The sequence below is a fragment of the Labeo rohita genome, chromosome 25 (assembly GCF_022985175.1).
Source record: "Labeo rohita strain BAU-BD-2019 chromosome 25, IGBB_LRoh.1.0, whole genome shotgun sequence".
In the NCBI taxonomy this organism is placed as follows: Eukaryota; Metazoa; Chordata; class Actinopteri; order Cypriniformes; family Cyprinidae; genus Labeo; species Labeo rohita.
Window position 1 is genome coordinate 21354352 of NC_066893.1, and position 226075 is coordinate 21580426.

The 226075-nt window shown below is 36.3% G+C and overlaps 6 protein-coding genes across 9 annotated transcripts; 2 read left to right on the forward strand and 4 right to left on the reverse strand.

Moving 5' to 3' along the window:
* Positions 1-4648: 4648 nt before the first annotated feature.
* Positions 4649-30432, reverse strand: iftap (intraflagellar transport associated protein). 2 transcript variants are annotated; one of them, XM_051099864.1, is made up of 7 exons: positions 30365-30432; positions 22326-22468; positions 22060-22235; positions 18813-18887; positions 13669-13723; positions 6492-6631; positions 4649-6373 (listed from the first exon to the last, which is right to left on the reverse strand). In XM_051099864.1, the coding sequence occupies exons 2-7, from the start codon at positions 22456-22458 to the stop codon at positions 6263-6265; spliced, it is 690 nt and encodes a 229-aa protein (XP_050955821.1). In that variant the 5' UTR covers positions 22459-22468; positions 30365-30432; the 3' UTR covers positions 4649-6262. The 2 variants fall into 2 exon arrangements, with proteins under 2 accessions (XP_050955821.1, XP_050955822.1); XM_051099865.1 differs by lacking the exon at positions 18813-18887.
* On the forward strand, positions 29868-32592 carry rag2 (recombination activating gene 2). The gene is made up of 2 exons (XM_051099853.1): positions 29868-30004; positions 30754-32592. Exon 2 carries the CDS (start codon positions 30767-30769, stop codon positions 32357-32359), a length of 1593 nt encoding a protein of 530 aa, XP_050955810.1. The 5' UTR covers positions 29868-30004; positions 30754-30766; the 3' UTR covers positions 32360-32592.
* An 837-nt stretch (positions 32593-33429) lies between these two features.
* On the reverse strand, positions 33430-41354 carry rag1 (recombination activating 1). Of its 3 annotated transcripts, none has more exons than XM_051099840.1 (4): positions 41189-41354; positions 39758-40087; positions 38542-39680; positions 33430-36426 (listed from the first exon to the last, which is right to left on the reverse strand). In XM_051099840.1, exons 2-4 carry the CDS (start codon positions 40066-40068, stop codon positions 34679-34681), a joined length of 3198 nt encoding a protein of 1065 aa, XP_050955797.1. In that variant the 5' UTR covers positions 40069-40087; positions 41189-41354; the 3' UTR covers positions 33430-34678. The 3 variants fall into 3 exon arrangements, with proteins under 3 accessions (XP_050955797.1, XP_050955798.1, XP_050955799.1); XM_051099841.1 differs by having other exon boundaries at positions 39758-40090; XM_051099842.1 differs by lacking the exon at positions 41189-41354 and adding an exon at positions 40999-41164.
* Positions 41355-73770: 32416 nt separating this feature from the next.
* si:ch211-256a21.4 (uncharacterized) lies at positions 73771-79149 on the reverse strand. Its single transcript, XM_051099862.1, has 4 exons — positions 78950-79149; positions 78629-78822; positions 76219-76410; positions 73771-75042 (listed from the first exon to the last, which is right to left on the reverse strand). Exons 2-4 carry the CDS (start codon positions 78816-78818, stop codon positions 74732-74734), a joined length of 693 nt encoding a protein of 230 aa, XP_050955819.1. The 5' UTR covers positions 78819-78822; positions 78950-79149; the 3' UTR covers positions 73771-74731.
* A 1638-nt stretch (positions 79150-80787) lies between these two features.
* Positions 80788-96806, reverse strand: accs (1-aminocyclopropane-1-carboxylate synthase homolog (Arabidopsis)(non-functional)). The gene is made up of 15 exons (XM_051099988.1): positions 95893-96806; positions 92616-93232; positions 90022-90081; positions 89556-89626; positions 89351-89420; positions 89190-89256; positions 87632-87729; positions 87432-87509; positions 87243-87343; positions 86730-86819; positions 86462-86507; positions 85384-85525; positions 84161-84303; positions 83921-84074; positions 80788-83821 (listed from the first exon to the last, which is right to left on the reverse strand). The coding sequence occupies exons 1-15, from the start codon at positions 96497-96499 to the stop codon at positions 83412-83414; spliced, it is 2754 nt and encodes a 917-aa protein (XP_050955945.1). The 5' UTR covers positions 96500-96806; the 3' UTR covers positions 80788-83411.
* A 2600-nt stretch (positions 96807-99406) lies between these two features.
* furinb (furin (paired basic amino acid cleaving enzyme) b) lies at positions 99407-214520 on the forward strand. Its single transcript, XM_051099989.1, has 16 exons — positions 99407-99843; positions 104770-105042; positions 146491-146589; positions 153946-154041; positions 157761-157889; positions 161793-161869; positions 182675-182763; positions 186448-186620; positions 193130-193342; positions 197874-197974; positions 203165-203268; positions 203373-203490; positions 203691-203870; positions 205449-205573; positions 206034-206162; positions 210297-214520. Exons 2-16 carry the CDS (start codon positions 104863-104865, stop codon positions 210953-210955), a joined length of 2472 nt encoding a protein of 823 aa, XP_050955946.1. The 5' UTR covers positions 99407-99843; positions 104770-104862; the 3' UTR covers positions 210956-214520.
* Positions 214521-226075: the final 11555 nt, after the last annotated feature.

The window sequence follows — 226075 nt, forward strand, 5'->3', positions numbered from 1 at the left end:
TTTTTTTTTTTTTTTTTCAAACAAGAAAAAAATATCTTAGAAAAATAAGCTTGGAAAAAGAAAGGAACAAACAAGTTTGCTGTTGTTGTTGTATTTTTACCTGTAAATAAATAAATTTCATTTCATTTCAAAATAAAAAATAATGAAAAAAGTAAGGTCACTGCAAAAACTACTGAAAAAGTAAAAAAAAAGAAAAAAAAGAAAGAAAGAAAGAAAGAAAGAAAGAAAGAAAGAAAGAAAGAAAGAAAGAAAAAAAAGAAAGACCTTTAAAAATGTAAAAATGAATAAATAAAAATGTTTGAAAATGACTTTTTTTCTTTTCCAAACAAGAAAAAAATAATCTTAGAATAACAAGTTTGGAAAAGTAAACTTGACTTGTTTTTTACCTGTAAATAAATAAATATTTCCCACTGCAAATATCCACAGCTTGAGAAGAAAAATGACTTCGGATATTTATTTATTTTTTCTTTTTTATTTATTTATTAATTTTTTTCCCAGACAAAATATCTTAGAAAAATAAGCCTAGAAAAAATAAACTTTACTGAAAGGAAAAACAAGGTTTTTCTTACTTAAATGGCATTTATTAAAAGCCAAAACTCACTTAACTTTGGTCTTTTTAATCTTTTGACCTTTTGAATCTTTCCTTCTGATTTAAGGACATTTATAAGATTCATAAGATTCATACTTCATTGTATTTACAAAGGTTTTCTATTTTACCGGGCGGGGGTGGGGGTTGGTGGGGGGTGGGGTCATCATACAAATTTGGAAAGAAGTGGATTATTTTTTATTTTCTTTCTTTTATTTTGACTAATAAGGTAAAGATGAATCAAAAAGTTTCATTTCTGTGGAAATCTATGGAAGCACATGCTGCGAATAAAGCCTGAACGCAGCTATTATTGAAACCCTAAAACTGTAAACTTTAATAACAGCTTAAAAGGCTTCTCTGTCGGCTATATATATTTTGACAATCATGTTAACTTTTAAAATCAGTTAAGCTCTTTAAAGTGCACTAAAAAGGTCTCTTGTGGCTCGATTCAACCTCTCTGTCCACCAATTACTTGCCGTGACAGAAGAAGACATTAAAAATGCATGGCCGCGGAGACAGAGAGAGGACACTTTAAATATGCATACTTTAGCTCTGTTCTAAGACCTAGCAGGCTGCCCTACTGTCTGCTAACTACTGGACATAAACAGCTGACTTCTGATGAAACATCCAAACAGTCCCTATGTGTTCCTCTGTCTCTGTTTCTGGATTGACATCCCGTGGTAACTAGGAAGTACACAAGCTTCAGTCTGGATCCAGAACACCTAAGAAGAGACGATGACAACCCTGAAACAACATACAGCGCTACCCAATTTTGCTTTAAGTTTGATTGCAACATGATTCATTACTGTTAACAGTGTTAATCGTCTGTTTGATTACGTCATTAACTGATTTTTTTCTCTGCCATACATCAGCTTGACATAGTCACCACTAGTGAACTACTACTAAATATATTGTAGAAGCTTTCATTTTCTCTAAAGCTGCTTTGCTATGATTTCTATTGTGAAAAGCGCTATACAAACAAACTTGAATTGAAATATTAGTAAATAATATTAAAACCTTGACTTTAAACTTAAAATAATAATACTTTTAGGAGGCTGCACTTTAAAGCAAATATAATAATGGTAATCATCATCATCATCATCATTAAAACACTGAAACATATTTGCCAAATATTATCCAATAATAGGATATCCTGACTTTTCTAACTTAATATAATAATAATAATAATAATAATAATAATGAAAAAATATTATCCAATAATATGATAGCCTGACTTTTCTAGCTTAAAATAATAATAATAATTGCAAAAAAGAAATGATGGTAATAATAATAATAATACTTTTAGAGAGGCTTATTTTACATTCAACTATAATTAAAATCTATTTGCAAAAAATATAAGAAGAAGAAGAAGAAAAAGAATAATTTTAGAGAGGCTGCACTTTAAAAGCTCCAATGAAATTTCAAATAAAATATACATTTGACATTAAACAACATTTAAATACATTTGTAAATTATTATTATTACTACTACTACTACTACTACTACTATTATTATTATTATTATTATTATTATTACTTTTAAAGAGGCTGCACTTTAAAAGCACCTATGAATATTTTAAAAACAAATTTTACATAAAAATATAATAAAAAAATATAATATATAATAATAATAAACATTTATAATAATAATGAATATAATATTTTCCAAATACTAGCCAATAATATGATAACCTAGTTTATAACTTATTACAAAAATAATAAGATATTATTATCAAAATATTATAAATATTTGCCAATTATTAGCCAATAATATGATAGCCTGACATTTCTAACTTATAATAATAGCAACAATTTTTATTATTATTATCAAATTATTGAAAAATATTTGCCAAATTTTAGCCAATAACTACCTTTAAAAATAAATAATAATAATAATAATAATAATAATAACAAATAAAATATTAATATTAAAATATTTAAAATAAAAAATTACATATTAAAATATATTTGCAAAATATATATTATATTAAATACATAAAAATATATTATTATTATTATTATTATTATTATTATTATTATTATTAATATGATATGATAGCCTGACATTTATAATAATAATATTTATAATAATAATAATAATAATAATAATAATAATAAATACTTTTAGAGAGGCTGCACTTTAAATGCAGCAATGAAATATTTAAAAAAAAAAAAAAAAAAAAAAAAAAAAAAAACATTTTACTTTAAATTATAATTAAAATATATTTGCAAAATTATCAAAATATCAATAAATAAATAAAAACGGTCCATGACCTGTATTTTGTTAATTTCATTTAAAAACTTTTAAAAGTATTTAGATATAAATGTTAACATCACTTAAATAGCTCCACTTAAATCACTCACTCCACAGGCAGCTCACTCAGTTTGGCAAAAGAACATTCCCCTCTTAATATTTTAGTTCAGGTAAAAACGAACAGTAAAGTGTTGAAGAGCACTATTTTTGTTGCTTTAGAAACTCTGGGTCACAGGCTACAAAGAAAAAGGCCAAAAAAGCGGGAAATGAAGGTAGGGGTGGTGAAATATGAGAAAGCATGCTGGGAAACAGCTCGAAAATTCTCTCACGGCCCGTACAGACATTCTCTGAAATGTCAAAATAAACAATCAAGTCAAGAAAAAGGGGGACGAATTCTTTTCAAAGATCAACATGTTTTGGCCTTTTATTCACATTATGAGGTTTCTGAACAAAAAAAAACGTCCCTGAGCATTTTATTCCACTGAATAAAACACAGTAAGACAGAACGAGCAATAATTACTTTTCAGAAAAAGAAGAAAAGAGTTACGCCACAGGTCACCTATTTGAGCCGTCGAGTCAGAAAATGAAAACATATGAGCCTAGGTAGTTGTAAAATAATAATAACAATTATAATCATAATCACATTCAATTTGGAGTACAAAATATGCATGAGTTGGTTTGTTTACGCAAATTAAAGCTCTTTTAAAGTCAAAATTAAAATAAAATTGACAATTTACTTTTTTTTTTAGCAATTTTGTCTCCTTTTAAGTCACTTTATGGATGAAAAATAGGTTGTGGACACTGTTTCTAGCGTGATATTAGTCATCTAATTGTCAGTAAAAGAGTGTATTAAATTTGAAAATGTCTTTGAAAGCAGCAGTGTTGGGAATAACGGCATTATAAATAAACAGTATTACTAACGGCATTATTTTTTTCAGTATCGAATAATCAAACATTATTTTTTGATTACTGTTTCCCCCGTTGCAACGTTGTTACCATTACTGACAATAAAATGTGCCGTTATTATAATTTATTATAATATTACAATTTTATTTTTCACTTCATCTAAATGGATGCGCAGCGTACCTGAATTTTACGAACCGTAAACTTTAGTGTGAAGGCACACGACTAGTCGTCGCTTTGTCTCACATACCTTACACACAAAGAATTGACACGCTACATGTATACAATATTCTTTGTTGTATTTTCCAGCAAAAATAAGAACTGTACCCTTTTAAGAACTGCTGGTTTCTCCGGTAGTAGGCGGTAGTAGAACTAATGCGCAAACAGCAATCTCATTGGCTGGCGCTCACCTATTATCGCCCCTGTTTGATTTCAGCAAATCAGTTTGAGCAAACGCAGACAATGTGATTAATATTCATGAACCCAGAAGCTCATTAACCCATAGTGCGTTTTATATTGTTATTAGTAGTAGAATTCGTAGTAGTTTGTTATCTTATCAGTATTATTTTTAGCTTTTCCCCTTTTTTATAGAACACTAAATTACAAACAATATCTTTAATATCTTCACCACCACCAGTCCTAAGTTCAGTTAATATGCATTCATATATAGTTATTCTAAAGTTCTAATTACTAGTTTAACGTTAAATTATCATAATTATCACAGAAGGTGCAATGCACCTACTGTATCCGTTAGCATTCTTTTTCTTCTTCGTCTTCCACTCTGGAAGTCTATGAAATTAGAAATTATGTTTTTGAGGTAAACATGTCTGCATTTTTCACCATATAATGGACTGATATGGTGCCCCGATTTTGAATTTCCAAAAGGCAGTTTAAATGCAGCTTCAAATGATCCCAGCTGAGGAAGAAGGATCTTATCTAGCGTAACGATCGGTTATTTTCATTAAAAAGAAAAAACAATTTATATACTTTATATACTTTTTATACTAGATAAGACCCTTCTTCCTCGGCTGGGATTGGTTACAACCGCATTTGGGATTGTTTGAAACTGTATTTAAACTACATTTTGGAAGTTCAAAATCGGGACACCATATCAGTCCATTATATGAAGAAAAATGCTGAAATGTTTTCCTCAAAAAACATAATTTCTTTACGACTGAAGAGAGAAAGACGTGAACATCTTGGATGACAAGCGGGTGAGTAAATTATTTGTAAATTGTTGTTCTGGAAAGTGGACTTCTCCTTTAACCATTAATTATGAAATTTCCAAAAATGCTAATAACTTTAGTTTGCATTAGCCTACTGTAATGATTTTATGATGATTTCTGTTGAAAACCTACTTTTTCAAACTTCTCCTCAAACGTTGGTCCAGTTTTCACCAAAATCAAATCAGATCATCTTCAGACTGTGCTGACAAAATGTTATAGATGTAGTGTCAATAGACATTACCATTTTCGTATAGTGATGCAACAAATTTGAGGCATGATGCCAGACTACGTCTGAGACTGTATCTCTGCAAAGCTTTGACATATTAACACCAAACTTTGTACAAGCAATTGTCTCCATACACTGACCATACCACATCGATTTGATAACAGCGCCACCTATTGGTCAAAAGGGATAACCCATTAAATCATATCACTAGTGGTTGTTTTTATGATTTTGTCAGCAATTTTGACTAAAATCATCCTAAAATGGCTGTAATTCCTCATTGTTTCAGTTGGTTTGGCACTCCGTGCCATGCTTGGCCCCGCGTTTGCTGCTTGCAGCTATATTTTAATTTAAATTTAGTTAATTTTTCGTATTTAATATTGGGGGCATCCAAGTTATTTTACACATTTGACATTTTTAAAAAACAAAAAGTTATATAATAGTTATTTTCCTTGGTAATTAGTTACTTTTATAATGGTTACTAACTCAGTTACTACACTGTAAAAAACAATTTGTTGAGTCAACTTAAAATAATTTGTATCCTGGCTGCCTTAAAATTTTAAGTTCAGTTAACTCAAAAAAAGTTTATTCAACTTGAAATGTTAAATTATACTAAGTGACAACTTAGATATTTGAGTTGAATCAACTTAAAATTTTAAGGCTGCTGGGTTACTTACCCATCTGTTAAGTTTAGCAAACACAAATATCTAAGTTGTTACTTAGTACAACTTAACATTTCAAGTTGACTAAACTTATTTTAGTTGACTGAACTTAAAATATTAAGGCAGCAGGGTAACAAATTATTTTAAGCTGACTCAACAAATTGTGTTTTTTATTTTTTACAGTGTATTTGTGAGAAGTAACTAGTAACTATAACTAATTACTTTTTTAAACATGTCCAAGACTGGAAAACAGATTCTACAAACCGCAGAATTAACACTCCAAAGAGCCGATCTGTCTTCCTCCTAATTCTTTGGCGAAATAAAATCATCATTATCATGTTAACAAGGACTTTACTCTGTAAAACCAGAGTTGTTAGAAGCATTTGCCAGAGTTACATTCATTTACAGCTCAAGATGGTCTGCCGTTCTGTTCCTGGATGGCGTATTTGCGAGACAGCACGACGTTGTCGTAATCAAAGTTCTCATCCAGATGGAAAGGAACAACCTCCTCGCTTTCATCCTGGAATGACAAAAAAAGGTTAATGAAGGATTTTACACAGCCTTTGTGAAATGCAACAGAAAGTGCATCTCAGTCCCTGAGTTACTTCTCAAGCTTGACTGCTCTGGTGTGTGTGTACCTGATTCTCAGCTGCACTGGGAGTGTGTGTGTTCTGGTCTATGAAAGTCGAGGAGATCTCCAGCAGTGTGCGGTGACAGAGCGATGAAGAGGAGACAGCTATCAGATCTTCTTCAATCTCACCTGGTAGTGTGGATGTGGCTGACAACACAACAAGATACGCATGAATAATCAGCAGTCCATCAGCATTCATTTACAAACTGTTTCTTCTTTTAGAGTGAATGCGTAAATAAACCATCTCTTCTCTGACACGCTCATTATTTTCTTTGGTAATATTTATGTATTCATCTGTTGATTTGGTTTTATACTGTTTTGATGTATGTTTAAATCTGCTGAGTCTTTCTTCTTCTCTGTATCATTACTTAATCATGGATATGTTTTAACTGTTTGGTTTTAGTGTGTCGATACATGTTTTATTAGCTGTAGACTATTACGATTGTTGTTTGTGATACACTGTGGGTTGGCATTTTAAAATCTGGCAAGGGACAAATGATAAAAAAATAGTCTGTTAGGCAAACTCTGGCTTGTTTACAGTGTCTGAGTGTTGATTAATGAGCACTGTCCCTATTAAAACTATGAATAAAATTCTGTCGTTACTGATTGACTCTCATGTCGTTCGAATCTCTTTCTTTCTTCCCGTGGAACACAAAAGAAGATGTTTTGAAGAATGTCTGTGTTGCTGGACGGTTACTACACAATGAAAGTGGATGATTGTCAAGCTCAAAAGTATGACATAGACAATATTCTGTCTTCTGAATCCATTTATTCATTTTTTAATGGCTAGTTATGCTTTTCTACAACGTGGGAAAAAGTGAAATTGGAAAAAAAATACATAAACGCTGAGAAAAGCTTTTTTCTACATGAGTCTCAACATAGGCACAAATTTGGGAGATTAATTAGTAAACCAGACCATCCAGAATTAATTGAAATTATGAAAAATAAACATGTTATGTTATTATATGTAGTTTTTGTTCAAAGTGTAGTGGACAAGTTAGTGTTTTTTCTCCATTTCAGATTTTTGTTTTGTTTTCCTTTTCAGGGAAAAAATAAAACTTACTTTTATTTTACTTTTCAAAAAATAAAATTAATAGTAATAATAATAATATTATAATAATAATTTATTAATAAATATATACATTTAAAGCTATTTTTTTTTACTTTTGTGTTTTTGTTTTGCCATCATTTTTCTTTGAGAAAAATAAAATTCAATTATTGATTTATTTATTTATTTTTGTTTCGTAAACTGATAAAAGGGTACAATCTGTAAAAAATAAATAAATAAATAAACCCTGAGACTTGTGTATGCACAAAAAACTTTCACTTTAGCTATTTCTTGTGAGCAAGTGAAAGTGTCAAGCAAAAATTTGGAAGATTCATTAGTAAACCAGACCATCCAGAATTAATTGAAATTATGAATTATGAAATAAACACATTTTATGTAATTATATGTAGTTTTTGTTCAAAGTGTAGTGAACAAGTTAGTGTTTTTTCTCCCAGTTTCAGATTTTTGTTTTGTTTTACTTTTCAGGGAAAAATAAATAAATAAATAATCTAAATAAACTTACTTATATTTTACTTTACAATAAATAAATAAATAAATAGTATTTTATGAATAAATATATACATTCAAAGCTATTTTTTTTAATTTTGTGGTTTTCGTTTTGCCATCAGTTTTCTTTGAGAAAAATCTAATTCAATTATTGATTTATTTATTTATTTTTGCTTGTTTTTTGTTTCGTAAACTGATAATGATTTGTAAAAAATAAATAAATAAATAAACACTGAGACTTGCGTATGTACAAAAACTTTCACTGTAGCTATTTCTTGTGAGCAAGTGAGATTCTCAACATAGGCAAAGATTTGGGAGATTCATTATTAAACCGGACCATCCAGAATTAATTGAAATTATGAAAATTAAACACAATCTTATGTATTTATATGTAGTTTTTGTTCAAAGTGTGGTGGACAAGTTAGTTTTTTCTGCTGGTTCCTCTTTTTACTTTTGGTTTACTTTTCAGGGGAAAATAATAACAATAATAATAATAATAATAATAGATGAATATATATAAATTGAAAGCTATTTTTTACTTTTGTGTTTTTATTTTGCTATATATATATATATATATATACATATATATATATATATAATTTTTTTAGAAAAATAAAATTCTAGTTTGTTTGTTTGTTTGTTTTGATTTTTTTTTCTGTTACAAGTCGTAAACTGATACAAGGTTACAATTTGTAAAAAAAAAAAAAAAAGTAAATAAATAAATATATCATAAGACTATTGTGTATGCAATAAGATACTAAATGTTTCAGCACAGGTGAAGATTTGGGAGATTAATTAGTAAACCAGACCATCCATAATTAATTGAAATTATGACAATGAAATACATTTCTATGTAATTATAAGTATTAAATTCTATATATTTTTTAACAAGTCATAAAGTAAAAATTGTAAAACAAAATAAAAATAAAATAAAAAATTACAAATAAAAAATAAATAAATAAATAAAAGTTAGGTAAAAACTTAATGAATAAATTAAAAAAAAAAAGTGGAAAAAAAGAATAAATAATAACAATAAATAAATAATAAATAATAAATGTGTATGGACAAAAAAAAAACGTTCATGTTTCAGTTTCTTGCAAGCATTATTCGCCAAAGAATTAGGAGGATTATTTACTAAATAAGACCATCCAAAATTAACTGAAATGATGAAAATTTAATACATTTAAATAGATACATTAAATAGTGTAGTTTCTGTTCAAATTATTGTAGACACGTTTCTGCAAGTTCCTGTTTTTAATTTTGTTTTACTTTTCAAAGAAAATAAACAAATAAATAATAATGATAATATTTAATGAATAAATAAATACATTTAAAGTTTTTTTTTCTTTTGTTTTTTTGTTTTAGTTGTTGTTATTTTTTGATACAAGCTGTAAACTGGAAAAAGGTAAAATTTGCAAAAACAAATAAATAAACCCTGAGACTCTTGTGTATGCACAAAAAATGTATTATATACAAACAGGTTTTTTTTTTTTTTCCCAAATGTCCCTTCAGAAGTTCTGTAAAAAATCAAATTTGTGTTTATGCATATTCAAACAAGAACAAACATATTGCCAAAAATTGATGATTGGAAGGAGTTCACACGTTCTGTATGTATGAACAGAAGCCTAAATTAGATTTGACAGCTTAGAACTCTGAAATTCAGCAAAACATCTTCGGCATTTCTATCCACCTTATTCTTCCCATAAGAGCGGATGTGGCCATTTGTAAATTAAATGGGTCTGGCGTTTCATTCACATCCAGCTATTTTTAGCTGTACAAAACTAGTGTATCTTACCATATAATTTTAATGTATTATCTAAATTATAAACACACTAGGTTGTAGAGCCAACAGATTTATCGTTTACTGCACTTTGTGTATCATTATTACGAACCGGAAGTCTTGCCCTTTCACACAGAAAACCACATTGAACAATCAGAATAAGACTGATGTGCTAATAAGCTGTTTGCGGCCCGTATATCAATGAATTTTTGGAGTAGTTTATGAGTGTGAGAGAAAGACATCAGGCCTGGCAAGAGCTCGACTGATGCTGATCTTAATTAAACCGCTAATTACTGGCACCGTGCAAGTCATGGTCTCAGCTGCCGGGTGAGGAGCAGGCATCTGAGTGCATTTCTGCATGTCTGTTTGAGTGTATACAACACCATATGTGTGTGTGACTGGAGAAACCCCACCCACCTACAGCTTTCAGAACAAGGTGGTCTCAAAAACAAGGCCATTAACCAGCTCGCTAAAGAAACACAGGAAGATGCTTCACGCCGCTAATGAATCTGAAGGCTGTTGCTGTAACGGCGTGCCGTGAACCTCCGTGACCGGTGCACAGAGGCGTGTTTCATTAAAACCCCAGATACCAGGTAGCTCATCTTGAGCCCTGATCTGCTTTGACCAAAACCGCCTTCACCTCGACCCATTTTAAGATTCATCTGAATGCTGAACGCCGGTGTGTCACTGAACTCTTATGTAAGATTGAGTAAAGGGGCGTTCACAGCAAGTTTTCTTTATTTTTTCTTTAATTTTGCATTTTGGTTTAGTTACTTTTAATTGTGCAGAAATAGTTTTCATTTTATTGTTTTTAAGAATGAAAGGTATAGTTTTATTTTTCATCTCTTCTAATATAACATTACAAACTGCTTCAGTCACAAACAACTGTGGTGTTTTAGTCTTCAGTGAATCAATGTTTTTAGTTTTTGAATGAATTTGATTCACTGATTCACTCACTGAGAAAGCCATTTGTCTTCTTCTTGAATGACAAATTTATTCAGTTGACTAAATAACTGATTCACTTAAAAAACATTCACAGTAATGACAATGTAGTCTGTCATCGAGTTTATGTTTACTAAATGTAACATACAAAAAAAGTGATTGATCCTCCTGAACAAGCAGTTCTTTTTTGGCAGAATTCACCAATAATCAATTATAATTTATTAATCAATAAATTAATTTAATTTAATTTAAAATTTACTGTTTTGTCAGTTCCTCATTTTAATTTAATTTAATTTAATTTAGTTTAATTTATATTTTTTGCTAATACCTGATTTCATTTTTATTTTACTTTGACTAATTTTACCTTGAATTGAACTGAATTTAATTTAATTAATGTGTTTGCTAATACCTGATTTAACTTAGATTTTACTTTGATTTTAATTTAATTTTTTTTTTTTTTGCTAATGCCTTATTTACTTTTATTTTACTTTGATTTTAATTTAATTTAGCTTAATTTAATTATTTAATTTAAAAAGTAATTTTAACTTTACTTTGATTTATTATTTTTACTTTTTACTATTTTACTTTTAATTTAATTTATTATTATTTTTGTTAATACCTGATTTAACTTTTATTTTACTTTGATTAAATTAAATTAAATTAAATTAAATTAAATTAAATTAAACTAAATTAAAATCAGAGTAAAATAAAAGTTAAATCAGGTGTTAGCAAAAAAAAAACTTAAATTAAATTAAATGTAATTAAATTCAAAGTAAAATTAAAATCTAAGTAAAATAAAAGTTAAATCAGGTATTACCAAAAAATAACTAATTAAAATTTTTTTTTTTGCTAACACCTAGTTTAACTTTAATTTTACTTTGATGTTATTTTAATTTAATTTAAAATTTTATTTTCTGCCAATTCCATATTTATTTTGCTTTGATTGATTTTAATTTTACTTTATTTTAATTTAATTTCATTAATGTTTTTGCTAATACCTGATTTCACTTTTATTTTACTTTGATTGATTTTAATTTAATTTCATTTTATTATTTAATTTTTATTTTATTTATTTTTTGCCAATTCCTGATTTAACCTTTATTTTACTTTGATTTTATTTTACTTCGAATTTAATTGAATTTAATGTTTTTGCTAATACCTGACTTAACTTTTATTTTACTTTGGTTCATTTTAATTTGACTTTGAATTTCATTTCATTTCATTTAAAATTAATTTTTTGCCAATTCCTGATTTATTTTATTTTACTTTGATTTTAATTTGACTATAATTTGAATGTAACTTTAACTGAATTTAATTTTAATTAATTTCGATTTCATTTGAATTATTCTTTGCAAATGTCTGATTTACCTTTAATTTTACTTTAATTTAACTTAAATGTTTTTGTTTTGCTACCTGATTTAACTTTATTTTTATTTTATGTTTTGCCAGTTCCTAGTTTAACTTGTACTTTGACTTTAATGAAATTTTTACATTTAATTTAATACATTTTTAAACCTATTCCTGATTTAATGTTTATTTAACTTTTCAAAAAAGAGCATTTTTTAGCAACTTTTTGCCCTAATATAAGCTAGCAAACTTGTAGCAGCAAACAACAAAAGTTTTTTTTTTTTTTCTTAATTTTTGCCTAATTTTCAACAACAATATTAGGATTTTTACAAAACTTTTAAGACCTGTTCATGATAACTATAAAGATAATGATAAAGATATAGTTCTAAAAATCATCCTCAGTATTAAAGAATAGCAGAATCCACACCACTGCTATAACGATAAAGGCACATAGAAACAATATCGCTGAAATCTCTTTCAGAATTATTTTTTCCAGCTAATGAATGATAAAAAATACTGACACCCAATCAGAATCAATCCTTCTATCACGAGCTAATGAATTTAAAGAAAACAGAATAAACAGACAACAGATCCGCTGGTGTGGAAGCTAATATTTAGTTATCTTTATACTGTCAGATTTTTAAAAGTTATGACACCAAACTCTTACAACATTAGGACATGAACGCCAACAACAACCAATGGTACGACGATATTTTTACCATCTCCAATAAGCAGTGGCATGATTATTCATGCTAATTAACTTCAAGTTCAGCATACATCTTGTTGCTATTCAGTGGATATGACTGACATTACAAACACGCCAACTAATGACTTTTACATACACCCTTTCCTCTGAATTAACACTCTGATCACAAACAAACACACCGAAAAACACAAAAGCCCTGCTCCAAACAGTAAGCCTCTCCAATCAAAAGAGGCTTTCTTTCCTCGCACTATTTTATTTATTTTTGTATTAAACTGGTCATTGGAGTTTAAATGAGCCTCTCCGGCACCGCAGAAAAGAGCAACTCATTACAAGCCTGCACAGCAAGCGTTAAGCCTCGCCGAGCGAACACTTGCCCCCGGCTCTAATGATGAGGGAGCGGTTTGGAATTTGCATGCATTGAATATGTGTAATAAATGGTAATATATTTAAATCAAGCTGTATGACAGCTCTAATTACAAAAAAGAGCATGCACATGATATCCACTAAACCCTATTAAAAGTAAGGTGAGCCCATGCAATCCTCACATATGCACATGAAAAGAAAATTTAAGCCAGCATGCCTCAGATTCCCATTTTAAAATACATCCATACAGGTGATGCCAATATGTCAATGTGTATTATGTGAATTTTATATGAATGTGTGATAGATCCAATTCAATTTGAAGCTGCTGTGAAATAAGAAAAAGATGACAAGAATACTCAACTATGTGCTTTACATAATAAAGAATTTGTAAAAATGTAAATAAAGACTCTAAATGTGCATCTAGGCCACTGTAATCTACATAAACCAACTTTGTGTAAAGTGTTGTGCATTTGAATATGAGAAATACACACCTGTAGTGCCAGCATTTTCCTCTTCAGCCTCCGAATCTTCCAGATAATTATCGAACTACCAAGGGGGAAAAAATTAAGTTATTTTAAAATTACAGTTGATCAGAACTAGATAGTAAAGTTTGTAGACAAACCAAGTTGGCTTGAAAAAGCCTAGCCAGAAAGTTAAAAAAAAAAAAAGTGAAGTTTGAAGGTTTCCGGTTCAAGTTAGAAAAATTAAAGTTCGAATGTTTTGAAGGCAATCTCTCTACCAGAAAAACTGACAGACAGAAAAACAGATTGCTAGGGTACCTGGGGTGGTTTCTAGGGCAGTTGCTAGGGTTACTAGCATGTTGTTAGCATGTTTCTAGCATGACTAACATGTTATTACACTATAAAAAAACAATTTGTTGAGTCAACTTTAAATAATTTGTTACCTGGCTGCCTTAAAATTTTAAGTTCAGTCAACTCAAAAAAAATGGATTTAACTTGAAATGTTAAGTTATGCTTAGTGACAACTTAGATATTTGAGTTGATTCAACTTAAAATTTTACTTACTTACCCAGCTTTTAAGTTTAACAAACACAAATATCTAAGTTGTTACTTAGTACAACTTAACATTTCAAGTTGACTAAACTTATTTGAGTTGACTGAACTTAAAAATTTAAGGCAGCAGGGTAACCAATTATTTTAAGCTGACTCAACAAAATTGTGTTTTTTGTTTTTTTTACAGTGTAGCATGTTTTTAGCACGATTAGCAAGTTACTACCACATTATAGCATAATTAGAACGGTACTAGCGTGATTGCCACATTACTAGCATGTTGTTAACATGTTTCGAGCATGATTAGCAACTTATTAGTACAGTTCTAGCATGATTAGAAAGTTACTAGCATGCTGTTATCATGTTTCTAGCATTATTAGCATGTTTCCATCACAATTAGCAAGTTATTAGCATGATTTTAGCATGATTAGAAAGTTTCTACCATGTCAACATGTTTCTAGCATTATTAGCATGTTTCCATTACTAGCATGATTATAGCATGTTATTAGCCCGTTTCTAGCACGATTAGCAAGTTACTAGCATGATTGAAAAGTTACTAGCATTGTTTAGCTTGATTAGCATGTTTTTGGCCTGTTTCTAGAGTGATAAGCAAGTTAATAGCATGATTCTAGCACGATTAGCAAGTTATACCACGCTATTAGCCTGTTTCTAGCACGATTAGCAAGTTACTAGCATGATTATAGCATGAATAGAAAGGTAATAGCATGATTACCACATTACTAACATGTTGTTGACATGTTTCTAGCATGATTAGCAACTTATTGGCATGGTTCTAGGGTGATTACAAGGTTACTAGCATGATTAGCAAGTTACTAGCATGTTGTTAGCATGTTTCTAGCATGATTAGCATGTTTCTAGCTCAATTAGCAAGCTACTAGCATGATTCTAGTATGATTAGCAAGTTACTACCATGTTGTTGACATGATTCTAGTATTATTACCATGTTTTAATAACAATTAACAAGTTACTAGCATGTTTCTAGCATGATTAGCATGTTTCTAGCTCAATTGGCAAGCTACTAGCATGATTCTAGTATTATTAGAAAGTTAATAGCATGATTAGCAAGTTACTACCATGTTGTTGACATGATTCTAGTATTATTAGCATGTTTTAATAACAATTAACAAGTTACTAGCATGATTCTAGCATGATTAGCAAGTTACTAGCATGATTCTAGCATGATTAGCAAGTTACTAGCATGTTGTTAACATGTTTCTTTCTAGCATTATTAGCATTGTTTCCATCACATGTTTTTTTTGTAGCATGTTTTTAGCACGATTAGCAAGTTACTACCACATTATAGCATAATTAGAACGGTACTAGCATGATTGCCACATTACTAGCATGTTGTTAACATGTTTCGAGCATGATTAGCAACTTATTAGTACAGTTCTAGCATGATTAGAAAGTTACTAGCATGCTGTTATCATGTTTCTAGCATTATTAGCATGTTTCCATCACAATTAGCAAGTTATTAGCATGATTAGAAAGTTTCTACCATGTCAACATGTTTCTAGCATTATTAGCATGTTTCCATTACTAGCATGATTATAGCATGTTATTAGCCCGTTTCTAGCACGATTAGCATGATTAGCATGTTTCTAGCTCAATTAACAAGCTACTAGCATGATTCTAGTATGATTAGAAAGTTAATAGCATGATTAGCAAGTTACTACTATGTTGTTGACATGATTCTAGTATTATTAGCATGTTTTAATCACAATTAACAAGTTACTAGCATGATTCTAGCATGATTAGCAAGTTACTAGCATGATTGATTATAGCGTGATTAGAAAGTTACTAACATTTTTAGCATGATTAGCATGTTATTGACCTGTTTCCAGAATAAGCAAATTACTAGCATGATTCTAGTACAAATAACCAAGTTACTACCATGTTGTTAACATGTTTCTTTCTAGCATTACTAGCATGTTTCCATCACAATTAGGAAGTTACTTACATGATTCTGTTTCTAGCATGATTAACAACTTATTAGCATGGTTCTAGCATGATTAGCAAGTTACTAGCGTGTTATTATCATGTTTTTTTACCATTACTAGCATGTTTCCATCACAATTAACTAGTTACTAGCATTATTCTAGCATGATTAGAAAGTTACTACCATGTTGTTAACATGTTTCTAGCATTATTAGCATGTTTCCATCACAGTTAGCAAGTTACTAGCATGATTTTAGCATAGTTAGCATGTTATTAGCCTGTTTCTAACACGATTAGCAAGTTACTAGCATGACTCTAGCATGCTTAACAAGTTACTAGCATGATTATAAAATGATTAGAAAGTTACTAACATGTTGTGAGCATGGTTTTAGCACGATTAACATGTTTTTAGCATGTTTCTAGCACGATTAACAAGTTAGTAGCATGATTATAGCATGATTAGAAAGGTACTAGCATGGTTAGCATGTTACTAACATGCTGTTGACATGTTTCTAGCATGATTAGCATGTTATCAGCATGTTTCTAGCATGATTACCACATTACTAACATGTTGTTAACATGTTTCTAGCAAGATTAGCAACTTATTAGCACAGTTCTAGCATGATTAGAAAGTTACTAGCATAATTTAAAAGTTACTAACATTTTTAGCATGATTAGCATGTTATTGGCCTGTTTCCAGAATAACCAAATTACTAGCATGATTCTAGTATAATAAGCAAGTTACTACGTTTTAACATGTTTCCTTCTAGCATAATTAACGTTTCCATCACAATTAGCAAGTTACTAACATGATTCTGTTTCTAGCATGATTAGCAAGTTACTAGCGTGTTGTTATCACTTTTTTAACATTACTAGCATGTTTCCATCACAATTAACTAGTTACTAGTATTATTCTAGCATGATTAGAAAGTTACTACCATGTTGTTAACATGTTTCTAGCATTATTGGCATGTTTCCATCACAGTTAGCAAGTTACTAGCATGATTTTAGCATAGTTATCATGTTATTAGCCTGTTTCTAACACAATTAGCAAGTTACTAGCATGATTATAGCGTGATTAGAAAGTTATTAGCATGATTAAAAAGTTACTAGCATTTTTTTTTGCATGATTAACATGTGATTGGCCTGTTTCTAGAATCAGAAGCAAGTTACTAGGCATGATTATAAAATGATTAGAAAGTTACTAACATGTTGTTAGCATGGTTTTAGCACGATTAACATGTTTTTAACATGTTTCTAACACGATTAGCAAGTTAGTAGCATGATTAGAAAGGTACTAGCATGGTTAACATGTTATTAACATGTTGTTGGCATGTTTCTAGCATGATTAGCATGTTATTAGCATGTTTCTAGCATGATTACCACGTTACTAACATGTTGTTAACATGTTTCTAGCAAGATTAACAACTTATTAGCATAGTTCTAGCATGATTAGAACGTTACTAGCATGATTAGCAAGTTGTTAGCATGTTTCTAGCATTATTAGCATGTTTCCATCACAATTAGCAAGATATTAGCATGATTCTAGCATGATTAGCAAGTTATTAGCATGTTGTTAGTATGTTTCTAGAACTATTAGCATGCTATTAGCATGTTGTTAGCATGTTTCCTGTGCCTGAATGGAAGCTTAAATTAGTTTAAATTGATTAGTACATAGAAGGGAAAGCTTGATCGAGTCTATGGGCTTCAGTGTGTTTACATTAGAATGTTTGACATTTGAAGCTTGAAGAGTCTTGGATCATTTGAACATTCCGTCAATGTAAGTCTACGGGATTTTTAATCATCAGTTTCACAAATCAATGTCAAAAGATACAGCAACTACCTTCAGAATAGTCTGAAGGTCTTGGCCGAGTTTGGTGGTTGTAGTTTTAAAGCTTTACATACAGTTTAAATTTCGGCTCAGAAGAGAAAGAAGTTTAAATAGTAGATCAGTCAGTTGGCTTTTTCAGGCCAACCCAATTAGCAACTTTGTGCTCAAAGGAAACATTGTTCTTCAGACAAAAACTTAAAGAATTAATTCACTCCTGAATGAAATTTTCCTAGTAATTTACTCTCCCCCATGTCGTTCAAAATGTTCATGTCTTTCTTTCTTCAGTCGAAAAGAAACTATGGTTTTTGTCGAAAACATCGCAAGGATTTTTCTCTATATAGTGGACTTCAATGGGGATCAATGGGTTGAAGGTCCAAATTGCATTTGAAAGCAGCTTCACGCATACTTTGGTTCAAAAAGGTATGGTAGAGCGAAAAACATCCAATTTTCTCCTCCAACAATGCTGTTTTACCTTTTTTGAAAAGGCCATTGGACTTTCTCGGCACGTTTACTTTGTATTGTTTTTAGAAAAAGTCAGATTGTTTCACTAAACAAGACTCTTATTCCTCAGCTAGGATTGTGTAGAGCCCATTGAGGATGCACTGAAACTGCAATTTGGACTTTTAACCCACCGATCCCCACTACATGGTAAAAATCCTTGAATGTTTTCCTCAAAAACCTTAATTTCTTTTCGACTGAAGAAAGAAGTAAAGTTAGCCTAGCATACTGTAATAAGCTTATAAACACAAACATTAATTAAAATTGTCCTTGTCCTCTTCTGAATGAAATAAAAGCACATTTATTTATTTTTAGGCATCTCGGATGAACTGTTTACCTTCACAGGTCTATCCGGAGCAGAGCCTGACGTACCACCCAGTCTCCCTCCAACACAACCGCCATCCAACATCACCTACACGAACACACAAACTCATAAACTCACCATCTCATTTCATTTAATGATGCTCTGAAATGACAGCAGCCGTGTGAATCGGACTGATTACAATCAAAACAACATTATAATCAATACAGCTGTTTTTCTCTTCTGGTGGCAGGGAGCTAAATAATGCAGAGGCTTTTTTTAGCATTGACTGGCCTGGGATGTTAGCTGACGTGCTTTGCGTTATTGACAGTAACCGGTGCTGTGGCTCGCCAGAGCCCCACTGAGATCAATACGCAAGCCAGGCGGGAGTCTTAAGCACCGCTCACACAGACAGACAGAGAAGCAAAACACACATCGCAATGAAGCCATCCAATACACTGAGAGAAAAATTCCAAAAGTCTTGTGAAGGAAATACATCAAAAAGACAGAAAATAAAGAAAAATGGGGAGTATTTTTAGTATTTTGAGTGGTGCTTGCTCATACTAGACACAAAGCTTCAATGCTAAGTTGCTTGCTAAGGGGTTTCATGCCATTTTCAGTGTGTTGGTACTTTGTGTGGACGCATTTTGAAGAAAGTGGTGCTTTTATATAAAAAAAAGTTGCAATCACAAAGCTAGATTGTTTTGGGAGGTTGCTGTAAGGTTGCTAAGAAGTTCTAAGTAAAATTTAAAGGGGTCATCAGATGCAAACTTCACTTTTACATGTTGTTTGAACATTAATGTGTGTTGGCAGTGTATGTACAAATCTACCCTACAATGATAAAAATCCATGCAGTTGTTTTTAATTAATCTGTAAAAATAATATCCACTTTTTCAAATCGAGCCATTCTCAGATGCCTGTCAGTGTGCCGTCACACCGAGACAGGCCGCTCCCACGATAGTTGATTGACATGAGCGTCTTACCTCAGATCAGCTGTAACAGTCCGACCTCCATTGTTTTGATGCCGGAGCAGGGATGTAAGTGTTCTGTTGCTGAATGTAATAATGAACATAATAGTCGTCATTTACTCCCGACATCTGAGCCGCTGAAGATGTAGTGGATTACATTTGTTTGTGAAGGGTGTTCACACTATGTTTGCGCAAATCATTTGTGATCCAGCTTCACCCACAGCAGAAGTGAGTATAAGGGGTTTTTTTTATGAATCTCTGCTAAACGCGCTAAATGCGGCTAAAGTAAACAATCTCTCAGAGCAGCTTGTCGCTCCACAGAGAGAAGAGAGGGGCGGGGCGAGCAGAGCTCATTTGCATTTAAAGGAACAATCCCTCAGAATGGGATGATTTTTGCAGAGCTGATTTTGGCAAGGTAAAAATGGTGTTGTTTTACACAACCATTGAGAATTTTTAACCACAGTATATTATAGACTTTTCATTAAGACCCTAAAGAATCATATCAACTTGTGGAAAATGGGCATCCGATGACCCCTTTATCATGTTACTATGTGGTTGCAAGCAGTGTTGGGGTAACGCATTACAAGTAACATGAGTTACAGTTGAGGTCAAAAGTTTACATACACCTTACAGAATCTGCTAAATGTTAATTATTTTACCAAAATGCATGTTATTTGTATTCAGTACAGACCTGAGTAAGATATTTCACATAAAAGACATTTAAACATAGTCCACAAGAAAATAGCTGAATTTCTAAAAATGTCCCTGTCCAAAAGTTTACATACAATCAGTTCTTAATACTGTGTTGTTACCTCAATGATCCACAGCTGTGGGTTTTTGTTGTTGTTTTGTTTGTTTTTGTTTAGTGATAGTTGTTCATGACCCCCTTGTTTGTCCTGAACAGTTAAACTGTAGTGAAATCCTTCAGGTCGCACAAATTCATTGATTTTTCAGCATTTTTGTGTATTTGAACCACTGATCTAAATATAATGACTGGATCGCTCATTGCGTTCTAAACTTCCGTCAGGCAGTGAAGCCACCGGAAGTGTTCGATCCGCCATCTTACTATTCTCTACCGGCAGAGAGCACCATTGACTCACAGCTAAACCGCTGACCTTAAATCACCCGAATTAAAGCGTATCATTCACACAGGACTAGTTTTTAGGATATGTATACGTAAATTTTTACTTAAAATGTTATTTGCAATGTTTATCGTCTTTTCGAGCAGGATAAGCGATGTTTTCCAATCGTTCAGGTGGGTGTGTCAGCTGCGCACTTGCCGACACAGTTAACTGATCCAACACAAAATAGATTTCTTTACGTAAGGAATTATGCAGGAAATATTAAACATGAACATATATGTGGTATTAGTATCTGAAATTGATTCGGATATACAATAATACATTACAAGCCTCTGTTACTATACTGCTCTATGTTGTATTAAAACTCAGATATTGGAAATAAAGCTTGATGTCTTTAAATCCGTACCATTATGTAATTAGTCAGTGTTATTTCTCCAAGTTATGACTGAGCAACTTCTATTTCAAACTCTTAAAGATCATGCAAATTCTGTTATTTTAAGTGCCTTAAATTATTATCTGACAATTTCAATGTAAAAACACGAATAGACGCAAATTTGTGCCGAGCAGGGCGAATGATGCGTTGTGGGTGGTTGATAGAGCATTGCAGTATAGTTTTGAGTGAATTTTTTAACATCTCTATATGGCTACTGTTGATATGTAGCTGCTAGTCCATATCTGTAGAAAAGGTGACACCATGGTGCTAGGATGCAAGGACTAAAGAGTGTTTTTATATGGTTGCTAAGAAATTTTGAGTGAATTTTAGCCAGTTTTAGGTGGTTTCTAGGGCATTGTTAAGTAGTTACACTACCAGTCAAAAGTTTCTGAATAGTAAAATTTGTAATGTTTTTTAAAGAAGTCTCTTCTGCTCACCAAGCTTGCATTTATTTGAAAACATTTAAAATCTTATTGTTCAAAAACTTTTGACTGGTAGTGTGCCTACTGGACCTAATCTCCCTAATATTCTAGTCCCTTCATATGTCTATGAGCTTTTTTTCTATTTCCACAAATGGTGCCTACCCCTAATCCTGAGTATAGGAAAAAGTGATGTTACCCTTGGGAAACAGCTCCAAAAAGGCAGATAAAAGAGCCAATTACACGTAAGAAGGAGCTGTATGTGTGTGTGATAAATAGAGAAATGGCTAATGAAGAAGACTTTAACTGTGACTGAAGATGAGTGAAGGAAAGGTCTGTCTGACTGTCGTTTCGACCTGTGTGGATCTATAAGGTGCTGACCTCTTCCTGATCAGCAGTCGGTGAGCAGCGATTTGCCTGTCCCATCCGTCTGTATACACTCTCCTCCATCTCTGTCACTTCATGCTCTCTTTGTCGCTCTCGGCTGCTGTCCATCTCTCTCTGGGACGGGTCTCCATGTCCTCTAGGAGCAGTCAATCGTGGATCACTCACATTCTCTGCAATAAGATACGACAGTAAAGACCACAGGCTAGGATTCACAGACGTATCAGAGAAAAGAAGATGTATGTGGTGTTCAGTACGCTCACCTGGGGTCAGGTACGTGAAGGTGGAAAGGAACTGCTCATACGTTTGCTCCGGGGAGTTGCAGAACTGCTCCAGAGCTTCAGTTAAGGCTTGGTCATGATCGCCCACAACTGAACCGTTAACTAAACCAGGCATCCTGTCAAACCTATGCACGTTCAGAAAAAAAGAGATACAGAAAGAATCAGTAAGAGATTAAGCATATTAAAAATGTCCTGGCTCTTCTAAGCTTTATAATGGCAGTGAATGGGTGTTGAGATTTTGAGGTCCAATAAAGTGCATCCATCCATTATAAAAAGTACTCCACACGGTTTTCTTTACAAATCCTCATTTTGTACTTCTAATTTGTGACCAGTGTTTTGGAGTATATTTAGAAAAGGCTACATGTTCTACTGTGGTATAGCACATACCAGGCAAAAACTTGAAGATAACCAGAGCGCCTGTACCAGGCGAAATAAAAGACGAAGTACTGGTTAATTTTTTTTTTTTTTTTTTTTAAATGATGAAGGGGTCCTGTTAGGCTGCACTACTTTACAGGTCACTTATTGCCAGTGATATGCATTATAGCTGCATTAGCCCTGATTGCAATGAAATTATCATTCTGAAGTTCAGCTTAATTACAATCAATGATGGCTGGGAAGGGGGGCGGGCAGTGATTGCCGTGACATTAAAACATAATGAAGAATGGCGTGATGATCGTCAGAAACTCCGAGCTGTCGCTGTGTCATTCATCACGAACACGCCCTAGGGAAAGCCGTCTTCAGGTGGCACAACATTAGCAGGGACAGAAACAGGTGCTACACTAGAGTTTAATTACTCTCCTCTATCAATAATACAGCGCAAATCCTTGCATGGCTTCAGGCCTCAGCTGTACTGTTGGCTGACTTCTTTCTTCTCTTTTGGAATACGACCATACTACTGTTTCTGCACTATGCAGTGCATAGGCTGTGCGGTATGTGCATTTTCTCTACAGTGCCTTGCGAAAGTATTCATACCCCTTCATGTTTTTCACATTTAAACTGCTTTAATTAAACTGCTTTAGCTTTTTCCACGTCAATCTACACAAAAACAGAATTGTCACAACTTTATAAATTTAATAAAAATAATAAAACAAAAAGTATTCATACCCTTAACTCAATACTTAGTTGAAGCACCTGTACAGCCTCAAGTCTGTTTGGGTATGATGCAACAAGCTTTGCACATCAGCATTTGGCAATTATTAGCCATCACCTCTTCACCTCTCAAGCTCTGTCAGCTTGGATGGGGGCAAATGCACATTTTCAGGTTTCTCCAGAAATATTTGATTGGGTTCAAGCCCAGGCTGTGGCTGGGCCACTCAAGGACATTCACAGAGTTGTCTATAAGCCACTCTTGCTGTGTGCTTAGGGTCATTGTCCTGTTGGAAAGTGAACCTTCTGCCTAGTCTCAGGTTACTATTGTTCTAGACTGGGTTTTCATTAAGGCCATCTCAATATTTCAGAGCAATGAGCTTTTCTTCTACTGACGAGTCCTTCAGTCTCTGCCGCTGAAAAACAGCCCCACAGTATGAGGCTGCTACCAGCACACTTTACTTTTGGGAGAGTACTCTGCAGGTAATGAGCAGTGCCTGGTTTCCTTCAAACATGACGCTTGGAAGTGAGGTTCAAAAGACCAGAGAATTTTGTTTCTCATAGTTTGAGGGTCATTTAGGTGCTTTTTGCAAATTCCAAATGTGTTTTCATGTGTCTTTACCAAGGAGAAGATTGAGTTTGACCACATTGCCATAAAGACCGGATCGGTGGAGTGTTGTCCCATCTGCATATATGATCATGGAGCTCAACTAAAGTGACCATCAGGTTCCTGGTCACCACTCTAACCAAAGCCCTTCTCCATCAATTGCTCAGTTTGGCCAGGAGGCCAGCCCTAGTAAAAGAACTAGTTGTTTCAAACTTCTTCCATTAAGGGTAACGGAGACTACATGCTTCTGTGAACCTTCAATGCGGGAGAATTTTTTTCTGAACTCTTCCCCAGATGTGTGGCTTGGCCCAATCCTGTTTCTGAGCTCTACAGGCAGTTTTTTGACCTCAAGGCTTGGTTTTTGCTCTGATATGCATTCTCAGCTGTTAGACGTGTGCCTTTCCAAATTATAACCATTCAATTGACTTTGCCAAAGTTTACTTTACTCGAAGTGTAGTAACATCTACAAGCAATACGAATGGTCCTGAGCTAAATTTAAACTAAGGGTCCCAGATAAGGGTATGAATACTTATGCAATGGAATAATTTAAGTTTTTTATTTTTAATACATTTGCAAAGATGGTAAAAAAAAAAAAAAAAACGTTTTTTGCTCCGCCATTATGGCAGCAACATAACAAAAAGTGAAAAAATGTAAAAAAAAAAAAGTATGAATACTTTCGCAAGGCACTGTTTGTATTGAACACCCAGATTTGCCCTAAAGTGCAGTATTCACAGTGTTGCCAAGTCCACAATTCGTGCGGAATTGGGCTACTTTAACACTGTTGCCGCAGGTTGTTTTTCATGTCCACGGGTTGAAACGATCCCAATAACGTGATATTTAGCACCTGGAAGGGGAATTTTACCAGTGGAACCCCACCAAAAAACGTGCGTTTTACCCCCCAGAATGTGAGTTTTAACACAACTAAGCTAGTTTTGGGCTAGTTTTGAGTAGCAATTGGGTGGGTTTTGTTGTGAAACCCTGCCAACCCTGAGTATACAACACATGCGTCGTGGTACTCTCTGAATGTGTGTTGGCTGAAGTCATTATTTTTGTTTTCTTTGCATTTTCATAGCTTCGTAAAAATATAGTTAAACCACTGATGTCACATAGACTATCCTTACTACCTTTTCGGGCCTTGAAGATGGTAGTTGCGTTGCTTTCAGGGTTGCCAGGCATTCGCAACAAAACCGCCCAACTGCCACTCAAAATGAGCTCAAGACTAGCCCAATCGCGTTTCGAGGAGGGTCCCCTTTCTAAGCAGGGTCAAAAAGCTCTTGCACTTCACCAAAATATCCTAATTTGTGTTCCGAAGATGAACAAAGATCTTAGGTTTGGAAGGACATGAGGGTGAGTAATTAATGACAGAATTTTCATTTTTGGGTGAACTACCCCTTTAACTAAATAATAGCCCACACAAGAAACTACATAGGCCTACTATAACCACAATGGAGTCTGAAAGTAATATCTTCCTTCATTACAATGCAAGCATTTACGTTTTGCTGTTGTTTGTTGCGTTTCAGTCTCCCTCTCCATTTCCACCCGTCTGTTTCATTGTGACAGAGCTGGCAAACATCTGCATTCATTTGCCGCTGCCGTATGCAAATCCGTTTCAGGACTCAACAGGTTTATTTTACAGCGTCGGTTAGTGTGAACACCGGCATGTAAGTGCGCTTGAGCAGGAGAATAAAGCTCTCCAGTGCGCTCGGAGACACCGGAGGAATTCTTTATTTTGTGTTGCGCCTCAGGGGAGTCGCTGAGCCTCCTCTTCATGGCCCTGCTCTTCAGACACAGGTGCTCGGCTGTTTGTGTTTTTCACTGTTCTTCCAGGCACTCGTGGTTACGTGTCTTTGTTTTGCGCTCTCACACACACATCTTGGCCTCCAAAACAAACACACAACTGCACGAGGGCTCGCGCACTCACGCACAGCCCCCCAAAACACAAAAACATTATGCTAATGAGGCAGGCACAGCTGTTCCCTTCTTCTCCCTCTCTCTCTCTTTCTTTCTCTCAACAACAGTCGCCTAATTTCTCCCGTTTCTTTAAAGAGCCGCCAAGCAGAAACAGTTAATGCAAATATAAGCCTGCGGGAAATAAGGAGTATTTTTACAAATCCGAGCTACCCCTCCTGCCAAAATCTGATGTGTGACTCACGCATTCGGTATTCGGTGTAATGAGAGTGAATCATTCCGCTCCTCACCGAACCCGACGCCACAGAGCACTCAGATACACAGAGACTATTTTAACAGCACATTACACCGAGACGTGCTACACTGTCACTGATGCAGTATGAAGAGTGTGATTATGGTGTCGAATGCAGGTCATAAAAAAGAAAAAGAAAAAAAATCTGTGGGATTGCACAGTGGCCTATATCAGGCAGGACACATGAATGTGAAATATCTGTACAACGTGATGCATTTACAGCCAATTATTTGATATTTGAGTTACATGCCAGTTATAACTTAACTATATTTGATGTTTAAAGGATTAGTTCACTGCCAGAATAAACATTTCCTGATAATTTACTCACCCCTATATCATCCAAGATGTTTATGTTTTTCTTCAGTCGAAAAGAAATTAGGTTTTCGAGGAAAACATTCCAAGGTTTTTTCTCCATATAGTGGACTTCAATTTAAATGCAGCTTTAAAGGGCTCTACATGATCCCAGCTGAAGAATAAGGGTTTTTTCTAGCAAAACAATCTGTCATTTTTTGAAAAAAATAAAACCAATATACTTTTTTACCAGAAAATCCTTGTCTTGATGCGTATTCCAGCCTTAATGCATTAAAGGAGAAGTCCACTTCCAGAACAACAATTCACATATAATGTACTCAACTCCTTGTCATCCAAGATGTTCATGTCTTTCTTTATTCAGTCATAAAGAAATTATGTTTGTTGAGGAAAACATTTCAGGATTTTTCACCATATAATGGACTGCTATGGTGCCCAAAGTTTGAACTTCCAAAAAGCAGTTTAAACATGGCTTCAAACGATCCCAAATGCGGTTGTAAACGATCCCAGCTGAGGAAGAAGGGTCTTATCTAGTGAAACAATAGGTTATTTTCATTCAAAAAAATACAATTTAAATACTTTTTAAACTCAAACGCTCGTCTTGTTTTGCTCTGCCTGAACTCTGTATTCTGGCTCAAGACAGTTAGGGTGCGTAGAAAAACTCCAATCATATTTCAAAAATCAACTTCAAAAATCATTTCAAAATCAACCTACTTCGCTGCAGAAGTACCAACCCAGTCTTTGCAAAGTGAACATACAAAGAAGATCAAACACCCTTAACAAAAAAGGTAAAACAGCGATATAGGATGATTTTGAAGTTGAGGGAGAACATCAGATGGGAGTTTTTTGACATACCCTAACTGTCATGAACCGGAAAAAAACAGAGTTCAGGCAAAGGCAAGACAAGTGTTTGACATCAAAAAGCATAGAAATCGTATTATTTTTATGAAAATAACCGATCGTTTCGCTAGATAAGACCCTTCTTTCTCGGCTGGGATCATTTACAACCGCATTTGGGATTGTTTGAAGCTGCATTTAACCTGCATTTTGAAAGTTCAAACTCGGGGCACCATAGAAGTCCACTATATGTAGAAAAATCCTGAAATGTTTTCCTCAACAAACATAATTTCTTTACAACTGAAGAAAGAAGGACATGAACATGGTGGATGACAAGGGGGTGAGTACATTATCTGTAAATCTTTGTTTTGGAAGTGGACTTTTCCTTTAAGTAATCACGTTGAAAAAGTCATGCACAGTTCTTCGACTATGTACTTTGGTTTAAAAGGGTAGGGTTGGGCAAAAAAATCCATTTTGCTCAAAAACCTTTATTTCTTTTCAGCTGAAGAAAGACAAACATGAACATTTTTGATGAAATGGGGGTGAGTAAATTATTAGAAAATTTTTATTCTGGAAGTGAACTAATCCTTTAATTAAGTTATAACGGAACGCTGGTGGGCGGGGAAACTCAAGATGATGTCACGAAAATAGAAAATAAAGTAATTTTCTTATTTCTTAAGTTTCTTATTTCAACACATTCTCACTCCCAACCTGTCACATATTGAGGCTTGGTCAGGACTCCTTGGCTTCACTTTTTGATGGACAGGGTACACCTCTGGCATAATTTTTTGACATGCAGAGTCGTCCATTGCATTAAATATGGAACTGTTGATGTCAATATTCTGACACGAAAGGCATTGGGAATTTTATCGTCATGATTAATTTACATATTGGGTAATAATTTTGCCATTATTGCATATATGATGGTGTGTGTGTGTGTGTTTATTTCAATGTAAATAGTCAAAGCTATTTTTTTTTACATTACACTACACTTTTATGAGCACGTAACTGAACCCCTGCCCCTAAACCTAACTATTTGTCAATGTAAAACACAGGATATAAAAGGCAAATACAACTACAGTCACACTTTATTTTAAAAAAGTATTAACATCCCACGTCTTCCAAGGCAAAATAATTGATTTCTGAGAGGAATAGACACTATCGCCACCTCTAACCTCCGTAAAGCTTATCCTGTGTGCAGCCTATGCACAAATTTAAAAATTACCACCAGAAAGTGTTACAGTACGTCAGCTTTGGGTGTGGAATGCCATTGGCTCGCGTGTCGCAGTAACGATTGCGTCATGCTAAACGGGAGTATCTTTTTGAATATATGTATGGGAACGAGATCATTTTCAGCAATTAAACCCTTTTGAATAACTCTTTTCTTTGCATGAAAATATCAGAGGACTTGGAATGCAATGCGAGTTGTTTGTAATACTTTTATACTGCTTTTTATGGTCAGTTTTTGCAATAAATATCTACCATATCTACTATACTATACATTTATTTGCCTGTTGCATGTTTTATATTGTTCAGAAGTGGGTAAGTTAAGGGTAGAGGTAGGGTTAGGTGTTCCAAAATATCTATGAAAGTATAAATTTATATTAAATTATTTCTATTTTTGCAAATGCATGCAAACCATTAAATCCGACACATAATGCAAACAGCTAAAAGCAACGGAGGATCCTGCATGTCCAAAAGTGACGCTAAAAGGATACCCTGAGCGTCAAAAAGTGACAGCAAGGGGTCCTGACCATGCTTCAATATGTAGCAAGTTGGGAGTAAGAATGTGTTGCTTATTCTCACTTAGGCTGCATTTATTTAATAAAAAAACTGTAGCATGCTAGCGTATTGTGAGATTTAGATTAATACAATTTAAAATAACTATTTTCCAACTGTTTTCTTTTTTACTATTATAAAATGTAATTTATTTCTGTGATGCAAAACTGAATTTTCAGCATCAATACTCCAGTCTTCAGTGTCACATGATCTTTTAGAAATCATTCTATGCTGATTTGCTGTTTAAGAAACGTTTCTTATCACTGTTAATGTTGAAGCTGCTTAATATTTTTGTGGAAACCGTGATACTTTTTCCCCCTTTCTTTTTAGAATTCTCGATTAATACAAAGTTCATAACTAATGGCATTTATCTAAAATAGAAAGCTTTTGTAATATTATAAATGTTCACTTATATATATATATATATAAATATATAAAAACACATTCTAAAATAAACTACATTATAGCGTGTCGGTGGTGTTAATTTGGGAAAAAAGGACAATCCATACTAACTCTTGCACGATTGATGCAGTATCTATGAGATTTGGACTGTATCTGTTAGGTGAACAAATACTCAGCTGTAAAACACCAATATAAAGTCCGTATTAATACACAGACCAATGGTGCACCAACTTTGTGTTTGTTTTCATTCAAACTTGTGAGAGTTGTGCTCAGACACCTGTTGTTAGCAGCAGTTACAGGCAGTTAACCTCAAGATGAGCCAGTCAGCCTTCACAAACACTGAGCCTCTGCCACTGTCACTAAACCATTTGCTTTAATATCTCAAATAAAACTTAGCAGCACCAAAACAGTCCCCAGTTTTCGGAGTGCATTGACCAGAAGGTAAGAAATATACATGTTATTAGAATTAATATTATTCTAAGACTAAATACGAAATATTTATAAATGTATGTGATGTATTATGCGTATAAAGCAAAACACCTAGGTAATTACATTTTTATAACATAATTATTTTAAATATATATTGATTTTAAAGCTTCTTATCTTTCTTTTTGCACGTTAGTGCAGCACTAATGTTGACAGCCAGAGCTCACTTGTTTAATAAGATTTATCTTGCGAGTTTAATTATGTAAATACAGTAAAACGAATGTAATAAGTGTACAAATGAGAAACGCTGATAACTGTTAGAAGAAGATAAGAGAATAATAGCATTCAGAGCTCATAAAAACATCTCAGACGTACCGTTTGAATGTAGAACGAGAAGCGGCAGTTTCGCAGTGGATGCTGGGTAATGTAGTCGTTTGATTGTAAGCTTTACATGATTCTCTATGGGAAACGGGATTAAGGAAAACTACAACCTGTTTCCTCTGGGAATGTTTCTGTGTTTTGAGGAAAACCGAGAAAGAGATATATGGTTCCGCGTTTTTTTTTTTGTTTTTTTTTTTTTACTTTTATTTTGAAAAATATAAATAAATACTACTCTTAACATTACGCTAGCATGCTAGTCCTAATTCAGTCACGAACTATGCAATTTACATTAAATTTCTCATGTAATATTTGACAATATTTATCTTCTACAAATATTAAAATAATCCATTTTAATGTTTGTTTTTCATTGATATTTTACACAGCTCTCTGCAAAAGATGTCCTTACAACCTCTGACTGCTGTGAACTGTGCTGGTCTTGTGCAACCAGGCTTCTCCTTATTAGAGCTGGAGGGTGATGTTTACCTCTTTGGTCAAAAGGGCTGGCCGAAACGCTCATGTCCGACTGGGATATTTGGTGTGCGCATAAAAAAAGGAGAACTTAAGCTGCGTGCCATTTCATTTTCAAACAACTCTTGCTATCTCCCTCCCCTCCGATGTCCTGCGATAGCTCATTTCGAGCCTCGTGATGGCCGTCCTGAGTGTTACCTCATTCATGGTGGCCGAACACCCAACAACGAGCTGTCTTCGAGTCTCTACATGTTGAGCGTAGACAGCAGAGGATGTAATCGCAAAGTCACATTGCGTTGCCAAGAAAAAGAGCTGGTTGGAGATGTCCCTAGCGCTCGATACGGCCACAGCTTGAGCGTGATCCATAGCCGTGGGAAGAGCGCTTGTGTTTTGTTTGGTGGCAGGTCCTACATGCCCCCTACTGAGAGGACCACGCAGAACTGGAACAGTGTGGTGGATTGTCCACCACAAGTCTTTCTTATTGACCTAGAGTTTGGTTGCTGTACGGCCCACACCCTCCCCGAGCTCACGGACGGCCAGTCGTTTCATGTAGCTCTTGCAAGAGAGGACTGTGTCTACTTCCTAGGTGGCCACATCCTCAGCTCTGATTGCCGACCTCCTCGTTTGATCCGCTTACATGTGGAGCTTCTCCTAGGAAGTCCTGTCCTCACCTGTAGTGTCCTTCATGAAGGTCTCTCCATTACCAGCGCCATAGTTGCTCCTATTGGCTATCATGAGTACATTGTTTTCGGCGGCTACCAATCCGAGACTCAAAAGCGCATGGAGTGCACGTACATTGGCCTGGACGATGTCGGAGTCCACATGGAGCCTCGCGAACCTCCGGAGTGGACCAGCGAGATAACCCATAGCCGTACTTGGTTTGGTGGCAGCCTGGGCAAAGGAAGTGCCTTCATTGCAATCCCCTCAGAGGGAAACCCAAACCCACCTGATGCCTATCATTTCTACCTGGTGAACTTCCAAAAGGAACAAGATGGAGAAGCATCAACTCAAGGATGCAGCCAGGAATCCACTGATTTTGAGGATTCTGCTCCTTTGGAAGACTCTGAGGAGCTTTACTTTGGCCGGGAACCTCATGAGCTGGAGTACAGCAGCGATGGAGAAGGTGACACCTATAATGAGGACGACGAGGAGGATGAATCTCAGACGGGCTATTGGATTAAGTGCTGCCTTACCTGCCAGGTGGACCCCAACACCTGGGAGCCTTACTACTCTACTGAGCTCACCAGACCTGCCATGATCTTCTGCTCCAGAGGTGAAGGTGGACATTGGGTGCATGCCCAATGCATGGAGCTTCCTGAAAGCCTGTTGCTTCGCCTCTCGCAAGACAACAGCAAGTACTTCTGCTTGGATCACGGAGGCCTGCCCAGGCAGGAGATGACTCCACCACGCCAGATGTTGCCAGTGAAGAGAGTCCCAATGAAGATGACCCATCGCAAGGCGCCAGTTTCAATGAAAATGACCCCAGCTAAGAAGAGCTTTCTGCGAAGACTTTTTGACTAAATTGTTGTTCTGTTCTCTTATGTATCATAACAATATGTTTTAATTGCTTTATATTTACAGAAAATTGGAGAGAGAAATGTGTTTTTCACAGAAACAGCAGTAATGTATTGTTAACTGAATGAATATGCTTATTGCAGTTTTTAAAAACTAAAGCAATTTGTACAAGTCTTCTTTGTTGTTGCTAAGCTGATGATTTATTGCTTTTTTAAAATGTGGGAGTAAAGCTTATAAAGTGTGTTTTTCTGCTTAAATAAAGAGAAATAATTTAAATGGATTGTGTTTTAACTCTGTCTTACGCTTTGAATTAATATTGATTTTTCTACAAGTGGTTTAAGTCAAAAGTTTACATACACCTTGCAGAACCAAAATAGGAGGGATCATGCAAAATGCATGTTATTTTTATTTAGTACTGACCTGAATAAGATCTTTCACATAAAATATGTTTAATCCAAAAGAAAATAACAGCTGAATTTATAAAAATGATTCCATTCAAAAGTTTACATACACTTGATTTTTAATACTGTTGTTACCTGAATGATCCACAGCTTTTTTGTTTAGTGATAGTTGTTCATGAGTCCCTTATTTGTCCTGAACAGTTAAACTGTTGCTCGCTGTTCATCAGAAAAAACCTTCAAGTCCCACAAATCCTTTGGTTTTCCACATTTTTGTGTATTTGAACTCTTTCCAGCAATGACTGTATGATTTTGAGATCCATCTTTTCACACTGAGGGACTCATATGCAACTATTACAGAAGATTCAAACACTCACTGATACTTCAGAAGGAAAAAACAATGCATTCACCCCCCCAGCTCTTAATGCATCGTGTTTCCTTCATATACACAAAAATGCTAAAAAAAAAAAAAAAAACATTTGTCGCACCTTAAGTTTTTTTCTGAGAACAGGTTTTGGTAAAATAATTAACATTTTGCAGATTCTGCAAGGTGTATGTAAACTTTTGACTTCAACTGTATATTCACCTAAACATTCATGCAAAATTCAAATGTCTGTCTAAACTACTGTGTTTGTCTCTATCCACATATAATACACAAGCACAAAAGAGACTCAGACGGATTTTTTGGATGATTTATTTATGTTTTATTATTTATCACAAGGAAAGAAAGCCAAATGTAACTTATTACAAAACAATTATACTCAATCTGTTAAAGAAGACAAAGTATGAATTCATGAATTACAACAATCACTGTAATGCTCTCGCAAAATGAAAGAAAATAATGATGGGTTAAGAACATTACCAGTGCATTTGTGCAAGTCTACTAAACATTTATTTATCTTTTACAGCTATGAACGGTGCAATGCAGTGTTTTATTTCAAATAAAAAATAAAGCAATTTAAACACTGATCACATGACAATTTAGTCATATAATTTCTCAAAAAAATCAATGAAGTCAGAACACCAATTCAAGAAACCAATAAAATCAATTCACAAAGAAATCAATCAATTGAAAAAGAAACTAAAATGCATTTATAAAAGGGATCGCTGAAATCCTGTCAGTTTAAAAGAGCACAGTAAGTACAATTATTTAAATCTACTGCTACAAAACAAAATTAGAGACACATGAATATTAAATTGAGGTATAAGCACATATCTCTGAACACATAGCAATAAAGAAATTCTGACAATAGTCAATAGGTGCTATAGTGTAAAAAGATACGGCAAAAATATTTCAAAATGTGTTTATGTGAGTTGCATGGTGCAAATGTCCTGTAATATTGAAGACTGAGGTAGATTATGAGGTAAATGTATGTAAGTGTGCAAATGCTGTTGCATAGTGTCTATGGGTGTTCATTTGCCATCAAAATACTGCATTGCTAAAATAACCCCTTTTTTTAGACCTTCAGCAAAGGAGACAATTTGTGTTTCCTAATTTCATTTTGTCTTTGTGCCGTGTGATATATTAATATGGCTGTCGTAAATGTGGGGCTCCTTTAACTCAATTTCAGTGACTTACAACTCCCTCATACGTTTTCATAAATAACCCTTCTGTATGGATTCGTGAAGGTGTCACAACCTGGCAATACAATAAAATCCCTCATATTTCACCAGCAGCAAGAGATAAAACACAGACAATTTGCCTGTAAAAGCCTGGGAGAAAAAAAGACCTGCCCATACAATTTTATCTCCGCCATAAAACAATTTAGCTCACGTTTATGCACTAGCTTCAAAAAAATAATGAAGCGAATAATAAAGCCATTTCATGTGATATTACATCTCATTCCAAGAAATTAAATCAATTACTTAACAATATTTTCATTAGCAAGGAAAAGGTTGAATTAAAGAAAGTCAATCAAAGAAAAGCTTAAAAATCTGGAACTTCAAGAGCCACATCAACTTCATCCGGGGTCTCTTCTGGGTTGAATGTGGCTTGCATTGCTTTGGCTGAATTCTTGTGAGCCTCCATAAACTTCTGAAGGTACTTCGAGGTGTACAGCCAGTGGTGTTTCAGTATATCTTCAAGCTCGAACGTTTTGGACTGCCTTGCATTCATCTTCCGAAAACGTCTGAACAGCTTGTTCCCAGATTCGTTGCCTTCGCTGGCCCATGCTCCAATAGAGCCGTCTCTCTCAACGATCTCAGGAACATGAGCCAGAGTCTTGTGGAGGTAGTTGGTGATTTTTCCATCGTAGCGATACTTAAACGTGGTGGAAAGGAGATCAGCAAATTGCTGAGAGTTGTAGCTGTACTGACAGAGCTGGTCAGGACAGTCTCGGGAGGGACAGGTGGAACGCCAAACAGGCTTCATCTGGAGATAGAGGTCCATTAGTTTCCGCAGCGCCTCACGGCGTTCCTCGGAAGGAACCAGCTCGCAGACCACCTCCACAGCTTCGCGTGTCATCAGCCGACGAGCGTAGTTTCCATTCATCCTCATCACAGGCTTGAGTTTCAGCTTCTTTCTTAGCTGCTTGTCCAGGGTTGACCGCCAACGGCGGCGTTCCTCTCGACTCGGATTGCTCCTCTGGTAGACTTCGCCAATCTCATCCTGAAAGATCTTGTAGAATTCAGTAGCATTGCCTATGTCGCAGTGCAGGGCATCTAGAGTAGGTTGGGTCTCCATGAAAGGCTTGGCGGAAACACCTTTGACTCTGTCACGGAGTTCATCGGCGGACTCCGAGAAAGGATTTGTCCTCCAGATCTCGTAGCGCTCGAGATTTTCATCGTGGCTGCGTGTGATGGAATGTAGCACCATGTTCTGAGACGCTTCCGCTCGGGTTGAGTCGCAGAGCGTGCATATATAAGTAGAGCCTGAAGCTTCTAGGCCTTCCATTTCACGAACCATCTTTTCATCATAGCCGGTGCCTCGGAAGAAGAACCTGAAAGATCGTAGCAGGCCACCGACAGATAAAATAAGCCGACTTTCTGTCATGGCTTTCCGCTCTGCTATCACAGGTCCCAAGATGCCAGTCAAGGTCTCGTGGTCGGACTCGTCCACAAACATGAGGCACAAAGGTCTGCAGGACAGCTCAGAGTTTGGCTTTTGTTCTTGAAAGATAGTGATGCCATCATCCTCACCCTCAACTCGGATGGAGATGGACATGATTGTGAAAGAAAACCTCACTGCCTTCTCAGGAAGCGCTGGACCTGATCCATGCTTCTCGCTGACATCTCCCATACCATCACATGATTCTTTTACCACAACGGTGAAACCAGAAGTGCACACGCTGTCGTCCAGTTCCCTCTCTCTTAGTCCTTCCATTATGTCTTCTTCCAGATCTTTTAATGCAGAAGCCAGTGCCACGTCGTAACGGAATCTTCTGGAAATGGTGTCCGCAGGGACATCGTCAACTGAGGTCGTCCAACCAGAGAGGCCGTCGATGATGCCAACATCCCAGGAGCTGGAAACGTTTTTTAAAGCTGGCTGCCATTCAAATTGGTGGAACCCGGGGAGAAGCTCTTTCTCAGCATTGCGTAGAGTGTGCAGGGGTTGGAATATCTGGCGGCCACTAGTGGCCTTTACGGTGCGGTACATCTTGTGGTACTGACTGCAGCTAAGGAAGGTGTTTACCCTTATAGCCAAACACACTGCGGGATGCAGCCCAAATCCTCTGCCTGAAAGAGAACAGAGAGGGAAAACAAAACTGTGAGAATTTTGAACTGTTGAAAACTTTTGAACAAATGTGTACACTTTTCTTATTTTGCCTAAATATCATGTTTTTTTGTTTTGTTTTGTTTAGTGCCACCCTTCAGAAGCTACGGAAGATACTTACATATTCCCCAGAAGACGAAATAAGTTAAATTTACCCTGGTCTTCAAATTCAAAAAGTTTTCCAATTCTTTGTTTCATTATATGCCAACGGTGACAGTTCAAAAATGTCAAAAAAAGAACTTCTTGTGTTTTTTGACTCATGTTTGCATGACTGTAACTCAAAAAGTATTTAAGATATCTTAATATGCTTTTAGATTCTATTTCTTAACAAACTTTACTTTTGGTATTTTCATTTTTTAAATGCCCTCAATGATTCAGTCCCAGAGATATGGAGATCTCAATGTGGCTCCATTAATAAATTGATACATTGTTCACATTTTCAGTGGTCAAAAACCAAATGTGGGTCATTTTACACATAGCTGATACTTCTTTTCTGTTGACGAGGAATGTCTTAAGAACAAATAATGTTAAAACTAGAAATCTCTCATTTTTTAGAAACGATCTAATTTTTTTCTATCAACTCAATTGCATAAACATACCTTTTTGAGTGCCAAAATATTATTTTTCTAAAGTTGTCATGCCTGTAACTCTAAAAGTATTTAAGATATCTTAATATCCTTCTAGATTCTCATTCTTGATAAACTTTTCTTTCAGAATCTTCATTTTTAAGGACCTACAGTATATGATTCAGTCCCATAGATGTCAGATATCAGCTGTCTGCAAAATGGTTTTTGACCTCTGACCAAATTTACCAATTTACTCATGGAGCTGCATTGAGATCTCCATATCTCTGGGACTGAATCACTGAGGGGCTTTAAAATGAAGATGCCAAAAGTAAAGTTTGTTAAGAATTAGAATCTAACAGGGTATTAAGATTTGTTTGATTCTTCTTGAGTTACAGGCATGCAAACTTGAGTCAAAAAACACAAGAAAGTGCTTTTTGCCAGTTTCGAACCGTCACCGTTGGCATATAGTGAAACAAAGATTGTTAAAGTCAACAGATTTTACTGTTAGACCTACCAATCTCTGTGTAAAAATAACATAATGATGTTGCCAGCTTTCTAAAGTCAGTTTTACACCCCAAATCTCAGGTGAAAATTGTCATTTTGACCCCCCTTTACAAAACAGTGGATTACTCGAGAAATATACATCCATGACATTTAATATTTTGGCTTTCATCACTATATATGTTTGTCTTTCTACAGAAAAAATAAAAAAGTTTATGAAATTTGGTTGATTTGACTAAATTAAAAATTGGCTGACAGAATTAACACTACTGTGTTTGTGGACTGATTTTAGAGCACTAGCATATCAAGAATTTTGATTGTAATTACAGCATGTAATATGTCTAAATTGTTCTACATTAGCGAGATTATTATTGCTTAAGTTAGAAGAGAGGTGACTCAGCTGGGCTGAAAATACTGATCTATTGGCTGCTGATGAAAACAGGCACCAGCTGGGCCCTGTTCCCCTGGGGGCCGAAGACAGTATCTATGTCATTTGCAGATACAAGGGCTACTGATGTTGTTTTCATCCTAACAGGCTCTTTACAAGAATTGTTATTGTGTATTGAGTCTCACATGTGCACGTACACACACGCAAATTCAGTAAAGTGGTGATTATTCTATTTAAATTGACAGTGAGCCATGTAAGAAAAGAATTCATTAATTTTTGTTGTGTAGATAACCTTGTGGACAAGTTCAATTTATTTTGTGTGTCTATTTGCAGATAGCAAATGTGAACATAATTGTGTAAAACTACATGTTAAAGCTGTTGTTCTATGAAAAATGAGTACAATTATCTGCAGCCAGGCATTGAAAATTAGACTAGTTCATTGTATAAAACAAATAATGATGCCTGTATTAGATTGTAAAAATCTTATATATTCTTATTCTTGGTGGCTCCCAAGCTTACGCAAGTAAGTCAATAATGCATTATCTGTTCATTCTAGTTGTATTTGTCTGACAACGACTGCTTTGACAGTCACATATTGTGGGTGATATGTTTCTTGGCAGTACCTTGCATCATAGCTTCCAGTTCATCTGCTTGTTTGTGTTCATTCCCAGCTCTCAACGCCAGAAGGAAGAGCGTCAAACAGACAGACTTCACATCCCCTCCTTCTTCCTTTTCAGCAAACGCCTTCACCTGGTTCTTCAAATCTCTCAGCCGGTGCTTTTGAGCCCGACGGGTCAGCGACAACAGGTGCTGTCGAGGACGCCCACCTTTGTTGACCGGCAAATAACCATCGATATTCTGCTCTGAAGGTGTTTGTTCTTCCTGAGACTCTTTTTCAAGGTAGTGGTTGAGGCAGTGTTCTCTAAATGAGTCAAATCGGACCCAGTCGCTGCTGCATTCTTCTCTGGGGCAAAGTAGGGGGAGAGAGTTGAGGGTGGCGAGGAAGAATTTGGCTGGCCTGGTCAGGTGGGATGGATTTATATGTTGGTTACAGGTGGGACAGTTTGGGCCCAAAGCTCGACTGTACCTTAGGATGCAGACCCGGCAGAACAAGTGTCTACACGGTGACTGAACAGGGTCGGAAAGCAGGTGATCACACACTTGGCAAGTAACAGCATGTAGGAAGTCTGCTGGGACTTCAGGGGGGATGAGCTTAGTGCTTAGATGGTCCCTCTGGCACTGTGTGATATTCTTTACCCACTGTCCTCTCTGAACTGATAGCTTTAGCCATTCTTTCCCACCTGATCCCGCAGTATTCTCTGTGGTCTGTCTCCGAACTTTGTTGCCCCCTGAGGACTCAGAGGAGTCCCTTTTGATTCTCTTTGGAAGGCCATGTGCACTTTTAAATGGTTTGGCCCGCTTCCTTCCTATTCTCTGAAACGAGCTCTTCTTCGGGAAGCAGAGGTTGCAGTTGGAGGAGTGGGGCTTCCAGTCCAGGATCTGGGTCCTGGTGAAAGAACAGAAGCCTCCTCCCCTCATGGCAGCGGTCCAGCATCTGTGACAAAACAAAGACGGATGCACCGTCTCCATGTCGGTTGTCACATCCACTTTAAAGACCTTAAAGATCACCTCTGGCCAGGTCAGAAACTTGCAGCCCATCCTACGCAAGGCACACCGGCTAGACTCTTCCAAGTCTCCTTGGACTTGATGCGACGGACCTTTCGCCTTCCGTATCGAAAGGCCACAAAGGCGACATAGGGATCTGCAAAGGACAACATTCCGAAATTAAATCAACATTCAGAATTTACACATTTGATTCAATATTATTAGTAGACTCACTTGAGAAGATTCATATGCGTATCAATCTCTTGCAGCTTAAGGTCCACTCTCCCTCGAGCACTCTCCATGTTTTCCTTACTCTTCCCTCCAAAACAGAGCTTCATAACACTGCCTGGAGAGCCTGCCACTTCCCTTGCTACCTCAGGCTGGTGGTTTTCCTTCTCCACCGGTGTTTCGTTAGGCAGAGGGGCCTTCTCCATGGACCTGACCCGAAAGAGTTTAAACTTCCATTCGGAAAACTTAGGATGAGACAGTTCGTCAGGCATAGAGGCTCTGGGAGCCTCTTCAGAACTCCACCTCCCTTTCTCCATAGCGTCAGCTTAGTCTCAGCTGCTTTCAAGAACGAGAAAAGAAAGTGAGAAGGAATAAGATTAATTCTTTATGAATCAAGAGTTTATGAGACTATGAGATTAGTTCGGCTGCCATGGAATATTCTTGGGTGTAATAGAAAAGGGTGAGCGGGGATGTTTCAGGCTTACAAATGCACAAAAGAAGAGCAAAACAACATTATTTCCAAGGCTGTGACACAATCAGATAGATTTACTTAGGTCTACAAGCTTAGCTTGTTAAAAGCGGCCTCGAAATCCCAGCCCAAATGGGAGAGCTTTGCTCTGACCCAGAGTACAGCATTATACCATAAGTGGCATTTAGCGCCTCTGTAAAATGCATGAGACAAGCATTCAGAAATCGATCTGCTGCTGAAAACTTCATTTCTCTCCTCCCTAACACTCATGCTCTGGGACTCACCATGTCCTTTTTTCTATCCCTCATCTTTCGTTTAATTTTTGGCCCCTCATCTTTCTCAGGTACCGAGAGTTTGCTAAATGGACACCTCTAGGGCTGTCAATCAGTTATAATAGTCATTTACTGTGCTGAACCCAGAGTTTAAGTCCATGGAGGAACATGCTGGCATTTAATGGATTACTCGAGAGAAAGAGAGAGAGGCAAGTCTTATGATGCACAGCCACTGACTGAAGTCGGATGAAGGGAAATTGTAATGCCAGCCATTCCCTATGAATCAGAGCTTCAACCATATCACTCCCAGAGTGTGGTGATCTGCATAAACACACAAATAAAAACAAGGACTACCTCAGAAGTCACATCACTCGGACTAGTAGTAGCTGTCAAGCCCTTGCAGATTCTCAAAACAACTGTGTCACGATGTGACGCTCCGCTCTCATCCCGTTCGCGTGAGCGTAAAACGCTCCTCTTTCCTAATCAATAAATCAACAAATGCTTACCATAACACTCCCATGGCGAGTACATGCTGGCATTTTCTCTCTTTCTCTCTCCCTGTCTCTTTTTCTCCCTCTCAGCTTGTGTTTGCACTCTGGGTCTCTCCAGCTATCAGCTCTGAAGTGAACTATTGAGACTTGCATACACACAAACAGCTGAGAGCATTCAGTCTGTCAGTCAGCTGGGTTGTCCTACCTTGTTTTTGAGGCTCAGCTGGCGAATTCTCCCCTGGGGCCTTTCCGCATGGGGGCACAGGGGAGGCCTAGTGCGGTTTTGAGTGCGGATGTCTTCCAGCCTCTCTATCTAAGAGTGCCTGGCTGTATTTCAGTCACTTGGTGCTCCTATAAAAGACTGTGTCTCTCCATAGGAAGAGAGTCCTATTTATACCTCTCTGTGGGGTCCTTAACTGCCACATTATAGCACCTGAGAAACATGGGAGGTCTCGGGAAGGGGGTGGGGGGTGATGCTAACCACATTCACACACAAACACACATTTACTAAGATACCTAATGAGGACATAGACTTCTATTGTTGATAACACTTTATTTTGATGGTTCCCTTTAGACATTCTGCTGACTATACTACATGTCAGCTGTCAGTCATTGGAGTATTAGTAGACTGTCTGCTTAATATCTTAATATCTGCTACAGTGCCTTGCGAAAGTATTCATACCCCTTAATTTTTTCACATTTTGTTATGTTGCTGCCTTATCAATCTTCACTCCATACAGCATAATAGCAATCTTCGCAAATTCATTAAAAATCTGGAACAGTTGAAATTTACTTCAAGAGCATTCATATTGCTTGTAGATGTTAATACAGTTAACCTGTGGCAAATTCAATTGAATGGGTATGATTTGGAAAGGCACACACATCTTAAAAAGTCTAACAGGCCCTAAGGTTAAAAATACTGCCTGTAGAGTTCAGAAACAAGATTGCATTCAGCCCCCATCCAAGCTGACAGAGCTTGAGAAGTGAAGAGGTGAGGTGGAGAATGGCAGATAATAAACTTGTCGCATCATAACCAAAAATTCTTGAGGCTGTAAAGGTACAAGTCGACTAACGCTGACCAAACATACAGTACTCTACTAATACTCCAATGAGAGTTAGTTACTAACAGTCAACAGAATTTCTAAAATGGACTATCAAAATGTGTAATACACGTTATTTTTTTCAAAGCAAGACATGCTTATATAATAGATATTTTGTCATATTTAGCTGACTATTTCAAAGTATAAACTCTTACACACATATATACACCAATATGAGACATCATAGACCTAACATCTGCACACAGATACTCAACGCAAACCATATATTTTCAAGACACACAAAGACACATGCACATTCTGCCTCCAAACACGTGTCAGTACAAGCCACATGGATACAAACTAACGCATCCCCCCGCTGTTTTCCCCCGGCGCTCTCTGAAACTCATCTCCAGCAGGTGGTCCAAGCCAACATGCTGCAGCTCTGCTATTTGATCCCTCTCTATATAGAAAAACAGACGCCGTTAAAACGCATCAGATCAGAGGAATCCATTAAAAGAAAGCTGACAACCATCTACTCAGGGCTGCATGCCGAAAATGTCCTTTGCAGTGTATTCAAAAGTTGGAGAAGCATAGCAAATATAGGGTATAGTCCAACTGCATATCACATTTTTAGATTCCTGCTGAGACGAATTTATTTTTCGTGGACTTTTTGGACAAATTACCTAACTAGGATGTCAGTATAATGAGCATTATCTCTACAAGTGGGCTCTGTTGCAGTCTCACTATGAACTGTGTTGGTGTCATCAGCAAATATGAATTGGAGGGATTTATATGTTGATAAATAAATCAAGGGTGTTTTGCAGAAGAGTTACTGTGCCGTAATTGGCGCTATTCTGTCTGGACTTCTTGGTGCGGAATCTGACAGACTAGTCATTAAACAGTCACCAAGTGCCCGCAAGCATTGTGTGGCCTGTCTCATCCAAGAGCCGCAACTTCTGCAGACCAAATAAATAGTAAACATCATAAATAATGTACATTGTAGGTCATTCTACAACATAGCCACCATTTGTGCCTCATATGTATACATATGTATAAAAAATGACTTTGACAATAAAGAGCTGACGCAAGCTGATGACAACAATCGTGCAATAGAATGACCCACACATGAATATGAAAATTAATGATTTGAATTCAACTTATTTAAATGGACAGAGAAAGAGACAGACAAATTAAATAAAGCCTCATTATTGTGAGTAATAAAGGGATGGAGAGTGATTTTTATGCAAAAGACAGTTTGCTTTCGGCCAAATTATAATAGCCAAATCTATAAACCGGGCAAAATTAGAAAGGTCATTGAAAATACCAGTTTTTACAAGTGGTCCTTCATCCTTCACAGAGATTCCTTGAGGGCCTCAAAACAAAGCCGACATATAGCATTTGATTGATTGTGATAGAGGTTAGATGTGTGCATGTTTATTGACTCATTAATGTTTTGTACTGCATTATTTAAAGGAACAAAATGCACAAAAATGAAAAAATCTGTTGTCATTTACTCACACTCATGTCGTTAAAAACCTATGAAAGCCCATTTCCAACACGTAAGAAAAAAATAAATTCCTTAAAAGTCAAAATTCATTATTACAAGATAAAAAGGTGAAATTCTGACTTACTAAGTCGCAATTGTGACTTTAAAACTCAAAACTATAACTTAAGTCATAATTATGAGATAAAACGTCAAAACTATAAGATAAAAAGTCGAAATTATGAATGAAGAAATATTTACATGATAACAAGTTTAAATTATGAGATAAAAAGTCGAAATTACGACTTACAAAGTCGCAATTATGACTTTAAAACTTGAAATTATGGCTTAAGTCAAAATAAAGTCGAAATAAAGATTCATAATGTCGAAAATTAAAAGTCGAAATTATGACTTAAGTCATAATTATGAGATAAAAAGTCAAAATTATGACTTAAAAAATCTAATTTTTGAGAGTAAAATTCGAAATAAAGATTTATAATGTCGAAAATTAAAAGTCGAAATTATGACTTAAGTCATAATTATGAGATAAAAGTCAAAATTATGACTTAAAAAACAAATTTTTGAGATAAAAAGTCGAAATAAAGATTTATAATGTTGAAAATTAAAAGTCGAAATTATGACTTAAGTCATAATTATGAGATAAAAAGTCGAAATTATGACTTGCAAAGTGACTTAAGTCATAATTATGAGATAAAAAAATCCACATGATGACTTAAGAAAAAGTCAAAATAATGACTTTAAAAGCTGAAATTATGACTTAAGTCATAATTACGAGTTAAAAAGTAGAAATTATGACTTACAAAGTCGAAATTATGACGTAAATCATAATTATGAGATTAAAAAACAAAATTATGACTTAAAAAGTTGAAATAATGAAATAAAAAGTAGAAATGATGATTTATAAGTTGAAACTACGACTTTATTCATAATTATGACATAAAAAGTCAACATAATGAGATAAAAAGTCAAAATTATGACTTTAAAAGCCAAAATTATGACTTAAGTCATAATTACAAGATAGAAATTCAAAATTTGACTTGCAGAGTCGAAATTATGGCTTTAGTCATAATTACGAGATAAAAAGTCAAAATTATGACCTAAAAAGTCAAAATTTTGATGCCTTATGAAGTTGAAATTATGACTTAAGTCATAATTATACGGAAAAAAAAATTGATATTATGACTTACAAAGTCAAAATTATGACTTAAGTCATAATTACGGGATAAAAAAAAAATCAAAATTATGACGTAAAAAGTCAAAATTATACAGACACACAAAGAGATAAAAAGTAAAAAAAAAAAATCTAAATTAAGGCTTACAAAGTTGAAATTATACGAAAGTCATAATTATACGGAAAGAAAGTTGAAATTATGACTTCAAAGACAAAATTATTACTTTAAAAATCAAAATTACAAGACGAAATGTCTAAATTATGATTTAAAAGTCAAACTTATGAGATAAAAAGTCGAAATGATGACTAATAAAGTCAAATTTATAACTTAAGTCATAATTAAGAGAAAAAAAGAGTCAAAACTATGAGATAGAGAAAGCTGTCTTCCAAAGAAAGTCTGCTTGTCTGCAAATGGTACATGATTTATTAATAAGGTTGCGTACTGAACTTGGTTCCCTAAACTGTCCAAGCTGCTCTTTTACAGTACAATAAACTTAAAAATGCAGAAAAAAAAAACACATCCAGCCTTTTGTGTTTGAAAGTCAAATAGTGTTGGAACAACATGAGCGTGAATAAATGGTCACAGAATTGTCATTTCTGGTTGAAATTAATACTTTGAAGCTGTAGTTAAGCCATTACAAACCTAAAAAAAATGAGAAAAACAGTGAAATCATAGGTCTGTTGCCATGGAGAAGCAAACAGAGCTGCAGATGTCCATCTAACAAACAAGCGGTGACCCCTAGAGATCTGCGCCTCTCTCCGCCTGCTAATTGACTTGTTATTGATAAGCCCGATGGCAGTTTGATTTATGTGAAAAATGTCTTCAGTCGACAGCCACCTGGCATTAAGCTGGGTGTTATTCTCCACTGTGTGTGTGAGTTTTCGGGGGAATAGTTGTTGAGGTGTTGTTATCACCGGCTGAGGGGACACCTGGTATATGGGGTCAAAGATATTGGTGTCAACGCAGAGGGCAAAATCGAACCGCACACCAACCAAAGCACACTATTTGAGCAAGGAGGTGAATCATTGACACGCATAGTATTTTAAAGGTCACTCATACGTGTTTAAAGAGCTTTTCATCCACTGACATTTACGTGACGTTTTTATGACGTCAAAGCGGTCAATTCTGTTTTGATCGGACAACTCACTGTATGTATCCCATAATGCACTACAGTGCTAGAAAGTATGAAGAACCGCTGCTAACAACCCTTTCGAAAAGTAACCATGGTTTTATGGCATATTGACATTTAACCACAGTTTTAATACAAATACCATGGTTAAACTACAGTCAGTACAGCCCAACCATAGTTTCAGTACAGACAGACATAGTTTACTATAGTACCGTGTTTTTTTGGTTTTATTTGTAGTAAAGGAAAGCATAAAACACCATAGCTTTTGTATTAACAAGCTATTTTTTGACAAGGAAATGATAGCGAATTTAGCTAGTTAGTAGTGATGGATCGTTCTTGAACGATTTGTTCATTTTGAGTGAATCTTTAATGTGACTCAGCACGAACGGGTCGTCTCGGGGAGTGATTCGTTCAGTCACGCAGGCGCAACATCCTATTTGTGCTGGAATTAGTTCACCTGTTTCGAGTCTTCGGGTTTTTGGAGTCGTTCGTTCAACTTATGGGGCTGTCACGTGATGAACGAACGACTCGAACCCGAGGACTTGTCAGATAAGAGGTGAGGTGAGCTAATCATAGACTAAAGACCCAGGTAAACAATTAATTAATATTTTCTGTTTCTTATAGCATTATAGTTTTGTCTTGTTTGTGGTGTGATTAACGTTTGTGTAAGCAGTAGATGTGTTAGGGAAATAACACGTAACATTTGTATTATATTTTGCTAAAATGAACGAAATGACTCGAAACAAGATTCGTTCATTTTGCTGAACGAGACTCAAATGTCCGAGTCAGTAAAATGATCCAAACTTCCCATCACTACTAGTTAGCCCCCCGCTGGCACATTCTATGGGCAAAAAAGCATATTTTGTACTAAAATGGCCATATATTCTAATTAAATCACATTTTCATGTCAAAGCTGACAATAGTTGTTTTTAAGAGCATAGCTGTATGCATTCTTGTGGTGCCATTAGCCATTAGCACTTAGTAAAATGGCTTGCTAATCAGGTGATTGGAAAGAAAACTGTCCAAATCGAACATCCATTAACAAAAATGGCAGATTTCAAAACACATACTTACTTTGCTAGATGCGCAACTGCCATTGGGAATGCTAACAGCTAGCTTTCTCCAAATTAGACATTGTTGTAGCTTAATTATTTCATTTGTTGATGTTAGAGGTGCTACAAATTAAACACATTAATAAAAACGCACTGTTAAATCATGATATGCTTGTAGCTTGGAAAGCTGTTGTTTCAATCAGATAAACAATTAAAATATGTAAAATATAAAAAAAATACATCTGTGAAGTGGACGAGGCCCTGTTCCAGGGGGTTTAGCAAATTATTCTTCTTCGCTGGCAGTACTTTTTCTTTTTTCCTGCTTCTCTCCTTTCTTAAAGTTTATTTTGTAAATGAATATTCCAAGCAGTGGCCTTGATTGCACAGACCATTTGTCAAGGCTAGCTGACAGAAACTCTCCCTCTCATCACCTTCCCCTGAGCTCTGCCTAATAATCATTAATGCAATTATCAGGGCACATACTATTCATTACTGTCTTTCCATGTCTTTTTTTCTCTCTCCGTCTGTCTGTGTCTGGTCCCCTCTCACCCCGCGTAGACAGAGCCTGGAAGAAATTGACGTGTCGTCGTTTCTGCCTGACCAGCGTTGCTTTTGCTGCCTACAGGTTCTGTCGGGTTCTTTTCTGCCACTCTACTGAAATTTAATTAACTTCTAATATTGTGCCAGTCTGTGTGTCGTACAGGCTTTTCTCATTATCCAATAATACAGAATTAGACTCAATCTACAGCAGAGAAGATGGCGTTTGTATTCCTCAAGCATGCAGTAAGACCTGCATGTGTTTGCGTGTGTGCTCAAAAGAAGAGCTCACCAGATGCACGCTATGTACTCAAGTAAACCTTCGGCGATGGAGCCCGTCAGCTTGAATCCAGGACAGCCGGGTGAGAGAGAGTGGAGGGAAAGAAGCCGGGTGTCTTCAATCAAAATAACAATGCTCTTTAATTCTGCTTTAATTAAATCTGCTTTTTCCCCAAGCGAGGCGCAGGATCAGACAGCCGCTGGAGACTCGCAGCCCCGCAAAAGTCTCTCCTCCGACTGGGTTTGTGTTTAATCATTGCTTCTTTACACTCTGTCAGAGAGCTTTCTATTCCAAACTAATGCTGGTTTGCACAGCCGGCCTTCTGAATGAGAAAAGCTTAGAAACGTGTACACTGAATCTATTGGATTTTGACTTTAACAGCACACAATGAGATTTGATTGAAATAAATATATAATATACACAGACAGACACACAGATAGATAGACAGATAGACAGACAGATAGATAGACAGATAGATAGATAGATAGATAGATAGACAGACAGACAGACAGATAGATAGATAGATAGATAGATAGATAGATAGATAGATATCCACCTTTTTCCTTGAGTAACCGATGGGCGGTGCCATGATGGATTCTAACTTCCATTTGGGTGCTTGTGTGTTCTGGTCTCTACAGAAATCCATGTTAAAACGGGCTTAAAACGACAGACTGAATTAAAACCTTTTCAATTTAACTAAATATAAAAATGTGGATCAGAACCTCAAAGTTGTCCTAAAACCAAAACAATACCTGTTCTTGTCTTAGGAAAACTTTGATGAACTTTTTTGATCTACTTCAAATATTGACTACTGTAGACAGGCACTTATAGATAGATATAAGCATAGACAGACAGACAGACAGTCAGATAGACAGATAGACAGATAGATAGATAGATAGATAGATAGATAGATAGATAGATAGATAGACAAAACGATATAGACAGGCACTTGGATAAGTATTAACAGACAGACAGATATAGATAGATAGATAGATAGATAGATAGATAGATAGATAGATAGATAGATACAAAGATAGATAGATAGGCAGACAAAACACTATAGACAGGCACTTGGTTAGATATAAACAGACAGAAAGACAGACAGACAGATAGATAGATAGATAGATAGATAGATAGATAGATAGATAGATAGATAGATAGATAGATAGATAGATAGATAGATAGATAGGCAGACAAAACACTATAGACAGGCACTTGGATAGATATAAACAGACAGAAAGACAGAAAGACAGACAGACAGACAGACAGATAGATAGATAGATAGATAGATAGATAGATAGATAGATAGATAGATAGATAGATAGATAGATAGATAGATACAAAGATAGATAGATAGGCAGACAAAACACTATAGACAGGCACTTGGATAAGTATAAACAGACAGACAGACAGACAGACAGACAGATAGATAGATAGATAGATAGATAGATACAAAGATAGATAGATAGGCAGACAAAACACTATAGACAGGCACTTGGATAGATATAAACATAGACAGAAAGACAGACAGACAGATAGACAGACAGACAGAGGGATAGATAGACAGACAGACAAAACGATATAGACAGGCACTTGGATAGATATAAACAGATGGACAAAAAGATTTAGACAGGTAACTGGATAGATATAAACAGACAGACAGACAGACAGATAGATAGATAGATAGATAGACAGACAGACAGACAAAACGATATAGACAGGCACTTGGATAGATATAAACAGACAAACAGACGGACAAAAAGATTTAGACAGGTAACTGGATAGATATAAACAGACAGACCGATAGACTGATAGACTGATAGATAGATAGATCTATCTTCTATCTTCTATAGATTTTATACTGACCAAACAATATTGTCTATCCCCTAACCCAACCCTAACCCTAAACCTAGGCTTCACAGAAAACATGGTTGCATCGTTACACTTTCAGATAAACATCATTTACTATTTTTATTTATTTTTAAACAAATGTCAAAAATTTCAGGTTTTACTATCCTTGTGGGGACATTTGGTCCCCACAATGTAGCAAAAACAAGTACACACACACACACACAGACAAATAGATATAGAGAGTCAAATAAATAGATTGATAGATGCAGACAGTCAAACAGACAGACAGACTTCGCCATCATATTAAACAGATTGCAAGCTGTCTTTGTCTTTGTGGTTGTCTGTGTGTAAAAATGAAAAGATGAAAAGAGCAGCCCTGTCTCTCTATCATGACTAACCCTCGTCTGTCCCTCGGACGTCAATTCGGCAGGAAAGACAAACGGCGTCCGCTTTCCTCTGTGAAGTCTGCTTATTATTTTCCTGTCCTTTAACTAAAAAGTCCATTATGAGAAATGGCAGGGCGGCTGTGGCCTTTTCAGCACCGCTGGTGTCACACCGCAGCCCGGAGGACAATAGAGCCCCTGACACAGGCGTTAATTCAGGGCCACCTTAAACAGTCTGATCTTTAAATCTATTCGCTCTGTAATTATAATAGAGGAAGCAGGGGTGAGAGTCCACCTGTCAGAGCGCAGAACTGTGGCCAGAGCACCACGATACGGTGAGATCGCGGCCAGCGAGCATCTGTCAAAATCTATCGTTTGTTTACCGCAGGAGACGGCCGCTGGGATAGCATATGGCAGCCGCTGATGGGTACGGTGTGGCAGTCGATCAGAGACAGAGATGCAGAGCAGATGCTGGGCGAAGGACTCTGGAATGGGGCGCTTTGTGGCACCCTGGAGGAAGATTTCATTGCTCAAATGTTACTCAGTTACTCATTTATGCATCAACCTAAAAATAGAGAAATAAAAGATAAAACAGAGAAATTAAATAGAGAAATAGCCATAAAAGAGACAGCTGTGACGTGCAATATGAAAGTGTAAAAGTGTCTAAAAGCAAGAAAAAATAAAAAGCTGACAGTGATACAAAGTATTACGACGCTGTTTTAGTGCCACAATAAAAAAAATCGAAGATTATGAGATTAAAGTCATATTTCGAGAATAAAGTCAAAATTACGAGAATACAGTTGAAATATTTCAAGAATGAAGTCGAAGTATTTCGACAATAAAGTAAGAATTACGAGAATAAAGTCAGAGCGTTTCAAGAATAAAGTCGAAATTACGAGAATAAAGTTGAAATATTACAAGAATAAAGTCAAAATATTTTGAGATTAAAGTCAAAATTACAGGAATAAAGTAGAAATATTTCAAGAATAGTCAAAATATTTCGACAATAAAGTAAAAATTATGAGAATAAAGTCAGAGCGTTTCAAGAATAAAGTCAAATTTTTTCGAAAATAAAGTTGAGATGTTTTGAGAATAAAGTCGAAATATTACAAGAATAAAGTTAAAATATTTTAAGATTAAAGTCGAAATTACAAGAAAAAAAAACGAGAAAAAGTAAAAAAAAGAGAATAAAGTCAAAGCGTTTCAAGAATACATTTAAAATTTTGAGAATAAAGTCAAAATATTACAAGAATAAAGTCAAAATATTTAGACTTTTTAAAAATATTTTGACTTTATTCTTGTAATATTTCGACTTTATTCTCAAAATTTTAAATTTATTCTTGAAACGCTTTGACTTTAAAGAAAAAAAAAAAAAAACAATAAAGAAAAAAAAGAGAATAAAGTCAAAGCGTTTCAAGAATAAAGTCAAAATTACGAGAATAAAGTCGAAATATTACAAGAATAAAGTCAAAGTATTTTGAGATTAAAGTCAAAATTACAAGAATAAAGTTAAAATATTTTAAGAATAAAGTCGAAATATTTCGACAATAAAGTAAAAATTACTAGAATAAAGTTGGAGAAGTTTCTAGGCCACAGGAATTTATTTGAATATATGTGGGATTATTAGCAGAAATCATAACCATGTGTTATGCTTGGAAATAATATTTCACATGTTCGATTGCATTCATTTGGCCTATTTATAGTGCACCAGCCACCCAAAAATAGCAATAAGCTTTGTGCTTTTGGTGCTTTTAACAGGTCTCAGGTTTCAAAATCTGTCAGTTTTCTAGCGAAATACAATGTGTCTTGCAATAATGCGTTTTTCATGCTCTTTAATGTGGTGGGACAGATCGCATTAAATTACACTGTTTTCTTTGTGAAAATTCCACCACTTACTCCACAAAAACGTCTGTTTATCTTTCATTCCTCTCATGTATTTCATTAAAAACAATAATAAAACGTTCTAAAGGTTGAAGTGGAACATAAGTTATATTGTTGTCTTTTCTCAGGTATATAAGTGACTATTCACAAGCTGTTTGCTGTTTCCAAGTAAATGATTGGAAATAATGTTTAACATCTTCCATTCATTTTTTGTAATCCGCCAGCCACCCAGTAATCACAATAATTTAACACAGCTCAGCTTTCAATTTCTGTCAGTTTTAGCATGAAATACAAATTATATTTTTCCTCAGGAAAATGTGAAGAAACATCAGAGGCAATGAAAAAACAGTATAGCCTTATTTAAAAAAAAAACAAATGTTTCACTGTAATCAGAAAGATGACTGATTCACATGCTTCTTAAACTGAGGCGAATAAAGAGATCTGACATGCCACATTAAAGAGCATGAAAAACATTATTGTAAGACATATTGTTTGTATTTCGTTATAAAACTGACAGATTTTAAAAGCTGAGACTTTGAAATATCTCCTCGTGCTCTCAATCCGGGCCATTTGTATGCACAAAAGGCTACAATATACTCTCAAATATTTTATAGCTTTAATCTCGTAATTGCTACACAATAATTCTCATAATTTCAACTTATTCCCAAAATATTTTGACTTTATTCTGATAATATTTTGACTTTATTCTTGTAATGTCGACTTTATTCTCGAAACATTTCGACTTTATTCTCGTAATTTTTACTTGTCAAAATATTTCGACTTTATTCACTAAATATTTTGACTATTTTGACTATTTTTTTGACTATTTTGAATATTAAATATTCATGTAATATTTAGATTTTATTCTGGTAATATTGACTTTATTCTCAAAACAGTTCAACTTTATTCTCAAAACAATTAGACTTTATTCTCAAAACGCTCCAACTTTATTTCTTGTAATTTTTACTTTATTGTCAAAATATTTCGACTTTTTTCTTGAAATATTTTTACTTTATTCTTGAAATATTTTAACTTTATTCTCATAATATTTCGATTTTATTCTCATAATATTCACTTTATTCTCAAAACATTTCAGCTTTATTCTCGAAACAATTCGACTTTAGTCTCGAAATGCTCCGACTTTATTCTCGTAATTTTTACTTTATTGTCAAAATATTTCGACTTCATTCCCGAAATATTTCGACTTCATTCTCATAATTTTGACTTTTTTCCTGAAATATTTTGACTTTATTCATGTAATATTTTGACTTTTTTCTCATAATATTCACTTTATTCTTAAAACTTTTCAACTTTATTCTTGTAATAATTCGACTTTATTCTTGTAATTTTGACTTTATTCTCAAAATATTATGACTTTAATCTTGTAATCTTAGAATTTTTTTTTTTACGTGGCACTAAATGTCGTGGTGAAGTATAAAGCTATAAAGTTTGAAAAGGTAAAATACAATATAATTTTTAAAAAATACAATTGAAATTCCAATCGTGAGATAGAAAGGCACACTGTCGTATATAAAAAGTACAGTTGGGAGAAATAAATGCACAGTAACAAGAAATTAATTGTCAAAAAAGCTAAATTTACAGTCACAACTAGAACACCTAAAGTTGCAGTTATGACAACGATGCATTTCAGTCTGTGTGAAACAACCAAGATATTAAAGAGATTTCATTTGTGATTTTTCGTTCCTCTGGGACGCTGACTTGGGAACAGCGTTGCGTGAGTTCAGAGGACTGATGAATCACGGCAAGTTTGTCGTGACTTCACATTGCTGACATTGGTACAGTTACTGAAGCGATGCTTCCTGTTACCACCACACTGCAAAATGAGCCACTTATTGTAATGATGAAAGGAAACACTCTTCCCCTCTCTGTCTCCCACTTTCTCTTCTGCATTTCCTGTTTCCTCTCTCAGCCCCCTGGGGAGCACATCGCTCTAATAGAAATGGCTTTTCATTCTCTTCCACTAAGCGGATGGATGGATGGAGGAAAGTGTGAGTTGTTTATCCCGAAATAGATGGCTGAAATAGATTTGATTTGTGGTAAGCAGCTTCCGAGAGGCCAGAGCGTCACAGCCGACACAACGGCGGGTGGTGATCAACAGTATATAGTTTGCGTGGTCGTACGTATGGGTATGTAATGCCAGGAATATGTGCTGGCCAACTTGCAGCCACTCTCAGAGTCAACTCTCCATTTAATCTCTGGCTCACCTAACACTACTACAAATCAAATCCTTTTATTCACTATCACGGCGCCTTGGGACGAGATACGACGCTGGCGCTCGGCTTTCCCTACCCTGTCTGGCTGATTAGCATTGGCTGTTTGATAAAACACGTCTGTCTTTAGGCCTCTCAGACGAAGCAAGTCGACAAAACAGTGTTTGGAATGAGTAACAACATCAAACCTCGCAGTCAAACAGATGTGAGATCACATACACACCTGTAAGACAGGCAAGCGACATGTAGTACACAGCGATACTCCCTCTTTGCTATTGAGCTGATTATCAGTATCGCACATTTCAAAAACACACCCACACGTGCAAACACTGATCCGCCGCAGACGCGCGGCGTAGCGCCCACTCGCTGTCGTGAAGCTGTCCGTCACAATTAGCAACAGACAATCTTGAAGCGCGCTGACTCAGAATGGAAACGCGAAACAACTGGCAGAGTAGCCGAGGTTAGCGCGGAGTGTCGCAGATGGCACGCAGCTCTTGATTTATCCTTCATCTTAGACAAACTCGTATCCACACACTTGTGGATGATCAAAAAGTATACAATCGTAGCTAATCATAGCTTCTACTACAGCTACGCAGGAAATACATACGTTTTTTGGGTGTACACAGGCCTGAAACATAAGCTATGCAAGGATGTGAGCGCTAATGCTAACTAGACAAGCTTGATTTCTCGCAATGTTGTGTGTCAAAGCGATTCATAGCACAACAAAGTTGCTTTAGTGTAAACTTTCTGCTTCTGTGCGGAGCAAGCTCGATTTAGCTATATCAAATAGAAATTCATAACACAAAGTTGCTTTAGCATAAACCTGTTAGCGTAACTTTCTGCTTATATGCTAAGTAAGCTCAATTTAGCTATATCAGATAGCAATTCATAACACAAAACTGCTTTAGCATTGTTTTTTTCGAACGGGTTGAATATATCTTTTCCTTTTGAATTTTTTTTTATTAGTTTGAAATAAATAAAATTGCATGTCCCTGGTGAAAAAAACAGCATATACTGGTTAGGTATGTTTTGATGCTGGTTTATGCTGGTCATGTTGCTGGTCAAGGACCAGCATAAACCAGCAAAGGACCAGCATCAAAACATACCTACCAGCATATGCTGTTTTTTCACCAGGGCTATATCATGTAGCAATTCCTAACACAACAAAGCTGCTTTCTTAGCAGTATAATGAGTTTTAGCATTAACCGTCTGCTTTTATGCTTAAAGGGGTCATCGGATGCTAAGTTCACTTTTACAAGCTGTTTAAACGTTAATGTGTGTTGGCAGTCTATGCACAAATCTACCCTATAATGATAAAATCCATGCAGTTGTTTTTAATTAATCTGTAAACATAATATCCCCTTTTTTAAATCCAGCCATTCTCAGATGCCTGTCGTTGTGGCATCACACCCACAGAGGCCGCTCCCATGATAGTTGATTGACATGAGCGTCTTACCTCAGATCAGTTGTAACAGTCCAACCTCCATGTTTTGATGCTGGAGCAGGGATGTAAGTTAGACAAGAATTGAGCGATTGAGGTGTTGTGTTGCTGGATGTAATAATGAACATAGTGGTCGTCATTTACTCCCGACATCTGAGCTGCTGAAGATGCAGTGGATTACGTTTGTTTGTTAAGCGAATACGCCTCCCGATCTACATATATCCATCTATGTTCACGCAAATCATTCATGATCCAGCTTCACTTACAGCAGAAGTGAGTATAAGGGGTTTCCTTTCCTAATAATGTGCAAGGTAGCAAGATTAGCGGGTAAACGCGGCTAAAGTAAACAGGCTCGTCACTCCACAGAGAGAAGAGAGGGGCGGGGTGAGCAGAGCTCATTTGCATTTAAAGCAGCCTCGACCAGAATGAGATGATTTTTGCAGAGCTGATTTTGGCAAGGTAAAAAGGATGCTGTTTTACACAACCATTGAGAATTTTTAACCAAAGTATATTATAGACTTTTCATTAAGACCCTAAAGAATCATATCAACTTGTGGAAAATGGGCATCCGATGACCCCTTTAAATAAGCTTGATTTATCTACCCATATAGTAGCTTTATTTAGCTACATCAAAGCAATTCATGACACAACAAAGTTGCTTTAGCGTAAACTTTCTGCTTCTATGTATGCGCATACTAGGGAATACTAATATGGCGGTGTGATGGCTTCATTTTTATGACGTCATGAGCAATCCAGTTCTCTATTATAGATCAGTGGTGTTAGCATTAACCGTCTGCTTCTATGCTAAAGTAAGCTTGATTTAACTACATATATAGTTTACACATTTAGCTACATCAAAGCAATTCATGACAAAACTGTTTTAGCATAAACTTTCTGCTTCTGCCATTAAACTGTTAATATGAAACATAAAACATATATTTTAAAATACCAAAACAAAACAAAAAAAAATTAAAATGTAAAGATTCTAAAAGCATTGAAGGAGATCCCATAATAATTTACTATAGATTTACAGTAGTAACGACAAATTATATTTTATTATATGATATGATCAATAGCATGTTTTTAAATATGATGGTTTCATTCTAAACATGGTGATTATCTCTAAGAAGGACACCCAACATAATATATGATATTTACCCTATAATGAGATTTAGCATTAACTGTCTGCTTTTATGCTTGAGTTAGCTTGATTTAACTACGTCAAATCAATTCATGACACAACACAAGTTGCTTTAGCATAAACTTTTTGCTAAGCAAGCTCAATTTATTTATATCAGATAGCAATTCATAGCACAACAAAGCTGCATTCTGACGACCTTTATTTTAAACCTTTATTTGGGTCATTATTTTAAAGGGGTCATCAGATGCCCATTTTCCACAAGTTGATATGATTCTTTAGGATCTTAATGAAAAGTCTATAATATGCTTTGGTTGGAAATTCTCAATGGTTGTGTAAAACAACATCCTTTTTACCTTGCCAAAATCAGCTCTGCAAAAATCATCCCATTCTGGTCGAGGTTGCTTTACATGCAAATGAGCTCTGCTCGCTCCGCCCCTCTCTTCTCTCTGTGGAGTGACGAGCGTGTTTACTTTAGCCGCATTTAGCTGCGTTTACCTGCTAAACTTTCTAACTAGCACATTATTAGGAAAGGCGATCGCAAAGATTCATAAAAAAAACCTTATACTCACTTCTGCTGTAAGTGAAGCTGGATCACGAATGATTTGCGTGAACATAGATGGATATATGTAGATCGGGAGGTGCGTTCCCTTCACAAACAAACGTAATCTGCTGCATCTTCAGCAGCTCAGATGTCGGGAGTAAATGACGACCACTATGTTCATTATTATATCCAGCAACACAACACCTCAATCGCTCAATTCTTGTCTAACTTACATCCCTGCTCTGGCATCAAAACATGGAGGTCGGACTGTTAAAACTGATATGAGGTAAGATGCTCATGTCAATCAACTATCGTGGGAGCGGCCTCTGTTGGTGTGACGCCACAATGACAGGCATCTGAGAATGGCTCAATTTGAAAAAGGGAATATTATTTTTACAGATTAATTAAAAACCACTGCATGGATTTTCATCATTATAGGTTAGATTTGTACATACATTGCCAACACACATTAATGTTCAAATAACATGTAAAAGTGAACTTAGCATCCGATGACCCCTTTAATGACATCAAATGGTTGCATTCTGAGTGTTTTTACCACAACACAACTCCGAATAAGCAATTTGAAAAATAAAATACTGATAAGATGCCACATTGTGGTCACTGTATCAGTATACATTGTATCAGAGTTGTGTTGCGGTAAAAATAGCAACAGGTAGTGCCAATAGCTCGGCAATTTCTCGAGTGCAACCATTTCGCATCATCAAAATATAGTTCCATTTTTTTTAATAACATAAATCTTTCAACAGAGTATGTCAGTGTAAGCTAAATTTTATTTATACCTTGTAACGAAATAATAAAATTAAGGTCACTCGATTAACCTTTTGGGTGTTGAGGTTTGTTAGTGCGACAATACAAGAATGCTAAATGTATACAAGAGGGCTGCAACGGCAGCGCTATGTTGAACAAGGATTTGCATCTAAAGGTGCGTTCACACCAGGTCATAATTACTGTAATTGTGAGATTCCAACTAGTAAAAAGCATTCACATCCTCGTAGAACTCATAATTGCGACTTGTAAACTGGGAATTTTCTGTGAGCTCCAACTTGTACCATGTGACCACTGCAGATTCATTTAGGCATTAATAATGTACAGCTCCAAGTAGAACGTCACATGTTGCCATCTAGAAATTATGGTAATTATGACATGCCGTGAATGCATCATATATTTACATGCTTAACCAGTAAGCAACACCAGCATAATCTCATGCTAACAAAAACACTTATAGCACATTAGCACCACTCACATTTTCTCATACAAATCTAGTTTTAATTATGCTTATGTTAAAATAATGGCCAAACTTTAATTTTGAATCAAAACTAGTCAAAAGGTGATAAGAGGATAACATATTAGAGCTAACTTTGAGACCATGTGACAACGATACGCCTGATTTTGAATTTATTGGCAAAATGACACAACTCAGAATGCTTTTCTGCTGTGTAAGGATGCTTCATTCCCATTAAAAAGCCCATAAAAGGAAGTACTGCCAGCTCTGAAAATACGTACCAAGAAGCTGATTTAGATTCTTTTAATACAAGCAGTTGTCAGTGGAATTACACGGCTGTTTTACATAAACCCTTAATCAGCATCTTTCAAGTAAAAACGTCCTCGCACCAACACTCATACCTGCGTCAAAACACTAAACAAGTCAAAATGCAACATAGCATAGCTATTATTGCTAACAGTAATCGTTAACTTTTACAACTACATGCTAAAAACATTAGCATTAGCAACTACCTAGCAGAAGTTTTGCTACTCACATTTTGTCTTGAAAATCTAGTTCTGCGCTTCTTCACCTGAGCTACTCTACTCTCTTTCACACTATATAACTCATGATACAAGATACAGGTGACAGATTGAGGACCATAACGAATAAAGATTTGGCTTTGTCGGTGGAACAGCGCAGGCCTGATCCCAAAAGCTCTTCCCCACTTCTTTATAATAAAGCTCTGGTGTGCTAAAAAGAAACGAGTATGATCAATAACAGCTGCTAGTGGTGTAGATGATCATCCTGACACATTACATAAGACTAGCCATAAAAATGACCAATGTAGGGGCCAGTCTCACGGGCACAGATTGATTTCAAGTCTAAGGCTAGACAAGATTAACCATTAGCGAGGAAACGAAGTGGAAAAACTCAGATTCTGTCGCACACAATCTGTTAAGAAAACCCGAAGAGGAGGTGAAAGAAGATTTTAGCGAGTTCTATTTGAATTGTACTTCAAAGTCCATGTTAGCGGAGGAACGAGGACCTGCTGGAGAGAAAGGTAGTCAAATGAAATCTAAATTTAAGGTGGCACTCGATGGATTTTATCATATTTTACACTCATCTCCTCTGTCATATCAGATTTTCCCTTCTTCTGTCTCTCAATCACACAATTTATCTGCAATCGGCTGTCTCTCTTTCTCGTCTGACTCTTTGTGGTTAAAGCTGCAAGTAGTATGCCTAGCAAACCGTTGGGTAAAAAAAAAGTCCAATTACACCAGGCTGAGAACATTTTATAAAAAGACACAGCACATGAAGCTTTATTATTTATTATATTCCAGAATACTGAACACTGTCTGGTTTTTAGGCGACATTTCGTCCAAATGTGCTTGCACGTCTGAACAGATGAAGCAGTCCACACGTGTAGGCACACTTTTTTTTTTTTCCCCTCTTGCTACTCACACATACACACACACAAGCAAACAACCTCCCTGCATGAAATAACCTTCCCTGATTTCATTATTCGTCAAATAGGAAGAAATGAGACAGAATTAGTGCAAGAGAACGAGACGTGTTACAACACTGTCACCAAATGGCAAAGTCATATAATTACACCTGCTCTTTCGATCAGAGTAGAAACACACACACATACACATAGAGAGAGAGCGAAAGCACTGAAAATCTGATTAAGGTCGGCTCGCCTTGGCAGCCCGTGTCTTTATTTATTTATCTCAGTAAACAAACGCTCACTTTATTCTGGGAATGTGAAGCGTAGCATAATTAGCAGAACATGGCTCCCTAATTGGGCTTTAATTGATATGAAGAGTGTCGCCAGGGCTGAGGCCTCACGTAGCAACACATGCTGAGCAAGTGGGCGTGGCCTCGCTGCCTATCAATCCCACTGGCACGGTTGATGAGGAGTCATTAAAATGGCCGCCTCCGACCAATTACTAAGTGAGCTTTGGTTTCCAAGCAGAACTGAGGTATGTTTTATTTGTGGACATATGTATATAGCGCCAAAATGATGCTAATAATAACATGAATGTACAAAATCATGATACATTTCAATGTGTCATCCCCTGAAATGACTCAGTTTAATTAAGTAACTAGTTTCTGCCAAACCATAGTTAGCAATATGCTATATTTAAAGGCGGATGTGGGATATTCCTACTTGATGTCTCTGAGGCTCAGAAAAATATAAATAAATATGACATAAGTCAACATAATGCTGCTAGCACTTCCCTTACTAAATTAACCATGGTTTTATTATAGTAAAAATGTAATAATAACCATATTTTCTTTGGCATATTGATTATGATAACCACAGTTTTACTACAAATACCTTGGGTAAACTATGTGTAGCAAAACCATGGCTAATTTGTGTTTTTTAATGGTTTTATTTGAAGTAAAAAACATTTAATTTTTGTAAGGGTTGTTTTGCAGGTGTCCGATTACCAACAGAGAAGATAATTTACTGTGTTTTACATGCCTGTCTTTGTAAATGTTTGCTAAATTAGTTTTATCATGCATTTAATTTGTGTAAAACTGAATTTTAAATTACTAACATCAGTGACTGGCAGGATTGCCAGGTTTTCACAACAAAACCTACCCAATTGGTACTCAAAATGGGGGATGGGGGTCCTCCAGTGGTCTAAGAGGTAAAATATGTGTTTTTGGCAGGATCCCCTGGTTAGAATTCCAGGGGATAAATATCACGTTGTTGGGGTCGCTTAAACCCGCGGACATGGAAAAACAACCTGCAGCAACAGTGTTAAAGTTGCCCAGTTCCTTGGGAAAACAATGGACTTGGCAACACTGGTGAATGGAGAAACAGGTCTGAAAAGGGGATTTGTGATATCAGTCAAAGAGAAAAGTTGTCAAACAGTCTGTCCTAACTACACACGATGCAACGCAACGCGATAAAAGGTATCTTTTCCATTAATCTTAGTTTTTGTCCTAAGCAGCCACGTGACATGCAGAGTTTTTATTTTAAGCTGCCTTTCCACTATCAACAAATGACAGACCCAGGGTTGCCAGGTTTCTCAAAACAAAACCTGCCCAATTGCTACTCAAAACTAGCCCAAAAGCAGCCCAGTGGCGTTACGAGAGGCGTGTTCCGGGGGACAAAATACACATTTTTTGGCGGGATTCCCTGGGGAAAATTAGCATTCCAGGGGCTAAATATGACATTATTGGGGTCGCTTAAACCCGTGGACATAAAAAACACCCCGCGGCAACAATGTTAAAGTAGCCCAATTCCATGGGAAAACCACGGATATGGCAACACTGGTGAATGGAGTCATATGATTGGAGGAACAGGTCTGAAAAAGGGATTTGTGATATCAGTCAAAGAGAAAAGTTATCTAACAGTCTGTCCTAACTACACACGATGCAACGCCACGCGATTAAAGGTATCTTTTCCATTAATCTTAATTTTTGTCCTAACCAGCCACGTGACATGCAAAGTTTTTATTTTAAGCTACTTTTCCACTATCAACAAGTGACAGACCCAGGGTTGCCAGGTTTTAAAAAAAAAAACCTGCCCAATTGCTACTCAAAACCAGCCCAAAAGCAGCCCAATAGCGTTACGAGAGGCGTCCCCTGGTAAAAATTGGGGACAAAATACAAATTTTTTGGTGGGATTCCCTGGGATAAATTAGCATTCCAGGGGCTAAATATCACATTATTGGTGTCGCTTAAACACTGGTGAATTGAGTCATATGATTGGAGGAACAGGTCTAAAAAAGGGTTTTGTGATATCAGCCAAAAAGAAAAGTTGTCTAACAGCCTGTCCTAACTACACGCAACATGACGACACATGATAAAACATATCTTTTCCATCTCATTATTCAGACTTTTTGTCCTAACCAGCCATGCGGCATGCAAAGTTTTTATTTTAAGCTGCCTTTCCACTCTCTTTGACAAACAAGTGACAGACTTAGGGTTGCCAGGTTTTCAAAACAAAACCCGCCCAATTGCTACTCAAAACTAGCCCAAAAGTACACTCTAAAAAGTGCTGGGTTATTTCTGTGAACATATTGTTGGGTTAATTGTGCTGGGTCAAAATTCTGGGTTGTTTGAGGTACTGTAAACACACAGTTGGGTTGATCATGCTGGGTCAAATGGACTCTAGGGGTTCTTTCACCACTGAACACGCAGTTTGGGTTATTTTAACCCAACCGGTTTGTTTATTTTTCCACTTCATTGAACATTCTGGATTCTTCACTCGTCTCCTCGTCAGGCGGTCACGCAATGGACCTTTATCGCACCGGAATTGAACACCAGAAGCGCTTGTCAAAGCAGTGTATCGATTCTTCCGATAATGTATATTTTTCAATATGCTGTAATCACTAGTTGAATAAAAGCCTGTTAAAATGAGCATCTGCAGGTTGATTTCAAAATCCGGACATTTTCAGAGACAGGCGAAGAAATATTCTGATGATTACTGTGCACTTAATTTTCCAAACGCAACGGAACTTTGTAGTTTTAATCCAACATACCGATCTGAGAAACCCATGGCTCATAAACGTGCATGATTTCACCACACTGCATCAATGCTGCAGTGTGCGTGAGACCTGATGAATAAGATCAACATGTTTATTTATTTATTTGTATTAAATTTTAGTCTTTATTCAGTCATTTTTCATTTACAGTCATTTCACTGTATGTAATTCACGTTTATGCCAAAATTCTTAAATAATACTCAAATCACGCTGTCAACGCGTTATACTGTCTAAGATTAATTAGCTAAAATATTCAACATTGTTATTTCTTTAAGGCAACGCCTGCGCAATCATTCATCTATTTTAATACAGCTCTTACGAAAATTAACCATGGTATGTGTAGTAAAACTATGGCAATACAATTGGAAATCAATCCGCGGAAAAAATAAAAATATAACATGGTTACTACATTTACTATAGTAAATCCATGGTTAATTTAGTAAGGGTGTTTATTTAAAATGTATTTTAATGTAAACGGGTATAAAATATGATGAGAAAGGCTTTGTTAATGAGAAGACGAAACTGACTGCAGCAGGTTAAATTTATTTATTATTCAGAATGCACATTTGGAAGAGATAGAAAGTGCTCCCACATAATATTTTAGAAGGATTTTAATTCATCCCACGCATCTCATCCGTGTTGTGTCAGGAAATCGTGAAAACTGAGGCAGTGTGTCATTGTTTAGAATAAAAGCAGCCAAACACACTGCAGTAACACCGGTGAAAGAAAGGAAAGAGAGGATCCATTGATGCGAAGCAAAGAACTTGTGCGAAGCTTCGAAAAGACTCGTTTCTCCCAAGGGGTACAACATCGACCGGAAACTAACAATGAAATGAATTGTTCTAGCTATTAGACTGTGTTTTATAACGTCTACACCTACCCCAACCATAAACGGCTAACTCAGCCGGCGCAGTTTCTTCAGAGCGGCTGCAGGAGCTCTGATGACCACATGGCTGTTTCAGGATTGGCCAGATTCACCGCATGACAATGATCACGTGTGTTTTGGGTTTGTTCCATAGACTGTAAAAAACATGGACGTAGTGTCCGTGACGTCACCTGTAGATTTCTGAAGAGCATTTTTGAAGCTCTTAGTGGGCGAGAGTCAGCCATCGCCATCTTAGAATCGCGTCATTGCACGTCGCTCCTGGATAATCAAAAATGGTCAAATAGGCGGGACGTGGGTGGAGCTGGTTGCTGAGACCACGCCCACCTAGCGCGACGGTGGTGACAGCAGCGGCAATCCACTTGTCACTTAAGTGGCCACGCCCTAAATTATGCAGAACTTTAAGGCTTAATATAAATTAAACGGATGAGTTATAAAAAAATTCACCCCCCTCACATTTGACATGAAGGGCAAAATTAGCTATATAGACCAAAATCACTTTTTGTACCAGGCTGTAAACATATTTTTTAAAATGCCCAACTTCACAGCAGAAAAATGGGGAGTATATGGGATTGACTCCATTTTGCAGCCAGTCTCTAGCGGCCAGTCGATGAATTGCAGTTTTAGTCACTTCCGTGTTGGCTGGCTGCAGCCTGCAGAACGGGGTGGAGCTGCATGTGGGGCAGGGCTACATGTGTCACCCCGCCCACAAATTATATCATTGGTTAATGACGCCAATGCCCTCAGCAGGATTTTATTTCCACTCGTTTGTCGCTGTGTTGGTGAGTAGTTGAGTAGGTGAGTAGTGAGTAGTTGTATATTTAATATCACAAATGAATCGTAGCTTGAACTATGCTCGTAACCGCATTTCCTGTTTACGGAGTTGACTACGTCGTTACATGTCATTAGCCAATGAAAGCATTGGTGCCGTTCTGCAGGCTGCAGCTGGGTATACTTGACTCTTGTTGATCGCCGTCTGTAGCCGTAGATGAAGTCGAACGCACCTAAAGAGTATAGAATACCAAGAGGCGAAACTCTGATGCTTTTTTGGTAACAGCCACTAGCCATTTCGGAGTGAAAATGGCAGCTGGACAACTGCACAGAAGCAGACAGAATGACAACGAAAAAGAAGTCAAAGTGGAAATAAAAGAGCGCAATGACTGCAGGAAAGTAATGTGTGACACGAAAAAGTGCAAAAAGTCACTCAACATGGTTAGATTTTTTTCTTTTTGACGGATCAGAATCCATATCACATCTTACGCACTTAAAATTGGCCAATCACACAGCCAAATCAGAAACGCAACAGAAAATTTCTCAAATCAGTACATTTTATGTTTATATATTTATATTTACTACAGTAAATGTTGTATTGTATTATTAGATTTGTTTTATGTTATCAGTTGTGGAATCCAGCCATTAATTATACATTTGAGGTAGTTTTAGCCTGCTTTACTGAGTATTTTTAATTTTAACACTTTACCATTATTATTATTATTAGTTACTATTATAGGTCGGAAATATATATTGTATTTATACATTATATTGTAGGCTACGTTTTAATTCCCTGGAACACACTACAAACATGATCTTACAGAACATGAAGTATTGCTGTGTCTGTCATAACTGAATAATTAAAAAAAATTTGGAGACAGTGTTGCTATGTTTTAATTTTTTTTACGTTTTTTTGTTTACAGTCATGCTTTAACGGACATTAATATACACTGCAAAAAAGTTTACTGTGAAACTATTAAATTTATTGTCTAACATTCCCAATTTTCTGACGCACATCCTTAATGTAATTTTATATGTTGGTATTAATTCAGCATTTACAATGCTAATACTTGCAACAGGAGTTTCAACCGAAACTGGTTTCTAGAGAGCGAAGATTTTGTGAAATGAAAGACAAAGTCCGTTTTTGATAAACACCTAGCTAGGTCTTTAGAGCTCTGTTTTACTGTATAAGATTGCTCTGATATTTTGTGTATCTGGATTTACTTATTAATATTTTTGTAATGTTTAATCTTTTTTCTTGAATTAAAAAAAAAAAAAAACTAGCTGTGAGGTCACGCGGTGACGTATCGATCTGCTATTGGTCACGCGGTTTCTCGTGATACGAATTGGCAGGTCACAGTTCACGAAGCTTTAACCGCAATGCAGGGAAACGCCAAACTTTTGCACGCGTTTGCTTTTCTGAATGGAAGTCAATGGGACGAAAAGTGGTATTGACTGGGAGAATCTCCTCTCCACCGCACGCTACACGATGATTATAGAGAAGAGAAGAAATACGCCCGAATCAACACTGTAAACGAGCGATTAAGCGATGCGGCTACTACCATGAGTACACAAACCATGTGCGATGAGTGTCTACTAGAGGCCACAACTCACGGATTCGCGGATTTGATGGAAGAAGAAGAGTCAGCCGCTCCTGTCTTGTGGTGAGTGAGAAAATGTAACTTTAAACAACAACCGCAACAAAAGTAGTAACGTTAGTAGTGGTAACCTCAGTTAAATTGCTGCATGACCAAATACCGACGTAACCTGAAGGCCTAAATTACTTTTAAAACACCGTAAATAATGCTGTTTCACAAATTTCAAATAAAAAAACTAGTATGATGCAAGATAAAAAAAAAAAATTTTTGAATAACACCGTTTATGGGATAATGAGCGCCGCTACTGGCGGCACTTTCTATCATTTAAAATGCAGTAAATAACACCGTTTGACAATTTTCAGATAAAGAAACTAGTTAAATGCAAAATTAAAAAAAATAAATTTAAGTTACGGTGTTTAGGGGATAATGAGTGCCGCAACTGATGTCGCTTTCTGTCATTTAAAATGCCGCAAATAACGCCATTTGACAATTTTCAAATAAGGAATCTAGTAAAATGCAAAATAAAACAATAAATAAATTTAAGTTACGCCGTTTAGGAAATAATGAGTGCCGCAATTGACGTCGCTTTCTGTCATTTAAAATGCTGTAAATAATGCAGTTTGACAATTTTTAAATAAAAAAAAAACCTAGTAAAATGCAAAAGAAAAAAAAAAATAAATTTAAGTTACGCCGTTTAGGCCAGGGCTGGGTAGACTCGGTCCTGGAGGGCCGGTGTCCCTGTGGAGTTTAGCTTCAACCCTGATTAAACACACCTGAACAAGCTAATCAGTGTCTTCAGGTTTACTAGAAAGTTACGAACAGGTGAGTTTTATCAGGGTTGGAGCTAAACTCTGCAGGGACACCGGCCCTCCAGGACCGAGTTTGCCCAGGTCTGGTTTAGGGTTTAATGAGTGCAGCAACTGACGGCACTTTCTTACGTTTGACAATAAATTGACATTAAATAACGCTGTTTGATTTTCAAATAAAAAAACTAGTAAAATGCAAAATAAAAAATTAATAAATAGTTAATTTACGCCGTTTAGGGGATAATGAGCGCCACAACTAATGCCGTTTTCTGCCGTTTAAAGCACCGTAAATAATGCCGTTTGACAATTTTCAAAACAGAAAACTAGTAATATGCATAAACTAATTTATGAATAAACTAATTGAATAAACTAATTTAAATTAAATTACGCCATTTTTACAATTTTGAAATAAAAAATCTAGTCATATGGAAAATAAATTACAGACGCAAATCCATCAACAAAAAATTTAGTCAATTTTTCATGGGATTGCTGTCTTGGATGGTGGTGGATAACGATGGGTGGTAAGTGCTGTCCCATCACACCATATCTATGGGAATGAGCCAAGGCATCAGGTGCTGTGACTGTCTCACTCGCCCAATGTTCACCTGAAGCACTCTTACCATAGCGAGACGCTGCTCTAAATTCTCGCACTGTCAGTGAGAGATCAGTAGTGAGGCATCGCTCGGTGGGTGACGGATGGTGTCAAAGACAGCTTCTCGTGAGATTGTTGACTACAAAAATAGCCCTGGCTTACACCTCAGAGGGCTTGCAGTGCAGTAAAAATATTTCAGAATTTTACTGTTTTTGCTGTACTTTGGATCAAATAAATGCAGGCTTGGTGAACAGAAGACACTTCAGTAAAAAACATTTCAAAATCTTACGGTTCAAAAACTTATAACTAGTAGTGTACAGTTTTATATATACTGTGATTTTATTTTATTAGGATTCTGCTTGTTTTTTCTCCTAATTAGCTTTTTTTTTTATATTGATATCTAATGGCTAAATGCTGCTTTAACATGTTTTATAGAGTGTGGAAGTATATGGCCTGATATGGATCACCTCAGATTTAATATCTGTGGTGATTGTCATCAGCATCTTCATTTTTCAGAAGTAAGTGCATCTCTTTTATGTCCTTCAAGTTGTTTCTTAATGCTTTTTAATACTGGAAGCTATTTTGCTGTGTCAGTAGTAGCTTTAATCTTCAGTATGACTATTTCTGTGCTCGCACACATTTGCACGAAAGCAGTCCTTGGCGTTAATGTTTGGTTATTTTGTAGTTAGCACGCTTGCTATATCTCTGCTGGGCGGCCGGGCACTTTTCAACTGATGGCTCTGCTCTTTTCTTCTTGGCAATCTCTACTTTCCATTTTCTCTCTGTCCTCTGCTCTTTGCATGTGCCTGTCCTCCTCTGCTCGCTGAAATTGCTCAGCTATCACCTGATCAGGTAATGAGGATGAGTATTTTAGGGTCTTGATTTATTCTGTTTCTTATGTCTGTTTGTATTTTTTGTTCGAGTAATTATCATTCTTAGTGCTTTTACTTTAGTGTTGCTCTTTAACCCTTTCAAGTGTTCTTTATCTCATCAAATATTTCAAGATCCAATACTTAATAAGCAGAACTTTGTGGCACTTTCAAAGCCTCAGAAGTGTGTTTTGTTGACTGCGTGTTGTCATGTTTTTTCCTCAGGTGGAAGATGAGTGGTATGCGCAGCTACAACCCTGAGCAGATCATGCTAAGCGCTGTAGCACGTCGGCCGTCATGAAACGTCGTGACGTCAACCTCATGAAAGAGAAACTGATCTTCTCAGGTGAGACTGAGCACACAGCTGTGTGGAGATAAAGCCTGGTTAATGGACCCATAATTAAACACCAGAAGCGCTTGTCGAAGCAGTATATATATATATATATATATATATATATATATATATATATATATATATATATATATATATATATATATATATATATATAATGTATTTTTGGAAATGCAAACTGATATTTCCCACTGACACTACAGCAAAAAATAGAAATCACTGACTTAAAACAATTGTTTAGCTGGTGAAAATACTAGTGTTCCAATCATTTTGGCTGCCACTGTATGAGTGTCTTCAAGACTAAGTGTCATATATTTGACAGGTGGGGACCAGCATGGTGGATTTGTGCCTTGGGGACGAGACAACGACATCCCAGACCTTCGCCTTTGTTACGGGCTGTGCCCTGAAGCGGACTCGTTGCCTGGGAATTTCTCCAGCTTGCAGTATATTATATTGATGGACATAAGTCTTCATGTGTGAATTTTATAAGGCCAACAGATTTTTTTCTGGCCACTTGTAACATGTTTTAAATTGTCATATGTATTGTCTGGTGGACACTTTGTTTGGCTTAGTTTTAATAAGACAATGTTTGAAATGATTCTCATGTGGTAATAATTTTTGAGTGTTCTGCTGCTGCAGTGTTGACAGAATCGGAATCTACAGTGCCTAGTTTACACAGTTTTGTGTTTTAAATTAACTGATCTACTAAAGTTGTTGTTTTATGTGTCTGTAATGGTTGGATAAAATGTGTGACAGCTGCACCCATTTGAAAATTGTTTTAAAAAGAAATAAAACAGATGAAAATGGATGTTTACAGTTGCATTTTTTTGTTTTTCTAACTGTATTGCAGAAAAGCAATAATAATTTTACATTCTTTTGTGATTATTTATTATTATTGGTAAATATAAAGGTAGCCAGGCAATAAGACAACAAATAATCCAATGATTAGGTTATGTTTAACCCAGCAACACAGTTAACCTGACCCACTGGTTGGGTCAAATAAACAACCCAGCATTCTGGGTCAAATGGTTAAACCCAGCACCTGGGTCAAAACAACCCAACGTGTGTTCTGTCCCATAGTTACCCAGCGGCTGGGTTAAGGTTGGGTTATTTTTTAACCCAGCACTTTGTGTAGCCCACCCAGCACACGTACATCTACAAGATGTCTGTTAAAGATCTCTTCATCTGGATAGCATCTGCTGTGTACAAACATCTGACAGACGTCAGATGTCAGTTTCATATATATATTCTAAAATCATATATATTCTAAATCATAAACATCTTAAAGACATCTAATAGATGTCTATATGACATCTGATAGGAAACGTCCAATAGACATATTGCAGATGAGCAAGATTATATTATAATTATTAAATCATTATTTACGTTGGCTAGTCTTATAAAATAGAACTGCGAGATCCAAACTCGCATTTGTCAGAATTGCGAGTTCTAAGAAGTCAGAATTGCGAGTTTGTGTCACACAATTCTGAGATAAAAAGTTACAAAAACGGAATAAAAGAAAAACACAAAACAAACAGAAAATGTTGAAGCTGCACAGCAATTTTTAACATATGAACTACGTTAAAAATGTCGTAAGTTTTTGACTAGTAAAGCGTAAAAACACCATAATACATTTGCAGATATTCAGGAAACAAGCTAAGTTAACATACTTCTTTATTCAAAAAACAATACTACAGCCAGTTATTTTACTTTGAAAATGAGTATTCCGTGTCAGAATGTCTGTTTTTGTTTGCTCTGTATGATTCCGCTCACTGACAATTTGCCCAAAAATATTTTGACAGACCGGGTTGCCAGTTTGCAGAAAACACCATGGAATTCGGTCAAACATCACAGATTCTACCCGACCTAAAAAGCCTCGGCATCCATCTAAAAAGCTCTATGACCGGAGGAATATTAAAATGTGGAAACAACTCATCAGTTTATAGTTTAAGGTTTGCGTATTCCATTGTCAGTTGCGCTTATTTGCGTTGCATGTCCACAATCTGGCAACCTGCGTGAGCGTTGAGTCTAAGGGTGCATTTACACCAGGAAAGTCCACTAGTTTACTTGCTCTGGTCTGGACTAAATACAATGTTGATTTTTGTTGTTGTTGTTGTTTGGTGTGGATTGCTTTCACACTGCTCTTTTTGCAAGTGAACCAGAAATTGTAAACAAAACCAGATGTGTGTTAAGGTCATCCGTTCATTGGTTCATCCATGCAACCGTACCAGAGTTCATTTGTAACTGGACCGAGACCACCTCATCAGCTGCACCAAGGGGGGTAAAGAACTTGAGTTCAATTCAATCGAACCAAACAAGACAGGTGTGAATACACCCTAAGGAGGAGAGGGTGGGAGAAACAATATTTTGAATTTAGACCGCAGTACCCATTTCAACCACTAGCTGTCATAATTACATACTGCATCTTTAATACTAAAACTAACATGCAAATACAAACACTATATGACAGAGGTATTAACACCTAATTTTATGGCATTGTAGTATGTTCCGGCGCAAGTAAGTTATAAGTGAACTGCACCACGAAGTTGTGAGGGGAAAAGGGACGTGCTGTAGAGACAGGTAGTCAATTATAACTTTTTTTTTTTTTTTTTTTATTGATGCCAGTGGTGGGTAATACCAAGTTACCACAGTATTATTGTAGGACTTTGGTTGTGCCCTTCGGCAACCATGGTAAGTTTTTGTAAAGGGGATTCAGAAGTTCATTTTGACCTGCCCAAAAGGGACACTTCAGGACAGGCTAAAGTTAGCTGTCTTTTAAGCAGAAAAAAGCAATCCTCGCCTGGGAACAAACAATCGTAAATAACACTAAAAGCGTACACAGCAGAAAAAAGGGCACACCTGCATGTCAGCATTGTGTGGACAGCTGAGTTCCTCCGAGAGCCGTGCTGCACTGAAATTCTCCTCAAACGATCATTTAAGTGGCCGCTTACGTCCAGGACACACACACACCTTTCGCAGAGAGCGGCTTTCATACTCTCCTCGGGGGAGACGGCGATGTCAACCGGTGCGCTCTCGAGCTCCCCGCCGTCACAACCTTCAAGGACACTCAAGTTCTGTTCTGAGGGTCAATTAAGCGCTTTCCTGATAGTAAATTAAAAAAACAGTTATCTGTGGATTTAATAACAAACTCATTAGGCACCGCTAAAAGGACGGAACTGCCTTTTAATTAGACCCACACCTGATTAATGCACAATTAACACAGTCAGTTCATTCATCTCATCTTGGGTGGGATCAGAATGTAAACACTACAGGTTCAGAAAGCTCTCAGGCTAATTTTTTGTCTTCATGATAATGAAGAAGGTAATGACAGAGTGCATGACCTCAGTCTCAACACAACTGATGTTTCACTCTACAAATTTAATGTTCTGCATACAGTGTGTTACAAAAGTCACGAAAAATAAAACCATTAGAAAATGGTTTTATTGTGCATTTGTCTATTTTTTTTTTTTAATTCACATAAATATCACAAATTTACATTCATCTTAAAAAAACTAGAAATGGTGCAGAATTGGTCTAATTAATTAATTAACTAACTAACCTTTTAACATTATATATTACTCAAATACAATGCTGTTATTGTTAACTAAAACCAGACTAAAATGATTTTATAAAATAACTTTAAGTAACTGAAATAAAATCAAATAAAATATAAATATTAGATGGAAAACATTGACTGAAATGAAAAACTGAAATAAAAAAAAAGGAAAAAAGAAACAAAAAAACAGAAACATAAATAAATAAATACGTAAATGTTGCATTTCAAATAATTATGATATATTTATATATTTAATAAAATGAGAAAATTACCAAAAGTTAAACTAAAATGAAAACAAAAAACCTAATATATATTTAATAATTATTATAGAGTTTAAAAAAAAAAAAACATTCCTCTCATATGGCGATAGATAGATAGATAGATAGATAGATAGATAGATAGATAGATAGATAGATAGATGAGTAACTGAAATAAAATGAAAATAAAATAAAAAAATAAATAAAAATAAAATACTGGATAGAAAAACACTAATTGAAATGAAAAATAGAAATGTTGCCATGGTTAATAACTAAAAAAAGGATAAAAATTGATAGATAAATAAATTGTTATTTTACAAAAATATCAAATATTTATTATATAAAAAAACAGCAAATTTATATATATATATAGAGAGAGAGAGATAGATAGATAGATAGATAGATAGATAGATAGATAGATTCTGACTGGAAGAATTCATAATTTTATATTTCACCAAAACCTTTAAACTTTGTGTTTTACTCAAATACACTGCTATTATTCAGACTAAAATCAGACCAAAAAAAATATATATATATATGTATAAATATATATATATATACATATAGATAGATAGATAGATAGATAGATAGATAGATAGATATAGATAGATAGATAGATAGATAGATAGATATAAATTGTGTAATTGAAATAAAATAAAAATATTGGAATGGAAAACACTGACTGAAATCAAAAATAGAAATGTTGCCATGTCAAATAACTAAAACAAGTATTAAATAAATAAATAAATAGTATATTTCAGATATATATCGAATATTATATATTATTTAAATATTTAATAAAATGAAAAAACAACAAATTAAAGTACAATTAAAACAAAAAACTATATCCTCAGGTACTGTGATAGATTCATATATATAGACGTTGTCATGGCAAATAACTAAAAAAATAATTGAAACAAACTAAATAAATAAGTTTTATATATATCAAATATTTCTATCAAATATTTATTATATATTACATGTTTAATAAAATGAGAAAACAACAAAATTACTAAAAGGTAAACTAAAATTAAAATAAAAAGCGAAAAATAAATTTTAATAACCATTTCTTTATTTCTAATAATTTATTTAATAAAAACATTCATCTAATAGACAGATAGATAGACAGTGACTCAACTTTATATGAAAACCATTTCATTTATTGGCTACAAAAGTACAAAAAGTACAGTTAACATAACTTTAAAATTCAAATAAAAGACAGAACTTGATGCTCTTTATACTGTTGCCAGTAGAGAGCACTGTTTGCACATAAAGACAAAGACACACACAAAAAACAACAACTGTAGCACCATCTAATAGTGTTAGCAGTACAAAAGTGCTCTGTGACTATTTGAATCAGAATTGTCTGTAAAAATGGGAACAAGCAGAACAATCTGGAATGAAATGATCACCACTTTTGGCAGTGGGAATTAGGGGAAAAAACAAGTAGAGGTAATTTGAAAGCGTTTGTCCATACAAGAACAAATATGTTTTAAACAGTTTTTTTTTTATGTTTCAATAACATAATTTCAATAACAGCCAAATTTTATATTTAAATTTTTTGCTAAATATGGTGCTAATGATTGCATTAGAGGTGATTATAACAACAGTAGCATTACGTTGGCACTTTCCATTGCAATTATTAGTAAATTTATTATAGCTTTACCAATCGCATAGAAATTATTTAGTGTTTTTTTTCTGTTTCTAAAGATAACTGATGTTACGCTATCTGTGCTAAAGACGTAGTTGAACAATCCACAGCAGATTCGTGCCATGAAAATTACTTTACATTTACAGTTTATAACTTAGCATATTTAAAATGCATTTTCAAAAGCATTTAGGTTGACCTCCCTGAAAGTCACTGTATCCACAGTATATGTAACCCTATGGACAAACTGCCCATATGCAACTTGAAGATCCTTTCTGCTTTATGTTTCACACTTAGTGAACTCTCAAGTCCATTAACCACATTTTTGGGCATCCTCGTCCAAAAAAAGCTGTGAAACCACAGCACTTGTAACCTGAATATTCGTGTCCCACATTCGGACAGCAGTTACAGGTTTCTCATCCAGGTCCTTGACCCCTGTTGTGAGGCATATGCTCAGCTCATATGTTTGACTAGAAGACCAGCAAGATCAGAGTCCTTCCTCTCCTTCAAGGCACTGAAAAATACCTCTTGACATCCGGATGAGACTTATGCTGTAAACGATGGCAGCCCTCACTTAATGATCGCGCGTGCGCAACCTCAGGAGCCTTCCACCACATTTCGGCAGCCTTTTTTAACTCCGGCAGGATGTCGGGAACCACAAATTTCTCTGCCAGGAAGATCACAGGCAGCACGGCCAATAGCGAAGCCCAACCCACCACTCCCAGCCAATAGGACAGGCCGAGTCGACTGACGTCATCCCTGATCTCACCAATATGTCGATGGGTAAAAAGCACCCAGCTGAGAAAGAAGAAAAAACCTGTGGGGAAGCACAAAATAGAGAAGGTTAAAACATGTGTATCAGGGTCAAAAATGTATTTTTCCATTAAAGGGCAATATTTGCTCCCTGATTTTGATTTCAAGGGGCATTTTTTACATTTGTGAGGGTAGTTTTTATAATCACCTTATTACTATAATCACCATACTGTGTTGTCTTTACAGTCAAATACTTACATTTACCCAATTACTTCAATATTTGAAATTGTTGTCAATAACCCTTACAAAAACTAACCATGGTTTTATTATAGTAAAAGTGTAGTAACCATGTTTTTTTTTTTGTTGTTGTTTGTTTTTTGGGGTTTTTTTTTGGTGCATTGATTTACATTTGTATAACCATAGTTTTACTACAAATACCATAGTTAAACTATGGTTAGTGTAGCAAGACCATGGTTTATTTGTGGTTAACATGTTTTAACTATAGTAACTGTTTTTTTGGTTTTATTTGTAGTAAAACCATGGTTAATTTTCGTAAGGGAATATATCTAAATTATACACGTAAAAAATGGAGCTCACATGGCTGCAATATTATGACAAAAATCACTGTTGCAGATTATTGCTCTTTATATTGTAAGAACGCTTATTAATATCGATATAGAAAACAATATAAAACATTTTTGTTTCGTTTGGGCACGTCTGGCTTCACAGACAAACATGTCAGTCCATGTCAGTTTTTTTAGCCTAGTCTAGTACAAGTTGTGCAAAAACTCCCGTTATAATCACTGAGGCTACGAAATTAATATTTTATTTACATCGTACCTGCACCGTGTTTTTTATGAGGGAATTCGCGATCAACAACAGCTCCAACGTTTTAACGCTGACTAATCTAAGCGCCTCTGATTGGCTAATGCATTACTAAGTTTAACAGAAACGCGTTTGATTGGTTATAAGGTTAAACGCTGCAAAAAAACACCACGTAAAAGCAGTCTAATGCAGTGTGAGCGTATCTAAATGCTTTTTCATTCATTTTCACATTTGGTTTTAATCGCGACAGCCGTAATACATTGTTCAATTGTGCAGGGGCATTTTTTTGCCTTTGTCTTGAATATATAGGGTCTTTTAGTTCATTTTCGCGGCATTTTTGCCACAAGCCCTCGTTTATTTCCAACCTTGGTGTGCGTACTACTTAGTAAGGAAAGCTAAATAGCGAGGTACTGACCTGTAGGTACTAGTGTGAACAGCAGCAGGGTGGTCGGGTCAAGCGCCTGGCCTGCCATCAGCAACGAGCGAGTGTTCGAGTAGGAACGCACCGTTTGAGACGTCCAGCAGAGGGCGAACATGAGACACAGAAGTCCAGAGCTCACCGACATGAGGAAAGCCACCACTGCAAACACCTTTTCAGCCTCCAGAGCTGTTCAAAACAGACAGGTACAGAAACACTTTTAATACTGATAACTTACACTGAATGTGATACAGCATAACCTGCTCACTGGACACCATAAGTGAGGGGTCTGCCTTAAAATCGCTGTCCTATTGATCCTGTCAGACCCAAAATTGAGCTTAGTCTTGATTTAAAATTATACTGATATGATTCTTCACTAAAAACTAGTAATTCTACCATAAAATGAGACTTTTTTTCATTAACAATACTATCTATAAGAGAAAAACAACTTATTTATATATGTAAAATAGAAAAAACATGACATGACAAGGTGTTTTTTTCGGTTTCACAGAACAAAGAAATGCATACAAGTTTGGGATAACATGAGGGAACCACAACATTTGTGACCCTGGACCATAAAACAAGTCATTAGGGTCAATTTTTTTTTAAATTAAGATTTATACATCATCTGAAAGCTGAATAAATAAGCTGTTCACTGATATATGGTTTGTTAGGCCAGTACGTTGCTCAAAGTTTGTAGGCGGAATTTTATGAGATGTCCAGAAATGGAGAACAAGAATGAATAACATCACTAAAAAAAACAAAACAAAACAAAAAAACTATATATGTGGACCCTGAAGCATAAAACCAGTCATAAGGGTCAATTTTGTGAAATTAATATTTATAAAACATCTGAAAGCTGAATAAATAAGCTTTCCATTGATTCAATTGACAATATTTGGCCTATAACTATTTAAAAAATCTGAGGGTGCAAAAGAAATCAAAATATTGAGAAAATCACCTTTAAAGTTGTCCAAATTAAATTGTTAGCAATGCATATTACTAATCAAAAATTAAGTTTTGATATATTTACGGTAGTAAATGTACAAAATATCTTCATGGAACATGATCTTTACTTAATATCTTAAAGATTTTTGGTTATTGCTACAAATTTTATTCACGCACTTAAGAGGAAGGAAAAAATGCAAGATTTGCCTGAGATATAACTATTTGAAAACCTTGAATCTGAGGGTTGGAAAAAAATAAAAAAATAAAAATACTGAGAAAATCACCTTCAAAGTTGTCCAAATGAAGTTCTTAGCAATGTATATTACTTATAAAACATTACGTTTTAATATATTTACGTTTGGGAATTTACAAAATATCTTCATGGAACATGACCTTTACTTAATATTGTAATAATTTTTGGCATAAAAGAAAAACAATATTTTTGGCCTATATATCAAATACACCAATGCTACTTATGACTGGTTTTGTGGTTCAGGAGTCATATTTTGGGTGAACTATCCCTTTAAGAACGTCCAGCATAAAACCACGACATGAAATTTCAGTTTGAGTAATATTAAAGAACAACATGTCATCGTGAAACTATTTAAAACTGAACTGATCAGTCATTACTTCATCCTTCATTATTTATGTCATTTCTCATTTGTCTTGTTTTGAGGAAGAACTGCACTGAGGGGAAAAACCAGACAGGCTACGACTAATAAAACATGCGAGTAATGCAAGTCTAGCGTGTCATAGCCTGTCTTCTGCAGCCCACCGAAGCGTAGAAACCCCTCCAACACAAAACCATATAATTATGTTACGCCAACGTTGGAAATTCAGGAGACCTTCACAGCTTCCCTCTCATTTGGCTGCTCTGTGCTTCACAGCAGGTCAAAACCTGCAAAAATGCCACGAAATTGCTCTAAAGCTTTCAGTTCCCATCAGACCTTCTGGCTATATATTTTAATACTCCAAAAACAAAGCTATCAAAGGCCTGAATAGTGAAACACACAGCAGGAATGCGTTTAATTTGACTTTTTACTGGTTTTCAATTATGTATCTTTTATAGAGGCCACATGAATGCTAGTTTCTAAGATCCAAAGCAGTTATAAAATGAATGAGGGTCACACGTGGGCTGCTAAAATGTTGCTGTCGCCCACATGACAGGTCAAAACCGAATCGAATAGCTTTGGAGGCTTACGCATACTGTTTTGAGGGGGCACTAGAACTGGTCGTGATTCATTTCTTTCCCTAGGCAACATAAACATGTCCAAAAAACCATGTGAGGTGACCCAGTATTGTAGCATTGTATATATTACAATTTAAAATGACAAAACATGTAATGTAATATCTAACTATTACTCAGTTTTTTAACCGAACTGTTTGAAGGACACTTCTAAATCGCTTTAATTATCTTACATATGTATATTATAAAAGCACGCACACACATATCACACACCTTTAGCAATTTCTTCAGTGGTCCAGCTATTGTCCAAGTTGGTTTCATTCCCTGAGGTCCACAGACCCTGGTCATCCAGCCACTGAGGTGTCCAGATCGCATAGCTGATACACAAACACCCCATCAAGCCAAGACAAGATTCAATAAATCGAAAACGACTCCTTGAGTCAACCAGTTCTGGTCCTTGCATTGCTCTGAAGAGAAAAAGTGAAATGGTTAGACATAACATTGCGCAAACAAAGTTGACAAACTAGCTGGAAACTAAACTTAAAACATCACATTTGATAATTTATTCTGTAAACTGTTATTAGGGTTGCTTACCTTGAAGGGCTGAAGTCTTTAAAAAGTGTTTAAATGGCAGATTTAGTTCCACACGGGACTGTAACGGTGACTGATCACGTTCAAATATCAAATGAATCAGAGAGGCAGAAACAAGAGTGTTTTATATGACGATGTACAGACACGCGTTTCTCACTTCCCCCTCACAATGCTGCAATATGACACTGTAAAGATTTCCCTCTACCTACAGTGGAGACCCACTCGCAATGGAAACTCCCCCTCTCATAAACACACACATACACTGTGAGTGGTTAAATTCCCCCAGAAACCCTGCGAGTGTTTCAGTGACTCAATGTGGTTTGGAAAGTGAAACTGATATTTTATAAATCACTTTACTGTGCTCAAAGTTTGTAGGTGGAATTTTATCAGATGTCCAGAAATGGAGAACAAGAACGAATAACATCACTAAAAAAAAAAAACAAAACACAAAAACTATATATGTGGACCCTGAAGCATAAAACCAGTCATAAGGGTCAGTTTTGTGAAATTAATATTTATAAAACATCTGAAAGCTGAATAAATAAGCTTTCCATTGATTCAATTGACAATATTTGGCTTACAACTATTTAAAAAATCTGAGGGTGCAAAAGAAATCAAAATATTGAGAAAATCACCTTTAAAGTTGTCCAAATTAAATTGTTAGCAATGCATAGTACTAATCAAAAATTAAGTTTTGATATATTTACGGTAGTAAATGTACAAAATATCTTCATGGAACATGATCTTTACTTAATATCTTAAAGATTTTTGGTTATTGCTACAAATTTTATTCATGCACTTAAGAGGAAGGAAAAAATGCATTAAGAGCCGGGGAATGAAAACTTTTTGAATTTGAAGATAAGGGTAAATTTAACTTATTCTGTCTTCTGGGAAACATGTAAGTATCTTCTGTAGCCCAGTATTAAATGGGAAAAAAAGATATTTAGGCAAAATAAGAATCTCCACATCTTCATTCTGTTCAAAAGTACTTCACACCCTGGCTCTTAATGCATGGTTTTTCCTTCTGAAGCATCAGTGAGCGTTTGAACCTTCTGTAATAGTTGCATATGAGTCCCTCAGTTGTCCTCAGTGTAAAAAGATGGATCTCAAAATCATAGTCATTGTTGGAAAGGGTTTAAATACACAAAAATGCTGGAAAACCAAAGAATTTGTGGGACCTACAGGATTTTTCTGAAGAACAGCAGACAGTTTAACTGAACAACAAACAAGGGACTCATGATCAACTATCACTAAACAAAAAAACACAGCTGTGGATCATTCAGGTTACAACACAGTATTAAGAATCAAGTGTATGTAAACTTTTGAACAGAGTCATTTTTATAAATTCAACTATTATTTTCTCTTGTGGACTATATGCAAACATCTTTTTGTGAAATATCTTATTCAGGTCAGTACTAAATAAACAATAACATGCATTTTGTATGATCCCTCTTTTTTTGGTTAAACAGATTCTGAAAGGGGGATGTAAACTTTTGACCTCAACTGTATATTATATAAGTATATGCGCAAAATAATTTTATTTTTTTGGTACCGTTATTGTCATAGTAGTAAGCGACATTAGAGGCTGAAACACAGTAATCGTAGCAATACATTTCAAGGGTTGCTGTGTCGTCATGGCAGCAGCTAAACGGCACAGGAAAGAACCACTCTCTTTTCTCCAGCAAGGTGGGCTCACAGGAAACCCCTAAACATGGTTATTTCCTATTGCTCGCTTTCTGCCACAGACCTCAGATCAGTTTTGCTTTACTCTCACCAATACAAGCGAGACTGCGGCATCTGGTCTCAGGTCACTGAAAAGTAGTAACGTAACACAATGAAAATATAATTTAACATAAAACTTTTTAATTGACGATTGATTCATTCATTCAGTCAGGAGCCCTTACAACATTTAACACCAATGGAGATCTGAAACAAGGCATTTTCCTTGGAAGATGAAAACTTACAAGCAACCATGGTATCAAAAAAGGCATTTATGGAACAAATTCATGTTGCAAAGTGTCAAAAAGTAAAGAAACATCACATTTCATCTCGAAACTGATAGCCAAGTCAATAAAATGTTTTATTTCCCCCCAGCAGAATTTTAAAATGATTTAAAATCAATTTAGAAGGGTCATATCATACATTATTCTCCCCCTGAGGTTTACTTTATACAGTTAGCAATATTTTTTTGTGCAATAAAACAGTAATTTACAGAAAACAAAAGAAAAAAGTTTGCACTCTCTCCAAAACATTAAAATGTCTATCTGGTGCTTTGCATTTAAGACGATTATATAAAAATGAGCACCAGAACTTTGCATTTGCAGACTGGCTGTCAATAAATTTGTTTTTCAATAAAATTCTCTTTGCAAAGCCAAAACGGATTTCTGCCACTTAAACTGTTATGATCAGATTGAAATGATCAGGGATCTTCCTAAAAATGAACATCTTTCTATTGTTTCTAATAATCTGACCCTTTGGGTGGACGTGTAGAGTTGTAGGTGCTACACAAAGTTAGGAACACTGCCAAAAATGCTTCTTAATGAGTTTTTAATTAGTCTTTTTGGTAAAATATCTAAAAAGCCTTAAAACTAGATCAATTTACTGAAGATACAAACACTTTATAAGATGTGAAGTATCTTGAATAGCATTGTCTTGCTATACTATCAAATAAAATGCACTCATATTAAAAAAGAAGTTTACTTCCAGAACAAAAATGTACAGATAATTTACTCACCCCCTTGTCATCCAAGATGTTCGTCCTTCTTTCCTTAGTCGATAAGAAATTATGTTTCTTGAGGAAAACATTTCAGGATTTCTCTCCATATAGTGAACTTCAGTGGTGCCCCTCAAGTTTGAACTTCCAAAATGCAGCTTCAAAGGGCACCAAACGATCTCAGCCAAGGAAGAAGGGTCTTATCTAGTGAAACGATCGAAACAAATGGACAATTTATACACTTTTTAACCTCAAACGCTCATCTATTCTCTGTGACACGCATGAGTAGTCTGTGTAATCCGGGTCTATACAGTTAGGGTACACTGTAAAAAATAAAAAACACAATTTGTTGAGTCAGCTTAAAATGATTTGTTACCCTGCTGCCTTAAAATTTAAGTTCAGTCAACCAAAATAAGTTTAGTCAACTTGAAATGTTAAGTTGCACTAAGTAACAACTTAGATATTTGTGTTTGCTAAACTTAACAGATGGGTAAGTATCCTAGCTGCCTTAAAATTTTAAGTTGATCCAACTTAAATATCTAAGTTGTCACTTAGTATAATTTAATATTTCAATTTGAATAAACTTTTTTTGAGTTGACTGAACTTAAAATTTTAAGGCAGCCAAGTTACAAATTATTTTAAGTTGACTCAACAAATTGTTTTTTTACAGTGTAGGTCGAAAAACTCCCGTCTCGTTTTCTTCTTCAACGTCAAAATTGTCCTACATCGCTGTTTTACCTTTTTTTTGTACAGTGCATTTGATCTTCTTTGCATGTTCACTTTGTAAACATTGGGTCGGTACTTCCGCAGCGATGTAAGGCGATTTTGAAGCTGGGGAAGAAAATTAGATGGGAGTTTTTCGACATACCCTAACTGTATTGACCTGGAAAAAAAAAACAGTTCACGCAGACCTAGACAAGACGAGCGTTTGAGGTTAAAGAGTATATAAATTGTCAATTTGTTTCAAAAATGACCAATCCTTTTGCTAGAGAAGACTCTTTTTCTTTGGTTGGGATCGTTTAGAGCCATTTGAAGCTGCATTTAAACTGCATTTCGTAAGTTCAAACTTGGGGGCACCATTGAAGTCCAATATATGGAAATAATTCCTGAAATGTTTTCCTCAAGAAACATCATTTCTTATTGCCTAAAGAAAGACAGACACAAACATCTTGGATGACAAGGGGGTGAGTAAATTATCTGTAAATTTCTGTTCTGGAAGTGAACTTCTTGAAAAACATACATTATAAAGTACAGTTTCTGAAGTAAATTAATCTTGTTTCAAGGTTTTTTTTATTTTAAACATTTTCACTGAAAAGTCTAATTTAAAAATGTATTTTGAGAATAAAATAGGACAAAAATAGAATTTTTTGCAGCAAACAGCAATGAAAACCAAGGTTTAGGTACTGAAAGTTACAATATATTTCTATTATACAAAATTCAAGACCCTTTTTGAATAATTTCGAAGACAATAGATTGGATGCTTATGAATTTTTTGAGGGGCAGTCTCCAATTACTGCGACAGCCAGAGTAATAATTAAAGTACAAAAACATCCGACAATAACAACATTTTCATATAATGCTGTAGTGACTCTCCATAATTGTTTCAATGTCTAATTACAGGGATCGCTGCTGTGTTGTTTCTGCAACTACAGATTTGCCTCTAAACTGTACATAAGGTGAAAGTATCATTCATTAAAAAAGCATTCGTATTGACAGTTTTGTTGCACTAACTTGTTTCCACCAACTGTTCATCTATTTCCTGGCTTTATCTAGTAGGTCTGTGAAAACATCCAATTGTGTTGGGTCCTGTCCAGCTGCTAACTCGGGCTTGTGCTTCTCCAGCCAATCAGATGTGTGGATCTGCTGTCGCAGAGTACCAATCAGAGAGTCCAGACTCTCTGAGCGGATGTCGGATTGGCCGTTAATAACAGTAAAGTTCTCATCAGCCAATGAGACGGGTTCTGTCTTAATGTGGACAGTGTCAATTTTGGTTTGAACACTTGAAGTCTTGAGTGTTTGGTCTTTGCACTCATCTGTCGTCTTAGTGTCTTCCCTCCTCGCTGTCCTACGGCTCTCATCCTGTTCGTCGCTCGTCGTCCCCTGCGTCTCAAGCACTGAAGAGCCCTTAAGTTCTTCTAATGCGTTTCTAATCCTCTGCACACCTGGAAAACAAGGATGTTAAAGGTATAAATGCCAATCACATCTTATACAGACTGTATAGGAGACAGGAACTGAAATGGAAATGAGAGGGATTGACAGACCTAGTTGTAATTTATGCAGCTGATCAGTGAAGATGATTCTGAACCAGCCTGGAGACACGCAGCTGAAGGCCTGACCGCAGCTCAGCAGGACCTTGTGCTTGAGGAAACACCTCCACAGAGACAGCTCCTCAGCAAATGTCTTCTCTTTCAGATACTATTCAAACACCAAAACATCAGAAACAGGCTGAACTTGACAGATTTAAAGGTTTGGATGCAGAAATCTGATCTGAAGGTGCTCACCTTGCTCAAGTCCGCCCAGATGAAGAAACCCGCGCCCCTGTGCAAGAAAGGTATGTCTAGTTTCTTCAGCTCTTCTGTCATGAAGCTGTGAGCTTCTCGTAGCCTACGTCTGTTCTCCGGGAGGAACTCATTATTCAGCCAGTCTGGAAAAAACAAGAAATCTCCCTCAGCCATGTGCTGTTGTGAACGAATCCTTCTTGTCAATGAATTTCCTGAAAATTCACTCATGCCCATGTCATCCAAGATGTTCCTGTCTTTCTTTCTTCAGTCGAAAATAAATTAAGGTTTTTGAGGAAAACATTCCAGGATTTTTCTCCATATAGTGTACTTTAATGGGGATGAGTGGGTTAAAGGTCCAAATTGCAGTTTCAATGCAGCTTCAAAGGGCTCTACACAATCCCAGCTGAGGAATAAGTATCTTATTTAGCAACAAGATTAGTCTTTTTTTTTTTTTAAATAGGTGCTGTCTTTATAAATAAACTGCAAATTTGAGTTTTAAACTACTATGTTCTCACCTGAAATACTCTTAAAAGTAATATTTTGAAAATTATGTGAATAAATGGTGATTGAAAATTTAATACAATACTGCATGAAATCAACCGATAAGCATGTTCAGCGCCTAAGTCCCACCCCCCGAAAGTTCCGAACCTTTAAAAAAAAATAGAACCTTGCGAGCAGGGACTTTCTGAGGGGCACATTTAGTTAAAAAGTATATAAATTTGTGGTTAAAAAATTAGGTTAAAAAGTGTATAAATTTTTTGTTTTTTTGGAAGATGACTGATCGTTTCACTAGATAAGACCTTTATTCCTTAGCTGGGATCGTGTGGAGCCCTTTGAAGCTGCACTGAAACTGCAATTTGGACCTTCAACCATTCAGTGGATCCCCACTGAAGTCCACTATATGGAGAAAAATCTTGGAATGTTTTCCTCAAAAATCTGTTTGACTGAAGAAAGAAAGACATGGGCATCTTGGATGACCGTTTCAAAACTGGCGCCAAAATGCTGTTATTGTTTAAACGAATGGCAAAAAGCATAAAATGTTCATTTTTAGTTGAAAAAGTCAACAAAGGCAAGAAAAACCGGAACATTAAACCATCCTTTTGACAGTATGATTTTGGACACACCAAGACTAATCTTGCAGGGTGAAATGTATGGGAATTGTTAATCAGCCATGGCATAAAAAACAGCCAAAATGTTGACAAAGCCAGAAAGAGAATGCATACCTCTGTCTCTGATAAGCTGGGCCATCTGGTACTGTGTGGGTCCTGGGACTCCGTGGAGGAAGCCAAGCTGATCCAGGGCCTGAACCAATTCTCTATTCGCCGAGTAGACCATGCCAACTCGCATGCCTGACATAGCAAAGTCCTATACGTGTAAACAACAAGATTTGAATGCAATAAACCAATGCCAAGAATATGAGAAAATGCATTAAAGACAGTTAAAGGAGAAGTCCACTTCCAGAGCAACAATTTACAAATATTGTACTCACACCCGTGTCATCCAGGATTTTCATGTCCTTCTTTCTTCAGTCATAAAGAAATTTTGTTTTTTGAGGAAAACATTTCAGGATTTTTTCATATAATGGACTGCTATGGTGCCCCGATTTTGAACTTCCAAAATGCAGTTTAAATATGGCTTCAAATGGTCCCAAATGTGGTTGTAAGTGATCCCAGCCGAGGAAGAACAATCGGTTATTTTCATAAATATAATACAATTTATATACTTTTAAATGTCAAACGCTCGTCTGGTCTTACTCTACCTGAACTCTGTGTATTCTAGCTCAAGACAGTTAGGTTATGTCGAAAAACTCACACCGTATTTTATCCCTCAATTTCAAAATTGTCCGATATCACTGTTTTAACTTTTTTGTTAAGGGTGTTTGATCTTCTTTGCATGTTCACTTTGCAAAAACTGGGTCGGTGCTTCTGCAGGGATGTAGGATGATTTTGATATCATTTTTAAAAATACGGTCAGTTTTTTTCAACATACCCTAACTGTCTTGAGCTAGAATACACAGAGTTCAGGTAGAGTAAGACAAATGATCGTTTTGCTAGATAAGACCCCTCTTCCTCGGCTGGGATTGTTTGAAGCCGCATTTAAACTGCATTTTGGAAGTTCAAAATCGGGGCACCTTATCATGCCATTATATGGAGAAAATTCCTGAAAAGTTTTCCTCAAAAATCACAAATTCTTTACGACTGAAGAAAGAAAGACATAAACATCTTGGATGACAAGGTGGTGAGTAAATTATCTGTAAACTGTTGTTCTGAAAGTGAACTTCTCCTTTAAAATGTGATATACCTTACTGAAGCCCCACATAACGTGGGTCCTCTGTGGATCTGGCAACCTGTGGAAACATTTGAAACAAGGAAAATAACACTAAAAATTGTGCCAAATAATTTAAGGAGTCTGACAAGAATTCATTAAACACAAGATTCAGTTTTCCCCAACACCTAATGAAGTATGTTTCAAATGCAGCTCAGGGCATATTAGTTCATTAAGCAGAAAACTATGTAAATTAGAATAAAAAGCACAGAAATAGGAAAGAGATTATATACACGTCTCTCACCCATCCAAGCTGAGAACACTGCGAAATGTGTCCGTCTCGTTGAACACAGACAGCATGTAAATCTCATCCACGATCACATGAAGCTCGTGCCTGGAGCGAATGAGAGAAAAAGAATGAATAAATTAGTGCCGCTGAAGGCCGAAATTAAAATTCAAATGACATTCGTGAACACAAACGTAATTTCTCACCAATAACGTGCAACTTAATGAAGCATGTGAAAACATTTGGAAAACAAACTGCGATCACAGACCCATAAGTTAGGCAAACCAAAAAGTTTTCATTATTTACTCATCCTCACACTGTTCTAAAACTTCAAAGAAGAACAAACAGTGTGGCAAACTGTGAAATTTGATACTTTAATTGTAACCCTTGTCATTTTCAATTTTGTAATAACTATCCGTTAATATTTCTGTATTGACAAAATGCCACTGCTATATATCAGATATCAAAGATCTGAATCTGAATGAAAGAATGGCTTTGGATCAGTGATTGTGAGAAACAGTTTGAACTCACATTTTGGCAAACTGCAGAAAGCTGATCATCTCTTCAGACGAGTATACTTCTCCCAGTGGATTGTGGGGGTTTAACAGGATAAGGGCTTTGATGTTCAATCCCTATATAAAGAAAGTACAATTTTAAAAGATTTATACATTGTGAGTTTCAAGCGTACATATACACTGTATGTTTAATTTACAAAATAACCTCTTTCTTGGCTTCTTTAAGGGAGTTTTCCAGTTTCTCAAAAGTTAGCTGGAACGGTCTGACATCACTTCCTGTGGGCTGTACCAACACATGAAAAACAAATAGAAATATACACATAAACAAAAATAAAACAGCAGAAAACCACTTTAACATGTCAGTGTTACATTATGAAATATTACGAGTGGACTTTCGCTAACCACCTCACTATAAAGTGGCACGTGATGTAGTTTGACACTGCTGTACAAGCCCACGTCCTCTGTTATTGCACCATAGAAGGGCGACGGGATGAGAATGGCATCTGTAAACACAAACAATATTGAGTAACATTTCAGACACTTACGGTTTAATTTTGCACCACTGTAAAAAACAGTTTGATTGTATAGTTTAAAAAAATTACCCATTTTCTCAGTTCATTAAAAGGCTGTAATTACTGTAGAAATGGTTTATTATCCATATTCAAGGCTTTTGGTAAATTTTGAAACTGAGGGGAATTAACATGATATTTGGCAAGCTGTCACTGCTGTTGGTCTATGCTTAATTTATAAGCCTGCCCAATATTTGCTACCATTTATATGTTTGGGGTCAGTAATAATTTTTATTTTTCGAAGAAATTAATACTTTTATTCAACAAGATGGCACAGAACATTTCAATTTCAAATAAATTCTGAACTTTTTATTTATCAAACAATCCTGACAAAGCACCATCAGGGAGAAAAAAAAGATTGTAAATTTTTTTTAAAAATAAGTCTGTTATCCTTCCATTTATTTGATTAAAAACACAGAAAAAAAGTAATATATACTGAAATATTTTTGCAATTTAAAAAACAATTTTCTCTTTTAATATATTTAAAAATATAATTTATTTCTGAATTTTCATCAGCCAGTAATCCAGTAATTTTAATATGGTGATTTATTGTCAATTTTGGATACAGTTGAGCTGCTTAATATTTTTTTGTAACATGTAATTTTTTTTTTATTCTTTAATAAATAAAATGTTAAAAAAGGAACAGCATTTATTCAAAATAGAAATCTTTTCTAACAGTGTTAGTCTTTACTATAACTTTGTATAAATTTAACACATCCTTGCTGAATAAAAGTATTAAATTCTTTTAAAGAAATAAAGAAAGATTTCTATTTTAAATAAATGCTGTTCTTTTTAATGTTTTATTCATCAGAGAATCCTGAAAAAAATATTGCAGATTCCCCAAAAAATATTAAGCAGCACAACTCTTTCCAATGCTGATAATAAATCAGCATATTAGAATGATTTCTGAAGGATCATGTGACACTGAAGACTGGATGAATGATGTTGAAAATTTAGCTTTGCATCACAGGAATAAATTCTATTTTAAACTATATTAAAATAGAAAACCACTATTGCAAATTGCAATAATATTACTGTTTTTTCTGCATTTTTAATCAAATAAATGCATTTTTTTAAAAAAGAACAACTGTTTTCAACATTGGTAATAAATAAATGTTTCTTCAGCAGAAAATCAGCATGTTAGAATGATTTCTGATGGATCATGTGACACTGTAGACTGGAGTAATGATACTGAAAATTCAGCTTTACATCACAGGAATAAATTACATCTTAAAAATATGAAAAATGGAAAACAGTTGTTTTAAATTGTAATATTATTTCACATTATTATCAAATAAATGCAGCCTTGGTGAGAATATGGAAAAAATCTTACAACCACAACACAACTAGACATGAGGCTAGTCACAATTTGTGATGACCAGATGGTTTAATACCTTCTGGGTCACAGAGCGTAGCTGCCAAAGCCGAGAACAGAGACCCACAACCGTTCATGACAACAACCTGTGAAAGAACCGGAGAAAATTAGCATGTGGTCTGGATTTCCCTTTCAACAGAAATAACGCCATACAATAATTTAAAGCAGAAGAACATTCACATTCTCAGGTTTTAGAGGTTTGGGAGAGCGGCAATAGTCTGACAGGAACTTAGCAACTTCCTCTCGAAGGCTTTGGGGAAAAGAAAAAGACATAAATATCAATACTGCGAAGCGAAAGCTGAGCATGGGATTTTACACAAACGAGAATCAAGTTAATTATAGATTTTTCAGAAAAACAGAATTTAAATGGAAAATGGTGGCTTACAAACTGTGGCCTTTCCAATTGGGGTACTGTAAGAAAGAAGGTTCAATGTGAAGCATATCGGGTCGCATCAGCTGTTGGAGAAACCAAGAATAATAACCAGAATCAATGACATTCTCTATATTTCTGTGCATGTAAAAGTCATTCTTGTTGTAATAACATGTTTTGCCTGTGCAAAACATGATAGGGTGTTGCAGATGGTTGCTAAGACATTGGTATGCGGTTGCTAAGGTGTTCTGAATGGCATTTAGCTTGTTTTTATTCAGTCGCTAGGGTTTTTTGGGTGGTTGCTCACTGGCCAAAAGAGCACATTCCCCAAGACTCCAATGATAGAGTGATATATACACAGCACTTTGTGTAATTTTAATGGGATTTTTTTCCCATTTTATTGCCGGCCAGGCGAAAATCATCGCTTAATGAAAAAGGATCTTCTGTAATGAATGCTAAACAAGTAAATTGCATCTCTCACCCTGTTCTGCAGGAGGTCGAAGCACAGCTTGTTTTCACTGGTTCCTAAGTTTATAATGCCCTGGAATAAATAACATTAAAAACCACAGCAAATTACTACACAGCAGAAGCCTGATAAACACTGAAAGTGTATTAACATGAGAAAGCTACACAGATTTGTATACGAAGTCCCAAGAGATTTGTGGCCTCTGAACTAACCACAGAAGTGCCTTTAAAAACCAAGGCTTGGTTTATGCAAGCCCAGATAGCACATGTACATCTACAAGATGTCTGTTAAAGATTACTTGATCTGGAAAGCATCTGCGGTGTACAAACATCTGACAGACATCTGTAAGATGTCAGTTTTACATACATTCTAAATCATAAACATCTTAAAGACATCTAATAGACATCTATTTGACATCTGATAGGAAACATCCTATAGACATTGCAGACGAGCAAACACTAAAAAAAAAAAAAAAAAAAAAAAAAGTCTTCCAGATGTAAATACATATATCAAATAGACGTTTCCGTGATGTATGTGTGCTATCAGTGAGGTGTACCCAGATAGCACACCTACGTCTGAGAGATGTCTGCTAAAGATCACTTGATCTGGAAAGCATCTGCAGTGTACAAACATCTGACAGACATCTGTAAGATGTCAGTTTTACATACATTCTAAATCATAAACATTTAAAGACATCTAATAAACGTCTATTTGACATCTGATTGGAAACATCCTATAGATGTATTGTAGATGAGCAAACACTCTAAAAAAAAAAAAAAAAAAAAAAAAAAGTCTTCCAGATTTAAATGCAGACGTCAAATAGACGTCTCTGTGATGTATGTGTGCTATCAGGGAGGTCTACCCAGATAGCACATGTACGTCTGAGAGATGTCTGTTAAAGATCACTTGATCTGGAAAGCATCTGCTGTGTACAAACATCTGACAGACGTCTGTAAGATGTCAGTTTTACAAACATTCTAAATCATAAATATCTTAAATACATCTAATAGATGTCTATTTGACAGGATAGGAAATGTCCAATGAATGTATTGCAGATGAGCAAACACTCTAAAAAATACGTCTTCCAGATGTAAATGCAGACGTCAAATAGACGTCTCCGTGATATATGTGTGCTATCAGGGAAGTCTACCCAGATAGCACACGTACATCTGCAAGATGTCTGTTAAAGATCACAGAAATGAGTACAGAGAATGAACTAAGCAAGCAACTGTAGATAGGTAATATAATTCGACAAATTGTCTCTTTTTAGAGATCGCATTAATCTTGATTTAAACTGGAATATTGTTTTAGAAATGACTAATTAAAATGATTTAATAAGGAACATGAATTTGTCACACTGCGAGATGATTTAAAATGAACTAATTAAAGAAAAGAGATTATTAAAATTGTACAAAAAGGCCAGGCACAGGGAAGTTACACTTTACTTGAAAATTAAATATTCTCACAAATTAATTTTAACTGGGGGGGGTCTAGTCAGTCATTTGTTCATTTCTCCATGAAACATGTGGGATACCTTTGTACTTTTTTTTCTATGTTTTTGAAAGAAGTCTATCATGCTCACAGAGGCTATATTTATTTGCTCAGAAATACAGTTTTTTATTTGAATATATTTTAAAATGTAATTTATTCCTGTGATGCAAAGCTAAATTTTTAGCATCATTACTTCAGTCTTCAGTGTCACATGATCCTTCAGAAATCATTCTAATATGCTGATTTGGGGCTCAAGAAACATTTGTGTTGTTGAAAACAGTTGTTAGTTAATATTTTTGGTGAAAACTCTAATGTATTTTTTGATTTAATATTCTTTGATGAATAGAATACCCAAAAAGAGCAGCACATATTTAAAATGCATTTTTTTAGAACAATTGAAATGTCTTCGGTGCCAATCAATTTAAAGTGTCCTTGATGGATTAAATTATTACTTATTATAGTGAATGTATATACAGGTATAATTTATCACTTATTTTTCTGTATCCTGATAAAAGTACACTATGTTTCATGCAGAAATGAACAAATAATTGCAAATGATTTTTAGAATTTTTAAGGACGTCTCTTCTGCTCACCAAGCCTGCATTTATTTGATCCAAAGTACAGCAAAAACAGGACAGTTTTGAAATATTTTTACTATTTAAAATAACTATTTTTTGTTTAAATATATTTCAGAATGTAATTTATTCCTGTGATTTCAACGATGAATTTTTAGCATCATTACTCCAGTCACATGATCCTTCAGAAATCGTTCTAATATTCTGATTTGCTGCTCAAAAAACAGCTTTTTTCAATTTTTTGATGAATAAAAAGTTCAGAAGAACAGCATTCATCATCACTTTTGATCAAGTTAAAGCATCCTCGCTGAAAATGTAACTTTGATCACAGGTATAAACTACATTTTAAAATGTATTCAAATGGAAAAAGAGTTATTTTAAATAGTAAAAATATTTAAAAATTTTACTGTTTTTGCTGTACTTTGGATCAAAATATGCAGTCTTGGTGAGCAAAAGAGACTTCTTTAAAAGACATTAAAAATCTTTACAATTTAGAATTTTAATAAACAATAATAAAGCAGTACTATCTGCAGGAAGACTAACATGATGGTTTGAATTCTCATCGTGCTTGTTGGTGTGATACTGATTGTAGCCTTCCTGCAGGATTCCCTGGTGCAGCCGCATGCTGTTGCCACGCCGAGACAGATACGGGCTGTACTGGGCCGTCTGATCAACCCAAGGCATGCTGGGTACAGCTTTGGCACTGTTAGGTAACAAAGAGGGAAACAAGTTTTGTGACGTGCTGGGCACCGGGATCGTTTCCCTGCTGGTGGACGCGCTCTGGTCTTCCGTCCCACGTGATGTACTCAGGACTCTGGTTAACATGGACATTAGACGAAACTCATGGTCTCTCTCTTGCTTCGCTCGCCTCTCCTCCTGCTGCTCCCGCCGCTCCTCGGCCCGTGCCTCCTGCCGCATCCGGGCCTCCTCCAGAGCCAGGAAACGCTCTTCTGCTGTCTGTTGCCAGCTTAGATATCCAGCCAGAGCGTTCGATAACACCCCATCGCCCCCACGTCCCACTCGGCGACGCTTCCTCTGATGGAATGATCCGGAACCCCCTTCTTGGTCGCCATGGCTACCTCCGTCTCTCATCGCCATGGGAGCCGTTGCCGGGGATACACCCGCGCCGGAGGAGCCAGTCATGTTCTGGTCGCTGCAATCTGTGGTGTGATATCATCAAAAATGAAACATTAAAGCAGTCAATCAGAGAAAAAAAAGACCAAATAAAAAGTAATTAAAAATTAACTAAACAATTATCTCAAAAATGTATTAAAGCGACAGCTGGTGTGATAACATGCCAGTGCTGTAACGAACATCTGCGATGCTGAACATAAGCCACTGGATGGCAAATCACTGCCAACAACAGAGACACAACAATGGGCTTGGCATAAATAGTGCAGTAATGCCCAGACCATCTAAATAAATATGGATAATATCAGCTGAAACTGGTATGTCAGGCTCATAGTTCAACTTAAAGAGACAGTTCACCCAAAAATGAAAATTCTGTTATTAATTATTCACCTTCATGTCATTCCAAACCTGTAAGACCTTCATTCATATTTGGAACACAAATTAAGATTTTTGATAAAATCTGAGCGCTTTCTGACATAAACAGCAAAACAACTGACATGTTCAAGGCCCCGAAAGGTACTAAGTACATCATTAAAATAGAAATTGTTGAATAAAGTCGTTATTTTTGTTTTCTTGGTGCACAAAAATATTCTCGTAGCTTTATAAAATTAAGGTTGAACCACTGATGTCACATGGACTATTTTAATGATGTCCTTACTACCTTTCTGGCCTTGAATGTGGTAGTTGTGTTGCTGTTAATGCAGGGTCAGAAAGCTCTTTGATTTCATCAAAAATATCTTAATTTGTGTTCCTAAGATGAACGAAGGTCTTACGGGTTTGGAACGATGTGAGGGCGAGTAATTATTTAAGACGGCATTTTAATTTTTTGCTGAACTATTTCTTTAATCTTGATTTATACATCTATGCAATGCTATTTTTTGCACACTGTTGCAATGAAACGATCATAAAGAGTTCCTGAAGGTCAACTGGTAGAGAAAGGTCATTATTTCATGCACATACTAATGAAATGCACAAAAAAATATATAATTATAAACATGCCAGCCAAATGCATAAATGTATAAAATATACACTACAGTTAAAAGGTTTGTGGACAATAAGACAATATTTTGTTTTTTAAGGAAACTGATACTTCTATTGAGCAAGAATGCATAGTCTTAAAAGTATTTTTTATTTATTTATTTGTTTTATTTTTTTTTTTTTCAGAAGTCTTGCATTTCAAATAAATGCTTTTAGCAGCAACAAATCAGCATATTAGAATGATTTCATGTGACACTGAAGACTGGAGTAATGATGCTGAAAATTAAGTTTTCCATCACAGGAAAAAAATACACTTTTAAATTTACAATAATATGGAAAAGTTATTATAAACTGTAATAATATTGCTGATTTGAAGGTAGTTTTGATAAAATAAATGCATCCTTGGAGAAATTGTATGGCTTCAAATACATGACCAAAGTAACATTTTCTAACTGGCTAACACAGGTGATGATGTGTCAAATTATTAATGGTCAAAACTGCAAAAATAACCTGTGATAACCATTAGTTAGAATGAGTTAAATATTTCTAACCAGTTTGTAATGTATAATATTACACTGCATGGCGTAATCTAAAAAAAAAAGTGTGTTTATGAAATTACATCTGTCACTAATAACTGTATAATTTCCAGATGTTATTGCAAATTAAAAACACTAGAATGTTTCTGTTCATGTAAAGAAAACTTACAGCAATAACTTACCCAAAAATCAAAATTCTGTCATAAACTTCATCACCATCATGTTGCTCCAAACCCGTAAGCCCTTCGCCCATCTTCAGAACACAAATTAAGATATTTCTGATGAAATCCGAGACATTTCTGACCCTGCATAGAAAGCAACACAATTACCACATTCAAGGCCCAAAAAGGTAGCAAGGACATCATTAAAATAGTCCATGTGACATCAGTGATTCAACCGTAATGTTATAAAGCTATGAGAATACTTTTATGCATTGTGACACTGTCATGAACGTGCGTTGAAGACTGAGACGGAAGAGCAGAAATTATTTTTATTAGTTTGTATTTTTGTTTTTTTCTTTGTGCACAAAAAGTATTCAACTGTATACAATATTTATTAATCTTCGTTGACATTGCAACATTTTTTTTGCATTACTATCATGAACATGCATCGAATACTGACACGGAAGAGAAGAAATTGTAGAATAAAGTCATTATTTTAGTTTTCTTTGTGCACAAAAAGCATTCTTGTAGCCTAATAAAATTACGGTTGAACCCCTGATGTCACATGGACTATTTTATCGATGTCCTTACTACCTTTCTGGGCCTTGAACATGTCAGTTGTGTTGCTGTCTACGCAGGGTCAGAAAGCTCTTGAATTTCATTAAAAATATCTTAATTTGTGTTCCGAAGATGAACAAGGTCTTACAGGTTTGTAAGGGTGAGACATGAGGGTGAATAAATTAATTTTTGGGTCAACTATCCCTTTAAATGACAAAAAAATGAAAATCCTTTGAATATCCTTTTGGCACATATAAAAAAAAATGTTATTTTAATACAGTTGTGGTGTGACCAGTGAAAATATCTGCAACAAGTGCCTGTATAGTAGAATATGTGTGTATATTATGCAGATGATGTTTTCAGGTTAATTCAGTTGCACTGTAATTACTTATGAATCAGTATTTTACATATCCATAACTGTTTATCCATTCATCCATCCAACAACAGACTGTTTACCTGATGGGGAACAGATGACATGTGTGTTTCCCTGCTCTCCGTCCATCTCAGTGTTCTCCTCTGTGTTTGGCCCCGTATGTTTATGTTCAGCAGCGCCGGCTTCATCATCCTCATCAACAGGTCCGAACTCATAGAGCATCTCAGGCGGGCCGGCCGCTTCGTCATCAGAGCTCATCACCTCCGTCTTGATCTCCAGCATTTCACCTGCTCTGGGCGGGTGACCCGGCGCCTCTGACCCCTGCAGTCCGGGTACCGGAGTCGTCACCGTGCCGCCCCATAAAGGCAAAGTGGAACCGGAGGTTGCCGCGGATCGGTTGCTCTGCGCCCTTTCCATCAGCTCGTAATACCTCGCCGATCTCAAAGTCTTCTGCTTGTACTCCAGCTTCAACTTTTTGATTTTCTCCCTGCATTGATCCCCGGTGCGATTGATGCCCTTCTGCCGCAGGGTGCTGGCGATTCGGTTGAACACATGCTGGTTTCTGAGGCAGGTCACTAGCTCGGTTTGGACCGGCACGTCCGACCAGATCTGCAGCAGCTCCAGCACCTCTGGTTCGGACCAGTTGCTGCCGCGTTCATACTTTTTACCGTAGACGTGAATCAGATGCATTGCAGCACTACAGATAAAGCCACAGTGTTATATTTATAGACTGCTGCAAGTATGTTCACGCATTGGTATGGCACCGCGTTTATATGACTAAAAGCAAATGCATTCAAATATTAAAAGTCCAACGTGTGAGTTACTGTAATCAATCATTTACAACGAGCGCTGGTACTTTACCCGGACCGGAACCAGATTCCTTTACTTTCTAATAACAATCTCGATCATGCATTTTCAGCCCGATGCTTTTGTTCTTTATTCAAACAAGTCCTGATGCATCCGGGTTCACGGCACATGCGTGCTGCCCTTATTCCGGGATAAATTTGGACCGTGACAACAAAGAACGGCGCTGCGCATGCGCTGAAAGAGGAACGGTGAGGCAAGAAACTTATTTGTTGCATAGGTGCGCCATCTAGTGCTTACACTAGTTTTTTTTTTTTTTTTTCAAACATTTCATGATATTTATTCATTTACTTTTACTTATGACATATGTGAATGCTATTAGATAAGAAACAAATTAACGTATATGTATAAATTTGTTTTGATGACAAAAATTGATCGTTGAGTTACTTTTTGAAAAATACATTGGTTTAAAAAAATCTATTAGGTGTATTATATTGTAATAACAAAAAGGTGACATAAAGGGTTACTTCATTCAGAAACAAAAATTTGTTTATACTACTAATGTTTTTCCAAACCTATATGTGAATGTTATTAGATAAGAAACAAATTAACATATATACACTACCAGTTAAAAGTTTGTTAATGTTTTTTTTTAATAAGTCTTTCTGCTCACCAAGCCAGCATTTATGTGATCCAAAATACAGCAAAAGCAGTGATTTTGTGAAATATTTTTTATTATTAATTAATTAATTAATTATTAAGTAATTTATTCCTGTGATCAAAGCAGAATTTTCAGCATCATTATTCGTCTTAAGTGTCACGTGATCCTTCAGAAATCATTCTAATATGCTTTATTATTTTTATTATTATTATCATCAATATTTAAAACAGTTGAGTACTTTTCTTTTCGGGATTATTTGATAAATAGAAAGTTCCAAATATCAGATTTTTTTAAAATTAATTAATTAATTTTAATTTTTTGGTGAGGAGAAATTGTAGAAATGTATACTTTTATTTAGCAAGGATGATTTAAATTGATCAAAATGATGATAAAGACATTTCTAATGTTACAAAATGTTTCTATTTCAAATAAATGCTGTTCTTCTGAATGTTCTATTCATCAAAGAAACCTAAAAAAAAACTGCTCAGCCATTTTCAACATAATAATAATAAATGTTTTTTAAGCAGAAAATTAGAATGATTTCCGAAGGATCATGTGACTGGAGTAATGATGCCAAAAATTCAGCTTTGAAATCACAGGAATAAATTACATTTTAAAATATATTCAAATAGAAAACAGTTATTTTAAATAGTAAAAATATTTCAGAATTGTACTGTTTTTGCTGTACTTTGGATCAAATAAATGACTTCCTTAAAAACATTAAAAATCATGCTGTGCAAAAACTTTTGACTGGTAGTGTATGTATAATGTTTTTTCATCAGGCTACTTTAGTGTGTCTAATGTTCAAAACATTACATTGAGGTTTCTTCTAAAGCATTTATTCATCTCAGTTATGTTAATACATTATAATTTACAAAACCATTATTGAATGCAGTATTAAAAGGTATATCTGTTTACATTATTTGAACAAAAGCAAACAAATATCAGCTGTATTTTAATAAATCAACATAAAGATTAATAATTATTGTATACAGATGTATTGCTAATTTGTATGTAAGTCAATGCATTAAGAAAGTGTTACCAGTTTTCTTGTTGATTTTCATTATTGTAATATAAATACTATTTCTATTACAAACTATTTTGGTAACACTTTACAATAAGGTGTCATTTGTTAACATTATTTCATGTATTAACTAACATGAATGGGCAATAGAAAATACATTTATTACACCATTTATTAATCTTTGTTAATGTTAGTTAATAAAAATACGGTCGTTCATTGTTTGTTCATGTTAGTTCATAGTGCATTAACTAATTAACAACTTGTGATTTTAATAATGCATTAAATTAACATTAACTAAGAATAATAAATGCTAATAAATTATTGTTCATTCCATGTTAACTAAAGTAGCTAACTAATAAAACTTGTAAAGTGTTACCACTATTTATATTACAATCAGCATAAATGAAAGGACATAAAACAAATACCATCATGATGTATAAATAATGTATTATTTAAATAATTGCGATGTATAAAGCATTCGTTTATTGTCTGAGGGAGCTACAGGCCTGTGCTTTTTTTTGGCAATAAAAAATGATGGAGGGACAAACAAAATCAGCTTAGCAAGAGTAGAGCTGGGCTCAGTGAAGATGAATCCTTGAATGAAATTCTGTTTTCATTCGTGACCTGCATGCTGCTGCTTTCGGAGTAAAAATATTGACAAAACTGTAAATCTAATATATGTCCTTCAAAGCAAACATTATGCTGATTACATTCGGCTCTCCACGCCGAGAAGAGCCCAACTGTAATCTGATTCATTCACAGCAATGAAAATTCTGTCATTGTTTATTTATCCTCAAGTTTATGACTAGCCACCATTCACTTTCATGGAATTGAACAGCTCCTAACGTTACCAGTAATTTCTGGGTAAACAGGTGAACTGTTGCTTTAAGAATTGAATTGCAACGTTAAAATAACGTTAAATCCACAAACATTTATTTATTACTGGTACTGTATATGAAAGAGGTCTGTAATGAGGTGAAATTTTAATTATAGACAGTGTTTCTGAATCCTGCAGATGGAGCCAGCGAATCACAGACCCCAAGTAGACTCATTCCATGACGTACTTCCTGGGAATTGTAGGCCATTTGTTATTACCAGGGATTTGTGTACGGATGTATAACGGAGCCCGTTATGTCTACAGAACAATAAAGAAGACGCTACCGATGGCACGTGACACCACAGAGGTTTTAATTTAATTTACAAACAATTAGCTTCTAAGTACACCACGTAGACTGGCAGACACCAGATTAATAAATAATTAAAATAAAAGACTACAGGAAGACACGCGCGTCTTCTGTTGAAAGTTTCATCGATCTGCGCGCTCTCGCCGCGTGATGCTGAGTTGAGTTCGCGGGGGTCTCGCGGAACGGCGCGAACACTCCGTAACGGTTTCTCAGTGGATGTACTTTCAATTTCTGTCGTGAGAGGAGTTCATTTCGGATGTGTAGTGTGAAATGTGAGCCCGTTACCGGATTCCGAGGCTGGGTGAACCGCAATGACAGCTCGGTTCGTGCTTGAGGAGGGGTCAACCGTCTCATTTCTGAGGTAAATGACAGTTCGTGTGTTTGCCGGTGTTTAATTCCGTTAGGACTGAGGTGAAGTTAACGAAAAGGAAGTTTTAATTACTAAAATTATTTCTTTCACATTAAGCTTTAACGTTTTAGTACAACTTTTGAGAGTAGTTTCATAGTTGTATCTAAGTAATTCGTTTTTGACGGTTTTTGTTTGTGTGACGTTAGTACGTCTGTGTTTGCAGATGACAAAAAGTGACCGTTGAGTCACTTTTTAAAAAAATAACGTTACATTGATTTGAAAAAACCTTTTAGGTGTGTTATATTATACTTCAGTCAGAAATAACAATTTGTTCATCCTACTAAGTTAGTGTTTTTGCAAACCTGTATGGCTTTATTTACTCAGTAGCACATAAATAGAAACGTTCGCCTGAATGACAGTCTCGGTCACCGTTCACTTTCATTGCTGCTGCTTTCCATACAAATAAAATGAACGGTAACTGTAGGCTGTCATTCGAGCTCACGCCTCCTTTTGTTTTCCACGAAAGAAAAAGCACAAAATATATTTTAAATTTTCTAAACTGACCCCAAAGCCGAAAGATTTATTATCGTATGCACGCCCAGTGTTTTCAACGTAATTGACTGATTTCTGTTGCCCTGACTGATTTACGGTGCACCAGATAAAAATTCAGTGTTCAGTGTAGTAAATGAATGCAAAACGAGTATAAAGACTCTATTGTGATATTCTTTGTCTCGTGTGGTTCATATGATGTCTGTGTGATGGTCCTCAGAGAATGTCAATCATAATATTTTAATATAGCACTATAAGTGTGCTTTGGCTTGTCTTTGAACATTCATTCTTTTGCCAGGTTTGCTTATGAAACCTGGTTTACCCAAGGGGCTTTTCTAAACAGGCGGTGTGGTCATCATCTGTTCTGATCCTGACAAGAGAGATAGAGAGGAAAAAAAAGGTAGAGATAAACAGCGAATATGTGCGCTGTCTCTCTCTGTCTAATGAGTGACTAAGCACTTCGGTTCCTGCCCTTACAGAGCCATCATGGATCATTAAAGCTTTAGTAGTTGTAGTTGTGTTTGATGAGGAGTTATTAAGGCATAGTAATTACTGTTCTTTCTTCCCCAGAGAGCATGCTATAAAAATTTGGCCCTCCTAGCCAGCATACAGCAGCATCGCCCGGGACGTTGCCTCTCGAAAGCATGCAATCTGTCAGCTCCTCGGAGACCGCTAGATAAGCTTTCTTTCCATTTGATTCAGGTGCTCAGTCATTAAAAATGAAAAATAAGTAACTGAAGTGCTAAACGAAGATTGATGGCTGACCTCCAAAAGATTCCGAAGTTCAACATGACTGACTTATATTAATTCGAATGCCGTTTTGGCTTCCTGACCTGTTTCTGAAGCGTTGGGAATTTGTGATTTACTAGAAACGCGCTTCAAGGAAAGCTGTTGATAACCAATTATTTTGATCGTTTCTGGTCAATGTTGCGGTTGCAACGCAATTACCAGAATTCCCTCTGGCCTGGTTCCACGTTCTGCTTGTAAGCTGAATAAAAGTGGTCTTCTGCCTTGTTTCCAGCAGAACAAAGACCTTGTCAGACCTAATAAGAGAAGAAAAGACAAGCCACAAGCCTTGTTCCTATGTCAGAACAGCAATTGACTAGAAAACAGCAGCCTTTCTGTCACATTTTGCATTTGCTGCGCTGTAAAGGTGAATCCTTCATTACCTCCTACGTTTATCCATTAGAAGGAGCTTTCACAAGTGGCTGCATTATTAAATTAGTCTTGTCTCGACAAGTGAAGATTGAATACGGAGGACGGTTAACCTGAATGGCAGTTATTTGACAATTCTGAAAATGACTAAGAGGCAGCAAGTAATTTTTCTGAGAGCTGACCTCTTTTCCGTTACCTGTCTTGTAAACTTGTCTTAGCTGCTAATTGCCTGAATCTGCTTATTAAAATGAGTTTAATGAAATTGTTAATTGGTTTGAGCTATCGATTAGGTTTTGCGGTTACAGAGAAAACGTATGTGTGTAGTATCTCTCTTTCTCTCTTCCTCGCTGTCTCTCTCTCATTTTCTGTGCTTGCGGAGGTGTGACATTCGCAGGTTCCATCAGTAAGACACACATGGTTTTCTCCTCTTTCCTCTCCAGCTCACTGCACTGTGCCAGCCCTTAATGAGCTCTGTAATGCAGATTTTAGACGTGACGATTTGTTTGTTTCTTCAGCAGGCCTTTTACCAAGATCCTTACTTTTTCCTACCAGGGGCTGCTATTTAAATGCTAAACTCTGCGTTGTAGCCGTCATACTCCGTGGAATACTTTTGCTAATGGCGCTCTGTTGTTTTTAAATCTTGTTTTAAACGACGTTGTGCAGGTTGGGGTTATAATTTTAACACTGTTCCTAGACCTCGTGCATCACGCCTTCGCTTAAGAGGGAGATACTATGAATTTGCACGCTTGCTCTCTTCGAAAGCACATGCCAGGCTTTATTGTTCATGCTCTGTTTTGTTGTAGAGGGCATCGGGGGTTATATACCAAGCCCTGAGCCAAGCTTTGAGCTTAGTTACACAGTCAGCAAGAACTGAGCTCTCTCTAAGGAGCTGCTCAACTCTCATGGGACTCCCTCTTGCTGTGTAGGAGAGCTTCTCTGATGGATGGTGCAATGCTCAAGCCTTTTGGTCATCATCTCAATGTATATGGTGTCAAATCTTGTGTAAAACACCTTCTGTCTTTCCCTGACCATAACTGCTGTTCTCAAAATGTTCTTCTGGTAGAAACAGGATTCAGGGTTATAAAAGTAATCCATGTTACTTACTGTATGTGTGTCTATATATATATATATGTATATATATATATAATTGAGTTATATACATAACGGCGCTGACATACAGCGCTGTTGTGCTCAGGGCGTCTCATGTTCGAATCCTGACTTGAGGACCTTTCCTGATTCCACCCCCATCTTTTTTACATTAAAAAAAGTAAAATACTACATTAAAACAGAAAACAGTTCATTGAAATTTGAAAATTGATTTTTTTTGCCTCTTTTTTGCATTTTTAATCAAATGAATGCAGTTTTGGTGAGCAAAGAAGACTTATATAAAAAAACGTACAAATTTAATGTTATAAAATATTATAACAGAAAATTTATCTATTTGAATTTATTTATTTATTTATTTTTTTTGCATTTTGCATTTTTATTCAAATAAATCTAGTTTTAGACTAGACATTAAAAAACATTACATTAAAAAAAAAAACAAAATACAAATTTCCAAAAAATATTAAGCAGGTCAACTGTTTTTAACATTGATAATAATAAGACATTTTTCTTGAGCAGCAAATGAGCATATTAGAATGATTTCTGAAGCATCATGTGACACTAAAGACTGATACAAAAAAAAATTTAGCTTTACTGTTACAAAATGTAAAAAAATAAAAATAAAAAACTTTAAAATACATGAAATTCTAAAATATTAAAATAGAAAACAGTTATTTGAAATTATTTTTAAAAAATCACTCTTGCCTTTTTTTATTTATTTATTTTTATTTTTTTTTTGCAATTTTAATCAAATAAATGCAGTTTTGAGCGAAGGAGACTTACATTTAAAAAAAACTTACAAATTTCCAAAAAAAATATTACGCAGTACAACAGTTTTTAATAATGATAATAATAAGAAATATTAAATGTATTATATATAATATAAAATATTATATTAAAATATAAACAGTAAATTGACTAAAAAATAGCCTCTTTTTTGCATTTTTGTCAAATGAATGCAGTTTTGGTGAGCAAAGAAGACTTATATAAAAACATACAAATTTTGTATTATAAAATATTGTATTATTTGAAATTATTAAAAAAAAAATTGTTTTCTTTTTTTTTTTGCATTTTTCATCAAATAAATCTAGTTTTGGTGAGCAAAGGAGACTTACATTAAAAAAAAAAAAAAAAAAAACTTACAAATTTCCAAAAAATATTAAGCAGGTCATCTGTTTTTAACATTGATAATAATAAGACATTTTTCTTGAGCGGCAAATGAGCATATTGGAATGATTTCTGAGACATCATGTGGCACTAAAAACTGATACTAAAAAAATTCAGCTTTACTATTACAAAATGTAAATTCTTAAAAAAAACCTTTAAAGTACATTAAAATACAAAATATTAAAATAGAAAACAGTTATTTTAAATTATTTTAAAATACACTCTTGCATTTTTTTTTTTTTTGCAATTTTAATCAAATAAATGCAGTTTTGAGCAAAGGAGCAAAGGAGACTTACATATATACGTCAATATATATATGATTATGCAAGTTTAGAATCATTTTTCGTTTTAACTTTTAGGTGAACTACCCCTTTAACTATATAAATTTGCATCCTTATGTCACACACAGCTTTTATACGGCTTCAAAAGATTCAAAATACAGATCACACCACTTTTATAATACTTTCATAGTGCTTTTATGCCCTTTTGATATATGAAAGCTTCATTTTCTCCTGTAATTGCATGAAAGAGCACAGAAAACTGTCTGCAAATTTTGGTTTCACAAAAGAAAGAAAGTCATGCAGGTTTGAACGACACGTGGGGTGAAGAAATGATGACAGGATTGGAACTATTCCTTTTTGACAAACAACATCAACAGGAGATAGATTTGATGTCCTTTTTTGTGCACTTGCTCCAGATACAAGCATATAGCAAGTGGGTACAAGTGAATTACACAGCCTTCTCCTTGTCCTACAAAGTGTTGTTTGTATCCCAGTTTCCCTTGGTGTAACGCTATCAATAGCACTCAAGACACCTTTATGAAAATTTATGAGTCGCCACGGTCCCCCTGAGAATGTTTTCTGACAGAACAGTTATGTTTAGATAACCTGAGTTTTATAGAAAACGATGAGCCTCTTGGTGCACCAGTATTTCTTTCCTGACACTCTGTCTTATCTTGTCCAGGTCATTACAGTGCTGAATTCACAGTGCAACCCACAGATGCTTTAGAAAACAAACTTCATCACCAGAAGGCTCGGAGACGAAGCACTCCTGTTCATGGAGGGCCGCTGGACCCCGCTGCAGTTTCTGGGGGCGTACCTGGTCCTCCTGGCTGCCGAGGCACGCTTGATTACAGGCCAGGGCATCTACACCAACACGTGGGCCATCCACATCGAAGGGGGAGCTGAGGAGGCTGAGAGGATTGCACACAAACATGGTTTCATCAGTCACGGGCAGGTGAGTGGTATCAGTGCTTTATCAAAGATTTATCTCTTGTATCTTGTGAGACTTGCTCTGTTTGTGTATGTGGACATAATGCTGCATGAGGCTTGTAGTGATGTTCTAGCATATCATTCACCTTCTTGCTGTCAAGCTCTGCCGCTTTACATGAGAGGAAGACAGATTTGCACAAACACACACCCACACACACACATGCTCGTGCAATCGCGAAGGCCCCTACGTGGAGTCCTTGTAGATGCTTGTCGAGTCGCCTTTCTCCTGCGTCTGTCACTGTTCAATTCATTGAGATGGAGATGCGTCAGCTGTGATTGGGGAAATTAATTTCGGCTTATGTTGTATTCCTTTTCCCCGCAGCCCGCATTGTCTTGTTCGTCTTGCCAGATGTTCCCTCTTCTGTTGTTGTGGCATTAAACGCTTAGCTGGGAGACGAAAAGCAGGAATGTATCTGACAGCTGAAACATTGTATGTGAATTAATCCCTGCGAGTGCAATGCCCTCTGAGCTCGCTGTGAGGAGTCTGCGAATAGCACGTGTGTGGGAGGACAGGAGTGGAAAGAGCTGCCAAAATAAAGCTCTCCTCTCCTCTCCCTTTTTCTCCTCCTCCCTCCTCACCTCTCACATTTACCCTACTGTAAATCGAACTGTAAACACTAAACGCTTTTAACCCTGCTTGACATCCAGATCATAACAGCTTGAGATTTTTATTTTCTCTTGGTCCAGCAATTCTGATTTTACTTGCCCTGCCAATATTTCCGCTGGCCCCATCATGAAATAACACATTTATATCTCTGTCTATTTATCAGTCTATCCTAAGAGCTCCTTTCTAATGTAAACTGACTGAGCTGAACAAATTTAGTCACTCCGTTTCGACCGATACAATCCAGCGATTCTGCTACACACATCTCAGACGTCCATTACTAAGCAGATAATAAGCTGGAGGGGAGCAGTATTAGTTAATTCACTTTTAATTCCTTTATTTATGCAGTGTCAGAAGTCAACTAAACACATTAAAATAACTATTCTGGTGGAACCTCAATTATTCCTCTGATCCAAAGGCACGATATTTTTCTTAAACAGCATATGTTGCTTGAAAAGCAGAAATAACTGGTGTCAGATCAGTGGGAAGGGTACTCACTAACTGAAGCCAGTACATGTTATAGTTTCCATCGGAAAAATGTTATAGAAGTTCATTTAATGATTGTGTGTGGGTGACATGAGGGAAATGTGGCCTACAAAGCAGGCAGGCAAGTGAAAATGTATGTGTGCAAATGAGGTGAATTTTCTAGGCACAGCGCTTCAAAATAGTGTGGACTTATACATAATACCATCACAGTAGAAATGTGTAATTTTTTAAATTGTTGTATTTTATTTATTTATTAATTTTGGAATTTTAAAGGGGTCATGGACTTCCTTTTTATTATTTTGTACTGTTTTGAGAAGATTTTTTCCTAAAATCATAATTTAAAAGTAATAGGCAATTTTCTGTCCTTGTTTTGACCCCACTCATTGAAACGCTCTGTTTGAATAGGCAGGGTCGATTTTAAACTCAGAAGTAGATACCCACTGCTGTGATTTCCTAGCCCTTGTGTTTGTTTGAAAGCCCACATTTCTCATAGATAGACGATTAAATGCTCAGTACATATCAAACCATCTGTAATTACAGACAAAGCAATAGTGAGTGACCATGTAATAAAAACACAAAACTCACACTAAAATCCTGTGTCGAATCGTGCCTTGTTAGTAAATGAATCCATGGTAAAAATAGATAGTAAAATAGGGAAAATTGCAAACGGACGTACGTTTTGAGGTAATCGTTTCAGATAGTCACACAGCCTGTTAGGAGCTATAAATACTGTTAAAGTGTGAGAATTAACTTGCGATAGTCTACGGATGCACACGCTACCGCTGCACATACTAGGTGCTTCAGATCAATGCTTCAGCAGTCTAACAGCGCTCGTCAATGTCAAAATGACTGAGATGGCCAATCAAAACGAAGTTGGCGGGGTTTACTGTTCACAGAAGCAGAGCGTGATGCGTAATGTTGAAAGAGAGTGAGGTAAGATGATGAAGCTGCAAATCATTTAATGTTAGGCTAGTCACCTGCTTTACAGTAGAAATGTTAATTGAACAACAGCTGTATCCAGTGATGCAAACTACTCGACTTTTTTCAAATATGGCCAATTTGAGAGAGAGAGAGAGAGAGAGGTGTGAACTGTCTGTGTCTGTCTCTCTGTACAAACAATAAAGCTGTGTTTAGTTACTTAAAAACAGCGATTTTACTGGCCTCTTTGCTGAAAAATATACTGTAGCGATTCAGTGTTGATTAATAAAAGTTGAGGAGCAGCACTGACAACAAGGTTATAAGCTTCTGAATCTTCTCCGAAGTGTGTGTAAGTGTGTGTGCATGTAAATTAAAACAGCATGTTAATGTAGAACGGTGAATAAACTGAACAGTTTTAATGGATTGGCCTTGTCACACACACATACAGTGGTGTTCAGTACCATCACATTTTATATCTGTTATTAAAGAAACTTTTAAAAAGTTTAAAAAAGAATTTATAAAAAAAAATCTTCAGAAACTCATCATATTAAAATCAAATTTTTTTTTAATCTTATCATTTGAAAAGGTTTATGTACTGTATAAATACAGCATGCATTAAAAAAGGGAGGGCATCAAAAATGTCACATCATGCCGAAAAGGTTGCTGACCCCTGTTCTAAACCATAATGGGCCTTTAATATTTAGGTTAGGCTATTTGTTCACAGAGCAAAAGTAATTTGAATGTGTTGAGGGAAAATATTTTGGAGATATTTGTATTATTTATTAATAAACGTGAGTTAGTGTCGCAAAGTTTAAGTTGACAATCCTGACTTTCGCCATTTTCTCATTAAACGCACCTTTAGAGAGAAATGCATCTTTACTGATTACATAATGAAAGTTTGAGTTTGAAAGTTGAATTATCTCGTTTTTAAGTAATAATTTGAAGCTATATTTATTATGTCTGTAGGAAAGTATTTGCTGAGTTTGAAAGTGCATTCTGTTTGTTTTCTTTATTTTACAAAAACACGTTTTGTTGATATTGTGAGTGCGCACAAATAAAAGTAGACCCTTTACAGTTACGAATGATGTATTAGTCTTTCCTTCATGAGCAAAATGATGGCGTATTTTAAGTTGTTTGCAAGTGATCGCGCTAGCGCCTCCATGTCCTGCAAAGCATGCTTTAGCTTACACTCTCCGAACAAATTTTCATATTTTAATAATAATAACACATTTAATTGCTTTTATTTTGTTCACAGTTACATTTTTTAAATCATGAACCTACGGCGCTGACGGCGCTGTGTTTAAAAACAACAAAATACGCTAGGGCTGGGTTAAAAAAAATGTAATTTTGATTTCTCGATTTTGATAGATTCTCATTTTAATGAACAAGTATCGATTCTTCAATCCCAATCAATGTTTTGGTCTATGCTGTTTTCAGTTGCTGAATGAACTGAATGTGCACAGATGTGCACCTCTTCCAATAAATCGCAGTAGGCTGAGCTCTGTGCTTTGTTACTTTTGATATGAAACAGTCTCAAATCGCTGTAGCTGAAGTGGGTAGGCTACTTGCCTGTGCATAATCAAACGCATAGCAAAAGATTTGTGACGGTTTTGTTTTTTGTTCTGGATCCCGTGCTCTGCTGCCACACAGCGCAGTCGCCACCAACTGGACAGGGGTGGGAATTACAGCTACAATTTACAATAGATCACCCTTAGTGTAATCTGTCAAACTGACGGACGACCTTCAGAGTTTTTCGTCAGTGATAAAAAAAAATTCTGTCAATGACAGACAATTTTCGGTTAACGTGACCTCTGATATATACATATATCTTAAAATCCTGTATTTTGTCCTATTCTATTATGGTCCATCTAGTTCCTGAGGTGATTTTTATTCAATCTATGAAAGTCAAGGACGCAGGTGTTCCAGCAGAGTAACCACAGAATAGTTCATATTTATAGCCATGTTCTCCTTGTCAAACAATAGTAGAACACTACCATTTGTCTTCAATTTGAGCAGTTTATGTATTGTTCCGTTTGAAATCTTGATTGTTTTCATGAAATAAATTGCAGAAAAAAGCAGTGTTTGTGCTCTGTTTCTAACTTGATATTTGTTTAAAAGTAATTGTCTTGTTTTAATATCTCCTTAATATCTTGTTTGCTGTCCAAATCCTTTTTGTAGCTTTAACAATCTGCTTTGAAATGTTGTGCATTGTGAAAAGCACTATACAAGTAAAATTGGCTTGACTTGTCTCAACTTTGACTGTATGCATAATTTTAGTTTTTCTTGAAATTGTAATGTAGATATGCGAGTGCTCTTAAACAAAAATATGCGTGTAGAGCCCTGTCAGCCCTGTCACATCAACTACTGTGCAAGCCGCACACACAAACACACAAAGTTTGATTTGAACAGCTTGAGAACTTTTCCACTCCATCCTTGTTAAAAAAAGCTAGACTGTGATGTGTGTACGTGCACATTTTGTGTTTGCATGGAATTCCTGGCGTTCATTAGTGTGGCATAATGAACAAGCTCTTCCTCCATCTCCATTGATTTATGCCTGACACTGACCTGTCAATCAAACATGGGACACTTTCACACCCAGCTCGGTGGATTGATTTTTCATTATTCATTTCAGACTCTCAGACAGATTGTGAGAGTCCTTGAAGGATCCCTGTGTTCTGAGTTGAATTTTTGATGCCATATGGTGCTTTCTCTCGTCTCCCTCTCTCTCCTCTCCATTTGATGTTATTTTTTTCTGCTCAGAAAATGTGACTTGAGCTGAGAGCTTTGCGATGCCGGTCTCTGGGTAAGGAGGCGTGGCGCGCTAATCCAAAGCGTTGCCGCCACGGCCGTGTCTTGGCGTGGCGCTTCCTTGCAGCGATCCACCAGAAATCCTACACCGCTGAAATGATATCGCTTCAAAAATGCGTTATATAGAGAGAGGAACAGAAAGCGAGAGACTGAGATGAAAAGTAGCGAGACTGTGAAAACTGGAAGAGAAAAAGTAACAAAAGAGAATGGATGAAAGCGAGAAAATGATTCAGGGAGAGCCGAGCAGTAAGACTCTGAGATGACAGGAAAGTTGAGCAACACATATAAATGGAGCGGATGGTGGATAGATTGGCTAAAAATGGGCAGCACAGCAAGACAAAGATGTGAGATGAAGACCAAAATACTTATAGAAGACAACATTTCATTTAATTTACAGCTATTCTGAGCAGTATATCCAACCAATTTAGGGCTGAAACGATTCCTCGAGTAACTCGAATACAAAAAATCATCAAGGCAAACCATTTTTACTGACGCACAAACCGATAAACGCTGGACATTTTTAAGACCGGAAATTAATGGTGGTTAGTTATGATGTCCCTAAGTTAGATGTTTTGTGAAAGACATTTATGTTGATTGTCTCATTCTCTCTCTGTGACACACAGAAAGTTAGAAAATTAGCGAATATCAAATGAAGAGTGCCTCAGCATGATTACAAATGTGATACTGATATTATTCAACAGTTCATCAATAAACAAGAAGTTAATATTAAGAGACTTACATTTTAGACAGCATATTGCCTGTTTTTTCTCTATTTTATAGTACTCTATCTTAGTTTTGCGTCTTTGAGCAACATGACAGTGTTTTGTTCTTGAATGAATCACCCGTTAAATGATTCAGTTCAATCGCAATGTCTCACTTACTTAACAGTGGCTTACTGCCACCTACTGGCGATTTTTATTTCACATTTAAGGTATTTTCATTTTCAAAATACATGTAAATATCAGTATTCAGTGTTTTGTTTAAAATAACAAAATATTATTTATGCATTTGTAACTGCAAGTTAAATGCATTCATGTCCCTCTGAGCTGAATTGTATAGTGGTAAATAGGCACTGGCAAACCTTTTAGGTTGTAATGTTTGCCTTTTTCTAAAGAAATGTGAAATTGATTTTTATATTTTTATTTTGTGTTTTTGTATTTTTATTTTGAATTATATATATATATATATATATATAACGCTTATTGAATTATATATATATATTTAACGTTTATTTTAAGAGACCTATCTTATTTTCTCTTGTGTATTTAGTATAGCTCTTTAATAAAGAAAATGACTACTTATCCGATTACTCGATTAATCGATGGAGTAATCGGTAGAATACTCGATTACTAAAATAACCGATAGCTACAGCCCTAAACCAATTAGACTGCCGCCGGTTATAACAAAAAGTTAAAGGTCCACTGACGTAATTTAATCTGAATTGTTTTTTGTTTATATCACAGCTTGGGCCGGAGCCGGTAAAGCCGCATTTGACTTCAAAATATAGCATTCTGTGTAGAATACAAATGGGTCCAATACATTTTGTGGTCTGCAGTGATTCCTCAATTCTATTCTAGTATTCAGTTTTAAAATACCCTCAATTGTATTTTGCCCGATGTGACGAGTGGGGCGGGGCCGAGAGCCGTGAGAACGGAACGAGGCTGGTGGAGTATAATGATAATGAGCGACACCTGTGCTACTCACCGGTCCCACGGAGGAGCTCCGGAAGGATAAAAGGAGGAGCGACGACAGTGGAAGACGAGAGAGGACCAGGCCTGGATTTTATTTTGTGTTTTGTGTGCGGCAGTCGTCCGTGAGGGGCTGCCGCTTTACTTTTGTGTTTGTTTATTTTATTATTTAAGTGTTTGCCGGTTCCCGCTTCCTTCTTCCCATTCTACGAACTTTGTTACACACGTGTCAAGTAATCTGCAAAATACTGGAAGTGGCGCCGTTCCACATATTACACTTGTTTAAAAATAATAAAGCATGCTATTTACAATTTACAAATACTGCAGTTGAATTAAATATATGCGATGCAAGGTGTAAGTGTTAAAGTTAAATATGTGCATCTCAAAGTGGCTCTACTACACAAACTGTTATTATTTACATGTGTGAAGCATCTCAAACTGAGTTTGGGTTTATTATAACCTTCATCTGGGAATGCAACATGCGCAGTTTCATCAGATTTGTAAAGTGAGTCATTTATAAACCTACACAAACACAGGAGAATACATCATCTTCCTCAATATGCTAACTGTTCATCACGATTTCAAAAGTTTTGATATCCACATATTAAAGAAATTACAGTGGTTGTAGCATTTCTATAATAATGAAATGGCCAAATATTAAATATTAAGTGGACATTTGAATTTAATGTTGATTCAATATTAAACACGGATCAGATCGTGCAGTAAAGTGGTGCCTTCTGCAGGCATTTGTTATAATGCGTAATGTACATTCACTCTATTGTTTATAAGACATTATGTATATTAACAGTTGTGTTCAATAAAACCATATGATTAGATCCTTTTGATAATTTATTTGAACTAATTATTATTGCCTCTGTGCTATTATATATATTTTAAGTCATTTTAAAGGCTATTGTATGCTTAGGTCTTTTTTTATTAGACCTACTACAAAAAAAAAGTGTAATTATCCGATTATGCGATTAATTGTCAGAATAGTCGACAGATTACTCAATTACCAAAACAGTCTGCACCGATTCGTGCATATGATCTGCTCTGTGCTATTGTGTCTCTGGACCGGAGCAGATGGTTTGCGTGACACAGCATGAAACCAGACTTCATTCACAACGGAAAACATATTTACATTGTCCAAATCGTTCCATACCCCCTATATATATACAGAAAATACAAATTCTGTGAACAAATGACCAATTTCAGCCGCAGCTTAAGCGTGTAGGGGTGCTTTGGATTCTAAAGAGCATTTGATTGGACAGAAAGTTTGATGAGAAGCTGAAGTGCAGAGTGATATCATTGAAATCGTTGATCCATATTGGCGTAAGGTAGAGAATGTAAGTTTTAAATGCTTATATCTTCTAAATGCACATTTTGTCATTGTTTTGGAGCACACTAGCTTATAGATAACCCTAAGGCTAACATATTCATAATAAAAGCCAAAAAAACTTGAATTTTGATTTCATGAGGACTTTCAAATTGAAAAGATTTAAATTAGATTTAACAATCTTTACTGCATCATGCCTGGTTTGGACACATTGTAACACAACTTACAACGGTAAGTCCGTAGTGTCTGTGGTCCTTTAGTGTCACCCCTGAGGCTCAGTATGAGCCCAAAACAGTGATTAAGGCTGACAAATGTGACATCAGGTCAACAAATGACCCGTCCAAAGTGACGGACGACACCTTATTTATCTCTGAAAGCGCCTGTCACTCTCCACAGGAGAACGATGGGACGCATGAGACATTTATCCAAGCCCATAATTACTTGATTGCCTGGCCGGAATCCTGCAGGGAAGGATTCGGCCTGTACTTAGGTGAGAACGGATGGATAGATGAAGATAAAAGGAGCGAGAGCGGGACTTAAATGTCATGTTTCTAGAGCTGTCATCCCTCCAAGCGATAGGATATTCCTGTGAGGAGGTGGAGTAAGGTAGAGGGGACCTGGGGGGAGCGAGACTGAGCTCCACATGCTCTCACGCTGGAGGCTGTGAATGTCACTGAACAGGTGAAGAGTGTGTGTGCATGCATTGTCTTATAAGCCTGCTTTCAACACCTTGGCCATAACTAAAGTAGAATTCCTGCTGTGCAGATAATTGTACAGTTCACTTAAATACATCTTGACCCATTCCCTGTCATTTCCACGACCAATTTAAGAGCTGCCAAGTGCGGACACGCTGATTCACAGTATAACACAAGCCGAACAGGCTGTTGTAAGTCAAAATGACTTTCCCAACTTCCTGACTACTAGACATTTCAAGAGCCTCCTACTGTCCACACACCTGCCACTTTTCACCACCACTACTGTAATGAGGGTACCTGAGGAACGTGGATGCTCAGATGGGGAATGAGGACGAAATTAGGAACAACTGGTTCTTATCACTGCATTTTAAAGGAGTGAGTTTAGGGAGCAGTTCAGGAAAATGAATCCTCAACCTGAGAGTTGTGAACAGCTGCTGAAGCCATTCAGTGGAAAAGAGATGAAATAATTAGCAGCGGAGTAACGCCATATGCTCTAGTTTTGCATTAGCTAAAATGTACGTGGCTGTAGCTTCCGAAACCATAGACACCGTCTTTGTCTTAAAGGTCAGCAGTCATTTAGCAGACCCTTTTATCTGAAGTGACTTGCTGCACATACAAAGCAGATAAAATGTTGCACCTTGAAGGGTTCTCACCCACTACATTTTGATTATCTACTTCTTGAGAACCCGCGAGCTATACGTCAGCCACTCCGCTTCTTGTCCCCAAAAAGCATTTGATTATATTTCTAGTACCTTTAAAGTATTCGACTTGCTCATTGGGCTAAACCAAAGACTGTGGTACTGAATGCCGAGGGCATTGTTTCAAAGAGAAGGGTTGGGGATTTGCATTTGGAAGAGGATTCTAGCATTTGTGAGGGTTTAATTTAGGATTTGAGCAGCTTTCTTTGTCCCAACTGCAGTTGGTGTTGTTTTTGCGCTGTGCTTCATTTATGTCGCGAATGTGTGTGTGAATAACGGCTTAGCAGGCAGCTGATCAGCACACTTCAGTGACGCATTTCACCCATCTCTCCCCACCTCTCTGCGTCTGCACACAAAAACACTTGTGATTGCTCCCATCGCTGAGCACAGCTCTCAAAGGCCTCTCTACACTCATAGCTGCCGGTGGGGAAAATGGTGGCTGATGTATTGTGGGCTGATTATGTTTGCCACAGTGCCTTGATATCATTGTCTCCTGTTTGTTTCGAATGAGACAGGTCCTGGGATTGGGTACACAGAGCAAGTCTTTGGTTTCTGGGGTAAACTCCAGTTACGTGACCCTCACATCTTTCCTCCCGTTTTGATTCTCAGTCTTTGGCTGAACGCACCAGTACGCATAAGACCCGAAAGGGAGCAATGATTTGGTGCTAGAAGACTAAAGGAAATGTTTATATGATGTTGAAGGATTCTCAAACGGCTCAAGCATGGTTTTAAATTATGAAAGTGGTTGAAACACCTACTGTGAAGCTGATGTTATCGAAATAGCATAATTTAACCTATCAAAACAGTGTTTTTTCCCAGCGGGGAAAACAATAAGATCTTAAATTAGAAGAGTTATTAAGTTTCTAATGAAAATGTGGCATTTTGGCAGCTTTAAAAATATTTTCTGTTAAAGACAAGTTAAGCTCTGTCGATTTTAGCATCTGTAGCTTGCTGTTGTTTACCTTAGAAAATAATTTCAGCTTGGACCACAGTTTGTCAAAACAAACATAAAATGTATTTGCAGTGGAGGTCAGTCGGGCAATCTTTGTGTGTTTGCTTCATGACAGCCAGTTTGTCGAAAAAAATCTGTGCATTGTTTGCTTTTGAATAGTAATTATTTAATTTAGCATAACATCAAAGTTGATTTTTTTATTTTCTTAAAAGTGGTAGTTAAACCACAAACGAAAATTCCATCATTTAGGGCAGAGTGGGGTAAGTTGCGCCAGTGGCTAAGTTGATCCACCTCCTCTATCTTGGCAACTGTATCTACACTTTTACTGTCATGTGACCATGTATTTTGGAATCACACATAATTTCTGCCAGACTGTGAAAAGGAGAAACACATGGGAGGAGTGGAAGGCACCCATTTACTTTAAAAACTGTTTTTGGCTTGTCAAAGTAAAATTTTAACATAACAAACTGTGGCTGTTACATCAAAGCAAATTTATCCAAGTCTAAAAATATTTATGATACATATAGATGATTTTGTCAACATATATAACCATGCAAATCATTTAGCTAAATATTAGCCTGAGCTATCTAGTTTTTTCCAAAATGCCAGATATGGGGCAAAGTGAGCCAAATGCTGTGGGGTAAGTTGAGCCAACACTTTAACTTACCACCCCATAAGGCACTAAGGTTAAGTTAAATCTCTGAAGTATAAACTGGTATTTTAATGTGAAACTGCGCAACTGGTTTGGTTTATCATATGTATAGATATTATTTGTAGTTTATTTGATTGGGACAGTGTACAAGTGCACCAAATCTTTCTCTGAGAACCAAAAGATGCTTTTCATCACATTATAATAAAGTATATCTTTCCACCTGTAGTTCCTAATGGTCTGTTCAACATTGCAGATAAGGTACCGTGCAAAGAACCTTTTGACTAAAATGTTTATTAGTTTCAGTGTCATTTATTCCTTCATTCTAATTCAGTTTTTATTTAATTTTACGCAACAAACTCTCTGTTTAGTCTGTTTTTGGGAAGCTTAAAACTTTGGTGTTCAACTGCAAATGCAAACAATTAAAGTTTGAAAATGAAACTTAATTTGATTGGTTTTATTTTAAGTTAGCTTTAAGAAAAGAATATGACTGTTAAATGAAATTTGATTATTAAGTTAGTTTTTAAAAGAGGTACATTATCTTTAAAATTTCACATGGGTTTGAATCAGATTGAGTCAGATGGTCAGTTTTCTCCCAGATGGTTCATCTTACCCACTGACTTGGGTCAACATACCCCTAACCTGGGGCAAATTGAGCCACAGGAAAAAATATATATATATATAAGAAAGCCATAATTTTAGAACTTTTTGACATTGATACATTCAGATAATTTAAAATGATAGGAAACATCCTGAAATTACTTTAGATTTTTTCATTGTACTTCTATGTCATGTTCTCTTATCTTGGGGACCACATAAGTAAAAAAAAAAAAGGCTCATCTTACCCCACTCTCCCCTGCATATTTACATATTTACATGCTCAAGGCCCAAAAAGGCAGTAAGGACATTGTAAAAATCAGACATCAGTGGTTCAACCATAATTTTCTGACGCTACGAGAGTACTTTTTGTGTGAAAAATACTAACTTTATTTAACGGTTTCTTCTCTTCCATGTCAGTCTTTGACACATGTTCATGAAACACGTTCATTATTGCATATCATTTATTCACTGTGAAGCTTTTTCTGTCCTCACACTGACTCCACCCCCATTTCTTTAAGTTAATTACAAGTCCCCAGATGCATACACTTCTCCTCTAAATCCCCATCATCATTCATATATACAGATCTTTAATGACGAACTCTCACTGCCTAGCTGTCTGTTTCTCTTCTCTCTTTCTATCTACCTGCTGCCAAAATACTTCCAAAGGCTTTTTCTCTGCCAGCTTTTCAGAAATCATTACTCTAAGATGGCTGGAGAGCTGGGAAAAAGTTGGACACCCTCATCAAAGCTCTTAGTGCACTAAGAAAGAAATGCTTATTGATGGACCAGCTCTGCAGTCACAAACACACACACACACACACACACACATACACATCCACTCGAAGATCTTGCCAAGATGAGACAATATCTGAAAAGTCATGTCTACATGACAGCATGGGTGTTGAAATGCAATCAGAGGTTTGCTGAGACAGTTTACAGCACGAGTTTACCACAGAGACATAAGACAGCCACAATCAAATGCAAACAAACAGAACACGTTTGCATTCTCTTTGAACTTCACTGTTTTTACGCATATGCAACATCGACATTGTTAAAAATAGTGTAGTATAGATGTTGAATCTGTGCGCTAAGCATATTTGCATCCGAACAAGTGTATTTACATATGGAGAAGTGAAGTGTTTATATTAGCAATGGTGTGCTGAAGTTAATTTGCCAATAAATGCACCTTCTGTTCTATTCAGTTGCGCTTCATATATCTGTTTCTGAAGCAAGAACACGTCCTCTGTAAAAGGCCCCTAAGACTGCTGCATTCTCTCTGAACATCTGATCCCTCCTGGCAGACTGGTAATAGAGGAGAATACAGGATTGCGCTGTTTGTTGCAGGGTCGGTGAGAACGTTTGCTTTGATCTGGTGCCGTGACCCGGAGCATCCGTTGCTTTTCAAGTCAGGGTTTCGACACAGTTCACAGCTGATTTCAAGAGCATTTTTTTTATTTGAGATGATGAGGGGTTCGAGATTAAGACATGTTAATTTTTTAGACTAATTATCCATCAGCCTCAAACGGCACTTCCTCTAATCTTTAGAGAATTCATCTGTTTTGTGTAGCCCGGAGCACTTGAGAGAAAACTTTTAGTTACAAAGCGCTTGATGAAAGTTCTCCTCTTGCCGACTCTGATGAGGAGAAAAGAATCTGTCTTACAGCTGGAGATGGTACTGTCTGAAGTTCTGCAGGAGGTCGATGGGAGATTGATACGCTTGGCAGAGATGCTGGAACTTGAAATATCAAGTCTGGCGGGCTCAGTGTGACTCAAGGGAGTCAGTGTTAAAGAAAAGAAAGTGTGAACACTTATGCAGTGTTTGTGTGTGTGCAACTTCTTTGAGCCATCCAGCATCACCTGGGCAATTATAGGGTCTGAAAGCATTTTCACTTTTGCTGTGAAATGTCAGGTCACTGAGAGGAGAATTCAGTAAATGGTTAAGCCACCTTTGCATGCAACATTTCAGCTACCTAGCATTTTTACTGTAATTGTTAGAATAGCTAAAGATCAGCAGTGTAAATCGTTCAGACCAAACCGTAAGTCATAGAGACTTGAAACTCTGAGGGATGCTAGTACTCACATTGCCTACAACATCACCAAGGCTTGCCCTAATCAGCCTGACGGGGGCGCTACAGCAATCAAAAGTACAAAATTGCTCAAAACCCCTAAACCGTCAGTCACAGGCTCAAGTGTCTTATGTTATGTTGGAATCCTTGGCAAAATTTACAGGTATTTTGGATCAGTTTAGGTTTTTCACCAAATCAGAACCAAAACAGTGTAGAAAGATTCTCTGGAAAGTGATCAGTAATTATCAGAAAAAAGTTGAATTTTCAACTCACTGTCGCAAAGGGACGCCAAAACATTTGAAAGTGGCAGGGCCACTTTTAGTAAAATTCCTCTACTAAAACTCCTGAACAGAATGAGATATCTACATATCTACAGAATGAGATAACTACACAACTATTTGTCCTATCAGCATGACAATTGCTCTGCACAGTCGTGGTCCAAAGTGCCACAAGTGTCTATAAAGACATTTGTGTATCTCAAAAAAACATGGCCACCATTGACCAATGAATATTGAGCACCTATTAGACAAGGTTAACGGAGGCCAATCGGAACAAAACTCAGTGGGTCTATTTGACTCACGCCCCAAAGGTCTGTGGGAAATTTGAAAGAAATTGGCCACTGGTATGCGATATCATATTTTTGAAGGATGTAAACAATTGTACATTGCGTGTTTTTTTTGCACATACACGTGATATTTGTACCATACGATAGAACTCCTAATTTTGTACAACTTTGCCTCTAGAACAGGGTGCCTTACCCTGTTCCTGGATATCTACCTTCCTGCAGAGTTTAGTTCCAACCCTGATCAAACACACCTGTCTGTAATTATCAAGTGCTCCTTCAGATACTAATTAGTTGGTTCAGGTGTGTTTGATCAGGGCAGGAGCTGAACACTGCAGGAAGGTAGATCTCCAGGAACAGAGTTGAGCACGCCTGCTCTAGAACCACTGCTGTCAATCAAATCGTTTGTTTTTCGTTTGCTACTTTTGCGAACTAGTCCTAGTTTTTTCCCTCAATCTGGAAATGCTGTGGTACAATTCTTCTCTCTAGGTCAATAATTATCCAAAAAGTGTTAAAATTTACCCTTTAGGAAGCTATAATGGGGTTGTTTAGAAAAAGGGCCTGTCCAAATTTCCCCAAAGTCCTACAAAGCCTAAAGGAAAGCTCAAAAGTGCACAAAACCTGCTGAGCACATACGACAGGCGATTCTAAACAAGCATGCAAAGTTTTAAGGAGATCGGACCACAGCTGGCGCTGTAACTTAAGTCATAAACGTTAAAAAACACCATATTTCTATGGTTAATTACCTTGATTTGCCAAAAATATTTTGATTTGTTGGTTAAAGGCTTGGTAAATAATGTCTTTTTTCTTATTTGCTTAAATGTCTTAAAGCGCTTGAACCCCTGTAATCGTTGCTTGCAGCTATATTTATTGATTTATTTTTGCATGCTTGCTGTTACATGAGTTGCACGATTTCTTTAGTTGATAAAGCACAGCAAAAGTGTGATATCTGGGCACAATTCATTCTTAATTCCCCACAGAGACTGGAGTAATGTGTAGTTTCTAAATTCAGAGCAGAAGATTTGACTTGGAATGTGCACTTGGAATTTATTTCCCATAAATAAAACAGCAACCCAAAGTAGCTGGAAGCTTTGGATGTCTTCACGCAGTGATGTCCTGATCAAGCAGCAACATCATTTGCTTGGCAGCAGTTAGATTTTAGACTTAAAACAGAATGCATATATTTCAAAGATGATTTCTTAAATGCAGCATAGAAAGATCAAGGTTTTGTTAATAAGCAGTTAATAAAAATTTTCTGTTTGTTTGTTTGTTTCCAGTCTGTTTGGTCTTGTGTTGTTACTTGACTGCACCTTTCTCCAAAGAGAACTGTCAGAAAGGGAAGATTTCCATCAAGCAATCTGTCACTCTCCCTCCCTATCGCCCATCTTCGCTCGTTCTATTACACGTCTCTTTCTCTGTACTGGCGTTCTGCAATAAAAGGAGATGAATGTCTCTCATTCTTCTCTGTTGTATCGTTATTTCCATAATTCACGGTACAGATAGAGCTGTTCTGGGTGAGTGAGTCACAGCGGAGTGGGGCGGGAATGAATATTCATAAGGCCACGGAAAGCACTGTTAGCCGACCAACAGGGACCCACTCATCACTTTCAACTCACGTGCCACCGCCGGGCATTGTTTGTTGCGAGCGGGGATGATGTCATGATCCTTCACTGTCTCTCACAGGTGTCTGGTGACATATGTGGGCTTGTTGAGGTCAATGAATGTATCTAGATTATTTGAGATTTCATTTTTTATTCTTAATAAATATAAACAGCTTTAATTATGAGATATCTATGATTTAGGTAAGCAACATGGCACGACGTGCCCCAAATATCAACATGATTACAATTTAACAGTGATTTTATACAATAGTAGTTCAATAAACTAGAATTTAAAGTGACTTACATTTTAGACACAATATTGACCGTTTTTGCTCAATTTCGCTGATGATAATAGCAACACAGCGTGTTTCGTTACTGAATGAATCCACGTTTTTGAACCAAATGAAGTAAGTCAATGATTCAGAAACCCATTCATAAAAGACAGTCACTTGCCTTATTTCTAAATGAATCTGCTGTTTGAAAGAACTGGTTGAATGAATGACTAAATGGCTCACATTTGGCTCCCTGGCTCTCGTTTTTTTTTTTTCTGCGTTGAAAAAAAAAAGATAGTTTTTGGTTTGTATGTGCTGTCAATTATAGTTCTTAGAAAGACAGAAATAGATACTATATTTATTGCGATATTTAAAAAAATAGACAAATGAAGAATTGGAAAAAATTGAAAATTTGTTCATTTTAAAGTGAAATTATTCTATCTAATGCACTTTGAGAGTTCAAAATTAAGAGCTCCAACCCATGTTCTTAACTAAGAAAAATTAAGTCAGAAAAAAAATCAGTGTATTGATTTGTACTGGAACTTTAAAAGGGAATCAAACCTCTTTTTATTTGTTGTATACTGTCTCAGTCTAAATTATTCACACTGGTGTTTTAGGAAGCCAATAATTTAGAATATAATTTTCACATAGTTTGCTATTCCTATTATGACAGTAACAGCCATATATTGTAAAACAATTGCACTGTAAAATAAATGAAAATGAATATTTCATAAGTAAATTATTTTAGTTTTACACTGCAGTAGGGAAATTACAATACTTCTTTTCTGATTTCTGAAGAGATATTTTGAATTTGGACTGCAGTAGCATTACCCATTTAAACTGCTAGCTGTCAACAATTCATACTGCTGTTTTAAGCTTTTATTTTGATGGAAACTGCAGTAGAGATGTTATTTTGAAGGAAAACGCCAGCTTCAGTGAAAACAGGCTTACAAAAACGTGTCTCACTACTAATCTAGTAAAATGTTGTAATCATCTGATGTGAAAATAAAGCGTAACTGGTGCCTGTTGCATTCCTAAACGTGCGCTAAACTCAAAGCACATGCAGTAAACGAGTTCACTGTGATCTGAGCCGAGCTGATCGCCTTTGACAGATACTGTGCCAAAGCATAATGGCCCAAAACCCAGCTTTAAAGAAGTGTAACTATATTTTGAAAACTACACTTTTTGCCCAGAAGACCTATCACATCGTCATGCGACCACTAGTGTTGTCACGATACTGGAATTTCTAACTTCGATACAATACCTTGAAAAATATCGATATTCGATACCATTTTCAATACCACGAAAACTGCCACAATATTAATGGGGTACTTTTTTTTTTATTTAAAGATAAATATAACAAATCTAGAACATGACAATGAGGTATATTTTACATGAACAAAAATGTTTTGAGGTATTACACTGCTACAGCCCTGTTCAGCTTTTTAGCTTCATTTGAGTTTGCTTCATACTTTGCTGTTTAAATACAGCTGGTAGGTTGTGAGCATGTTGTTTTTGTTGCAGGTCAAGTCTTATCTGCTTTCTGTTGCCAAACTTTAATAAACTTTTTTTGTTTTGTTTTGTTTTTAGACCAAACTTTTAAAATTAACTGAACTATCTAACTAATCTCAGAACTTAAGCTAATAGTAATAGATATTTGTAAAAATACTTCAAAAACATTTATTAATCTTAGTTAAAAGTTAATTTAAACTAACATTTACTAATACATTAACTAATTAAAATCCAAAGTTCTATTTGTTAATATTTTTTCATTGGACCAGAGCTAACATGATCTGTTGTCTTTTCATTACCTACCCTTGTCAAAAATTAAAATATACTGTAACTAATGCATTGCTCATGGTTCATCGTTCAAATGCTGGTTAATACACTAAAATTATTTGATGAACAGATTTTAATGCCGGACTCACATATAATCACCAATCCACGCATGCAAACGTGCGTGCATCACACGCGAAAACAATACTCAGTTGCTCACTGGATCGACATCAAGACAAATTGCAGAATTTAAGTAATAATTTTTGGAATAAAGTTAAATAAACACATGTTGATTTTTGTATTAAATGTAGTAACAGAGCTACAGCAAGTGATTTTTAGTATTATAAATCCGTTTGTCCTTTGAAACTTCCGCGTCTTCATTGAGAGTGCGGGTCATGGTTGCTTAGCAATGGCAGACGCCACTGACGCGCAAGCTACAGAGCGCTTTGGAAAGAAGGAGAAATCGGCGCGCCTTGCATTTTCCACGCGTTTTTAGGCGCGATATGTGAACGGCCCCTTACGCTATTTAACCAGAGCGAATGAAACGAGACAGGCACTGCGGTCACCTGTGGTGTTTGTCAACGCGCCTTTGGAGAGAAATGAAAGTGGCAGCTCGGCTAGTATCCGTATATCGATACTTCGGGAAATTAGTATTGGTACCGTTCAGATATTTCAGTATCGATATTTATCAAAATATCTATATTTTTGACAACACTAGCGACCACCGTGATATTGCGATACCATGATATTGACAGAACTGCCGGATGGCACGGGGTGAGCGCGAAAGATCATTTAAATCATTTGAAGCCTTGCCAATTTAAGCATTCAAGCAATTTTAAAGCATTCAAGCGCAACATGTGAAAGAAGTCAATTCAGCATTTGCATGCTGTTTTCTGTGCACACAGCGCGCACACAGAGAGCCGCATCTCTTTTGCATCTTATTGTGCTTAAACAGACAAATAACCATGTGTATTATAACATTCAAGCACAAGACGACATAAAATAACTCAGTGTAGCACTTAGCACTGATTTCTGTCCAAACAGAGAGAGATATAAAATTATTGTTATTTTTTTGTGGCAGGGCCAGTGAAATATTGGTGGTCAAGTAAAAATTTGAACCACTGTCCCGACTAAGTCAGTAGAAAAAATCTTTAGCTTTAAGCCCTGTTTATTTATTTTTTTCTAAATGCAGTGTATAAAAAAAATACCCTGTCATTTTAACGAAACAATCAGTAATGATACAGGCATAACTGAAAGTAAAGAAAACTTGCAGTTCAGTATATCAGAGCCAATTAAAAGTTCATCCAATTAAAAATTTAAACTAGCAACTGTTGTGAACTGGCTCTTTTGCTGTAATACGTAATCTGTAGGCCTCATTTTTTGTGAAATAGAAAGTTATAGATATAAGAGTAATTGGGTATAGCTTCTTTAGTGCCAACTAGCCTATTAGAAAAATCCATATGCATCCGTATGTATGTAACATTGCACACCTTCATTTCACTAAATACTTACAGTTCAAAAACACAATAATCACCTGTCAAATTAGTTTGCCTAGAAGTAATTTAATTTCACTAACACAGTCAGGATTATGAAAAACCTGGTGTTGAATAGAAATGAGTCTCTTCACTTCAGCTTTGGAAATGTTACCAAATACCTCCATATATTCTTTCCCCTAATGCTCTCCGCTCAAATTGTTCTTGCCTCAGGTATTTCTCAGGGGTTAACGATATTTAATCTTAGCTATCTCTACGGATTGAATTCAAATCAGCACACCGTTCTGTTCGTTTAAAAAAATCTTCTTAAAATTCGAGCGGTGGATTCCAAATGCATTTCAATTCATTGTGTAACTCAGCAGAATGAAATCACCATATAGTCGGTACTGATTTCTTGACACTTGACAATCACAATTCTAAATCAACATTTATCTAAGTAACCTTTTCCCAGAGAGAGATCCCTCTCAGCTGATCTGTGCTTTTTCCGCTCTCATATTGGATGAGGGATTTTGGGAAAAGCCGGTTACAGCCACAGAATGCTGCATCCTTCATCTTTTTTTTCTCTTAAAAAAGTTGTAGTCAGGAATTTATAGCAAGGTGGTTTGTCGGCGTGCTTCTCGTGCCAGACTGCATCCTGTTATGCTCATTTCTGCATGTTCATTTGCAATTTTGGGTGCAGTGGCACCACGCCCCGTCTGAAGCACATGGGTAGCATTTGTCTTCAGTGATGGATTTATATATCCCAAGCTTGTTATTTGAACAATACGCACGCACACACAGGATGCACACATGGTGGAAATGTCCTTGGTTAACAATGTGAAGTGAGTATGTCTGATTATGGGGTATTTTTCTGCCTTTGTAAAGGAGTTCCTCGCAGGAGATGGCTAAATAATTACTCCCCCACTGCTTCTGTTCTCTGCACAGCTCTTTCTTTTTCTTTGCTTTCACAATTTCTGCTCACTCCTCTCTCTTTTCTGCTTCACATTCATTTTTTATTGTATTCTGTGCAGCTTTGTGTTTATTTTCAGACCTTTCTATCTCAACTGTTTATTAACACTTGGAAGAGACAGCAAAATCAGTCTCAGCGACTAGATGTAAATTCTCATTATTTTTCAGACAATATTTAACATATCTGATCAAATGAACTTTGTTCTTCACCCAAACCATTGTTGTCAACATTGTTGTGAAGATTCAATACAGTAAAAATGTCCAAAAATAATCAAGGCGTGATTTTCAGTTGTTCACTTGAAAGAAAAAGATATTTAATATTTTTTGTTATATGCACCAAAATAACTACATACACTGCCCTTAAGGAAACCATTAAAATGGAATCCAGAAAATTGATAGAAAACACAGTAATAAATTTGAGAAAAATTGCGTTTTTGTTAAACTTTTAATAAATTGCTGTTAAATTGTGAAAGTTTCATGATTTCAATTAATTAGACATGTTATTGATTAATAACATTTAATTTAACAATTAAAATACAGTCTAGAAAAATTAAAACTGGTAAAAAAAAAAAAGGGAATCCTAAGAAATTAACACTGAAAAAATGGGATTTGGAAAAAAAAAAAAAAAAAAAAAAAAAAAGAATAAAGTAAAACTACATTTGGGAAAAGTTAAAAACAGATTGCATAGTACCCTATTTGGGGGTTTGTAAGATTTTTTTTGTTTTGTTTTAAAAAGAAGTGTCTTATACTCACCAAGGTTGCTTTTATTTGATTAAAAATCTGTATCTAAAAGTCTGTATTATTGTGAAATATTATTACAATTCAAAACAACTGTTTTCCATTTTAATATAATTTATGTAAATTCTATTTATTTAAATGTAGTCATTTACTTCTTCAGGGTCACATAATACTTCAGAAATAATTGTCATTTTGTAATTGTAATTGCAAGTTGATTTCATGCTCAAAAAACATTTCATTATTAATGTTGAAAACGATTGTGTTTCTCAATATTTTTGTGGAAGCTGATACATATTTTATTTTAGATAGAAAAAAATATTAATTTCTTATTGTTAATAATTTATATTAATAATAATAATAAAACTTATATTTTGAATGATAATGTGTATGGTCGCATTAGCAATTAAAGAAAAACACTTAAGCAAAACATGATCAAGTCAAAGTGTCTGAATAATTTTTGGTCCTGAATTTTTAGCAGTTTTACTGGTAGTCCACTGTATGATTTTTGTGTATAATATAATTTATTTTGCTTTCCTCAGTAACATAAATGAACTATAGTGTCCTGCACCCACAAGTAAAAAAAAATAAAAAAAATGTATATATATATCTGCTGTCTGAATAACTTTTGATTTTGACTGTATATAAATAAAAATATTTAATATATATTATATGCAATATTCATAATGTTTGCTAAAATTGAAATCAAATAATATTACATGTTCCGGAAACATTAAATTATCGCCCTGCACTGCTTCAAAAGAATTAATTTCTAAAATAAATTGCTGATTTTGTTAGCTAGATGGACACAGACAGAGAGAAAAAGAGGTTGTTGCACACACCCACAAGAAAACATCCCTGAAGGGTGAGGCTTCTTGCTCAGGGGCTCAACAGCAGTGGTTAGAGAAAATGCCCCAAGCTGCCTTTGAATACGGATCTTCATTCATGGTACAGTGATCCTGCTGTGAAGACACTCACCCCATGTTTCGGGCTTGAAAAGAAAACATGTCTCTCGTCTGTCCACGCACGCTGTTTTTCTGGACCGATGAATGCGTCATATTTTTAAAAAAATACACAGAAAACATGTCTGATCTTTCAAGTCTGTTTCTTTTCACACTGTCAACTGTACACTCACGACAGAGAAAGTCTCCATAGAAACATAAAGTGTTAGAGGACGTTTTCAGTCTTATTACAGCTCAGCCATGTGAGAAATCCCTCCAGAGCCGTCGTCTCTCAACTACAGCAGTGTTTCACAGACAGAAAGACTGAAATAAATGCACTGGCTAGTTATTATAGTCATTACCTCTGCTCTGAAAGCGCTCACGATAAGCACCGAAGCTTCAGGGAAGATGCTTCTTTCTCTGTTAAAAAGAAAAAGTCGAGGTGGGAGTTGTTTTTTTTTCTGTCTTTCTTTTTTGTGTCCACAGGCACAAAGGATAGATTTCAAGCTAAGCAAACATTATTGTCGTAATGATTTCACAAACATTGCATGGAGGAAGAGCTTTGCAGGGCATATTCTAATGCTTGACATACATCTCATATTCTATTTGAATGAACTCCCACAGAAACATAATGGTTATTTACAGTTTTTCAAATGTCACATCCCAGAAAATTCATGCTCTGTTCGGCTTTAAATATCTCAAAGGCAGTTTTAAAGGCACTTAGCTTCAAACAGAGATCTGTTTTTTTTTGGGTGTTATTCCATAAAATTGAGTTTTTATATTTGTACAACTGTTTAGAACTGTGCTAGGTGAGCATATGTTGATTAGCATCTTTCAGCTAGGTTCAAAAATATCTAAAGGTAAAAGTATCTAAAAAGTATCGAACAAAACAATCACGACCGAAACATGTCATTGTTTCGGTAGTGACAAGAGGGAACACATAATCCTTTATTTGGAGAAAGTAAACGAAATTTTAGTACACCTATGCAATTTTTTTGTATTTTAGTATGTTTTAGTAGTGTTTTAGTATGTGAGTATACCTCTGTGTACCTATGTATACCTGGGATATTATACAGTTTGCATACATGCAAAATTTGTGGAAATTTTTTTCTGACTTTGGACCAGTTCTGTAAAATGGCCTGTATATATTCTGTTAACACCAGCTATGATGCCATTCGTGAGTCCAGTTACTTTGAAAGGTCCAGTTCGTGCAAACGCGGCTAGGGAAAGGCTTTCTTACTCTTTCATGCTGCGCTTTTTTCTACTGAGGCAGAGAGAAAGCGTGTCAGGGTAAAAGAGGCTGAGAGAAGGGATGAAACCTCCTGCCTCTGAGTTACAAACACCTTTGAAATGGCTGACATTAAAGTGTGGAGGATGTGGTCTTCTCTATCTCTCTCTCTCTTTTTTTCTCTCTCCGTCCCATCATTCCCACACGCATACAGCACAAACACACACAGCAGCATGTTTCATCTTCAGCTAGCACGTCTACTGAGAGAATGATATTGTTGTCACTTTGAGGTTTTTCCCTTTGAATGTCATCTATGTAATCAGGTCCCACCAACTGTTGCTGACCGCTTAGGATCAGAGGTGGCGGTTTTTGTCGCAGCTGAAGTCGAAATTGAAAGGTTTCGTTTTTAGTTCAAGGTCTTTGCCAGTCCAGTTAATTAGCAATTTTAATAACCTCACATCATTAATATCAAGTAAAAGAGTGGACTTTGTCGTCCTAATTAGGTCCGCCACCTCTATAACATACACAAGTGTTTGTTAAGAGATGCTCCGTGTAATTTAAACTGCCATCATTCTGTTGGGGAACATTATGGCAGCGTCTGTACAAGCTGGTTAACCGGCACAATAGCCGTCAATCCTCGAATCACGCCTCTGCGAGTTTCACGCTTGAATAAAACATCAACAAGCAGACCTTGTGTTTTTTTAAATCTGAGGTTCAAAAGAAAATGAGCCGCTGTGGAGAAACGGTGGGTATAACTAACCCTTGCCCATAGACATCTGAGCCCCATCGATTTGTTACCGAATCTCTCGTGTGTCAGATGCTGAAGCGAGCAGGGAATGAATCATTGTCATTACTGCGTTGTGTAGAGGATGATTCAGAATAAGGTAAAAGCTGGTCAGGACAGGTAATGGCTCTCTGGAGATTTTGCAAAATATTGTCAGTAGAAGTATTCCTATTAATCCAATATGAGTAATGAGCCGTTTGAGCTTTTACGCTGGGTTTGGGGTACTTAATTCTGGGGCTGTGTAAAAGGCATCTTTCTCTAGATGTTCTTTAAAAGGTTGTAGCTTGTAAAATGCAGCTTTTCCTCTTAGGTTAGTTATATAAAGTGATCCCAGGGTTGATGTTGATCAATGTTCCAGGATGGTGCTTGACATGACTCTGGAAATGTATTTCATTATAGACCTTTTTTTTTTTTTTCATGTTTTGTTTGTATTTCTTTATGCAGCTAAGTTCATCGCCTACAATGTGTGGTGTGAAGTGGTTATGTTTTGACCGGGTCAGGGTGCCTGTAAAGCAAGTTGGCTCGCTCGACAGCTATTTCCAGTACAGCTTGTACATGTAGGTGAATAGAGACCAAAATGTTTTGTTGAAATTATGTTTTATTTATTTATATATACTGTAACATCTGGCAGTGGTGTTAGAAATTGTGCTCCTCAAGCACAAATCATGCAGAAAGAGCTTTAGCTAATGAAGGTGTCACTTGTTTTGTTTCTGAACAAATCCATGTTTTCAATTGAATCACTTAAGTGAGTGATTCACTTATATGAAGAGGCTTTATCAGAAATCACATGCTATTCTTCTATTGAACAACTTGACATACTACTTGGCATATTGTGCTTTTCGCTAACTGTTTTTATAGTAGGGAAGTATGTGATTTCAGATGAAGCCGTAGTCACTTGTATTGTTCTTAATCAAATCTGTGTTTTGAACAAATTATTTAGTGAATGATTAATTGACTGACTTGAATCTATCTGTGTTTTTTTAACAAACTGAATGATTCACTTTTAAAGATGTCACTTGTTGGACCATAGTTTGAACATATTGTTAAATTATTGATTCAATGACTGATTTATAATGAGTCACTTGTTTTGTTTCTGAATGAATCTGATTTAAACAGAACAAGTGACTCATTGATTTAAATGTTAAATGAATGATTCAGTGACTGATTCTAATGAATCTCTTTTTTTCTGAATGAAGCAGTGTTTTGAACATATTGTTAACTTCATGATTCAATTACTGATTCATAATGAGTCACTTGTTTAGGTTCTGAATGAATCAGTGTTTTGAACATACTAATAAAATAATGATTTAATTTATGATTCATAATGAGTCACTTGTTTTTGTTTCTAAATAAAGCAGTGTTTTGAACATATTGTTAAAATAATGATTCAGTGACTGATTCATAATGAGTTGGTTGATTTGTTTCTGAATGAATGAAGCAGTGTTTTGAACATTGTTAAATGAATGATTCAGTGACTGATTCATAATGAATCACTTGTTTTGTTTTTAAATGAAGCAATGTTTTGAACATATTGTTAAATTAATGATTCAGTGACTGATTCATGTGTCACTTGTTTTGTTTCTGAATGAATCAGTGTTTTGAATGTATTGTTAAACGAATGATTCAGTGACTGATTCATAATGAATCACTTGTTTTGTTTTTAAATGAAGCAGTGTTTTGAACATATTGTTAGATTAATGATTCATTGACTGATTCATGTGTCACTTGTTTTGTTTCTGAATGAATCAGTGTTTTGAATGTATTGTTAAATTAATGATTCAGTGACTGAGTCATAATGAGTCTCTTGTTTTGTTTCTGAATTAATCTGTTTTGAACGTATTGTTCAATTAATGATTCAATGACTGATTCGTAATGAATCACTTGTTTTGTTTCTGAATGAATCAGTGTTTTGAATGTATTGTTAAATTAATGATTTAGTGACTGAGTCATAATGAATCACTTGTTTTGTTTCTGTATGAATCTGTTTTAAACATATTGTTAAATTAATGATTCAATGACTGATTCGTAATGAATCACTTGTTTTGTTTCTGTATGAATCCGTTTTAAACATATTGTTAAATTAATGATTCAATGACTGATTCGTAATGAATCACTTGTTTTGTTTCTGTATGAATCTGTTTTAAACATATTGTTAAATTAATGATTCAGTGACTGATTCGTAATGAATCACTTGTTTTGTTTCTGAATGAATCTGTTTTGGACATATTTTTAAATTAATGATTCAATGAATGATTCATAATGAGTCACTTGTTTTGTTTCTAAATGAATCAGTGTTTTGAAAATATTGATAAATTAATGATTCAGTGGCTGATTCATAAAGATCCTCTTGTTTTGTTCCAGAATGAATCAGTGTTTTTGAATGTATATTTATTTTGAGGACAAACTCAACGCCAGTCCAATGTTGCCACCTACTGGTGTAACAATGTAATTTGCATTGAGTCATTGATGTAGTGGTGATTTGCCATGTTTTATCTTAACGACAGAAATCGATGCTAATATTTATGTTAATCAAAGTATGACATTATGTTGCTCTGTTTTCAAGCTTGCTCTCAAATGACAGTCTGCAGTGATGTCAGTGTGCTCACTGCTGATTATTAACTTGCTCACATAATTATGAAAATTAGAGGGAGCATTATTGTGACTAGGTACTTGACCAGAGAAGCTTGAGAACCATTTGTTTAGACTGAACATGGCCGTAAAGCACTAAAGCGAAACGGGCCTCGTTAGTCACCATCAGAACCGTGTAAAATCTCTGTCTGTCAACCTCAGTGGTGTGTGAGGGGGAGAGAGGGAGTGGGAAGCAATTGCTTTATGAAATGAAAAAGGACACTGTGATTCATTCAGGGGAGCTTAGCATCTTCTCACCTCTTCACAGCAGCTCTGACCTGCTCAAGGGAGCGACGATATCCTTTTAGTGCTGGTTGTCATCTGCCTTACAATGGCTTACAACTGGATTTGAGGACTGAACGCAGCACCTAGATCAGTATGAAAAGGCTGTTGCAAGCAAGGAGTAATTAGCAGATACCGGATTCCTATAGGTCAGATCAATAGATCAGCACGGCTGTGTTGAGCTCTGTGCTCTACCCTTAGGGAATGTTGGATTGCCTTTTCTCTGCTCTGATTTAAGTTAAAAAACAATAGGGCATCTTTTACTATGGCCTTAAAAAAATAAGTTTTTTTGTGAGTAAATGAATGTAGAGTGCTGCTTCCACATAAAAAAAAAATTATTAAATAACTAAAACAATGAATAAAGTAACCAAAAATAAATAAATAAATGATGTTGACATTATAGTTTGGCGTTATTTGCTGGCTGGAAATAACGAGAATTTTACTACATTTAATATTTTTTTAATATTCATATATATTTATTATATTTAAGGGTTCAAGCGCATAGTGCTGAAACCGTATTGTAATTGTTAGAATGGCCAAGGATCAGCAATCTCCACGTAAAAATGATAATGCAGACCAAATGGAGACTTGAAACTTGAAGGGATGGTAGTATTCACACTTTTTACAACATCACCAAGGGTCACCCCAGTGGGCCTGACGGGGGCGCTACAGCGATCAAAAGTACGAAACTCCTAAACTGTTAGTCGCAGGCTCAAGTGTCTTATGATGTCGGAATCCTTGGCTCACACTGGACAAAACGAATGCCTTGGATTCGTCCAATCTGGCAAAATGTTCAGGTATTTAGCATTTTTTGAAAAAACTACTTCTGCAAACTAGTCCTAGGTTTTTCGTCTGATCTGAACCAAACCAGTGCAGAAAGATTCTCTGGAGAGTGAATATCAAAAATGATCAAAAAAAGTTGAACTGTCGACTCTTCGTCGCAAAAGGTATGCCAAAACATTCGAAAGGATTGAGAAGATGTTAAAAACCTACTTTTATGAACTAGTCCAAGGTTTTTCACTCAATCTGGAAAAAAACACTGCTGTACAATTCTCTAGACTCTCTAGGTCAATAAAAAAAAATAAATTTACCCTTTGGGAAGCTACAACAGGGCCGTTTAGAAAAGGGACCTGTCCAAATATACCCAAAAGCCCATAAAGCCTAAACGAAAACTCATAACTTCACAAAACCTGGGAAGCACATGCAACTGGTGATTCTAAACAATCATGCAAAGTTTTAGGGACATCGGACTACAGTTGGCGCTATAACAGTCAGAAACGTTAAAAAAAACATCATATTTCTATGGAAAATTACTATGGGTGGGAGAAAAAATTGATTCTCTGATGCATCGCGATTCTCTCTTCAATGAACTTCTGAACTTGTTTTTTACCGCATGTGGCACGTGTGCGCTAGAGACGTGGCGGGCTTCATTGCACAGAATTTGCACTGAGAAGTGGCTTTCACACCGAGCGCTGGTCAACTATTTTGAACTTTAAGCGCGGCTTTGGTCGACGCAGAAACAAACGGTCCTTGCGTGGCGCAAGCAATGCGCAAGCAATTGAAATGAATGGGTTTCATAGCATGTGAAAAGCCGCTAGACATGTACACATTGCTTGACAGTGTGTGCTTCCACCCGCTGTGTTTTACTTTAGATATGCTTTCATTAATGCCGTTTGTAATGCAGTACTATTAGATACACAAAACTTGCTCACTAATGGACTTTCACGTGCACATTGTGTTTGTTGTCCTGAAGATCGATTGCGGCTGGGGTTAAATGCACTTCCATTTTTTAATATTTTTATGCAAAAATGATATTCACACAGTCAGTTATGTTTTCAGAGCAGGACAAAACATCTGATACATCGAAATAGATCTGTGCATTACAGTCTTGTAAAGCTGCCAGTGTGACACTGTCTGTGATCTCATCAGTAACAATCAAATGGCAATAATGCTGAGGAAAAAAGAAAAACCCATAACTATTGTCTGAAAACCTTCAGATACTTATTTTAAATAATTGATTGTTTTAAAAAGTAGCCTGTTCATATATTAAAAAAATAAGTCTGCACAAAATGAATTTGATATAAAACTTATATGAAAATGTAGCCATGTGCAGTAATATTAAAAACTGAGAATGTGATGCATAGTGATATTGAGTTGATAATGAAAATTGACATGAAACCAGTGAAGATTCACCCCTACTTTTAAGATGGCAGTACTGACATACAGAGATTCCAACTATAAACAAAAAGCAAAAAAACTGCAATTTTGGTTCAAATGTAAGGTTGTAAAGATGTATTTGCACAGGAGAAGAACTAATTGGGGAAAAAATGTAGATCAAGAATTGTTTTGGAATCAGATCGTGACTCCCAGAATCGGAATTGGAATCGGATCGGATCGCGAAGTGGCCGAAGAATCCCACCCCTACAAATGACCTGTATTTGCCAAAATTGCTTTTTAAAATCATCGATTTAGTTGGTTGCAGGCATGCTAAATAATATGTAATTAATATAAGATGTATTTGCTTAAATGCGCTAAAGCACTTGAATCCCAGTAATCGGTTGCAGTTATAATTTTTCATTATATTTTTATTTCTCTTTAGATTTATACACTGCCATTCAAAACTTCGGTTGGTAAGGTTTTTGAAAGAAATCTCTTATTAAAAAATACAGTATGGTAATGAAAAAATATATAATAATAATAAAAATAAATAAATAAATAAAATCGAACTGACCTTTTAAAACTGGTTTTAGTACCTTTATGCCCTTCAGAAACTGTATTTCAGAAACCAAGACCTGTTGATGAACAAAAGGTGAAGTGCTAGTTTGGAGTGATGCCGTGAGATCGTCCTTTCACGTGGAAATCCCTGATGGTGTATAATGAGTTGTTTCACTGGATTAGTTCAGTCACCCTTTCAGTAGGGGTCTGGAAGACAGTGAAGATCTCACAGTTCCCACTGATCATTTCAGTGAATCAAAGGCAGATTCTAATGACAGTAATAATGACTTCTTATGAATAATACATTGAGAGATTAACGTCTGTGTGTGTGTGTGTGCATATGTGTTTGTACGCATCCGAAACTCCCTCACATATGAGTGGAGCTGAGCAGAGTGCTAATGATCTCTCATTTCGTCCGTGTGTGGATGTGTGTACGTTCGTGTTTGGGTAGGTGTGTGTGTTCTCCAAACTTGGAATGTCTCTCTCCGTGTCATTAGTTCTGTCTCCGTTTCCCAGGTAATGACCCCTTTCCTCTCGGCAGCAGTCTGACTTTGTGACTGTATCATTCTGTCTGCCTCTCTCTTTTTGGCTTCAGACAGTCATTTGCCTTTTGATTGTGAGGTGTTTCTCATGACCTTGGAGCGCCTGGTTGCCCTTGAGGAGGAAGAATCGTTCCCAGGAGCCGTTCAGCTGACAATTTGCATTATTCTTAGACAAACTTTAATTTCGAAGCCAATGTTCTAATATGTTTTCTCCTCAGAGCTGTAAAATTTTATAGTCGGAATAATCTGAATATATTTCCCTTGTCATAAATTAACTCTCCCTAGCGTTGACTGATTTGCATCCATATAAAATTCCTATCCATTTACTCACGAACCGACACACGGTGACATTGAGGATCACGAGGGTCACTGTAATGGATAACCAATCAAGCCTGGCCGCTGTAGAGATTTTGTGTAAAATGACACTGATAATTAGGTGAAATGGAATTGAATCTTAATAACGATCACCACCCCCTATCATGTGATCTGGGGTCAGGTGAGGGTTAAAGCCTCCATGACTTTTTCTGATAGCCTCAATTTTTTTCTCACTCCCAGGAAAGTCATTATCAAATGCGAATTTTGCTGTAGTGGCACGGCGCACCTGACAGTTTGATTTCTTTTACATACAGACAAGTGAGGTTTGGGTAGAGAAAGACAGAGATGGGGGAACGAGAAGAAAATAGGCTGATGGAGAAGCAGCGAGTGTGCGGTGAACGTGTTGACTCACAGTCTGTGGGGATATAGACTGAAGCGAATGTGTGTGTGTGTGTGTGTGTGTGTGTTTCAGAGAAACAGAATAGAAACAACATGACTGAAGGAACAGAAAAAAGGGTTTTGGACTATAGAACAGAAAAGTAAGGGTTAGATTCTGTGTGTGTGTATGTGTGTGAAAGAGAGAAAGAGAAATAAACGGAGTGTTATTACTGTGCAAAAGCTTTTTGATATTGCCAGTCTGCCAATACGGCTTCTGTTGAACTGTTCTGATGGCCTTGACAGAGGAATATTATATAAGCAGGCGTTTTGGCTGTATCACCAAATTCTTAAATTATTAATTTGCTCTATAACAACATGCAGCGAGCTCCAAAAATCTAATTCATACCTGTAAACACATAAGTTTTTGCTTTTTAAAAATATCTCAGTGTTGAGATCCAGACAGTTGAGTCCATATTGGCAAAAGCAGCTGAAACATGCTTTTCTTTTGTGTTTCACCTGAAGAAAGAAAGTCATGCAGGTTTCTCAAGGCATTTAAGATCCTGCACAAGGGCTGGGTAAAAAAAAAATCGATTTCTCAATGTTAATTGATTCTCAGTTTTTATGGAATTATATAAATTCTTAAATCCTAAGAATTGATTAGTCAAGCCTGTTTTTAGTTACTAAATGAAACATTGTAGCTCACCTCCCATCCAATAAATTGTAATAAGCTTTGTGCTTTGTTCTTTGATATAAAAAAAGTCTCAGATTTCATATTGTGTCCATTTTATTACAGTATCCAAACAATAAATTCAGTTTTGGCACTGTTTAATGTGGAGTGACAGATCGCTGTTGTGCCTCAGTTCAAGAGCACGTAAACTGATACTTTCCTCCGCTTAAATACCAGTTTTAGCACAAAATAAACATGAATAAACATCCGAAGGTATATGAAAAGAAAGAGTACAGCTACATTCGTATCCTGTCTCATGTAATTGCTCAATCAATGTTTCAACCACACAAAGACGTCATTATAACAGACGTGATAAAGACGTCATTATAACAGCTTGTAAACAAACATACATAGCAAAGCAAAGCAAAGATATTCAGTGACCATAAACTCATTAGTCAGCTAGAAGAATGAACTCCAGAGAGGAGCATTTTGCCAAATATGTGCACCATATATGATTGTTCTTCGAATTTATGTTTGAATAAATTTGTCAAGTTTATATGACATCCACCAGTGTAATTCAAACGTTGTATACAAATCAATTGATTTTGACCTTCAATATTATAGTAATGTAGTACCAGCTGACTCTCATGTGTATTTTACAGCATTAGTTGTTGTTGTTGTTGTTTTTTTGAGAAAATTTGGCATGTACTGTACCTGATATATATCCAAAGTAATTTATATTGAATCGAAACTAATTGAATCGCATCGGAAATCAAATCGAATCACAAGCTTGAGAATCAGAATTTTGAAATTTGTGTCAAAACGCAGCCTTATTCTGCACTATTTATAGGTCACAAATCAATTAGAAGTAAATTTGTGACAGCGAGGGTGTGTTCACATTTGTCATGTTTGGTTTGATTAAAACAAACTCTGGTGCGGTTGATCTGTTAGTGCGGTTCGTTTGAATAAGTGTGAACGCTGCCATCTGAACCCTGGTGCGCACCAAACAAGCGGACTGATCCGCTTCCAAACGAACTCTGGTGCGGTTCGAATGAAGTATGAATGCAACACAGACCAAATACTTCCAAATGAACCAAAAACAGGAAGTAATGACATGATGCGACGCTATGCGACATGACAAAATGAGCAGAGGGCAAACATGGAGCAACGAGGAGGTAAAGTGTTTTTTATTAGCTCTTTGTGAGTTCGCAGGCGGTGAAAATAAAATCATATACACGCAACAATGATGCTTAGTCCAGCAGACGGCATTAGTTGTATTCGACTTAAAATCGCTTTAAGTCGAACGGATCTTTTCCTTTCGATTGAAGTGTTCGGTGAGTTCCATCACGACATACATGTCATTCATGCCTTTAGGTTCGGTATCTTTAGGTTTGCTGTCAAAAATGCCAGTGTGAATGCTAAGCGGACCAGTACCAAATTTATCATTTTCCTTTTTGGTCCGGACCAAATTAACCAAACGAACCGAACTACAAGTGTAAATGCACCCTGAGCATCATTCTAGAACAAACGACTCCTCACTTCATTTTAAGGAACCAAAGGCTACGTTCACACTGCGAGCCTTAGTGCTCAACTCCAATTTCTGCTCGGATCCTTTTTTTTGTATAGCTGTTTACATTGTTGTTTTAAATGTGGCCAATATCAGTTTTCCATTGTGAATAAATCTTGGTTCTGAACTGACCCGTATGTGCAAAAGAACAATACAAACAGGGTTTCCAGGTTTTCCCAATAAAATCCGCCAACTGGTTCTCAAAACTAGTCCAAAACTAGCCCAGTCATGTTCCAGGGGGTAAATATTGCGTGTCAACCCACAAAGTTGAAAAACAACGCATGGCAACAGTGGAACAAGTAGCCCAACATTAAAGCCAGTGAAATTATGTGTAAAAATAAAGACAAAAATGTGACAAAAAACAACAGAGTTTTGTGGTTTGTGCTGTTCACACTGTCATGACAAAACCAAATCTGAGTCACATGTGAGCACAAAAAATCGGATTTGGGTCACATTTGCCTGCAGTGTGAACATAACCAAAATGTCCAATGTGAACAGTTTTGTTTGATTCTCAAACGCATGACTCACTTATGAAATAATTTACATTAATTAATTAGGCAGACGCTTTTATCCAAATCGACTTACAGTTGAGGAATACAATAAGCAATTTATCATAACATGGCAATAAACACGAAAAAAGCCTGTTACGCAAGGTTTCAGACATTGTTCAAAATAGTAAAAGCTAGGACAGGAAAGGAAGAAAGGATAATGAGTATAGAAAAAGTGAAAGCATAGATTTTTATTTATTTATTTATTTTTAATGAGAAGGCAGTTGGATGCTCATGGAAGAGATGAGTTTTCAGTTGTTCCTTGTAAATAGTGAGGGATTCAGCTGTCCAGATAGAGTTAGGTAGGTCATTCCACCAACAGGGTACAGTGAAAGAAAACGTCCTTGAGAGTGAATTTGTGCTTCTCTGTGATGGGAACACGAGCCACTGCTCACTTACCAACCGCAAGCTTCATGCAGAGCCCATGGCTGTTCCGTAGGCAAGCATTGGTTGTGAGCACTCTAGTTTTTTCCTGAACAAATGATTCTTATGAACCTGTTCTTTTTAGCGATTCTGAATAAATTACGCTTACTAGCCAGTTCTTTGTAGTGAATCAAAAACATGCAATTCAATAGAGAAGCTTGATTCCCGAACTAATGACTCTTATGAAACAGTTATTTTTAGTGAATCTGAAACATACAGCATGAATCAGTGTAGTCTCTTATGAGTCATGTTTTGGATTTAGTCTTTTGTATATGTGACCCTGAACCACAAAACCAGTCATGAGTAGCATGGGTATATTTGTAGCAATAGCCAACAATACATTGTATGGGTCAAAATGATTGATTTTTCTTTTATGCCAAAAATCATTAGGGTGTTAAGTAAAGATTATGTTCCATGAAGATATGCAAATGTATCAAAACTTAAGTCTTGATTAGTAATATGCATTGCTAAGAACTTCATTTGGACAAATTTAAAGGCGATTTTCACAATATTTAGATTTTTTTGCACCCTCAGATTTCAGATTTTCAAATAGTTTCTCGGCTAAATATTGTCCTATACGAACAAACCATACATCAATGGAAAGCTTATTTATTCTGCATGAATCCATATATTATTTTATAATTCAGTCGCAATTTTGCACAACTGCAATAAAAAAGATTTTAAGTTAAAGAAGTTTATTGTACCAAATGGCTTATGGCACATTGAACAGAAATCAGTGAAAAGGCATGAGTGAATATAGTGGACAGTCACATTAGATGACTTCCTATCCTTCTGTGTCGGCTGGGGAATGTGAAAATCTGGCCCCAAGTAAGAAGTCACTCAACAGGGGAGATAAATTACCACCACCTTTGTTACAGTCATTTTTAAGAACTTCCTCGTTTCATTTTTAAAGTGCACCATCATTGACATTTAGCTGGAGGCAACATAGACTTTGTTAGTAGTGTGTGTGTACATTGCTCCAGCTAATACACACCTATGTGCTTTCATTGCCCTTCACTCTCTCTCTCTAGCTGCCCTTCCTTCTTCCTTAGTTTTATTCTGAAATGTTTAATATTATCAAAGAAAACCTCCCTGGTTGAATAAGGTTGAATAAAATATTCTCTCATTGCAGTTAGATTAATGTTATCCCTTGTGACTGCAGAGGTAGGACAGAAAAACCGCTCCATCACCTCTGTCAGCTGCTTTCGGATCTGAGTGTGTAAAAGCGAGTGTTTCATTTTTAAGTCGAAAAACGTAAGAAACGCTGCCAGCAGATTCATATTCTATGCATCGTCGGACCAGAGGAAATATGCAGCGTATACTAATTTCGTGAACATATTCTTCAGCCCACTGGGAGGTTTAAAACTTACGATTCAACCAGATGGATCCTCTTCAAGTTCACTGCTGCATTCTTTCTCGTTTTATCATACACACACACAGACACACATCCTGGTTCATTAAACTCAGTCCTTTTTAAGCATCATCACTGAAGGTCATCACCGTGGCAGTAAAGGTTGTGGATGTGCTCGCTATTTCATAATAACTTGAATGCAAATACAAAATAAGCAGGACACACACACACCCTCTTGCTCAAATGTAGTCAATAATAACCTTCTGTGCACATTAAATTTGTTTTCCTAGAAGTCTAACTGGCTGTCTGCTAAATAAAATGTTGAAAAATGAATATTCTGTCATTTAATCACTCATTTTGTTTCAGATCTGTTTTAGTACATGTGACAGTGCAGTTTTTTATTAAGACATATTTTTATAGCATCTTTGATTCAAAGATCGGTAGCATAAATGCTGAAGTTGGAAAAGAAATCTTAATTATTTATAATAACCAGAGCAAGCTATTGAGATTTTTATCAGATATAATCTATATGAAAAGATATAATTCATATGAAAAGACTGTTCTTGAGCATTTGTTTGTTATACAACTTTGTGTCGAAAGAACGGAAACCACAGATACACCGCCAATATCCTCCTCTGTCCCTCACCTGGGCCTTGACTCCCTTCATTCTCCCGAAAACCAGGATTTGAAAAGGATGTTTGATAAGATTCCTATTGATCGAAGGCCATTTCTGCTACAGTTCTGTATTCCTAAGGTGTGCTGCCTCCTCTGAATTTAATTTAGCCGTAGAACATCAATAGCTCAACGTCAGTGGCTCCATCGCTTACTTTGGAGCCCAGTGGGGCAGCAAAGGCTGTTATGATGATTTCCCAGAACTGCTTTCCCCCCCCCACGTGTCCTTGTATCTAACATGAATCTATTCATTACCACTCACTGTGGAGGCAATTATGACAAATTGATTTTTATTGATTCGTGGTATTATGTAAAGCAATTATGTAACTGTACTGATGATGGCGGTGAGTAACGTGATCAATAGCAGTCGCATGTTTTTCAGACGAGACATGGCGTTCAGTTTTGGAGTGCTGGAGCTGGTTATATCAGTGGTCTGATTCAATATAAACATCTCAAATGACTTGCTAAACTGAAGGCTGGAAATGAGCACCGCTCCCTTGAAAATCAGTTTTAAGAAGGTGAATGAAAAAGAATTATTCTTCGAATAATAAAAGTATGCTTAAGGGAGCCGGGAGCTTCGACTTTTGGAGAATTGGAAATTCAGTGCCAGTCTAGCTAAAGCCAATTAGACTTTTGTATTTCTTTTTTTTTTAATCTCGCTTTTTTTCCTTGCTGTGTTCCTCATTTTTGTTACCTTTTTATTTTCTGATGCATATTGCATGATGCTGATTGGCTGTCTTCATGCAGCTTCTGAGAGACGTGGTGTTACTTGGCTGATGTAATAAATAATTTTCAAGGAAAAAACTAATACGTTTGCCAGGTTGGAGGCATCAAATCTTTCCTTCGAGGCTTATAATAATAGGAGCAAGTGCAACCTCAGTTGACACTGTTTTACATTTGTCTTTACATTTGTAAAATCATTGGTACTTGTTACTTTTGGACAATATTAATGTTTTTTTTTCTCAGTGTTGTCTGTACAACTGTTCATGGACTGAGACTGCTGTGACAGCCATCATTTATATTATTTTTGTTTTCCCAAGATAATCTGTTTCAAATAAACTCACCGTAAATTACACGGAAAAGAAAGCATCTGTGTCTCTTTCCACAAATTTTGTATGTATGCAAATTGTATAATATCCAAGGTACACATATCTAGTAACCGTGCAGTTAATATTGTATTTTCAGAATGTTTGGGAATATTTGTCCTCTCCCCAAATGTGTCACTAGCAAAAACAGTTATGTATAATTTAATAAGAACAATTATATTGACCTATTAAGATTTTGCTCATGTCTACCTTGTAAATATATATATATATATATATATATATATATATTGCTATTATAGTAAAAAGCTTTCGGAGGTAGGTCAATAACAATTACAATTTTAACAATATTTCGTGTGATTTATGAGATTTGTTGTATTTTGAAATCAGTTGTTCTTTGTAAAAGGCATAATCATACTGATTTCAAAGTAAAGGACTGAATAATCTGAATATACATTGAACCAAAAACTATCATAACACTTTAGTTAATAATTCACTATACTTTATTTTTGACAAAACATTTATTTTTGAAAATGTTTCGGTCGTGACTGCACATTTTTGGTAGTGACATTACAGAATTTTAACTCGCATACTAAAACATTACTAAAAATACTAAAATATAAAAAAATTGCATAACTGTACTAAAATTTTGTTTGTTTTCCCCAAAATAAAAGATTATTTGTTTCCATTTTGTCACTAACAAAACAATGATGACATGTTTTGGTCATGATTGTTTCGGTAGTGACAATTTTAGATACTTTTGGGTCCAGCTCAATATGCTCAGCACATGGTTAGCTAGCACAATTCTGAACAATTTTACCAACATAAAAACTTTTATGAAATAACAAATAAAAAGAAAACGCCAAGTGAACTTTTCTTAAAACAGTAAGTTCCCCTCAGAGATGCATTCATATAAACCCCCATTGTAATATTTAGGATATTTACAATATTTCACACTTTGTGATCTTACTCTTTCTGGTATGGTATTTTTTACTCTTTGCATTCGTCTTCAGTGTCTCTGGCCTCTGTTCACGGATGTTTAGGTTTGTAATATTTCCACGCTCAGACATTTTGAAAAATGACTGCATGCAGTTTGTGTGCAAGCCCAGAACAGAATGGTTGAAATATGTCCAGTCGATCAGTGAATATTTCACTGTATAGATTAAATATAGCACACGTATGTCTGCAAGATGCCTGTTAAAGATCTCTTGATCTGGAAAGCATCTGCTGTTTACAAACGTCTGGCAGACATCTGTAAGATGTCAGTTTTACATACATTCTAAATTATAAACATCTTAAAGACATCTAATAGACGTCTATTTGACATATGATAGGAAATGTCCAATAGATGTATTGCAGATGAGCAAACTATGTCTTGCAGATGTAAATGCAGACGTCAAATAAACGTCTCTGACATGTATGTGTGCTCTCAGGGAAAGTTACTCATCAGGACGGGTATTTTGACATTGTATGTAGACTATTTGTTCGTGAGAGACGCGTCTCTCTGTGATCTCTTAAAATTTTAAATTAACAAGGCTTAAAAACACGTGCAAATGATAAACTTTCGTGACGTCGCAGCAGTGGGCGATCGGGCTAGTGACCAATTCGTTAAATGTCCAGAGCGTTTTTCACGCTGTCCCCCGGGCCATCGGGCACTCCTTATTGTCGAGCCCTGCTGTGGGTTTCAGTAAATAATAGAATGATCTTAGTAGATATCTAAGATTTGAATGAAAGCTTTTTAAATGTGTTTTTTGGTTGTTGGAAAGCAGTTTGCACTAATTCTGTAGAATGGCCCATATAATCCCATATAAAACAGGATTTTTGTCTAAAACAGCCTGTTGAGGTCTAGGAGTGTGCAAAATGATCCAGAAAGTGCCAGGAAAGTTGACAGAAACTGATAAAAAAGTGTAAAAGTTTATGTTCTTTTTTACAGGATGCCGTAATTACAGCAGTAAAGCACCGTGGTAACAAATATGCCTTGCTTCTCAAAGGTTTGTGTGTGTGAACCTTCCTTCATGTAGTCCAATAACTTCTCCATCTGGATGTGCTGTGTTAGCAGACTGCCAATAAAAGCATCCTCACCATCTTTAAGTCTAATAAAGGCACAGTGTCTCAGTATGTGTCATGTCCAGAGGAATTGGCTCTGAGAGAAGCGAGCGAGTCTTTCAGATCTCTGGTCTGTGAGTTTATGAATTATACACTCACACATCAGGCCAAAGAGAGTAATGATGTTCACTTTCACTTCTTCTTTAGATCAAAGTTAAGCTTTATCCATCTGTCTTTCCATCTCTCTTTTTTGGTTCCATCTTTATCCATCCCCGTCTCTGTCTCTCTCTCTCTCATACACACAAGATCACTTGTACGCTCACAAACACACTTATAGACACGGTAGTAGTAGTATTAAAATCTTAGTGTAGGTGAAAGAGACAGAATAACTGTGATTTGCAGAGTATAAAAATGAAGTGGAGGATGAAACGAAGTGGTGTGTGAATTCTGTGACACATCTGACAGCACATGCAGTGTGATTTGAACTGTAAAAGCTGGGAGCTGATCTCAGCCACCAGAGCGTTAGACCCCATCCTAGTTAACAACATGCTACACAAGTCCTGCAGACCCTGTCCGCCACGCTGAGGCAGATCAGGGAGAACCGTTATTTGTCACAGATTACTCTTTTATAACACAGGAGGCTTAATGGGGCTCTTAGTTAAGAAATAACAGATAGCAGATACACTTACTAATTCTGCTAGTAAGATATTACTTGTGTTTAATAATATTTTTTTGTTTAAAATGCATAGTACAAGATACTAACTCTGTAACCTGTTTGATGGATTCAAGCAGTAATTTGTCAGTAGATTCAAACCAACGACTGAAATTTGTGAATGTTTTTAAGCGTTTTATCAAAGGCTCAAAATAATAATTTGTTTCTGAATTGGACTACACTGGCCACGCTGTATATTTGCTTTTGTGTAAGAGATTGCGTGTGTTGTTTTACTATTATTTTTATGGTACCCACTTTGTTTATCTCATCACATTCAAGGCAGACTGCAAACTCATAACTCAGATAAAATATAATTTCTTCTGCCGTGGCTTTGTAGATTCAGCCGCTCAGCAAACACTGGTTGACATAAAGTAAGAGTACAGAGCTATAAAATTAATATGAATATCAAAGCTCACATAATTTGCTCTCTGCAGAATTTAATGAGAAATCAGTTGGCATTTCTGACTTTTGATTACTGGCTGCAGCTGGAACAGTTTATGACATTGTTGATATCTTTTCTGGAGAACGTTAAGCTAAAGTCTTTTTTGGTCTAGGAGACACAACTGAGACATTAATGAGATCTGATTTTTTTTTTCTTTTCTTTTCTGAGAGGTTTCAGAACACCAGGCACGACTTTACCCAATTTACCCACTTCAGACACTCACGCTGAGTCCTGCTGGTTTCAGAAAGAATTTCTGTCCCCGTATGATCCCGGGGGGACGCCTCTGTAGATTCAGCGAGACAAGTAGATGATGGCAGCAGAGGTCATGTTATTGATCACGAGGACATGGAGAGTGAGAAAGAGAGACGGAGACGGCAAAGGAAACCAAGAAGCATCGGGGGAACAGAAGCACAGCAGGGAAGCGTTTTGATAAATGAACGTCATTTTAGCAAGGAGACACTTGACTGTATAGTGCAGGATCTATTCATTGACGTCACTTGCGAAAGAAGCGTGTGGGTATTCGGCTGTCCAGAAGTTGCTTTCAGCATTCTACTGGGAACAGAACAAGATGAGTAATGATAGAGGCATGATTCTCTCACATACGCACACACAAGCTCAAAGTACACAAGGTTATGAGCTGCCCAGCTAGGCGCCGGATCCCACACATCAGTGTGTGGCGGTCCAGATACAGTGAAATTTCTGCTTTTATGTGCTGCTTTATTGAACCGAAGCACAACAAAATCACAGTTTCTGTGTATCAGATTAATAAAAGAGAGTCTTTTCTTCCCCATCCCTCCTGCTATTAGACATTTTAAACTCTGTGTGTGTGTATTTTGCAGTTTTGTGTGCAGATAGTACCTGAAATTGCAAAGAAATACTTCAAACTTGTCATTGTGTGTGTGTTATGAAAAAAAAAACCCGCCTTTCATCATTTTCACAGAATTAGTCTCTCAGTTGGAAGCTCTTTTTAGGGTGTGTGTGTGTTTTTGGATATGTTCCGTGTTTTGTATTAGGACTTAAGAGATAAATGTATGCGGCTGAACCTTTGCAGCTCTGCCCTGAATGTGTGTGTGTGTGTGTTGGAGAGAGAGATGGCCAGGTCTGTGAGCAGGTGTTGGAGTTAATGAGTGTGTTTCCCTCTGGAGTGTAAGACCATATGACCTTGTACAGCGGGTAAGACACGACTCCTTTGCAATAGCACTCTAATATATCACCTCTGTGTGTGTGCGTCTGTGTCCACAGGTTTTCGGGGATTATTATAATTTCCAGCACAGGGGTGTAGTGAGAAGATCTTTGTCCGGCCATCGCGGGGTTCATGTCCGATTGCACGCCGAGCCACAGGTAAAGACGAGACACACGCAAAGTCACTCGCAAACACAACTGTACAGATGACAAAGCAGTGAAGTGAGGTAGGAGGCAATGGGACGAGAAGAGATGATAGGGGAGGACATGAGAGAGGGAATAAAAGAAAAAGGAGAAGGTAGGAGGGGGGAAGAGATAACAAGAAGGAAGGCAATGAAAAGAGATTAAATGAGAGGAAAAAGAAGAGAGGAGAAGAGAAAAACACATTAAGAGGAGATTAGATGAAAGGAGTGGAGATTAGACAATAGTTGAAAGAAGACATTGCAAGAGGACAGGGAGAGTGGAGGCAAGACAAGAAGGTTAGAGATGAAGAAAAAAAAGAGAAGCGAGACAAGGAGAGGGTATGAAAAGATATGACAACATGGAAGGAGATGTGATGAAAGGGACCAAAAGGAGAGGAGATGAGAGAGGAGGAGAATAGGTGAAATGGGAAAAATGGGAGGGAACAGATGAGACAGTTGGATTGGAGAGGAGACCATGTTGAAAGAGATGAGAGAGAAGGAAAAGAGGAGATACCAGGGAAGAATGAGAAAAGATGAAAAGAAAAGGGATAAGGGGAGAAATAGAGATGAAAGGAGATGAGACGAGACAGGAAAAGAGAAGAGACAAAAGGAAACAGGAGGACATGAGATGAAACAATAGGAAACTAGAGAAGAGAAAAGGAGACTAGATTAGACAACACAAAAAGGTTGGAGATGAAATCAGAGGAGAGGTGTAGAGAGGTGGAGGACAAGAGAAACTATGAAAGGATAATAGGCCAGATGGGAGGAGACATGATAAAATGAGACAAGATGGGAATGGACAGATGAAATAGAAAAAATTAGAAGAGAGGGAACAGATGAGACATTTGGAGTGAAGAGGAGACCACATTATAAGAGAGGGGAGGAGAAGAGAAGAGATGAAAGGTGGGGTAAGAAGAGTAATGGAGATGAGAGGAGATGAGACAAAACAGGAAATGAGAAGACACAAGAGGAGACAGGAGGACATGAGATGAAACAATAGGAAACTAGAGAAGAGAAAAGAAGACTAGATGAGACAACACAAGAAGGCCAGAGAACAAATGAGAGGAGATGTGAAGAGAGGTGGAGGAAATGAGAATTGAAAGAGAAGAGAGAGGAAGAGAAGATGGCAGAGGAAAAGAGGAGGGGAGAGATGAGATGAGATGGAAAGAAAAATGAGGCAGGGAAAGAAATGGTGATGAGAGAAGACAGGAGAGGAGAAGAGACAAAAGGAGACAGGAGGACATGAGATAAAACAACAGAAATCTAGAGAATAGAAAAGGAGACTAGATGAGACAACACAAGAAGATTGGAGATGAAATGAGAGGAGAGGTGAAGAGAGGTGGAGGACAAGAGAAACTATGAAAGGATAGTAGACCAGATGGGAGGAGACAAGATGGGAGACAAACAGATGAAACAGGAAGAGATGAGAGAGATGAAGACAAGAAGAGAAAATGTCAAGCAAGTGTAACACATGCGATGGTAGGAGAAGAGATGAGAAAGGAGGAGAAGAGATGAAATGGAAATAATGAGAAGCGAGGGAACAGATGAGACAGAGCGGAGAGGCGACCGCATTGAAAGAGAAGAGAGGGAAGGAGAGATGAGAGGAGATGAGACGACAAGAAAGGAGAAGATACAGGAGGACATCAGATGAAATAATAGGAAACTAGAGAAGAGAAAAGCAGACTAGATGCAACTAGGAGGTTGGAGATAAAAAATGAGAGGAGGTGTGAAAAGAAGAAGTGGAGGAAAAGAAAAACTATGAAAGGATAGTAGACCAGATGGGAAGAGACAATATGGGAGAGCAACAGATGAGACAGGAAGAGATGAGATGAAAGAGATGGAGGCAAGAAGAGAAAATGTGAAGCAAGTTGAACAAATGAAATAGTAAGATGAGATGAGGAGATGAGAAAGGAGAAGTGGGCAGAGAAAGGAGGACATGGAAGGTCAAGAACAGATGAGAGGACACGGGATGAGAAGAGGGGAGGGGAGGAGTCAAGATGAAAAGACTACGAGAGGAAGGAGTAAAGAGAAGAGACATGAGGAAAGAAGATAAAGGAGACTAAAAGAGGTGAAAGGAGAGAAGATGGGATAAGACCAGACAACAGGAAAGAAAAAGAGACAACAAGAGAAGGTGAGACAGCCCAAGAAGTTTGTAGATGAAATGAGAGGAAAGGAGATGTGAAGAGAGGAAAAATGAAGGGAGAAAATATGAAAAGATAGGAAACACATGTGAGGAGACGTGATAAAATGGGACAAGAGAGGAGAGGAACTGACGAAGCAGGAAGTTAAGAGATGAGAGGGATTGAGGTAAGAAGAGAAATGAGAAGGGAGGGGAACAGATGAGACATTAGGAGAGGAGATAGTACAAGAGGAGGCCAGACGAGAGGGGAGGAGAGGTCATTAGCATGCCGTGACAAAGTAGTTGGGCCAGAGTCTCAGATGGTTGACTGACTGTGATTATTGTTGTGTATGAGGTGTTGTGGATGTGTGTGTATGTGGTAGTACTGAAGTGCAGGACTCTGGCTGTGCCGATAAGTTATCTGAGAGCAGCACAGGCGTCCCGAGCGACTGCATATTTGGGCCGCTGGCTGCAGGCTTCCATAGATCTCCTGCTGACAAGCCTCTTATCTTCACTCTCTGAAGCTTCAGACACTAGTTAAAACTCAGTGCACACTCCGGAGATCCAACTACACGGCTAATACCGATGCCCTCTCGGACCCCACCTGCCCACCAGACGCCAGTAAAAGAGACCGGATGACTCCTAACACTGATCCATGACAGCAGCGAACGAGAGAGGGGAAGATACAAGCTGGATTGCTGCTCCCTTGTGTGCTAGCCTCTATTTATGCAAGGCTAACAGCATCAGGGTTCCGCTCAGGGCCCGTTTCTGTTGTGGCGGGTCAGGCATTCTCGTTGCCAGGGTTCATCTTGGCACAAGCCTCACGCGTACAACACACACACACGCATCGCCTGCTCTGCATTCCGAGGTCAGCACGGTTTTATGCAAATGAAGCAGATTTCTGAAGGCTGCCGCTTGTAAGCACATTCCCTCCAGCGATGGGAATTTATACCAAATTGAAAGCAGGTACGTGAGCGTCTTCTACCTCGCTAACACGAAATTTCATTCGCTCACAAAAAGTCAAAGTGGACTTCTCAGAAGTTTGCTGCGGAACGAAGGGTGGCAAGACGTGAAAGGAACAGGAAATGCATTCTTCCTCCAAATCTGACCTGGCCTTGCTCCACATTTGCTGTTTTCGTGATAAATTTAGCCCAGCACTGGTATTACTGCAAAACAAGGGCGTAAAGGACGACTCAAAGGATTTCAAGCGTACGTGTGTGTGTGTGTGGTTATTTGTGTGAATCGCCCTTGGCTTTCAACAGAAGACTAGTTGAACGCATGCTACTCAAATGAATATAATAATGCTGCATTTTGTTTTGTAGACAACCATTGATCATTTTTCCAACAGATTCTTTTGATACATATCAGAACGATTTCTGAAGGATCATGTGACTCTGAAGACTGGAGAAATGGCTGCTGAAAATTAGGTTTTCATCACAGGAATAAAGTTTAAAATATATTAAAGCATGTCAAAACAGTTATTTTAAATTGCAATAATATTTCACAGTATTGCTGTTTTTACAGATTTTTTATTTAAATAAATGCAGACTTGGAAAGCATAAAACTTATATTTAGGGGTTCAAGGACGCAGCAACGAAACCTTGTTGTAATTGTTAGAATGGCCAGTGATCAGCAATCTCTCTATGTAAAACTGATCGGGCAGACCAGTAAGTCATAACGTGGTGAAAATTGGAGTGATGGTAGTACTCACACCGTCTGCAGCATCACCAAGTCTTGCCCCTGTCGGCCTGACGAGGGTGCTACAGCGATTAAAAAGTACAAAATCACTCACTGAACTCCTAAACTGCTCGCCGCAGGCTCAGGTGTTATATATCGTTGGAATCCTTGGCTCACGCCGGATTTGTCCATCATGCGAAATTTTTGGGTATTTTGCATTTTTCGAAAAACCTACTTTTGCAACTAGTGCCGAGTTTTTCGCCCGACCAACCAAACCAGTGCGGGAAGATTCTTTGGAGAGTGAATATCAATAATTATCAAAATAAGTTTCAACTCTCCATCACAAAGGGACGCCAAAACGTTCAAAAGCCGCTTTTACTAAAACTGCTGTAACTTTTGAATGGAATGAGATATCTTTGTCAAACTCAAAACATGTATGTAAGAGCTGAATTTGAGGTCACATGAAAAAAGTTGCGGAGCTTGGCCACTTGGTGGCACTGCAAAAATGAATAAATATAGCTGCAAGCAGTGATTACCGGGGTTCAAGCACTTTTAAGGCATTTAAGCATGTGAAAAAGATGTTAATTAGCAAGCCTGTTACCACCAAATCTATGATTCAAAAAAGCGTTTTTGGCAAATCCAGGTTTTTTTTACATTTATGACTGTTATAGCGCCAGCTGTGGTCCGATCCCCTTAAAACTTTGCATGCTCGTTTAGAATTACCTGTTGCATATGCTCAGCTGGTTTCATGAAGTGTTGAGTTTTCCTTTAGGCTTTATAGGATTTTGGGTAAATTTGGACAGGCCCCTTTTTTAAATGACCCCGTTATAGCTTCCCAAAGGGTAAATAAAAAATCTTTTTGAAAATTATTGGCCTAGAGAGTCCAGAGAATTGTACTGCAGTGGTTGCTAACACAAGTAGGTTTTTTACATCTTCTCAATCATTTAACAAAAAATTTGATTGACAGCAGCAGTTCTAGAGGCAAAGATTTCTGGAATGCGAAAAATTTCTGTCAGACCTTTGGGCCCATGAGTCGAACAAGCCCACCGAGTTTCATTTCGATCGGCCTTGGTTAACCTTATCTAACAGGTGCTTAAACTTAATCGGCCGATGGTGGCCATGTTTTTTTTAAATACGTCCTTGTAGACACTTCAAGACCAATTCAGACTAAGACCGTGCACAGCAAGTTGATAGGACAAATGGTTGTGCAGTTGTAGCCATTTTTATGTTTTTTCCCTCTTATAGCGCCACCAAGTGGCCAAGCTCTGCATTTTTTTTTTTACTGTGACCTCAGATTGAGCTTATACAGAAGTGTTTGGAGTTTGTCATTTGGAGTTAAAAGTTCAGCTTTTTTTTTGATAATTATCGATAATGAATCTCCAGAGAATCTTTCTGCACTAGTTTGTTTCCAGTCAGGGGAAAAACCTAGGACTAGTTCACAAAAGTAGGTTTTTCGAAAAATGCGAAATACCCCAAAATTTTGCATGCTCACGATCAAATCTGAGGTGTGTGTTTTGTCCGTTGGGAGCCAAGGATTCCAATGACATAAGACACATGAGCCTGTGACTGACGGTTTAGGAGTACCGATTGGGGCGAGCCTGGGTCCATTCCTAGGTTTTTCACTCAATTTGAAAAAATACACTGCAGTACAACTCTCTGGACTTTCTAGGTCAATAATTGTCAAAAAATTCACTCTTTGGGAAACTTTAACAGGGTCGTTTAGAAAAATGGCCTGTCCAAATATACCCAACAGCCCATAAAGCCTAAATGAAAACTCAAAACTTCATGAAACCTGCTGAGCACATGCGGCAGGTGATTCTAAACAAGATTGGAAAGTTTTAGGGAGAGATCGGACAACAGCTGTCGCTATAACAGTCATAAACGTTAAAAACATAATATTTCTATGCTAAATGACCTGGATTTGCCAAAAAACTTTATTTAATCATTGACTTAGATTGTTACAGTCTTCATAAATAATATGTTGTGCTTTTTTCATATGTGCTTAAATGCTTTAAAACGCTTAAACCCTAGTAATTGCTGCATGCAGCTATATTTATATATTTATTTACATACATACATTTATTTGATTTATATTAATATATATTTACATTTTTTGTTTAATTTATTAAGCTAAAACTGTTACGGATGTATCTTTAACTACATATTGTTTTATGCACAAAAAATTTGTCAAATGATTTTCATTTTATTAACCTTAGAAGTTTGCATTATATTTCTTTCAAAAAGTGCATAACATAAGCTTTCATTTTGAGTCATTCATTGAGTGAGGGAGTAATCACAGGCAATTCATTGCGGAATTTAGTTGGCTGCTTCCATTCATCATTCGAACCATGTTGTTTAATTTGTCAGTCAGTTGAATTGATTCATGAAAAAATAAACACTCTAAATGAGTGATTCAGTTGCAAATTGGACAGTACTATGAGAGTCCAAGGCAATATAAAAATGTCTCGACTATATGTTCTTTTCCTATCCATTAACCAAGAGTTGGTTCATTTTCTTCTCACTGACACCAAAATAAAAAAGACAGTACAGTAAATTACAGTTTCCACACAGACATGTAATTATATAAACAATGCTTTGTGCTGAAATGCCACACTGGTGTACAGGTGTCTTTTCCAAGAATGACACTTCTTCCAACCTATCTTTTTGTGATATAACAATGAGAAGAGGCAAGAGTTAATCGATTTAATCAGTAGGCTCTCTGGTCATCCTCTTGTAAAGAGAAAAATGAATCCTGTATATGAGGTAGATGCCCTGTAGACCTTTAAGCTCATTTAAAACAATTGTTTTGCAGAGAGAGCACTTCATACGTCCAGAAGTCTCTGGTTCCTGATTAGATTCCAACCTCCGCTGCTAATATCTCAGATGCGATATTAATGTCCATGCGCTGTATGTTAGCCATGTCCATCTCATCACACAAAACAGACTTGCCGCAGTTCTAAGTGATGTTTCATGTAAGTGTTTGTCTCAGATGTTTAAACTAAAATTCACTTCATAAAAACAGCAACAAAAGAGTCAGCTTATTCAAATATTGTTATTATTATCACTGGATAGCACTTACGGGTCGTGTTGTTATGTGGGGGGGAATGTATTTTTTATTTATTTTTATTTTTTTTGTATTTATTTATTTTAATATTATTTTTCTTATGTTATATTTAAATGTTAAAATGCAAGTTTTATATGTTTGTATTCAAAAAAGTGTAATTACAAGTGACTGTCTGTTAAAATTTTAAATAATAAAATATTTAAAGCAAATATTGTTATTAAGGAAATCAATTTCTTTCTTTAACACACACTCACACAGAGCTAAATGAAATGCTGTAAAACAGCAGACTGAAAAGAGCAGCACAAGTTAGTGTGAAATGTGGGTATTTTTAGAGTGAGGACAAGCTGTGCAGAAGGGACGTACGTCCCTAGTTAAAGGTGAAAATGGAGATGAGTGTGATTTACAAGGATGTAGGTGTGTAATATTTCAGATATTGCCTCTAATGTGTTTGTGTGCGTGTGTGTTATTTTCAGGTGATTTGGGCAGAGCAGCAAATTGCCAAGCGGAGACGCAAGAGAGACATTCATGCTGAACCCACAGATCCCAAATTCCCCCAGCAGTGGTACCTGGTATGTGAAAAGCTACAGTATATATTTACATTGTGGTTGTACATTTAGTTTTTGAATGTGCCGTGTCTAAAGCATTTTTACAGTGGAAAGGAGTCTGCCCTTGATCTGTGAGCTTTCACATTCTCTCTGATTCTTTCCCGCTGTAAATCCCCCATGTCTGTTCTGAAGTATATAAACAGCATTCTGTGTGCTTATAGTCTCAACACAACATGACATCAAAATACATCCTTTCTTTACTTGGTTAATAAATCTCTGCTCTTATTTTGAATGATACATCAGTGCATGTTATTCTAAGGACAGAAATGATTTTCTGAATTTTTCATCACAAGGTAAAAACTTTCGCAGCCTCTGAAATAACTTTTCTGACCAAACCAAGGCTACCAGGTGGATCTGATTGGCGAGAACAAGCAAGGAGTTCAAAAGAGGGCCTTTTCAGCTTCCCCTAGTTTCTAGTGTCCCAAACTACATTAAAGTGAACTGAATGTTATCTCTAAGGTGATTATTTGGATTTAAGTAGAATTCGAAAAGAGTTATCTAACCACAAAGTACAAAGAAGATATTATAAATATACAATGAAAGTCAATGGGGTCCAAAACTACGGCACGTTAAAAAATAAAAAAAATCTAAAATGAGATTAAAGTCATAATATTTCGAGAATAAAGTCTAAATATTGTGAGCATAAAGTTTAAATATTTCGAAAATGAAGTTGAATTTACGAGAATAAAGTCTAAATGTTTCAAGAATACAGTCAGAATATTTTGAGAATAAAGTAAAAATTACGTGAATTAATTTGTATCAATTACGAGATTAAAGTTAGAATATTTTGAGAGTATATTCTAGCCTATTGTGCATGCAAATGTCCCAGATTGGGAGAAATTCCAAAATCTCAGCTTTCAAAATCTGTCAGTTTTATAGCAAAATACAAACAATATGTCTATTACAATAATGTTTTTCACGCTCTTTAAAGTGGCATGGCAGATTTTTTTTAATTTTTTTTAATTTTTTAATTTCCTTTACTTTTATATTGTGCTATAAACTTAAAATAAAGAGGAAAAACACATTTATAATTTGTATTTTGTGATAAAATTGACAGAATTTGAAAGCTGAGCTGTGTTGTATTAAAAGCAACAAAGCATAAAATGATTGCGATTTACTGGGTGGCTGGCGCTATAAATAATGAATGGAAGGCGGTAAATATTATGTCCAAACATTTACTGTATTATACCATGAATAAAACAGCTTGTGAATAGTCACTTAACATTATATACCTCAGAAAAGATAACATTGTAACTTATGTTAACAAGTTTTTAACCAGTTTTAACATTTTTTATAGGGATTCCAAAATAACCCTATATTATTTTAATAGCAGTGCTGTCAATCGATTAAAAAAATGGATTAAAACTGATTAATCGTAAATTTTTCTGAAATTATTCGCAATTAATTGCGATTAATCACAACTAACACTGAAGTTTTTGAATATACTTTTAGATTGCAAGAATTTCACATTCAAAGAATTTCACATTCAAATAAATGTAGAAACAACGAAGACGGTGTATTTTTAATATCTGATACTAACATTACTGATGTCTCTGGGAAATTGTTCTTTTTTCCCCTAATATTTACCCATTGACTATAGTCGTTCAACATTTATTAGACTTTAAACAACTTCTAGTTTAAGTAAACTTAAAACAAAAAACTTCACCTGTGCCCTTCAGCAAATAGGAAATATTCAGAAATTAAATGAAGTTATCAAGCACTAAATACTAAATGAAATATAGATGCTCAGATGTATTCTCAGATGCCTGTTGGTGTGGCGTCAGATGCAGTGAATTAAGTTTGTTTGTGAAGGGAATGCGCCTCCCGATCTACATAAATGCGTCAAATCATTCGTAATCCAGCTTCACCTGCAGTGAGTGTAAGGGTTTTTTATGAGTCTCTGCAATCACTGCTAATAACGTGCTAGTTAGCAAGTTTAGCGGCTAAACACGGCTAAATGTGGCTGAAGTAAACAGGCTCGTCACTCCACAGAGAGAAGAGAGGGGCGGGGCGAGCAGAGCTCATTAACATTTAAAGCAGCCTCGACCAGAACAGGATGATTTTTGCAGAGCTGATTTTGACAAGGTAAAAACGGTGTTGTTTTACATAACCATTGAGAATTTTTAACCAAAGTATATTACAGACTTTTCATTAAGACCCTAAAGAATCATATCAACTTGTGGAAAATGGGCATTCGATGACCCCTTTAACACACTAATTTCGACAGCACTATAATATCCTATCAAATCATGGTGGACAGCACAAGTTCCACCCTACAGTATTTCCTACAGAACATTCTGTTTCACTAAAACACATCACAGATGTGAAATGAGTTGTACATTTTATTGTGGTAAATCAAACGGTGGCATAAATAAGCCATGAATAAATATTTGTTATTCAGGTTAGTCCTGAAGACCTGCATGCTCACCACAGACAACAACCAAAAGCGAAGAGAGCTGATGTATTGGTGCGCACGTTCACCGACAGAGAAGACACAACATTATATTAACCTTCACCGAATCTTTTTAAATCATTTTATTAAGTGATGACAGATTCAGAATAAGTCTGACTCACTGAGTTTCTATAAAACTTACACAAAATAATTACTATGTGTGGGTGTTTTCATGAATACTTGCTCACATCGGTGTGTCTTCAAATGTTTGTTTGCATAACTCCTTTTAAAGCTCTGTTCTGTATGCAGAGCGTGAGTCCTAGTCCTAAACATATTAATGCGTGAACCGAACGACCAAAGAGCATCCTAGGCCACGGATGACAAAACAAACGCCAGAGCTGCCGTTCTCCATTAGCATACTAATCTATTAAATTCGCCTCCTTCACAACCTCTTTTAAGCCACATCTGTACGTGTTACTGTCAAACATTACCCGAAACGCGGGTGCTTTGTGCTTTCATACTAGAAAATGGAGATTGTATCATTGTTGACAAGGGAATGAATGCTTTTTAAGTTGTTTACTCTGAAGAAGCAACACAGAACGATGAGCAATTTGATTCTGTCTGCTTATTTTTATGCTTTTTGCAGGGGTAGAGAGGGTTGCGAAGGGGGCAGTTATCTGAAGACGTGTCAATTGAAGTTTTCATTGTGCTTCTGTACCCAATTTCCACATTTATGTTTAATGTTCGTCTTTTGACGTTGAAGGAAATATTCAGCCTTGCCATTTTAACAGATGGCATTGAGAATAAAGCAAAGTGTGAGGAAATGAAATAGAGCGAGAGAAGAAGATAGGACGAGAACTTCACTAGGGAAAAAGCTGTCGGGTTAAAAGGAATGAGTTTCCACACCTAGTTGGGATCGTCCTGCCGTCAGGCTGTCATCTGGGAGGAAGAAGTGTGTGACTGTGTGAGCAGTCATCTTTCATTAGCATTAGCTCCTGCGGCTGGGCCTTTCTTAGTGGCAAGAGTAAAAAATGAGTGAGTGTGTGTGTAAAGTCCTGCAGGTGGGCTTTCCCCTACTGGGAGGTCTTGGTCAAAGACTGTTAACTCCCTCCTCCCAGAATGGCTAGGAGGGCTTGTGTTCTGCTGTGCTGCACACAGGAGCTTTACAGAGACCAACATTTGCATTTGCTGAAGGGAAATAAAAGAACTGAGGAACAATTTCATGTTTTGCCCACCTCTGGTGAACATGCATGTAAAATCTGACTGATGGTAAAAATGGTTTTTCTTGCAGTACAACCCCAGTCATGGAGACCTGAATGTGAAGGAGGCCTGGTCCCAGGGATTCACAGGAAGAGGAGTGGTCGTGACCATTCTGGATGATGGCATTGAGAAAGATCACCCAGATCTAGCGAGAAACTATGTGAGCCATCCTTTTCCTCAAAATGTACAGAAAACATTTTGAAGAGTGACATTTATGTATTTTATTGTGGCCAGTAAGATATTTTTATTTAGCAAGGATGCATTAAAGGGATAGTTCACCCAAAATTTTAAATTCTGTCATTAATTGTTTACCCTCATGTTGTTTCAAACCTGTAAGATCTTTGTTCATCTTCAGAACATAAATTAAGATATTTTTGATGAAATCCAAGAGCTTTCTGACCCTACATAGACCGCAACGCAACTATCACTAGGCCCAGAAAGGCAGTAAGGACATCGTAAAATAGTCCATGTGACATCAGTGTGACATCAGTGGATCAAAATGTAGCTACGAGAATACTTTTTGTGTGCAAAGAAAACAAAAATAACTTTATTCAATTTCTTCTCTTTTGCGTGCTTTGTGATACTCCTGTTAGCGTGCATCAAAGACTGACACAGAAGAGAAGAAATTGTTGAATAAAATTGTTATTTTTGTTTTCTTTTGATTCAGATTGGAACTTCGGAGCGCAGATCACGAATCATTTAATTCAAATCAGGACTTTGGTGCGTTCGCGAATCATTTCATTCAGATCACGACTTTAGAGCACGTATTATGAATTATTTGATTTAGATCGAAACTTCGGAGTGTGGATTGCAAATCATTTGATTCAATTCAGGACTTCGGTGCAGGTTCGCAAATCATTTATTTTAGACCTGGACTTTGTAGCTGTAATGTGGAGTAAAGGACGAGAGGCGAGCGGATCCATTTGCGAGCCTTTATTATAGGGACGAGACAGATACATGGTCGTACAGGCAGGGTCAAATCAACGGTAACAGGAGTGTCAGAGGCGAGACGAGAGAGAATAGTCCTAGATGACGAGCGATGGTCCGAAGGCAGGCGGCGATCAGTCAAAAAACGGGGAGCCAGGCGAGGGAATCAAAAACACAAGGAACAAGAAACAAGAGAACGCTAAACAATTGGAGAAACACTATCAACAATCCGTGACTTGCATGGGGAAAGACCGGGGCTTTTATGGTGCTGCTGATTGGTCACATGTGTTGACGCAATCAGCGTGATGCATGACGGGAGATGTAGTCCGGGGTGTGGTACAACAGTCAGAGTGTGATGATGGGGTGAGAGTGACATCTGGTGGTGAGCGTACAGCGGGACACCGACCAGATTCGTGACAGTAGCGCATATTGTGAATCATTTGGTTTAGATCAAAACTTTATAGCGGGTTTGCAAATGTTTTGATTCAGATCAGAACTTCAGAGATCGCAAATCATTTGATTCAAATCAGGACTTCGGTGCGGGTTTGCAAATCATTTAATTCAGAACGGGACTTCAGAGCTTGTATCGCAAATAATTAGATTCAAATCAGGACTTTAGTGTGGGTTTGCAAATCATTCAATTCATTTTGGGACTTTGGAGCGCGTATCGCAAATCATTTGATTTAAATCGGAACTTTGGACCGCAGGCCGCAAATTATTTTATTTAAATCGAAAGTTCAGTGCGGGTTCGCAAATTGTTTAATCCAGAACTTGACTTTAGAGCGCCTATTGCAAATAATTTGATTAAAATCAGGACTTTGGTGTGGGCTCGCGAATTATTTAATTCAGATCGGGACTTTAGGGCGCCTATTGCAAATAATTTGATTAAAATGAGGACTTCACAACTGATTCAAATCAAGACTTCAGGGTTCGCAAATTGTTTAATCATTTTAATTCAGATCGGGGACTTTGGATCGGGAGTTTGGTGTATCGCAAATCATTTGATTTAGATAAGAACTTCAAAGTTGGTTCACAAATTATTTGATTCAAATCAGGACTTCAGTGTGGATTCGTGAATCTTTTAATTCAGATCGAAACTTCTAAGCGCGTATCACGAATCAATTGATTTAGATTAGAACTTCAAAGTTGGTTCACAAATCTTTTGATTCAGATCAGAACTTCGGAGCGGGTTCACAAATCTTGATTCAGATTGGGACTTTGGAGCGCGTATCACAGATCATTTGATTTAGATCGGAACTTTGAACTTTATTAACTTATTTTTAAATTAAAACATTTTGACTAAGATCTACATCATTCTGATGTTCTGACTTTTTATTTTATATATAAGGCTTTATAAAGCTAAGATGAATAGTGTTTGCAGATTTAATTATCTGTAGTTCTTCAGGCATTTATGAGCATTCATGAGCTCTGCCCTCTCAAGAATGAACTTGTCATTTATTATTAATTCATTAACATTGACATTTTCATTTGTAATTAATTTATTGACTGTTTCAAAACCTGAGCTGCCTAGTCAGATTTTTGCCTTTATTTTTAGCTGTTTTGGATTAAAGATAATGAATTAACAGGTGTGACTTTTTAGAGATGGTTATAGCATGTCGCAGACATGTTGTGATGTTAGACTGTCAGCACTGCTAGGGTAAACTCTCTATCCGTAAAGCTGTCTTATTAAATTCATACTATTTAAAGCATTGCTGCTACAGCCATCAAAATGCCACATGTGCAACAAATTTGCCTTTTATTATAAATGTATGTCATAGCATAATGAACATTACGTATTGGAAGCACTGTGCAGTCATTGCTTTTGAACACACAGGCAGATGGACATCTTTGGCCAATCCGTCACATCAAAAATGCCTCAAACCGTTCTGTTTCATGCCAGTGCACTCTGTCTAAACACATATTACATGAGCAGCCCATAAGAAACACATCTGATCTGCATGTGGTGGACATGACCCTGAATCAGTCTAATTATACAGGGCTTCATTAACACTGATGAGTCATTCAGATGCCCCACTTACTAGTCAGTTTGATAATATGTAATTTTGCACATTTCTGGTTCACTGATTTCTTAATGTTCAGATTCACAAATCAGTCAGGATTATTAAAACTTCAACATAATACCTGGTTTTGCATAAAAATTTGACTTTTCATAGTGGCTTTATGAGGTATTTGGGGTTACTGAACATTTCTTTTCAGCCTTATTGTACAGTCTTTCCCATAATGCTTTCTGCTTAAATCGTTCTTGCCTCAGGTGTCTCAGGGGTTTGCGGCATTTCGCCCTAACCATCTCTACGAATTGAATTTATATCAGTAGACAGATCACTTCTTAAGAAATATATTGGTGCAGTGGACATGACCCTAAATTAGCCTATTTATACCTAGTGCTTATTATTAAAACATGCAGTTTTGCATATCCCTAATTTGAATATTCAGATTACAGAAGGTTCAAACACTCACTGATGCTTCAGAAGGAAACGCAATGCATTAAGAGATGGGGGTGAAAACTTTTGAACAGAATGATCTATAGTAGATACTTGCATGTTTTCCAGAAGACAAAATAAGTTACGTTTACCCTGATCTTCAAATTCAAAAAGTTTTCACCCCCCCCCCCCTCCAGCTCTTATTGCATTGTTTCCTTTTGAAGCATCAGTGAGCATTTTAACCTTCTGTAATAGTTGCATATGAGTCCCTCAGCTGAAAAAACAAAGAATTTGTGGGACCTGAAAGATTTTTCTGAAGAACAGCAGGCAGTTTAACTGTTTAGAACAAACATGGGACTCTTGAGCAACTATCACTAAACAAAACAGCTGTGGATCAAATGTATGTAAAATTATTTTCTCTTGTGGGCTGTATGTAAACGTCTTTTATGTGAAGTATCTTATTCACTAAATAAAAAATAACACGCATTTTGTATGATCCCTTTTATTATGGTAAAATAGTTATCATTTTGCAGATTCTGCAAGGTGTTTGAAAACTTTTGACTTCAACTGTAGGCGTGCATCCAAGCAATGCAAAATAAAATCCAGTGTATTTCTCAAACTCAGTGACAGCACAAAACCCTAAGGTTGAGCACTGAAATATGATCCTTTCCATTTATGTCCCTTTTTATTTGAAGGATCCCGACGCCAGTTATGATGTGAACGACAGAGATCCAGACCCTCAGCCCAGATACACACAGCTGAATGACAACAGGTACGAATTTCTCTCTTTCTCACCCGTCTTCTTTGTTGCCGTTCCAATCAGTGCATTCACAGCAGGGTTGCCAGATCTGTCAGGCTGCAACAAACATGCCATATTGCAGAAGCTCTTTGGTTGTAAATGTTTTAGAGGTTCTTTCAGGTAACGAGAGCCAGAATCCGTCTTGGGTAAACATGCGTACTGCAAACTTCGAAAACCTAGCGCGCCACCTACCTAGATTGCATTTTGGCTGCGTTTGATCAAGATAGGCAGCTCGCTAGGTGTTGCATCTGCTTTTCTTCTTTTGGTGCACTGATTTAAGCTGTGATGTACAGTGAGCAACTGCAGCGCTTAGTGTTTTCTTACGAATATAAAGTGGTTTGGAAACCAGATTGTTCGGTAGGTTTAATGCAGTCAGCGAAGCACCTGCCGTTCAGAGACGTGCACCGACGGCTGTTAAATACTCATGAAAAATGCATTTTAGAGGAAATCTCATAACTGCAAAACGTGCCTTTTGGTTTGTCCATAGGGAGCACTTCCTCCAACGTCTCTGACGCTTCTGTCTGTCTTCAAGGCTTTTTTTTTGTGTGTCTCTCTGTCTTGTAGCAGCTATCATTCGCCCGCCGCAGCAACACTGAAATTAACCGACCAGTGACCTCTACTCTCCACGGCACTTTCCATTTTTTCCATCATTATGTTTGAAGAGCATATTTAGAGATGCATAGTCTACAATATATCTGTCTTGCCTTTCTCCCGCTCTGTAAATCAGCTTAGATTTAATTTAGCGCACTGAAGACATTTGGATGTTTACTCTTCCTTTTTAATAGACTCGTGGCCATTAAGCATCACTTGATCAGCCGTAATGGAGGGTAGACCCATCCCGCCTCTTTAACCCCCAGACCGTTTCTTCATCCCTCCACCCTGAAATCTCCCAGCAGCCCATCGCTCTGCCGTCAGGGGGATTTGCTTCAAATCTCTTGCACTCTGGGCTTCCTGCCAAAGATTTTCTCTTGTTTTTTCTTTTTTCTACTCTGTTCAGAATCTCACAGCAGAAGGACAGAGAGGAAAGACTCCAAATTCGGTATCTCCTCAGAACAGGGCAGCTTACAAAGTTGCAGAAGCAAATCTTCTTTAACGAATCTGTTAACACTGCCACAGTCTTGTTGGAGCGCCTCACTCAGCTACTAACGTGTGGAAGTTACTGTCTTCACTCCTGCTAATACCCTCGGCAGCTACTTAAAGTGTGACAGTCTCTTCGTGGCAACAGTGGAGCCGTAACAAGCATTCGTTACCCTCTCGGTGTCCACACACACACATCATGATCAATCAGTGAAGGAAAGTAGGGGGAATCCAGCCCCACACCTCAGCAACCCGCCGCACAGGAAGTATGGCGCATCTCAAATGCCTTGGCTGTCAAGATCATTATCCTGAACTGAATCGGTTCGAGTCCATGAAATGAGAAGCAAAATGCATGACTGTGTCAATAGGCGAAACGTTGAGGCGGTCTTATAGAGAGCAGATTGCATCAGAGGGATTTATTCCTTACAGATGAAAGGCACATTATGGATTCTCAACAAAATTATGTGTTGTAAAGAGCAACCGAGCTTCTTTTATAAAAGACGGCTGTTTTTTTTTTCTTTGAGTCCCCTGTAAAATCTGATCTTGAGATGAATTGGAGCCTCGGCTATTGAGCGAAGCACATGGCAGAGTCATCAAGCGCTTCAACTTTGATTAAATGAGAGATAGTGCCAGTGCTGGCAAGTTAGCATTTATGCATCTTTTGAAGACAAAAACACATTTTTCTATATAGCCTATATATTGACACAGGCGTCCGTGTCCACACTAAAGAGTAATTGTCGGCTTCGTGGCTTTTATGCACGGATGGCTACCAGTGCTTTTAGAAGCTGAGGCTTTTCATTGTTTTGTCAGAAAGATTGAGGGGTAGTACAGCTTTTAGACTGCTTATTTTTTATTTATTTATTTAGTTTTCGGCAGGGAAAAAAAAAAAAGCTTTCAGTCTGGCACTGTATTTTTCTCTGCAGTCTCGTTATAAACAAACTGTGCACATTTTTGGTCACCAATAGACTTGGACAAAAAATTGGACACTTTATAGCTCTCATGATGCTTTTGTTGTCCTTGATGATTGTCCTGAAATCTCAGGATAAATAAGAATCATTGGATAAGATGATTTTATATTCTTTTGCCATTAACACATTCAGTTTCTTTTTAAGTAGGGATGTACAATGTATCAGTGCAATACACTTTTAAAAATAAAGATGCTTAAAAGGTTCTTTACAACGATGCCATAGAAGAACCATTTTTGCTTCCACAAAGAACCATTCAGTCATTCAATTTTTTAATGAACCTCTATTTCTTAACTTTTTATAATCTGAAGAACCTTTTGCCACAAAGAACCTTTCGTCAAAAAGAAAGGTTTTTCAGATGTTCAAGGTTCTTGAAAAAAAAAGGTTCTTCTATGTTATCGTGAAGCATCTTTATTTTTAAGAGTGTATCAGCCCATATTTTTTACTGTATCAGATGCTATTGGATGCATACACTCCTGTTCAAAGGTTTGGGGTCAGTGAGATTTTTTAACTCTTTCCTCGCCAGCATTTTTGATCAATTTCACAAACATTTCACGGCCTTCAGAATATTTTGTTGTATCTTAACATGCAATGCATCAAAATTCAGAAACCAAAAATGTGTTTTATTTTAGCTTCATACATTCTACCAGTCAAAAGTTTGTGAACAGTAAGAGTTTTAGTGTTTTTTTATAGAATTCTCTTCTGCTCTCCAAGTCTGCATGTATTTAATCCAAAACACAGCAAAAGCAGTAATATGATGAAATATTTGTACTATTTAAAATAACTGCTTTCTATTTGATTATATTTTAAAATGTAATGTATTCCTGTGATTTCAAAGCTAAATTTGTAGCCTCATTACTCCAGTCTTCAGTGTCACATGATCCTTCAAAAAACATTCTAATATGATTATACTCAGCTATTTTCAACATAATAATAATAATAATAATAATAAATGTTTTTTGAGCAGCAAATCAGAATATTAGAAAGATTTCTGAATAATCATGTGACTGGAGTAATGATGCTAAAAAAATCAGCTTTAAAATCACAGCAATAAATTGCCTTTTAAAATATATATTAAAATAAAAAACAGTTATTTTAAATAGCAAAAATATTTCAGAATGTTACTGTTTTTGCTGTACTTTGGATCAAATAAATGCAGGCTTGTTGAGCAGAAGAAACTTATTTAAAAAAGAAATATTAAAAATCTTACTGTTCAAAAACCTTTGACTGGTAGTGTAAGTTTCATAAAAAAGCAACATTTCAAGCAAAAACCTGAAAAAAAAATAATGTTTTCATCAAATACTAGGCCAGGATCATATTCAGTACAATAGTCCATCAGCATCCTCAAAGCTTCACACTCCTTTAGAGTCCTTTAGATTGAAATTTCACTTGGCAGTTTTCATTTATATGCTGTTTATTGTTATTATTGCATTATTTTTTATATGCATCTGCTTACAAATAAAGAGGAGATGCGCAATAGCGCATTAATTACGTACTATTGATTAATTTTTATTTTTTCAACAATTTATGGACATAATTTCATATATATAGAGATGGATTTGCCATTGATGCCTTGTCCTCCACTGTTGCTCACATTAATATTTCTATGATTGACTGTGTTTCACTCGTGAGTGATATTTCACTAGTTGAGCTTCTGTGTTAATTAAATTTCTCCATACAAACAATGCAAATTACTTTACTTTTGTTAAGAGTCCCGTCTGGCCTAGATTTATAAATAAATTATCCATGAAGAATGGCTTCTCCATCATTTACTAATAAGCTCAGCTAGAAATCTGCGTGTGTGTGTGTGCGCCCTGAGGCTCTATTCAGTCTGAAATCACATATAAGCAAATGATAGACAGTAATAATGGTTTATTGAATAAATTAAGTTTCGTGTGATGTTTTTTTAACATTTATAAAAATGTGTGCATGAGGTGCTGGCGTCAAACTAACTTAACCAGACTTGCTCTGTTAATCAACTCAGCTCCAATACTTTGCTGGTCTAGATTTCTTTGGAAATTCACACATGAGAGTCATTTTCTCAGGAGAAAAATCTGAAAGTATAGAAGATGCATCTCCATCTGCTCTTCAATTTTTATCTTGGAGAAACAATTGAGATCTCATATTAAATAGATCTCATTTTCTTTCCTACGGGACATCGCCAGGTGCTCAGAATGATACGCTGATCCAAAGACAGCTGCCGCTCTTTGATACGTTCTCAGAACATGGCACCAAGAGACTATTTCAGTGCGTATCTACTCTGAGAGAGACGGAAGCAAACACAGAAACAAAGGGAGACAGTTTCCTGTATTGAAGGGCATCGTAAGATGTTTTTTCTGAGTTCATTTCGTTCACATGTCCTTTATGTTCTCTTTGTTCCTATGTATAGACGTCTAATATCCACAACCCGCTGCTAACGTTTCTTTGAACCAACTCCACGCAGGCAGCGCAAGTGAGCTGAAAGCTCTGCGTCATTTTAGCAGCATCATGCTAATGTTAGATATTCATCCAGCTAGTGAAGAGGGTGGAGGAGGATGGCGTATATCTTTGTTTTCGTAGCTACAAGTGTATACACCTGCTTTAAGCACATCCCTCATGAGCCATTTCACCAGCACTCCACATCTCCAGGGTTTTAGGCTTTTACACTAATGTTCAGTGAGTCTGGTTCATTTGAATTGAACCCAATGACGACTGGACAGTAAAGTGCTTATTCAAATTCCAATAGAAGTGGCAGAAATGGTTTGGCATAGACATAGAGCTGGAATGACATTAATGGTCTCTCTCTTCATCTCTCTCTATCTCAGTTTGTGGTGTAGTTGTGATAAGCGAGAGATGTGCTTGTTGTTATTGAAAAAAATTGGGCATACTTGTTCTTGTAAACTTTTAATTTGGCTCTTTTTATTTGCCTCTTGAATCAGTGGTTTCAGATAAACGTGTTTAATTGAACTGAATATTTTTAATTTAACATTTTTAATTATGTATGTTCATTTCGCCTTTTTTTACTTTTTTACATTTAGATTACATTTTTCATCATTAGGGCCCTATTATTTTCGCGATGTGGAAAACGCAGACGGAATCGCAAAAGCCAGTCATAAAAATGGAATTTGCTGTATAGCACGGAATGTCACGGAATTTTGGATGAATTAATAAAAAATAGGTTAAAACACTTAAATCGAATCGCAATACAGAGTAGTGCCTGTGAATATTAAACCACAAGACTTAAAATATGAATCCTGCATGTTCTGTGTGTCTCTGTGTGAATGAATGGCGCAGGCGCGCAGTTTCATTTACTACACACATACTGAAGTATGCGTGACACTCATGGTGTTTTTAACCTCTTCTGTCTCACTATATGACTATATATTTTAGCCTTATGCTGGAGCTGGTTTTGGATAATGATCGGGCCGAACCGTTCTCTTTGCTTAACCGTTCCATTCCGTGCCGATCCGGGCCAATCAGCACAGATATGGTTTCATTTTCCGCTGTGTATCTGATAAAACAGAACTCTTTGGAATGTAAACACAAATGCGTCAGTCGTTGCCTTGGTAACGCAATTGTAATATAAACAGCGATATGGACGATGATCAGATATTTCTGTTTTTGGGACTACTTCGTTAAATAACGGGATTGACAGTATTAATGTATGAGCTATGAACGCAGCATAACAGCTGTTTACTTGGCTGTTTGATCACATATCGCGTTTTCGCTTAGCACACACATTCTATTAGCACGGTTTGGTACGGTTGTCTAACCGTGCTAAGAATTCCGGGCCGAGAACGGTTTGTAATCGTGCCGTGCCGTACCAGGCTCAGGTGGAAACACAACTGGAACCGTACCTGACCGCTCTAAGAACCGTTCGGCCTGATAGTGGAAAAGCCGCTAAACTAAGTATGTAATTTAAATAATTAAATAAATGAGCACAATAATATCATGTATCTGCGATCTCGCAGGCTGAGGATAGGACTCAACATTACTGTAGCATATTATTTACTCACCCTCCATGCATCCTAGGTGCATATGACTAGCTTCCTTCAGACGAATGCAATCGGAGTCTAATAAAGTGCATCCATCCATAATAAAAAGTGTACGGTGAGGTACACTTGCGTTTTTGAAATATCCATATTTAAAACATAAGATTCACTATTAATCTAGCTTGCGCTAACTGCTTTGACATGGGCCATGGCAGTACTGAAACACCGTCTAAGCTGTTCGCCAGTCGCATCGCAGTGGGAGAGCTATCCAATCATAACACATTTCCTTTTTTAGGAAGGCGGGCCTTCATTAAACCTGGAACTAATCGAGCCTTTAGTGCCAGGCTGGGAGAAAGGTATTGAAATAATGCATTTTTCAAACCACCAAGTATGAGAGCATGTTCTAGTACACCGCCAAAACAAAATCAAGACTTTGAAAAAGAGCATAATAGGACCCCTTTAATTAATTTTTATCCAAATTTAATTATGTATGCTCATTTACCTTTTTAATATTTGGATATCCTTTGCAGTCATCTGAAACTAAGTCTTAAGTAATTTAATGCCACTGTAAAATGTATCAGCAAAACTCTAAAAGAGAACAGAATTGTAATATTGGCCAAGAACACCCTAGAAACCATCTAGTCCTGCCTTAGCAACAAGAACCTTAGCAGACTTTTGGACAGACAAGCATCAGTATCAATGCTGCTGAAAAGCTCAATTTTTTTATGTACTATTTACCTGTTTGTTGTCTTAATTGTGGTGTTTAAATGACCGATCGTTTGAAATTGGGTGGAATTCAGGTAGAGACTCTTCGTTTTTTGTACATCAATATCCAGGTCTCGTTGGCCTTATTGAATCAATAAACAAGACCTTAAAAGTCCTTCTCTTCCTTTCTCTTTCTTTAATTCTAATAACGCCTGTGATGGATGGATTGTGTAAGGTGGCTGTCAGCCAGAGGTCTAAATAACACGGATAGGCGCGAAGCCTCTGCCTCTCCACTCAACCCTTCGGCTCACGTGACCCAGACCTGTCAGCATGCCTTTCCAGCGCTGTCGGGCCTCTGGAATCTCATCAGAGATGCTGGAAATCTGCCCTAGCATCCGCTGCGCCGCGCCAGCCTGGCAATTGAAGCTAGAGACTTAACCATGACAGGGACTTCAGGCTAGGAACAGCGCTTCTGAGTTCTGGAATGCGCTTCTGCAGTTGCGTCAAAGAGCTGGCGACGGTTTCGCTGCCACTTCCGTCACCCTCTCATTTCTCATGCCATTATCGGAGATTCTGTCTCTTTATTACTGGCTGACTCTCTACCTCCTCCGTATCCCTTTCTCATTCAGGACATGTGGGTTTCCGAAACCCTGCCCGAGGGCTGAGTTTAGCTGGCTGGAAAATGCACTAATCCTTTTTAGAGTGCTTCCTAATCCAGGCCTATTGAAGAGAGGAATAGAGATGCACTACTCTACGACACATGGACGGCTTCCATCAGCGTACTGTACACAGACTCATCACGAGTTTTCAAGGGCATCCTGTGCCTCTGAGCGGGGGAATTGTAAATGCATGAATCAGGGAATTGAAAGGAACATAAAACAAGCTGATAGAGGGCTGAAAAACAAGGAGACGGAAAGAATTAGAGCATGTCTCCGGTCCTGATTTCTGTGTGGTGCTTTCATTGCTAGCAGGGATGGAATGAGAAGCTCCACTTCCACTCAAGTTCATTTTCACTCTCTTCTCTGCCTCTCCCTGGTGGGCCCTCAGACGGATCGTTGCAGGCTCCGCAGGGAAGGTTGAGATTGTTGGTAATTTTGCACCTAAATAGATGTGGGACAGGGAGGGGAGAAGATAAGAAACTGATCCTGTCCACCATGTTGTTTTTCATTCTAAGAGGTAAGCTGCTGCATTCACAAACACTTTCTGGCCCACTTTATGCTTTTAAAAAATCCTCTTATTTACTTTAAAATTCTCTTATTATTTACCCTCTTATCAGTCCAAACCTAGATGACTTTAATCTGCAAAACACAAAAAATATTTTAAAGAATGCTTAAAGGAGAAGTTCACTTCCAGAACAAAAATGGAAAGATGTTTTACTCACCCCCTTGTCATCCAAGATGTCCATGTCTTTCTTTCTTCAGTCGTAAAGAAATAGTTTTTTGAGGAAAACGTTTTAGGATTTCTCTCCATATAGTGGAGTTCTATGGTGCCCCTGAGTTTGAACTTCCAAAATGCAATTTAAATGCAGCTTCAAAGGGCTCTAATCTAGGGTCTTATCTAGCGAAACAATCTGTTATTTTCTAAAAAAAAAAAAAAAAATGATATACTTTTCAACCTCAAATGCTTGTCTTGTCTAGCTCTGTGTGAACTCGATGTATTCCGGTTCATGACAGTTAGGGTAGGTCGAAAAATCTTATTTTCTTCTGCAACTTCAAAATCATCATACATTGTTGTTTTACCTTTTTTTGTAAAGGCCGCTTGATCCTCTTTGCACGTTCACTTTGTAAACACTGGGTTGGTACTTTTGCAGTGATGATTTTGAAGTTGGAGGAGAAAATGAGATGGGAGTTTTTCGACATGCCCTAATTTTCTTGAACCAGAATACACAGAGTTCACGCAGAGCTAGACAGGATGAGCATTTGAAGTTAAAAAGTATATAAATTGTTGATTTTTTTAGAAAATAACCAATCATTTTTGCCCTCCCTACTTGGCTGGGAACGTTTAGAGCCCTTTGAAGCTGCGTTTAAACTGCATTTTTGGAAGTTCAAACTCGGGGGCACCATAGAAGTCCACTATATGGAGAGAAATCCTGAAATGTTTTCCTCAAAAAAACAATTCCTTTATGACTGAAGATGAGGGGGTGAGTAAATTATCTGTACATTTTTGTTCTGGAAGCGAACTTCTCCTTTGAAATGCTTTTGTCCTTATTATGAACACCAGTGGGGTTCAAAACAACATTGGACCCCATTGACTTTCATTGTATGGACACAAAAATATATATATTTAAAAAAAAAAAAAAACTTTTTTTTGTTCCAAAGAACAAAGTAAGTCATACAGATGGAATGACACAAGGGTGAGTAATTGATTTGATCATTTTAAAGCAGGGGTCTCTAACCTTATTTCATTTGAGAGCTACTTTTAAAATAAAAGTGGTTGAGAGCTACTTATGTTATACAATACTCATATCTCTTAAATAATGTATCAGTCCAAACTGTTATACATGGTTTTGTTAAAATATACTGGAAATGTAAAAAAAAAATAGTGATACAAATCATTTTAGCAAGTTTTATGTAGAAAAACATAAAATTAACAGCAAATAAATTTCAGCCTCACCCTAATTCATACTACAGTGACGTTAATAAAACTTGACATAGTATATTAGCTCATCCATGAACATGATTTTTTTTTTGAGTCCATCGGATTACATAGGCTGTGGGGATGAACATAACTCCCATGATCATGCCATCATCAAACTACGCCTTTGTTTCATTGCTTGTTTTGAATATGCACCTTTAGTGGCGAAAATTACATATTGTGCCTTTAACACTAAAAGCAGTTATTTTAAGGAGTTTTTTTTTATTGCAATAATGAAATATGGGTTAAATGGTAATTAAAATACAAAACGGGATAATTAAATGTGTCAAGTACGTCTTGGCAAGGTGTCGGAGAACCCTGTTTTAAGGTGAACTTTCCCTTTATTATGCCCCTTCATACAAGATGTAATAAAAGTCTCAGGTGTTCCCAGAATGCGTCTGTGAAGTTTCAGCTTAAAATACCTCACAAATCATTTATTATATTATTTTGAAAATGCCTATTTTGAGTGGATGCAGAAACATGCTGTTTTCGTGCATGTCTCCTTAAATGCAAATGAGCTGCTGCTCCCTGCCCCTTTTTCCAGAATAGGGCTGAGCCTTTACAGCTCATACATCAGATACTCTGCTAAAAAACATCTGTTTGCTTTTTATTATCATGTCTGTCACACTAAAATCATGCGTTTTAAAGTTGTATCAGTTTAAACTTCTGATATAGGGTTTTCTGAGTGCACAGAAAGCGGCTGTCACGCACATGTGAGTACTAAACTAAGACTATTGCTCGTTCATGTCTTTTTGCGCTTAAACTGTCAAAAACACACAAGTTATAAAAACAGTCTGTTATGTCTTTAAAGGTAAACAGGTGGAAAAGAAATTGCATGTTTATATTAGATCTGTGTGGCAGCAGCGTAATAATACAGTCAATAAATCAATAAATCCACTGCTCTCGCCTCCTCTGAGGCTGGGACTCTAAAAAGTGTTCAGTGCTCATCTGTGCAGCCAAAGACAGAACAGTTAGCATGCTTTGTTCAAACTTTTGCCATGGCTTTGGCCATGGGTGGAAATGTTCAATTCAATTCAAATTGATTAGTATAGCGCTTTCACGATACATATCGTTGCAAAGCAACTTTACAGCAAATTTAAGTTTTTACAGTATATTTAGTAGTAGCTTACTAGTGGTGACTATGTCAATTTGATATACATATGGCAGAGATGTATGGTAAAGATCAATTAATGACGTAATCAAACAGATAAATTCGGTAGTGCTGTATGTTGTTTCAGGGTTGGCAATAATCTGAAATCCTCTCAGGGGTTGGCATGATCTCTTCTTAAGTGTTCTGGATCCAGACTGAGGCTTGTGAATTCCTATTTACCACGGGATGTCAATCTCATGGCAGAAACAGAACAAATAGGAACATAACTAGCATAGCTGCTGTTCAAACCAAGCAAAGAAAGATTTGTTCAACCAGAGCTAAAAGATTAATAATGTGCATTTGATCAGATATAACTGCAGTAAAAGTTTATGAGATGCATTATTTGAATGCTTGGCTTAAAAGATGTGTCTTTAATCTAGATTTAATCAGAGAGAGTGTGTCCGAACCCCATACGTTATCAGGAAGGTTATTCCAGAGTTTGGGAGCCAAATGTGAAAAAGCTCTACCTCCTTTAGTGGACTTTGCTATCCTAGGAACTACCAAAAGTCCGGAGTTTTGCCACCTTAGGAAGTGTGATGGATTGTAGCGTGGTAGAAGACTAGTTAGGTACGCAGGAGCTAAACCGTTAAGGGCCTTATAGGTAAGAAGTAATATTTTGTAGCTGATGTGGAACCTAATAGGTAGCCAGTGCTATAGAGACTTTAAAATTGGGGTAATATGATGACATTTTCTTGACCTGGTAAGGACTCTAGCAGCTGCATTTTGGATCTGTAGCTTGTTTATTGAAGATGCAGGACAACCACCTAGTAGTGCATTACAATAGTCCAGTCTAGTCTAGAGGTCATGAATGCGTGAACTAGCTTTTCTGCGTCAGAAACAGGTAACATGTTTCGTAGCTTGGCACTAAGATGGAGGAATGCTGTTTTTGTAACATGAGAAATATGATTTTCAAAAGACAAGTTGCTGTCTAATATAACACCTAGAGTTTTGACTGTCGTGGAAGTAACAGTACATTTGTCTAGTTGTAGATCGTGTAATAAGTAATATCTCTGTCTTATCTGAATTTAATAGGAGAAAATTTATTGGTCATCCAGTCTTTTAAAGTTTTAACACACTCTTTTAACTTCGATAATTTAGAAGTTTCATCTGGTCTTGTTGAGATATATAGTTGAGTATCATCAGCATATCAATGGAAACTAATCCCGTATTTTCTAATAATATTACTAAGGGGCAGCATGTATATTGAAAATAGCAGAGGACCTAGGACAGATCCTTGTGGCACTCCATACTTTACTGGTGATAACTCAGATGACTCCCCATTTAAATAAACAAAGTGGTAGCAATCGGACAGGTAGGATCTAAACCATCTTAAAGCCTGCCATTGGATACCCGCATAGTTTTGTAGTCGATCTATTAGTATGTAATGATCTATAGTGTTGAACGCAGCACTAAGATCAAGTAAAACTAGCAATGAGATGCAGCCTTTGTCTGACGCAAGAAGCAAGTCATAAGTGTTTTTAACAAGTGCAGTTTCTATGCTGTGATGGGGCCTGAAACCTGACTGAAATTCTTCATAGATATAATTTTTGTTTGCAAGAATAAGCACAGTTGAGCAGATACAACTTTCTCTAAAATTTTAGATATAAACAGAAGATTAGAAATGGGTCTGTAATTTGCCAGTTCACTAGGGTCTAGTTGTGGTTTCTTAAGAAGAGGCTTAATGCCCTCCAACTTCGCTGGTTTTGGGACATGACCTAAAGATAACGATGAGTTAAAAATTTTGAGAATTCTTTCAGTAATTTAGCGGGTACGGGATCTAATAGGCATGTTGTTGGTTTAGACACGGTGATGAGTTTATTTTGATCTTCCTGTCCTATAAGCGGTAAAGCACTGCAGTTTTTATTTGGGTGTGACGAAAGAAGTTGCCATATTAGACGCAATAGAATCTACATTGGTTATTGTATTATCATAGGGTGAAGAAAACCTGAGCGGCTTGTTTTTTACATGCTTGCAGAGAAAGGCTTGTCAAAACAAAGTTACTGGGTTGTCCGTTTTCATGTTTCCTGGGTTGGTAGATGCACCAGGGACCCATTTACTGCATTTAATCAATGAACAAGTCAGATTTTTATTATATGTCCCCTTTAGGAAACTGACAAAAGAGGTGAACCAGCAGATGGAGGCTTACAGCAGATATTCTCCAGCTCTTTTAACATTGCTCCCCTGAGCAAAGCACTTCACAGATTTCCCACCAGGGTTGTCACTTCAGAATGTCCCATAATGTTTAATTAGCTTTTTCCAATGAATCTTTCTAGGACATCACTTCTATAGGTGTGAACAGAGGTCTTAATGAATATAGTCCAGACGTTGATGTGTAGGCAATCAATTAACATTTTGCCACTGCCGTCAATGGTTGAACCATCATTTATATAAAGGCACACAAGGATGCTTGTTATTGCATCACATGTTCGCATTCTTTTCCGCAACTACACATCATTTGAGCTTGTCGGTGTTATTGGGACTCGTGGCACTTTAAAAAATACTGAGACTATAGTTATCTGAATCAGTGTTTTTGCACCTCGCTGAGCTGTGAAAGGAAAATTAGCTGAACAGCATCTCTATAGAAAAAGCTTTCTCTGCGGTAGGGAACTCTAATCATCCGGAATAAGGTTTGGGGTTTATAAAGCCGTAGATTTGATCTGGTCACAAGTTGGTGAACGAGTAAAATCTGATTGTAAAACATAACGTGGACTCGGCTATGAAACAAAGCCCAGGATTGAGTCATTATCCATTACCGTGGCGAATAAATGAATGCCAGGGCCCGAGGATTGCGTTAAAGAATAAACACTAACTTCTTACGAATTGACAGGCTCAGGCTGTGCTGTCCACACTCGGGAGTAAATGATAGTTTGATTGCTTTTATGCTTGAATAGCTGCCAGTGATGCAACCTTGATGTGTTTCCTGACTTTAGAAGGAAAGCCTTTTTCCTTTTTTGCCAGTGTTTGGATTGAAAGGTTGTGTTATGGTCCTATGACTTCTTTTGAAAATCATTGTGTAAAATAACTGCCCTTACCCTTGACTGTGCCACGGCTCCATAATGATACCCATTAAGCCCTTGAGTTTAGGACACGGCCACCGATCTGTCTATTTGACTGCATTTGAAGGTTGTGGATGGGAATATGCAAATCAAAGCAAAATTACAGCATCAGACCTCTTACATGGTGAATTTCAAGGAAGAGTTTGTACACTAAACGACCTTAAGATTAGTCACTCACTTTAAATCACCCGCAGTCGATCTTAAGGAAGTCCTGTGCAATTTGAATAAAATGTTGACAAAGCAATGCGGTTGAGTTTAGTCTGCTGTCTAATTCTGCGGTCACTTTTATCGCAGTTCAGCAAATTTCAATACTGTGGAGCCAAAAAGTTTTTAGTTTGTCTGCGTCCACTTGCAAAACCTTTTGTGAGGAAGCACTAGGGATGTCACAATACTCAATATTCAAGGTCGACCGATATTGTATTTTACCGATATCGATAACTAGGTTGGACCACACTGGCCGATAGTGATTAATCGACCGGTAGATTTCAAAAAGGATACCGAACGGAAAATGAATAGTGCTCTACTATTTAAAAAAAAAAAAGTAAACTTTGTAAATGAATAAAAATATTAATATTAATTATATATTGATCATTACAGTTAGTTCATTGTTCATTAATGTTAACAAAAGCAACTAAAAATTGTAAAATATGAGTAAATGCTGAAATTAACACACTCTAACAAGGAACAGTACTTCTGTTCTACAGCTTTTATCAATCTTAATGTTACAGATGGACTCATATTGTAAAGTGTTACCATTATATCAACAATCAAGCTAAAAATGGCCATCTTTAAATATCCACACAAAGGCCACAGTATTGAAATTGCATACATATGGATATTGTGTACTTTCAAAATTTAACTGCTCCTATTCTAATACATTTGTGGTCTAATCAAAATATGAAAATATGTTAATCAGACACTGGATGCGTCGCGTTCAATTCAGTCGGCGGTCTACAAGACTTTATTTGATCACCAAACGGGCAAAAGTAAACTGCTGTATTTTCTCTACTAATGCAGCATGTAGTCAACAAATTCATCGCTTAGTAATGACATGAAAACATGCACTACAGTATAGTGTACACACCGTTTTGTTGTCGATGTTTTAAATCTGCCTTTAAAGTGTCCCGCTCTGTGCAGTGTGAAGTGTCACGTCTAAACAAACTGCACGTGCTGTCAGTGATTTCCTCCACTAGAGGCCGCTCTTGTGCTGTATAACAAAGGCTACAGGGACTTTGCTGTATAATGACAACCTTCTCAGCCGCTCCAGCAACCTGGAAGAAAACTATCGGCATGGTTTTTTGCCGATAACCGATAGTTCCGCCAATCAACTATCGGTGCCGATTAATTGGCTACTCAATATAATATCGAACAGTTCCCTACAACATCCATGGTTCAATACACGCTTGTGAATTGCGGTTTTTCGGTTTTGCATTTAATTAATTTCCTTGTTTTATTTCACTCGAAATTTGCTGTGTGTGTGCCCGTGATTTCACGTGCTGATATGAGGAAATGCCCCCCCATTTATATTTGAGAAAGCAACACTTGCAGAGCATCTTCCGTTGTAATGAAATGCAATGATAAGCATTTCTAAACTTGTTGTCCAACAAAAGAGAATATTATAACTTATTTTTACTTCACAGCATCAGTCGAGTGTTTGAAATAACTTCCTTTGTGATCTGATGTGGCTGGTGAATGAGGCAGACAATATATTCTAAACTGTATGTCGATTAGCAATGGCTTACAAATATACTTAATCATGATGAAAGTACCCGAGACGGCTTGACGAACACAGATAAATCATATATTATTGCAGTGTTTGTTGTCCTTACATTTCATCATTCAAAACGTTTAACGTTATATCTTGTTTTTATTCAGTGACAGCAATAGCGATGCCTTTATCCATATTAGAGATTTCCTGGCTGGAACGTCATCAGTGTTATCTCTTTGACGCATATGTGGATTTTCTGCACAAGGGCGCCCTCTGGCATCCAGTATTAATGAAACCCATCCTATTTTGCGTAAAAATCGGATCTCAAAAGAAGTATTAAGCAGACACATAATAATCCACTCTTTTACCAGTGTACAGATGTTTACAGGAGTATTTTGTTGTTAATTAGATGCAAAAAAAGCTAACAAAAAAAAAACACACTGATGTGGCAAGCTATCAGAACCAAACCGAAAACCGTATCCGCATCCCTAGTAAGCACTACATTTCTTGGGGGGATGCAAAACATTTGTGAGAGAATGCAAAAGTACTGAAATCATTTTTCTTCCCATCTCAATTTTCATCTCCATGTCCCTTTAGGGGCACTTTTCCATAAAAATCCACATAATCAGAAATTTCATAAGGGCAAAACATTTCTCCAGGCAGATTGTGCATCGGGTTCAGATGGTCAAGCAAATTCACCGCTTTGACCAACTGAAAGCTTGACATTAGACAATTTACATTAGACCGCGGACCTTTTTCAGATGAAATTTTGTTGGAATTAGGTTAGTGTGAACTCTTTAGTTTACCTAGCCATCCTGAGACGTCTTCGTGTACATAAAATGCTCTTTTTACGTGCCAATTCCCTTATGCAATACATTACGACTGCAAACAACCTCCAAAAAGAGCTGATATAAAAACTGTATTGTTTATTCATGAGGTGTTCCCAGCTATCAACCACTCGTCATGATAACTGTCACCTCGCCTAAGACAAAATGTGGGAAACGACGCTTTATTGCAAACGAAGGCTTTACAACCTCAGCACGAAAGGAATTTGTTGCAATTCATGGCTATTACCCTTCACATAAGCTTGCACAAATGTGTCGTTAGACTGGCTGAATGATGTTAATTGTGAGGAAAGGGAAAAAAATGGAAGCGCCTGCTAGGCAGGTTAACTAGCTAACTGCTTGTTAGTATAAAATAGTTTTGATCTCATTCGCAGTTTGAGAGAGATAGATCCTGATGGATGTATCTGAATAATATGCATGTTTTCTCCTCTGTGATAAAGGATGTCATCCTAAAATTGTGCACTGTAATTCCACATGCCCTGGAGAATAAATTCAGTCACAATTACAGTGCGTTTTGAATTACTAGTACACAGCAGGTTTTGTGGAAGGCTGAGAGAGTGTTTTCGCGTTGTGTATTTGCTCTGTAATCAGAAACGGATCTTAACGACCTGCATAATGGCCTGTCAAGAGCCCCTGCTTGCACCGTCTGTGGACACCTTCCTCCTCTGCAATTATTGATTTGATGAAATACAATACATCGAGAGGCTTAATCAGAAGCTATTGTTGCCCACCTGAGCTTTACACATTTAACAACATCACCAGTTCTTGAGCCTGCTTCTTGTGACCCGACTTGTGAATATAAGATGGATTTTAGTTTAAACCTCAGTAGCAAGCATGCAGATAAAGTTTAAAAGATTAAGATTTAAGATTAAATGTTTTGTTAATCAGTTCTTTTGTTTGAACTTGATGGCACAATGTTTGGTTTACGTTATCACTCAAAAATCTTTCTAGTAGGGCTGTCAAACGATTAATTGCATACTGAATAAAAGTTTGAGTTTGCTTAATATATGTGTGTGTACTGTGTGTAATTATTATGTATATATAAATGCAAACACATTCATGTATATATATAGAAAATATATTCAAGTGCATGTATTCATTATAATTTTTTTGTAATTGATGTTATATTTATAGATAAAACGTTTTGTACATAACATATTTCTTAAATATATACATTAATTTGTGTGTATTTATATATACATAATAATTACACACAGTACACACACATATAACTTATTTTGCATGCGATTAATCGTGATTAATTGTTTGACAGCCCTACTTTCTAGATGTTTGCTGTGACATTTTGCATGCTTTGTTTGCATAAATACTAAAGTGATGAAATATTAAGATTTTTACTGATTTAATGGAAAATTCAGTTTATTTATTTTTAAAAAACTTGCTAATATTTTGATTGCAACAATGGCTGTTCAAAATTAATTTTCCTCATTAAAATTTGTTTTAATTAAATTTAGAGCAAATATCATCTAAAGAAAATTGAGATTTATATCTTTTTATGTTGTCTTTTTAAGTGGTGGGGATGTTTCAGTGAATCATTCATGATGAATCATTCATTCAGCTGATTTGTTTAAATCCACTGATTTATTAAGGAATTAACTAGTGCTGTGAAATTGATTCATCACGATTAATTGCATCCATAATGAAAAGTTTCTGTTTACGTAATTTAGGTATGTTTACTTTGTATATATGTAAATATGTAAATATATACATGCATGTGTGTGTAGTTATAATGTATATAGATATAATACACACACTGTTAAAAATGTCCGTAAAATTTACGCTAAAAAAACACGGCAGCTGTGGTTGCCAGAATTTTACTGTAAAAAATATGGTAGCAACGTTTTAGGTTTTACGGTTTTAACTTAAATGTACATTTAAATACAGTAATTTAATTAACTAAAATAATGTTAATATACCAACCTATTAAAGTACTGAATTTTATTTTAACCTTTGTGATACACTGATCCAAAAGCAGGTGGTGATGAGAAAGTCACATGATGAACCAAAGCCCATCATAAGCAACCTTTAAATATTAACAAATATAGAAGGTGCACAAGTGTCATTCACACAAACACTAAACACCAACGTGATAGCACACATGAAATTGAAATAATGCAATAAACATTAATTTAATAACATTAGATGTAACATACAACCCTAATGTACAAAACTGATAAGAACAAACTAAGAAAAAACATAGTTATTTCACCAAAAAAACTCAAATGTAACACAGGTAAAACAAACAAGGAAGCACAGTCCAGATTTAAACGGTAACGCAAAAGTAACATAACGCATTGAGTAACGCAATATTGTAATGCATTACTTTTAAAAGTAACTTTTCCCAACACTGGTCTTTATGATATACAAATTTTGAATACTATATACCTATCATAATTCTTGTCACCAGTGTCAGTATCCACCGTCTTAAAGGAGAAGTCCACTTCCAGAACAAAAATTGACAGATAATGTACTCACCCTCTTGTCATCCAAGATGTTCATGTCTTTCTTTCTTTAGTCGTAAAGAAATTGTGTTTTTTGAAGAAAACGTTTCAGAATTTTTCTCCATATAATGGACTGTTATGGTGCCCCGATTTTGAACTTCCAAAATGCAGTTTAAATGCGGCTTCAAACGATCCCAAATGCGGTTGTAAACAATCCTAACTGAGGAAGAAGTGAAATATCGGTTATTTTCATTAAAAAATACAATTGGAATACTTTATTATCTCAACACTCATCTTGTCTTGCTCTCCCTGAACTCAGTGTATTCTGACTCAAGACAGTTGAAAAATTCCAAAAACTCCAGTCGTATTTTCTCCCTCAACTTCAAAATCATCCTACATCACTGCAGAAGTACTGACCCAGTCTTTGCAAAGTGAACATGCAAAGAAGATCAAACACCCTTAACAAAAAAGGTAAAACAGCGATATAGGACGATTTTGAAGTTGAGGGAGAACATGAGATGGGAATTTTGACATACCATAACTGTCATGAACCGGAAAAAAACAGTTCAGGCAGAGTAAGACAAGACGAGCGTTTGACATTAAAAAGTATATAAATTGTATTATTTTTCCGTATTTGGACGCATCGAGAGCTCCGTTGCGATGACAGCACCCCAAGAATTTGTAAAAATGTGGGCTGAATTTGAATCGATGAGGCGAACTGGATGTAAATTTGGCAACTCTCTCTTTGTCTTTCTAGACACGGGACACGTTGTGCCGGGGAGGTGGCGGCAGCGGCAAACATTGGCGTCTGTGGAGTGGGTGTGGCCTACAATGCCAAAATTTTATTATTTTTATGAAAATAACAGATCGTTTCGCTAGATAAAACCCTTCTTCCTTGGCTGGGATCATTTACAACCGCATTTGGGATAGTTTGAAGCCGCATTTAAACTGCATTTTGGAAGTTCAAACTCGGGGCACCAAAAAACATAATTTCTTATGACTGAAGAAAGAAAGACATGAACATCTTGGATGGCAAGGGGTGAGTACATTATCTGTCAATTTTTGTCCTGGGAGTGGACTTCTCCTTTAATGTATGCACACCCCTGTGACAGCGCTCAGAAACAGTCTCTCAGCCAGCACGCATATAGCAAATCGAGTTGAGGCACTCCCGATGGCGTTTTAATACTTAAAATCACATTTTTAAACCACAACGCTTAAAAACACATGCAAACAATACTTTTTCGTGACCATGTAGCACAGCAATGTCATGTGAGTGTGTAACCGCGATAGAGACGATAGTACAAAATCTCTACCTGTTGACAAACTTCTACCGGTTAATCATGTTGCTATATCACCCACCCCTAACCAATTCATTCAGGAATTAAAAACCACTACTGTGTGCTGCTTGGAAATGCTGAACAGCTAATACTACTGTGCATTCTTTGTTTAGTTTTGTGTGGAAGCTTGCATTAGTTGTAATGCTTTACCCCAACACTGGTTAGCAGAGCAAAAATAGGAAATAACTGGCAATCATGTGTCTAAAATGTAGCTGTTTATTCTAACATTTAGTTGTTATCATTGTGTTGATTCCTGAGCACGAGTGCTTAGAGGCCAGGAGCACGATGCATATTCATTAGTGTGGTTTTTCTCCTGTGTTGTATGTCGTGCTCATGTGTGCCTAATAATCTTTTGGTGTATGTTTTTGTGTAAAACACCAGATGTAATGAAGGCTCTGGTGAAGCGAGGATGCCGCCTCAACACATCTGCAGTCTCGTGGGCTCTCCAGTCCTTTTTTGGGGTCCCTATCGTCTCCTTCTCCGCTCTGTCTCTGGAAAACAATGAGCTCCAATAGGACGCAGTTGAATGGAGAGAATAGCTCTAGCAGAGCACATACAAAACCCAGAGCCAGCTGTGATTTCTTTAGACAGTGAAGTTCATCCCCACTGTGGCATAGAGCCGCTGAGACTTGTGCAGTACTGTAGGAAGCATCAGTGACAGCCATAATAAGCAATTTATTTATTTATCCTTGTCGTCTGCAAGGACTAATTAGATTTTAATTAAAGGATAAAGATAACGCGTCCGTATTTGGACGCATCGAGAGCTCCGTTGCGATGACAGCACCCCAAGAATTTGTAAAAACGTGGGCTGAATTTGAATCGATGAGGCGAACTGGATGTAAATTTGGCAACTCTCTCTTTGTCTTTCTAGACACGGGACACGTTGTGCCGGGGAGGTGGCGGCAGCGGCAAACAATGGCGTCTGTGGAGTGGGTGTGGCTTACAATGCCAAAATCGGAGGTGAGTGACGAATCCGCGGTTGGAAATTAGCATATGGTAATAGGATCAATCAAAGAGGTCACGCTTTAAAAACTATCCAAGCATTCTGTCATTTCCTGCCCTTTGTGCATTTAATAGCTGATGTCGTCATGCTGCTTTGGACTAATCTCAAACGCTTTATCTTTCAATTATAAAACACATTCATTAAGGTGAATATCGCAGAAATATCTTGGCTATTCCGGTCACATTGAGTGCATTCAGGGCCAGACATCGCTGCAGGCATACACAAATTCCACATCTCTTATTTTAATAGTCTTTGTAGGAAAATATTTCTCCATCTAGATGAGGGTGATTAAGGCAGAGGGCATTGCCTGAGCCTGCATGTGATTTCTGTGTTTCTGTGTGTGCATCTTTGTAATAAGAGGATAAGTCTGTCCGTGTGTGTATGTGTGTGTCTAAAGACAGCAGATGTTGGTGATCTAATTGGCCGCTGGGTCGTGTGTGTGTGGGGGTGCATGAAGTGTCTGAATCCTGTTGCTAGGATTATTATTAATCAAACAAACGGCTACAGAAATCATTCTTATTAATTAGATTCTTTATCCCAATCTTACAGCATGTTCTAGCCGGACACGACACAACACTGCGACAAGCAATTAATCTCAGAACAAAGAAGTCGGACTTTTAAAAATAAAATTTGCATATAGCATATTTTGCATATTTTAATATTTTGCAATGACTATACAAAAAATAGAAATAATTATAAATTTAGTTTATTTGGTTTTTTTAGTATCACACTTATTTAAGTATTGTTTCTATCTATTTATATATTTTTTATTTAATTTATTTTCTGTTAAGCAAAGCTGAATTTTCAGCATCTTTACTCCAGTCTTCAGTATCACATTAAATATTTCACATGATCCTTCAGAAATCATTCTTATATGCTGATTTATTATTAATGTTGGAAACAGTATTTATTTAAAACAGAAATCTTTTCTATCAGTATACGTTGCCGTTCAAATTTTGGGGTCAGTAAATTTTTTATCTTTATTTTTTTTTAAAGAAATTAATACTTTTATTCAGCAAGGTTGTGTTAAATTGATTTTTTTAAAAAAAGGTAATAACACGGACTTACTGTTAGAAAATATTTCTATTGTGAATAAATGCTGTTCTTTTTAACTTTTTATTCATCAAAGAATTCTGAAAAAAGTGCTTCCAACATTGATAATAAATCAGCATATTAGAATGATTTCTGAAAGATCATGTGACTATAGAAGCCCATTTCTACCACTGTGTAAAAAAATAAATAAATAAATAAATAATAATAATAATAATAATTTTATATATATATTTTTTATCTCACAGTTCATTTTTTTACGCAATTGCAAGTTAATATCTCAAAATTGTAACCTTTTTTTTTTTAAATTGCCAGTTTATATATTGAAATTGTGACTTCTTGGAATTGTCTCGCAATTCTGACTTTATAACATGCAATTGTGAGTTTATATCTCACAGTTCTGACTTTATAACTCGCAATTCCAAGTTTATACGACACTATTCTGAGAAAAAGTTTATAACTTTATAACTTGCAATTGAGAGTTTATATCATGCATTTTTGACTGTTCTCACAATTGCTATAAAGTCCTGAGTTATAAAGTCAAAATTATGTGATATAATGTCAGAATTGCAAGATATAAACTCACAATTCTGACTTTATATCATATAATTCTGACTTCTATTTATCACGCAGTTCTGTGAAAAAAAGTCAGAATTGTGAGATAAAAAAGTCCCAATGATCTTTTTTACTTTTTTTTTTTATTCAGTAGCCATTAGTAGTAGTAGTTTTCCATATGTGACACTTAAGGGGCCGTTCACATATCGCGTCTTTTATGCGCTCAAGTTCTTTATTTCAAATGTAGACGCGCGGCAGCCGCACTCATAATGGAAGCGACACGGTCGCGACGCGCAGGCGGTGCGACGGGCTCATTTTTCAGGCGCGTCCGCACTGCATCGACATGAAAACATCTCAACTTTTCAGAATGCCGCAAGCGCACCGCGGGTCATGTGACAAGATTTAACCAATTAGCTCCATCCTTTCCAGTAACAACATTGAAAGCTCAGTCAAGATTGAGAAACAGCTGATCATAGCTGTACATTTATAAATAAATGTAGTAGCAGAGCTATAGCAAGTAATTTTTAGTGCTGGAAATCCGTTTGTCCTTTGAAACTTCCGCGTCTTCATTGAGAGTGTGGGTCATGGTTGCTTAGCAACGGTAGACGCCACGGGAGAGCAAGCTACAGAGCGCTTTGGAAAGGAGGAAAATTCGGCGCGCCTAGCATTTTCCACGCGTTTTAGGCGCGATATGTGAATGGCCCCTAAGACTGGAGTAATGGCTCATGAAGATTCAGGATTGCATCACAAGAAATAAATTATATTTTAAAGTATATTAAAATAGAAACCATTATTTTATAATGTAATAACATTTTGCAGTATTACTGTTTTATTTATTTATTTATTTATTCTGCAATAAATATATAAATAAATAAATAAATGCAGGCTTGATAATCATAAGAGACTTATATAAAAACATTACAAGTCTTACTGACCCCAAACTTTTGAACCCCCCCCCCCCCCCCCCCCTTTTAGAAAGGGGGACTCCAGTGGTATCATTAAATGTTAGATAATTAAAATGACAATTCTTCTTCTTTCTTTTCTTTTCTTTTTTGTGGGAAAGAATTTAAACTTAAAATGGCTTGAATATAACTACACCCTTACTTAATTTAGTATGCACGGAACCAGTGAATATGCAAATTAGTCTCCACCCTCCCCACAAGTTACAAAAACCATGTTCCCATGATATGTTAATGATATGAAAATTTGACAGGATTGGTTACATGTTTGTAATAGTAGGAAACGGGCTGTTTCAGATTTTTTGGGACTGTCTTTGGCACACTGGAGTTTGCTCAACAATGGTGTTGAATGATGAATTTGTTTTTAAGGATATTAAAAGAACTGGTTTAAATCTTTCTTCATAAAGTTTCATATTTAAGATACAGTTCACCCAAAAATAAAAATTCTGTCATTAATTGCTCACCCTCATGTTGTTACAAACCTGTAAAACCTTCGTTCGTCTTCGAAACACAAATTAAGATATTCTTAATGAAATCCAAGAGCCTGCATAGACAGCAACACAACTGACACGTTCAAGGCGTTGTGACATTCTCGTAGCTTCATAACATTACAGTTAAACCACTGATGTCACATGGACTATTTTATCGATGTCCTTACTACCTTCCTGGGCCTTGAATGTGTCAGTTGCATTGCTGTCTATGCAGGGTCAGAAAGTTCTTGATTTCTTTAAAAATATCTTAATTTGTGTTTCAAAGATGAACAATGGTCTTACGTCTTTGGAACAACATGAGGGTTAGTAAGTAATAACAGAATTTCATTTTTGGGTGAACTATCCCTTAAACATCAAATATATTCTGATTGTCTGTGGTTTTGTCCTAATGCAGCTTTTTCGCCTTCAGTGCCAGTAGAAAACTTTGTGCTGGAAACTTGTGCACCTTCCTTAGTTTGTTTTTTTCCATTCTCTTTTTCAAACGTCTATCACATTTACAGACAGTACATTTTCACAAACCCCACTTTTCCTGTCTCTCTGGTATCTTCATTAACGCTCTTTCTGTCCGCCTCTTTTCTGCATGCAGGTGTGCGGATGTTGGACGGAGAGGTAACAGATGTTGTGGAGGCTCAGTCTCTGAGCTTGAACTCCCAGCACATCCACATTTACAGCGCAAGCTGGGGCCCCGAGGACGATGGGAAGACAGTCGATGGCCCTGCCAAACTGGCCAAAGAAGCTTTCCTGCAGGGGGTTACTGAGGTCAGCAAACACTGGAAAATATTGTACTGCTGGAGGTCTGCAGGTCACAGTACTGTTGGTTGCTAGTAGGCGTTTCTGCCTCTAAAAGTTGTAATGTTATTAACTGACCGTAGCTTTTGAAAATGTATTGCTGGTAACATTATATTGCCGGTTTCCTTTCTGCAAAAATGTGTTTTTGTGTTTTTGTGCAGAAGCGCATAATACATCATAAATGCTTAAAATGTCCGACATGCATGTATTATTTATTATATCCATGCAAATGTGCAAAAATCTTAAGATCTGGAGTATCTCACAGGAGATGCATACCATTGCTGCTCATTTGCATAAATCCAAACTTTTTTTTCACTAGACACACCCACAAATCACTCATGTCACTGAAACTCATACTGAAAATGACTGACTTCCAGTCGCAGTGTTTCGTCAAGTTAGTGTCAGCGTGAATGCTCACGTCAGGTCATCGGAGCAGATTTTAGATCGGCTAACTGTGTCACAGATGCCGTCGACTCCGATCAGCACCTCCGTTAGAGAAAAACGCCTGGACAGGATGAGCTGCGGAAGATGTCACCACCTGTTTAAATGCATTTGCGCAGAAAGAATTGAGAAGGATGTGCACTTTGACAAACATAGGATTACAAAGAATACTCTATTTAGGGAGATTACTGTGATCTTGGAAGGAGATCAGATTGTTTGCTGTTTTCGTTTTTGATATGGTAATTCTTTCTTGTGTGGCACACATACCCTTATCCCTGGTGGGTTTATACCTTGATAGAGTTTCAGCATACACACTTACACTATGAATATGAAAATATTCATATTTTTCCATCTTTTTCCCTTTTGCTGTTTTTGGTGTTGTTTTCTAATGCAAATATTACTATTAGTTTTGCTAATATGCTTCTCAAGTTACACAAGTTACGAAATTAGATTACTTTTTCAAATAAGTAACGCCAGTTACTTTGTTTTCCCATTTATTAACTGACGAGTCTCCTGTCCCCATGTTGAGAGAAATCGGAAGTACAGAGGCGTTGTGTGTGTTGTAGACTAAATTAGACATGAGATTTAGTATTCATCAAAATGAATTAAAACAGTGAAATGCAAACTCAGAATATGATGCAAACCTGCAAAAATTAAATATGTTAAATAACACAAATATCCTTTATGTATTTAATCTCATTTTATTAACCAATGTCTTTGCAGATGACCTTTGATGAACCAGTTCAGCCATACTAATAAGCAAAAATAACTTTAGATAAACTAACATTTCTCTCTCATCGTTTCGTTTTTTTTTTTTTTTTTTTTTTTGCGTTCTACTGCACAGATTTAAATTTACTTTTCCTTCAGCCTGAGGTTTATTCATTTCACTTTTTGGTGTGAAAGGGCTTTTACATTTGCTAAAAGTAGAACTTTTTATATTAAAAACAAACAAGCAAGCCCTGCCCAGATTTTTATAAGTAACACAAAAGTAAAGTAACACATTACTTTCCATAAAAAGTAACTAAGTAACGTAATTAGTTACTTTTTTAGGGAGTGACATAATACTGTAATGCATTACTTACAAAATTAGCTTTCCCCAACACTGCTCTCCACAGGAAATAGTAATAATATAATAGTAATAATAGTTATGATTTAAAATATTTAATTATAATATAGTATACATAATACAATATAATATTATATATATATATATATATATATATATATATATACATACATACATGCACACACACACACACACTACCAGTCAAAAGTTTTTGAACAGTAAGATTGTTTTTTTTAATGTTTTTGAAAGAAGTCTCTTCTGCTCACCAAGCCTGCATTTGTTTGATCAAAAGTACAGGAAAAGCAGTAATATTGTAAAATATTTTTGCTATTTAAAATAGCTGCTTTGTATTTGAGTATATATATATTTTAAAATGTAATTTATTCCTGTTATCAAAGCTAAATTTTCTTTCATTACTCCAGCCTTCAGTGTCACATGATCCTTCAGAAATCATTCTAATATGCTGATTTGCTATTCAAGAAACATTTATTATTATTATTATCAATATTTAAAACAGTCGAGTACATTTTTTTAGGATTCTTTAATGAATAGAAGGATCCAAAGATCAGCATTTATCTGAAATGAAAAGCTTTTGTAACATTATACATTATACCTTTCAAAAACTTGGAGTCAATATATTTTTTTTTATATATTATAGAAATATATATAATATTATAATTATAGAAATTAATACTTTTATTTAGCAAGGATGCTTTAAATTGATCAAAAGTGATGATAAAGACATTTATAATGTTACAAAAGATTTATGTTTTAGATAAATGCTGTTCTTCTGAACTTTCTATTCATCAAAGAAACCAGAAAAAAATCTACTACTGTTTTCAACATAATAATAATAATAATAATAATAATAAATGGTTTGAGCAAATCAGAATATTGAAATTATTTCTGAAGGACCATGTGACTGGAGTAATGATGCTAAAAATTCAGCTTAGAAATCATAGGAATAAATTACATTTTAAAATATATTCAAATAAAAAGCAGTTACTTTAAATGGTAAAAATATTTTAAACATTTCTGTTTTTGCTGAACTTTGGATCAAATAAATGTAGGCTTGATGAGCAGAAGAGACTTCTTAAAAAACATTAAAAATCTTACTGTTCAAAAACTTTTGACTGGTTTTGTATGTGTGTGGTTTGGTTTATACATCCTGGTGGCGACTTAAGCCTGAATACAGACACACACTTATGGGGACTCGTCTCACGGTGGGGACCTAAATTGAGGTCCCCATGGGTACAAAAGCTCATACATAATGAGGTGTTTTTAGAAAGTAAAAATGCAGTATTAAATAGGAAATAGTGTGAAAATGATGTGCCATTACACCTACGGAGAGTCCCTACAAGGATAGCTGACAGACGCGTGTGTGTGTGTGTGCGCGTATATATACGCACATCGTTTTTTTTAATATGTATATATATTTTCAAATAAAATGTCATTTATTCCTGTGATGCAAAGCTGAATTTTCAGCATCATTACTCTAGCCTTCAGAAATCATTCTGATATGCTGATTTGCTGCTCAAGGAACATTTCCTCTTATTATAAAGTTTAAAACAGTTCAAATAGAAATCTTATGTAACATTCTAAATGTCTTTACTGTCAGTTTTGATCAATTTAATGTGTCCTTGCTGCATAAAAGTATCAATTACTTTTAAAAAAAAAAAAAACTAGAGTCGCCAAATGTTCGAGCGGCAGTGTATGTACAGTTATGGATATAAACAAACCCCTAAACTTCAGCAGGGAAGTCATTACGCAGCATTTGTGCTCCAGACATGAATGATGCTTTAAAATGAGTGGCTGAGGAGAGGCTATTACTTCTCTAAGCAATCAGACTTGCGATTTTTGCCTGGGGGAATGATAAAACGTGAAAAACACAACTGAAAGATGAGCTAGTCTTGTCTACATACATCTTCTCTGTTTATTTCAATATTCTTTTTATTCCACTTTCTTTTACAAACCTTGTACTTTGAAGTGTTTTGAACCATATGCTCAGAATGTTTCTTCTCCTCAGACAGAATGTGAATGCGACATTGAAAATGTTGAAGATTCAACAAAATTCACCCCTCTTAACCCTCATGAGTGTGTTGACGCGTTCTAACAGCCATTGGGAAGCTTGCGTTGTCTCCGGAATAATTTAGTAAAATATCATTAATGGAATTAAATACAAACCACCTGCTTTCGCCTCACGCTGCAGAGATGATGAGATTTGACGCAGCGAGAAAAGAGCATAGTGTTTGACAGGCAGAGGATCTGACCTTTTTAGGACGGCGGCCCGCTGCGAGTGCCGCTTCCGTTTCATCCCGAACATGTCCTCGGTAATCGCAGACACGCTTTTGTCGGAGCGTTACAAAAAGATTTAATCTTTTGTCTCGTCTGGCACTTTGATACAGCCGTGCAGAATGAGTTTGACTGCTGTTAATTTTGCTGGGATTTAAAACTGATTTCTCCCTCTAGTAATTTACTCAAATTACGCGTCGCATAAACATCTGCCTCAGCGGTGCGTCTCTCGCTTTTCGTCTCTTCGCGTTTTATCCCTTTAGTTCTTTATCCCCGATTTTATCATTCCTAGAATTGCGCCTCAGAATATTTTCAAGCAGATTGTGGTGTCTCAAACAAACAAACAAACCGTTTATGGCCACAATAATCCTGAGTTAGTCAGCTGTGGATATTACCCATATGGACAGCAGAAGATAGAACAGAAACTTTAATCAAATTCTGCCGACTTGCTTGACTGCAGCGAAAGCGGAGACTAATATATGAGGAAAGAAAAGTGCCGCTTTGTCAGCTGTCCAGCCAGTATTACTAAAGCATTAAATACAGCAGATTTCAGAGGTCACAGTATTGGTTTTAAATTAATCATGACAGCCATAATTGGCTCGTTCAATTGGATTTTTGTGGCTATTGTAATAGAGATGAGGCTTGTGCTCAGACATTAATGGACACTACACAGATGTTTGATTCAGAAATACATTTGTCTCATGCAGTCAGACGTTTAATTTGCATAAAGACCGTCAACAGCTTATTCTGGCCAAGAATCGCTCGCTTGTATTTTTTAAAGTTTTGATGCCACAGACCTTACAAATCCCATGATTAGTTTTACCTGAGAACGTTTGTATCAGCCCAGCAACTTGTAAACATCAGATTGCTTCCAGGAGGGATAAACCTTTGCATCAAGTCTCAAAAGGCTAGCCAATCGGATTGAAACAGGAATTTTTAATTAGCGCTTGCCAATTATGTGAACAGACTGTAGGATGTAAAAACTGGTGTCTGTGTTTATTGACACTATCGTTCAAAAGTTTGGAATCAGATTTTTTTTTTTTTTTTGAAAGAAATTAAACTTTTATTCAGCAATGACTCAAAAATTACCTCAAAAGTGATCTCAAACAAATGCTGTTCCTTTAAACTTTCTTCTTCTGATAAAAATGTGTCATGGTTTGGACAAAAATATTAATAGGGTCCTATGAAAGCTATGATTACTGCGTTTTTAAAGGATTAGTTCACTTCCAGAACAAAAATTTACACATAATTGAATCACCCACTTGTCATCCAAGATGTTCATGTCTTTCTTTCTTCAGCTGTAAAGAAATTATGGTTTTTGAGGAAAACATGTCAGGAATTTTCCCCATGTAATGGACTTCTGTGGTGTCTGCAAGTTTAAACTTCCAAAATGCAGTTTAAATGCAAAGATTACATTAAAAAAAAAAAACTACAGTTTATATATTTGTTAACCTCAAATGCTTTTTTCGCTCTGCGATGCACAAGCATACTCTGTGTACTCTGGTACAATACAATTAGAGTAGTTCGAAAAACTCCCGTCTTATTTTCTCCTCCAACTTCAAAATCATCCTACATCGCTGCAGAAGTACCGAGCTGTGTTTACAAAGTGAACATGCAAAGAAGGTCAAACACCCTTTACAAAAAAAAGGTAAAACAGCAATGAAATTTTATGTTTTTTAACGCTTATAACTGTTATAGCGCCGGCTGTGGTCTGATCCCCTTAAAACATTGCATGCTTGTTTAGAATCACCTGTCGCAGGTTTTGTGAAGTTTTGAGTTCCCATTTAGGCTTCATAGGACTTTGGGTAAATTTGGGCAGGCCCCTTTTGTAAACGACCCCGTTATTGCTTCCCAAAGGGTAAACTTCAATGTCAATTTCAAATTTTTTTATATATATAATTATTGGCCTAGAGAGTCCAGAGAATTGTACTGCACTGTTTTTTCAGATTGAGCGAAAAACCTAGGACTAGTTCACAAAATTTGTTTTTTACATCTTCTCAATCATTTAACTAATTATTTAATTGACAGTAGTGGTTCTAGAGGCAAACCTGCTCGGAATGAGGAGTTCTATTGTACGATCGACAATCGTTTTCGGCCCCCAGTGGTCGATTTCTTTCAAAGTTCTCTCAGACCTTTGGGACTGTGAGTCAGACAGTTCCGATTAGCCTCGATTATCATTGTATAACAGGTGCTCAAAATTCGTCAGCCAATGGCAGCCATGTTTTTGGAGATACGCAAATGTCCTTGTAGATGCTTGTGACACTTCGGACCAAGACTGTTCACACCGTTTTTTTCCTGTGACCTCAGATTGAGCTCTGACATAAGATATCTCATTCTGTTCAGGAGTTATAGGTATTTAACTAAAAGTAGCCCTGCCGCTTTCAAACATTTTGGCATCCCTTTGCGACTGTGAGTCGAAAGTTCAACTTTTTTTCTCTCTATAACTTACGGTTTGGTCTGCACAATCAGTTTTACGTGGAGATTGCTGATCCGTGACCATTATAACACATGCTTGAACCCCTAATTAGAAAGCAGTTGTTTTAAATGATAATATTTTACAATATTTATGTTATCAGATACTTCTTTAAAAAAACTTTAAAAATGTACACACCCCAAATCTTTGAATGGTAGTGAAAAGTACTTTGCATGTAACTGACCAGATTTTATGTGTCTGTTTTAGGGTCGAGGTGGACTGGGCTCTATCTTCGTGTGGGCATCGGGTAACGGAGGGCGAGAGCGGGACAGCTGCAACTGTGACGGATACACCAACAGCATCTACACGCTCTCCATCAGCAGCACCACACAGTATGGCAACGTGCCGTGGTACAGCGAGGCCTGTTCCTCCACCCTCGCCACCACCTATAGCAGCGGAAACCTCAACGAGAAACAGATTGTACGTTCATATGTGCAAACAGACTTCCATACATGTTTAGCATAGTCACATATGTTAGAGTCATATAATAATCTCACGCAGAGGCATTTTTGTAAGTATTTTCATTAAGAAACACATAAAATCTTTGTTTTTGTTAACTAAATATATATTAAATGAATATAAAAAAATAAGTTTATATATTCAAAGAATTTTTGAAGTATAGTTGTAAAGATGTTTGGGTATTTTATTGTAAAACAAGACAAAATACAAAAAAAGTATTAAAAAAAAAAGAGTATAAAAAAAGCTTTTTTGCAGTGCAGACATTTTTCAGTTATCTATGCAAATGCTTACAAAGCCTTCAGAGGTGTTTATTATCAGAAACACATACACACGCTTTTCTACAACCACGTCTCATTAAAGGCACCAGAAATAGACAGAATGCACATTTCAGCATTGTAGCATTTACACGTTAACAGCACACCGACATCATGCCCTCACACAAACACTGCCATTCTCAGTTGTAAGCAGAACTGTAAACGTCAAAGCAAACAGCCCGCGTGTGCCAAATTTTCTGCACGGTTTAAATGGCCACGTCACGACTGTACACAGGGAAAGTGAGTGATGGAGTGCCTCCCTGTTCAGCGTGCTGTGAAGATGAAGTGTCAGGCAGTGAAATGATTTCCACATCTGCCGCTGTGATTTCCTGTGGGCTATATGAAAAAGAGCTCTCTGAACGTCATGCCCTAAGGAGGCGAAAAAAATCACTTTAGAGCAGCGTCTGAAAACTTCCCAATCACAGGTGCTGCTGCCGAATGCCGTACACATCTGCTTTTCTGCCCCGGCGTTTCCTCCGAGAGTGGAAATGAGAAAAAGGTGTTTGAAAAAGCAAAGAGAGAAGGAGCATAGAAATTAGACCAAGAGAGCAAAAGACAGAGACAGCAATTTCTGAATACCAAACATGCTGCATTGCAGATTCTTTGTGGCTTATTTGCAAGTTTTCCTCTCGTTTTCAGTTGCATACCTTCATTTTATCTACATAAGCTGAATTCGAGTGTGCCTAAGCAGGCTTTTTAATTAGGGCAAGCTAATTAGGCCAAAAGACGCCTATAAAAAGAAGATGCCCTTCACAAGTTCTAAAAGTCATTAGTTTGGATCATCTTGATGAGCATCTGGGCTATTAGTTTGCACTGCGGCTGAGTTTCTAACGGAATTCAGAAGAAGTCATTTCAGAAAAATCTGTCATTTACGCACACTTGTGTCGTTTTGAAGAATTTCCTAGTCACTCTTTTCTGTGTAATTGAAGTGAATAAAGACTGGGGCTGTGAAGCACCATTAAAGTGGTCCATACAGCTCATGTAATATTCAAGTCTTCTGAAGTCATACAGTGTAACTCATTAGTAACAAACTTAGATCTCATTTGTGTTTTCATGTTTCATGAATGTTTTGCTCACTGAAATTAGAATGACACACTTCAGTCACTGATTCAAAGATCTCATTCATTGATCTATGATTCATGAACAGTTTGTTCACTAAAATTGGAATGATCAGTTTGAGACATTAATTCAAAGATCTGTTTCAGTAATTCATGAATGATTTGTTCATTGGAATTGGAATGATCCTGTTAAAACATTGATTCAGAGATCTGATTCATTAACTCATGATTCATGATTGTTTTGTTTACTGGAATTGGATTAACAGTTCAGTCACTGATTCAAAGATCTTGTCTATTGTATCTATGATTCATGAACAGTTTGTTCAGTAAAATTGGAATGATCCAGTTGGGTCATTGAGTTGGGTCATCAAATATCTGATTCACTGATTCATGAATGATTTGTTAATTTAAAATTGGAATGATACTATTAAGATGCTGATTCTATTAAGACATTGATTCAAAGATCTGATTCCCTGACTCACGATTCGTAAATGATTTGTTCATTGAAATTGGAATGATCCTATTGAGACATTCATTCAGAGATCTGATTACTTGATTCTTGATTCATGAATGTTTTGTTTGCTTGAATTGGAATTACACAGTTCAGTCATTGACTCAAAGATCTTGTTTATTGATTTATGATTTATGAATAATTTGTTTACTAAAGTTAGAATGATCTGGTTGGGTCATTGATTCATAGGTTTAATTCATGATTCATGAATGATTTGTTCATTTGAATTGGAATGATCCTAGTGAGACGCTGATTCAAAGATCTGATTCCCTGACTCATGATTTGTGAATGATTTGTTTATTGGAATTGGAATGTTCCATTCTTTGTTTCAGTGATCTAATCCAATGAAACTAACTCAAAATATGATATGTTTTAGATATTAACATCTGTCTTGGATCTCCTTCATGTTTTAATGATTCATGAATGTTTTGTTCACTGGAAATGGAATGACACAGTTCAGTTGTTGATTCAAATATCTTGCTTATGCATTTATGATTCATGAACAGTTTCTTCACTAAAATTGGAATGATCCGGTTTGGTCATTAATTTAAATATCTGATTCATTGATTCATGATTCATTAATGATTTGTTCGTTGGAATTGATACTATTAAGACATTGATTCAAAGATCCGATTAATTGACTCATGATTCATGAATGTTTTGTTTACTGGATTTGGAATAACACAGTTAAGACATTGATTCAAAGATCTTGTTTATTGATCTAATGATTCATGAACAATTTGTTCACTAAAATTGGAATGATTTGGTTGGATCATTGATTCAAAGATTTTATTCATGATTCATAAATGATTTATTAATTGGAATTGAAATGATCCTAATGAGACAAAGATTCAAAGATCTGATTCACTGATTAATGATTCATGAATGATTTGTTCATTGGAATTGGAAAGATCCTATTAAGACATAAATTCAAAGATTCTGATTCATTGACTCATGATTCATGAACACTTTATTCTCTAAAATTGGAATGATCTAGTTAGGTCACCGATTTAAAGATCTGATTCATTGACTCATGATTCATGAATGATTTGTTCATTGGAATTGAAATGATCCTAATGAGACAAAGATTCAAATATCTGATTGACTGAGTAATGATTCATGAATGATTTGTTCATTGGAATTGGAAAGATCCTATTAGGACATAGATTCAAAAATTCTGATTCATTGACTCATGATTCATGAACACTTTGTTCTCTAAAATTGAAATGATCTGATTAATTGATTCTTGATTCATGGATGATTTGTTCATTGGAATTGGAATGATACTAATGAGACAGAGATTCAAAGATCTGATTCACTGATTCGTGAATAATTTATTCACTGGAATTGGAAAGATCCTATTGAGACATTGATTCAAAGATCTGATTAATTGACTCATGATTTATGAGTGATTTGTTCATTGGAATTGGAATGATCCTATTGAGACACTAATTCAAAGATTCTGATTCATTGACTCATGATTCATGAACAGTTTGTTCTCTAAAATTGGAATGATCTAGTTAAGTCAGTGATTTAAAGATCTGATTAATTGATTCTTGAGTCATGAATGATTTGATCACTGGAATTAGAGTTATCCTAATGAAACAGTGATTCAGAGATCTGATTCACTGATTCATGATTCATGAATGTTGTGTTCATTGGAATTGGAATGATTCTATTAAGACATTGATTCAAAGATTATTAATTGGAATTGAAATAATCCAGTCATTGTTTCAATGATCTAATCCAATAAAGTTAACATAAAATGTTCCTTTATTTTATATAGTCTAGCTGGATATTCAGACTGGTAACTTGTGAGTCTTTTTGACCAGTTGAGTTTGGTTCACTCAAATTCACAGTCACATTGAGGGGAAAATATGATTTCTTGTGCTGTGGCTAGTTATGCGAACTGTGAATCTCTGATATGCTTATTCCTGTGAAAGTGGTTTCAGACTCTCCAGGCAAATCTATCTTTGCCAGCCCATTGAAGCTCATCTGAGATGTTTCGGACGGCTTTAGAGTGTTTGTTTGCTTGATGTCAAGTCTGTCCCAGTATGTGTGACTGCGATAGCTCCCCCTCTCCCTCTTCTGAGACCTCCCGTTCCATTAGGATGACAAAGGCAATAACAGATTCAATTTAAAAATGGACGCAATCTTGCCGACAGCAGTGAGGTGGGATTTTGAGTGTGTATGTGTCTGTACGTGTTTAAATCAGACTGAAGGGACAGAGACAAATAAAACAAACGAGAAAAAATGTGTGTGGGTGTCTGGCAGCCGCTCACCTGTGTACGCTCTGATGGTTCTGTAGCCTCGGGCTGGTCGTCCTCTCATCCTGACCGATGTCAATCACGCAGGCATGTCGCCTTGTCTCCTATGGCGTGATTAAAACCCCAAACCCTCATGTGTGAGGTGCCAGCTTATTAAGTCTCCCAAGCTGTCACACATCTCATCACAGAAGCTGCAGCGAATGAGGTTTTTCTCTCTGACTCAGTCAATTTGACAGGCGCCTCTGGCTGACAGACGCCCTCATATAAAGCTACAACCAACGTCCTTCCGATAGCCAACCACTAACACGCCTGACCTTTCCATATATGTATTTTTATTTGCAGGTGACGACGGACCTGAGGAAGAAGTGTACAGATTCGCACACGGGCACGTCCGCCTCGGCTCCCCTGGCCGCGGGAATCATCGCTCTCGCTCTGGAGGCCAAGTGAGTGATGACAACATTGACACCTGTCTCTATGGACAGACACACGCACACACGCTCTACACACTCCTGTCCATCATTCCCCCTCATCGGTTAGACTTCATTACCTCTCGTGCATCATCTTCAGCCCTCCGACAAACTCTGACATCGCCTTGACATTGCTCATCCAAAAAAAAATGAAGGAGAGACCGAGAGAGACAGGCGATGACTGCCAGTCAACACTCCTCGTTCGAGGGCCGATTGACCCCAAGGCCCCTGTACAACATCAAGTCATCATCCTCAATTAAAAGCTCCTGTGGAGTATTTTATCCTGAATGCTGTGAGGCAGTAATAAGACATGGAAATCACGTTTCACACAAGCATCGGGTTGCTTTGTCTTTTTTATGTGTGGCAGAGTAACTGAGCTCCTGGTTTGCACATGCAGTGTTTGTGCATGTGTGAGTATGGCCCCTGCTGTTCAGGGTCGTAAGCCCCTCTGGTGTGGGCTTTGATCGTGCTTGCCCCCACATTGAAAGAGAGGGAGATGTTTTGGGGGGCATTTTTTTATAAGGACCTCCATCTATTCTCTTTCTGTCACTACTCTGTTTTTTTTCAGTTAGAAGTCTTGTGATGTCGCGCTGTAGGTGACTTTTGAACGTCTCGGTGTTAGAAAGACAGTCATACTTATTTTCCACTAAAATGTGTACTTGTGCCGGAGCCAATGCTTGGACGGGGGGTCTGGGAATCTCTTTCAGACCCCGTGATTTAAAATCAAATCACAATTAGTTTGTTTTATAAAATGACATCTATATACATGTTATTCCATTTTAGACACTATTTATATAAATTAATAAAGTTTCATTAGTTACATTTATTTAAAACCTGTTAATAAATTATATAAATATGAAGTTAAATAAATATATATTCTAACAGTAACAAAAAACAATAATATTTTGAGATATTTTCAGCATTCTGTCTGTCTGTGCAGGTCAAAAGAACAAAGTTTTTTTAAAAAAGTAGAGTTCTTTTGTAATATTATAAATGTCTTTGCTGTCACTTTTGATAAATCTGATCAGTTTAATGTTTCCTTGCTGCATAAAAATACTAGTAAAAATTTCTTTCAAAAAATGTACTGACCCCCAAACATTTGATATATAACTTTTATTTATATGGACATTAGTGTCAATTTTTCAGGATTCCATTTTTTTCCTTGTTTTAATTTTACTCTGTTGTAGTGGTTAAAAAAAAAAAAAAATCCAAAAACATGTCTAATTAATTGAAATATGAAACTTATACAGTTTGACAGCAATTTATTAAAAGTTAAAAAAAATTAAAAATGTAAAATATTAAATTTAAATATTACGCTTTATTTTTTCTCAAATTCAGTTTTATATTTACCAAATTCAGTCTTCCATCACTTTTCTGGATTCCATTAAATTTTAATACTATTTATTTATTTATTTATTTCCAGAATTTTATTCATAATTTTTATTAGTAGTAGTAGTACTATCATTGCATTAAAGGGGTCATCGGACGCTAAGTTCACTTTTTCATGTTGTTTGAACATTAATGTGTGTTGGCAGTGTACATACAAATCTACCCTATAATGATAAAAATCCATGCAGTGGTTTTTAATTAATCTGTAAAAATAATATCCCCTTTTTCAAATCGAGCAGTTCACAGATGCCTGTCGTTGTGGCGTCACACCGCTGTTGTCGTTGAGGCCGCTCCCACAATAGTTGATTGACATGAGCGTCTTACCTTAGACCAGCTGTCACAGTCCAGTAACTTTCCATGTTTTGATGCCGGAGCAGTGATGTAAGTTAGACAAGAATATCTCCGATTGAGTGATTGAGGTGTTGTGTTGCTGGATGTAATAATGAACATAGTGGTTGTCATTTACTCCTGACATCTGAGCTGCTGAAGATGCAGTAGATTACGTTTGTTTGTGAAGGGAATGTCCCTCCCGATCTACATATATCCATCTATGTTCGCGCGAATCATTTATGATCCAGCTTCACTTACAGCAGAAGTGAGTATAAGCGTTTTTTTATGAATCTTTGCGATCGCCTTTCCTTATAACGTGGTAGTTAGGAAGTGTAGCGGCTAAACGTGGCTAAATGCGGCTAATGTAAACAAGACCATCTCTCCACAGAGAGAAGAGAGGGGCGGGGCGAGCAGAGCTTATTTGCATTTAAAGGAACAACCCCTTAGAATGAGATGATTTTTGCAGAGCTGATTTTGGCAAAGTAAAAAAGGGTGTTGTTTTACAAAACCATTGAGAATTTTTAATGAAAGTATAGTAGAGACTTTTCATTAAGACCCTAAAGAATCATATCAGCTGTTATTTTGGAAACATCTTTGAAATTACACAAAATTTATTCCGATTGATTTTCCGCACTATTTGGCATGATTTCCAAAGTATAAAATGGCTAACCATTTGTTTTTATATTTCTATGATAATATACAAACAAACTTTGTCCAGTGATTTCCATTTTATGAAATGTCATGTGGTGCGTCCATCAAGAAACTACCATTTTGTGACTTTTATGTTGAAATCCATTCAAAGACATTCAAGGTCTTTGCATCATATACCAGTTTGCCAGTGACCCATGAAAGCATCTAGTAGGTTTGTAACTCTCTTTCAAATTTGGAAAAATTACCTTTTTAAAGGCTGGTTTGTAGTTACCACATTTGATATCAACAAAATGAATATTAAGTTATTTCTGCAATTATTTATTTTTATTATAAATTTCATAGTGACCTTTTGTGAGAAGCTAGCTTGTTTTGTTTTTTTTTATTTGAAAAATTCAATTTTTTTAAAATGTTTTTATTAATAACTATTTTAATCTTTTTTACCAGATTTCACTGCCAAGCAAAGTAAAATAAATGCTCGCCATAGGCATGATATTAATTCTGACCCTGCAGTCAAGAACTCCAGATGTCATTTTCTTGTGTAAGAAAGATGTTCATGCTGTCATCTCAGAACCTGAGCCAGCAACTTCCAGCTTCTCTAAACTGACCCTTCACAAAGAACCACCCTCCAGTTACTGTTGCTACATCCGACAAACCATGGCACTTTTATGCCACACATCATGTTCTCATGCAATGAAAAATACATCACAGAGCAAACAGGACACTGACACCACACCGACATACAAGACAGAGCTGGTTACTTTTGGTATGAAACAAAGTGTCCAAATTTTGTAATTTTTTTAATTCAAGAAAGAAATACTGTTTTGTGGCTCTTTATTGTGTCTTGACATGCGCCTTAGTTATAGCATAAACATGAAATAAACATGAATGAACATCAGAAGGTATCTTGTTTCAACTGTGAAAAGCTGTCAATACACACCATTTTTCAAATTCAAGTCCACCAACTTTAATCTACTCTTCTGTCGAGTGTGTTTGTCGGACAAAACAGCATATTTGGTGATATGATTGGTTGGATCGCCTGTTAATCAAACTCCCGGCGAAAGGTCAGTTGAGCAGCCAAGATTGGGCAAAGTTTAGAAATAACTGGGGCTAAAGAAATGCCTGCAGTTAATGTCATGTGCTACCCTTTTCACACGTCTCTTTAAATAGATTTTTAATTATATAAGGCTTTTGGAGCAACCACTCATCATGTGGTGCGACCAATAATAAGAATAACTGTATTAAATTAATGATAAAATATAAATCACTGCTACAGTATGCTTAAGTAAATGGTATTTTAAAAACATTTTTATCAGTTTTATGCAATTTACAGGAAAAATAAATCTGCTAACTACATTTAAGAAGGCAACTCTGAAAACAAAGAGATCATTATTTACAAAAACTCAAAACTGCAAATACTTTGTTTCTAAACACTACTGAGAACATCTAAAAATTGTTAAGCATTTTAAGGAAAGGAATTAATTCTAATATAAATTATAGTCGCACCACATGACATAATTTAAGCCTATGGCCAATTCATCGAGATAAAAAAACACTAAAATCACTTAATTTAAAATTTTAATATAAATTCATGTGTACACAACATTCTTGATGTTTGAACAATTAAAACAGATATTATTATTTTTTGTATTGATATAATTATTTTTTGTCAAATCCTTATACGTCAACAAGAAAAGGAAACTAAGTGTCTGAAATAACTATGCAGAGGCAGAAAACGGGATTGGGGTGTTTGTGAACTGAATACATGTTTCAGTGCTTCTGTTGTAATTTATTGATTATAAAAGGAGTGATTTAGTGCTGTTTTGCATAAGTGTAGCCATACTGTTGTTGTTATGAAATCTTTAAGTGGTGAGGACATTATTCCACCCCCTGTCCATTAATAGATTCCTGGTTTGAGTCCAGCGTGTTTAAAAGCTCTGGCGTGTTTTCTAGCACTGGCAGCTCATCCATATAAAAGGATATCTGATCGATATCTGTGCAGGTCTTGCCATGTACGACATGAAAATTTCAGTAGTCCTATATCTATTAATCACTGAATGTAAATCGCTATATCTGTGTGGTGTCTTTAGGTTCATCAATCGTGCATGTGGTTTTATGAATATACCCGCTAAGTCATTTATTGTGAGGTCAAAAATATCGAAAGCTTATGAATTGGATCCCCTTCTTCATAAATCACCCTGAAAAATATACGGATGCCAAAGCAGGATGTTTTTCATACTGTTCTACTGCGTATCTTTACGCTAAATCCATTTCATTTGGTTGGAAATGGCTTGTCATGCAGGTATTTTCAGCTGTGCTTTATGTCCAATTCCAGACGTGGTTTACCCTGAAATACCCCGTTGAGAAATAACAAGGCGTTTCAGCCTTGGCCGTGGGGGCCACGAGTCTCAAAGCCGCTTGTTTCCGTCATGTAAGGCAACAGCCGACGAAACTAATAAGCTTGAGTCGTGAACCAAGGAAATACAGTTATAAATTGAATCTGATATCACTGTGTTTTCAGGGAATACAATTTCGGGTCTTCATTTGGAAAAAAAAAAAAGGCCTCGTCGGCTGTGTAATTACAAAATGATGCATGGCCCCCAAGACGAAATATTTCCAATTGCAATTTTCTGTGACTTGGGTAAAAGAAAAGCTTTAATTATGTGTCTTTCAAAAAGACATCCTGTCACATCCAAGAGGATAATTATGTGCAAATTATCTTTTGAATATAAAATAAATCTGTAGCCCTGCTGAAATGTAATACTCGTATCACTTTTCATTTTTCTGTACGACAACTAGCATGAACCTGACTTGGAGAGACATGCAGCATCTCGTTGTAAGAACCTCACGTCCCGCCCACCTGATAACCAACGACTGGAGAACCAATGGTGTGGGGCGATTAGGTAAATGACGGTTTGTGTAACCAATCAGGAAGCTATATTTATTTATTCAGTAGATATGTCTGACCTTGTTACTTTTCTCATCTGTCTCTCTCTCTATGTGGCAGTGAGCCATTCTTACGGCTACGGTCTGCTGGACGCTAGCGCCATGGTCGCTTTGGCCCAGAACTGGACCAGCGTGGGGCCGCAGCACAAATGTGTCATTAATATGCTGACCGAGCCCAGGTAAGGACGGTCAAACACCTCATGCAGCACAGGCAGTACATCAATACACCAGATAGGTAATGCCAGCTAATGCCTGCCACCTAGGGAGCACAGAGGTCACTTTAAGGATATGCAAACTAGGCACATGAAGTTGACAGCATAATTACGATTAATCATGTTGCTTGTTAGAGTGGAGTGTCATTTCAGATTCTGTGTTGTAGGGATGTAAGAAACCACCTGATCTTCAGCAGAAGTGTAGAGGCCTGCTCTGGACAACAGGATTTTGTAAGCTCTTTGGAACATGTGCAGGCCAGACTCACCCTCTCCTATAACCACAGAGGAAACCTGGCTGTTCACCTCATAAGCCCACTGGGAACTCGCTCCACACTGCTGGCTCCAAGGTGAACACACTTAAACACGTCTTTTAAACACACCACAGTTCAAGAGTTCTTCATCCTCCGCCACTCTGGAAGTCTGTGGCAGCCCATAAAACTGCTTGGGGGAAAGTTATGAAATTTGGCACACAAATAGAGGACAGTCTCAATATTAACCATAGCAAATTTGGAGTCTCTATCTCATTTCTTTAGCGCCACCAATTGGCCAAATTTGCAGTCATATTTCTGCTAATAAATTTTAAACCGTTAGATGTAGAAGCAAAACATTTTTTTGCTCAGATTCCTTGGCTCATGCCGAGTCGAATGCGTACCAAAATTTACCTTTCTACGAGCCAAGATTTTTCACAAGTTTGAATTGTGTAAAAATTCTACTTTTTGAACTTGTTCTAGGTGGTATGTTCAATTTTCACCACAATTGGCAAAAAAAATTCTGATAGACCAAACCGTACTCGTAAAAGCGTGTAAACAAATTTGACAAAATTTGTGCAAAAATGAACATGAGGCTATTTCTTCACAATGCTTCAGTAGATTCTGACCAAACTTGGTCCATGTTATACGAAGCTAACCTTGAGGGCACATGAGTTTTTTCGTCACAGCACCACCTACTGGTTAAAAGATTGACATTTTTGTTTATAATTTCTGAACCATTTAGCATTGATCAATCAAAGATAGATCTCAGATTTGAAATAAAAAGCTGTATTTTGCAAATGCTTTAGTATATTGTAATGAATCGTATGAATTTTATATAACCTTTTGCGGACAAGTTCTGAAACTTGGCACACAGATAGAGGACAGTCTCAATATTAACCACAGCAAATTTGCAGTCTCTAACTCAAACTCTCTAGTGCCACCAATAGGCCAAATTTGCACTCATATTTCTGCTAATAACTTCTGAACTGTAAGGTTTAAAAGCATACTTTTTTCCTTTTATTCCTTGCCTCATTCCGAGTTGAATGCATACCAAAATGTTACATTTCTACGGGTCAAAATGATAGACCAAACCTTTCTCATAAAGTGCATTAACAAATTTGATGAAATTTTACCTCTGTTGATGATGATTTTACCTCTGTTGTGCTTGGCCACTTAATTGCTGCTGCATGCATTTATTCCTGTGATGCAAAGCTGAATTTTCAGCAGCCGTTATTCCAGTCTTCAGTGTTACATGATCCTTCCGAAATCATTCTAATATGCAGATTTGCTTATTAAAAAAATATTTCTTATTACTATCAACATTGAAAACATTTGTGCTGCTTATTTTTTTCAGGATTCTTTAATGACTCATTCTTTAATGAATCATTTGTAACATCGTATTGTCCCCCCACTTTTGAATGGAAGTGTATAATTGATGCACGCCAGCACGTACAGACTCTAAATCAACTCGTCAGCTCTCAGAAAATACACCTAATGCCCAATTAAAAATATTTACACACTTGTCTGGCCACATAAAAACACAATTTACCCCATTACCTTGAAACATAATTGTTTGTATTGTGAATACTCTGTTTATTTTATCTTCTCAGGCTTCTCTGATAGATACACACATATATATATATATAGACATCTCTCTCTTGTGTTTGTCTTCAGGCCTCAGGATAACTCAGCCGAAGGATTCAACGACTGGGCATTCATGACCACTCACTCTTGGGATGAGGACCCTCGGGGAGAATGGACGCTGGAGATTGAGAATGTGGCTGGACTTAATGATTACGGTACTGCAAATACTTTTTCTTAATCTGTGCTTCGTCTAGTCTTTCAGTACAAACATCTAAGCATCCTTTAAAACAAGATAAATTTACTTGGGAAAAAAAAGGAAAGTGGTTGGGAAGAAGATAAAAGACATTTCAGAGAATAAATCTTGAATCACATTGATTTTTCTTACCCTACTGGCAATTTGTTTTTTCTTGTTTTGAGAATAAATCTCTCTAAATTTATGCTTGAAACAAGAAAAGAAACAATTTGCCAGTGAGATTAGGAAAAGTAAACTTAATTCAAGAGATATTCTCTAAAAACAAGTCTAAATATCTTACATAAATTGCTTCTCAAGTATGTTTATCTTGTTTGAAGGATGTTTAGATACTGTTACTGCAAAACGAGATGAAAAATACTGATTAAGAAAATTGAATGCAACGTGTTCAAAACCGTCTTTAAAGTTCAGTGTTGTTTCCACAGGCGTTCTTTCTCAGTTCACCCTCATCTTATATGGCACCGGCTCCAGTGCCACAGATCCGTCCATTTCCGATTACACCCGGCCTTCAAACAACAGCTGCAAAACCTTTGACACCCAGCAGATCTGCATCGGTAAGACACACACACACCTTGGAACAAAGGGCATACAAATAAACACACACAACCCTTAACAGACAAGCTTTTATAACTGATGACATTCATGACTAGAAGGAAATATTTACACACTTAATAATCCCCCTGGCAAACCCTCTCTGTCATATAGAAATTTTCATATGTCTCAGTATGACTACCATTGTGCTTATGAATATTAATGTATGTTTATGAGTATAAATATTGCAAAACACTTGAGAGTGATGCCAGAGAGGTTTAAATTAGATAAAGCGTGCATTATTAAAGAAGTGGAAAAGTTTCTTGATGTGAGGTCATACCTTTCCAACCTTCAGAGGGCAGTAAACAAACCTTAATTTGTTAATCAAATGCTAAAGTTTATTATTCAGAATCACTAGACGTGATGTGATGGATTTCTCCATCATGGCCCCATATTGTGCCTGCAGTACTGCAGATTTCTCAAGGACAAACTTAGTTAAAAAGTTCGTTCACTTTGTTTTTGCACTGTTACTCTATGTAGTGCTGAATCATACTAGGTGAATAATTTGTCCCATTTAGACCAAAAATGAGAGCGCAACATGAAATGACCTTATTACATATAATAAATGTACCTGGTCTTATTCCAGAAACATTCTCCTGGCAATTATGCAAATGCAAGTGAATGCTTAGCTCATGTATTAAAAGTGTGCAGACTGTTCACATACTTAATGTGTTCTTGCGCTACTTTGGTGGCAACAAATCACAATACCAAAGGCCGCAGAATAAATACCTTTGAATGTCTGCGCCTTTGTTTTTGACAGGGTACTTAGCTATAAAGATGCTGACAGTTTAACTACCCTTAATTTCCACCATGACAGCAGTTCAGCAGACAGGCTGTGCTAATGCCCGCTATTTTCATGCTATTCTTCACAAAACAAATGTGCTTACGCTTTACAGTGGGGTCAACACTATATTTAACATGAATTAACAGTGAACAATACTTTCGCACTACGTTTTTCATACATTTTATAATATATATGACCCTGGACCACAAAACCAGTCATAAGGGCCATTTTTTCTTTACCTGATGTATAGTTTGTTAGGATAGGACAATATTTGGCCAAGATACAATAGTTTGAAAATCTGGAATCTAAGGATACAAAAAAATCTAAATTCTGAGAAAATCGGTAAAAACGTTGTCCAAATGCATATTACTAATCAAAAATTAAGTTTTGATATATTTACGGTAGAAAATGTACAAAATGTCTTCATGGAACATGATCTATTTAATATCCAAATGATTTTTGACATAAAAGACATAACATATACTATGTATTTTTGCTACTTAAGACTGGTTTTGTGGTCCAGGGTCAGATATGTGTGTGTGTATGTACATTAATCACTGTATACATTATTAATATATATCTATTTTTTCATTTATTACCCCGGGTATTAAGACCTGTATGGCTAAATATAACACAAATTACGTTTTTTTCGGAAATACGTAGCAGAGAATCTATGAAAGATTTATGTTATTTAAAAAATCCACATTGTTTTATACATATTTTGGACTATGTGGTGCGCCATTTTTTTGCTGACGTCAAATGGTTGCACTCTGTGAACTACTGGTGCTACTTTTTGCTATTTTTACCGCAACACAACTCTGAATACACAACTCAGAAAATAAAATACTGAAACAATGCCACTTTGTGCACTTTTGGTTGTAATTTTCAGTCAAAGTGCAACAAGAGAAATTATGTAAGTCTTCACTGCTTTTCCTAGTGATAAGGAGAGGAGAAAAGAATGGCAAGATGCTTGTGGACGAATAAAACTTTCTACCCGAGTCTTTGTTCTCTCTACTTTAGCCCTGTTGCCTTTGAGGCTTTTAGTAGACCACAGCTACTGAAAGTGCTTACAAACGGCAGAGACAAGAAGCGCTAGATGCCATCCTGGGAGGATGTAAACATGCCGACGCTCGTCATGTCACCGCAGCTGCTGAAGGAGTTTCTTAGCGTGGATTTCACTCAATATCCAGGGGCGTTTAGACTCCTTAGGCCAGATTTACTAGCATCTTGCGCCAGCGCAAACCGTCCTTTGGTATTAAAATTGTACTGTCAGGATTTACTGGCACGCAGTAAAGAATTAGCACTGAAAAGGCGTGGACAGTTTATTTGCACCTGACCTTATTGAATATGCATTTGTAGGAGGTCAATATGTTTTGATGGTTTGTTTTTCAATTTGAAATGAAATATGCAGAAATGAGAAAATGGCTTCTTTATTATTAAGATTTGGAGAAAAAACGATAAAGGGGCCGTTTTCTCGTTTCTGCTTATTTAATTTCAAATTGAAAACAAACTATTAAAACACACACGGACCGTAGAACTTTCCTTTTCAGACCCAAAATTTATGGGAGGAGAGTATTAAAATGAATCACGTAACATAATTTACTAATATTTTTTGTGCTCATCAAATTTACACCATTATTTAACGCCCGAAAAAGAATGTTTTAAACTATTTTGCGTTTGAAATGGTTGCAATTATTGTTGCTAGGAGGAGGCACCGCAGAGAACAGAGAGTGCGTGGTAGAAGGGAGAGGTTTTTTTCCACACGTGCTAATTTATTTGGAATGCCAGAAGAACACATCTGAACTTATCATTTGCAAAGCCATGTTATTTTTCATTTGCTTCAGGAAATAAAAGACGAATTGGAACACTCAACTGTGAGTTTCTTTATTTGCGACTACGCTAATTTGCACTTGTATATTGTGGTGGTCGATATGTAAACGAGACATGTAGATAATGTATGTCATCCAAGATGTTCATGTCTTTCTTTCTTCAGCTGTGAAGAAATTGTGTTTTTTGAGGAAAACATTTCAGAATTTCCCCCCATATAATGGACTTCTATGGTGCCCCCAACGATTGGTTATTTTCTAAAAACAATTACAATTTATATACTTTTTAACCGCAAATGTTCGTCTTGGTCAAGCTCTGCTTGAACTCTGTGTATTCCTGTTTATGACAGGGAATGTCAAAAAACTCCTGTCTCATATTCTCCTCCAACTTCAAAATCATCCTACATCGCTGTTTTACCGTTTTTTTGTAAAGGGGGGTTTGACCACCTTTGTATGTTCACTTTGTAAACACAAGTTTACAAATTTTTTTGGTACTTCTGCAGCGATGTAGGACAATTTTGTGTTGGAGGACAAAATGATATGGGATTTTTCAACATACCCTACTTGTCTAAACAGGAATACACAGTTAGATCAAGGTAGACCAAGAGCAGCATTTGCGGTTAAAAAGTATATAAATTGCAATTTTTTTTTTTAGAAAATAACCGATCGTTTCACTAGATAAGACCCTTCTTCCTCAGCTGGGATCATTTAGAGCCCTTTGAAGCTGCATTTAAACTGCATTTTGGAAGTTTAAACTAACGGGAACCACACATATCCATTATATGGAGTGAATTCCTGAAATGGTTTCCTCAAAAAACATCATTTATTTACGACAGAAGAAAGAAAGACATGAACATCTTGGATGTGAGTGAGTACATTATCTGTGAATTTTTTGTTCTGGAAGTGAACTACTCCTTTAAGCCTATGCTTGTATTCATCACCACTTGTAAGCTCTTTCAATAGCTGTGGTCATCATATCAGTATTTGTTTTGTTTTTTTTTACAAACGGTAAAAATAGCAACAGGTATCGCCAGAAGCTCACTGAGTGCAACCATTTTACATCATCGAAATAATAGGGCCCCCCCCCATAGTCCAATATACGTATTAAACGATGTGAACGTAGGTCTTTTTATGGGTTTTCTACTACATATTTCAGTAAGAGACATCATTTACGTTACATTAAGCCATACAAGTCTTAATACAGGGGGTTCCCTTTAACAAATGTAAAATATGAAGTGTTGCTAGAAATGTATATTTTCATACTTGCTTTCATCACAGCAACCTTTGAAACAACATTTCTCTTCTGCTGACAAAAACCAATGCTGCGTGAGCAGTGAAAACTAATATTAACCAATAATACCATAGCTCCATCTGTTTCTCTCAGAACTGTCACATTATGAAAGTTAAATGTTTCACATGACATTTCACGTTCATTACGGATTCGTAAACATCTGTGATTAAGCATTCTTCCAATCTCTGTTTTCCAGAATGCAGCACAGGTTTCTTGCTTTTCTTACAAGGCTGCGTGAAGTCCTGCCCTCCCGGCTTCAGCTCTGGGCTGCAGGTGCTCAACTTGTCGTTGGACAACTGGGTGGAGCACTCTACCGTACAAGCGTGCCTGCCCTGCCACCCGTCCTGCCTGACGTGCTTCGGGTCCGGGGAGAACGAATGTCTGTCCTGTCCCCCTCCCAGTCACTTAGTGGTCACTTCTTGCTTGCACCAGAACCAGGTGCAGCGAAAATCGCCAAGCGTTCCCGTGCTCCAGCACGGAGTGGATCCGAACTCGGACAAATCCTTGCACGATCCCGGCCTGTCCTCGAGACTGCCAGCGTTGGTGGCGGTGCTTAGCTGTGCCTTCATCCTGGCCACTTTCGCAGCCGTTTTTGTGCTGCTTCAGCTGCACTCCGGAGCAGCCAGAGCCCCTTTCTGCCGGAGGACCAAGCTGCCGGTGATGGACACGGGCGGAGGGGGAATACGAGTGGGCTTCGGGTTCGGACTCGGCCGGGGGAAAGTGTCGTACCGTGGGATCCCCACTGTGTGGGGGGACGAGGATGCAGCAGGAGGGATGAATTCTGAGTCGGACAGCGAAGAGCTGGAGTATCACAGCGAAAAGACAGCTTTTATACGGACTCAGAGTGCTCTTTAACGCCTCATGTAGGCTTTTATTTTACATCTGTCTTCCTTGTACTGGGATACAGAAGTAGTGTGCACTACTCAGACTGCGAATATGAGAAGTTTATGCGTGTGTGTGAGAGAGAATGCCAATGGTTTGACCCGAATGTGATTAAACCCATCTCTGCTACGCTACGCTGAATGATTCCCTTTTATTTGTCTTAGTGGTCTGGCTCTAAAGCCCTGAGATTTGAACCACTAAACAAGATCAATACCATCATTGGGTGTGTGCGAGTGCATAGATGCGTTTGTTGTGCGCATGTGCGTTTGATTAACTTGAGTGACTTTGTAACACAACATAAGGGCTGTAATTTGTTCCAGTCTACTTTTATTAAAAGTTCAGACTGTTTTATGCACAAAAACTTCTTGCACTTCTGTAACTTCCATTGCCGTTACATCACTCATCATTTGTGCGATAAATCCTTACACCCTGACAATAAAGTCTGCTCTCTCTGCTAGTCAAAGGCAGCTCCGGGATATTTCCACTGATTCGATCAGGGATGATTTAACTGTGCATAATTTCTGTTGCAACAGAGATGTAAAGCAAAGCGAACCATAGCAGCATGGAATTAGATAACACGCAAACCTCTGCCTGCTAAGGGCCTCCGGCACGGATTCAGAACAGTAGGAATCAAAGACAAACAAACGATCGAAATGCTGAAGTGAAACACCGCTCGATGTGCACAGATCTTATCTGTCGGTCAAGCTACATACAGCACCGTCTTAGATTAAGAAATACCAGAAATAACTTGATAAACATCACATTTATCATTTTTGTTATGTCAGAGAAGTTTTATCGTAGCTTTGACCTCAATTACGTTCGTTTTGTCAGTTCTGTCTCAGCTAATTAGCATGTACCTTCACAGATGGCTCTGTGAATTTCCATTATGGGTTTTCAATAGTAGTGTTTGAACAAAAAGAGAACTTTGTCCCAGAGGTTATTTTATTGATTCTCACTTCGGAGTTTGACTTCAAAACTTGTCTGTGCTAACACAAAGGAGCCTCAAGAGAAAATGTGTCATATATTTCCCAAAAGGTCAGTGTCAGCCCTGAGACACGAACTCAACAATTTGTGGAGCTCTGGTTGGGTCGTTTTTTATAATCATGTGGCATTTGAGTGGTACAGAGATACCAATGGCACTTTAAAGGATTAGTTCATTCCTGAATTAAAAAAAGGAAACATTCCAGGATTTTTCTCCATATAGTGCACATAAATGGAGATCAACGGGTTGAAGGTCCAAACTGCAGTTTCAGTGCAGCTTCAAAGGGCTCTACACGATCTCAGACGAGGAATAAGGGTCTTATCTAGTGAAACGATTGGTCATTTTCTAAAAAAATAGACATTTAATTACTTTATTAACCACAAATACTCATCTTGCACTAGCTCTACGATGCGCAGCCTGGACTTTGCGCATTATGTAATCACGTGAAAGGTCAAGCCGAGTTAGTTTTTCGTCTTTGTTTAATTTTCTCAAAACTGTCCAACATCATTGTTTTACTATTGTTTTACTAGTCCAGCTATTGCGAGATGAGCATTTGTGGTTAAAAAGTATAGAAATTTTATTTTTTTTAGAAAATGACTGATCGTTTCACTATATAAGACCCTTATTTTTCAGCTGGGATTGTGTAGAGCCATTTGAAGCTGCAGTTTGGATCTTCAACCCACTGATCCCCACTGAAGTCCACTATATGGAGAAAAATCCTGGATTGGATCCCTTAATGTCTTTTCAACTGAAGAGAGAAAGACATGAACATCTTGGATGACCTAGGGACAAGTAAATTATCAGGAAAAAATATCTAATTCAACTGATCCAAAAAGCTAGTATACTACCTACACAGGTAGCTTCCTTCTAAGGCAGCATGCTGACCGAAAAAATAAATAACAGATTTGGAGAGCCCTTCATAGGCAGCCACAAAGACAGCTCAACTCATAATTAATTCAAATAGAGTTGACTATAGCATGCTGCTAAGCTAATGATGCAATACATTTAATAAGAACAAAAATACATGAAAATTGGGTACAGTTTATTTTATATTCATTTTCATCTATTATCTAGTGTTATAATAAATAATTCAATAGAATTACATTGCTGTTTAAATGTTGCTATTTTATTTATATTCTATTCAGCAAGGATGCATTGAAATGTGAATCAACAGTGACAGTAGACGTTTAAAATGTTACAACCTATTTCTGTTTCAAATAAATACTTTTTAGCTAGTAATTTCATAGTATTACTCTATTCAAAAACTTATCATTCAATAATCTTACCAACCCAAATCTTATTTTATTTTAAACTACTTAGTAATATTGAACTATTTATTGTTTACATTTAATTATTATCCATACTAAATAAATTGTTCAATATACACTCCCAGTCAAAAGTTTTTGAACAGTAAGATTTTTATGTTTTTCAAAGAAATCTTTTCTGCATTTATTTGATCCAAAAACATATACAATATATTTACTATTTAAAATAACTGTTTTCTATTTGAATATATTTTAATTGTAATTTATTCCTTTGATCAAAGCTGAATTCTTCAATGTCACATGATCCTTCAGAGATTATTCTAATTTGCTGATTTGCTGTTTAAGAAACATTTTTTCTATTATTATTATCAATATTTCAAACAGTTGAGTAATTTTAAGATTCTTTGATGAATAGAAAGATCCAAAGATTATAGAATTATAGAAATGAATACTTCTGTTTAACAAGGATGCTTTAAATTGATCAAAAGTGATGATAAAGACATGTTCCAAAAGATGCCTGTTGCAGATAAATGCTGTTCTTCTGAACTTTCTATTTAAAGAAACCTGAAAAAAATTCTACTCAGCTGTTTTCAACATAATAATAATAATAATAATAATAATAGTTTTTTAAACAGCAAATCAGAATATTAGAATGATTTCTGAAGGATCATGTGACATGAGTAATAATGCTAAAATTTCAGCTTTGAAAACGCAGGAATAAATTATATTTTAAAATGTATTCAAATAAAAAAAAGTTAATTTAAATAGTAAAAATATTTCAAAATTGTAGTTTTTGTTGTGCTTGGGATCAAACGCAGGCTTGGTGAGCAGAAGAGACTTCTTTAAAAACATTCAAAATCTTACTGTTCAAAAACTTTTGACTGGTAGTGTAATAAGATATTTACTCACATTTATCATCCGTACTTACTGGAGTTGAATGAACTGTCTGGATATCTTCTGTATTACCAAAGGTGTCATCACTTGTGCTTGAACCACTACAGAATCAATCTGCCATGGATGAATGTTTTTACTAAGCCTGTCGCAATGCATTTTGGGATTAGCTTATACATGCTGAACGCTGTCTTAGAGTGATGTATCTTAGAAGGCAGCATGATATTGCTACCTACCTTTTACAGTCTATGATGCCTTAAAATGCAGTCCCATTTGAAAAACACAATGGGAGTAATTCATTATAGCACATCGCGTTCAGCATCGCATTAACGCATTTAACAGTTTTGTTGCTGCTGTCAATACTGCAGTCATTAAATTAATTACAAACATCTGTTGCATTCGTGTTTATTTAATGATATTTAAAAGTACTTGAATATCTGTTGAAATGCTTGCTTTTTTATTGATGCCAATTTGCCGTAATTCACACAGAGACACGCACCGTCGGTCTAAATTAATAACGCGCACATTATGCACTTCGCTTCGTGAGGCGTGCAGTGGGCGATCATTAATATTTCATGCGCACTTCATAGGACGGCCTAAACTTTCCATGTTTCCATGACGGCAGTGGAAAACTTACACGGACTGTTTTTCGTTCAAACTCCCAGAAGAGGGAGGAGAGAACTAGTTTATGGAAATGGCACATTTAAAATGCTTTCCATAATTAGTTCAGCTGGGAGGAATGGGATCTCGTATTCAGCGCTGGAAGCTTCTGCCTACTTGGCATTATAAGGGAGACTGAGGCTGCAACATACATACTAATTGAGCAATAAGACAGAAATATGGATGGTCCAGCTACCAGTGAGAGCCGTGTCATGTTGTTTCTCATCTTCTAAGGGAATATTGGAAATATATTTCCCTCATGCTCAGCTCACCCCCATTGATTTGCCACGCGACAGCGCCGATGTAACGAGCGTGTCTTTGACTAATAGTACAAGAATCAGTGGTGCCGTCAGTTCGCACTGTTGTATTTTTACTTCAAGCGCTGCGCAAATCTGCTGAGCACACCTTATTATCCTCCTTAGATGTTCCACAATCGGTTAATAGGTTTTATCAGCCTCGTTAATGGGGCGAAGGAGAGGCGCAGATCTTCTCCTGCGAGACGAGGCGCTATTCCTGTTCTTTTGAAATGATTCTATTAGGCTGAATTTAGTGCGATGTAATGTGTTTGTCATGTTCTTTGAGGAAAGAAGTAAGGGCGAAAAAAAGTTACGCTGACATTCAGAGCGAGTAGGTGGTGCCAGATTGTTTGAACTGAAGCTCGGCTTGCATCCGAAGCAAAACACAAGGAATTTTTAGAGCTGGGGCGAGGATGTTTATTCAACACTTCAATGAGCATATCAGATGAGTTGCTATTGAGTTCGGCTTAATTTTGCAATAAGCGTATCGTTTATTCACTCACAAATAAGCTTTGATCTTTTTTTCAGTGGAAACTCCATTTCAAACCGGTTTTTAAACCTTGTGGAGCACAAAGATGTTCTCTTTTCTATAGAATGAATACAAGGCTGTCAAGCTGCAAAAAGTTATAAAACTGCTTTATATAACTTGTGTGCTGTCTTCTGATACCGTATGACATATTTGCATATGGGACAAAAGGTAATTTTAAAGACGATGAATATACTCACTTAACGGAGAACTCCACTTCCAGAACAACAATTTACAAATAATTTACTCACTCCCTTGTCATCCAAGATGTTCATGTCTTTCTGTTTTCAGTCGTAAAGAAATTATAGTTTTTGAGAAAAGCATTTCAGCATTTTTCTCCATATAAAGGACTTCAATGGTGTCCCTGATTTTGAACTTCCAAAATGCAGTTTAAATGCAACTTCAAAGGGCTCTAAACTTGTCTAGCGAAACAAATTTTTCACATTTCAAAGGTCACGTGCGACTCACCACCTGACTTGCTGATTCTTTCCAACAGTGGAATAGATATGGTCCATTCTTGACAGCACTGAGATTCCTGCTCCGTTGGCAGTGGTTGGCATTTTCCACACGTGCACCACCATGTCTCTTTTGAACGCGGTCTGCCCGAGGCTTGAGAGACCGCAGCAGTCTCCTCTCGCTAAGTTCATTGTCTGTGCACTCCGGCTTAAAAAGGTAGGGTATGGCGAAAAACTCCATCTCATTTTCTCCTACAACTACAGAATCGTCCAACATTGTACCTTTTTGTTTGTAAACAGTGTTTGACTTACTTGCACTTCATTAGTCTTTGTGTGCTCGCTTTGTAAACACTGGGTCTGTAGTTCTGCCTGTGTCACACAAGACCTTTCGACGTGATTCTGTAGTACGTGCCGTTGTGGACGCGCATCCCAGAGCTAGTGTTACACGAGCTTTTGTGCTTAAAAAGTATACAAATTTAAATTTTTCAAAAAAAAAAAAAAAAAATTACTCAGCTGGGATCATTTAGAGCCCTTTGAGCTGCATTTAAACTACATTTTGGAAGTTCAAAATTGAAGCACCATTGAAGTCCATTATATGGAGAAAAATCCTGAAATGCTTTCCTTAAAAATCATTTCTTTACGACTGAAAACAGAAAGACGTGAACATCTTGGATGACAAGGGGGTAAGTAAATTATTAGTAAATTGTTGTTCTGGAAGTGGACTTCTTCTTTAATGCATTTATAATAAATAGTTACCATCCATTTGTGTTGACTGCTATAGATCAATTTGGAGCAGACGTCACATCACTGGCAGAAAAACTGGTAACAAGTGGTAAAAATCCATGGAATAAGGCATGAAATATGCATTGTTAATGCCTTTGGATGTCAGAAACAGAATGCAAATCATTTTTATAGAATTCTGTCATCAAAGACGATATTTGAAGCTAAACATAGATGTTTAAATGGATGAAACCTGCTATGAATACTCTACTTTTAAAGCATAAATTTGATTTAAACAATAGGTCTACAGTATATAATATCAAGTGCAGCTCCTATCTATTTGAATGGGGAAACATCAAATTCTCCAAAACTGTTCACCAAGTTTACGATTAAATGTCATATTTGAAATCACCAATGAAATCTGACAACAAACTGCCTCATAAATATCGTTCCTTATGCTCCAATAGCAAAAAAAGCTTTTTTTTCAAGCTAGATCAGCCAGTGCGCATACGCTGTACTGAGCGCACGTCTCAGAACGCTGACTGTTTCTATAGCAACCGGGACTTCTAACGGCAGCTGTAGTGACGCGCTGACTTTACTAGTCAACGATTGGCTCTTTCATTAAGAAGGCGGGGCTTCGCGGTCATAATGAGCGTTGCATCTTTCCCCATTCAAAAAACTATATGAGTGACAAGTCTTGGGTATTCTTTTGATAACATATGCAGTTCATAGAGGACATATTGTATTGGCCCTACAGTTACAGCTTGAAATACTATTTAAACCTATTTTATCTCAAAATTCTGACTATTTGTTTTTTGTTTATATCTCCTAGTTCAGACTTTAAATGAGAATGACGAGTGGATTTTTCTGATCAGAATTGTGAGAATGAAGTCAGAATTTTGAAATATCAATTCAAATTTACCTTTTACTTAATCTTTTAATCCATGGCTTCCATAGACTGCTACTTGAAAACTCTCATTTTAAGGCTTCACCCACAAAAACGTTGTCACTGTTTGTAAACATATATACAATATATAAATATATATATAAATATATATACAATATATATATATATATACACAATATATAAATATATACATATACATATACATATACATATACATATGTACATATACATATACATATATATATATATACACATATATATATACATATACACACACACACACACACACACACACACACACACACATATATATATATATATATATACACACACACATACATATACATATATATATACATACATATACATATACATATATACATATATATATATATATATATATACACACTTAGCAGCTATTACAGCTCTGCATAATCTGGGCCTAAATTCATTGTATTCTAAACTTAATTGGCAATCAGTTGTTGAAGCTATTAAGGTGTGCTGACCCAAAAATCTTTTAAAAACCTGGGCCAAGTTTAAACCAGTAACCAGGCATCACAGCTGGCAAAGGGGCATGTCTGACTTTGACATGTATATATTGACATTATTATGTAATCAAAATGAAAATTATTATTGCTGGTCTTCAATGATAATGTCAAGTTACTTTAATGTATTTGCACCAGAAAATGCTAAGGATTTATGCTGACATCATCCAAAACCACACTTTGCCAGGGGTGTTTCCAAACTTTTGGAGGGCAGTGTATATATATTAGGGCTCTCAGTCGATTCAAATGATTAATCAAATTAATTACATGATGTTTTGATCCACAAAAGATTATTTAAAACTATTTCTGTATTAAATGTAGTAGTATTAAATTACAAATTGTAGCTTTAGAAAGAAATTTTTTATTTTATTAAGCTGCAATGGCCTAATGTAAACTATGGAACATAAAAGATAATTTGAGAAACATCTCAGTATTTTTTGTTTATACAATGAAAGTCATTGGTAACCAAAACAGCTTTCCAGCAGTCTCCAAAATACTTTTTTATGTTCCACAAAAGAAAGGTTTGAAACGACTTGAGGGTGAGTAAATGATGACAGAACTTAAATTGTTTTGAGTGAACTATCCCTTTAATGTTTTTATATTATTATTATTATTTTTTTATTAAAGTATACTCCAAATAAGAAACTAAATCTGCCAGCAGGTGGCTGTATATGTCTATATGAGTCAATTACAGCTGATTTATTCAGGAATGGCGTAAATGGCTCTCTTTATAAATGGGCCTTTGAATCATTGGTTCACATGATTCATTCAAAAAGTGGATTCATTCAGAAACTAAACACCACTGTGTTGTTTGAAGATGCGCAACAATTCTGCTGTGGCTTCAAAGGTAATATGTTCTCTGCAAAAATTGAACAAAACACATGATATTGTGTTTAAAATATTACACAATATCAACTTCTTATTTACTGAACTGTTGTATAAAATCACATTGTAGCTTGTAGTACAGCGGGACAAAACCAGCACTCGTGACGTTGCTCTTGCTGCACGTGTAATATTGTGTGATATGTGACATAAATATCAAACAACAACTCATACAGGAGCATTTGTGCCACAATATCTTGAATTTTAGGGCATAACTGCATTTATGGAGTTGTTGCCCTGCATCATATTTGTCAACAGTCAACTATATGAAATATAAGATGACGTACAGATCTGGGGGCAGGGTCAGTGTCATAGCTGCACTAAAATATTTTAATTGTGTTATTTTTTCTTAACTAATTAATTAAGTTAACAGATTAAACTGACAGCCCTAACATATAGAAGGCCCATTTACACCAATGACAAGAACTGTAACTACAGAGTTTTAAAGGGTTAGTTCACCCAAAAATGAAAATTCTGTCATGAATTACTCACCCTCATGCCTTTCCAAACCTGTAAAACATTCGTTCATCTTCGGAACACAAATTAGGATATTTATGATGAAATCCGAGAGCTTTCTGACCCTGCACAGACAGCAACCCAACTACCACGTTTATAGCCCAGAAAGGTAGTAAGGACATCGTTAAAATAGTCCATGTGACATCAGTGGTTCAACCACAGTTGTATAAATCTTAAGAAACAAAAATAACTTTATTCAGCAATTTCTTCTTTCCTTTGCCAGTGTTCTTGAAAGTACCACACGCATGGCATAGAATTCAGTCACTGAAATTCAACTGATTCAGTCAAACGAATGATTCATTATTCACATTGATTCAACCAATTCATTAAACAAATTATTTCAAAAACCTAATTCATTCAGTAAGAAACGGTGTCGCATATGGCTCAGAAATGCAAAACATTGTCTTTATCTTTGTTTAGAGCTATTTTTGTGGGTGAAATGCAACAAAAATGGACAATATGGCATCTAAAACATAGGTCTCATAATATTCAACTTTTGTTTATTGAACTGTGTGAATTTGTGATCTTGCTGATATTTGGATAAAAATAGTACTCTTTGTGTGATTTTGGTTAATTAATTTATACACTGCCCTCCAAAAGTTTGGAAACGCCCTAGAAAAGTGGGGTTTTGGACAATATTGGCATGAATCCTTTTTAATTTGTGATAATTTTGCACGGATAAGGGAAAACACAAACTATGAAAACATATTTTATTACATAAACAGTTTATACATAGAAAAAACTTTTTCGATTCTTCAAAATATCCACCATTAGCAGCTATTACAGCTCTGCATAATCTGGGCCTAAATTCATTGTATTTTAAACTTACCAATCAATTGTTGAAGCTATGTTGAAGGTGTGCTGACCCAAAAATCTTTTAAAAACCTGGGCCAAGTTTAAACCAGCAATAAGGCATCACAGCTGGCAAAGGGGCATGTCTGACTTTGATGTACACTACCGTTCAAAAGTTCGGGGTCAGTACATTTTTATTGTTTCTTTCTTTTTTTTTCTTTTTTTTTTTTTTTTTTAATTAATACTTTTATTCACCAAGGATGTATTAAGTTAATAATTAAAAGCTTATTAAAAGTTAATAATAAATAATTTACATTGTTATAAAATATTTATATTTTGAATAAACACTGTACTTTTTAAACTTGTTATTCATGAAAGAATCCTGAAAAAAAAAAAAAAAAAAAAAAAAAAAAAATCACAGGTTCCAAAAAATATTTGGCAGCACAACTGTTGATATTATCCAACATTGATCATTCTAATAATAAATCCGCATATTAGAATGATTTCTGAAGGATCATGTGACACTTAAGACTGGAGTAACAGCTGATAAAAATTCAGCTTTTCATCACAGGAATAAATTCTATTTTAAAGTATGTTAAAATAAAAAACATTATTTTATATTGTAAAAACATTTTGCAATATTACTGTTTTTTTTTCTATATTTTTAATCAAATAAATGCAGCTTTGATGAGCATAAGAGACTTCTTTAAAGACTATTACAAGTCTTACTGACCCCAAACTTTTGAACGGTAGTGTATATAGTGCCATTATTTTGTAATCAAAATGAAAATTATTATTGCTGGTCTTCAGTGATAATGTCAAGTTACTTTAATGTATTTGCACCAAAAAATGATAAGAATTTATGCTGATATTGTCCAAAACCACACTTTGCTGGGGTGTTTCCAAACTTCTGGACGGCAGTGTGTGTATAAATATAAATGATAAATGGGAATTTTTGCCCCCATTTTGAATTTTGGAGGTATTCTAAATGCATTTTGATAGACTAAATCACGCAGTGAAAGCATCCGCTCTAAGGCCCCGATCACACTGAAGCGCCCCACGTCATCGTGTTTTGTTTCATTGTCCAATCAAATTAATGGAGAGGCGGGCCTTCCATTGTGGTGACGAAAGTTTTACCGTTGCCTAAAAAGTCCAGAGACTGCAGTGATGGAGGAGAAACTTTTGGTGTCTATCTCGGGTTACCCGGAGCTGTGTTTTTTTAAGGTTTTTGCTGATATGACAGTTTACTAAACAGATAAAAAACAAAGATTTTAGAGCGCTCGCGCTATAATTCTTTGATTAGATTGACAGGACAGCTGATTTGATGGTTGCCTAGCAACATAAAAAACTGCAACGCACTGCTCTTTTTTTAAAAGTCACCAGAAAAAGGCAATGCGGTGTGCCTCGCGTTTTTAGAACTAAAAAACGCGTTCGGTGTGATCGGGGCCTTAATGTGCCTGCACAGAAGTTTAACCTACTAACTGTACTTCATCACATAGTGTATGCATGCACTCAATCGGTGTGTTTATGTTTACTTTTCCTTAAGGTGAGGGACATACCCGATAATGTCAGATCATTAAAACAACAGTTACAACATTATCGTAGACAATATATCACACACTTGTACGATGTGCACTGGCTTGATCAGGCAAGTTACAGTTGTGTCAACTGGCCCAAGCAACATTCACGCTAGCCCCGGGCCATCGGTAGGGCCCTATGATTTCTGCGATGTGGAAAACGCGGACGGAATCACAGAATCCAGTCATAAAAACAGAATTTACTGAATAACGCGGAATGTCACATTAATTAATTAAAAGTAGGACATTACACTTAAATCAGACTGCAATATGGACTAGTATCTGTAAATATTATGCTGCAAAAATACCATTTAAATGTGAATCCTGCATGTTCTGCATGTCTCTGTATATTGTATATACACACAGAAATGTAGAAAGGTAGACACAGCAATCTATCAAAAGAAAAGTCCGGTTTAACTTGAAGACACTGTGCCAGAAATATATTGCTACTATTACAACTACTAAAATGAAACAAACATTATTTTTATGGTATAAATCACATAACATTTCTTCCATGTTTTAATCTTAATAGTAAATTCCCCTTTGTTTGCCCCACATTTTTTTTGCTTAATTTTCAATAATTAAAAGATAAATGAAATTAATGTTTTATGCCTTCATTTGATAACTAGAACATTTTAAGTACACACTTTCTGAGGGTTAAAAAGGCTATTTTAAGAATAAATTTGAATAAATTAAGTATGCATTCAAATACATACTAAAACACAGAATTTGATAACAATAAAACATGGTGAATAAAAATAAAACATAGGGCCCTAAACATGTCATTTTTGTTAAACCTTTATTAAACTGATGTGAAATTGTATAAGTTTCATGATTTTAATTAATTAGACATGCTCTTTAATTAATAAAATGTAATTTACCATTAAAAAGGAGTTGAGAAAAATTAAAACAGAAAAAAACGGAATCCAGAAAAATTATAATGGAAAAACAGAATTTGGAAAAAAATAAAATGGAATTTGGGAAAAAAATATAACAGATTTTGTCAAGCCCTGGCTTTGGAACAACATGAGGGTGAGTAATTAATGACAGAATTGTCATTTTTAGGTGAACTTTAACATTCATTTGAATTGAGAATAGAACAACATCCTATCAGACTTTAGCCATTAATATGTTTTTAAGACATTTAAAAAACACAAATGTCAGGGCATTTCAAAACTTCTCCAGGGCCCTAAAACTCCCTCAGACCCCAGAGGGTTAACATTAATGTTGTAGAGGAACAACATCATTGGAATCAATTTTTAGAACTATTTTTTTTTTCACAGCTTATAAATTACAAAAACATTAACAGCCAATCAGAATCCACCGAACTTTGCATATGCAAATTCAAGAACTACAGCAGAGGACAGTTTTCTGTGGTTATAGTTTCTTAGAGAATGCTTCAGGTTACAGCAGACGAGTCATATGAACTACTTTCTGCCTCTTTTGCTCATTTTCATGATCACTGTATTTATTCATTGTATGGGAGAAGTGCAGCTTGCACATTCTTCACAGCTTCTCATTTTGCGCTCCACCTGCCATAGTCAGTCACACGAGTTTTGAACAACACGAGGGGCGAGCGTAAATGACAGCATTTTCATTTCTGTCTCAACTAATCCCTCAAAAAACGACTCCGTCTCTATCAGCGCCTCTGTCATCTTATTAAAGTCCTCAGTGGCGAGATTGAGTTTTATTGCCGTCTCAGCCCTCAGACTTATTAAGAAGAATGGCCTCTTTCTCAAACGCCTGGGCTCAGAGAGCAAGCCGCCCTTTTAACACACAAACCCGTCTGCTGTGGAGGAAACCAAATCTGGTCTCAGCTGACCGTGAAAGGGCATCTAAAAAAAATAGCCATACAAACAAACCAAAAAAAGGCCAGTCTGACTTTAGTAGACCTGTCAGCACTGTTGAGAGGACAGCGGTATTTCCAGTTCTCTCCAAAGGCTGTCAGGTAAATCAGCACCTGATCTCCCGGCTATCACAAAGGGTGTTTCGATATAAAAAGCAGCATTTCTGGTGAGCTTTTGTTAACTGAACTCAACATTTCACACCCCACGCCTCCCAAGCCACATTAAATGGCAGACAACTCCCTACTGCCACCTGTCTGCGATTCAGAGCGCAGCAACGAAGCTTCAAAACGTCTGACAACAATGGAAAGCCAATTATAATCCGTTGAGAATTACTTTTTTTCCATGTGTGATCTTTATTAAACGTCCACTTTTAATGTCTTTGCATTTGCAATATCAAACCAAAACAGAAAATCAAAAAAGCAAAAGAATAAATTAACCTCTCAATTCACTGTCAGTTCTTCAGAAAAACAACCCCCCAAAAAAATCCATCTCAGAACACACAACACAAAGGACATCTAACAAAGAGATCTGTCCGTATGGAAAGCGTACAGGAAAAACAAGCATGGCAGTGAAATGCACAGACAGGGAAAATGAATCCGAATTACAGGAGCGAGAACATTTTGGAACAGCAAGCGCGCCCTACGTCGGGCGCCAGAATGGGTTCCAAAGCAATCGGACAGACGTTTGGCACTCCGTACTCGGAGTTCCTCCTGCGGGGAATTATCTTCCTGATAGGACGCTACTCCGGAGCTTGATTAGCTGGAGAAGCCGGCTGATGGCCTGACTGATGTAAACGGACGTGGGCGCACTACTGAGAGATAATCAGCCGTGGAGTTGAAAGTCGGAGAAGTGAGAATATTTTTCTGTCATTTAAACCAGACACTGGAGTACACATTTTCCCAGGGGAGACAGATAGACAGATAGGAGACGACACGACTGACGGACAGACAGCATTCTCGTGTTCAAAATTGTCAGATACGAGCAAACCGAGGTGACAGACAAAAGCTAGACGGGACGAATGAGATGGCTCTGCTACACATTACAGATGGGCTTCCTACAGCGGAGATAAGGCCTAAACGCGCTTTCGTGTGGGAAATTGGCTAAATCTGAGCGCAGGAACCCGTCGCTACCCGCACTAATACCTTTACAATCGGATACGAGTTCTGTTTACCTGAAAATACTGCGAGAAGGTATATCAAGCAAATGCTGATGTCTAAGTAAGCTCATAGACCTGATCTGATCCCTATGGGAAGCCCATTTCTGCCACTGAATAAAAAAATCTAAAAAGGTTATTTCAACTTTGTACCTCAGAATTCTGATTTATTTATTTTTTTTATACAAACTCGTAATTCTGAGGGGGGTTTTTTTGCAGAATTGCGTGATATAAAATCGCAATTGTGTTAAAAAGTCAGAACTGTGAGATATAAACACAATTCAGACTTTTTTCTCAGAATTGCGTGATATAAACTCGCAATTACAAGTTATAGTTTTTTTTTCTCGTAAATGCGAGTTTGTATTGCAGATTTTTTTTCTCTGACTTTTCTCAGAATTGTGTGATATAAACTCACAATTCTGACTTTTTTCTTAGAATTACGTGATATAAACTCGCAATTGCGAGTTATAGTCTTTTTCCTTGTAAATGCGAGTTTGTATTGTAATTCAGTTTTTTTCTCACAATTGCGAGTTTGTATCTCATATTTCTGACTTTTTCTCGCAAATACGAGGTTGTATCGCAATTCTGATTTTTTTCTTGTTCAAATGTGTTTGCATCTCAAAATTCTGACTTTTTCCGCGTAAAGGCAAGTTTGTATCTCACAATTCATTTTTTTTTCACTGAATTGTGATACAAACCTGCAATTAAGACTTTTTTCTCAGAATTGCGTGATATAAACTCAGTTGCGAGTTTTCTTTTTTCGCAAATGCGAGTTTGTATCTCGCAATTCAGATTTGCACAGAATTGCATGATACAAACTCGCAATTGTGAGTTATAAAGTCAGAATTGCGAGCTAGAAACTCACAATTTATGATTCTTTCTCAGAATTGCATGATATAAACTCACAATTGTGAGTTAGTCTTTTTTCCTTGTAAATGCAAGTCTGTATCGCAATTGTTTTTTTTCTCGAAATTCTGACTTTTTCCTCGTAAATGCGAGTTTATAACTCAATTCAGATTTTTTTTTTTTTTTTACAGAATTGCATGATACAAATGTACAATTCTGACTTTTTTCTCAGA

What these genes read in the sequence shown, in the direction of transcription:
- iftap (XM_051099864.1), bottom strand. Translation starts at nt 22,458, where the DNA reads ATGCCTGGTTTAGTTAACGGTTCAGTTGTGGGCGATCATGACCAAGCC. An exon ending in CTTCACGTACCTGACCCCAG is followed by an intron (nt 22,236 to 22,325) that starts GTGAGCGTACTG and finishes ATCTTATTGCAG; the next exon opens with AGAATGTGAGTGATCCACGA. An exon ending in CCAGTGCAGCTGAGAATCAG is followed by an intron (nt 6,374 to 6,491) that starts GTACACACACAC and finishes TTGTCATTCCAG; the next exon opens with GATGAAAGCGAGGAGGTTGT.
- rag2 (XM_051099853.1), top strand. Translation starts at nt 30,767, where the DNA reads ATGTCCTTACAACCTCTGACTGCTGTGAACTGTGCTGGTCTTGTGCAA.
- rag1 (XM_051099840.1), bottom strand. Translation starts at nt 40,068, where the DNA reads ATGGAGAAAGGGAGGTGGAGTTCTGAAGAGGCTCCCAGAGCCTCTATG. An exon ending in ACGCATATGAATCTTCTCAA is followed by an intron (nt 39,681 to 39,757) that starts GTGAGTCTACTA and finishes TGTCCTTTGCAG; the next exon opens with ATCCCTATGTCGCCTTTGTG. An exon ending in ACTGGAAGCTATGATGCAAG is followed by an intron (nt 36,427 to 38,541) that starts GTACTGCCAAGA and finishes GTTCTCTTTCAG; the next exon opens with GCAGAGGATTTGGGCTGCAT.
- si:ch211-256a21.4 (XM_051099862.1), bottom strand. Translation starts at nt 78,818, where the DNA reads ATGCAAGGACCAGAACTGGTTGACTCAAGGAGTCGTTTTCGATTTATT. An exon ending in CACTGAAGAAATTGCTAAAG is followed by an intron (nt 76,411 to 78,628) that starts GTGTGTGATATG and finishes TGTTTTGAACAG; the next exon opens with CTCTGGAGGCTGAAAAGGTG. An exon ending in GTTCACACTAGTACCTACAG is followed by an intron (nt 75,043 to 76,218) that starts GTCAGTACCTCG and finishes GCTTCCCCACAG; the next exon opens with GTTTTTTCTTCTTTCTCAGC.
- accs (XM_051099988.1), bottom strand. Translation starts at nt 96,499, where the DNA reads ATGCATCTGATTCACGTCTACGGTAAAAAGTATGAACGCGGCAGCAAC. An exon ending in ATGAGAATTCAAACCATCAT is followed by an intron (nt 90,082 to 92,615) that starts GTTAGTCTTCCT and finishes TATTTATTCCAG; the next exon opens with GGCATTATAAACTTAGGAAC. An exon ending in ACGTGCCACTTTATAGTGAG is followed by an intron (nt 87,510 to 87,631) that starts GTGGTTAGCGAA and finishes GTGTTGGTACAG; the next exon opens with CCCACAGGAAGTGATGTCAG.
- furinb (XM_051099989.1), top strand. Translation starts at nt 104,863, where the DNA reads ATGGAGGGCCGCTGGACCCCGCTGCAGTTTCTGGGGGCGTACCTGGTC. An exon ending in TCCACACTGCTGGCTCCAAG is followed by an intron (nt 203,871 to 205,448) that starts GTGAACACACTT and finishes GTTTGTCTTCAG; the next exon opens with GCCTCAGGATAACTCAGCCG. An exon ending in CACCCAGCAGATCTGCATCG is followed by an intron (nt 206,163 to 210,296) that starts GTAAGACACACA and finishes TCTGTTTTCCAG; the next exon opens with AATGCAGCACAGGTTTCTTG.